Source organism: Sander lucioperca, chromosome 18 (assembly GCF_008315115.2).
Source record: "Sander lucioperca isolate FBNREF2018 chromosome 18, SLUC_FBN_1.2, whole genome shotgun sequence".
In the NCBI taxonomy this organism is placed as follows: Eukaryota; Metazoa; Chordata; class Actinopteri; order Perciformes; family Percidae; genus Sander; species Sander lucioperca.
The window spans coordinates 15,753,842-16,042,199 of NC_050190.1; the positions used below are offsets into that span (position 1 = coordinate 15,753,842).

Consider the following 288,358-nt stretch of genomic DNA (forward strand, 5'->3'; position numbering starts at 1 on the left):
AGTATATGTATAGTATACGAAGTCTTGTAAATGAGAACCTGATCTGTAACAGGTAAGTAAATACCCTTTGGAAAAAATACAATTTAGCTTAGACTAATAACACACAGAACTCTGGAATGACAGGCAGGGTCATCATAAGTTACATTTAGGAAGGATTTAACTCAATAATCATAACATTTCCCTCATAGAGATAGTGAGATAGAGATACTTTCTGGGTGGCAGTTTTAGGCCTTGGACTGTTAAAGTTAAAAGACTGAGCCACATAGACTTATAATTAAGGGTGGGGTCTACTGCAGCAGTATGTTTTCTTACAGATTTTTTTTACATCAAGGATCTGCACCAAAAGAGCACATCAGATGATCTACTTTATAGAAAACTAGGGCAGAGCTATAAGATATAGTTAGCGTTCAAAGGCGTCACATTCACATCAGAACACTCACTAGGCAGCAGACAGGAAGGGAACAACAAATGTCTTTCCAGTTTCCACACTGCAATTAGGCCAGCAGGAAAGAGAGCTGTTACTCCCTCCAGTGAGTAGCACAGCCTGAGTTTTGAATTATTTCTGATCTAATGAAGAGTGTGGAACTGAGTCAGTGAAGCTCAATAAAGAGCAAGAGAGAGTAAAAGGATTAGGAATGCAAAGACTCAGCTTTCATCAGCTGGCTTCATGTTTTGCCCTAAGAGCTGAATGTGTAAAGACGGTATTCCAGGTTTCATTCAGTGGTGCAGTAAAAGACAAAAAAAGACTTAAGTAGAGAAAACATTCAAAGAATTCAACATGAATTTAATGTTGTGGAACTATTAGGTAATGATTTAAACAGGGTTCACAGAAGGATAAACTGAGTCAAAACCACAGAGCCTTTATGGGAGGAACTCCAAATCCCAACATTCAACCCTCTATAGTGCTGCTGATTCTTCTATAGAGAGCCAACATTGAGGTATCCTTAACTTCTTAGTATAATATTCTATCTTCAGAATCAGAATAGGATTTATTGCCAAGTAAGTAACACTTAGAAGGGATTTGCCTTGGTGGGTTAGGGTTAGGGTAGTCTATATCCACCATTTTCCAATTCAGGGGTTCTGCCGGAAATTCCGCTGGATGTCACTCTTTTCGGATGTCTGTTTTCAGATGTCCGTCACCTTCCGGTTTCTTTGTGTTGTAATTTTAAACTCCAGTCTCTTTATGAGGACTATGGTTAACTGCTCCTCATATCTCTGCAGGGTAAATCCAGACAGCTAGAGTTTTCTGTTGCACGACTAAAACAACCTTTGAACGTACACGTTCCACCAAAACAAGTTCTTTCCCGAGGCTATTTTGTAGCTACACCGTGGCTCCACTTGGCACTTAGCGCCGCCCACGACGATTGTGATTGGTTTAAAGAAATGCCAATAAACCAGAGCATATTTTTCTCCTATCCCGGAATGCTGTGGGGACTAGCCAGACCCTCCTCCGCAGCGCTGTGGAGGAAGGTCTGGCACTTCGAGACTAGGGTTACATCCTCTGCTGTGCCTTTTGGATGAGAGAGCTGATGCTCCCACTTGAGGTCCTGGGAGATGATGGAGCCCAGGAAATGGAAGGGCTCCACAGTGTTGACAGGGGAGTCACCCAGGGTGATGAGGGCAGGTGGGGTTGCGTTCTTCCGGAAATCCACAACCACTCCACTGTCTTTAGACTGTTTAGCTTCAAGTTGTTCTGACAGCATCAAGTCACAAAATGGTCAATCTCCCACCTGTAGGACTCACCAGAGATAAGACCAATGATGGTGGTATCGTCTAACATCTTCTTTATGTCACAGTTTTGCTCGCAAGCATACCACAGATTCTTTATGAGCACTTTTAGCAGTAGTCACAGCTTGATTGTATTACTGTAACTCAATCTAAAGCCTTACTCTAATATCCTGGCTGCGTTCCTAAAGAAAACACAAAATTCCAAGTTGGCGCAAGTTCATTTGGAGGACAACCTGATGAAATGTCATTGATAACTGCTGAAATCACAGAGTTGGGAGAGTGTTTGACTAGAAAGGTCTCTGGTTCGATCCTGGGTTTTGGCATTTTGTCCTCTCCCTTCCCTCCCCCCAGTCACTACTTAGTTGCAGATAAAAGTCTGCATAAATCCTTCATAAAGCTTTCCTATAACACCTTGGTTACACCTTTACAACATTTCCGATGTTGTCGGAACCAGTCAACTTAAGCATTTATGTGGCCATTTAAAGTTTAGCTGATAAGGTTAAGAACCACGTTCACTGTTGCAACATGCTGTGTTGTGCCTCCAGGTCTGTGTAAATCTTAACTCAAAGAAACTCCCTGTAGCAAACCCAGTAACTTTGAAGCCCCTCACAGCAATGTACACAGCTATAAATCACCAGTATGATTCCCTCAGGCTTTGACAGGTAGTTGTTCCACCCCGTAGTCAGTGTGTGAAGGAACGGTCTGTGACTAATGTTCCAGGTCAACATTGCAACCCCATGTCCATCTGCACCCATGACTAAAGTTGCACGAAAAGAGAGGTGCAAAGAGCAAACCTGGAAACAGAGATGCTATCTGTCTTTTTCCATCTGTGCAATAATGACTGGTGTGGGACAAAGAGATAAGGCACAGCTAGCTGGCTAATAATCAGTGGATTGACCAGGACTGTGGTATGTATATTTATATGCCAATAATGTAACCTCTCTCTGTGGTGTCAATGTGAAACAATTGACTTTGCCAAAATAGAACAGGACCTGATTTGATTGGATTTGGCCAGATGCAAGTCACGAATGGCCATTCAATAGTACATCTGCAACTTTGTGTATATGAGACCATTGCTAGCTGGCTGTATGGGTTTACATGCCTGAAGCTTAATTATAGTGTGCTGACTGTGTTGACCTTACTTTACAGTGCAAGCACACATGTGTCCACACATAACCAGTCATGTGAGGCTCTTATAGCCCTTCTAACCCTAAACTGGAAATAAAAAAGTAACTTCACTTTGGAGGATTTTCATCTTTCTACTAGGGGTGGGGGAAAAAAATAGATACAGCACAGTATTGCGATATTTTCCGTGGCAATACTGTATCGATACAGACGCCAAGTATCGATCTATTATTATACAGTATATGTGTTGGTCAGTTTGTCTGCTTGACAATCCCATTTTGCAGCAATAAAATTGAAGTGAGATGAACAAACAGAGACATTTATCTTTTTAGATAAAACAGATGTTGACAAAGTTTCCTTTTGGGGACATAATTTGAAATTGGGAAAAAAAGGTAATAAATTGCAATATATCGCAGAATATTGCAATATGTTTAAAGTCGCAATAATATAGTATGGTGACATAGGTATCATGATATTGTGATAATGTGAGGCCTCTGGTGATTCCCACCCCTATTTACTACCCTTGTGAGAATGCAAACTACAAGAACATGAAGACAAATACACATACACGCATGCACACTGACACACATACCGTTGCTGAAGTGCCCATTGTCAATTCATAATTACAGTATGGATTCTGTTCTGTGAGCCTATCTCCACTCTGCTACATAATGGTCTGCTCAAATGAGTCACCGGGTTACGATCTGCTCCAGCATCGCCCTGGCAACAAAGCAAGTGACTGGCCAGCTGGAGACGAAGCATTTCTCTGGCCTGTGTCTATCCCTGGAGGCTGTGTGTGTGCATTTGTGTGTGCGGTTATGTGTGTGCGGTTTTGTGTGTCTGTGTGTGCGTGCTGCTACAGCAGTATTCAGCCTAATACTGAGGCACATTGTCTGGTATTCACAGCAGCGCAGCACATTTTACCCTTCTTACTCCCTCGTTCCTCTGCCCACGCACTCCACAGCGCTGAAGAAGCGGAGGAGAGGAATGTGTGTTGTTTACTCATACTGTCCAGCTTCACCAGCCCTCCAGGAAGTGATGAGACAACGAGACGACCTACAGAAGCAAGCAGGTGATACTACTGGTCTAACACTGTAATCTTTCTCTAAAAACAGACACCCAAAGACATGTGTGACAAGAGTAACGCTGTCAACACAAAGTTGGTAAAGTTTAGCCCAATAGCATCTCAAAATCTCCATCAGCTCTCTCTTGCTCTGTTGATGTTTTTAAGACTCAACTGTGAACTGGGAAAATAATGGTATGTTCTATAACATTTCAGAAAACTGTGAAAATTGTTTGTTGCCGTTTCCTAAAGTTCGACGTCATGTCTTCAGATTTCTTGCTTTGTTTGACCAAAAGCCCAAATATAGTCAGCTTCCAATCACATGCTGTAAGACAAAGAAGAGCAGAAAATCCTCAAAACTTAGAGGCTGGAACTAGTGTTTGGCATTTTTGCTTGAAAAATTACCCAAACAATGAATTGATTATCGCTGTATCTGTAGATTATTTGTCTGTCAATATTTGTGTTCCTCCATCTAAGTCTAATTCATTTATTGCTTCAAATTGCCACTTAGTGGTGGTGAGGGAGCAGTTACTAAATGAAAAGTGCTGTCAATGAGCTACCTCTGTATATGTAGAATCACCATTCACTCATTCTGTTGGCCAAATCTAAACTCAAAAACTGTGGCCCGTACGGGGATCGAACCCGCGACCTTGGCGTTATTAGCACCACGCTCTAACCAACTGAGCTAACCGGCCCATGTAAGACCCTGGTGTCCAAGAACGTTGCTCATGTTGCTCTCAGGAGTTAAAGACAAAGTGTATCAAATGTGTGAGTGACAAAGCTTTGTTGACTTTACTTTCAGGAGGTGGGGGAGGAAAGTCTTCCACATCCATGCTTGCTGCTCTTCTCCTGCACAAGCTCTTCAGACAGCAACATGAAGGGGCTAACTATGCCGACACACATTCCTAAAGAAAAAAAAAAAAGACAAACGTCATTAAATGGCAAAATAGGTGGGTTGATGCACACAGTATTTGCAAATTAACTTAGCACTGAAGAATGTTTGCATACATCTCCAGTTAGGCAATACTGGCTTGGCATTTGTCAGTCTCCAAAAGCCCAACCACACTTGGTATTCCATGTTATTCAATCACAGCAGCACTTTGTCAGCAGAGGGGCATGGCTGTGTCGTGGTCACGGTCTAGTACCTTTTGTGTCAACATCAGAATCTGGACCAAAGCTAATTCAGACAAATGAGTGAGTGAATGAAAACAAAAGAAGCTCTTATAGTGCTCCTGTGGACTGTTGACACTAGCACGTGTTGAAGTGTACACAGTATTCTCATATGCTAATTGTGGGCGTGTGTCATGGGTTAAAGGGGCTTGGCCACCATTGTAATTGATAGGCCATACTCTGGAGAAAGCATTATGAAAAGAAGGGTGGTGGTGGTGGTGGTGGTGGGGGTGTTTGAGCTAAAACAAAATGATTTTAAGCAGGTTCACGTTCAGATTTTAACTCTTGTTTATTGTGGTGATGCCGGCACTAATTGATTCAAAGTGAGTCATAAGTAAACATGCATGCCTCCATTTGTTTACTCAGCTGTGGCCTTCAAAATGAGAAAATTAACTAGAGGTCTTAAATCAACTGGCTTCCCACAAGTAGTTACGTTTGCACACGCTCTTCAAGATGAAAGATCAAAAAGGATCAAATGTAGATTAGACAACTACACCAGCTAAAGCCAGGCACTACTTCTACCACTTAGAAGCATTTGTGTTCAAGCCCAGGAAAATTCTTTTCCTTGATTATCCAAAAGGTTACATTATGCCACAGGCTGTAAAAAAAATATTCTCCAAAACCAAGGAGGAATGTTATTGTGTCCAAAGTTTTCCCCAGGTAAAATATTATACTAAAAGACTTGACTCTTGATATGACTTGAAATAAAATCAACTACAGTATGTATGCGCATTTGAGGTGCAGAGGTCATGGGATGTTTCGACTTGTAGCAACCACATATTTTGGCCTAGGAAAATGGCATTAGCTAGCTGAAGCAGGAAAGACCTTTGGACCTGCACGGGCATGAGAGACATTGCATTCCTCAGCAGTACAGCCGTTGTTTGCTGATGTAAAATTTGTATACAGGAGGTGACAGTTTCTGTCAAAGGCCTTCTCTGGAAAAAACAGTTGTGCTATTTCCAGGCTTCTTCAGCTTGCTAGTATCCACAAGAATAGATGACTGTGTCATGACATCATGCTGTCGCATAAAGCAGCCATTGTTGTGGTATGTATGCCCCATATTCCATCCATGCAATATCTAATAGTTAAATAAAAGCCACCAACACAACACAAACTCACAACAGTTTCCTTCTGACTAAGACAAACCTACATCACAGTATTGCAGCAAACAGGATCAAAAGGACAACTCATTCTAAGTCTCAAAGCTTGTTTTGTCTACAAATAATGTGAAATCATCTGCTTCTTTGTCCTCCACCCCATTTGCAGGGAACAGGGCCAGAAATGTGGATGTGAACACACAGGGCCAGTGTCTGCTGAATACAGTGTGGCTGACAGATAATGCTAGCGCTAACAGAGGCAGGTGGAGTATACATAGCCTGAGGAGAAATGGCCTACAAAATAGAGAGGAATTCAAAGAGATGGACAGGAGCAGCTACAATGTAATATAGTACAACTGATGACTTAGGCCCTAAGTCATAAGTCTATGTCTTAGGGTATATACTGCACAGCCTGAGAAAAGTGATGTATGAGTATGGAACAGGTAGTTACATGACTCACATGGTTGTAAATGGATTGGCACATTTTGGAGTGACAACTACCAGCCTAGCCCTGACAGGAGCCTTGAAGGGTGACTCATCTCTCCCTGGTTCGAGGTCCAAGACAGCAGCAAAAGGAAGGAAGGGATGGGAGGAGAAGTAAAATATGCAGGTGTGCCCTTCTTGACGCAGCGGCACAGAAGAGAGGAAATCACATTGTTTGGTATAAGTAAAAAAAAAAGACCTCTCTTTTTTAATTTAAACATTACTTTCTTTTTCTTTTATAATATGAATTGAGACAACATAATGGACTTCAGCTTATCATCTTCTAGAAGAGCTGGCTCTGTGTGTTTGGTTGCCTTTTCACACATTAGGTTGAGAAGCTAAAAACTCTCTTCTCACTCCTGTTTTATAACCAGTCGGCTGAATTCTCCAATCCTCCCCTCTCCTATAATTACTCTGATTTTCGTCTTTTTACCTGCTTCTTGAAGAAAACTAAATGCACCTTTCCACAAATTACACCCTGCATGGCCTGTGGTGTGGTGTGACTTCAAATGTGCACCATACAAACACCTGGCTCACCCCATGGAGATGACCAACTCAACAAAAGCACTCTACATCTGTAGCATCTGTCAGCAACATGTCTATACTACAGCACTGTAAACAGTAACATATTCACACTGTGCAACAAAAGCAGGCAGGTGGTTAGGTGTAGCTTATAAAGCCTTACAGAAAGGGCAAGAAAATATTCACCACAATTAATTTATAGATCTGCTCAGTGTTTAATTAAAATGAACTGTATTACAGTCTTATCTGAGAGCATTGATTGAGAACAGAGCGGAAGACACAAGAGAGGTAAAATCAGCCGTATAGTTGATGACAGACTCAGCTGAGCATGTCATTACACGCTGGGAAGGCTGAGTTGTGCTCTGCAGACAGGAAAACAGTCGTTTTGCCTGCTGGTGTAATGCAAACAATTTCCTTGCCCGTGTATTTCTAATAACCTATGTTAAAGAATAGATAATGACAAAGGAACAAAAACATGTTGGCAAAAAGTATGTACCATACATGTTGTCAACATAATCCATAGCATGGAGGATAAATTGCCACTGTATGTTACTGTATTGTATGTTCACTCATAAAGAAGATTCTACAGGATGGCACTTTATATGTCAATTGCAAAGTTCTTGCAGATTCTCCATATTAAAAATTAGACTACTGTGCATTAACCCTAAACTAACTAGCTTGCATGTTCCTGATCTCAGACTGCAAAACAAATATTAAGTGTATTCGATTTTACTACCAACTTGTTTAATTAAGGATGGGATGAGCAAGCAAGCTCTTTTCAAGCAACATCACCTTTGTCTAAATTCATAATAATGCACAAATGACAGTAGTGCTGTCCAAAATGTCATATAGTGTCTGTTTGATATCTAGTGTTGGCAAAAAATGTTCACGTCGTGTAAGCTATTTTATTGACATTCCTTAGCGAAATGCTCTTAGTGAATTAAAGTTGGGTTTTATTGTGAAGAGTAACAAAGGAAGAAGATAAGCTTTAGCGTTATGTGCTGCCGTTGTCAATATGGAAGTTAATAAAAGTGTGTGGGCCGTCTTTGTTCCCGCTGGTTTAGATCACCGAGACTGTGTTTTCATTTTATTACCCTCGGCTACAGTAGTTAGCATGCATTAGCTCAGAGGGCTAACTTGGCTTGTTTAGTTTATTACATGACGGTCTTTGTCACCCTAAATGTCCCGCCAAACCCCATTCAAAAATCGGCCAAAAAAAAAAAAAGAGTTGCCTGATACTGAATACCTGAATATTCATATTGAACAAAATTCTGTGTTAGTGTATAGGCTCCAGCCCTAAATGGCAGACACATCATCGATAGAAGTAATCAAGGAATGATGGAACTTGGAGGCAGACACAGCATATGGTGACTTAACTGATCTGCCCAGAACCCATTACTTATGGCAACCAGAGTTCAGTCAAATATTTATTGTGTGCGTTTCTGAAAGCTTTTAACGTCAAACACCCTGGATTTTTCTGTAGAGTTTTCTGCGGTGCACTTAATGACAAGTGACATTCCACACACAGGCTGAAAGTCATAAACAAAAGCCTGGAGGAGAGGGTGGTATGAGAGAGGCATAGTCTGCTGTGAGTGTCTGTCTTTGGCTTTGCAGCTCTTTGGCTGAATGTTTTATAGAGCAGTGTGTCCCAATCTTCTCCTTCTGCCAGGCTAACAGTAATCAGGCATCGACCGAAAACAGCACATCCCAGGCCTACAAAGAGCAGACGGACAGGCTTAACAAAAGTACTGTAAAGTATTTGAGGTGAAGTTCAGGGGAGGACAGGACAGTGCCCTCCAGCATACTGAAAAGGAAAATTAGTACCCATTCTAGCCTTTTCACAGCCAGCATTAAAGAGTTGAAACGTGTAGGTTTATGTAGTTTATGTGTCATAGAAGAGAAGACTAATTTCACAATAATACCATAAGAAATTGCATGTGCTGTATTCAGATTATCACAACTCACTCTAAACAACTGAGCTAACCAGCCTTAACAACACACTGCTCTTGTTTCCTTGAATTGTGAACAACATGGCTACAATATGATGTACTGTACATATATTGGTTGTCTCTACTGAGCCAAGCAACTTCTCAAATCAAAAGCTCTGTGGCTCATTCAGGATCAACCTTGCAAACTTCCCAGTATCACAGTATCTGGGCTAACCAGCCTTGACAACACACCACACTTCACCACCTACCCTGACCTCAAAAGGGGTGGGGAAGCTGACAAACAGGCACAAGATAGCCTTTCAAAAGTGAGAATCCTGAGTCCTGTCCAGTCAAAACAGTTGATTAGATCAGCAAGGAACAAATTGGAAGCACATTTATAGACACAAACATCATAATAAATCACAACTAAGCAGGAAATCTTCCTCATACTCCCCCCCCCACCCCAATGTAACATAACCTCCACTGAACAACCAACACAACCAAAAGATGAGTCTGGTATTCCCCATCAGCTACCAGTTATAATTATAGGCCTAATGGGAGTGGATTGTAGGGAATACACTTCAATGATTAGGCCCACAGGGCTGCAGTCTTTTTTATTTGACTTCGGAGGTGTGATCTATTAGACATGTTAGGGGACGTCTGGATTCAGCTACAAGCTCTGGAGCCATGTTTCTAAACAGAATGTGGTCAGTGTTAAGCTACCACAGTGAATCAATACTGCATGGTGTCATCCGTCACATAACAGTATCTAGTATGACCATAATGATGCATCACACAACATTGTAGTATGCCATTATACCCCTACTACATTTTTACCATAATATTTATTTTTTACATTGGCCTTAACTTGGAGGCAGATTATGGTTTCAGTAAAAGAGATAAAATACTGACAAGGCCTTTCACGGCCTGGGAATCAAAATTAAATGAAGTGAAAGACTAGGACTGTATAATATTTGAAACATTGTGTCCATTTGAAATGAGAGGCAACTGCAGTCTTGGCTGTCACTCCTGGTCACTCCTGGTCTCCACCCACCCAGCGAGCCACATTAAAGCTTTGACAGCCCAACATGTCACCAGAAGAGCACTATTTAGTGTGTGGTGGTGAGTAGTGGATAAGCGGCTACTTGAAAGAGCTTTTGTTGACTGGCTGGATTTAAGCTCTGAATGCATTTTAATATGAATAGAGCAACTCAGTCCGATTACAATAAATTACCACAGGAAACATGCAATTCCCCTGACTGTAAGAGTACCAGTCACTGCACTGTCTTCAAAGGGTGGAGACACTTTCTGAAGCCAAGATTGCTCCTGACCCCTGACTTTACTCCTTACTTGAATCCACGCATCGCTATGCTGAGTTGCATCTGTAGTTCAATTCATAGAGCATGGTACTAATAGGCGTTGGAATCCGGCTAATCTGGGCATCTTGGTGATAGGCTGGTCTATAATGCCTACCATCATGTACCAACCATATAACTGCAGTGTTTCCAGCTTAATTCTGGCAGAGGACTTTTTTGACACATCATAATCCTCTCTACCCATACCCCTCATCTCCTGTCTCTCTATCCCTCCACTGTTAAATAAAGGCACAAATGCCATAAAAAACAATCTGACAGATCAAACAGTACACAGTGTATGGTAAGGTGCACAAAAAAAACAAAAACATTATGCACTTAATCTATCTGACACATGTTCCCAACTGCTAAACAAGTGTTTGGTAGTGTATGTGAGAAATTTCACACAACCACCTGCAGAAGAGCAGTGGCTTTTCTATCCCAGCTGTCGCTAAACTATGTTGCTAATCCATGTCTTATCTCAGTGGGTCCTCAGTGGGGTGGTGGGTGGACAGTGAATCCATAACTGTCTTACTAAAAAAATGAATGGTATGCTTCTCTGCTAAACCACTGTGTACTACTGTGACACCCCAAGCTTAGTCATGGTAAAAGAAGGCATTTCCATGAGCCACTATTGGCAAGGTTGAGTTACTGCCTCGTCACAATTACTTTAGCAATTAGCGATTCCTGGCATTTCTCCACTATACGGCATCTGTGTTTACAGACTATGACAATGACAGGAGAGGATATTGCAGTTTGGCTGTGCTCTGTACATCTGATAATATGCTAAAATACTCCCTACATATCAGACATGGCAAATAGCATTAGCATTGATTGCCAACATCCCTTTCCTCGAAACACCAACATATCTGTCCCAGGTGTCTGAAAATATCCACTGTGAAAGTGGCTGTCGTTTGATAAGGAGAAAGTGTCACACATAGAGAACTCTGCGTCTAAATGACTTGCATGAGTGCTTACATCAGGATATTGCAGTGAATTTGAGCAAGGGAAAAAATGTATCTGTGCTCCCTGGGCAGCCTTCGCTAGTTGTTTTTCTAGTGTGGGGAAGTATTAAGTATCTGTATTTGCAGGCAAGCCACCCTGGTTATTTGCTTAACAAATTACCAATGGAGATTGTTGTGTACATGCATATGTGTGTGATCCCCTAAATGTTCCATCTCACCAATGTACTGGCTGAGTGAACTGGACATGCATGACACCAGACAAAACAAATGAAGATCAAAGCACTAATTGTATTTGAACAATTTTAAAGCTTAACTAAGCTTAGATTCCTGAACGCACTTGCCTTTTGCTGTGCAGAAGGTAAACTACTAAGAGAAACAGTAGGCTACTAAACAGAATTAAAGCATGGTTTTACTACCTGCTTAGACGGATCTTCCAGTTGACTGAAGCTGTGCAGTGCATTCACTGAGGAATGCTATGCATGACTACTTAGATTTGTAGTTGGACTGACTGCTGCAGCTCAGGAAGACATTCTCACTTAATCTTATTCTCACCTGCAATTTCATCCTTAAAGAGGGACAAGGGTTCAGAAAAGTATGAGGTTGTGCTCAACACTGAGACAACATTCAACATGTTACATGACAGAGTCAAAGCCTGAGGAAAATATGCTAATATCCTGTTGAGTTAAAAAAAAATAAAAGTTAAGCTGATACATTTCAAGTTCTTATATGAGTTAATGTCGAGATTACGACTCAGTAAGTAACCTAAATGCGAAGGAAAAAATAGTGATCGTGTTTCTATGGTAGTTGACAGTGTTGGCAACTTGGCAAAGTGCGGCGCCACGTTATAGCCATCTCCCAATGCACTTTTTTTCAAAAACAAAAATACACTTAAGTCGCTGTACTAGACAAAAGAAGCAATTTACATTACTTTTATTATCAAATATTTAGCCTAACGTAACTGATCACCTGAACTAACAGTTAGCAAACCAGATGTGTTAGGGGTATCTAAAACTTTGTCTGAAACTTAGAAAAATGTCCTCAACTTACCATTTTATGACTTTCCCACAGAAAAATAACCGTATCCCTTCGCAGTAACGCCGTGCAAGTGTTAAACGTAATGCACCTCTGACTTCAACACATCAAAACACATCCAGCGTTCGCCCAGTGTCCTTCTTTTAACTTTACTCTCTTCGATGCAAAGCTGACTCCATCCATGAAAATCCTTTACCTCCTCTAAGTAGCTGATTCGCCGACGAGTCGACTTGGGCAAGCTGTGATTGGCTGTACAGAACGCCAATCAAGCTTCCGACGTCTTCTCCGGTAGGATCGGCTCGGGATCGCACAGGAGTTCCAAACTGCCCACTGCACACGTCACTTGTGAGGTGGCTCCCTCCGAAACAGCTGTCCGGAGATGAAGATTTGTTGCATTAGTGTCTTGCAAATAAACAAACGAACATTTTTTGCGTATTATTAATTATAAATGGAAAATAAAACAAAATCAAAAAGGTCACACTATAACAAAAATGTCTAAGAATTCCTTCAGTTTCTGTCTGAATGACAGTTTTTTTAAACACATTTAAGGACTTACAAATCTCCTCCAAACCTACACTAAACATTTCACAAAAGTGCAACTTTTAATATAAGCTACAATAAAAAAAAAGACAGACTGGGGATAACACACCGCAAAGGGCAGCAGGTCAGATTTGAACCCATGCCGCTGAAAAGGACTCAGCCTACATAGGGTGCACGCTCTTACTGGGTGAGCTAGAGGACATCCCAAAAATGTAAGCATGTTTAGGGTCAATAGGTCACACTTCTACAATGAATTACCTTTTCCACACCAACTGTATTTTTTGGTGTTTTTCTATGGAGAACACATTTTTCTTCTCCAAACTGCACACAAAAACAAATATTGCCATATAAGTTTTCATATCATTACTTGGCTTTATTAACAATATAAAAATAAACCTCTTCATACTAACAATATAAAAATAAACCTCTTCATACCAAGCTGTGTTGACCTTTTAGGGACAATAAAGTATGGACTGGATAAACGTGTCAAACTCAGAGATGTCTGGTCAATTGAGAAAAACTAGCACAACATACTAAAGAGATAATTACTCCCATTCTGCCATCTACAGGCAGATGCTCTATGGCACAGTCTTAATAGATTATGAGAAATGAACAAAACCAAGGGACACAAAACTGTATCAGCCAACATTTTATTTTGTGACTCAAACTAAATTATATTAATGCATACACACACACACACACACACACACACACACACACACACACACACACAAGATGTTAAACCTTAGGTCTTACAGGGAATCCTCCACCCATCCCTTAATGTTAATTCTATGCCGTTAGACAAATGAAATAAAGTAAAAATCCAACACTGTCTGATATTGTTTTTAGTAATAAAATAGACCACATGTACAGTTATTGAGAAGATATTGTCATATCCGTTTACAAAAGAAAGTACTTTTAAATGCTATTAATACATTTGTTTTGAACTTATTCATGTTGATTCAGTCGCTGAGGTTATACGACGTACACAAAAGTATAAAACAATCCACTCAACGGAACAAAGTGTAGCGTCATCTCAGTCATCCTGACATCTGTTTCGTGAGGCAGGTTACAGTTATGTAGATAATGAATAAAACCTTTGAATAAATAATACTGTTGCTGTTGACAGCAACAGTATTATTTATATTTATGCACAATGACAAATAAAGCAAACTTGCTAAAAAAGGAACTACACGCTGTTTTCAGGTAACGTTACTGTTGACGATCAAACAGGCCTGTGCGTGTTTTCAGAAATATCTTTATACTGCAAGGCTATATTTATTTTTAATTTCTTATTTATATATTATTTTCTTGCCCTTACCTGTTTTCATACATAGATGTGTGTGAATTTCCCCCACTAGTAGTCATTTACAGTTCTATTTTATAGTGATATTCAAAAAATGTTCTATGGTAAATTTTCTATTAAAGAAAAGACAGAAAATAAATATTTGTGTGTGCTGTACAATGGTTAGAAAAAAAGCTATATAACAATGGACAAAGCCAATACACAAGCCCAAGGCTTCCTGTACAATGAGGCCATTGTGTGAAAAACACTAAACTAAAATGTTAGTGAAATTCTGAGGTTGCATAGTTATAAAACTTTATTATACTAATAATGCAAAAAAAAAAAATCATCATGATCAACCTGTTGCTTGGTTAATCTGTATCAACACGGCTTCAGTTTTGCCACATTACATCTCCATTTTGGACAATAGAGCCTTTGTGGAGTGGACCAGTCCTGCATGTTCTTCCACAAATAAAGACGATTGTGTTAAAAACCTTTTCTTTCATGACCATGATAAATACTTCCCTGTCTACTGAGAGAGGATTCACAGTCCAAAAACACCAATGTGACTCATGAATGAAGTGAACCAATTGTCCACTTACTATGTAACAGCTCCAATGACTAACCTATGGTAACATATTTAAGCTTCTTTAAACCAATTGTCTTGCTTGCGATGCCCATGCAGTGGTGAACGACTATGTCTGTTGTAAAAGCATTGATAGGGCTGTGTATGACAAAGACCAAATCCTTGATGTGACTTATCTACTAGGTCGTTTGATGACTACTGAGAAAGAGCACAACCTCTCCTGTCTGCCTCATATTGTGTCCCCACACAGTAAGCTAGGCTTCTTTTACCTAATAGATCAACTGGACTTGATCTGTGTGTAGACAAACACCTATAGTGCAATATCTTCTCAAGCGTTATGGGATGCTCATGATACTGTTGTATAATAAAACTGGGTATTTCACAGCACAGTGTCCTGCAGGTGATATAAACAAGCAGGCCCTCATTTCACTGCTCTACACAACCACAACAACTAAGATACCTTGATGGAAAATTCATATTCTGACCTCTGGAAAAAACAACAACATAAAAACAGCCTGAAAGTAAAGTCTAAAGGTTAGACAATGTAGCAAACTTGATCAATATTGTACAGTCAGGATTTACCTGTTGTTGGGCTTTTTTGAATAGCAAAGTTCAGGGTCTTAATGTGTAAACAAAGTTGCATAATAGAAAAATCTTACTACCTTACTATCATGCTTCTAAAAGTCATTTCACACATGATCCATTAAAAAAGTAAAAGAAATATGGCCTCCTTTGATAGAAAGTGTCTATTGTGGTACCCCTCAGCTGGCGTGCGGTTTGACTGAAACCTCGGAATGACCCTCTGCGGCACAGTTTAGGGGTGCCGGCTTGTTTCCAAAGTTCCAGTCCACAGGATTAAGCAGCTGCATGGTCTTCTTGTGCGTCCAGATGGGGTTGAGGACAAACGTTAGTAGAGCGAGGCCAGTGAAGAAGACCAAGCGTGGGAAAAGGACCACATGGGTGCTGAGCTCTTCCCAGTGGGTAAGGGTTACCCACCACATGTAGTAAGTGAGCACCATGCGACAGTGAAATGTGTGGATCATCACCCACTGGTTGGCTCTCCAAAACAGGGTGCGGGCCCAGCCAGCCTGTCAGGGAGGAAGAAAGATGGAGAGAGAAAATTAAACTAAGGACTGGGACACGCATATTTCTTGCTTTTTACTTTAAAACAACATCAAATTTACATCCTTGTAACTTGTGTGTCCTGAAATAAAATCTGTGAGTAGGAGGAGCAGAGAAAGTTTAGGTACTGGCTCAATCTTTTTTATAGAACTTCCCCTTTCTAAGAATGTTCATGTTTATATGTTGACAATAAAAGAGGAACTGTAACCTTGTGACACTTCCAGTAATTTCTATGGTAGTTGACAATAATATTAGGGCTGCAGCTATCAATTATTTTAGTAATCGAGTATTCTACCGATTATTCCATCTATTAATCGGATAAGAAATACTTACTAAGAAATACTTAGTAAGAAATACTTAGTAAACAGCAATAGTAAATATTTATTATTGCTGTTTACTAAAACCTGTTTCCTTTTTTAGAAAAAGCAAAATTTTTTATTGCCAAAAAAAGACGCTTGTTAATTTTTTCACCCCCTTCCCCTTCTTGCCACTGGATATGCAAAAGACCTGTTCACTAACCGGAGGGTAAATGTGACGGTACAAAGCTTACAGCAGGTCCATTCAACTACACTGTTCTGGGGGACACATTTTCAGAAGCCTAATACACAGTGAGGAGAAAGAATAAAGAATGCAGACAACACCGGCATGATAACGTCATTCACGTGCATATTAAGTAGCCATGCTATGGCATGGGGAGGAGCCCTGGCAGCAGCTACGTTTCCAAAGATTAGTAGCAAACTAATAAACAGTTAGACTACAAACCGACAGCTTTCGTTTTAGCTTGTTGGTAAAACATCGCTATTTGCAGAGTAGCATGCTGTAGGCTAGTTGTGTAAAACAGCGCGGTGGAGAGCAGCAGACGTTAGTTAGCTACCTTGTGTCGGGTTCGCTCCGTGGAATGGATGAGTAGACTGAATGTTTTCTACAGAGATGATGTAGCAGCATGTTTGCAGCTTAAAATGATCCCAAACTTTCTGTCGTTTTCTCTCGCCTGTCTCTTCTCTTAGACCCTCGCTATTTTCGTCTTCCTTCATTTGTAATCTGGGCCGTCAGTCTTGTGTCCACAGAAGCGTCAACCTGTTGTGCGCTAGTAATAATCCTCCGTGCGGAAACAGTGAGCCGTACAACCTTAATGACACTGATTTAACGAAGCTTCAAGGCAAAGAATTTTGCTTCGAGGATTTTGTGTAATCGAATTAAATGAGGAATCGTTTCAGCCCTAAATAATATGTAAGAAAAGCATCAGCATCAGATGCAACTGGAGCCTTTGGAACTCAGATGAAATAATTGCTCATACCAAAAAATAATTTGGTAGTTGCAATTACTGCTCAAATGTGATGAGGGAAATTAAACCACGTGTGGTTACAGTTAGTTTAACTCAACACAAACACACCTTCAGCAACATCCAGGACATACAGGTGAATGGCGTGCTCATCTCCAGCAGCAGTGTAACCATTGGCAGGAAGTGGCCCATGGAATCCCACACCAATGCTCCTACATATCCTGACAGGGCGAAGAAATGGTGTGTCGCCAGTGGGAGGTCAAATGACCAAAATACCACACTGGAGGTGTGAAGTGCTACATTTTCAAACACAAAGAAACCTGTGGCTGTGAGGACATTGAACCACGACCAGTCTTCTTGTCCCCTCACTTTGTCTCTGGTTAAAGCCGAGTCCTCAGTCAGGGCTCGGAGACCTACTATAGTACTCTGGATGCCAAACACTGCCCGAGTTGCTGCGAGGTTCCAGAAAACCTTCTCTTTAGCTATCAGGGAGTTGTAGGTGCGGGACAATGCCACAGACAGGAGGTGGGAGAGGAGGAATATTCCTGCATAGAAGGCAAAGCCCAGGCAAATAAGATGAAGGCGGTAGTCCCATGAATAGTACTCTGCACTAGGCTGGGGAAGAGAGCTGGTCTGCTGGCCAGGATCCATGGTGTTTGAGGGAGGTCACTGGAGCTCAGGCAGAGGAGAGGCTCAGCTGCAGGTGGGGCTGTAAGCAGGGGCTGGTAGGTGCATGCTGTGTGGGGTCACCTACAAAATAAATGAAAGCTGCCGAAGGAAAGACAGGCAGCACATCATTCACTTAACAAAAATCAAATACATTACCATCGCTATGAACAAACGACTGACGTACCTATGCTTTACACGTTTAACTAAAAAAAAAAAAAAAAAAAAAAACGTTTGTGAGCTTTAATGGACCTCAAGTGTGGACCTTTTCTTCTAACTCGGTGAAAACAAAGATAACTAATTCGACACCAAGTAAAAAGTATCGTTTTATCCATTTAACGCTAGCTTTATGTTTAAGTCGGTTTCAACCTCAACCTACAGTAACTGTGTCGTAAAGTTTAGCATAAACAACAACCACGACGACAAAAGGTCGTTAGCAGACTCAAAGTAACACAATACTAACACGTCTAAAGCAGTAATTCTTACTTACCACAAACTAGTTAGCGGACATAATTTTCATACATACCGTACAGAAGTGTTTCCTGAACACGATGTCCCGGTGTTCTGTTAATGCAGACAGAGGTTTGGTTACAAATCGCATCACATCGTACCAGAGACGGTTGATCATACGACTTCAATTTGGTCATATGACCTTCAAACAGGAAGTGACGCCCATTTTAAATTTCCGGACGTCCCATTGGTCAATTCCGCTCTGCTCTGTGTTAGCACCCCCATCCTATTGGCTATTTGCTGGCTCGTTGGTTAGGGCTTTCCATAAAAACAAGCATTAGGCTACATAGTTATAAATATATGCACCACACACAAAACAAAGAGGAACAGATTATACAAGTGCAAAGACCTGCCTGGTTAGTACCTACTGTACCATACATGTTGGTGTAGTTGTTTTGCTTTTAGGAAAATGTGTATGGTACAAGGAAATGGTTATATGTTTTACATATAATAACTGTTGTAGCTGTTGTATTATCTACATTTAGCACACATGATTATATATAGCTACCATACTACAGTGTAAAAATAAAAATAAAGACATGTTTCAATAGATATGAAAGGGGGGAAAAAAGAAAAAAAATATTATAATAAAAGTATTATCATATGATTGTATTGTTAGTGTATGTGATTACATGGTGCAAAAAAAAAAAAAATAGATTAAACTTCCAACCTTTATGTACAGGGTTGCAGGAAACGGTGCAGTGTACCCTCACATGCTCGTAGCAACAAGCAAGGGCACCCTTGGCAGGTTACCATAATAACACACATTCACACAGACAGATGTGTTGGAGGAAACCCACAGAGACACAACATACAGACTCCACTCACAAAGGACCTTCATGTTGTGTGGTGTTTGGTTTTTACTTGATGCATAGCGCTGTGGAGGTAGGTGGGGCAATGCGAGACTACTTGATGCACAATCTGCCCAACCACTCCACAGACCATCCGATAAAAGCATCTGGCCTGCAGGAGTGGCTACACGCCTTTGCCATAACTACTTTGAGATAGATAATGTTATAATAATCACAGCAATGCATCTGATCAAATATTAAAGTCAAATTCAATCTTGATAAAGGAAGAAAGGTGTGCTCAGAAATCCAACTGTTAACATCTGTTAATTGAACGACCCATGAGTTTCTTACTTTGTCCAACAGGGGGTGATCTTGCCTTGCATACTTGAGATTGTTTGACAGAGGTCAAGGGGTTGAGTTCTGTAAAGTTTTTAATGGAAATGACCTAACCCTAGTTAATGAATGACTTCTGAATGGCTATGTTTTTTTTACATCTGCAATATTGATATATTAACTACAAGAACATTTAAAACCAACTGGATGTTTAATTGAAAGAAAAAGCATAAAGCAGTAGGATTTTTTTTATCAATGTACTTAAGGATTGACATCTTCCTGACTTGCCTGTCAGCTTTAGAGTGGGATAAATAGTTTTTGTTTGCCTGACTGAGACCTTGTAGGTCGAAATATTGCATTAATAAATACTTAAACCTGAGAAGAGGTATAATCAGCCAGAATGATTGAAAACACCTGTGTGCAGGGTCTTGGACTAATGATTTCAAAGTGTTTATGGTTTGGAATCATCATATTCTTGCAAACACACCTTCAATCTGTGTAACCAATGTAAGTATTAAGTATCTACGATGATATCATTCTTAAACCAAGTACTTAATGACAATAGGACTTAGATACTGAAAGGAAATCTGCAGTGAAATTGACACCTTACATGGTTATTTTGTCTGCTACACCAATTATGTAATGTTGCCAAATAAAATCAATACTGCTACAGTGTTCGTGAAATATATTGTCAAAGATATTTACAACCAATTCTTTACATGTCTTGATCTGTAACATATTTTCCACTCAGGCCATATTCTCATGTGCATCTTCTCTAAGAATTCCACTCAGACAAACACTATGTGAGATTTGAATCACGGTGGTGTGTTTTAATCCTAATAAAATGTTTTTGAACAATGTTATTTTTTGATTTGGAGGATCTGATCTGAATATGTTTATTCGATATTTTGTTCTGATGTGAGGGATCACAGTTATAAGTGAGTGAACTCATTCTTTATGGTGGCTCTATGAAAAATAAATAAATATTTAGTGATGTTATATTCTATCCATGATATAAATGCCAAATCACTGGATACATGCAGTTTTTTCTTCACCAGAAGATTCAGAGCTGCCCTTCATCTTTATATCTTTGCTGTTTGCTGCCTGAATACAGATATAAAATGCAGGAAATGTCAAGAACAGTTTGATAAATTCATTGAGGTTTCCCCCTGTGAGCAGCATTGGGAATACTGTTGTCATTATGACAAGCATTGGATAGCTAAATAATGTAGTTTGGTGGCAATATGAAATAAAATCTTTACGGAATTGTATGTTAATAAATAACATTTCACAAATTTTAATAATTTTACTCTAACTGGTACTGAGTACACTACTAAGTTTACACATATATATATATATATATATATATATATATATATATATATATATATATATATATATATATATATATTTAAAGTAAACAGGCACCACACAGACAAACTTTTCCAAACTTTTTCTTCGAAAATTTAATTGCAGAATTATTTACACTGGATGATCTCAGCAATGACCAAACTACTCAAAGAGGCAAAAATCTTTCAATAGCTCAGCTAGGAAAGAATGGAGGGAAACGTCTACTAAACTTAGTAAAATAATACAAAAATAACCCAATGATACGTTAACTTGCACTGAAATAGCACACATTGAGAAATGCAATTGACTTAAATAAAATACATAACATATCAGTGGGACAGTGTTATAAAAACAAAAAATTATAAATAAGCCTACATTCAATCAGTATTTCGCATGCCATCATATCAGCTTCTAAAATAACCATAATAAAGTAAAAATGACAATAAAACATGAGCAAATGCAGAAAATAGTTGTTTCAATGAAGCATATATTATATATTTATATATCTATATATATTTCTTTACAAATAATGAATATTTGGCATTATATTCATCCTCACTATAGATATGATATACAAGAGATGAAAATAGTTTTAGCTAAACGACTACCTTTTTCATTTTAATCTAGTAATTATAGTGTGGTTTCACATTCCAAGTTCCAGGAAGTGTTGTATCAGTCTACTTAGTGAGTCTGACGCTCTTTCCACAGCATGAAAAAGTCCCCTTGAAATGTTTCACATCAAGGGTTCTAGAAGTAAAAGCAGACAGTAGACACTCGTACCAGAAGTGAAGCCACAGATGTCGAAATGATAGAAATATGTGATTGAAAATGTGGAAAGGAAGGCGATGGCAGAAATGATTGGCTTACATAAAATTGATGAAGGAAAATGTGGCTGTGTAGAGTAATAATTTTACAGTATGCTGAATAAGTCAGAAAAGATGGCACTTGTACTTAATTGCTGCCCTCATGACATTAAATGTGACACTGGTGCACTTTTCTGCCCTTGGGGTTTTCACAAGGTTTTGGTTGGTGACTAGCTGTTACATTACCATCATTTCACCACAGTTGAATCACAATCACCATTGAATCCTCCAATGTTCACAGTATCACATGCAACCCACACAACCGAAGGGATCCAACGTAAAACACCAACTGAAATAAGGAAAAACAAGATCACTTTGTAACAGGAGGCCCTTTATAGAAGTTCATGTGTGTTCATACCTATTTGGACGAAAAGGAAGTTAAAAACCTTTCATAGATGAAAAATGACTTTCAGTAGGAGACAAACTTGACCTAGCCATCACAGCAGAGAGATTTGTTCATAGTTTAGAAAACGGCGAGAGGAGAGAGTCTCAGGAGTACCAAGGTAATATTTTCCAAAAGGGAAAGTTCTCAAACTAAATGTATGCTTTCTACAAGTCCACTTCTTTCCTCTAACTGTAAATTGACTAAAGTCTGTTTCTCTATTGCACAAATCCTGTTCAACATTTTCTGCTCCCTGTAACTTCTGAAACTGATTCCACTATACAATTTGAAATGGTTTGGTCTCATTGCAATTATGTTGCATGCTTTTCAGAGGACCAAGAGATTTCCTTTAAACTGAACAAAGAGTGCAGATACACTTAATTTATTTCACAGCCCTGATCAATTTGCATCAACTCCTCTGTTGTTTCAATAGACAGCCTTCAGTGAAAACTAGTCGAGCACAGATTGATAGAAATAAGTGTAGTGCTGATGCTTATGTACTATAGCGTAGGCCACTATTCAGCAATACATTTATCAACGCAAGCTTTGAGGACCTTGGAGGCTATTTACTTGATCTCACCAAGGACCTGAAATCTTACATAAGCTGCTTTGTTTAGTCAAAGGGAGATCTGAAAAATACCCAGCACAGTGCCTAGCGATCCTCACAGAACAGCCTTACAGCTTCACAACAATATACAACACCAGCAGTTTGGGGCTCAGTGCGGAGCTCTCGTCTCCTCTAAGCCAACATATGTCAGGCTGGGTCTGTCTCTGTCCCGTCTGCCTGCCACTGTGGCAACAGCAGGGGAACGTCTCTGCTCTGCCAACTGCCTGGCTTCACACACCCAGACGCTTTCCAGAAACCCACTGTCATACTGTTAAAGGCCCCTACCTCTGCAATGAAAAAAACTGTAAAATTATAGATGGGTGTGTTTTTCAAGAAGATGTGTAATCTCAGCCTTGGGCTTTTAAAAGTCCATTCTTTAATCTTCTCTGAAATATTGCACTGCATGTTTGAAACACTCTACCGCTGACTTGGTTACTTTGGGATTTGTAGGACTGAATACACTTCTTAGCTCACTGAAATGTATTGTCTGAGCTCTGCTACAATAATTTATGACAACTAAACAATGCCTCATGAATTCTAATACAGTGAAAGGTTGGTTTGAAACTGGAAACTAGGAAAACACATATATACTTGGAGTCATGATGGGTTGTAAGTCTAAATTCAATAAGAATCAAAAACACAATATGTAGCACAAAAAAGTAAAGTATATGCTATGGTATGGTATCCAAAATATTTTTCAACAGAGTGCTAATGACTTAGGGACAATGTGTATTTGGGTGTGTGTGAGAGACATGCGGGTCAGGCCACAGTTGGATAGTAATAGGGAAATCTAGCCACACTGAACCCAGATCCACCCTCTCTTTTCTGAATGGGTCAGCACTGCGTTACAAAAACAAGACACACACACACACACACACACACACACACACACACACACACACACACACACACACACACACACACGCACGCACACATCAACAAAACACACAAAATATTCAAATCCAAAGAAATGTGTTGTTATATGATAAATCTCCCTGGTCCAACCCACAGGGACAATCACTCGATCAAAAAGTCATAAAAATAGATTTTTATGTGATTGATCAGCTGACCGCACATTGTGTTGCATTGGTTGTTTGTGACAGCGCATTGATTGTTTATCTAGTACTGTATTTATTAAATAAAAAGCAGCACCATTTAGTTGGTTTATTATCCAACTTTTTCCCAATAGACTTCAGTTTTTAAATCAGTGATTTGAATATAACATTGTTAACGAAATTAAGACTGATGTTTCTGGCACCAAAGATTGATAATAAAAAGCAGCAGAATTTTAGCTTTTGCTCAAGATGAGTTTACCTCCATGATAATTTAACTTATAACTACCTGGAAGTAAACTGGATGACCACTAGAGACTCTTATCCAAGGCCCCATAACTTTAGGTTTTCCACTTTCACATCAGGTACCATGATTCGGTTGCACCAGCTATTCGTAAATCCATCGCTAAGTTTGTGTGTAAAGTCCTTCCTAAGTTCTTAGTATCTAATTTTAAATTAGTGATTTCCTAAATGGAGTTGCACCATAAAAACTTGCTTTTCTTGTGCTAGCATTAAGTAATTCAAATAAGAAATATGCCTTTCACAGTTAGCAGTATTCGTGCAGTATCGAAAGAGCTGGAAATATCTGATTATGCTAACGGGTCAATTAGCATGCACGTTATTAGCATACCGTTACATAATTGAGGTGTGTTGTGTTATTTTCACAAAATTTAATTAAAAAACTTTACAGGTCACTTCATTATTTAAAGACATTTTGATCCAGTGTCTGGTCAGATATGTCAATCATATTTCCTATTAACTTCATAATAAAACAAAAACATTAGTTTTGTCAGTTGGTTCAGTCAGCTAGGTAACAGTAACACCTGGCTGGTGGCATGTCTAAGTATTTAATAACAACTAATCTGCAGAATATGTTTGAGTGGTCGACCCATTTTAATTCAATGTGGAAATCTCCAATTAGCATTAATAAACACCTACTGTATGTTATAAGAAAGCTAAACTGATGAAGAGCTGGTGCAATTGGTACATCTCAACATGGTGATGGGAGTCAAAGGCAAATATTAATATCTAGCTAAAAACCATCACACAATGGTCTGCATAGCCACAGAGAGTTAATATCTTATTTCTCATGTCATTCTCATGTCTTCTCATTTCCCTTTCAACTAGTCGATATCCACGACGTTCCACTTCCGAGATTGCTCCAGTGCCGCCGGAAATTCCACTGGATGTCGCTCTTTTCGCCTGGATATCCGTTTCCTTCCACTTTCTTTGTGTTGGAATTTTAAACTCCGGTGGATTTATGAGGACTATGGTTAACTGCTCCTCTGATCTCTGCAGGGTAAATCCAGACAGCTAGCTAGACTATCTGTCCATTCTGAGTTTTCTGTTTCACAACTTTTGAATGTATACATGTTCCACCAAACAAGTTTCTTCCTGAGGCTATTTTGCAGTGGCACCAGGGCTCTGTCCGGCGCTTAGTACCGCCCATGACGATTGTGATTGATTTAAAGAAATGTCAATTAACCAGAGCATGTTTTTCTCCCATCCCGAAATGCTGTGTGGACTAGCCAGACCCTCCTCCACAGCCCTGTGAAGGAAGGTCTGGCAAAGTGAGACTACCTTTCAACAGACTTGCAAAGTTTTAGTTATTTGGGACTTGCTGCTTGCATCCCTCTGGAATGCATTTGCCCCACTTTTGTTTCATTTTTTCCAAGCCTTTCCTACAGGGAGTGAATGCAGTAGGAGACTTTGAACAACACAGAACTTTTCAAGAAATATGAAGATTACTAATCATTTCTTGGATTAATGAAACTAGTATGCAGAAATTTTGTTTATGTTTTGGCAGTTTTTCTATCACTCCTCATTAACTGTGGCTGAGGGCGCTACTTGAAAGGGCCTGAGAGAAGTTTATTAGATGAAACCACAGCAGTGTGGTTTTGTGTGTGTGTGTGTGTGTGTGTGATCAAGCCACTGTACGTATGCAACAAATCTAGATTTGTCAATAGCAATAGAGAGGGCAGGCAAGAACATGAGGGAAAAATATATACACAATGACTATTCTTCCCGCTCACAATTCAAAAATACAACAGTACTATTGTGAACTTGGGTATGTACATTTCCCTTGGAAATAGAGAGAATTGTAATAAGTGCATAAGTGCATTTGTCTACACATTTTGATCTAAGGAGTTACACAAACCTTCATAGTTCTTTAGACTGCATTAACATGGTGAAAATGTTGGCACAAGACTTGCATGTATTCAGCTTCAAGTAACTGTCAATATTTGAAAGTTGGCAACAGGAACATGAGATATACTGTATAGGAAAGTTATTTGACATGTGCATGTTAATGAGCTGACAAATATCATTCTTCCACCAATCCAGACGCAAGAAAAACAATTGACTACAACCAGATTGAGTAGAAAGCTGCATTTCTTCACCACTGACCAGTGAGCTTATAAGGGCTGCCTGAATAACCTTGAATGGGTGATCAGTGCCACATGCACGTAGTTGAGGTATTTCAAGCATTGGCACTTTTCAAAAGTTTTTGAACTTAAACAATTTTGTGATATTTAGCTTGTAATTAACATTTACCCCCAAAAAGACCAGAGAAACAAAAGAAGTCGTAATGTAACCTTAAATTATTTAAAAATACTGAAAGATTATTATTAACTTTGACCATTTATGAACAACTGGAAATAAATAGAATTTCTCTCATTTACTCTTTTTAGCTCAAAGGCCTGGTTGCTGGTAGGTTTTCAAAGCTGCACTTTTTAAATGGCACTTTGCAAATGCTGAAAAACTACAGACATACCCATCCAGGACATTGAATGAGAGAGCTTATAGGCTGGGTATCATGATCACCAGCAAACCAAGGAGAAACCCAACCAACCCATGTCAGACATACAATTCTGCTAACACTTATTCTGGCAATGGGAGAAGAGGCTTGGCACATCCTACAGACCAATGGTGTTGGCGATGGGCACTGAGGATGGCTATTGAGATCAGACAACAGATGAATAAAGGAAGAGTAGAGAGAGTAGCAGTCTACAAAAAAGGCTAGTTTTAAAGTTGTTTGAACGTGGGAGCAGGGAGACTTGTCGGCCCCGGACCCTATCTTCTCAAAGTCTAGTCTGAGCCTCGGGAATATAGATCTCGATGCTGTCGGCTCGCTCCGAGGCTGAGTTCTGCCGGAAGGAGGCTGCCCGCTTGGCTGCCATGAGCCGCCGACGGGCCTCCTGCCGCCCCCTGTCTGGTAGGTCCAGGGATTTCTCTCTCGTCACCATGCTCCTCTGTCGAACTGTCTTCTTTGGTACGGGGGCTGGAGGCTTTAGGAAGAAGAGAGGGAAATTACGAGGTGTTTGTTAAGCTTGGGTTAGTACTTCAACAATTTGGTGTGGACTACAGTGATAAAAAAACACCAACAAACTCAGTGTTCAAGATTATGATTCAGTCCTGTTGGCATGTTTTGATCTGTATTACAAACAAATCTGCGTTTAAGTTTTAGGTTTCATATATTATGTTATTATATATATATATATATATATATATATATATATATATATATATTTTTTTTTTTTTTTTTTTTTTTTTTCCCTCTAAAAAAAGGAAAAAATAGTCTCCCCTTTTTCTGTTCCCCTCCCCTAATAATTTTGTACATCCCCTAATCTAAAATGTTCAAACAAATAAATTTAAATGAAAAAAAAGAATCAACACTCTGGCAGTTTCTTATGTCTACCTGTTTTGAATCAGTTCCAGTCTTTGAGGTTTTATCAGAAACATTATATAAAATACATGCAGCTAAATATCCAGTAATATCTTCAGGCTGTCTGGGTTCAGGGCTAACAGTGCCGAGGGGAACCCTCACCTTTTTCTCTGGGCTGTCTACTGGTCTCCAGTTGTTGCTCTTGATCTGCTGCAGCTGGTCAAACTTCATGGTGACGTCATCGATGGAGAGCTGCAGTAGGTCCCAGAACCCAGCCAGGTCCTGAGAAGTGGGCCGCGGCATGGCACTGGGGTCCTATGAGGGATGCGGGTGAGAAGTGGCAAAGATAACATTAACGTCTGTGGTGACATTTAATAAAGAGCCAGATGGTTGGTTCAGTGCCAGATAATAAGCACTGTTACGCTTGCACACACATACACACTGTACACACATATGCATACAAAAGAGTCATGACCACACTAGTTATTGTACTTCAGCTTAGCTCCACTAGATGTCCTTATCACTCATCACAACAGGCATGAATGTCATGAATCAACTTGTGATGGAAACCAATCCTGTCTTATTTCCATTAATGAGCTCAGAAATAATAAACTGCCTTTGTCAGTTCAGTCCTTTGCATCACTCAATTCCTGACATGAAGAAAACATCAGATTGAGGAGTGCCTCATTGTTTCTGCAGCTGGCCTGCAGTAAGTTGCTGCAGGTTTTAATGAGTTATGAGATTCTGTGTTAATACTTAATGTTAATAATAGAATTTAAAAGGTAATTCTATTCTGTTAGATGTTGGCTTTTATCCATGATTGCAGTCCCCCTCTGCTCAAAATGTTCATTATTTATTAGCCAAAATAAAAAAGTTAACATTTCTTGCAGACTTAGATATGAAAAGAGATGCTTGAATAGAAAACACATGAGCTGTTCTGTTGTTATAATACACATAGGAATGCAATCAGTAACCGTTAAGTATGACTACAGTATGAATGTTACCTAAAAAACTACACCCACTTACATTATCAAGTAGTTTTATGTACTCTCAAGGAAACAAAGTTTATGGGCCTCACAGTCTTAATGTTAACTTAATGAAAACAGTAATACGGTGTGAACATTTGAAGCCCAAAAATATTTGAGCAGTGGGTTCCTTTGCCAAATTTCCAATGCATTTTTCTTACAGATTTAAAATGTATGCAGGAAACACGGTCTGTGATTCACACATTACACACATTAATATCTCAACATTAAAAATTGTGTTATAAAAATTCAAGTGCAAAAATTCAAGTTCTCTCATTTTTTTTTTCTTTTTTTCTCCTCATTAAGATCCTAGTGGCCTGAGGATAGAAGCTCCTCCTGAGCCTCTAATTACTTATTATACAGTATACTGTATATTATATATTATGTTATAACACTGGTGTCAAATATATGGTTGTCTTAACAATGGTCCCATCATACTACGGCGTTTAATTTATTTAGAACCTTTTACACAACATGGAGTTAATAATATTAAGGCCATAGCTTTGCTTTTTGTATGGACTATGGACATAAGAGGCAACATTGAATATGAATAACTGCAGTTTTTTTTACTATGGTTAAAACAAGAAAATTGTTTATTTTAAAGTTGTTCATGCGTTCCAGATAAATGTTGTTAAAACCTTTCAGACTTCTGGATCTGCTTCAGTTGGCTTCAGAGTGTTTTTTATTTTTGTATTTACACCGATCTCTTGCATGCACCTACTGTATGTTGTTCTTGCACACAGTGCTTTGATGATAAACTAATCATAGTTGTAATTGTACTTCAAAATTATATGCAATATAGGGCTTGTGTCTTAGGGATGTATGCTACATAATGGTATGTTGCATATAGCATGGTTGCTATGGTAATTTGCTAGTAAAGTGGTTGCACATGTTTATTCTTTGCAGTGTTTAAGTCAGCCTACTGTTTCAGTTTTTGATTTCTTCCAGTCTTTCTCAAGCCAGCAGAATCTGCAACTTAAGATGTGATGGGACGTGTCGACTCGTTAACCCCACTGAGGCATTCCCACACACTCATGGCGTTTAGATTAGGTGGCTGGTGAAGGGTGCTGCTGTCTGAAGGTCCAATAGATTTACAGTATGATGGCAGTGTCTGGTATTTTCTATGCTACATTTATGGGTAAGTTACATTTATAGGTGAGTTATTATGTCTATCATTTGGTTTTCAGTGGTTCTCTCTGAATTACAAAGTGGCATTATGTCCTGCCACACTACCATGTTTTAGAAAGAAACATATCAAAGAGAAACATGTGAATGATTTATTTATTCCGCTGTTTCCTTAAGTTAATAATCATTAAATCAGATGACTTTAGCCAAATTGTGCAACAGTATATTAAACTGTGTCAGTGATACTGAGAATAAAGTTTACAGTAACCTAATTTTACTTTATGGTTATTTAAAAAATATAAATCTAATTTGGGCTGACTCAAATCTTCTAAATTTGCATAATAGTATATGGAGCCAAAGTTTTACTTTGATATTTATATAATATTATGAGATTAGCATAATTCTCCTTTATACAGCAAAATACTTTATCAAAATTACCCCAGATTTGAAATATCATAGTATCCATCATGTAAGGTAAGCTGGGAACAGAATACATTTCTGTTATCTGTTATTACCGAGGGAGTGCCTCAGCACTTCATCAGCTTTATTCCGACCCCTGAACTTGTGATGTTCTGCAAACTGTATCAGAAGTATTAAGGCTTCAAACATCCAGAGCTGGCAGATTTCGAAGGAGTCAGTGCAGTTTTAAGCCCTGGCTGTGTCAGTGTGTGCTTTTAATCCTGGAGCTCCTCCCAAGGAAGCACACTGTCATTTAGAGCCTGTTTAAATCAAGCTTTGTGAAAGTTGACCCAGGTGGAGAGAAATTAGACATCTCTGCAAGCTTCTAATCTGTGGGCATTTATTTAACAAATGAAGAAAAAGTATGAAGTTAATATTGTTCCATGTGCATTTGTCATGTTGAGAAATGCTGCAGCTTTCTAACGTTGTTAAGTAAACCTACATAATACTTTCTCCTTTAGTGGGACAAAGTACTTGACTTGTTCTAATAGGCTGGTTCACTGTGTCTAATCCCTGTGCAATTCCCACTCCCCCTATACGAGCAGTTTCTGCTGCACATTGCAAAACAAGCAGCAACACTCTTACTCTTATAACTCCGCACCAACTTCATTTAAAATATTGGGTACTTGCTCAGATCAATAAAACGAGTTGTGAACAGTGCAAGAAAAATATGAGGCAGAAATCTTTGAAGCTGTGTGTGTCCCTGCACTGAATGATCAATAGAGCGGCTGGTGTTTGGATATTTAGGTCTATACCCAGGTTTGGCTCAGCCTTCTGTTCTTCTCTTCTCAGGACAAAGCTGCATCACTGAAAATACACCCATATGCATTCTTTTCAAAATGTTGAGGTCACATATATATATATATATATATATATATATATACATATATATACATATATGTGCTATATAGCTACTGATTCTCAGTGGGTTTTTTTTCAGAATCAGTGATATTGAGGGAGCTTTGAGTTGCTTGTTAGTGCCGGCTAAGGCATTAAATGTGTATTGAAGGTTGGAAAACGAAAGTTGTGAGGGGACACAAAGGAGTGTGGTACTGTTTCTAATGACAATGTTTTGGACTTTATGCTTTTTTCAATTATTTTTTTTCGCTCACTTAAAAGTCAGATGTGATGTTTTCTGATTTATGCATATAGAAAAAAAAAATATATAGAAAATATAGAAAAAAGTTAGTGTACAAATGGGCTACAAACTGGATTTAACCTACATGTGACTTGAATGCTAATTGTTTCTGTGTTGCCATGAAAATAACAATATCTGACTTTTTGAGAAATGATTCTTACATTGCAATATGGGGGAAAATGGATACTATATTGATTTGAAAAATGTAAATGGCAGCTGGTTTGTTTCGCTCACATTAACACCTTTTATAAATTTCTTTTTTTGTTGAATGCGTTACCATTCATGGATCATCATACATAAATTATTTAGAGCTGCATAAAGACTTACTGTCCCTATTGATAATGATTATGTGTAATTATGTAGAAGTGATGGTACCTGGCAATAGTATTTTTTCTGCTGTTTCTTTTGTTGTTATTGACATATATAAAGTGCAATACGATGATAATATCTAAGTATCAACATCTATAATCACATAAGACAGTTGACAAACACAAACAACCACACAGCAACTTGGCTGAGCTAGTATGAACATGAAGAACAATGGAAATTGTAGTCTTAGAACACACACATACACACACACACACACACACACACACAACCACACACACACACACACACACACACACACACACACACACACACACACACACACACACACACACACACACACACACGCACACTGTGACTCTTTGATGGGTTTCTTACCAGGTTCTGCTGACACAGCCAGTAGAACTGCTGGAATTTCTGAGACATGAGCAACTGAGCGCTTCCTACTGCACTTCGGATTTTACCTAGGACTGAAACACACAAACACACACACACATACACAGCATCAAGTACAAGACATACAGTACAGTGGAATATATTTAGTAGCCTCCAGTACATTACTGTAAAAGGATCCATCTTTCAATCTGACTGCAAAAAAAATTCCAGAAAGACATATATGAAGCTTTCAGCACAACACTCACTGTCCTCTGACAGGTCATTCTCTTCAGCTTCTGCCTCCATCTCCTTACACCAGCCCTCAATCCTCTTGGTCTCTGTGTGGAGCAGTTGCATGAACCAGCTCCCATCCCTCCTCAGAGAGGGGGATGCCCTGCCAGACTCGCCTGACGAGGCCGCGTTCTCCCGTGGGGAGGGGGGTTCCAGCTGCCAGGGGGTCTCGCTGGTGGTCTCCCTGGGGCTGGGGGGTTCTGCAGGGGTACGGTAATCCTCGCGGTAGCTGAACAGCCCCTGGGTACGTACTGTTCGAACCGCCCCATACTGGGTGGGCGTGCTGGGCTCTGAGTGACGCTGGAAGCCCCCACCGAACTGCAGGCCCTTGTCCTCCATGGTAGGGAAACCCTCCAGCTCCATGTCAGCCTGCACAGCTGCAGTCACACTGTTGGAGCGTTTGAACCTGCCCTGTCTGAGGTAGAAAAACAAACATGAATGAAAACACATGTATACACACAGGCCACAATAGCATAGCAAATAATGGCAGAGAGCAAACATTACAGACTGAGGACTTTAATGAGCTAAAAATCCCAGAACCGTTATCTCACCCTTTCTTGTTGTCCTCCACCTGGATCCCCACAGAGTGGTACTCCCGGGAACCTTTGCTTTCAGATTCAGAGTCCGTGGCTGCTTCCACCTAATGTGAAGAAATGATACAAACCAACAGTGCTTCTCATTATGTGAGCTTCCGTTCCCTGGTGCTTCTGGGTTTATTGGTTTGAGACTGGACAGAGCACCTTAACTGTACACGGCCTGTCAGAAAGTAAACACTGTATGATTTATGGAGGCAGCAAAGGCAACAAGACTGAAGACGTTTCCTACAGAGAATTTGAGGTTTCTATGGAAATGAATCTAAAAACGAGAAAAAGGAGGATGTGCTGTGTGTTATATTGCACACTATATAATGCCTAAAAAAATCCATTTTAGTTTAGTGAACCCATAGAGAACTCACTACTATACAACTTTACAGAGCTATTTTAGAATTGTTTTGGTTTTACAGCCCAAAACCTTACTGTTCTGGTTCACTCACACCACTCTTATCAACATCCTTTCTGAACACTGGCAGTGCTTTTAGTGAAAAAGCTCTGATACACCTGCTGTATGCTACAAAGACAGCAACATGCTGGTACACATGGTTGTAAGTATATGGCAGCTGAAGAGCCAGATATCTTTTCTCAGAAGTTGGTTTAGACCAAACAAAAGCTAAAAGGAGAAGGAATATTGTACTAACATTCATCAGGTGGCCAAAACACAACTTCAAATGAATGCTAATGTTGCTTGATGCTCAACCTCTTAGATAAATGCTAATTACTTGTAGTTAGGTAGCACAGATTGGTCTTTCTTAAATTTCCACAGCTTTGTGACCACACAGTGACAGATAGGGCAACATTAGTGGATATTATGGGATAGGAAGGCAGAGGGACTGATGATGATACAGCCTGCCCCTGTGAGGCTATGATCCTGATCCAGGAGCCCAGGAGCCCAGGCTTAGAGCATCACTCCCTGGAGCCCCATGTTTTACTGTCTTTATGGAAACCCTGTCAGTGTTCACTATTTTTGCCACACTTTTTCTATCTATCATTTTTTCCTTGTTTCTCCAATTGCTCATCCTTTATTTAATTTCTTTGCTTTCACTTCTCTCTTTGTCTAGTGTTAACAATTACCTGCTGGCTTAATGGCACAATTTCTTTCCTTTCTTTTGCTGTCTTAAGCCTTTCTTTGTCATTTCAGTATTTCTTCTTTAGTGCCCACTGAGCCTTTTATTCGACTGTGACTGTACCAGAAATGGTCTGCAATGATGTCAGTAATGACGTTCCGTTAGCCTCAGATGTATACTTAGTATAACTTAGCCTAAACTTAGGCTCAGAAGTGCTAACAAGTACATAAAGAGCTGCTAGTGTGACTAAAATACACATCTGTGTACAGTATATTCCTATAATACCAGAAATATCATGCCTGCTTTTTCCACCAGAATGATTGCAAAAGCCATCCACAAATGTCCATATGAGGCCTTTTGAGCTTCATACATACATACATTCATACATTTTCAGCCCAATGTAGTATTATGACAATGAGAGTGAGGCAAAGACACTGGTTTAAAATAAGGCATGCTTCTGCTGTGAGAAAATGTCAACTCTACTTTTAGTGTAGAGTGGTCGTTATTAAAGCTTGGGAGAAGCTGTTAGCGAGGGTGGGGGGGAGATGAGTGTTGGGGTGCTTGCTGAGGTGACCTCCATTACTTTGTGTTAGAATCAGAGCAAAGTCCACCTCATGAGTGTGTGTAAACGTACTTGGCAATAAAGCTTTTTCTGATTCTGATTCTGATTCTGATTCGGAAAAGAAAATGAGTTTCATGTCTGAGATAGATGAGGACTGAAGGAGGACAAAACATCCAGGAGGCTGTGAGATGTATGTCCAATAGGTTTACCTGTGAAGATGTTTTGGTCTACCTACATAGAGATAAACAGGAGTGCGCGCACACATGCACACGCACAAACACGCACACACACACACACACACACACACACACACACACACACACACGCACACACACACACACACACACACGCACGCAACACACACACACACACACACACACACACACACACGCACACACACACACACACACACACACACGCACGCAACACACACACACACACACACACACACACACACACACACACACGCACGCAACACACACACACACACACACACACACACTACATCAGTAATCACAGTCACAACGTCAGCACAGGTGTGAAAACTGTGAGCATCAGCAAAAGCCACTGTGCTTTTCATCCAAAACACACAAACACCACCTGGTGACTTCCCAGCCAGTGACTGTGTATTAAGGTTAAAAGCTTTGACTTCTCTCGTTATATAACCTAATTATGGCTCCAATTAAAACTATTTTGGTAAATACATCAATCCAATTAGTTCTCTAGAACACAAACATGTCCCAGCTTCAGTAAAAGTGCATTTGAGGCAGCTTTTAAAGTGGTACTTAAGGACTGCGGGAAGACGCCACGTCAACAAGGTTAAAGATCAAAGATTAAAGATATGATGACCTCCTCTAAGATTGGGATGTCAAAAAGGAAATGGCAAATCGATACAGACGCAGGCTAACCCAGGTCAATTGCAGACTGATTGGTCATTTGATATGATGTTGATGCAGCTGAAGCTGTCTGCAATATAGATAAATCAATATTAGCCACAAGTGTGGCCTGCTGCAACAAATTATTGTCGTCTCATCTAGCGACTGGTAGCTATTAATAAACTGGCAGGCAACAATATAGTAGTTATACAGTATAGAGAAGCATCTTTGTTATTTGGATATTTTGTTATTTATTGAGTTGGCAATTAAATCATATTTGTGTTGTATTTTAATGGTGCAGTTCTACAAATTAACAACTGCTTACAAACTCAACTAATCACAATCCAACATAATTAACTCAGAAAAATTAGAAAACATCCTGAGAAATTATTAGGAAATTTGGCCCAGTTAAGTAAAGCATTACTGTTTTTTTCCCCAAAATACAAGTCTGCTGTAAATGCTCTTTTAAAGCCCTCTCCATACGGCAATACAATTCTGGTGTAGAATTAACTATAAATGTATTCATTTCTATCTAAAAGTAGTCAAAATTAAATATGTTGAGTATACATTTCTGGATTCCGCCTACTAAGAAATCCACCACCTGTATGTTTTCAATGTGAGTGCTATTGCCAGGCAAAAGCTGCCCTCTCTACATTTTTGTCCCTCTTGTATGTTTCTGTAAATGTAGACATTTTCCGCACCTGCACTGGTAATCAAAAGTGCTTATGGACTTCACTGGGGCCAATTTGAATTCTCTGTCACTCTCACTCATATACGCACAGACATATTTACTTGCTACTCTTTCCCTTTATTCTCTTTCGCTTCATCGCAAAGATTACAGTAGGGCTAAAAGTGTCCGGCTCTTTCCGCTCTAAAGTTATCTCATCCACACTATATTTGATTTGTATTCTCCTCTGCTGGTAATGAATGAGCTGCATGCATGTCCATTTGGAAAAGTGGTGTCACAAGGACTTTCTATTCTCTTTGTTGTTTTGCCAAGCCTGGTTCTCTCTGGCTGTTGCCAGATCCTGCTCACTTCCCCCAGGCCAGGTACCTTCCTCTCACTCCCCAGACCGGCCGTCCTCAAACCATCCACCAGATGCAACACCAGGTGCCCTCAGACTCAGAGAGCCTGAGGGCACCTGGTGTTGCTACGGTTCCCTGGTTGAACGACATGTTTCCTCGGAACGGTGGGAAACGGCGTGCAACTGCTTTGAGATATGTTTTCTCTCGTTTGGTGGGTGTGTCTCTCGTTTATTGGCTGTGTCACAGGTGATACCCAATCAGCAGAGACGTGTCTGTAAACTTGTGGTAATAAAAAAGCACAACGCTATCACAACAGGGTGTTCAACGCACCCCAGTTTCTGTTTAAAACAACGTGTTGCTACGTTTTGTCTGGGCTGAACGTGGCCCTGTTGAAGGCTCATCAGCAGCCTTTCCCACCCACCTGCATACCTGCATCTCATTCACTCATCAGCCACTCTCCACATATACCGGTTCACCTCCTTTGGCTGTTTGAAATCACATACTAATGCACTGCATACTACATACTCAATCTGTATGTACTGCGGCACACTGCCTACTAAATTAAAGATTAAGTATGCCAGCTGACTGTTCACACTGAAGTAAACTCAAGCAATACGTCTTCTCTGGGATTATTGATGATGGCTCAGATACAGGCTTGTGAGGAACCCACTTTTTTACTGTTTAGCTAAGAAAAAAGACTTATTTTGAACATATTTATTTTAGTTTCAGTTAACATTTTAGTCACACAAAACAGTTTTACAGCTTGGGGTGGAGTACAAATGCAACTTCATCAAAGTTTGAATTTAGGGACCAATAAGGGGCCCATCAAAAATATTTCCAGGCCTGGTAAGACATTTTTCTGTTTTCCACATACACACTTGGAAAACTGTATTATACTAACTTTCTGGTAAGTAAAATCAAGTTAAAGTTAAAAAATCTGTGGTAGCGGTTTCTCATCAGGATACATTACTGTACATAATTTTAACAGGCTGTTAGAAATGTGTTGAAGGCTATTTTGAATTGCTCTTAGTCACACATTACAGTGAAATGTAATGCCTGAGCAAAAGTTGCTGCTGTGTATTTTCTAAGTTTGAATGTGATACACCGCAGCACATGTAGCAGCATCAATTGACTTTGAAGGGATCATTTATTCACTGGCTGACTCCCCGATGGCAACATCTGACAGTCAACGGCATTTGATAATTTGGGGGTTAGGCCGATCTCCAGCCAAAGGACTTTCTTAATATCACCTGGAAAAAAACATAGTAATTACCCTTTAAGGGTGTGCTTGATTTATTTTTGCAAGAAACTTGAACAGCGCCCAACGACATTCAAACACCTCCAATAAAGTGGTCTGCATTCTTTACTTCAAATACTTGAAAGGATTTCAAGTTCAACTTTGCCCCGCAGTTTTAGTAAATAGCATTTACTACTGAGTATATGGGGGAGAGATTAATAGAAGAAAGTAGACATGGATGTTGTAAAATAATGATGATAAATAGTGGTTGAGGGGATGAGAACTAAAGTATATGGACCAAGAAGAATACAGGAAAGCAAAATTACTACTCCCTATGTACAGAGCAAGCGAAGATACAATGGTTTTTAAATTCACACAAAACTTTGATATTTTGCTTTGATAAAACACTATAAATGGCCCTGAGGTGATGATGTGAGCTGCCACAGATTCCTCACTCTTTGTTCTGCAACCTTTAGACTGCAACTGGAGATCAACAACATCAGAACCTCAGCTTGTATTAGAGAATGAGGCAGACAAATCCAAGATAAGATCACACTGAGTATGGTAGAGAGAGACAAAAGGTAGATAGGGAGAGAGAAGGATAGAGGGAGCGTGAAGACCATTATATTGGAGAGAAAGAGAAATAGGTACATTAAATGGAGAGGGAGTAAATGAACCATGGAGTGAACTTCCATTCACTAAAACCTGCTCCAGCATGAGTTGAATCTTAATTGATGGATTGCGGTAAGGTGACTCACTCTTGCTATTTTTAGCTGCTGTAAAGAGAACAGTTTCTGAGTTGTGTGTGTGTGTGTGTGAGAGAGAGAGTATTCTGTATTATTATGCAACCTTGCATAGGTTTGAATTGAAAGAATTTTAGTACTCATTTGATCCTATGTGAGATCTTCTCATTTTGCACACTTTGAGACAAGACTAACCTGTATCCCTATAGAGGATCGAGGTGTCTTCAAGTACTCCTCAGCCTTGGACACCAGGATGGCCTTGTCGCAGGTGAGCACAGAGCTGTGGCTGTCTGTGGACGGGTGTCTTTTTCCAGCCATGACTCCGGCTGCCTCCATAGCTATGGTCACAGCTTTGGTGCTGTCCAGGCTGTCCGTGGAGTTGTAGAGGGCCCTGCCTGGGTTCAGCCCCAGGCTGAGGCCGTCAGGGACCCACATCCCACCATGAGGGTTCCTCCCCTCATGATAGGCATCCTGGGTGGACTCGGTGCTGCTCTGGGCCGTAATGGAGATGAGGGGTTTAGAGGAGGTACGGGGCGGGACTGGAGGAGGGGCCTTCTTGTAGTTGGATGTGTAGTTGATGGCTGGAAAAGGTGGAAATATGTATAATAAGACACAATATTTACATACTGCATTTATTTTCGTGTCACTGACATCATGGATTTCTATATGTACTGTATAATTGTGTGTTCTTACTGAGGACATAAACAAGTAAAAACAAGTAATTTAAAAAATACATTTAATGTAATTTCCTAAAACAACGTGACACTTTACTCAACCAGGATTAAATAGTGAATGTATTTGCGACTATTTTCAGCACTGAGTTAATACACATTTAGGAGGATGGTGTGATGGTGTGGCATCAAGTAAAAATAAACTGCAGTGCCTGTGTTCATGGGAATGAAGGTATACTTATGGCACAGACAATTCAACTATATCAGGCTTTGGATACACAAACAATACTTGTTGGTAGGTTCAATATGTTGTTGGTTTTGTTTTCATGGAGTTCTTTAAAAAGATAAAAATTTAGAACACCACCGTCACCACAGACGTTTCCTTTAAACATCTGCTATCTATCCATCTTACCTCCTGATTGCTGATTGTTATTTTCCTCGTAGTAGTGTTCGATTGCTCAGTTAGTAGTAAACCTACTCTATCCTTTTTGTTCAAAGTGTCAAATGTCTATTTAATTGCAACATGGGACATGGGTGGATCTCAGTATGGCAGAAACATCATGCAGGCACCACATATTCCTACCCATTTGTCATATGACAACAAGCTGATTAAGGGGAGTACTTTCCCAATGTATTAGCAATTAATATTATTGCGTAATTAACTTACTTTTATTACTTAATGACCTCATTAGCATATGTGGCGAGCTAATATATCACAGTGATTATGACGGGACATTAGGCAGCAAGACCATCTGTTTCACAACTTGACAAAATGTAGCTTGTTGCTAAATATGTTTAAGTGTAACTCATGGAAAACTGCTGACTATCTTATCGATCCAAGCTCCTGGCTGAGTGTGTACTTTCTGTTGCCTCTCTACGAGTGCAGAGACCTTTTTTTCTCATCTTTTGTTCACTGTCAGACAGTGCTCAGATTAGGGAGGGAATTGGGAGTCTTTGAATATATACAGTACATATTTAATAATGAACAAGTCGATAAAGTAACAGAGAACATCAAAGCCTCTATGACATGAGACACTCATCAGACATGGACGAGTAATCAACAGTACTTGTGTGTGGAGGATCCTGGGGAGGAGATACTGCTCAAGGAAGCCTGACAACTCTCATCTTCCTAATCTGTCCATTTTATGACAGAAAGAAGGGGGATTACTTTCTTTTAAGTGCAAATGAGAATATGGACTTAATCCACAGAGAGATGGACTTGAGGAATGGGTCATAAACGTCTTCTAAGCTTTGACGTGCCTCTATTTTCAAGCTTTTTAGAGAAAAGCTCACTCAGTGTGGCTACGGGCTGAAAGATCTGAAGCACAAGCGGTGTTTAGTGTGTTTTGATCAAAGCTGAGAGTGTGCCAGGTACTGTACCTCGGAGCCAAGAACAGAAGAAAGAAGGCAAAGAGGAAGCACACTGAGTCACGCTGCAGGTTAAGTTATGGGTTATTGTTTTCCTTGACAAAGAGGTAAACCGTGTTGAACTCTGTGTTTCTGTTTTTGTCTTACAAATGCTTACATCACACAAAGCAATTAAGGGAGTCCTTATGAGACCAAAAGGTGATCTATTTTGGGTTCTAATGAGCTGCAGCCCCCATGCAGGCTCCCAAAAGTTGTGGCGTAGAATTAATAGCATTTCAGCCTGATTACAGTATAGCCTGAACACATTGTTGTCTGAAACAAGAACTTTTTTTCTTTTAGAAAGAGCATCATTTATGGTAAGAGTAAAACCCAGGGCTTCACATCAAACCCTGCAACACCTTTTGGCCTCTTTCTGACCCATATTTTGGTTGCGTTTATAAATAACTAGGGACGTCCACGAAGAGTGTTCTGCTCTGCGGACTTAATGACTCATGCTCATGTCCATTCACAAGAGAGAGCGGATCTGTGCAGACAGGAAGAGAGGGTGAGAGAGATAGAGAGACGGTTTGTGTTTGTTTGTGAGAGCGAGGATGAATCGGGGAGCGAGGAGAGATCAAAGGAGGAAAGGAATGACCCATTCAAGGGGCATGATTCAGCAGGAGGACCAAAATAGAGTCATTATTAGCCAGCCAGTCGTGCAAAGGGGAGTCATAATTCTTGCTCCCATCTTGGCAGTGGCAGTATTACTCAGCATTTAGATGTCATCTGAAGTGAACACAGCCAAGGCACTCACGCACGCACTCACTCACTCACTCACTCACTCACTCACTCACTCACTCACTCACTCACTCACTCACTCAAAATAAAGCAGTGTGTATAGCATAACCATTAGAGGTAATTATTGCATATTGTGGCAAGTAATTTGCACCATAAGTACAATATCAAGGCACATCCTATTACCTAATCTTATGGCCCTGTCTTTACAGATTAATTCCAGCTTTTATCATTCGTTCTCAAACCCGCAGGCGTGTGCACGACTGGGGGAGAAAATGCAGAGTGCATCAAATATTTAATTAATTAGATTTATCGGATTTATTTATATGAAGGAACAATGACCAAGCAAGGATGGCTATCAAGATTTATTCAGACAGTAAAATGTGAAGTAAAAGATGGTCAGATTTTGGACAAAAAAGGAACGAATTATGTATCTTCAAACAAACACGTTAGTCAAATTCAAAATTTAACAATTCATTTCAGTCAGCCAACTGGAGATGTAGAATATGTGTAATAAGTGGCATCTTTAAAGGCAGGTTAATGTCTTCAGTGTGAGTTCTCCATTTAATCCCTCTCTTTATCACACACACACACACACACACACACACACACACACACACACACACACACACACACACACACACACACACACACACACACACACACACACACACAGTAGTTCAAACAAGTACCAGTGAGTCTGATTAACGCGAGACACAAAGGCAGTGATTCAACCACTCCATCTCTGTTAGGACCTCTCTATCTATCAGGACTGGCTTGTATGCTAACATGGGGGTGTGGTAGGGGGGAGCTGAGTGACACGTCGTTAAGGGTCTATCTTCCCGACTGGATTTATCACTGTAAAGGAAATGCAGCAGTTTGTTTTGCAGCAGGCTTTTAAGGATATGTAAATGATCTGGAGCGAGGGAGGGAGAGGAAGATGGATGGTTAACTCGCATTATTGGCCCTGTGACGAGTTGCAGACGGAAACAATAAAGAAATTCACATAGAAATAGCCAACAACAGATAACAAAAACACAATGGGTGAGTCATTACTCCAACTCACATAACCGACCTTGGATTATTTGTAAAAGTTTAAAGATTGTGATAAATTTCTGAGAACAAAAACACTGTTTGCAACAAACAAAACACCCCTGTAGCAGAAAATATAGTAATTTCATGGCAAGTAGATCAAGGATTATTTTGGGGGCTTTTGTTTAGATGTTGTCCTGCTGTTCATAGAAGTCACACTGCAGAGTCTGTCTTTCAGTGGTCTGGGCCAACGGAAGTATAGATGTCCCTCACCTTCTGCTCTTTGTTTGTTGCTGTTCTCAAAATCCCTTTGCTTTGGGAACAACAACAAACGCGCTAGCAAGCTACACACTGAAAATTTTGATTGTGCAATAAGGCACAATCAACATGTGGCGTTATCTTTTGCGGGGTGCGAATGTTCCACCAAAACAAGTTCCTTCCCAAGACTATTTTGCAGAGCCACTGTCACTGCACCCGGAGCTTAGCTCTGCCCAAGACGATTGTGCTTGATTGAAAGAAATGCAGACAGCCCAGAGCGTTATTTTTTCTCCCATCCCAGAATGTATCTGTGGTGTAGCCAGACCTTACTCCACAGTGCTGAGGAGAGAGGTCTGGCAATGCGAGACTATTCTGTCAGTAACTCTCTTGCTCCTGGTGATTCATCTGCACGTCACCAGTTGGATGCATGTCACTGTGGTCTGAACCTCAACTTGCATGAAATTAAATTGGTTACTTGTCAACTAGATGGGTCACTGAAATGCACAATGGAAGCTAATACTGGAAACATCCAAAGGGTGGTGTGTGTCTATGTTTGTGCACTCATATGATATTGCAGACTTTGGAACAGAGTTTTAGGCAGGTTTTAGAAAGTGATGCTATCATAAATAAGTCAAGTGACAGAGGAGAAAGCCCTTTTAACAATTGAGCTCTGCCATAAGTACAGTCTGAAAGAAAGGGGGAGGATGCTGGTTTAGAGTAGTGGGGGCGTAGTGCAGGTGTAGTGGAGCAACTGCATCCTCCAGTCAGTCTAGCTGCTATAGGTTCAAGCGCTTCATGAAAAAATATATTTTAGTGTGAATGACTCATATTGTATTCAGTAAACTCCTAATCGCAAGTTAGAGTATCATTGCTTGTTTACTGCGTTGTAACTTGTAGCTCATTAAATGTGGGAGCAATTGCAGATAATATTATTACAATTACAATAATACAATATTATTGAAACATGCTCAACAGCAACCTGCCACAGGATGACTCATGTGTGTCTTGTGTTTCATTTAAATAACATCACTCGCATTGAAATGGAGCAATGGAGAATGCCCTAGGTAGCAGGATTACCTGGGGTTTGCTGGGGGGTCCGATCAATGCTGCAGGTGGAGGGAAGGCAGAACTGGATCCCTGAAAACAAGGGAGTGGGGTGGAGATTCAGAATAGTGGGCCTTTCTGGCCAAACATAAAGTACAAGCTAATTACATTACATAAAGCACACGCAGTGTGGCTCCAGGGAGTAACTGCAGGCTATGAGGATCAACCTGCAGAGCAAAATCACAACAAAGAAGAAACTTAGACAAAAGAAATGCCTTCATTACAGAGGCAAACTGAATAGGAAGTCCATGTTTCAGCAGAACACCTTGATCAGACAGTGACTAAGGCCATTTTGCATAGGGTGCACATTAAGTAATCAGCACTAAAACAATTACTATTTTTCATCTTTTAATGTTTACTAGGATTCTACATCTCTGATGTTTATTGAATACCATTTTCAGACACAGTAACTTTACCCATTCTCAACCTCTTAATCACTTGGTTTTTTAAGTATTTTTGCCTTCACTGAAGAAGATTTAGTCTTAAATCAGGAGAAAGAAATTCTGTTAAAGACTGCTAACAACTGATACAACAGCTCATTGTGGGTTTAAGTGATAATCCAGACACTTTCACCCCATATAATGTAAATGCTTGGTGAAGTGAAAGATTATGATCATGCTATTTGGCATTGTTTAACCTTATAATTAGAGAATGTTTCTGCAAAGGTCAACATCCTATTACACTCCCCTTAAGCTGTATGACATCCACAATGAATGAAGTATACGCATACAGAAAACAATCCAAACAATTATGTGAACTGCAGTAGATCAGTTCACTCCTCTTCATGCCATTGAGGTTATTGGCTTACTTGTATAGCATTTTAATAATATAACAGTAAATATTGTGTTCTACTAAACACAAGGTCAGCTAGCATGATTCTTTTTTTGCAAAATCTACCTTCAAGTAAGCAGACATTTCCCAACTAGTCATCAGCATCATTCCATCTGTTCCAAAGTTCACAGAAAAAAAGGGCCTGTTATTATATGCCAATATCTTTCATTGCACGACTGAATCCTGAAGCAGTTTATATTCGGATTATATCATATGAATGAACATAATATCATTGCAGTACAGGGTAAATGATGTGCTACTTTTAGATAAACAATTTAGCAAATTGAAGGGGTCCAGGGAGGAAAAGGGTGGTGTGTTTCATGCCGGGGAAATGGGCAAAATGAATACAACAATACAACCTAATTAACTTCCCACCTCTTTGAAAACCTTTCAGATTCAGTTAATTTAGCAAACTTTCATAAAGTGCTCTGCACATATTCAATTCAAAAACAGCACACAGAAAAATCCTTTTCTTGCAGTTCACTGATGTTCAGCTAAGATTATTTTTTTTGCAGCACACTTTATTAGAGGACAGACTTCAGTGGGCGATTCCATATAGAGCCCATTAATTAGACAGATAGCACAGATATATCTTGTGATTTGCCTGGCTTTTTAGCTGTTCATTGCTGGTAACAGAATTCTGCGTATTCCGTGCTCCTTATGAGGCTCCTTTCATTGCACTGAATATCAAAATGAAATGATGAATAGAACAAAATACTTACAATGAGGCACTGTATATGAAATACACAAAACCACTGAGGCCATATTTCATGCACCATTACAACATCATTTTCATCATTCAGTTTCACACATGTAAAAAAAAAAAAAATAGCCACACGTTGTAAACCTCTTTTCAATTCAATTCAAAAGACAATTCAACATGTCATTACACTTGTCCCAGTATTACATTCTCAATCTTTGATACCTGAGCATTGAGAGGATATCATACAGTAAAAAATACAATATCACTTCTCAACAAGGCCTGTTATTACTATAGTCAGATTATCAGACAAAATAAATCACGGTTGATAGTGTTTTTTTGAAATAAATGTATTGTTATACTTTTTGTCCAGCAAAGATGTACGTATACACCGTATGCTAGCAAATTGTGTGTGCATGTAGGCAACATGAGGTTGTGTGTACATAGAGGCTACATACCATAACTGTACTGGTTTGTAATCATATTGGAGCGTGAATTAAAATAATGCGAGTTACTTTCTATTTTCCATTAACAGTACAGCATTCCAGCTCAGTCTAGGATTGTGCAAACATCATTCCACAGTTTCACTTCTTTATACCTGCAGAGTCCATCCAACAGCTCACATAGTAAACAGTATGTCCTTATAGTTATATGATAACTGTGAAGATTTACTTCACTCCACTTAAGAGTGACAATAAACAGAGAGCTCAAAACACAGAAAGGAAAGTTTCCATCATCACTGCAAGGATTGTCGGGTCGTTGTACTGAATACATTATGCTAAAAAGCTCTTAAAATCTTTTGATGTAATACACTGACTGAACAAGAACATTCATGTTATTCCTGTATCCAGTGATAACAAAGGCAGTACTGTTCTGGAATATATAATTCACATCAGTGGTCACAACAGCTTCAGAAAAGTTCATACTGCTTTTAATAAATGTTTTTGAAGCATGGTTGTTCACATTCTTGCAGGATGGAGCAATCCTTAAAATATGTTTTTATGCTGCTACCAATACAGTCTTTTTTTTTCCTGGAATATTACTGCAGGTCTGTGTATGAGAAAAAAAAGTCCTTGCTTTAAATGCCAATGCTCACATGACATTTAGATCTGCACGTTGCTCTACAGTGGACTGGCAGCTACAAAACGTGAGCTATAAACATACTTTGAGCTACATTTTGTCTGCTGAGAATGAGGTACGAGCTCACAGAGTGAGAGACACGTATGTGATTTCTGCACTGTTGTAATCGTATCTCCTGCTCCAGAGTTCCACGCTGGCACTCCTGCGTACTGATTCACGTCTCTGGCCCCTCCTCTGCCACCTGTACCACAGAAAGGCCTGCTCGCTTGAGGACCTCTCTGTACTACCTAGAGTCTCTTCTTCCACAAGTTCCCCATACTCCTGGGATACAGCCATACACTCCAGTGTTTCTGCAATCATATCATTTGGCTCCATGAGTTCCAGGTCCACTGAATATATATCTTCAAGATCTGATGGTGATGGATCTGCATCTGGTGGAAGAGGATCTGGGGCTGGAATTGTGGGTCCAAAGTCCATTTCCAGTGACGTATCAGGAGATACTGAACTAGGGGGGGATATTGTGACAGTGACCTGTGGTAGTGGGACTTTGTGTAATTCTGAGGCTACATCCTGAGGCATGTGAGCTAAGTGATATTCCATAGCTGGATCCAAACAGACAGATTCAGTTGACAGTGAAGGTTCCAAGGGGTACACTGTGGCAGGGTCCACAGTCGGTAGGGGTGAACCTGGACAATCTGATTGGTAAAAGGGTGGATCTAAATCCTCTGTATTAGATGGATAGTCAACACTCAGGTCAAAAGGCTCTGGTTCAGGGTCCATGAACACCGAGTCAAGATCATCTTGATCTAAGGAAGTCAGCATGACTAAGTCAAAGTGGACCAGATCGGCATGATATATAGGGGTGGTATCAAGTGGTTCGGGAAGGGGTGGCCACTCTAAATCTTGGGACAGTGGGTCAGTGTTGAGTTGAGTTTCTACTGAAGTGGAAGCAAAGGTTGAGACTGCTGTCATTTGCTCTGGGGCAGGGTCAGAAGGATGATCTGGAAAGGTGATAATGGGATCTAGATTTGTGTCACTGTCAGTTGGACTTGCAGGATAATCTGTGTCAAGGTACTCTGACACCACAATGGATGGACATATGATTTCAGTATCTAAATTACATGAAGTAACAGTATCAAGATTAACTGTGGGTGCATCACAGACTGAAAATGGGCCTTGACTAACAGGGTCAGATGAGCACACTATGGGTAAGTCTGATGGTTGTGATTCTAGTTCTGTTGGGTCTGCAGAATCTGGATCTTCTAATCCTGAATATGGTAAAGACATTGGAGTAGGGTATTGAGACACAGGATCTGGCTTTTCCACAGTGACAGGATCCGGAGACTCTGAATCTGACATTATGTCACAATCACATTCCTCAGGTGGAGACACAGTAACTACAGGAACTGGATATGGTAGCTGTATCTTATCTCTTTCAATTAGTTCTGAGTCTGAGGATTTCATGTCACCAGGGTGAGATGGTTCAGTATCTGAATAGGACTCATTAGCTGGGCATCTATTTATTAGCTGTCGATTGATTAGCATTTCTTGTTCCACTGTCACTGAATGCTGAGAGCTCTCAATGGCTGCTTTTGAGGAAATTGGCACTGTACCATGAGTGGTGACTGGCTCATTAGTGACCACAATTGCAAGGTCTGGTAGCTCTGGTTCTGGTTCGGCCCTAAAGGGCAGAGCAATCAAATCAAATGGCTCTGGTTCGACTGCTTTAACAGAGCCTGGAAGTATTGGATCCAAAGAAAGTGGTATGGCACTCTCCACATACATCGATTGTGGACAGGCAAGAATGCTTGGGTCCATAGAGAGCTGTTTTGGCAGATTTCGGCGGGCGCCTTTCTTTTCCTCCTTCTCCTCTGGACAATTGACAGCGGCATCTGCAGTGCTTTGCCGGACCAGGACCTTGCTTTTGGCCTGGGTCCCCACTGACACTTTTGATATCTGGGGTTTCTTCTCTCTAGCTCCCCCAGTGCCTCCATTTGCCGCAAAGATTCCAAGTCCTCCTGCTCCTTCCCCTGCCCCTGCCCCTGCTCCTGCCCCTGCCCCTGCCCCTGCCCCTGCCCCTGCCCCTGCCCCTGCCCCTTCCCCTGCCCCTGCCCCTTCCCCTGCCTTTTCCCCTGCCCCTGCCCCTGCCCCTGCCCCTGCCCTGGGTCTTGTCCCTGTTCCTGCCCCAACCCTTCCGCCTAAACCAACCCCAGCTCCAGCAGCCGTGTTACCACCTTGGGGAGACCAGGTGTTGTAATGCTGCGTGAAAGTGTTAAAATTACTGTTGAAAGCACGAAGCTCTGTACAGAGGTCCTTCCTTAGATCAGCTAGCTCTCGACGCATGGCAGATACTTCTTCCTTCCACTGCATGCTGATAGCTGCAGCCAATGTAGCCGACTCTTTGATACTGGCCTGGATGGCTTTTGGTGATGGCCGTTCTGGGGCACTAGATCTGGGGGATCTGAAGAGGCTTGGAGAAACAGGCGGTCCAGACAGAGGTTTGGCTGTAGCGCCCATGATATCTTGTTGGTAAAGCCTGTCTCTTCTGATGGGGCAGCCTAGATCATCATGAGCCAAAGGGGCCGTGTCTGTCAAATCCTCAAGTACACTGGCCTGGTCAGGTAAACAAGATTCTTCCTGCACATAATTTCTGTCTGGAAGACAAATATAAATATGTATCTGTAATATAGCCACAGGTGTGGACAGCTGGAGAGAATGTGCTTTTTATTGCCACAAAGCAGTAACATTAAATCATGCACTGAATGCCATGAGTCAAAATAAGATAACAGCAGAAAGCAACAACTTAACTAAGTGCTAACCTTATGATTATTGCCCCAATTCACTTGTCTATATACTGTAGATGTGTATTGAATAGTTTCCATTCTAGAATTTTAACAATCTGTAATATTATACATTACAATGTTGAAAACCAGTGTAACACTGGGAAAGTACTCCCATTTTGACTCATTTTCGTTAATGGTTTACACTGCCTTCTCAACCTTAATTTGTAGCATGCATTCTTTGCATCTTTTCAATGCACAAAGCTAAAACCCCTAGCTCCTGGAACACATCACAGAGAGAGGACAATATTTCTAATAAATGAGGTGTAATAACAATCCTTGCATGCTCGTCTGCTTTCAGTCGAGGTAAAGAAATGTGTACTTTGTGCAATGAAAAGAGGCAAAGATGAGCAAAGCTTCCAAACCATTTCCCATCAATCAAGAAGTATAGTATGAACCCTATTGAAAAAGTGAGGTCCAAAATTGTGAAATCTATCACATACCAAACTCTGCATCCTAAAAATGCAAAGGTATTTGAGTTTACTGAGAAAGCAGTGTAAGCAAACACTTAGGTATGAATAATTGATCATAAGCACAGCTCCAGATGGCCACACCTCCAACCCTCCCTATTATAGTCCAACTGATGTTGTTAGTTCATGAATCTACTGTGTGAAGAGGCACAATCCGCTCAGACTTCTCCCCCGGACATCTTTTCTTCTTTTCTTCCCACATTCTTCATCACAAAGATGCATCATTTCCTCAGTGAAGCCAGCGATCACGGGATTTGTCGAAACCACCAGCAGCTTGCAATTTATAATGAAGGCTCAGTATCAGAAATGAATGCATGTGTCAGCGGAGTAGGTTTAGAGTTATTGTAACAACTTTGCATATGTGATATATGTGTCTAACAAGTTTGACAGTTCAGTTACCGGTGTATTTATTGTCACCATTAGATTATCCATTATCCAGATCTAGACACAATAGTGTGCACTTCTGTAATGTGATCTAATTGTGTGTAAACATGAACTTTGCAATGAGACAAAATCATTTGTGTGAACAATTTTTGAGCGAAAAACTTTCACAGTATACTGTATGTTGTAATATTTAAGTGTAAACTGGGTTTACAAGTAAACAATGCATATAGCAATTTCACCATTTCTTTCCTCAATTCGCAATAAAGCTGTGAGTAAGTTCACGAGTGTCACCCTGTGGCACCATAAAGAAAGTCAGATTTCCAAAATGTAGAAGAAAAAGCAGTCATGTCCTTATCCTGATTTTTATTTCAGACATGTGATTTTCAATAGGGTTCATAGCTTTACTCTCTGATGCATCCAATGGATGAGCAGATGAAACACTGTATACAAAATACAGTAGGATGAACTAGCACAGCTCACAAGTGGTAGCTACGGTAATCAAACGTCCATCAAAAACAATGGAAACATACAAGAGTGATTCATGCAAAGAAATGAAGCTGTTTGACAGTACAACCAGTTTGCACTAACTGTTCTATATTCATCCATTAACACATGTTAATGCCAAATGAAAGCTTTTGGTGTCAATTTGTAAGTAGGAACAAAAATACCAATATCTAGAATGCCACACATCATATTGTCCAAATTAAGTTTATATCAAATTGCCCTTACCTGTGGTAGCCCTGATGGTGGAGGTAACAGTGGAGGCCATGGGGGGGATGCAGTCATCGTCTTGGGAGTAGCCGGCCTGGATGGCTCGCAGGTAGCTGTGACTCCGGGTTCTGAAGCAGCCGGGCAGGTCCAAAGCCTCCATGGCCTGGGATTCCACCTCACTGAACACCGACTCGCACACAGATTCAAACTGACCATTTATTTCTGTTTCACTCACCTGTAAGAAACAAAATGAGTAAGCATGCTTTTCTTCATTGTTAAGCAGGTGAGGATATTTCTTTGTTTATCTGGAGAAATTGGTCGGTTGTACAACCTGACATTGTGTTCACTGTCAATTTCCCTTAGAATTAAAAAGCAAGGCTTGTTGCTAAAATCAAACAAGTGCACATTTGAATAAGCAAAAGACAGCATAGAGATAAGAAATCAATGAAAAATGTGTTTTCATAATGTCACAACATTTTTTTTGCATTTTTTTAAGTGTTGCCTGGAAATTGTTCTGTCATATTTCCACACTAGTAGATACCCTGTGAGCTGGTTCCTTTTTCTACAGTAACTCTTGCTTTGTGTGAATACAACCAAACAATGTAACATAGATTTGGATGAAATCAAAGTCAAACTGTCTCAGAGAGTTTGCTGTAAAACATTTGTTGTTGATGTTGACCAGATCTATATCTGTTTCCTGTTTCAGATGTGTATGATGTATCTTGTAATGTCTTTGATACTGACTTGTTACAAATGGTTGTATGTTTACTGAGTAGAAATAGTTTGATGGTTATCACTCCACTCCCATTTGGCAATATCAAGAATAAAAGATAAACATCTCGTTCTATTGGGATTTTCAGTAAGTTGGAGTTTAGTTGAGCTTTTAAGACTCAAAAAAGTAATATGCCTCCCTTTTAAGAGGGAGATGACTATCTCAACAACCCCTGTTGGAGTATTTTAATCTTTCCAAATATACTATGTGCAATGAACTGTCAAGTATAAGTAAAACGAAGCCAGAAAAAAACAATATCTACATGGTGGCAGTAGCTCAGTCTGTAGGGAGTTGGATTGGGAACTGGAGGGTTGCTGGTTCAAGTATCCGTACGGACCAATGTACGGAGTGTGGATTGGTAGCTGGAGAGATGCCAGTTCACCTCCTGGGCACTGCTAAGGTGCTCTTGAGCAAGGCACTGTACCCCCCCCAACCACTCAGAGCGCCTGTTCAGCAGTCGCAGCCCACTCACTCTGACATCTCTCCATTTGTGCATGAATAGGTCGTGTGTGTGTCTCTGGGCAGTGATTTTGAACAAACACTGTAAATTGAAAATTGTAATTTCCCCACTGGGGATCAATACAAAAAAAAGGAATACTATAAAAACGTCACAGTGACAGTGAAGACTACGTTTAGGACAGTTATGATCTTTAATAACATTGTTGTAAAAATGATTCTAATTAATTTCACTGGAGACTACCTGGGACCTCCTCAGGGTCGCTCAGCAGTCCCCAGTGTATGAACCACTGCTCTCCAGTACAAGTTGAAAGGGTGCAGACTCACCTGGCTCACTTGGCTAACACAGCTAGCCTGACTGAGGGTGCTGACTGCCCGCATGTAGCTCTGGTTCCTGGAGCGAAACTTGGGAGAGTTGTAGTTGGTTGAGGGATCCAGGGCAATGCTTGGGTGCATGTCCCTGGCGGCTTGCAAGTGGTAGCTCTGACTGAACAGAGAGAGAAAAGGAGAAGCAAGGAGGGAGTGGGACTACAGCCATGGTGATGATTTCTTAAGCAAATTAAACATAATTTAACTAATATCCAAAGCCGTTTGACCAGTGGCTACAGGTGTAACATGATGACAAAAACAATAAAGTGTTATCAAGGTCAGTGGGCCTCCTGCAACCTGAACTTAAGAGGGAGACTGGTTATGACATTGTGTCTCCCAAGAGGGGAGCCTCTCTCTGTCTGTTTCTCTCCCCCACTACATTGATGTGTACACCGCCATCCTTAAAACAGCAGGTCGATTTCTGTTGTGCTGAAACATCCAATCAATGCTTGGAAATGAGGGAAATGCAAATCAGGAGCTAGTTAGTGAGCAAGCACTTCAGAGAGCACCCCGGTGTCAGCCAGGTCAAATAAATGTGCTACCCCAGCAGTGCATATGTTGAGAAACCCAAGCCTGGTTTGAAATCTGCTGTAGAAAAGACAAATAGAAATAACATGGAAGAAGAAAGGCGCTAGTAAACTAAAGAATACTATGCAAGTCACATTAGGAATACCAAAGTGCGGTTCCCTCGGCCAGATCCATTTCTAATGGCAGGCAGGGATGAGTAAGCAGTTTCTGGGCTTTTTATAGAGATAAACACTGGTGTTTGGCAGCAAGGAAAATGCCAGTGTGATTAAAAGTCCCCCAATCCATCTTGTCATGCTGTGGCAAGGCTGTGTGTGTGTTTGCAAAGTAATATCAACCTTCTGAGCATCCAAAGACATCCGAAAGCAAAAATATCCAGAAATGAAGTCGGAATAAAGTGGTAAAGGAGCTATAAATGGGAAGACGTATGCTGGTGTAATGTATAGCAGTGAATCAAATCATATCTAAATTGTGTTTAGCAGTGCCTTGTGCTTTGCCAGTATGAGCAGGTTGCCCCAGGTGACCTCTCATTGACTGGTCTTGAGTGTTTGCTCTGTGAGGCGTCCATATTGGGTATGTCAGCAGGACAGCATCCCAGCTGGCTCCAACGTCTGACCACTGCAACATGGCAGCAACAGAAAGTAAGGGGAGGAGAGGCGCTGAGCCTGTATTCACCTTAAGTCTGCAGCAAAATTGGTGATGTAGTTACGCATGTCACTGTTGATTTTATCCAGGCGGTAAGAGCTGTGGGTAGAGAAGAAAACAGAGTTACTGGGTCCCACAAGTGGGAGTTGGATGGATGGGACGTCACTGAGCACAAGTCCAATGGAACTGGCTCTGTATGGGACTTGTGGTGAACTGAATGTTTGCTTGGGACTTTTCATCAAAGTGCTGCAAACATTAGGGTGACAATATGACAAACACGGCCCTCAAGTAATAATAAAAGTGGGAGCGTGTTAGTTACATTTAGTTGGCAGACAGATTTGCCTGTATCTTATAAATGAAACATGTACACACAAACACACACACACACACACACACACACACACACACACACACACACACACACACACACACACACATACACGTCTATGTTACCAACAGGGGACTATCAGGCTACACCGACCAAGTGTGGACTTCTATTTCTCTTCATTTAAAAAATACAAAAATAGAAAAGGACATTTACTTTTAAGATCTTTTTTTATAATATTACTGAAAATAGGCTTTTTTATGTTTTTTAAAAAAATTGCCAAGAGGGGACTTGTGGGTTAAGCGATGTCTATATATTAAAAAGGGGACCTCCATTTACTGAAGTGAAACTGTCTGTACCTATTCTTTCAATGATTGTTTGTTTACAGCAACTACTTTGTTTATTTCAAAGATTAATGATTCAACTTTATTCAAACATTTCTCTGTTATACAAATATTAAGAAATAATAAGGCCACTTACATAGAGAATAAACATTGTTTTACCTGCAAATCAGAAGTGCCTTGACTGCATGCACTTATATCAAGGACTGAATTACTAGCAACAACATTGATTTTATCAGGTTCCTTTATATATAATATACTTTTAAAGTTACATTTTAAAGATTAGCATACAATTCAAGTTCATTTTTACTTTTTCTTTAGTTATTGAGAAATATATCAGTGTGCCTTCTGCTTCATGCAAATTCTCAGTTCCAGTGTTGCAATCCTGAATCATTAGACAAATGTCATTTCATCTTGTCTGTTCACCAATAAAAATAAACGTTATGTGACACATGACACCCATGACACAATTTATATGTGCTTTTCTTAGCATTCATTCTTGCGAAAAATAGAGGATTGTCTCAACTCACGACTCTCTGGCGAAGTATTGATCTTCCTCTGCATCTTATCTATCAAACTTGTCATATTACTCCTGACACTTGATACTGTCTTTTACTGAACTAATGTACAGTATGGACTCATGCAGGAGTGTTAGTGTCTCAGCACACTAGTCAACAGGGGACTTCTGTCATTTAATAGAGTCCAAGTGGGGACAATCTGTTTTAGAGCACAAACTTAAAACACCATTGCAACATAAAGTTTTCTTTTTTCAACTGTCCGACATACTTACACATTAGTATGTAATTCCTAATCAAAGTTATTAATGTTTCATTTGTTCTTTAATACGCTTATCTATAATGTGTTAATATTATAATGTTCATACTTCATGAATGATGGATTCCCCATTTCTAAAGTATTATATCAATTACAAACCAGGGATTTAGAAGCTGTCAAGGGTTACAAGAATTATTATGACTTAGACATGTACTTACGGTTAGTGAGTGTGTTAATATAGGTTTTAAGTGTAGGATAGTTGGAAAAAGAAAATGTTATCTAAACATTTACAAATGAGAAAAACCTTATGAAACTTAACTAAATCTTATCTATCAAACTTGTCATATTACTCCTGACACTGATACTGTCTTTTACTGAACTAATGTACAGTATGGACTCATGCAGGAGTGTTAGTGTCTCAGCACACTAGTCAACAGGGGACTTCTTTCATTTAATAGAGTACAAGTGGGGACTAACCCTAACCATAACCCTTTTTTCAACTGTCCGACATACTTACACATTAGTATGTAATTCCCAATCAAAGTTATTAATGTTTCATTTGTTCTTTAATACGCTTATCTATAATATGTTAATATTATAATGTTCATACTTCATGAATGATGGATTCCCCATTTCTAAAGTATTATATCAATTACAAAGCAGGGATTTAGAAGCTGTCAAGGGTTACAAGAATTATTATCATTATTTGGTTGAGATTATCTTTTTTATCAGTATTATGAATTGTGCTTATTTCTTTTTCATACATGTTACTTCTGTTCCATACAGTAGTGTAGCTTGTGTAAACAATTACATTGAAAAGGTCTAGTCCTTTCTGATCTCAAATCAGCTTGGGTGATTGATTAAAACAAAAAAAGAAATGATCTTACTGATGACCATTTCCATTGACGCATGCATTTAAACATATAATGACTTAGACATGTACTTACGGTTAGTGAGTGTTAATATAGGTTTTAAGTGTAGGATAGTTGGAAAAAGAAAATGTTATCTAAACATTTACAAATGAGAAAAACCTTATGAAACTTAACTAAATCTTATCTATCAAACTTGTCATATTACTCCTGACACTAATACTGTCTTTTACTGAACTAATGTACAGTATGGACTCATGCAGGAGTGTTAGTGTCTCAGCACACTAGTCAACAGGGGACTTCTGTCATTTAATAGAGTACAAGTGGGGACAATCTGTTTTAGAGCACAAACTTAAAACACCATTGCAACATAAAGTTTTCTTTTTTCAACTGTCCGACATACTTACACATTAGTATGTAATTCCTAATCAAAGTTATTCATGTTTAATTTGTTCTTTAATACGCTTATCTATAATGTGTTAATATTATAATGTACATACTGAGATTATCTTTTTATCAGTATTATGAATTGTGCTTATTTCTTTTCATACATGTTACTTCATTTATAAATGAGATTGAAAGGCCTTATCTGTGTGGGGAAGGGTTACCAGTATCAGATGATGGTCGTTAAGCCTTTACACCTTGAGCTTTAGGGTTGCTAATGTGAAATAGCCAGATTGTCATACAACATTTAGACTAACATTCCCCTGTCCTGAAATGATGAAATTCAAGGACTTTATGAAGACGGTACATTGAGATTGTCAGAAATATAACTATAAGAAATGTGCACAAAAGAAATGTCCATTGATGCATGCATTTAAACATATAATGAATTATTACAGGAATTAGACATGTACTTAGGGTTAGTGAGTGTGTTAATATAGGTTTTAAGTGTAGGATAGTTGAAAAAAGAAAACGTTATCTTGCAATGGTGTTTTAACTTTGTTCTTGCAATGGTGTTTTAAGTTTGTGCTCTAAAACAGAACCTGCATGGGTCAATTATTTTTCATAAATGCTACTTCTGTTCCATACAGTAGTGTAGATTGTGTAAACAATTACATTGAAAAGGTCTAGTCCTTACTGATCTTAAATCAGCTTGGGTGATTAAAAAAAAAATATCTGCCTTCAGATAATATTGGCCGATATATAAACCCTAGCGCTGCAGCACTAAACCAGTCTCACATAGTTGCGACCAGAAAAAAACAGGAAGGATGCACAAAATACAAAACAAAACAACAATACATCTGCATTTAAATTCAAGAGAAAAGATACTACATTATGGCATTCTTAGAGTGGGTTCAGGGTAGTATCAGGACACTTCTGTCAATGGACTCAGAGGCAGGCCACACAGCTTGATCCATGCTAGTCAATATCTTCCTTTCAGCAGAGCCCAGCAGACTCTCGGTCTAACCACTGAGAGAGCCGTTATTTAGAGGGGCTTTGGAGTACAATAACTGCAACTGATAGCCCTTCCTGCTGTTGCATCCTCATAAATCATTCACTGTTTACAGCTATTCAAAATGGATAGCTGGGGGAAGCTTTGCAAGATGTGGAAAAAGGAGCATACCTCACTGTAGCTGCCTCATACATTACTTCATACTCTGAAAGAGCTGTTAAAAAGGCCAAACGACTGCATCCTCTGTGACAGATATTATTACGATCCTGCCTGATCACAATCAATAACATTCGATTTGCCATTATATATCCTCAGCGATGAATAACTGGCTTATTAGCATGCGCATGCACTACTTGTGGCCTACTGTATGGCTGTAAATGCTGAATATCTCTGCTGCCCCTTCTCCATTTCCTGTCATCCTGCAGAGAGTAGTCACAAACACTCAGAAATGCTCATGATTAATTCTGATTGTGTGTATGCTCAAATGTGTTTTTATCAGGGTCAGGTTAACAGTATTAGCGGATTCTGTGGGTGTTGCCCGCTGCGGTTTCTGAGCTTCCAGGAAAAATGCTGTTCTGTACGAGAGAGTTTGGCAATTTAAAAACCTCTGCTGAATGGCAATGAGCACGGAGTCGGCAGCGTGAAGAGTGAGAGACAAGGAAATCTCAATAAGAGTGAGGGAATCATCAGTGTTGGTCAATGTGTGTATAACTGTCTCTTACTGGGACTGTCTGACATCACATAGTGCAGCTTTTTGTCTGTCACTGGTCCCACTGCATTGCTAGGGGACGCAACTATGTCATGGCAGGTGTATTGAGAGTGTTAACTTGTTTGGATGAGCGGTTCTTGAGAAAGATGCAAGCATCACATGACCTCACAACCGTATGGAAGTCCTGAAGGCTCATTTAAAGGCACAGTTTCTGAATACGGGCTGTATGCATTTCTCTGTGGATTGAAAAATACATATAAATAAATAAAAAAAGACATGGAAATCTCACTTTTTACGATATGGGACTTTTAATATTTAATCTTGTTTAATTGGGACATAATTCACGATGTGATGTTGACGGAATATTGATTCTACTAGATTTTAGCCACTTTTGCATTAGCAAGTAATGCCAGTTGTCTAAGCATGTGATGTCAGGATGTCCTGAGTTGCATAAGCCATGTTTCCCTCTCTAACATGTTACTGACAGGAGACACTGTGTCTGGAGAAAGACATTTTGTCTAGTTAGACCAATTTTCCAATAAATTCAGCAGTTTTTTGGTTAATAGCTTTGCATTTAAAAAGAAAACTTTTCTTCAACTCCTACTGATTGTAATTGATGGGACAAAAAACAGGTGATTGAAGTGGTCACAAATAAAGAGAGTCCCGCATCAAATTGTAAAAACATATATCTCTTAAAACAAACTTGAAAGTTGCCTCTGCATGGCTCTGGTCAGACAGTTACCAAAAACACAAATAGAGCCTCTGGGGGTAATTCAAGCACAGTGTAAGTTTTTCTTGAGAAGAAATGAAAAATTAAGGGAAAGTGCATCTAACTGTCTATAAATAAGAAGGCACAACCAGGTCTTCTTTACGCTGGTAAATGCACTCAATATACACGGCTCACGAAGCACAGCAAAGGTAGATAAAAATATTGTGTTTTGAAAGCCTGGGACATTTTTTAAACTGTCATATTATTAAAATAGACTTGTGAATCTCGGCTGTAATTACAGTTTTCACATGCTGCTGCGGACAAAGAGAAACATGTCCCTTTGAAGAGTGAACAAAAGTGAATTTGCTTTCTCATAATGCCACCTTTTAAAAAAAATGACTCTGGAAAAGATGAATCTGCCGCCGCACAATGCAATAATTTGGTGTCTGAGGTAACTGTGACAATACAATTTACAAACTACAATATAGAGTAAAATAAAACGATAAGTAACATTTGAAGAGTTTCACTTATGGATTCATAATTGAAAAATGAACATCTAAAAACTGTTGGAAATAATAGGAAAAGTAGACTTTCCAGTGACAACAAATGCCAGGTGATGGCAACATCTTTTGTGTTTGTGACTGAAGTTTACCCAGAACCATGTTTAATGAACTTGAACTGAAAATGAATGAAATAAAGATGGAGATAGGATGTGAGGTGCAACAGAAGGTGAGGCAAATACGGAGCAGAAGGATAAGCAGACATATAACACACAGTAAAAGCAGCAGACTAGAAGAGGGAATCGATTTCTGACCTAAAACAGCTTGAGAATAACCTCTGCTGTGTATCATCACTGTATCTTACTCTACTATAAATGGCTTTGCATTGCACACAAATAATAAGAAAGGTAGATAATCTTAATATTTATGTCAATGGTAACACAATCCCAGAAAATACCTTGGGGGAAAAGCTGATTACTGAATAGTCTTGCTACAGGTCCGGGTACTCTTTTTATTTGGTGCAAGTACTATTATCTAATTTGTTAATGCTGTAATCATAGTAACTATCCTTGTATCTCTCCAAAACATAGTTGCTTGTTTTCATTTTTCAGTGACATTGTCTTCAGCTTGTCTTATCGTGTAATCCTCTTATAAGCGTTTTCTTCCACCACCGAGTAACCAAAACAAAAGCCTTCTATTTCCTCACCATTAAATGGGACACATCCCAGAAGAACACACTTTCTTACAGTTGAAGACACTGACATGAATACCCATGGAGGGATTCTAATGAGTACAGTATAGGGTTCAGCTATCAAGTACTTGACACTGTTGTAGGGGTGGGGCACTAAGCACAAGAAAACTGCCAACACTGCTAGAGGGAATGTAATAAAGCAAATAAATAACAAGCATGATGTTGCTCAAAACATAAAAAGATACTAAGCTGAGAAAATGTGTTTTCTTAAAATGTTCTAATATAGTATAAATCTCAAAATAGTAACACTGAAAGAAGCATACACATATTGAAATAGGGATAGAGATAATTCCATTATGCCAAATCACATTGTTTTCTGGATTTTCAGAGATTACATTATTTTAATTATATTATGTATTATTTCAAGAACATTTCTGGAAACATTGGAATTACATGAGATGCCAACATAATTATCTTACTCCTCCTACACTCTGGGAGATTATATATATGTAGAATTTGATTATATCTTTTGTATTTGACCCCCTTATTAGTTGTAAACAAAGTCTCAGGTTCCCAGGTTGGATCTAGGGGAACACTAAAATTGATGGGTTTAAAATTAATTTACAAACACAATATGAGACTGAGAATTGTTAAGCTTTGCACCATCTACCTTCGAGATGAAGTGAATACATAAATATGGACATGCAAGAAAAAAGAAGAAGAGCCAAACACTGTGAACTATTGACATCTTTAAGTTGCATGTATTGTACCTTTGGGAGTCCCTTGGTCTGATGATGGCCTTGACCAGGGCGTCAGGCCGCACCAACTTTTGAGGCGATGTCTTGGGACTGGAGTCTGACTCGCCGCTCTCCTCGTCCCCCATGGCTTTAACGTAGCTGCTGCTCCGCATCCGACGACAGGGGATCTCGTCATCCTTCCCACCGCCAGGGTAACCCCCCCAATCGTCCTGGGGCACCTGGGTGGCATGGGGAGGGTAAATAGTCAATTATATCACAAATTCCCTTTGGCCACAGAAGCTGCAAACACAATGTTTTTATATTATCACTTCATTAAGTTGTTATGGCATATATGGTAGCCAACAGCTGCCTGTTTACACATCCAGCAGACACAAAGCAACATTAAGCTGCCTGATGAATGCCAATCCAATATTCACTCTCCATTTAGTTCTGCTTTGATCTTCACCAATTCCAAGAGGGAAATATCTGACTCTTCAACTGTTAAATGTTCCTCTATGTTCACCAGCTAGTTGCTAAGTTTGACTGTCAGCCGTTTGGTACTGAGCAGGTAGAGTACAGTGGGTTTTTTAGAGCTTCATTTCAGAGGTATTTTTCTTTGGATATTGTGATTTCTCTTTTGCAAGATTTTGTGTGTTGATTGTATCTTCCTACCAACATTACAGTGGTTAAAAGGTCCTAATAGTGCATCTTGAAAGTACATTGTATTTCTATCTCTGCTTTGTAAGAGCACAACGACCATGTAATCTTGAATATATTATAAAAGGACTGAGATTTTTCTTAACTCCTAGAGGACCGAGCAAATCTAAATGAAGCAATGTCAAAGCGTTAAAACCATAAAAAAACAGTTTTTTTTACTGATAAGTCAACACACATTAAAACCTTCACACAGCTTCCACAGCTACTGAGTATTTGAGCTTTTCTGTAGTCTGGCCAGGTTACAAACTGCTGAAAACCTTGACTAAAACGCTGTTATAAATTTGGCTGGGTTGTTAATCATTATTACTGGTAAAATACAGCTTGAAAAAGGAGAAAAGGAGCTATCTTTGCTCACCCTGTCGTAGCTATCACACATGGAAACCTGCCATCAAAGCAAGCCAGGCAGTTTACATGTTGCAATTCTCTTCCACTCGTTAAACCAGGTAATTGAGTATCCAGATGTCAGCATCACCATTATCCCAGTCAGATTTAGCACAGGGTGTCTCACTCGCACTCGCTGCTTGTCTTTACTACATATGGAGTAAATATTTTACACAGAACATGGGGCATCACGACAGTCCTAAATGTTAAATGTGGAGCGAGCAGGAAGACATAGAGCACCTTGTATACTGTCGTTCTGCAGTAGTAAGTGGAGGTTAATGCACTTTGACATTAGTCTGGCATGCTTTGCCCAGACAGGCTATTTTGTTGTCGAAATCCATTTCAAGCAGAGCACATGTAACTGGTATACTAGTTCTAATAGAACATTGGTGAATACAGAGCTTGGTGTGAAAGAAAAATGTGACTCCATTATTGGACATGCCATAATACAAGATGTAGATATGTCATTAAATGATCTGTATTTGAGATGGTGGTGGTGTGGCTTATTAAAAATCTGCAGGGCTCACCCACTCATTTTAAAAGCTGATCATGACTGTATGCAAGCTCATTACACACAATAGCATTCTCTCTTTTTCTCTTTCTCACTCACACACTCATTTTGCTTTAGTTAAACATTACAACAAATTACTAGGACAACAGTGGCAGCTGAGTCAGGGTCTTAGCCTCTCCTACAAACAAACACACATGGATGATACACAGCACACAGGTGCAGAGACCCTCTACAGGCAAACAAAAGCAAAAACCACTCTCGCTTCTCCTCCCCTGTTTTCTATTTCCCTTTTTAGATTTACCTCGTTGCACTCTGCTGACTGTGTGCGATGGTCAGACGCTTGGACAAGCTGGACAAGCATTTACATGACCAATGATTTGCACTCATAAAATATGACATTGTCAGTAATCATTACATTCTATGTGGAAGTTGAAGGCTTCTCTGATGCTGTATCCATCCGTCACTTTAACATCCTGGCAGCTGGATCAGCCTCGGCGCAGTGCCACTCCACCCAGCTCTAGATTTCATTAAGTTAAATCTGACTTGGGTCCATATTTCTTTGACTTTACAGCAACAGTGGACCAGAGCTGCCCTCCAGGAGGACTTTAAAATAGCCTCTCAACCACTATTATTATTATTATTATTATTATTATTATTATTATTCAAATGCTGTATTAATGTGTGATTATACTGATAATACTGATGTTTTCTGAAACTTTCCTCTAACTCTAACTAACTCACTACTCACAGGTTCACAATGAACTGGGCGGCAGTTTACTGGCTGTGGGAAATGTCAGGCGGAGATAGGCTGCAACCAAATGTCACTAAAGCGTCAGACACATGACTTTAATCACTTTCTGATGCAAATGTCATCTATTGGAAAATAACAATAGAAATGTGATTACTATTCAGAGAGAAATAAAAACAGACATCCTTTCCAACACTGCACTGTTAAGAAGAAAACCACCAGTTTTATATCAGAAAAGCATGAAAAGCAGCTGGAATTCTCAGTGTAATTGCAAACCATTCAGACATGTCACTATTTTTTATGAGATATACAATTCATCAACAGCACTGAATGTGCCGTTCCTGGAAAAACGACTTCCTCCTACTAATTCTACTAACCTCTGGCATCAAAGCACGTCCACCCACAATTGCTATTCTAACAAGTGTCACATCAAATCAAAACAGCTTGAGTAATTGATCAATTATGGCTTTATTACAACCCACTCTTGTTAATCACAGAGAATGCTAGGTCAAAGCAGCCTTTGATCCTTATGTTTCATCTATGTTGTTACGCTGGGGAGGGGGGGAATCATGATTGATGGGAATTATGATGTGTCCGCTAGGTCTGTAAAGCTCAATAGCAAATTTCACTGCAAGGCTGTGGTGTTACATCATAAAAGGCAAATGCATATGAAGCACAAAAAGATGCACTTTCCCAACAAAGAGAAATAAAAACAGACATCCTTTCCAACACTGCACTGTTAAGAAGAAAACCACCAGTTTTATATCAGAAAAGCATGAAAAGCAGCTGGAATTCTCAACAGAAAATATTTGTAATTGCAAACCGTTCAGACATGTCACTATTTTGACATAAAGATAAACACATAAAGATGCACACCCAAACAGACACGAACGCACACTCAAACACACACTGATAAAAGTAATTCATCTCCTCTCCAAAGACAGGCATGCACAAGCTACCAAATGGAGTCGATGGGTTAATTAAGTCTTGGAGGGGTTTGATATTTTTAGACGTCTAATTAATGAAGGGAACGCCAGAGGACAGGCGAAAGCTGTGGTGAGATGTGCTTAATTTGGATTCACTGATAAACTGGATATATTGTAGCATGTCTCCCTGTGAAGACAAAGGCTGGACAGCAGCGCACTCATATTGATTGACTGTGAAAACAGACATGGTTTCTCACCATCCCTAATGGAGTTTAAATATGGATGCTTGTCAAGATGAACACTTACCTTGACCCAAAGATGAGAGGGAAAACATGGGATTCAGAGGTGAGCATTCTACCATGTGCAATTATTCTGTGTATTTTCGGGGAGGTTTGGATGATTCTGTTGTTTCTAAATAAATGTGCCAGATCCTGTTCTGTCCAACAGTGCATTATATGGCTATGACGTGAAGCCCTTTGTGAATATGAGCCGAAGTTTGTGGGAGCTGTGTGAAAATTCACAGCTCAAGTGTGAAGATCCAAGTCTCATTATTATAATAACAGCACTTTTACTTACATTTACATTGTGGATTCTGCTCAATAAAGAACATGCATGACTTGGGGGAAATTATTTTTTGTTGACCCAGGTTTTCTCTTATGACAACAACTCTGTAACACATACTGTATGCCCAAGCTGATTTAGCTGTGTATGTCTATCTTTACTTTCAGTGCTTTAATCTTTGCCTGTAGGAGGCCACAGGGAGTGGAGTGGGGTGTGTAGAAGTGTGTGAGTGTGTGTGTGTGTGTGTGTGTGTGTGTGTGTGTGTGTGTGTGTGTGTGTGCTGGCTAGGAAGGCCTCGGCTCAGCCAATGCTCCTGCAGTGCAGTGCATTTCATTGATTAACTCTGCGGCTCTATCTATACACAGCACCTCTCCCACTAAGAAACATAAGTCACTGCCATTAAGTTACGTAATAGAGTGAGATAGACAGACAGACAGAGAGAGAGAGAGAGAGAGAGAGAGAGAGAGAGAGAGAGAGAGAGAGAGAGAGAGAGAGAGAGAGAGAGAGGCAGGATAGAAGGGATATAGTGTAGAGTACAGTTAGAGAGCTCTTAGAGGTTCAATCATTGGTAATCCCACCCACCAACCCCTCATTTCCTCCCACAAGATTGCATGGATACGCTGTGGGTGTTGGACTAGGTGCTGCTTTCATTTTTATCTCTCTTACTAGCTGACTGTTACCCTCCCTGACTAAACACCTACTGCACGCCCACCACCAACTCTTCTTCTCTCTCTTTCACACATATACGCCCACACATGCAACATTTTGTCTGTTTGTCTTGTCTTCGTGTTGTTTATTTACTGACATTTAATGCTATCAGTTAGCATGAAGGTGTAAATAGACATGCTCAAAAAGAAAACAGTCAGTCGAGAAATTGAACTTCATGATCCACTGTCAAACTTCCATAATCTTGTCCCTTTGATTCTAATAGTGTTACTCTAAGCGAAAAACAGTGCTATTTCTGAGACCAACTCTGCATCCAAGTCTAAGACTATGTCAGCACTAATATGTTGTCATTTAAAACAGGCATTTTACGTCCTCACGTGTTTTGGCCCCGTTTCAAAAATAATCTCCGTCCATACTGAAACGCCTGAAAATGCATGTACACTGGGCATGTGTGTGCCAGTATAAAGACAGTATAGGGTGCATTGACCTAAAAAAGGATAGCACCATTGATTTTTGACCTGAAATTGTTACTGACTTCTATTTAGTATCACCATCATTTCACCTCTCTTCACCTCCATTTAAAACTCACATCTCATATGCAAATAACACTCTCATCAAAAGCCAAATTAGGAAACATAGCGCATCACAACAGAATCAATTTTAGATAGGCTCAGTAATTTGATTTGTATAACACTATATACATTTTTTTTTTTTTTTTTTTTACAAAAACCTACAAAAAAGAGAGGACAAATAAATTCAGTCACAACATCTCATCTCAACATCTGCATTGGCAGAGAAGATTTGGCAAATTTTTCATGGGCGCAACCCACATACTCAGTGCTGCTGCTCATCCCACAAAAGCATGTTCCTTACAAATGGAGCACCATTTGAAAGGGAACTAAACAGGCTTTCCAACAGTATAAGATTTATTGCCAAAAGCATTGTTACCACAGAGAAATAATCTACCAAACACAAATTTCCTTACTTTTTGTGCTAAGTTTATATATGTATTTTTGCTGCATGGTTTTGTAGTTAATATTGTGGATGGGGTTATGGTGTTGACTTTTTCTATATTCTACGCTAGATTCATCCACAAATGTAACCTGCTAATTATGGTCTTTTTGACTACAATTACCTCTAGGGGTCTGCAGGATAAAGGTCAATTTGATTACTGTTATTTAACATATTTAACATATACAGTGATGAAGTGTTTGCCCATTGTAGTTTTTGTGAGGCTTTGCTGTTGTGTTTATTATGAACTTTTCTATTTATCTAAACTTAGCACAAAAAGTAAGGAAATTTGTGTTTGGTAGATTATTTCTCTGTGGTAACAATGCTTTTTGGCAATAAATCTTATACCGTTGGAAAGCCTGTTTAGTTCCCTTTCAAATGGTGCCCCATTTGTAAGGAACATGCATTTTGTGGGATGAGCAGCAACGCTGAGTATGTGGGTTGCGCCCATGAAAAATTTGCCAAATCTTCTCTGCCAATGCCAAACAACTTATTCTGCCATTGACTCGTTTGGTGTTTGGTGGATTGGATGATTGAAGTTTGAAGAAACAAGACATATTGGCAATTTAACAATTTATTAATTTCACAAACAAGGAGCCTCAGTAGCGTGTGGAAGAACCATACACAGCCACAACAGCCTGGCACCTCCTCCTCATGCTGGTCACCAGTCTGGTCACACACTGCTGTGGGATGGCATCCCATTCTTCAACCAGCATTTGTCGCAAGTCAGCCAATGTGGTTGTGCAATGTGGTTGTATTGGTCACTCTGGCACGAACAGCACGCCCAAGCTGATCCCACAAGTGTTCAATGGGGTTGAGGTCAGGACTGCTGGCAGGCCATTCCATCCTCTCCACTCCCACATTCTGGAGGTAGTCTCTGATAAACCTCGCCCTGTGGGTTGCGTTGTCATCTTGGAGGATAGAGTTCGGTGCCAGACTGCGGAGATATGGGATTGCCACTGGTTGCAGAATCTCATCTCTATATCTCTCTGCATTGAGATTGCCTCCAGTGAGGACAAGCCTTGTTTTTCCAGTGAGGGAGATGCCGCCCCACACTATAACACTAGGGGTGTTGTCTTCTTGGGACGCCCACTTAGCAGCCTGTCTTTGACATCCCCTGTTGTATGGAACTTGGCCTTCAGTTTGGAGATGGTACTAGGGCTCACTCCAAATAACTTCAGCTTGAAGTTGCCCTATCGCAAGGGCCCTATACAGATCAGTCAAGCGCGGCATGCCAATTCTTGGAGCAGACACTTACTGACTGTAGCTGTACTTACAGTAGTAGGGCCCATGCTCACAGGTGCCAATCAAACAAAACATTTTCATAGGCGCAACCCACATACTCAGCGCTGCTGCTCATCCCACAAATGCATGTTCCTTACAAATGGGGCACCATTTGAAAGGGAACTAAACAGTCTTTCCAACGGTATAAGATTTATTGCCAAAAGCATTGTTACCACAGAGAAATAATCTACCAAACACAAATTTCCTTACTCTTTGTGCTAAGTTTATTTATGCCAATGTAACCATCTAAAGTAAGTTTTTTTGGGGTGTTCTATATTGTTGTTACTATAAAGAGTGTTGTTTTTTCAGCTACATGTATATTAAACTGATGTAATATATTCATGCCTTATTGCATGTGGACAATGTGATTGGTGCATACCTACAGCCACTTAAAGCGTAACTCTCGCCAAACGGCAACATAGGGTCTTTTTGTGAATGCACCCAAGTCAAACTTTCGTTTAAAAGCATATTTAGGACGGAAGCGCCACTTTTAAGATTTACCGTATTTTTGTTTTTCGGTCAAATGGCCTTTTGAATGGGAGTAATAGGGACACTTTTATGCTAGCCTCAAAATAGCTATTTTTAAAACACTAAGAAGGCTCAACACAACATGAACCTTTGCTTGAAGTATCACCAGGGGCTCTACACCTTAACGAAAGCATTGACAACATTGTTTGTGTACCCAGAGTTTACTAAAAAAGGTTTTGAACAACTCACCGTAGCTCTTGTTGTTTCCAGCCGCTACCACCTCGGCAGTCAAAACGAGTCGATATCAAAACAAGTAGCCACAGATTTAGTATATCCCTTGTACACCGGTGTAGTTCATGTGCAGAGCCCCTGCTGATACTTCGAGCAAAGTTTCATGTTGTGTCGAGCCTTCTTAGTGTTTTAAAAATAGCCATTTTGAGGCTAGCATAAAAGTGCCCCTATTACTCCCATTCAAAAGGCCATTTGACCAAAAAAACGAAAATACGGTAAATCTTAAAAGTGGCGCTTCCATCCTAAATATGCTTTTTTTTTAAACGAAAGTTGGACTCGGGTACATTCACAAAAAGACCCTAGGTTGCATTTTGGCGAGAGTTACACTTTAAGATGGCTTCTCTGTGTCTTATACCATTTGTCTGATGAAGGTCTAGTGCTAAAACGTTGCCATTACATTTTTCTTTGCAAATTAGACAGTATGTAGGATTTTGTTTGCAACTTTTGCCATACTCATCACTCTCCTACGCACCTGTCTCATGAAATAGATGTGCACAAGTATTTTTCTGATCAGGGATCTCTATTTAACACCTCTACATTCTCCAAACACAGACCATGAGACAAGGTATGTTCTGGACTTATGTTTAAAGACTGTAATACAGTGAAGAATTCTTGACAAGAAAATGCTACTAAAGCAGCACATACTGTTTTAAACCCTCAAAAAATCAGGACACTATCATAGTTGGCCATTATTATTGATTTGGCCTGGGAGAGCAGTAGCACACAAAAGAAAATGGGCTGGACAATTGACAATTACAGTAAATTTTTATAGCCTGACAACCTCCTTGTAGAATTGAAGGAAACTTTAGGTTTGAGGTAATAAAACACAAATATGAGCAGATGCTCGCTGACACGGTGGTAACCACAGAGCCACGCTGTCACCTCAGGAAACAGAGATGAGTAATATTTAGCTACAAACTGCTGTCTGATCCCGTCGTTCCTGGGACAAATTCTTACTAATTAGTGATTCATGACCAGATAGCTATCTGGGAACTCCTTAATAAAAAGTTAGGCAACCCCTGTGCGTGTAGGTTGTGTTACTGTAGCTTTCAGTCACAGTGCCAGGTTTGTTTCTGCTGCTTTTCACTTCCCTTTTTTAATTTAATCAGCAGTCTTTCTGCCTCTCAAGCTCCACCTTTGGCAAGCCAACATGGCAATTAATTGGCTTATTAAATCCCTCCGCAATGCCCTATCAGCAAAACTATCAAAGACTAATCCTGCCTTTGTACTACAGTACTGTATGCAGGGAGAGAACAGAGTAGTTTGCTGGAACAGCTGACTTAATCAGGGCTGAGAGTTGTCAGTAAGACAAAGTTATAGTACTGTGAAGTTATGGGCTGGATGCAAGGAAGTTGGAGGAGGCATGGATTACAGCTGTTGCTGCATTCCGGGTGTATTTGCATATCTAATTTGGAGAGTGTGTGTAAGAGAGAGCAAGGGAGAGATGGCCGCCCACACACACCTATATGCAAAAAATGCTAAATTAGGTGAGTCTGTCGCCTACAACAGAAAAAAATGTCTTGCAACAATCACCTCCTTTCATTAATCTCAAACTCACAGTCAAACCCATTAACATGTGTGTGTGTGTGTGTGTGTGTGTGTGTGTGTGTGTGTGTGTGTGCTAATTGAGGCTAATTTGTGAAATTTGTCATTTCAGAGAAAGAGCAACCAATATCGATCTATCTCTGTCACCTCTGATGTCCAGTTAGATCTCTCATATATATATATATATATATATATATATATATATATATACACACACATACGCTACCTCACTCACACACACTCACGCGCACATAAACACTCACACACACACCTGCTGCAAGTACTCCATATCTTTCTGTTCTGCCATCTCATACTTAGACAACACTTCAGAAGTTTTTCATTCCCACTGTCATTAACCAAGGACGCAAACAAGGTGACTAGCACTTCATCAAACCATCTGGTGTGCGATAAATACCCCCCCCCCCCACACACACACTCTCTCTCTCTCTCTCTCTCTCTCTCTCTCTCACACACTCACACATGGACAAGATACAGTTTATGTTGTTACAGTGCAGACAGTTGTGGGTAATCCCAATTCAGCAGCAGCAGGAAGTGAAAACTTCTCAATGTGACCCCTCGTGTGTATTGTATCATTCCTGACTATTGGCTCTATCTCTGCCTGACTGCTCCTGCTGATGAGCAACAACAGTAGCCATGGGGAACATAAACCGCCATCTCTTTTGCCGTTTATTCCCCTCTGCTTCCTGGAGTATCTCCTTGCATCCATAGAGGCACAGACCTCAGCGGTATGTATCTTCAACTTTCTCTCCTTCTCTCCTTCTAAGCATCTCCCAGCTCCCTGAGAGGGCATTGATTCTCCTCCAGGGAGGGAAGATGTGTCACCCTGCACGGACTGGATTGATAACGCTGGGCTAAATATAGCCCTGCGGCAGGAAGGAGCAGAAGGGGATATTTTTAGAAGTGTTTATAGTGCCGCGACTCGGACACTACCTCAGCTGAATGACCAAGTGGAAGTAAGGAAGGGGTGGGGGGCACTAAACACTGCAACTCTCTCATTGAGAGATTACTGCACTTAGTGGGATTGTAAGAAATTTGAGTGGATGAGTGCACTGCCTGTCCAGTTCCAAATGATCATCAGTTATGTTTAAAACATAGTCTAAGACTAAGTCAAAATTAGTCCTCTAAAACATTTTCTGTTGACGTAAGCATAGATTGAGTGATTTCTTTGGCTCCATTGGCAGATTTGAGTAATGTATTGGCTTTCCGTTTACAACAGTCTCTAATCCATACAACACACTCTCTGCATAGAGCTCTGAGTCTCCTAGTCTTCTCTCTCAATGTGCTGAAGTGCTCACTTTATTTTGGCTGCAGGCGGTACTTACATGATGCTATCAGATATCCCATTGTTGTATGTTGAGCAGCGTTAATCTATTTTATCCCACTTTTGCAATTTTGGGATTCATAAGAATGCTTTCTTTTCAGTTTTTCTCTTTCATATACCCTTCAGCATGCATATTAAACCTGTGAGACACTTCTGTGTAAAGTGCTGACTCACACTTAAATGATCCCTGCGGTGCTATGGGTCTCCTGCAGAGCCAATCATGGGCCTGAGCTAAATGCTAACCTTGTCTCAGAGCTGAAACCAATGTAAAATCAAAGCAGCAACACGGTTACAATCAACATTGATCTCTAGTCTTTTATTCTCACATTGCTGACTCTTCCCCTCCAGCGCAGATCATTTATAAAGTTAATTGATTTATCCTGCTGTGCTAGTCCCTTCTGCTGCCAGCCACATGCTGAGCCATAGGACAGGTTTACATTGTAATACCCAGGGCAACCACAAACAAAACACTAGTCTTTCAGATCATTTGGGAATCCAGTTGAGATGAGCAACTTTTCTCTCTTGTCTATTCACCACCGACGCCTGTAGAAAAAGAGTGCTTTGTGTTGTACAATACAGGCTCATGTTATGAGACTCTCTGTGCTGCAGTGCCTCGGGTTCTTATGACTTTTACATTATGGTGAATGGACGCTCAATCACTGCAGTGACTGAAAGATAAAATGAATGTTTTTATCATCTCTTCAATTGCTTGTCACTGTCAAATCACCATCTTCTCCTTTCACCAAAACCATCCACATACCCATCATCTAGCTATCCACAGATACATGCATTCCAATAAACTAAATATGTTTATCATTCTGTGAACTTCTCAATTCAAGTGTGCACTACTGACACATTGCAAAATAAACCATACTCACCTGTAGATAGTGGCAGGGCCTGACGTTGGGCTTCAGGTCGGTTGGTGTCATGGGCTTCTCCAGGTTGAGTGAGGACTTCCTGTAAGCCTCCTTGGCTTGGCTGACTGTTAGCGTTGACCAGGAGCTCCTCTTCATGAACTTTCCCTCTGGTGCCATGCTTATGCTCTCGCAGGCTGAGCACTTTACATCATTGTTACTCTTGGAGGTCTTTAGCGACAGGTCTCCAGCCAGGTGGCCATGCATTGAGTCAGGGTAGCAGTGGCTGATGTGGTCCACAGGATGCCGTGACATGACGCTGGGTGTTCTGTACGTGCTGTCACTATCCAGGTTGTCATCCGAACTCCACCAACCTCCCGAGCGTTGCTTGCTGCTGCTGTCAGATTTACGTTCTTTGCTCTTGCTGCGTTTGCTGTGTTTGTGGTGGCCTTGGTGGTGGTGATGGTGGTGTGCGCTATCCCGGTGGGAGTCGCTTTTGGTACCGTTCATCTTGGAGGAACCTTCTAGAGAGTGCGACTTTGTGAAGAGCTTCTGTACCGAGTGGACTAAGTGGCGTATTCGCCCGGGGCTTTCATTGCGCTGCTCTGTGGTCGTGGTTGTGGTGGAGGTGCGTTGATATTGCAGTGTGTGGAAGCCATCCCGGTGCAGCGGCATCTGCTTCTCAAATTGGTCCAGAAGGTTTGCTGGGATTCGGTTCATTTTGCCGCTCCCACCATGCGAGGATGAGCCACCGTCGTCTCGGGAGTCCCTGCCGCCAGAAGTGTTGCCACCGGTTTCCCGCGAAGCACTGCCGTAGTGCATGCGGGGGAAAGTGCTACTAGAGATGGAGTGGTCGGTGGCCGACATGGACACCGGTATCACCATGCACTCAGAGTGGATGGAGCTCCGTGGGGAGCAACGATGGTGACTCTCAAGGGGGCAGCTTTCTGTGGGGCTGAGGAGGTAGGAGGGGGGTCGTGAGTTGCCATGGTGGAGATGATGGTCCAGGGCATGGTCGCATTCAGCCAGGCCACAGGTGTGTGCTGAGATGGGAGAGGTGAGCTGGAGCTGGAGCTGGGCAGGGCGGCCGCCAGAGAGACCTTTCATGTTCCTGGGTGGAGAGGAGTAGCTGTCCTCATCGAAGTACTGCGAGGGTGACCATGAATACTGCTGGTCTGAAAGAAAGAGAGAGAATATTAGATCACACCCTTGGTGAAAAAAAAGCATATTCCCAAAAAAAGAAATGCATATCACATTTAATGATGGGGGGGGGGGGGGGGGCCTAGTACCAAATGACAAGTCCTCGGACAGGTTGGTCATTATCCACCATAATTTCACTCTTCACATCCACTTCAACTACAAAGGACACGAAAAACTCAAAAAGTAGCAGATGCGAAATGTGAAAGTGATATCAACAGATTGCACAGACAAAATCTGTCCTATTTTTTCCCTTCTATTAAGGTCTGTGACGGTATACTGCTAGAGGGACAGGGAAAAAAGAGAGAACGAAAGAAAGAGAAAGGCAGGCGACAGGTAGAAGCCAGCACTGCCATTTATCCAATGCAAAGTGAAATAATAGCCTATCACTCCATGCTGCTGGTGTCATCCATCAAAGCCCTGAGGAGAGTGCTGTGAGGCACACAGCCTGTTAGGAATCCTTGGGAGACGATCATCAAATGCACCCTCCCTCCTTTTCTCTCTGTTGGCCATGTAGTCTTAGAATAAAAGAGGTCGGTCACCAAGGGCAGACATCCCAACACTCGATTCAAAAGTTTAAACTTAATCAGATGATAGGTTTACTTTTTCTTTATGCCTTGTCACCGTGTGCTTTCGCTGTAATTACAATGTCCTCCTCTGAATCACCTCAGGATGTTAAAATTCCATGTGGAACAGTAAGCATGCTATATGTCATGAATAACCCTCTTAATATAAATTTTGATCATCTGCAAACAGATGAACAGAATAGATCCTGAAAACGATCTAAAGACCTTCACACTTGTTTTCAATTTATGAGGTTTAAAGGGGCTGTTTTCGAAAATCAGAACATTATTTTGCAGTAAACGAATATTTGCTATGTAAAGACAGGGGAGTAATGGCGTCCTGAGAAGTCACAATCCCTCTATGAGTGTTGTAATCTGAGCTTTTGTTCTTTGTTTTGGAAGCTGGTCCGGCTGCATGTCCCTCCTATTGGCGTCAGAATTTGACGAACTGGGAATGAGAACAGGTTGTTGAAACTGTTGGCCCCTTCCTTTGTGTTCACGTTTTCATTGGCTGACTGTTTGGTGGCTATTCGCCGATGCTAAGCATTGCACGCTGCCCAGGCTGGGCTTCTAAAGGAGAACGGTGCTCAGGTCGGGGCGGTTAACATTACCGCTGATGAGCAGGTTGCCCCGGTGAGTGTAAGCTAAACATGGAGCTAACTAATGCTTTGTTTGCACTGTAGCAGTTAGCCTTGTTAGCTCTCCCTGTTTCCTCCACCCTCTCTTCCTTCGTGATCTGATGATCAGCATTACGAACCCCGTATGAGCTCCGACATCCCACGGAAGCCCGAGCCAGGTAGTGCACAGTGCAAAGCGGCAGCAATTAGCTATGCAGTGGGAGCATGATTGGCGTTGTTAGCTCGCAGCTACCAGTGCTAGCCGCCGCCATTACAGCTAAGCCAGCTCCATGTTTGCTTGCCCCTTTAAACTAGCTAATGAGTGCTAATTAAGTTATGCTATATAACAAAAATTAAAAGTGTACAATCTAATATTTATTCAGTAAAATAATAATCCCCTTGTCTGCTGTCTGTTTTTGTCTTTCCTCATTAAAAACTGAATATTGTAGTAGAAAAACTAGCCCAGGTCATATTTCAAACTCATCTGCATACTGTCTTGTGATATAGGAAATAAACAAAGAAACAAAGAATAACCATCTAAGATCACTTGCCTGCCAATTATATGCCTCATAAACCCATTCACTTTCACTCTCGCTGTAACCCTGTAAATTGAAGGAGAGCTTTTATGAGCTACTGCTTTAGGAGAGAGAGGAGGATGGGAGTTTTAGGTCAAATAGTAGCACTTTTAAGTACATGTACAACAATGTACTGACAAATCAATACATTCTTAAATAGTTGTTTATCATGAACTTAATTCTGAGCAGCAGGGCTCTAAGGACCTTGGCAGTTGTGGAGGAGGTTACCTTATTCAGGTGCTCCAATGAACAAAATTAGACGTATTGTCGAGTGCTACTAGCTTGTGGCTGCACAAGTAATTCTTACTGCAAGGTTGGAGTTCTGAATAAATGTTATGGTCCATCATATACTGGTGGTATTCTCAGTGCTGCTATTATTCAAAATTAAGGCTAAGTTACCCCTTATGACAACGGCTGCTTCCTGTCAGATTGTTTTATTTTCTCAATACCAATAAGGGAAAACATTTGTCCATATCTTTACCAATGAGGACAACACATTTGTCTTTCCCAGAAACTCTCTATGCATTGAACAGCTCCCCTTTTCTATCACCATGGTACACTAGGGATACGATGGACAGTTTGCAGCAGAACCATCAACTTTTTCACTCCATGCAGCCTTATTCTTTTGTCAAAACCTGGTGCCCACATTACTCACAATGCAACTCAACTGTCAATATTTGATCAGAGATTTGGGTATCTTATGCTAGCAGTGGCTAATGTAGCCTTTAGCCGCTAGCCTATGCTAGAGATAAAATTAAGTTGGTCATTTTAATTAACCTGACCAAGAAGGACCCTGACCAGTCACTTCCAGCGCTCCTAAGTTTAATTTCCTTTTGTTGGTGAACACTGGACAATATGTGGAATGTTAAAGATTTTAGCCTTTGGACAAAACTTTAAATATAAGGAAAAAAGACTCCATCAAGAGACTTACCTGCAACCAGGAGTTGCAGATATGGATAAAATGCTTCACAGTATTGATACATTTCTAAAAGACACTGTTTATTGAGGAAATAATCAGACAGAAATATTTGTGTAATCCTATGAATTAAAATAAGTTACTTTATCACATTGATGCAAAAATCATGCAACATCGCCATGGTTATGATTACTCCCGAGAGCCAAATGACAATTGACAAATTTATATTGTGTCACACTCTATATCGTATATTTCCCAACCCTTCCTGCGACTACCCAGCAATTCAGTAATCATTTGAAACAGATTTTATTTATTGGACATTTGAATACAACTGTATAAGCTTCACTCACACAAGTTACAGGCCCAACATTGTCAAAAATCCTCTCTGGTCTGGTCACTGGACCCTCAAGATGTTTGTCACTAGGTATATTAAGGATGTTCCTCTCTTAACTCTAAGGAAGTCTCATTCACAAATCCAAAAACCTTTCCAAGACTATGAGAATGACTGTGCTGTTAGTGAAATGTGAATATGGGTGGATGTTTGTTTTCATCTTTTAAATTGGATAAAATGAATTCCATTCAGACTTATTTTTAATGAGGTCTGAGATCTCAACCCCTGAGGTGCAGCCTTGCTCTTCTGTTGCCGTCGTTCTCCATCTGTCGAGATGAAAACAAATTCTCGTTGTTTACCAGTCTTACACGAGGATGTCTAACTTGGCATCCTGATGTAAAATGAATTTAGGCTACTTTAAACATGCATGAGGGAAAAAACGGTTAGGACATTTCCCTGAGGATGGACTGTTGTTGTGAGGCTGTACATCACAGAGCTGAAAATGCCTATCAAAAAACATTACTATGGAGTACAGTTCAACAGGCTACATCAGGTGAACTTGCTTAGCTTGAGTCAGTTCAGTTCACTCACTGCAAAGCTAGTAATTGCAGCAGAAGGATGACGTTGCATTATTGATTGATGTGATGCTACATTTCTGTCTGAAGTTATGTCACTGTCTCACTCCAAGGCCTTTTCTCTAACGGCAGACTATTCCTTGAGGTATCTCAGGGAGCTGCACTGAATAAATGATCTATCGGCAGAGTTATGGCATTTCCCGGGATTATACGACAGATGACAGACTCATCCGCCCTCTGTATCTCTTTCTCCTTTTTCCCCACCTCTTCCTCTGCTGATACAGAATTTAAGTTTCGCTAAAGGCAAGAAAAAATAGACGCACAATTCAAGAAGTAAGTCCTACAGAACATTTCAAAGGTTATTTAATATTTACACAAGGCGGCTTGAGGGAAAGCAGCTCTCTCAGTGAGTGTGCATCCTTCTGGCAAGTGCTCTGCAAACAGGGAGACAAGTATCTGTGACATCCGTGGACAGGGAGAGGGCATGTTATTTTTACACAGATACCAGCACCTGCCATCAAATTATTAGCTTCCTGGCAAGGTTGCCAACTGCTAAGATGGACTGCAAGGATGGAGCGTGAATTTAGTGAACTGGGTGGCAAAAACATTTCAGCACAATATACAGTAGTAAGACAGTGTTATCTTTGAATGTCTAGCTATCATGCTTTTAAATGTTGATGGGGCCATGATAATAATGAGTATGCAGATGAAGACGAATAATAATATCGAACATTTTTAAGAAAGGAAAAGGCTGGGATCTGAAGGCTAAAACAATCACCAGACACAAACTTTTTCACTGCAGAGACAAGAAGACCAAATACCTATTGTGATAAGCAGATATTTCAATCAAAAACCCCCAAAAAAACTTTAACTAAATTTAACTTAACACTTGGTACATTCTACAATCATCCAATCATGTCTGATTTAACACCTGAATCAACATCCAGCACCATAATGTTGCCAAAGCCCTCTGGGCTCGACGGTGATATACACACCTTATATCTGACACGAGAAAGTGGAGGGAAGGGAAACAGAGTCAGAGGCTCATTTATTAAGGGCTTCTGTTTTGTGCTGCTGCTCCGCCCGAGTGTGAGTAAAGGTCGTTTTGCTCCTCTTAACACATTAGCATTTAAATAGCATTATATCTGCACTGAGTATCACTGACAGCTCCCACTCTTCCACAAGCTCAGACCTTAACTGGAGTTGAAAACAAAGTTAAAAGATAATAAACCGCTGGACTAGACTGAGAGATCAAAGGCATGCGACCTTCAGAGTTTGGCAGTGGTTAGCATGGTGGCTAGCTGGCGCACTATTTAAGAGAGGATTAAGATAAAGGCGACTGAGTCCCAAAGTTGAGGGAACACACGAGAGACTTGTGATGGCAACCTTTTAATGTTTCACATCAGCAATAGAATCTGTCATTTCTGAGTTATCTGGCATCAAACACCCAAACTGCTTCAGTACTTTCATTTGGTTGCTGTCTGTACATAATCTGTACACTTTTGAAATTTGAAAAAGATGCAAAAAGATCCAGACAACTGGAAAACATCTGCCAAGTTCATTTAAATCCCACATGCTTTTAAATCCAGTGAAAAATTATACTGTGCAATAAATGTCAAAAAGACTTTTAGTAGCAATTACCAAAAATGTTTAGAACATGTTTCCAAAAACAGCCTTGTCTAGCTTTTCCGGCAGCATCCCTTCCAACTAACCAGAGGAGAGTCACACCCCTTATTTTCTGAGCAAAACAAATCGATAGAGCAGCTTTCTTATCCATCTCCCAAAGGTTAAATGCAGTCTCCCTAGAATTCATGGCCTTTTTTTAGAAGATCAAAGGACAGGGAATTGTGTCCTCAACCCTCGGGGCAAATCAGCAATGGTAAGAGCTTTTAGAGTGAGGCAACGGACAAAGAGTCAAAGCAGCAAATCTGTCAGCTTTGCAAGCCACATGATATCCACCATAGCAGCTACGATCAAAATAAGGCCCCAGCTTACGGCTTTGGCAGATATCCTGCTCACTTGTCCATCTGAGTGACAGCACAGGACGATTCATGCACACATTTCAAGTGTGGATAGTGAGCTGAAAATGAACCCACAGCATTTTAATTGCTAATGCAATAACTGAGCTGTTTCAAACTGCCACAGCAATTGGGAGCCAATCACTTGTCACTGCTATTTTTCCTCATAGACCATCTGTCTCTGGCCAAGCGTGACACCTAAAATGGCTGAAAAAAAACTGTTCCTTTCATTTTTGTGGCAATGACTGACGTCCAATGAATCTGTTATATTACTGTGTGCTGAGTCAGCAATGAATGTGTCACAAGTGGACATGTATGTTCGCAAGGTTGCTCATGCAGTTACACAATAGGGGAGGACCTGCTCTTACAACCGGCCTTCAATCAAACTGGGAATTCATGCTGGGGTGATTTAGAGCAGAGCCACTGTGACTGAATCAATACCATGACAATGATTCACACTATTAAAAAAGACTAGCAGTCTAACCAACTGGCCTCTGTGAAATACCAAGTGACTCACTGCTTTGGAGTCTATGATGAACTTTGTTACCTGTGATAAAACAATGACATATTACACAATAAAAACATTGTATCTGCTAATCATGGTTGACAGCTGAAAGAGCTCTGTCACAGTGGCTGTTTTTCATGTTGCTTTTATTTTGGAAACATCTGACTAAATGTCCAATTGCATAAAGAGAGATGTCATTGTCAAGTGCTCTTTCAGAAGTGTGTGCATATCGGAGAAGATGCACTGAGGTTGCATACGGGGAATTGAGACCCTAGTATTTATTGGGAACTTTGGTCAAAATATACAACCATTTCCTGGAACAATACCTGCTGAAAACACAGGATCTTAGCTTGTTTGTGCTTTTGTGTGTGTTTGTGACGCCTTCTCCAAACTTAATTACTACAAGAACCACAATTTCTTTCAATGCTAAAAAAAGAAGCTCAGCTGTGTGAATCTGTAATGGTGAACACAAAGTGCAAACTATGTATATGAAAACTATGCAAGCTGTTCAAGAAGTGGCGGGCCTCCACCCCCAAATCAGAGTGCAGAGCGCAAGAAGGCCTCTGTGTACATGCAAGGAATTTTAGGTTTTTTTTGCATTGCTTTCAATGTACTTACACAGAAACAGCTAGGGCAAGGAAAACAAAGCTGGACAAATAAAGGTAAAGAATAGACAGGACTAGTATGTACACAAGATTATGAACAAAAGAGTTATATATTCCATGAGAGGAAAGAACTTTAAAATCATATAAAAGTAGGGCTGTCAAAATGAATGCAATAATAACACGTTAACACAAATTCCTTTTGACGCTATTTGTTTTTTTACATGCGCGTTCTGTGATTTGAAATTCGAAGCGATGCAGCAGTAATGTTGTGGATAGCTAGCAGAAACAAAGCTCCTTGAGCAGAAACTGATAAAGACAAGGGTCGTTTAGATGACAAGTTCAGCTTCAAAGCCCTTTCAGAGAGTTCTCTCCACAAGACTAAAGTTATTTCCATGTACTGTTGATGTGAAGTGAGTTACCACCAGAGTACATTGAGTCTCAAATCGAGTCTATATCGACAACGTTTAATTTCCGGCATTGCTCAGGTGCTGCCGGAAATTCCGCCGGATGTCCCTCATTTCGGCCGGATGTCTGTCACCTTCCGCTACCCTTCAGGGTATCCTGGATAGTTATGAAACAGAGACGTTTGGACAACTCTACAAGCAACAAACGTTCAACAGCGATAGCTACATGGGTGGCTACAGCTTGCAGGCCGATAGATATAGACATAGAGAATGAGTGTAGAGGATGAGGGTCTCTTATACATGTTAAAATATTCTAGACAGTATTTATTATTGTTTTGGATTGTTGAAATAATAATAAACAGTTGTATAAAGCAAGCATATTTGTCCACTCCCATGTTGATAAGAGCATTAAACATTTGAAAAATATCCCTTTTAAAGTACATTTAGAACAGAAAGAATGTGCAATTAATTTGCGGTTAATCGTGAGTTATCTATGGACAATCATGCAATTAATTGCGACTGAAGACTTACACACCTGGGAGTGCTGTCTGGATGTGACAAATGGCAGCAAGGGAGATCACCACCCTCCCCAGCAATCAAAGCCTACACCCCACTTTCTTTCCGCCAGCAGGGGGAGGTTTGCCTTAGTGCACAGAAGGATAGATGAGAGCCAGAAGAAAGTTAGTGGAGGTAAGTGGATATTGTCTACCGAGCTTCTGTAACCAACAATAATAAATAAGGAAATACTGTTTGTGTGTTTCTGTACGTTTTGGGAGAGTCTGGGGAGATAACAGGTACAGGCGATGATACTGCTGTGAACAGGAACTATAGCAGCAGATATGCATATACCTCTAAACCCTCCCAAAGAGCTCTGCTCACAACTCTATCAGCCTTGGCACTAATCTCTTCAAAAATGATTAGGCCATTGGCAGGTTGTCCCAACAAATGTAAAATGGCAATTTCTCTTCTCTAACACGCAATTTCACCTACAGAGTGGCGAGCTGAAGGCAGCCGTAGTATTTAGTTGCAGAGAGATTATGGTGGCCAGATAAGGACAAGCCGCTGAATGTCTGAATACTTATCGTGAGCTTGCTAATGATGAAGTGTGTTATCTGTGCTGCGCTCAGCGCTCCTCCTCAGCTCCCCTTTTCTCTGCCAGTCAAAGTAGGGACGGAACGATAGGTAGCAGAAAGAAATTTAACAAAGTGTCAGGATCAGCGTTCCTTGTTCCTCCCAGAATGACAATACTTGAGGCTTTTGTGCTTCCCAACCTTCTGGTTTCTCTTTTGTATTTTGGAATTGAACACAAAAGGCTGCATTATATTATACTGAAAATGTACAGCCCATCTCATATTCAACTGTGGTAATGCCATCCCACACAACATCACAACAGTAAAGCAACGGTGCCAAATTGTCTTTTCTTTGTAACATTTATTTTTCAAGCAACAATCTCCTCAATCTAGAACTTAGATTGGGCCCAAAAAAAATCAAGCCCGACCCTACCCGTGAACGTTGTGTCCGAGACTGGCCCGGCCCGACACATTAACTATAATTATGAGCCCGAGCCCGATTTAAACCCAAACATTTTTTAATACGTGGGCTGTTATAACTGACGTTCTCAACTACAATTCCGAGTTGTTTGAACTACAGAAATCTGTTTAGAATTATCTTAATGAATAATGCATCAAGGACGAAGCCTGTAAACTGCGCTGTTTGTTTATTCAGAATGGAATGGATCGCAAATGATCCGAATGAAGAAAGGTAAAAAAAAAACTCGACCCTAGCTCCCTCAGCCGAATAGTGTGGGTAACAAATCAAGGCAGCAACATAATCAAAGCCCTGGAACCATATAGGAGACTTTCTTGTCTCGATCACCTAATTAATACTGTCCTTCGCCACAGTTGACGCATTGGCCAACAATAGTGCTGCAGATGGGGGAGACACGATGTAGCACAGTTTACCTCACACTCAAGTCATCGCAGGACATGTAACCTACCCAGAGCTACGGGAGAAGCTGGAGAGGCATAGCTTTCTCCCCACCGAATTAGGCTGATAAAGTAGTGATTAAAAAAACACAAATGCTTGATCAAGGGCCCGGTCCGGCCCGGCTCGAGGATAGCGGTGGAAAATATCGGGCTTAGGCTCGGGCAGAGAATCTAAACTCTACCTCAATCAAATTTTTTTCAAGGCCCCCATTTCATTTACAAGAGCCACATAAATTGACTTGGAGTCCAACAATTCCCCCGGGCAAACTCTTGCCAAGTGTGGTAGATTGCATGGGCTTGCATTTACACGGTGGAATCATAAATCCAGCCCAGCTCTCCAGCTATGAATACATCATGCTGATTGTGAAATTCTGCCACAGGAAAAGCCCTTTGAGTGTGTGTATGTGTTTGAGAGAGAAAGAGAGTAAGTCACATCTTATGTAACAGCGAGGACTGCATTCCTGGGCAAGTTGTGAGAGGAAGCCTCAGAACTTTCCCTGGTTGCCATGGCAACACGCTCTGAAGTTCCCATCCTTTTGCTGCCTTTGCAGCCACTGAGGACTTCAGGACAAAATGAGAGATGATTTATATATTGTCACACTGGTATTATTTGCAGGGGACGTTAAAAAAAAACATTCAGGACCGGGCACACGGCAAGGTCCAAACCAGCCCTCAGTCCCCAGAGACAATCCCATCACGGAACTGATTTTAAAACCACTACAGGTCCCCCGGGCCCTGCAGGCATCCAAACTCCTCAGCCTGAAGAAGACAATTGAAATCCTTTCCCCTCTAATGTGATTTTCCTCTCTGCAGACCACAGTAGCCCAGAGAGCGAGGGTGGGGGCCGACCATAATGAGTTTTTGGAGATGGAAGTGATACCGACAGTCCAGTTCAGATCCTTGTCTCTCAATCGCGTTTTTCTCCAAAGTCAACCAGAACATTAGAGGCACAAAGTCAATCAGTGTGTTACATGATTTGCTGTGATGTTAATCGGGACAAAATCTGATCAGAAAAATTAAGTGGACTGACAACATTTGAGGGTGGCAAACAATTAAGACTGATAGAGTGCTTTGCTAAGCTTGAATTACCATAAGGATCACATGCACTGTGTGTGACTGGAAGAATTCAAATACTGAACTATGCTGCTACACAAAACCTTCATCGGCTAGAAAAAAACCACTCACGTTTGTGTGCACACAGACACCCACAAACGCCACGTGTTGATTTGGATGGAGGAAGGTTGCATGTCGCTCTGGGGACTGAAGTAGAACCTGGACATATCTGACAGTAAAATGTAATTAGTGTAAGTGCCTGTCCTGGTGTTTTACTGGTCTAATTTCAGTGAAATGAAAGAAGTGCTATTGACAGTGCCCTGTGTGCATTCTAAACGCATCATATAAAAACTATTTAAAAACTGGAAACAGCTTATATTGCCACTCCATGGAATTGTACTGATAAACTTGTTGAGCGATGTGCTGATGAGCTGCCACTGTTATCACTGAAGTGACAGTACAGTATGTTTTCTTATTGTTACATTTCATCCTACTGATAATGCTAAATGTTAATGTTAATTAATAACTTAAGATACTTAGGGCTGCAACTAACAGTAGGCTACTTTTATTATAAGGTAGTCTGCAGATTGTTTTCTTGATTCATCAATGAATTGTTGAGTCGTTAAAATGGCAGAAAACACTTGACAAGTTACCGAGGTGAGTCATCAAGTTTTGTCTGACCAACAGTCCAAAACCCAAAGATATTCAGAAAAGCAGAAAATATTCATGAAGAAAAAACAGGGAATGCTGCAATGGGTCAAGACGCTTGGTGATTTTGAAGGATTGGGCAAGTAGTCGAGTAAGAATAATAAAAAACAAGGACTGTCCAGCTTACTTTAAATGGAGGTCCATGATATTGATTTATTTTATCAAAAACAGATTTTAATGGACAAAAGCAGCTACCCTTATCTATATCCATGTATTAGTAAAGGATTTTTAACTTACTATCGGAGTGCCTAGTATGCTTTTTAAGACTGCCAAGTGCCAACCAATATTTCTTTATTGCTACCAGAAAATATTCACATTTGACAAGCTGGAACCAGTAAATGTAATCGGTTAACAAAAATGTTGCTGATCAATAATTGTTTTAGCTTTAGAACTTTAAAAAGCATTTTGTAAGCACAGATGGCAATTGTAAAAGCATAAGCTGTGTATGATTAGATATGAATAACATGAAAAAGACATCAATGACCATGCAAAAGAAATGTTACAGTAACAGTATACGTAAAGAATATGAAGCAATACTATATGAATTATTTTAAATGAATTCTGTGTCTTTGCATTTACATCAGTTAATGTTGTCTGGCAGCTTTAAACCCATCAAACACCAGCTAAAAGTATAAGCTAATGCTCAAAATGAGAAGAAAGCCAGTCAATAACAGACCAGGGGTAGTTCAAAAATGACCTTTGTAAGATGAGAAAGACTCCGGTACAAAAGGTCACAAAACACTAAGCAGCATTTTGACAACCTGGACGTTTACTTAATAAAATATTTTCCTAAGATGCCTTACATTTCCCACTTCTAAATTATATATGAGGGCTATACTGCAAAGTGTTAAGAGGTAAGGACATTATGGCAGATGTTGTTGAATGGGCACTCTCCTCCTTTATAGTACATGTCACGTGATGCTGTGTTACAGGTCTGAGTTAAAAGAGTAATAGATATCAGATATGTAAACATTTATCGTCAACATCTGTGCAAAAGCACCCTTTAGGGGGCAGGCTAGCTTTCATTTGCTTCCCTAGGCAGTCACTCAAACCACATGATTCTAGTAATAATTCAATGGAGTGAGAGGGCTGAATTACCCCCCCACACCCCCCCAGATCCAACACAAGTAGCTGTTTTGGGATAAAAGGAGATGTAGAAAACCTGGATATAGGCTTTGAGAACAGCCAGACTGGATTGGAAGTAATGCAGCTGTTGCCTGGTGTTTGATGCTTAAGTGTGCAACAGACGACAGACGTTGACTGAAAGTAACACACAAGAAACAGAGAAAACATATCGACAGCGAGCACTGAGATTGATTGATGACAGGCCAAACATGTTTCCCATTTTCAGTTGATATCCCTACTTCACACTATTTTTGGTCCCAGGGGTCTGACTGCAGCCTCTTCCACTGAACCTCATCGACATGCAATTTTTGAATCTCCGTAAGGTGAGCAGAAATAATTCATAATGACCGACGGGTCGGCACACATGTATTTGTGTGAGAGAATCTGTGTGCTGTCAGATCGAGAGAGTGTGTGAAGAAGAGTGGCAGGCATAGGGGAAAAAGAGGGTGAAAGACAAATCAGTATTCAGTTATAATCGCGCAAAGTTCTGTCAGGAACACTTACTTGGTGTAGTAAATGGAGATGACGATACAATTTGTCTTGGAGGTACAATATGTCTACTCTTGGGGAACACTCTTTGCTGCTGACATATGTATACCATAGCATCTTGGCAGCAATATGATAAATAAAATACAGGCAGCAATGCAAAATTTGTGGTAAAAACACACCTTTAAGTATATCATTCATTCTCAATGTGTAACAAAACAGGCTTCACAATGAAATTGTATGAGCTGCTGATAAAGATGATGTTTAGATAATACATCTAGCTAGGAAGCTAAACAACTCATTCAGCTGACGTTCAACATTACTCTAAAAGCAATCTCTGACATAGTCATTTCTAAAGCAAGTGGAACCACTGCCACAACAGACATCCATCCCTCCATCCACCCACCCCATCAAGACTCCACAACAACTGTCCTTGTTCATTACCTCCAAAGCTTTGAGCTGGAAGTTGCTTAGAAACAAAGCTCGATCACATCACAGCCAGGACCAGAGTGTTTGCCAGTGCCATGGGCCACATGCAGTGCATGGGGGAGATGTAACAGTCGTACAGCGAAGCAGCAACTAGCTGTGTCTCGATTCAGGGCCCTCAGGGAACCTCCGAAGTCCGTATTTCTAGACTCATAACAGGCCAACAATGCTGGTTTCATTTCAAAGGCTCTTCCCAATAGGGGCTGAGCAATACTGCCGTCCTACACACATCATGTGTATTATCAGCAATTTGTGTAGTCAGAAAGTCAGAAATAAATACATTCAAAGAATCACATCAAATCTACCAGGTATTTAAGCTCAGGTGGGAACCCATCTCTGAGAAATACACAGTATGACATTAACAACAGCAATGAAAAAAAGCCACTGCAGGGTGTAAATACTAGAAATCAGAAACAAACTCTGATTGTTGTTGTTAGCAGCCTGGACATGCTGTTAATCACATGGTGTTGTAGGCAAATAGTTATTGTCATTTATATAGATACATTTACCATTAACCTGGTACACCTGCTAGAGAGGGCACCTACCCTCATTTTTTGACTTGATGAGTAGACAAGGAAAGCTTTTTACCATTTTCTTTGAATTTTATGGACCAAATCTTTTGATCAATTAATTGAAAAAGCAATTGACAGAAAAACAATTGAAAACAATTGTTAGTTGCAGCCCTAGTCTCATTTGGGTAGGAAGCAAAGGTCACACAGGTGGAATATCACAAAATAAATGTGAAGATTGGGGTTTTATTAACATGTGGCCATGTGTTGTGTTGATAAGTGCTTAGACATAAAATAGATGCAGCTCTGAACACAACTTTAGATAGCATGTAACATCACTGCTTTGCACCGGCAGAACAATCGCTGGGTGTGCATGCTCTGTGTCATAAGCAAAGAAGACCAATCTAATATGGCCCTAGTCCCCTTGCATCACTGCAGGTTATTAATGGCAGTTTGCCTTATTGTTGCCATCATTTTTTAATCATGTAGTAAAACATAACAAAATGTGGGTATGGATAGTGAAATTGCACCACAGGGTGGTCTCTTTCTTGACTGAAATCAATTAAAGTGCCTGTGATACCCCTTCCACCCCCATCTCCATTTCCAACAAGGCGAGCCCCGGAGGGTAACGAGCCCATTGTTGCATCACACTGCTTCCTGATTGACCTCTAATGCTTGTCCTTGAGGTCTGAGCTTTGAAAAATGTGATGTGTACACACGCTGCAAATGAATGAGCCCACAACAAATACTTTACTTTGACAATCAGGATCCAATAAAGAACAGTACAGTTTGAATAACGTAGCCTTTTTCTTTTGTGCTTCCTGTTCCTCATCAGAGATATTGCACAAGACCGGGACAACACAAATTACAAAATGTTCAATATTTGCAGGTGTGATTCAAAATCAACAAACTGTTGCGTTCAGTGAAGTCTGTGTGAGAGTATGTGATCCCACTGAAAATGAAAAACATGTAAAAAGTGGTGTGAAGTCTCACATTTCGTGTTTAGAAAAGGAAAACATGGAGGATAGGTGAAAAGAACTAACATATGACAAGGTGAGACAAGGCGAAGCTATCAGGGCATGCTTATGATGGATTAATGCTGTTTTGCATTAATTAACTGGTAAAATATAAAACATGCTGTGAATAATTTTCACTCAATGGTCAATTTAATACAATTTAATACCTCATTATACTTCACTTGTCATACTTCAATGTCGCCTGAACGTGAACAATGAGAAGTAGGTGATTTAATTGACGCTGGTCTCCTCGTTCAGCACTCTGGTAATGCCATGGGTTTTGTCAATCTGATAAAGGCAATAGATAATAACTCATTACCTTGAGTTATTAATGTTGTGTACTCTCACGAGAGCGGGGCATCACTCCCTAAGTCCTATTGGGCGGCTTAGTGCAAAACGTGATCACAAACAGATTAGAGGAATGGAGGAGGGATGCATTTGTAAACACTGGCTGTGGCTCCATTACATTTACAGGAGGGAAGGAGCAGGGTTAGGTCCACAGAGCTGCAATATATCAGGATATAAAGTTAAATGGTTCTGGGACTAATGAAATTGTTTATAGGCTTTCCCATCAGCTTGAAGAGATACTTTAGGGTCACCAGATAAGTGTGGACTGAGTCAATAGCAAAGTTCAGTTTGTCTTGACCTCAACTGCTCCTGCTTCTCTTGATTCCCCACTTCACAACATGAGCTTTTGAATTATAATTATTTTTTGTTTCAATAAGGGAGCTCTGAACTCTGAGCTCTACTAAAATTGTCATAAAAATTTTGTAATTAGTAATGGATCTGTAAAGGGATATATATATATATATATATATACCAGGCGGCACACTCATAAAATCAATGTTGCGGTGTGAAATATCCTCCACTTACTTACAGAATAGTTCTATAGCAAATGTCAAACACATACCATGCCCTTTGATTTAACGATTAGAAATAGTCCATGCACTATACAAGCACCTTTTTTCATGCACAATACACACAAACTATGTTTGTCCTGTATAATAGATGTAAAACTAAATAATCTGCAACCATTTTGATCAATGATTAATTACTTAAGTCAAATATCAAGAAAAAACCAAAACATTCTCTATTTCTGGCTTCTCCAGTTTTTTCTGTTCCATAGTATGTCACTGTAAATACAATTTCTTTGGGTTTTAGATTGACTAAGAATCTACAGCCATGCTAGCGGCTCTGTTAAGCTGTACTGAGGCAAATAAGGGCCCTGAGCTAAATAACATACTAACAGGCGTCAGGCGGTTTTTCCTGTATGGGAACTGTTCTTGGTTGATTCTCAATTGATTATGCTTCCGCTTTTGAGGATACGAGAGAACAGTTTGATGCTAAATTGAGTCACTATGGACTATGGCTAGCAACTCTGTGAGGCTGTGCTTAGGCACAACTGTGCTTTAAATTAAATGCCAACATCAGCATGCTAATATTCTCACAATGACAATGCTAACATGCTGACGTTTAGCAGGTATAATGTTACCAAGTTGACTGTGTTAGTTAAATGTGTTAGCATGCTAACATTGGCAATTTAGGGCTAAACGGAGGCTGATGGGCATGCCATTCATTTTGCAGGTATAGTCATTAACCTAGTCCAAGAACAAATTGTCCAAAAAAAATTGAACTCTCAAAATTTGGCAGAAACACATGGTCATTTACCCACCTCCTTGCCTCCCACTGATGATTAGAAATAACAATAAAAAAAATAATAATAATAAATCAGCTTCCATCAAGCTGTTGTCACTGCAGCCTCATCATCCCACACCTAAAAACTGTGAATCAACCTCGCTGAATCAGAAAGAGAGAAAGAAAATATAAAGAGTAAAAGAGCTCTCCTCCATCCAGACATAAGGTCTCATTTTAGCCATGAACATGTTTGTTAAAAAGTATTCAGTTGTTGTACCTCTGAAGCTGGGCAGATAAGTGGAAGTGCGAAGAAGATTTTACCAGTTTAGAGAGGTCTTCTGTGTGCCAGAAGGAAATACCACAGGTTACATTAACTGTACAGAGGTGCCTTCAAGCCGACAGTGATGGATTGTTTGGGTTTTAGAATGAACGTTAAGGGTGGCTGGCTGTCACAGTGTGCAATGTTTTAGAGTGAACCCAAATTAAGTATCTTTTGTGCACTTCAGGTGAGCTCAAAGGCAGTGACCCTGCTGCTATAAAATGGGCATATATAAAAATGTCACTACTGCCTGAATCATTTTGAGTTCACAGAAATGCAAAACAGGTTTAATTCCACCTCCATGTGATTCTTGACGCTTAATCCGAGACCTCTATGGCCATAAGTAATGTGACTAATGTGCAAGTAAGTAACAGGGAGTACTATGTTTCAATAAAACACATCTGATGGAGGGCCATGAGCCATGGCATGCATCCATCATCCACGGCTCCACAGCCCAGCTTCCTGCCACGGACATTAACCCAAAGTGACCTCCACTGAGGCCGGGTGAGGATTTAATGTTTCCTGAGGGCCACATTGGACCCTGGCATTGAGTTGTTATAAAGACCCTTTAGGGAAGTGGGGGGCTTTAGGGTGAGGACTCAGTACACACTATTAACCCCTTCTGATCTTGGATTATTGCCAAGTCAGACTGATGCTGGTTATCACACACAGACCCGACCAAAAAGGCCGGCTATTATGTACCAAGGTTAACTTGTCACAGGAGGTGCTGTGATTGAACACAGTCGGTGACAACAAAAGGCTGCACTTATTCTTCTTTTCAGAAGCACAGAGTGAATTTCCCGGAAAAAGAAACCAAATTTTAAGCAATCACTGCGACTGCAACACTTATGTAATTCACATTTTGATCGGAGGCTCAATCCTAAAACCAACAATCCCCCTGGTAGTTACTGGAGGAATCTTTATGCAGTATCACCAATAAATCATTTCTAAACAAACACTTGTCCTTGTGTGGGAGGAGGAATCATTTGTGAGCACATCAGCGTCACTCATGGATGATCCAAATGTTCCCTGATGGGGAGGGAAAGGTATGGTAGTGGCAGCCCAATACTCACAGAAGTCATAATTGTTGCTGAAAATAATGACAGTCCCCTCCAGCAGTTCATGCTGTGAGCATTGTTCCTCTCTCCCCCTTATTTATGGTCTTTGGGTGTGTGTTTCCTCTTGATAACCAGGATGTGGGAGAATGAGATGTGTTTATTTTTAGCAATGAAAAGTGTGTCTTCAGCTCCAGGGCTGCACCTCCGAGGCATGCAGGCATGTCTGTCATGAATGAGAATGAGTGATAATGTTAAAGATCTGTGTTGAAGTGCTCCATGTATTTAACAAGGGGGCACTTTTTAATGATGTTAAAAAGAAAACACTGTGTCTTAGAAGTTTGAAAAGCTGGTAAGACAGCTTATCAGGCACAAAGCGCCATAATGACAAGAAAATTAGAGACTGCAGTCAGTTATTGGCCTGAATTTTTATGCAAGGTTTAATATGGCAGAATCCAGTTTTGTTATGGCGATGTTGTTTCCTCAGCTTCATTCAATTTTCGGAGCTAAACTTTTGGTCCTCTGAGCATATATGTGTTATGTCGCCACCAGGTCTTAGCCCGACTGAAGGCAATGAATTTTGGGCCGGTGGGAAATCTGTCTTGCTTATTTTGGATTCACCTGAGTTGCGCTGAGGTTAATAGCTAATAGAGCTGCAGATAGAGTGGTCACTAAAGTACTATATCCCAAGTTCCCAAATTGTGGATGTGCATATACCCAAACACATTATTATTAAAAACACTGTATTTGGTACATTACTGGTGATATTGTGGGTTTTCACATGAGCTGTGAGGTTTGTCATTAGGAAAAGCCGGGTAGAACAGAGAAGAAGAAAATAAACCCTATTTCCTGCTGGTGGACATGCTTTTGAGAATCCAATGTCTTTTCCCAGTGCTACTGAGCCAAATATGTATCTAAATGAAGAGGCTGCAGAGCGTGATAATATGATTTTGGTGCAAGCCCGTGAACTAGAGAGGAAAAACACAAAGTGAGAAGTAGTCTTTGGCAATGAAACCAGCACATCCTTGAATTGAGTAAAAAATAGCCTCAATGTTCTACTGTGGTTGTATTTATTATCTCCCACGTCATGGTGATTCAGTGTCACTGAAAGACTTACTGTCTGTCATAGGGCACAGAGGACCTATTACATAAACAGGATTGTGCTTCTCTGTGACCTCAAGCTGTTTGAGCTTATCAAGTAGTAAACAATGCACTACAATAAACTGATGAGCACTATTTCATCCAGCTACAGCCCTCCTTGTTTTACGAACCGCTCTGCTGGCACAATGTCAAATGTCAATGGCGTCAATTCAGTTGAAATGATAAGAGTCAACCCTTTTGTGAAATCGCACAAAAATAAAAACGCTGGTGAAAAGGAGACAACTGCTCCAGCAAGGAAATGAGGAAATTCAGATGGGTGAAAATAGGAGAGTTCATGATTCACCCATGCTGGAGCCTGACGGTAGCCATCAGTCTTATGCTCTCCCGATCTATTCTTCTGAGCACTCTGAGACTATACATAGCAACAGTGTGCTCGCGATTCAGTAGCAAGTCAGTGCATCATCCCATATCTCTGGCCCTGTCAAGCCAAGCGATGCAACTGCGGAGACTTCATGAATAAAAGTGTGGCGATAAACTTTGTTTATAATCAAAAACCCAATGCAGGGCTTAAATACGGAGAGTTTGAAGGTGCTCTGTAATCACTAGCATCTCTAAGGTGCCATCATGTTGGACAGGGATGATTCATTTCTTTGGGGGTCCATACACATGAGACCCCTTGATCATTTAGGCCAGGGCTGACTAAAGACATAGGGCCAGCAGAAGCATGATGTGAAACGATCATTGGTGGATCAGCAAGGGAATTTTATGAGTCTTATTACAGTAATTGGTTCTTGTTGCTGAAAATTCTGAAGAGTTCATGTCTGACTAGGTGGAACAAACTGGAGAGAAAACCCCACCTCTGCCCCTGAGTGTGTGTGCTTGTTTGAAGAGGGAAGGGAACAGAGGGGAAGAGAAAGAGGTGGTGAAGGAGAAAGATAGCGAGAGGCTCCCAGAGGTTAGGTTTGGGGTTTAAATAAGCAGCTCTGAAAGAAGCAGAGTCAGGAGGGAGAAGACCTCAGCACTGATGACCACAGGAGTGTGAGACAGTGGACACAATCATATTAAGAAGAGGACAAAGGCAGGACACATGGAAGTGAAAGAGAGAAGAACAGTATGTACTTTAAAGTTAAAATGATTTGTCATTGACCAGTCTCAGTATATTGAAAACCTCACTGGATGTTCTACTGTTTTCTAGGTTTTGATTACGTAGACAGTGGTGAGATCTTAACCAGCAATACGAAATCTAAATTGCCAGTTTGAGTTACATAATGCAATGATATAATTAACCTATGTGAAAATGAGGGAAATAAGAGAAAGAGCAACGTACAAGCGTACAAGAGACCATAATCATAATGGACTGGTGCACCATTGTAGGACTTTCCTATCTGAATCTGAATGTTAATGGTCAATTACAGCTGACACTGAATTTTGACCCTTTGCTCCATTTTTACAATGTTTGAAATAAATGTTTTCAGATTGGTCATAAATACTTGAATCAAGTATTCTCTGTGTGAAAACTTTGTATCGTTTATTAGCCCAGTATCATGGACTGCACCTCAAAACAGGTACTTTTATGGTGTTAATATATAAGTAGTTACTGATGTGTGACAGTATGGTAACTAATACAAACATAATAGCAAAAAAATATATATGTATTGTAATATAAAAGTTAATCTTTTTCTGTATCACCATGAAAAAAACTGAACCAACAAAAAACACAATATATAGTAAAAAAAAGGTCTCAACAAACAAAGCCAAACAACTCGCAAAACCAGACAACAATTTGAAAGCTCAATTGCTATACGATTTAAATTGTGGTAAACATACAGTACACAGAGAAGCCACTGAACCTGACCAATCAGCAAACTACAGAGATTGTTTAGAACAGTGGTTCTTTGTAAAAAAGTTAGATTTCCATGTCTTTTGAGATGATAAAGCAGGTCTAAGTGCTATATAAATACTGTGAAAGTTTCAGACTACTCAATCAACAGAAGAAGTGCACACAGCCTGTATTCAGAAGAGACAGTTGTGATGTCAAAGGCTTTGTCATATTTAAAACATGACTTTGGTGTTTGCTTAGCATCACCTGTTGTTTTTCTTCATTCCTACCAAAAGTTTGTCCATCTTGTACATGTCTTTTTGTCTAAATATTTGCCTTGCAAGCATTGGATCACACTTGTTTGGTTATTGTTCCGTTGTGAATAGTGAGTTTTTTAAAATTATTACAGAACAACATAAAATATGGTTATGCACCTTAAAAAAATAAAAAATAAATAAATAAATAAATATATATATATATATATATATATATATAAATTAAGAAGACATCTGTGTTGCACTGGCGCTCTTTTTACTCTACACTGTCTTGTCCTGCCCTGGTTGCACCGGATTGTTGTGGTTTGCATAAGCGCAGAAAACTCTCTCTTTTCTATATAAAATATGGTAGATTTTATCCAGTTGTCAATTCACGTACTGGCAACTAATCCAAAGTGAAAACATGCCATATTTGTTCCTACTACTGCAAATACCTATCCAAATGGAGTGTTTAGCATATAACCTCCAGTATGAAATGGGAGCTGAATGCTGTCTGCATCGGAAGCAAAGTGATGACACCTCCCTCCGCCAATTTACAGCCCCTGGGAGCTTTCTTCGTAATGAGACTGTTCGCACACTGACGGTCAGTGGATCTTGTTATCACCCCAAGAGTCCAATAAAACCACATGAGCTACAGTGAAGTTAGACGCAGCAATGAATTCAAAAGTATCACTCTCATTTTATTGACCGTATTCCGCCTCAGAACATGATGCTCATGGGTGATAACGATACAAATATTTGGAGAGTTATTCATCAGTGAGTCATCTCACTGAAAGACAACAAGTATTGCATTTTTGCCAACAGGCTCTCGCTGTGTTTTTTAAATGAGTCATAAATGGGAGCGTTCGCAAAAAGCTCATCCAAGACATTCCCCTCTGAGTTGGTTCAAACTTTACCTGGTGTTTCTGCTGCTCATCAGTCTTTTGCCTGGAAAGATGTCAAGCTTTCCCCTCTCTATCCCAGGATTCTCTGAGCAAAGCTGCTCCGTATGCGCTCCCCTGCAACCATTACAGCCAAACCTGGACATCTGCTCACCTGGGGCACGCACGCACACACACACACACACACACACACACACACACACACACACACACACACACACACAACACAACACAACACAACACAACACAACACACATACACACACACACACACACATACACACACACACACACACACACACACACACACACACACACACAGAGGGTCTCTCACTAGCTCTCTCTGGGAAGGTGTCTGTATAGTCACCTTCTCATTACCGTAGCCACTAGGGCTGTGTATTGGCAAGAATCTGCCGATACAATACGTATCACGATACATGGGTCACGATTCAATATATTGCAATATATTTCGATACTGTGCATAAGGCGATATATTTGGATTTTTTTTTAAGTATAATTTTAGAAAAACTAATATTTAAAAAAAGACATGATATGCATAAAAGTCAAAGAAGTTTACTTTAGGAACCAATTCAGTACACAGAAAATCAAACTGCCAGTTTGGGATTGTGGTTCACAGGTTCTTAGTGAGCAAATTGTTATAGGCCAAAGTTCAGCCATAGCTACATTGTTAGCTTCTAGTAAAAAGTTAGGCACTGCTAGGCACTGTTAGGTGAGGACACTAGTGGTGTGTCTCAGCATAGCCATCTAGCGGTAGGGGGTTTAAACACAACATAAACGTGAACCAATGTCTTACATGAATATTTTTGCACGGAAACTAAAAAAAAAGAAAAGATAATCGATATTGTGTTTTTGAAAATCTATACAGTATTGCAAAATAAATAGTAAATAAAACTCAAAGTGTATCGATTTTTTCTTACACCCCTAGTAGCCACTGATTTTGGCGTTCCTGGTGACTCAGAGGCGGACAGATCAATGGCAGCGTGTGTGAGAAAGATAGAGGTGTTCCATTTCAATCTCCAGAACAGATACATCCCCACACATTTGTCATGCCTGCACTCAAATTGAAGCTAGATTAGATGGCATGTAATATCCCTGGCAGTGCCAGCATTCGGCCACAACTTTCTCTCATGGCCTCCTTCATTATGTTGGCCTAATAAGATTTTATATGTTGCTGCCTAACTTGAAGGGTCTCCCTGAGCCATTAAATGTACTGAAGGGTAATATTAAGTATAAAAATATCAAAGCGGGGGACTAAAGCATCAGAAAAGTGTGTTGAGGGCCGATGAGTGATGGTTTTGTGGCTGTGTGTGTGTGTGTGTGTGTCTGTGTGTGTGTGTCTGCGACTCGAAAGAGAATGAGGGGTCGAGAAAGCTGAGAGAGCAATTTTGGTTACTTGATGATAAGCTCAAAAGATTGACTGCCTGCTGCACTTTTCCTTGTCGCCTGGTGAAGGAAAAAAAAAAAGCTCTGTTAAATAGCATGGTTTTCTTAATCCTACACTGGGCAACTGCAGGCAATCTTCAGATGTTATATTTTCTTCTCACTCTCCCTGCTCGCTCCCTCGCTTTCTCTCTCAGATGGCTGTTAGTGACATAAAGCTGCTGCTTTGCCATCATTTCAAACATTAAGCCCCTGGAACGTTCTGGAGGGGCTGGGAACGGCGCTGCAATCCAATGTTGCACTATTGGCCATCAGGCTGCTTGGCTACTTGACTGTGTACAGTACGGTGTATGGAGCACTGCCAGGTCTGCTGGCAAAGGCCGGTAAAGCCGCAGTCCAAGATCTGACTGAGAGACACGACTTGTCAAGCTGAAGGCCAAAGGTCTCTGAATATGCCAACTTGAGCATCGAAAGCAGAAACTGCAGCTTTGTGAGGTTTAAACACACAGTGCTAACATGGATAGTCAGCTACGTACTTAATCTCTTGCAGTTCCGCTATCTGCTGTAGCACTGTGTGACACAAAAACCCAAATTGTATGTGGATGTGATTTATTCTGTCCATTATTCTGTTTCAGTCCAACTGAAATTTGAATTCTTCTCACTTTTTGTGTGAAGAAAAATAATTAGCTATTGTGCAGAGAGAATAAAATCGTATTTGGACAGGAAACACCGTTAAAGCTTCAGCCGCTGGGTGGGCCATTCTAATGGTTAACAGACATTTGAGGGCTAATGTTGCTAGGAGACTGTCAACTGTTGTGTGCTAATTATTAGATACTGGGACATCATAACCTACAAATGTTGACCCAAATGTTTTTCCCCCCTTTTCAACAAGCCAACATTTGTCCCTCTAACATAACAATTCTGAGGACCTATCGCAAGCTATACAAATTAACTTCCACTAATGGAAGTAAGTTGGCTTAGCTTGCTAACATTCAACTGATTCCTATGTTACTATTCGTTCATATTATTTCAGCACCTGCTGAGCTATAAGCAGCTCTCACACAGTCAGTGCTGTGTTCATCCCACATTATAGAAAGGAGGATGGTCTAGCTAGCGCTGTCTCTCTTTCATGGGTCCAGTTGTGGTGATGGCACATGACTAGACCGTCAACACGCACAGCAATAGGTAGTCCTGTAACCTCAGCTCACCGTTCATCACTCTGTGATTCCAATCCCGATATAAGGTTACTATAGTACAGAGCCACAGTAACAATGGGATTGAGTCAATCACAAATGGGACTTTGCAATGGCAGTCTGTGTGGTTGTTGGAATCAAAGTAATGTTACAAACTATTTTTAGTGCCATGCAAACATTTCACCAATCAAATTACCAGTATGGACATTCGTCAGTCAGAACCAAAACTACACTTCATCCTGGAGAACATTAACGTAGGGGGTGTTTTCACTGCAGAATAATAAATAAAAGTTACATTTCTTTCTTTTGGAATTTTGGTAAAACACTAATGATATACAGTATAGTCTATAGTGATTTCTGGGGCAAAAATTAATTTTAATTTCAGTTTGACTTTAAAAGCATCATTCCTTTTGAATATATTGCCAGAAACAGAGGTCATATGGAAAGTGCAGAAGCACAGAGTGCATTATTATGGCTGTTGAACCTATGTGATGTATAATGCACAGCATCAGTACTCCCCTCACACCTACCAACAAGCCTCCTCTATATTGGACACTGACCTTGGCTAGCGGTCTGGCATGCATCCTATTTGTCTAGCCAACATACAATGTAAATGGGTTTCTGAAAATTAAAAATCCATGCTGACCAATTCAATATAGGACAGGGTTTCTGGGCACAGGGGGAATATGCATTAGGGTGTAATGATATTACCTACAGTATACGTAACTCCAAGACCTCCTCCCCTCTCCTGAAGAAATGACTAGATGAGCCTTGAATAAATCCAATGCTTGAATATGGTGAGGTTGAGCAACACCACAACATTCCTGAGAGAGCCATTTACAATGTTGATACAGTGCAGTTTGTAGCACAGGCTGTAAATATAGAGGTGTGTATACAGGGGAGTTGGACTGGGGGGGAAAAGAGGACTGAGTACCCAGGGCCCTCATGTGAGGAGAGCCCAAAAAGATGCTAGAATGAATAGCTGTGGATGCGGGGAGGGGCCCATAGAAAATGCCTTTCTACAGGGCCCAGAATGTTGTGCTACTCCCCTGTACGTATGTAACAACACTAGAGAGCTTGGTGCTAAATGGATCACAGTTCAGTACATTGACCTGCGCAACATGTAGAAGCTTTGTTGCCAACACATTAATTTACCAGGGTTGGGGAGGGGGCACCAAGGAAATATGAAAAGCATTATAACAGCAATATAAGGCCACCACACTGACTCCTTTTGTCTCTTACCATCTGTTCTCATTTATGAAATTTCTTTGCTTTCTTATCTGTTCTTCAGACTTCAGAATGCAACCTCCCACTCAAATGCCGTCTCCTAGAAAATTACATTCATATACTACTAATTTTCAACTGCAAATATGTTTTGATAGAAACGTAATGCAGCCTAGATTGTTTTTATCAACATAATGAGGAAACATTGTTTCTGAATGTCTGCCAAGTCACACGTTTAAATTTAACTGCTAAATGTTTACTCCATTTGTTTTGACTACTATATCTGCTCATACCAAGTAAAGGATGATTATACTTTGTTATAGTGATGTTTACAGCACTTTAGGGAAAGATCGTGGTCTTGGTTGAATAATGAAAAAATGAACAGTGACTTCAAAAACAAGACTGGATGAGTTTACTTTTTTAACATGAAATTAAAACAATTTCCCCTAAATTTAACCAAAGAAAAATTTCTGGTAAATTCCTGTGCTTTGTATGCCCAACATCCAGCCCAACCATCTTTGCAGAATTCATGTTTGGCACAAAAATAGATAGATTCCTTCAATGAACTAAGCCAGTGAACATAATCCATGCAGCAGTTATGTTTCCCATCAAAACGCACACAGCAAAACTAATTAGTAGCATATACATTTTTAAATGTAATTTCTAGGAGAGAGGGTTTGCCCACTCACCCTTTACTTTCTTCACTCTCCTCTGTCCTCCTTGATGCATCCCACATACTTCACCTCCCTCTACCCATTTTCTCACCCATTCTTTTTTTCTTCTCGCTGTCACAATGAGGTTCAGGGTCTCGGTGAAGGTTTGGTTAACGATGAAATGCTCCCTCTCACATTTGCCGTCAGTGAGTGAACCCATCCATGAATCAACTGAAGGATGGGGCTCTTTTTTGGACTCAAAAACAGCTGTGATTTCCTTGTCCCCACATGAGTAATTCAAAAATGAGACTGACACCATATGTCAGACCTTGACTAGAATTATTTTGAATTTTCATTAAAGGTTATGTATTCTCGGGATACGACTCTTCCTAATAATTTCAGTGTTGGGGTTTGTCTTAGACTTTTCAATAATGTTTATGACCTGTCTATTAAAGTGTCCTCCTTGTCCTTGTTCTATAATGGCTATTACTCGGTAATGTCATCTCATTTCTTCTCTGTGTAGCATAAAGGTTTTGTTAATCTAATGTCATAGTGCTTCCTCGTTTGGGTGGCTTTTTCTCTCCACTGTTTGGAGCCGTGCCTTCTTGTATATCATTGCAATATAGGGAATGATCCATTTTACTCAACAACCCAAAGCAAGCAGTAATTGATCCATCTTAAAAAAAACAAAAAAACAATACCTTTGGCTTTCCTGCATATAAACACAAATATTCTACAAGAGTATGCTAACTGAGTAGCCATGCCTTCAGCATTTCAAGCTCTTATGTGGATTACGTACTGTATGAAAGATAAATGCTTGGAGAATACTGCTGCGTTAGCGCTAGAAATTACTCAGTAAAAGCTTCAAAAGAAACACACGTTGAATAACACATTCTTTTAAACTACACTAGGACTATGTAAAAATTACTTACTGGAAAAAAAATCCTTTGACACCCCCCACAATCATAAAACAGTGTCCAATAATCTTTTATGTGTTGGTGTGTGTGTTATTTTGTGAATATGCCTTATGAGATATGGGGGTGAGGGTCCCAGCAGGACATGTTGCCCCTGGCTCAGCACAAAGACAAAGGGACAAGATGTGCAAAAGTGCATTTTTGCACTTCAAACTCACTATCTTTTTCCCTCACAGCATCACACACTCTTTCTCTGTCTCTATCGCAGGACAGCAATTACCTGCAGGCAATATGTAAGTTAGATGGGCTCAATTCTTCTCTGACAATTCTCAGAGAAAGACACAACCATAGAGATCAGGGCTGGGTGTTTTATTTAATTTTAGACACCAGTGATAATATGATACCTCAGTTTTGACAAAGACTACTATATGGTACCTTTTGTACTTTGAGAAGTTTAAAGTTGCACTACTCCTTATTTTTTTATATTAAAAATGGCTCATATGACTTGTTGACGATGTTGCTCACAATGAAAAACCCCACAAAGAATTATCCTCTGACTCTGCAGTTCCCCTCAGCTTTACACAGCATTTAAGTGTCTTTCAGCCACATGTTCTGGTTTTACTGCATGGCCTGCAACTTTACTGTTTTAGTTTAATAGGATCAGCCTCGTTTCCAGGCCTAGCAGGAGGTGTTTTCTTAGAAAAAAATATAAATCCACTGTACACTACCTGCCCAGCACCAAACATCAGTGAATATAGTGGAGCATTTAGCTGCTAACGGCAGCTTTTTTCCCTAGGAGTTGGTGGAGACCAAAACCTAGCTAAAAGGAGAGTGAATATTGCACTTGCATTCATCAGTTGGCCAAAAATAGACTCTAAACTGTTCACCATATCCACTTCATGAGCTGATAAAACATCAATGTTGGGTTAGTTTGTTCAAAGTGGCTAATTAATGCTGCTTTCACCATATTTTTCTTGTACTTATAAAATATATATATAACTAAATGCCACACTTTTCAAATGCATGTGATTAAGGTTAATGTAGTCTATATCCACGACGTTCCACTTCCGGGATTGCTCCATTGCCGCCGGAAATTCCGCCAGATTTAATTTTTTTCGCCCAGATGTCCATTACCTTCCGCTTTCTTTGTGTTGGAATTTTGAACTGGTGGATTTATTGAGGACTATGGTTAACTGCTCCTCAGATCTCTGCAGGGTAAATCCAGACAGCTAGCTAGACTATCTGTCCAATCTGAGTTGTCTCTCACACGACTAAAACAACTTTTGAACCTTCACATTCCACCAAAACAAGTTCCTTCCCGAGGTTATTTTGCAGCGGCACCGTGGCTCTGCTCGGTGCTTAGCACCACCTATGACGAGTGTGATTGGTTTAAAGAAATGCAAATAAACCAGAGCACGTTTTTCTCCCATCCCGGAATGCTATGTGGACTAACCTGACCCTCCTCCGCAGCGCTGTGGAGGAAGGTCTAAAAAAGAAAGTCACCTAAATAAAACACAGTTTAGTGTAAACTTAACTAATTAGTGTTTAAAATCAAGGAGCGTTATAGACACAGTCTCTCTCTATCTATCCAGGGCTGATCTCTCTCTGTTTCTAGGGACACCATGCATCTCCCTGTGGCTCTGCAGCCCTGATGCCCTGTGCAACATGGAGCGACACCATGGAGGTGCCCCGGGAGCTCGCTTCTGCCCAGCAGCTACACACTCGTAAAAAAGATAATGTACATAGTACACACACCCACATGCACACACATTCCCTGTCCTTCCCTAAGGCCTGTCCAACCTCCGCTCTCTGCCTGTCTTAGTGGGAAGGTCACAGGCACACAGTTATCACGCTCGATTTGATTACGTCTTAATCCAATCAAGCAAAGCAGAGAGAGCACCATTGATTTTTGAAACATAGAATACAGCTTATTGGGCTTAGAGACACATGGCTGATTCCTGGACAAGGTTAAGTCCAGAGGGAAATATCATATCTGTCACTGAGCCTGTCACTTGACATGTTTATGGATTATTACTAGATTCACCCCTCTCACTGCAAAATGCAACCAAAGCTGTCAGCTCCTGTTGTATTTACAGGCCATTTCAGGTCACAGTAGACTCACATAAACCCAACAACAAACAATAGATGAAACACTTGAGCAATAATGACCAGCTATAGCTGAGGAGAGGGACTGAAAAAGAAATGAGCATCCCTCAAAATGTAGTCCATGCAAAGAGAACGACTCTGGCTTGAAGTATGAAATGGATGGAGACTTATGGGAATGATTTGCATTTGGCAATGGAGAATGAGACGTCTGTCAGTAGTGCATGGACACTAATGGAATGATATGTGTACACAAATTGTAACATTTAGTGAGATCTGAAGCAGAAGCAAGTGTGGTCAGTCAGCACTCTAAAGCCGTGTCCTTTAGCCTTCATGCTGTCAATCAGTCAGGTCAGTAAGGGTAACCTGAAGTGCATAAAAATGGCCGCCTCTTTGAGTTTTTTTGTTGACCAACCCCACACTGCAATGCACTGTTCACCTGTGACAGTTTGTTGTGTGTAGGGCAGTTGTCGAATGCATTACAATGTGGGGCCTTAAATGAAATCAAAACCAGGAGGATGCTATCTTTATGTACAGTGCATTTTTTTCTACATCTTCATCTCAGCAGAGCACCGTTGCTCTGCTGAGATGAAGAGTGAAGAACAGTGTGTCTGCAGCACAGCGTCGCCCCCGCTCCACTTCCCACCCTCTCCAAACAGCAAAACAACAAGCCGGGAGATGACGATGACAAGAGCTATTGGGGAATGCCGAGGCCCACTCACCTTCTGGTTCACCACACAGTGTGCACTGTGATTCTAAACAAGGACCAAAGAGAGACAACAGGAGATTAATAGAGGCAACACATATGTAAAAGTCTATGTTTTTGTTCATGCGTGTATGGGAACAAATGTCAGCGTCACTGCCCTTTATATAAAAATGTTAACAACTGCTATTCAGGCCTCTCTCTCTCTCTCTCTCTCTCTCTCTCTCTCTCTGTCAAAAACTAATAAAAACATTAAAACTGAACAAATAACATGGAGCACAACAGACCTTTTTTTTTGCTCCTAATGTCTTTGCAGAGCGGTACCCATGTGCAATATAATAGAAGCCCAGCCACCATGCATAATATGACCATCAGCAAGAGGCGGCCGCATAAAAAGACAAAAATGATGCAGAGACAGGCGTCAAAGGGGAAAAAAACTAAATGAGAAATCATATTGCTTCAATTCATCACTGCCATGTGCAATAGATGCTGTGTGCCAAAAACCTGGGTGAGATTCCAAATTTAAATGAAAGAAACAAAATGCATTGATTAATGATCACACGCTATCCATCATTTTTATAACTCACATTAGGAATAATTCTTTAATTTAAGGATATACCAGGCTTCACATGCATCATGCATTCTTATGTAAACATGAATGATAAATTGCTAGTTTCCTCTGTTAATCTGCGTTTATATTCCCATGCAAATATAACAGTAAGCCTCACAATCTAAATCAATATATGTGTATTACTGTTAATGAAGTATCAGTTTTTCCCAGGAGCCAAACTAGTCAAAAAGTAAAGGTGGCCTCCAAGATTATTTTAAACAAGCAAGATTATTTTATAGGTTTGTGACACTGGGCATAATGAACAGAGTGATGATGAGAATGAGCGCTATGTCCTCAGGCTTTAGTTTCCACAGATGGCCCCAAAACAGCTGTGGAGTGTCAGTTTGTCTCTCTTCACTGATGTAGCACTGGCCAAAAGAGGCCATGTTGTCTTTTAATGCAGAGGCTCTCCTTCGTCTAATCACTGCTAATTAGGGGCTTAATTAGTTCTGCAGCAACCTTGGACTTATGACATGTCTTATTTCAGTGAAAAACAGCGAGACAGCTCTTTTGATGTGTCAAATCCCTACATTCATGGGGATACAAACGCAACAAAACCATAAATTCTCAAAACATGAAGTGCTTCCATTTCTACGTCTCTTCCCCAGATGACCTTGCTTATTGGCAGAGTGCAGCGAGGACAGCTGAGCAGACCAGCGTGTGAATGAAAGAGCACTTTTAAAGGTATGTTGTCGCTGTCAGTCCGGACAGGTTTGTAAAGTGTCACAGCCTGTCCCAGTCGCCATCACATCACAAAACTGCCTGCTGGTTCTTAACTGGGCACTGAGGCTGCATTGGCTCTCCTAAACCTTGTGTACTCCTTCAGAATGCCTCTTCTATTTTTCGAAATGCATTTCTTCAATTGTACACAGATCCTGGGATTCAGCCAGGGAACCCAGCTGTTATTGTCACTTTGCTAGCCTGGGTAAACCCTAATGGACTTCCGGCAAATTTGAGATTTGCTCTGCAAGTCAGTCTGGCGAAGAGCCCATTCAAACCCATTTCCAATGTCCCCAAAATCGAGGCACCAATCACAACCGCTGAGGCGGGCTTTACGCGCCAACGGTAGCGCAGCGACGGCGAGCAGCTTTTTGCTGCGTTCATAGACATCGGAAAGAGTGAAAACGTCATCATTCACGTCCCTTCCTGTGGTAATCAGAGGTGGGAAACTTGGGCCAGATTTTGCTAACCGAGTTTCCCAGTTGGTGACGCGTTGTTGACAACTGACGTTTGATGTAGGCAAATTTGGTTCACTGAACATATTTCAATGGCAATAAATGTATTTATTGTGGACAAACGCCTCTGCTGAGAAACATACACAAACATAACACACCTGATGCTCTAGGCCATAGACATATCTATATATGTCTATGCTCTAGGCTACAGCCAATAGTTGGTGGCAGTCATGCAACAAGTTGTTATGCCAAACGCCAATATAACAGAAGAAGAAGAAGAACACGCATCCCGACCATCCTAACCCATGTCCTAACCATGTGAACGCTGGTAGTCGGAAAAACAACGTAATCACGTCATGCCACCTGTCATTCCGAGGTGGCATGAACGCGCCATTTTGTTTACATTCAACATGACGGCTACCGAAGAGCAGCGTCACCCAGATCGTTGGTCTGATTGGTTGGACTATCCAATGCGCCCAGAGGCATTTGAGCGGCATCCGTTGGTGACGCCCCTTTGGAAATGAACTGTCAATGAACCTTTCCCAGACCCACTCTCAGTTATAACTGAGAGTGGGTCTGGTGTCAACCAGGCTATCACTTTGCAGAAGTAACTGTAGAAGTAAAGCTGTAACTTTTTTTTGGTCTCTGTTCTCAATTCTGTGCTTCTGTGGGTTGGTGGTGGTTGGGGTCTGTGGGGTTGAACCACACACAAACGGTATGGCTGGCAGTGCACAGGCGGACAGCTGAAGCCTGGAGAGAATTTACTAGTTTAATTAGTCTTTTTTACTTCCCACTCCCTACAGTATAATTCCACAGACTCAAAGCAATTGGCTCTATTAGTTTGTCCTGTCTGTTTAAATTTAAAGTGCTTTTGAATTTCCCTGTGTGGAGCCCATATTGATCTTGGTCAGGCGGGTTTTACAGTATGGGAACTGTTCTTGGTTAATTCTTATTTGCTTTCTAATTGGAGGTGCAAAGTGGCTGCCAGCCTTTAGCCGTCAGCTAAACTTATTATGCTTCCGCTTTTGAGGATAAGAGAGAACAGTCTGATGGTAATTTGAGTCTCTATGGACTTTGAGACTAAGAATCGACAGGCATGCTAGCGGCTCTGTGATGCTGTGCTTAGGCACAACTGTACTTTAAACTAAATGCTAACAGCAGCATGCTAACATGCTCACAATGGCAATGCTAAAAACACTGATGTTTAGCAGATATAATGTTTACTGATAAGGTTTTCAAGCAACTGCCTGAACTGCACAATCATCTCATATAAGGAGAAAATAAATGTGAGGTACAAGGAAAGGGAAGCAGGACAATTCTGTAATTACATCAAATTAATTACAGAATGGTTTATCAATACAGCATTTATCATACTTCATGGGAGAGGAAACCACAAATACAAATACCCATCTATGCAATAACATTGTATCCAAAAAACACAAGAGATGGTTTAAAATAAATTGTCAGTCTACTGTATTTCAGAGTGCTAGTCTCAGTTAGCATGCTTCAGAAGTAGAGCAAATCTGGATGCTGAACGCTTATTGGTTGTGAGTAAACTAACACAGAGATATTCACAGGGGTCTGTGGAGTCTCCTGGTATCAGCCCATCTCCAAACACAACATACACGGAGAGCAAATCCTTAGCCTTGATCTGATAATGTATTCATCCATAATTAAAGCAGTCATTTCCATATCAGCGCCGCTTGCTCACACCTTCCTTGTTGGCTGATCTCTCTTTTACCCTCACTCTTTCTCTCACTCTTTCTATCTTTCCCCAGTTCATATGATGTGAGAGACACAGGTGCTAATTAGGTGCTAAGACTGTTTTTGGCTTTTTCACAAGAATTCTCTCAGAAAACACACAAGGTTATATAAAGAGAGGCGTGAAAATACAGGTGCGAGGGCAGAAAAACTTTATTCAGGGACTTTGGTGCACTTCCCAGTGATTTGGGATAGGCTCTATTTGTTTGCTTTGAGTTGGGCAGCACACATATTGTGAGATACAAGTCAAATAAAGACTTGTTTATAGGGATTGGGTCAATAGGTAGTCAATAAAGGGAAGTACACAGTAATGTACAGCTTACACAGTTGTGCGCTCACACAGATAAACCAACAGGATTATGTACACACAGGCATGGCCACACAGATAAACTGACTAACACAATTATACTCGAACAAATCACAAGAACAACGCATTTCCATGCCCACAGCATCGAGCCTCATCAATGTGGACGATCACCAATTTCAGTTTACCTTCCCCTTGACTGGCACAATCCATCTTCAGCGGGGCACCCTGAGTATATGCAGCCTCCCCCTGGAGCTGATCTAGCACTTCTCAGAGGAGACGCGGTGCTGAGCGCAGGGCTGGAGAAAAACTCATCATCCCTGCCTGCTTCTTCAGGGGCTAATTACACTGCATTGTCACACACATTTGCAGGGTATGCTGCAAATGCGCACACACACACACGCACGCACGCACGCACGCACGCACGCACGCACGCACGCACGCACGCACACACACACACACACACACACACACACACACACACACACAGAGTATGCAGTATGTGTACGTGAACAAGCTTGGTTGTAAATATGAACTACGCAACACCGGTAATACTTTATGGGATCTATATTTATCCTAGAATCACTAGGGTCTGAGGCTTTAAGGGATAGCTTAGCTTAGCATAAAAACTGGAACCACTTTTGTTTTTTGGTATGGATTATCAAACAAGATATATTGTGTTTTTTGTAAGCTTTAAAAAGCTTTTAAAAGACGCTGGTAGGTGTGTTTTCTTTTTTATTTATACTTCCGACAGAGCCAGACAAGCAGTTTCCCCTGTTTCCAGTCTTTATGCAAAATGTAAGCTAATCGTCTCCAGGCTTCAGCTTTATATTTACTGGACATGCATGTGATATTAATCTTGTTATCAAACTCTCAACAAGAGAAGCGTATAAGCATATTTCCCAAATGTCAAACTATTCCTTTTATTCAACATTTACTGTATACTGAGCATTTGAATCAAAAGAAGGGAGGTGTTTACAAGCAGGAAATGAATGTAGTACCTTAGTGACATCCTATAGTCATGGTAAAATATTTTATAATGTAGGCCACGTACTACATTTATCCAGCTCTTAATGTTAATACATTTATTGCATCATGGTGTAAATGATGATACTAAATGTTAATTTGAGCGTTCATGATTGCAAATGTCCTTCACATACAGAATCAAAATTAAGAATCAGTGCAATAAAAGTAGTAGAACTACAAAAGAACTACAAACATCACTTTATAAGACCAGATGGGGAGTCAGCACCTCAATATTGTAGAAGAAGAAGTTTATTGTCAAAAATATTCATAATTTTCCCTCCTTAGAAGGGAAACAGCAGGCGTCTGACATCAACAGCATCCTCTAATTGTTCACCTGCAAAAGCCTTAAATAAACTCCAATACATCCAAAACTCTGCTGCCTGTCTCCTCACCCACACCCGTTCCCGTGATCACATCACTCCCATCCTTCAGAACCTCCGCTGGCTCCCTGTTTCCCAGCGCATCCAGTTTAAAGTCCTCCTCCTCACCCACAAAGCCCTCCATAACCAGGCTTCATCCTACCTCACAGACCTCAGCTTTCACCATTACAGCCCCCTCCCTCTGGAACTCTCTACCCATACACATCTGTGTCTGTACTGACCTGGACACATTCAAAACACACCTCTTCAGATTAGCTTTCCACATACAATAGTCTTACTTTCTCACCTGATAGTTACTGGTTTTATTGTTTTTAATTGCTTTTAATATGCTTGTTTTATGTGTTGGTGTGTCTGTTTTTAATGTGCTATATGTGCTGGTTTTACTGTAAAGTGTCTTTGAGTACCATGTAAAGCGCTATATAAATAAAATGTATTATTATTATTATTATCAAACAGCAAGTGTTGAAATCAAGACAGCCTTCAGTGTTGCATCAGAATAAATGGTTACAAAAGAAAAGCTTTTAGTCCGCTCCGGCTGCACGTAGACGAAGCAGTGGGCGTTTGGTGTGACGCGAGTGCAGGGATCTAGGCACAACCTTCAGTTACAGACAAACACTGTCATTCTGCAGCCAGTAAAAAGCCATCACATGTCAAGATGCATGCCCTGTCGATTCAAGAAATCTGTGTGTGTGTGTGTGTGTGTGTGTGTGTGTGTGTGTGTGTGTGTGTGTGTGTGTGTGTGTGTGTGGCTAGTCTGTGGCTAACCCTTACCTAAGCACATCTTACTGCAATGCAGTGTTTGCAAGTGACTAAGGTTCATTTATGCAAAATGAATACATCTGGTACAAAAGATGTATTAAATAATAACAAAAACACAGCTCAATTGACACTTACAGTAAGTAAAGTTGGCATGTGTATGTTTATGAGTTATTATTTTTTATTATTTCCCCCCTTGGCAGTCTGGGCTACTATAGGGGTCTCCAGATAGTGAGGTAGTGGAGACAGGGGACCAGGGTCTGCTGTGGAACTAAAGTAACCCTCCCCTGATAACAAAGCTATTCCCATGTTAGTGCTTTCCTCATCAGCTTTAAACACAGTGGTGTTTCTTTGACTAACAGACAATCTTTGGCTGACTACAGAGAGCCCATTAACCAGCCAAAAGCTACACTCCGGCCTTTGGGTAAGTTAAACAGTAATTATCTGCATCTGATAATCTACCGCCAATGGCATTTGTCATTTCAACCAGTGCACCATCAGTGCTGGCTAAACATGAGCAGCTTGCTATGAGAATGTTTTGTACATTTCTGTTTGCTAATAAAAGGACAAGGGTGGATAAAGTTTTGATAAGAGATTCAATCCAAGCCTGTAACAGAATGTAACGATCTTACTGATCAAGAGTAACTTAATACCAGGTTGAAAAACAATGTTTCATTGCCCTCTCTGGTTGAATGTTTTAATGAAAATCTGTGCTCTTTTGCATCTCTAACCACACTCAACAGTGATGTCACAGTGTAGGGACAGTGCACTTCTACATCACTGCAGCAGGTTGGGAAGTGGGCAGTGGTTAACCTAATGGTTAAAGAAGCGAGCTTGTGACTGGGAGGTTGCTGGTTCAATCCCCAGACAATAAAATCTGGGTGGGGAAAGTGAAAGAGCAGCGCTTGTCCCTCTCTCATTACCACCACTGAGGTGCCCTTGAGCAAGGCCCTTAACCCCAACTCCAGTTGGAGCAGTGGAGCAGCTGCTGAGTGGCCAGCAGATCAGACTGTGGTTGTACTGGGAAGCTTCCAGCTTGTGTAACTGTGTGAATGTGACAGGTTGTCGTTGCAAATGAGAATTTGTTCTCAATCGACTTACCTGGATAAATAAAGGCTAAAAAATAAATATATATCACTAGAGGTCAGTAAAAACAAGATTTTCAGGGGGTTCAAGGTAGTTGAAAGTTGGTTTCAAATAAGTGCATATCTGAAAAAGTACCTTTTTCAGCTTTGTTATATGTTTGAGTGGGTGTGGAATCACTCAAAATTGCAACAGCTAGTTGAATTACTTGAATGTGTTTTCTATTACAGTATGCATGCAATCTATAAGTATGTACTATAAATGGATATGAAACTGCATATACAGTACATATAGTACATATATGTACATTTAATATGCATGCACATATGTATGCACATTTAATGCATGTGTGCCTTTTAGTGTCTGCAGGTATGTTGCTATGTACTGTAGTACAGTGCATGGGTGGACACCATAGAAATAAAATGGGTGTTTTATTTTTCTGGTGGACACACCATGTTCCCACTGTGGGTGTTTGTACATGTGAAGCAACATATCGTTTAGCAGTATGTTTCCCATGTGGGTCCCTGAGCCCCACACATAACAGCCTGACTGTGACGATAAGAGGCAAAAACCAGTCATGGTGGATGGGAGGAATGGATTTGGGTGGACGAAGGTAAAAGAAGAAGAGGAGGTAAAACACCCCATCGTTTTTTCCATCAACTCCAAGGGGTCCATGGGTTTGATTAATAGGTGGTTTCTCTTACCTCTTGGAAGGAAAGGGAAGTCAAGAGGAAGAGGGAGATAAATATTTCAGGGAGCAGGACTGGATGAACGTATAATTCTGAGACCGTATTTAAGTGATTTGCAGCTTCTTAACTGTGCTGAAGTGTGGATGATAGAAGGAGAAGAGGTGGATGTGTGAGAAAAGGAAGGACAAGTGAGGCTGTGCAGATCGAAAAGAATGGAGGGCCAAAGAGAAAGAGAGAGCTGTATAGACAGAAGTAGACAGAGAGACTTGTGCAGAGAGGATATTGATGGCCTCCTTCACACCCCAGCAGCCCTCTGTCTTACTGGAGCATCTATCAGGAGCGCTCATCCCCGTAGATGGCCGTATTGACACCTGCTGACACGCCCCTCACTTCTCCTTCCCCTACATCTGCACATGCTTTTCACTCACTCCATCCTCCCATCTCTCTTTCGCTCATCATCGTTCCCTTCTTAACTCTTTCCCAGTTTAGATGTGACAATCCTTTGCTGCTTCTATGTGTTTACTTTGCAAAGAACGTGGAATAAACAGCAACATGATGCGAGTCAGTTATTTATAGCTGTCCACGGTGCATCCAAGGTCAGCTGATGGCAGATTGTGATGGATGTGTGACAAGTTGGCTTGAGGTCATGTAATTGAAGTAACTTGCAGGATCAAAACAGTTCCTTTCACTTATAATCAGAGAGTTCTTAAATATGTAACTCATACTAAACTGAGTGTGACAGTATTGCCATCATTGGGCTGCCGTCAATTCACATTCAATTTAACCCAATAAAAAACTGCAGTCCGTGTAGTATTTTACCATAAATCTCAGAGAAAGTGTCAGGCATCTACACCCACCTTTCACTGCATATAACATTGACACTATTGAAGGTAAAACCTTTACACTTTATGACAGAAAATATGGAGACCCTGGCAGTGATAAAGTTTTCTGAGTTTTACAATAACAGATGGTAGAAGAAGGGGGGAAAAAACACATTTTTTGTCTTTCCTAAAGCTAAAAACAAACATTATAAAACATATAAAGCTGCTCTGTGGAATTATTAAAACATAAAGTACCATAATTAATTTCACAGTTAAATATTGTTGTAACTACACACCTGTAACCGCAATGCAGTGAATCAGCATGTACGGTATTCTCGAATTGGTACAACTATTTTCTAACCTGCAAGCCAGACCCACATCAAGATGTTGGGTCTGGGAACTCACCATTGGCAGGGCTCAATCCGAGGAGCGGGATAAATAGTTGTCTTTCAAATTCCCTCTGCACTCATAGCCAACCAGAGCAAAGCTAGTTGATAGATTAAACTTTTGCCGTATCCGGTCGGCAAAACTCCGAACACATCTTCCTTTTTTAAGAATGACTTTAGTGCTTAACTCCAAATCTTCCAGAGTCGCAGCCAAAGCCGATTCGAAAGACCGCTGTTCGCCAGCAGCAGCAGCCATCTTCTTTGTTTTCAAGTAGCAGGGAATTCACGCGGAATCGTCGTAACTCTGCCGTTCTTATGTTAAGCCCGCCCACTGACTCTAAACACGATGTGATTGGCCTGACCAGAATTTGGTTTTTCCAGCTCGCAAGCCAACGGAGAGTTGCTAAACTGACCCTGGCTGCAAATTACATTTGCTGCCACTAGGGTGCGTCTAGATTTCTAGGCTAACTATTTTCTACAATATAGCAAAACGGCATCAGGATATAAATATCCAAGAAAGTCAACTTCCTGAATTGGCTCAATTGAAACCAAGCCTACACAGCATCACTGTTTGTTTATATGTTTCAGTGACTCATTATTTCAAATGCCAAAATTCATGAAAAGCACTCTATTCTATAAATCCCACTTCCACAGACAAAAATCATTAAGGCTTGCTTTTACAAATATAATAAATGGTAGAAGGAAATAAGGGGTTGCTGTCTCATACTTGTTATTGCTATGAATCAATAAATGTAATCATTGTCAAGCTCTATTGAAGCTCATTGCCTGCGACATGTGTACATGTGCTCAATAATGGGACGAAAAGGAAGCAATATTGTAGGAAATTATGTCTAAAATAAGGCCCTCAGGCCTGTGAAATCTGACTCCGATTTATTAATTCCCGTGCCTTCTTACATCGGACTTAAGTTTACCAGAACACAAGGATCAATCTGAGATGAAGAGTTCAGTTAAGCAAGTTTACTGAAGTCCAGCATCTAAGTTTACAAAACACAATTGTGGGTTCACAAGAATGACACTAAATGTCCCTAACCGCAGACAAAGTATACGGCAGAGTCTATGTCAGATTATGAACGCCGCCTAACCATCTTCCTAATCTTTTATTCTCTTGCTTGAAGGTGTCACCCTCCTCTCTCCCTCCTGTCTCCGGGCAGATGTTCCAGCTCTTACACACAGACGAGATCCAACTCCTCCAGTTCAACTTCACCGTATGGTACAGTAATACATACACTCACATTCCTGAACTTATAAGGTAATCAAAGCTTAAGCTAACTAACTGTGTCCCAAGTCTATACATTATACAGGGGATACAACTTTAATACTCAGAATAACACATCTAGATTACAGAGAGTCTGTCAAGCATGAAAGTAATCCGCAAGGTCAGTGACAGTGGTACTGGGGCTACTGTCTATTATTGTTATTCAATCAGACATTTTTGTTTCCTAGATACAAAGCAAACAAGGCACACGGAAAGGACAAAGTGGGAGAAGAGGGAAAAACACAGAGGCAGGGATGAGCAATGTGTGATGTGTGTGTGTGTGTGTGTGTGTGTGTGTGTGTGTGTGGTTCTCTGCAGGCATGTCTTTTTTGCCTCTTAAAACGAGTGGAAAATATGACTCTATTTGTGTCCAATGGAGTTGTCCTTGTTTCAGTAATTTTCAATTAAGGAACCTGGCAAAGTGATGCAAATCACACCATTTGCATCAGGAAAATGAGACTTGATTGAAGTAAGTAATGTCGTTTGAATTGGAAACTTATCTCACGGCACAGGCAGAATTTATAAAAAAACATCTGATTTTTAGGCACTAAAGTTGACTCATAAAGATGAACGTGAATGAGTCGTCAGCACGCTAACATGCTTACTATAACAATGCTAACATACTGAGGTGAAGCATGTGAAGTGTTTACCAATTTCACCGTTCAAAGTTTAGCATGTTTGCATGCTAACATTTGTTAATTAGCATTAACACAAGGTGCAGTTCATCAGTTTTGCAGGTATTAAGTCATTAACCAAAGACAATTATTGGACAATTTGAAAATTTGACCTGATGGTGGAAAAAATGTCAGGGGTTCACCAAAGTCATTGTAATTCATCCTGAGGGGTACATGAATGTCTGTAAAAATGTTCACGGTGATCCATCCCATAGTTCTCGAGACATTTCATTAAAAAACATAAATGTCAACCTGCTGATTCCGTAAGGGGAAAAGTCAGGGGGCACTATGAGTCCGTAGCATATGATCTCAGCACCACGAATGTCTTAACACAATTTCATGGCAATCCACTGAATAGTTGTCGAGACATCAAATCTCATCATCATCACCAAACTCACATTGCATTACCATGTCATTAGTCTCGCTTTGCCAGACGCTCCTCCAAAGCGCGCTGAAGGAGGGTCTGGCTACTCCACATAGCATTTGGGGGTGGTAGGAAAACGTGCTCTGGATTAATGGCATTTCTTTAAACCAATCAGAATTGTCATGGAAGGTGCTAAACTCTGCATGGAGCTGCTGCAAAATAGTTGTGTGAGAGAAAACTCAGATTGGACAGATAGTCTAGCTAACTGTCTCAATTTACCATACAGAGATCTGAGGAGCAGTCAACAATAGTCCCCATAAATCCACTGAATTTAAAATTCCAACACAAAGAAAGCGGAAGGAAACGGAAAATACATCCGGTGGAATTTCCTGCAGCACTGGAACAATCCCGGAAGTGCAATGCGAAGGATATAGACTACCATGTCACTAGCATCAAGTTAAGCTGAAATTAAACGTCAAGTCAGATTTGTAATGGTGTTAACATATTCTTTGATTAGATAGTTGCTGATTTAAATTAATATTTTACAAGTTTTTAATTATTCTATTTAGGCAAAGTTCTTCTACAGCTTATTGTGTTTAGACAACATTTAGAATGAAAAATAAAAATGGGGATTTGTAGACAAACATGTTTGTAGTTCTCCACATAAGGTATTAAAACATACATTGACTTTACATTGACAGCCACTGTGGCCACAAGTAACAATTGAGGGATAATGGTAAATGTTAAAATTGTGAACAGTGTAACAGTAACAGAATAAGTACAAATTGTAAAGTCAGTAAACTGGCTGTTATACAGCAATATTTTTTTAGATTAGCCATCATAAACTACTGGTATTACCAGACCAAGTAGGGCTGAAGCAGAAAAAAACCCTGGGGGTGAACTTACAAAAAGATTGCACGGCGTTTGCACAAAAAACAAACCGTGTAGTCCTCAAAGCACCTGCAAAGGATGACATGCACCCCTAACTGTTCTGCCAAACAAATAGCATCTCGGTGCCACTGTGCTATTAGCACATCTTTAAATTAGGTAATATGCATAGATGTGGCACATAATTGTCCCCTTTCTATGCAAATGAGCCACATTGCAAAAAAACGTCTAATTCACAAAGCTCAGTGCTAACAGCCACATGTAGTTACAGTTAAATTATTGGAGTCAGAGAGTTGGTGGTAACTGAAGTGTATTTATAAGGTTCAACAACACTGACAGTCTGGGATGTTAAATACCAAACATGGTTTCTCTCTGTCACGTTTAAATTCCTTGTCTGAAGTTTTGAGGAATGCCTCTGCACCTCGACGGTCAGGACCTGTAGCTTGCGGTCTGAAGAATTACATTTTTCTTTTTCTCTCTGCCATTGTTCTGCCTACTGTGTTCTTGGAGCAAATGCAACATTTATACTTTGCCACATGGAACATTGCAATCAAATGCAAAAAAGGGCAAATTGCACTCAGCTGCAAAACTTTATGGGTGTGTTTGCGCTGTAATATCTTTTGCGAATGGGACCTTGAGACGGGGCAGATAGTGGTTGAAAGTGATGTGCAATTCATGGTGCTGTCAGCGGCCGCAATCCATTCTGTGTGAATTTGCCCCTGAGTGTACTGAATAGAACAAAGTTGTGTTTAATTGCTTATAAATTCTACTTTCATTTGTACAAGGATGAATGTGTTATTTGTTATTCTTTAAAACATTTATTTATATACATTTATATTATTTATATTTTTTATGTGATGGTGTTGTTGGTATGACTCAGGTAATATGAGACATTATACATTAGAGAAAGGAAATCATTATTCACTGTTTACTTCACTTAGCTAGACAGTCTAAGACCATATTACTCTTAGCACATCATGAATATACATTCCTTCAAAGCCAAACCCACCTGTCCTCAACACCACACACACACACACACACACACACACACACACACACATACACACGCACTTTTTCATGTGCCAGGACTTGAGTAAGGGGCTGAAGTTCGTGTATATGTATGTATGAATATGTGTCTGACTCAGGCGCAATGGCACAGTGTTACCAAACTCATCAATCTACTTGCCCTCCCTAAGGATGATGTCATTGGCACCGAGCATGGCTGGTGGCCCACTGGACTGAGGGGACCAACTATCATTATCTCCCATCCAGATTTATAGGGCTGCTGTGCTCATATTTTACACTGAGGGACATGGAGGGGACAGAGGGAGGGAGGGAGGCAGGGAGGGAGAGAGAGAGATGGAGAGACGGGGAGAGTGGGAGCGACTGAGAGTATTCACTGATAAATCACCCTGTCCTGACTATTCACTCTTTAAAGAAAACTCTTCTGGCTATCAGCACTCTCAGCAGCATCAGATATCAAAATGTGTGTGTGTGTGTGTGTGTGTGTGTGTGTGTGTGTGTGTGGCATTCCTCTTTAGACACCATATGCTGTCACTACAGACAGAAACACAATTCGCTTTGTAAAACAGAGACATTGGAGGCAAAGACATGCCATTCAATTTCTGTTTATTTCTCTCTTTCGCACACAACTTACAGAGGGTTGACATCTGTGCAGATGAGTTGCAAATCATCCTTTCATCCTCACTCACTCACTCACTCACTCACTCACTCACTCACTCACTCACTCACTCGCCCTCTAGCCAATCCCGTCCTATCAAAAGAAACTTTAAACAGCCAAACTCTCCATGTGTTGGATGCAGATGTAACAGATAATTTGGCACAGCTAGGAAACACCCTCCTTACCCTCTCTCTCCTCCACACTCCCTCTGCCTCTCTCTCCATGTCATCATCATGTCACAACATTGTTCCACGCGATTAGATGTCTATGTAACGATGAAAGATTGGCACCCGGCATCTCCACACAACAGATTTTCGAAGCTACACACCTGCTGCTTTTGGCGCAGACCACTACGCCTGGGAATGGTACACGGTACAGATGTAGTAGTGCATGTTTGTGTGTTTATGTGTGTGTGTGTGCTTTATGAGTACTGTCCAGGGTATTGCATTATGCTCTATCTCCTGGAATGGGCCTAATGGGCTGTGAGGAGAAAGCAGACAAAGCTGGCCCAGAGGCAGCGTACGATGTGTCTAACACCTGGTCAGCCATGTCACTGGGCGGCCATATTGAATCTGTGCTGGGTTCGTCTGTCTCTTTGGTAACTAGTAAATGCATCCTAGGGAATAGCCAGCATGGCTTTGCTTACAGCAAAATCTTGATCCAAAACAAGTGCCTGCAGACAAGCAAACTGTTATGCATGACAAAGTGTATTTAAAAAGTCTGTTTGATGAGTATTACAAAATTAAAAGTATAATTCCAGAGTACCAGAGTGGTTATGGGGTTCAATTTTCAACATTAAACTTTGGTCCTATTTGTTGAGTACTTATTTGTTGCTTATGTTTCTTTTCTGTTTTTCTTCAGCTTTATTTGTCTCTTTTTTGTCTCCTCCTTTGTATCCATTGAGATTGTTTTGAGATATAGGGTTAGAGACAATATCAATATTTGGCAACTTGATTCACCACAAAATGTGGGAAATACTGATATCATTCAAAGTAATGGCCAATAGCTAAACACATGACTGAACCAAGACACTGTGGTCAAAGCAACATTTGAGAGCGGTGCAACCCAACAAAACCCAACCCAAAAGAAGAGCCCAAAATGGAAAATGTATGCAAAATACTAAAGCATGACATTATGGTCTTCAGTAGATACAACACCAAATGGACCACAAACAATATATGAAGGCTACACAATTTTGCCAATGACCTTGGGTAGGTAGGGAAGAAGGAATAAGGAAGCAACTCTGGTAGGCTAGAATAAGGACGCCTGACACCCACACATAAATAATGCTTGATGGTCCAGATAGAGGTGTTTGCTTTAACCATATTGAATGGGTAAAGATGTGTTTCCACGCACTGACGTCTGGTGAATGAATGTAAACACAATCACACTGTTCTCTGGGCTTTCCCTGCAGCATGATGTTAGCTCCAACTGAGCTGCTATTGGCACACTGCTTGTAACCACTTGTCCCTTGCTGTCAGTGGAGCTGGAAACTGTGTCACAGCAGCTTAATGGAAAGACAATATAGCTACTTCCACAGGTTCTACCCATTCGATACTGCAGGTGTGGCTTCTAAGGGTAAATGCTTACAGTGCAACAGCCAAAGAGCTACAAGAAAGCTGACACTGGCTTGGCCCCCGTTCATCTGCATCTGCTTCGAAATCAGAGGCAGGTGGGGAATTCTGGCTACAACAGTACAGCATGTCGCACAAGAGATTTGTCAAAAGCTCCTTAATGCTAAAGGCCATACAATGTGATAATTCATAACGGAGGAATTCTTCAGAGATGCTCCTTGTGCCTCTGTAGCCTAGCAACTACAAAACAGCTTTTTTTTTTCCTGCAGTGTCATACGTTACAGGGAAGACAACGCTACCACAGCCATGGAAGGAGGAGACAGGAAAAAAACTGCAGCATGCCAGAGAAATGAGATAAGATGATGACGCAAGAGATAGCGCATATGTGTCAGGGAAAGCGACGCAAAAGAAGTGAGAGACTGAAAGAGAGAACGAGAAGGAATAAGGGGACTCACAACTGCTAAATAAATCAAACTGCAGGTAATCCCCAGCCTCATAACACAAATCTTTGGAGACTCTTTGTCACACTGGCCTTCATCACACACATACACAATAAAACAATGCAGTTCACACACATCGTAGCTCTTACATATTTGCAGACATCCTGTTGCCATGACAATGAGTAAGGAGGAGGAGGAGGAGGCAAATGAGGTGTTGGAGAAGTCTCCTTTCTGTGTGCAAAGTGTTTTCCCTAGCACTCTTTAACTTAGAGCCAGGAGAAAGCTAATCCGCCTTCTCCACCAAGACTGATTTAAGGTGGCCCACTTCCATTCTAGATGGAAAACTATGCCTGTGGAGGGAGAATGCTAACCCTTTTTACTCACTATTCAACCCATGGCCCTCTCTAGGATCTCTTTATTATGCTCAAAGTCAGGGGTAGAAGCACGGGGAAGGGTTTCTCACTGACAGAAAGATGAATATTACATGATGCGAGGTCATCCTCAATATGCTCATGAGTCATGGAGTCGTAGCTGAACTGCATTTGCAAATGTGATAAATATTACATTGATAGCCTCTTTTATGTCCTCTTTACGACGTCACAGCCCTAGCCATCTATCACTTTGTGTTTTTATTCATACTCTGATGGTGCAAGAACTGCGAACTGAGATTAAATCATTGACTTATATATGCAGCCATTTATTTGGTTTAATCTCCTTGACATGAACGAACTGTGGGCTCATCTGGAGGAGTGTGGTAGGTGAGTGATAAATGTGGGAATAGCATGCCGATGTGTAGTCTGCTCTCTAGGAATTCCCACTGTTTCCTCAGATGCTCTTTAAGCATTGATCAGTAGGCCCTGTGGATAGATGGGTAGTGGTGCGCAACCAGGCGTGGATTCTCAGCTGAGCCCTACCCACACAACAACATCAGCACTAACACACTCTGGATACACACATATACTAGTATATATTAGAATGTGTCCACCCACATAGAGTAGATGTACAGTATATGATTGCTATTATACTGGGTACATGTGGATGACACGCCCTCTGCACAAATGTATTCAATGCATACATTTGAATACTGACAGTCAGCTCTGCTGCTCCTTAATAGACTGGGGGCGCTCTAAAATAATGTCAGGAGTATATTAACCCTGACCTTGTATTCAGATTGCCCAGGTTAGCAAGCTCTAACTAGCAGGCCGGCAGCAGTCCATCAGAGCTGTCTTTAAGCAGCAATGACTAAGTGGTAGCTGGCTCTGGGATGGGGCCAGCTCAGGTTTTAGGGGATTCTGCACTCTCTCTACAGAGGCTGAGAACTGCTGACAACCTGTAGAGAGTAAAGCCCTCAAATAAAACAAAGGCATGTCAGTCTTTGCCGAATGATATACGTACATGATGTGGAATCTCAAAGAGGCTGATTGTATTTTGAAATGGAATGTGATGCTCATGTACATATAAAGTATCATAACACAAAGAGTTGCTCAAGAAAAGTGTTCCTGCCATGCAACAAACAAGTTAAGCTATCTTGCTGCACTTTTCTGTGGGTGCACCAACTGGGTGCTCCAGCTTTTATAGGTGGGCAGGCTGGAACCTGCGACCACCTGAGGGTGTGTTCACACCATTCTGCTTTATTTTAAAATGCCACTGCCATGTTTTCACTTTCAAGTCAACAGCAAGCATCTGCAGGGTGATTGGAGAGAAGAAGCTGGTTTAAAAAAAAGAATTGTGCCTTGTTTTTAAAGTAGGGGAGCACTTCCTGAATTTGAGCAAAAATAAAACTTTTTAGACAGTACATAGTATAGATAGATAGTCTTTATTGTCAACTGGGGACATTTGTTTTCACAGTCTGTACAGGGCCTCACCAGTATACACACATACACATATAGTAAATATAGACACCTTCACCCCAGAATCAGAAAGGGCTTTATTGCCAAGTACGTTTGTTACACATACAAGGAATTTGTCATAGGATACAAATAATATAAACAATATAAGTATAAACATATACACACAGTATGTATTAATAAAGATAAAAATAGAATGTAAAATAAAATAATAAAATAAGTTAAACAGTGATAAAAAGGAACGGTACAGCAGTAAGTACAGTGGCATGTAGAGCCAGAGGTGGGGTGTGGAGAGAGTCAGGGTGGGTTCTGGGCCTTGTTGGTAAGGCTAGTGGCGGAGGGGAAAAAACTGTTCATGTGGCGTGTGGTCCTGATGGACCTCAGCCTCCTGCCAGAGGGGAGTGGCTCAAAGAGTTTGTGCCCGGGCTGGGAGGGGTCAGCCACAATCTTTGCACGCTTCAGAGTCCTGGTGGCGTATAGGTCCTGGAGCGGCGGCAGATTGCAGCCAATCGCCTTCACTGCAGACCGAATGACACGCTGCAGTCTGCCCTTGTCCTTGGCAGTGGCAGCAGCGTACCAGATGGTGATGGAGGAAGTGAGGATGGACTCAATGATGGCTGTGTAGAAGTGCACCATCATTGTCTTTGGCAGGTTGAATTTCTTCAGCTGCCGCTGGAAGTACATCCTCTGTTGTGCTTTCTTCATGAGGGAGCTGATGTTCAGCTCCCACTTGAGGTCCTGGGAGATGATAGTTCCCAGGAAGCGGAAAGACTCCACAGTGTCAATTGTGGAGCCATAGAGGGTGATGGGGGCAGGTGGGGCTGGGTTCTTCCTGAAGTCCACAACCATCTCCACTGTCTTTGGGTTGGTTTGTTTTGATTGCACCAGGTCACCAGGTGGTCAGCCTCCGACCTGTAGGCGGACTCGTCTCCATCAGAGATGAGTCCGATGAGGGAGGTGTCGTCTGCAAACTTCAGAAGCTTGACAGACTGGTGACTGGAGGTGCAGCTGTTAGTGTACAGGGAGAAGAGCAGAAGAGAAAGAACGCAGCCCTGAGGGGATCCGGTGCTGATGTTCCGTGAGTCGGAGACGTGTTCCCCCAGGTTCACATGCTGCTTCCTGTCAGACAGGAAGTCAGTGATCCACCTACAGGTGGAGTCAGGCACACCAAGCTGGGAGAGTTTCTCCTGAAGCAGAGCCGGGATGATGGTGTTGAAGGCAGAGCTGAAGTCCACAAACAGGATCCTGTCATAGGTTCCTGCGGAGTCCAGGTGCCAGAGGATGTAGTGGATGGCCAAATTGACTGCATCGTCTACAGATCTATTGGCTCTGTAGGCAAACTGCAGGGGGTCCAGGAGGGGGTAGGTGATGTCTTTGAGGTGTGAAAGTACAAGGCGCTCAAAGGACTTCATAACCACAGATGTCAGGGAGACGGGTCTGAAGTCCTGTGGTCCTACACCCTACAATGCACAGTTCCCTCTAGTCCGTTCCACTGACACCCCTTGTAAACACACACACACACACACACACACACACACACACACACACACACACACACACACACACATATAACAATCACCGCTGTGGAGCTTCATTTAAGGATGATATGGCAGAAGGCACAAAATCCCTACTGTAGCAGACCCATCTCAAGGCCAAGGACCTGTATCTGCATACTGATGGAAGCAGTGTAAAGAAGGGGTAGAGGGGATGACTGGGGTCATGTGCGATTGTCCGTGCTTTGCATTTGGTGGCTTTGCTGTTGAGGTCTGATTAGTCTCACATTGCCAGACCTTCCTCCACAGCACTGCGAAGGAGGGTCTGGCTAGTCCACACAGCATTCCGGGATGAGAGAAAAATGTGCTCTGGTTAATTGCCATTTCTTTAAACCAATCACAATCGTCATAGGCGGCGCTAAGGGTCAGACGAAGCAACGGTGCCTCTACAAAACAGCCTTGGGAAGGAACTTGTTTTGGTGGAACGTGTATGTTCACAAGTTGTTTTAGTTGTGCAACAGAAAACTCTGATTCAACAGATAGTCTAGCTAGCTGTCTGGATTTACCCTGCAGAGATCTGAGGATCAGTTAACCATAGAGCTTATAATGCCAACACAAAGAAAGCGGAAGGTGACGGACATCCGGCCGAAATGAGGGACATCTGGCGGAATTTCCAGCAGCACCTGAACAATCCCAGAAATGAAACATAGTTGATATAGACTAAGGTCTGATGGGTTGGGGTTGGAAAGGCCAATTATTTTTGATGCAATCTGGGTGACGCGATTGGAGTATGCTCTTATACAGTAGTAGTATGTGACAGGGGGCAACGGAAAGTGCTTTCAGTTCGCGGATGGCAGAGAGTCTCTGTTGGCAGCGTTTATGGATGTCAGTGGTGTGTTGATCAAAACTCAGTTTATTGTCTAGGATGAGTCCAAGGTATTTGAAGCACGCCACCGTTTCAACAGGATCGTTATGTATGCAAATTTGGTTTTACGTATATTCAGATGGAGGTAGTTGTTAGTGCACCATTGTGTGAGGTGGTAGAAGGATGAAAGCAAGTTGGTCAGTTAAGCAAAGAGGGGGCTGATATGATCTAAATATTTTGGAAACCTGTATTCATTCTGCTATTATCACTCTGCTACTTACTCAGTGATTAGATTGAATAGATTTAAACGGTGATGTTGTATGTTCAGCTGATATTCCAACCCTAGACTTACCTTCTATCTCTATCGTGAAGTTTTAAGAATTGCTTGCTAAAGCAACACACCTGTTAATTCCAGCTTGTTATATAATAATAATAATAATAATGTATACTTTATTAATCCTGCAAGGGAAATTACAATGTTTTTCACTCTGTTATTATACACATTGCACACAGGCCTTAATTACACACACACATGCTCAGTACCTATACATGCACTAATGGAGAGATGTCAGAGTGAGGGGGCTGCAGCTATCGATGGACAGGCGCCCCGAGCAGTTGGCGGTCCGGTGCCTTGCTCAAGAGCACCTTGGCAGTGCCCAGGAGGTGAACTGGCACCTCTCCAGCTACCAGTCCACCACCATACTTTGGTCTGCATGGGGACTTGAACAAGCGACGATCCGGTTCCCAACCCAACTCCAGTTCCCAACCCAATTCTCTACAGACTGAGCTACTGCCAACCACGGTGGATAGGTGGATATATATATATATCTATATATATATATATATCTATATATATATATATATATATCTATATATATATAGATATATATATATATATATCTATATATATATTTTATAGGCTGCATTGTGCACTTGACACTGAAACAGGAACCTGTTCCTAATATAAATCTGCAGACATTTTGATGCTAAGCTTCCAGTTTCTTTTACCAAAAAATGGTGATTTTCTTCTGTTCTTTTTTAACTGTTGCTCAGAGTGATCATTGTCTCTTTCTGCCCTTTTAATTGTCGGTCTGGTTGAACCTTTGTACAGCGTTTTGTTCTCCATGTACAAAACATTACTTTTTTGCAAACTCTCCATACAAAATAACATCTATTTGTAAAAAAGACCTTCTACAACTTAATAGCATGAAAGTCCTCTCAGGCATTTGTGGCAGGCGATTCCAACCTTTTGAACGGCAATGTATGTTTGCGATGGCTGGTAAAAATGTCAGCCAAAGAGTTTATTACACTATGAAAATGAATCGAAATTGTGATGGGCAATTTTCCCATTTTTTGTCCATTTATAAATTAAACAATTAATGGGTTAAACAAAAACAACTGACTGATCGATAATGGAAATAATCACTGATTTAAGCCCCACATCTAAGCCAATGGTACATGCAATATACATACATTCATGTATACAGTATAATTGTTCATTAATGTAAGATCACCAAAAAATGTCTATTTGAATAGAGCATCAGATAATCTCAAGGAAGCAAAATGCAAATCCTATTTGCAATTTTATCAATTCAAAAATGCATAGTGTATCTTCAAATGTTTAATAGTATTAACACATCCTAGCTGCCTCACTGGATATAAAAGGATAATCCTTACCCAAACTGGTATTAGTGTTTTTTAAACATGAAAAGATATTGATATGACACTGCAGTAGGTAACTAGAAAAAAACCTGTCTGCCATTTATAGTGTTACTTTGTTTTTAAATGAAGATCGTATCAAAGAGAAAGTGAGGCCAGGTTTTGAGTGATGGTTACTGAGGAGGGCTACATCCGAGTGATGGTGTAAATGATGAGAGGATAAAAAATTAGCACATGAGAAGATAGAAACAGATGAAAATGTCAGAAACATTTTCCTCTTCGTGCTTGAAACAAGAGAGAGCCAGAGAGGAAAAACAGAGCACCGGTATACAGTAGACTCACATACTTAGTTTCTCTAAAATGATTTAGGACCCTATAACAGGTAAAAAATGGATTTGCATCAGCGTTTCACAGACAGTTTTCGCTTTTGGGTTCACGTTTAGTGGCTCAGACATCAATTTCACTGGGAGAAAGAGATAAAAAACGTTGAGTCTCATCTCCATTAGTCAGTTGTCCCTTTGGAGACAGCAGAGAGAGATTGATGGCCTGGCGAGAATAAACAGCTGGAACTTATGGGAGCGGTCTGTCTGCGTCAGGATCAGCCTTGAATTCCCAAGGATAAAAGTTGAGTCACGACTTGGCTGGTTAAGGCCAAAAACATGCAAAGATACATGAGTCTATCATCTAATTTACAAAGCGACCATGGGATGGAATATTTACTGGCTAGGGCAATGGCAAATAACGCGCTTTGATTTGTAATATAGTTTAATTACATGACAATAACAGTGGTGTATGAATCCATACATTGATGTGTGAATCTGTATGGGATTAAACCAAAGAGCTGGTCTGAGTTATAAAATACAGACATGTGAAGATTGTTCTGTGACTGCAGCACAGAGACATGGAGTCTAAATCACTGTGACAGAGCTTTATGAAATAACTCCATCCAATCAAAGAACACTCGGGGGACAAGTGCACTTCGCTTAGGCAGCATTTGAATTTTTCCCACAATGCTGGTGATTTATGCTGCTTAAATAAAAGCCATCATCCACTGGCGGTCTCTGGCCCAGGGTGGTTTAATTAATGGCAAGCATATCAACTTCCATATGTGGAACATGCCTGGGCGTTTGCTTGTCAATCATCATCTGCCACCCCTGCAACAAAATATGATTCTAATCAATGCTGTAATGGCTTAGAGGCCCTGGACCAAATCAGCCTGGCAGGAGCCACAACAGCAATGGCAGGAATGATGGAACAGTTTGGTGTGTGTGTGTGTGTGTGTGTGTGTGTGTGTAGTTATGGATATAAACAAATCACGTCTCGGCCAATGTGTTGGACGGGACAGCTCACATGTGAATATAATGAAAGCGCCTTTGTTGAGGCGGAGATGATGGTGTGTGTGTTTGCACTTTGGTCTGCTCTTAAATTATTCCCAGGTCACTTATGTTAACGCATGAGACACTGCAGGACAGGCACAAGTATAAAAAATGTAATATATGATGGCCAAGATGGCCCTGAAATAATGCACTTTCTTTAATACCGTCTGGTAATAGCCAGCTACTTAGGCCTAAAGAACAGATCAAAATTGTAAAAGGACATCCTGGTGATGGGATCACAACCTCACAGAAGCCCAAATTATTCAGACTGGCACAGTGTAATGAAATTCAATTTTGTCTTGCTTCTATTTATTAAGAAAACCAAGACTGATGCCCAGTGAGAGAGCTACCTATGTAGACACTTGAACTCTCAAAGTCTTCATGGTAATTCTCCAGTCTGTAGCGGTGAACATTATCATCTGAAATTGTTCAATAGGTTCCAAAACAATGCTTGAGTATTATAGATAAGATGTAAAAGGTCCTAAATGCCCTAGTTGCCAGTCTGAATGATATCATAAATGAAAGCTTTCTAAAAGCCCGCTGGACACATTGAGAGCTTGCTTCATATGCCTGCTAATGAAAAAAATACCAATGCCCATCTGTACAGTGCATCTGTTCCCAGAAATCACTCACAGACCGTTCAGAAAGCTGACACGGCGATCACCATTGTTATTCACAGAGCTGGTTTACTCAAATCGAGAGTTGTCTTTGTCTCACAACTCTTAGATGACACTCATTCTCTCCCCAGTGGATGCAGATCTAGCTATCTGAGTTCATGTATGTTCATTGTCTAGTCATCACTGTTTACCTGCCAACTTTAAAACCTGAGTGTCATTAAACGACCCTCTGGGCTTTTCAAAGATCACTGGGTATATATTCAGAAAAATGGATGCATTGCTCTGGGACTTGCATGTAATTGCAATACATGAGAGCCACAAATTAGGGCTTGTCGAGTGTTTTTCCCCACCACTCACCTAGGTTCACTTTCAAACAGCTACAAACAGTACCTTCATACCTACAGTAAGAGCTGTGAAGTGCAGGACTCAAATGCAGTATCAATGACAGCAACAAATAGCGTGATTCAAACCAACAATCAGTCACAAGCATACCTCTCTAACCCTTTAGCTCTTACCAGCCATTTCCATATCTCACTGTAGGGCTGCTGCGAACAGTCCTGATTTTATGTTCCTAGAACAATGATTAATGATCAGAGTACACAAATCTATAGTCCTGTCTGTAGGCGTTAATGCCAGACATGTGGTGCTCAGTGGGTATCACAGCGGCACCACCTGGCCTAATGACCCTGCCTCTTACTAGTCAGCAGGTCTCTGGCTGGACCTGCTACAGATCAGCTGTGAGGAAGAGGAGGGGGTGGTTGTGTGATGCCCCAACACACACATTGCCCGACAATACATGGATCTGGAGATGAAGGTGTTAGATCATCACCACATCATCGCAAAGGTGTCACATTTCTACACACATGCAGAAGGTGTAAATGTGAAATGAGTGTACACTTGTTGAGGCAGACATTTTTTTCAATGTGGAGGTTTGGGACCACACTCATGCCACAGTCATTTGATTAACATTTGGCAGTGTGTCATGGTCATGTCACATTGTGGCTATTAAAAGGAGTTGTGGGGGAGTGGGCGTAATTGCATTCTCATGATGACTGACGTGTGAGCAATTTAAATAGATGGCAGCGAAGTGACTCATGTATTCTATGCTACTGTAGCTCATAGCAGTACATTTGGTGACTTTATAGACACAACACAACAACACTCATTTTCTTGGTTATCTGATCTCAAAAACTTCCTCTGAAGGTCTTTGACGTCTACGAAGAGTGGAGGGGGTCAGTCTGGGAAGTCAGAAGTTATAGTTGAGTCTTCTGGTCGTAATGAGGGTCAACTTCAACAAAGTATCTCCTCAGAAGGTACACACTTAGAGAAGCCCAGTGACATAAACTCTGTCTATTTTAAGGCCTGCTCCCATTGCTTTTTCTAACAAAGCTGCCTGCACCTGCTGTACTTTCTGCTGCACCTGCCTCTACCTGCAATCCACTGGAAAATGATGCCCCCTTAGTCTGCACCTCTAACCTGTTCCAGTTACCATCACATTTCACCAACTAATTGTAAAGGTCTTGAATGAAAAGCTCCATAAAAGAGATATTAAGTCTGTTTTGAGTGTGGCAAAGGTATCAGCTATGATTTACCAACTGTAACCAAATAACAAGTTGGTACATGTGTGGCAAGCAACAGAGCACAAACAGGAGTATATCCAGCCTGCACAGTGACTGTGCATTACAAAGTGACTGCCAGTGCCTTGTGGGAAAAGAAACAGTGCAAAAGCCGAGCTTTTGGGACCTACAGTTCGACAAGCTCTGTGCAGACATTTGAGGCAAATGTATCGTTTACCAGTGTTGGGCAAGTCACTTAAATACTGCAATCAACTACTCATTACATGTTACTCATTGAAAACATTCAATGCAGCTCCATCAGAGGTGCGTTTCAACAACTCCAAATCCTCTACAACCATAGGTCTCATCTTCTGGATTTAGCTAAGGTGTAGAAAAATAAAAGGCGTTGTGGGTTAATAATAATAATAATAATAATAATAATAATAATAAATTGAATTTGTATAGTGCTTTTCATGGACTCAAAGTCGCTTAATAAGCAGCCAGCCTACAGTTTGGAAGTATTTATTCACCATCTACAGACAGCTTAGGCCCGGTGATTTTGCAGAAGTCCCAAACTCACAGTTAAGACACACACACACACACACACACACACACACACACACACACACACACACATTTTGATATCTGATGCTGCTGAGAGTGCTGATAGCCAGAAGAGTTTACCCGTGCTGGACCAGTCTCTCTATTGAAACTAGAGACCATATCAACTGATATCAACCCTTAACCAAACTTCACCAAACAATGAACAATCTCTCAGTCTTTCTTGTTATCAGCAGTGATGGCACTCCATTATTTGTTTTTGTACTTATCTGACACACTTTTTATACATGTGTCCCTATCAATACATACGAGTGTGCATAAGCAACAAGCTTTTTGTTTTTACTTTCATAGCTATAAAAGACTACCATCGAGCTCATACGAACAGAGAAATCTTTGGCTCCAGCAAAATGTTGGCAATGAATACTGGCCTTGAACAACACCACAGTATAGGGCAGATCATGTCAACACACTCCCTATTTTTGGAATAGGCTAGTACTTCACATCCTGACTCATCTGAGTGTTGTGACCGTAGTACCCGTTGTTCTCATTAGCAAGTAATAGGGTAGTCCAAAACAGGGCGCTTCAAACAGTCCTCCGATGGTCTCTAATGCACTGGCTGTGTTTTTAATGTAGGGTTTGTGAAGGCATGGGTAAAGACTCAGAGACACCAGCAAGACTTGTGAGAGAATACATTAATACCATAGAGGGGATCTGGATGGTTTGTTTGTGTGATTCGGGGATGTCAAAATGGCACACTTTCAGTACATGGACTTGTCTCTGTGCTGAAATCAGGCAGAGTGAGAGGGAGGTGTTCAGAGAGAATTTACAGCAGTAAATTCACACTGGATACTTTCAAGATTGTCCAAGGCAATATCAAATTTTTTTTGTGCTTAAAATGCAGAAAAAAACACTGATTAAACAAGGGAAAAAAGACCGATTCAGGACTCAGATGGAGAGAATGTGTGCATTCCATTGTGGGCATTGGTCTATAAGAGAGAGACAGACAGTTAGCACAGAGTGAAGAGAAGAAATAGAAAAGGTCCTCCTGCCAGCCTCTTGGCCATGGTACTGTCCGAATCCAGAAGGTCACTGTGCTCATGACGGTATGTGTTAGACAGTTTTTTGGATACTGGCTGGTCCGAAGTTCAAGTCATATTTGGCATATGTGGCTTAAAAATCATTACCTGAATACCCTTGTATCCATGAACCAAACAAGAAATATAGACTTGAGATCTGTCTCTTTGATTACTTAGCAATTAAAGCCAGTTATAACTATGATAAGTGGCTATGGATATGGATATGGATATGGATATGAACCAGCTGCTTGATTTTGGTTTATCATTTTGGTTTGTGTAGGCACAAACGCTGTCTTCTGCTTCTCATGGGAACTGTGTCATTTGTCTACTATTAATTCAAAACATTACTGCTGCTGGAAATGCAAAGCACATGTCAAGAGGATTATTGCATGTGTTTTCAATAGCAAATTAAATTAAAAGGATTGTATTGTGTTGTATCAATCAATTGTATTGGATTGTATCAATCAATGAAAGAAACAAAACTGCCACCTTTATCACTAGGCCCTAAAAAAACAAACAAATCATTCTCTCCATCTGTGTAATTTTCAAAACCTAGCAATGATGACTCCATTTTTCCCATGACTACACAGTCTCACCTACCTCCCCTGAGGAAGCACACTGTGTCCACAGCACATCAGAGGTCATGAGGATCTGTCACAGATCTCAGCATCTCTGTTCGCCATAACCCTCTGAGTAAGCAATGCATACCTTGCAAAGCAGGAACATGCTCCATAATAAGTCAGGTGTCCAAGATATGTTGAAGACTGCTACATTTTTGAAAACCAAGGTCCCAGGGTGATGAATTGAAATTCTCATGCAGGAATTTTGAAGAACCCCATGTCTAACAAAAACCTTCAGACAGGAGTGTGGATGAGGCAAAGGCTAACACAAATGGTAAGGTAGAATAGGAAGGCAATCATAATTAATTTTGTATCATTTTATTTTGAAGATGGTTTAATGAGTTATGATTCTGAAGCGCTAGACAGAGGCAGGATTACAACACCTAAATATTAGAACATTGAGCAGTAAATCTAGATGTCATGTACACTTTTAAAAAGGACAAGGCATGTTTTCAGCACATTTTTGTGGATATCAGTATAGAACATCAATACACCATAAGCAAGAAGACCTGTTTTCTATTAGCATGCTGTTGATGAGTGACACAACTATACATCATCTCAAATTAAATAATGCTCCTGTATGTTCTTTTAAAATGTCCATCACTAACTAAACCAGATAAGACAAAGGAATATGTGACTGTTGTGAATATAGAAGTAAGTGGTGAAGACTGATACAGCCTGCAGAGAGAATTGCTCAAATGATAATGGCTGAACATGACTGAAAGACGTAGAAGTAGGGTGACCAGACGTCCCCGGTTTCGGTGACCTGTCCCCGGCTGGAGGTGTCCCCGGAAATGTCCCCGGTTTTCACTGTGACTGACAGACCCAAAATTGGAATGAAAGAAAGAAAACATTGACCAAACGTATAGTCGTGCACCCTACGCGCGCAGGCTCAAGACAGCTAGAGCGAGCACTGCTCAGAGCTCAGAGTCTGGTGGGTTTAACGAATGCAATTTCGCGGACTTTTTATGTTTAAAAAAAGGATCTTACTCTTTAACAGAAAGGTTGACCTCCTTAGAAATCCTTTCCATAATGTTGGCTGACACTTATAATATTAATCTGAGCCTGTCAGCGGCAAAACAAGCACTTTTATGAACGTAAATACAAGCTGGACAATTGTCTTGTTTCGCCGCTGCCGACTGCAGCGATCTCATTTAATACTGGACCAATGTCAAAGGAAAATATTTTCTCAATAGTTTTAATTGTATCCGATACTCAATGAGCTGTTGCAGAAACAAGCCCAGGTGTGAAGCAATAAAGCAAAAGCTGTCAGATAAATGTAGTGCAGTAAACATTACAACATTTCCCTCTGAGGTGTAGTGGAGTACAAGTATGAAGTAGCAGCAGGGGCGATTCTAGGATCAGACCTTTAGGGGGCTCAGCCCCTAATGAGAATGTGACACGGATATAGTGGATGCAAAAGTGTTAATCCCCTTGCTGTGACAAATGGTTTGCAAGAAAATTAACATTGAACTTACATGAAATGTTATCATATTTGCATTCTGCACAAATCTCTGCACACCCATTACTCTCTGTGAAATATCTCACAAACTCTATACTCAACACATGCATCAGTACAACAAGCGTTTCCTGAGTAATCCGGTTTTGAAATTGCAACAAAATTTCTACATGGTCTCCAACTTTATAATTTAATCTCATGTAAACTATTTATGTCAGCACAGATATCTTTTGTAAATTGCTTAGCCAGTGTATTCCACCATAATGGTTATTATATTGCCAGATTCCAGACAATCCCACTTACTTATATATATCCCACTTACAAATATGAATATATATTTCTACTGGTATGCTTCCTAGTGATGTTAATGCAAAAATATGAAGAAAGAACTATTCCACCTGTGCGTGCATGGTTAAAATTCTGAAGTGCAAACTTGTTCAGGCTACAGCACAAATATTTCCATCCATAGATAAGAATAATCAAGTCTAACCTCTGAATTTATTTTCAAAGTGCACCAGATTGATGCATTTAAACGTTAAAATAGACACAATTTTCTTACAGGGGAGCATGACCATGGACCCCCCTAGGGGGGCTTGTTGGGGCACAAGCAGCTAGGTCTAATGACGTCCCTGGGGCAGTGTCCCCGTTTTAAGTTTACAAAGATAAAAACATTACCTGTTTTTGAGGTATTTACGCTTCTGAGCTGAAAATATCCCCGGATTTTGTCTCAGAAATCGGGTCACCTTACGTAGAAGTCGTAATTAAATGTTTTTGAGCTCGTGAAACGCAAATCTTCATCATCATCATCATCAACATCATCACTTACTTGAAATGCTACTCTGTCTATTTAGAGCTATTCTGCAACACTTCTTTCTCAACACATAACCAAAGTGCCCCACCTTGATGCAAAACCCGAAAAAACCTAAAGATCCAATACGCCATTTTATATGCATTTACAGTAAATTCATTACAATTAAACATGAAGCAGTGTCCAATTGTGACACCTGCTGACCAAGAGCAACAATGCAACCAATGAGAATCACAGAGCATTTCACCGTGTTCGTAAATATTTACAACTTTAGCTAATGTTAAAGCTGTAATCTCATAGTACCCTATTTCTAACTACATGCAAACATGTTTATGTATGCTAAATGATGCAAGAAATCCAACATTTAATCAGTAAATCGATTTTTTTTCAGTAACGAAAATGAGCAAATATCCAGGGTAGGTTTTTAAGGGTAACTACCATTTTTTGTTGGGAACAACAATCATTGGTCCAGTATTAAGCGAGATCGCTGCAGTCGGCAGCGGCGAAACAAGCTACAATGTAAGTTAATAGGGCAATTGTGCAGGTTTTATATACCTTCACAAAAGTGCTTGTTTTGCCACTGACAGGCAGGCTCAGATTAATATTCTAAGTGTCTGACAACATTATGGAAAGGATTTCTAAGGAGGTTGACCTTTCTGTTAAAGAGTAAGATCCTTTTTATAAACATAAAAACATCTGCGAAATTGCGTTCGCTAAGCCAGTGATTTTCAACCACTGTGCCGCGGCACACAAGTGTGCCGTGAGAGATCGTCCTGTGTACCGTGGGAAATTATCTGATTTTACTTAATTGGTCCAACAAATTTTTTTATTGAGTTACTGCAAATAATTTGCCATTGTTGCGCATCTGTGCCTGCAATGTGATGACTGGCAGATAAATGAAATACTATTCTGTGTCAGTAGGTGGCAGTATAGCGCAATAATGACCTTGTTGATTACAGACAATAGAATTACTGCCACCTGGTGGCAGTGACAGGATGTAAGCAGTAGGGCCGAGATCATCGATGTAAGCCTGCAACATCGATGGATACATTTTTAAAAAGGAAAAATGCAGATTCTGATGTTATTAGGCTACAATGTGTCATTTTGTAACATTTTTGGTTGGTGGTGTGCCGCGGGATTTTTAGTAGTAATTTTAGCAACGTAAAATACACATACATGAAACAAAATAAAACTATGAAAAGCCGTTTTGGGTCGTCTTTCCACTTTTCCAATCACCACAACTCTAGTTTTGGTTGATATAAACACATAGTTTACCGATTAACATGTGAAAATATGTTGGCTCTATACACGCTAAAAGTATTGCTTTTTTGAATGGAGGCTGGTGGGTTTAGAGCTAGCGACCTCACAGCTGTTTCTGGTTAAACAGAAAGGTCTCAAATAGGTTTTTATAAAGGTCTATCTCTGTAGGGATCCTTTCCATAATATTGTCAGACACTTAGAATAATAATCTGAGCCTGTCAGTGGCAAAAACAGCCCTTTAAGTGGACCAAACTGATGCTGAGCATTTTCCCTATAGGGTTACATTGCAGCCCGGTCTGTGCCTGCAGGTTCCAGCGTTCACGCTTAATACCGGACCAATTTCAAAGATTGTTGTTCCTATCAGTCACTTAGGAACATAGGAAAATAGGGTCCCGGTTGAAAAAAAACAATAGTTACCCTTTAAGGAAAGATAGTATTGTATAACCTGGGGGCTGTTTCACAAAAGCAGAATTTATAAATCCAGGATAACCGATAAAGCGAGGCTTGACCTAGTCTAATCTGTGCAGCCTGGCTTGGTGCGTTTCACGAAGGCCAGGCCAGGCTGAGGAGGAGTGACTAGGTTGAGTCAGGCAGAAGTAATTCGGATAGATGTGCGTTCACGGCTTTCCTTAACAGACTGCAAGATTTACTGATGCTAAAATGGAGAATACGCATTGTTCATACTTTATACAGAGTGAGCAGCAGCTTCTTGTGGAAGTATGATAACGTGAAACACATTATTTGTAAAAAAAAAAAAAAGAAAAAAAAGAAACACAGCCGCTGTAATAAAACAGCGAGAGAAAGCGTGGCAGACAATCGCGGACCGACTGAATGCGAAAGCAGCCTAAAAATATACATTAACTGACCACTGCGCTGAATTGAAACCGTCATAATCTTACCAAGTTTTGAAGTGATTCATTGAATGGTTTCAGTTAAGAGCAATAGTTTGTAAATGTATATTTTTAGATATATCATTCAGTCGGTCCGCTATTATCTGCCACACTTTTTCTCACTTTTGTTTTTTTTACAGAGGCCGAGTTTCCTTCTTTACATATTATATGCTTTGCTCCCTCGTATATATAGACATAGAAAAGAAAGACACTGAAGAAATTGGACTCTAAAATCTAAAAACTATAAAGAGAATTAAGTGATACATTCCATGCACACTGTAAACATGAATGTAACAGAGTGATAATCATCAGTTATTTCCCCCCAGCCAAATATAGATAGATAGATAGATAGATAGATAGATAGATAGCACTTTATTGTCTGTGTACACAGAAATTCGATGAGCTGAGAGGCCCCCAAACCACACTGCGCATCCATACTGCAGAATGCTTTGGATTGTTGACACAAAGAAAAGAAACAGGATTTCGCTGCTCGCTCCGAATGACCTAAGTCTCCTTAAAAAGTAGATTCTCTGCTGTACTTTGCTGCAGATATAGTCTACATGATAGGTCCAGGAAAGGTCACTGTCCACGTGCACTCCAAGGTAAGGTGAAGAACCATAAGGTCAAAAACCATTGAGGTGTCCTCTCCCTGTTGTTACATGAATGTAGTAGTCTACACTATATAGTTATTGGTTCAGTGAACTAAGACTATAATTTGGGAGGATTGTACAATTAGGATATGTTCTTAAAATTGTACAATCCTCCCAAATTAAAGTCCCAGTTTACTGAACAACACAAATTGTGTGCTAAGAATGCCAATGTATTGAATCCTTTATTGTTAATGATTACAAAAAAAAGAATCAACTAAAATAATGCAAGGTGCATTGGTCCACTATAGAAACACACATGTACAGCACTTTATATATTGCCCTTAGTAGCAGACTTCATTTAAAACACATTTGGCAACTTTATCAGCCTTTTCTAATTATCTCAACAACTGCCATACTATATTCATCAAACTTCTAACAACAATATGAACAGCAGTCTTCATACAGCATTATGATGTCACATGAATAATTATAAAAAATAATGGTCACAACTTTAAATAATAACAGTACTTAAATGAACAGTAACATGCACCTGTTGTATTTTAATGCAGGCTGATAATAATAGGGTAAAAGCACTGCTGAGTGAACAGAAAAGGCAGCAGGATTAATAAATCCTGGCTGTTAGCCTGTTAGCCTGGTCGGGACCAGGCTAGCTGTACAGAATAAATCTCAGAATAAATCTGGTAATTTAGGTGCTTCTGCTTTTGTGAAACCGAGTCAAGGCTAAATTGAGCCAGGATAACTGGGAAATCCCAGCTTAATCCCTTATCTTGGTTTTGTAAAATAGACCTCAGGTCAGTAAGTGAATTTTCTATTGATGACTAACTAAATTAGCCCATGTAAATTATATTGCATTGTATTATACATCAATATGTGTCTATTCCTCTCAGAAAACAATAGACATTACAGGTGATCTAAAAACATTATCATTATCAAACTCTGTGATAATAATGAGAGTACATCTGGATTTGGCATCATGCTGTGTGAATTGGCTTGAGGTAATGCAGTGAGAAGCCCCAGAGAGACGTTTGCAGGGATCAATCTGAAGGCAAAATAAGCTGCACTGTTGCGGCATCCCTCCACCCACACACTCTCACCCTGCTCACTCACACGTACGTAATCTAGTCATCTCTGCTGGAGGATGTGTGTGTGTACTGTATACGAGTGTGTGGTCAGCGTGCATCTGTGTGCGTGTTTGTCGTTGTCTCCATCATTCATTCCTCTCCTTGTCATTCCCCCCCCCTCCTGTTTTCATTCATTCATTCTCTCAATTCCTCCCACCTTATTTTGATCTCTTTATTTTTTTCTCTCCCACTCGCTCTCGGTCACAAAAACATGCACATGCACCCATCTATCCACCCACACTTGGAGTTGGCACAGGAGAGTTCCCGACAAGCAGTGCAGTTTGGCGTGGGGTTATGCAAAAAAAATATATATACAAAAATCGGTGCAGCACCACTGCCTAATGGTGTCTCCATGGCAACTAAGGGAGCAAGGCCCTGCAATGTGGTGTCAAACAAACACAGAATTTTAAACCTGAGCAAATGAATTAGCTTTGTGTGGTGGTGGTATCAATTAAAACACAGAGGTAAGCTCTGTGCACATTTTTACTAAATTCAACATGCATAACACTATAAAGAATGCTACATACAATAACATTTTTAGCAACCCGTTTTCCCCTTATGTTTCCCCTTAAGTAGCTTTAATGGAGCTATAAGCATCTTCCACTCTGACAATATCACATACATATATATATATATATATATATATATATATATATACGGATGATTGTGTTTGTTTCCCATTTCTAACAGACAGTCACTGTTGGTTATTTTACACAACAAGGGTCCCCTAACTTTAATGAAATATATATTTTGATGCAAACCAAAATGTTTTTCTAAACTTAACCAAGCAGTTACTTTAATCCAAAACACAATCTTTCCCTACACCTGACAAGTTGGTTTTGTGCCTAAAGCTGACCAGCGTTAGCCTGGTCCTACCAGACTCTCGTACATTTCATTTGTACAGAGAGTCTGGCCACTCTCCATTGACAAGTGTTAACTTCTTTGAAGGCGGGTACTCTGTTGAAGTTTAAAACTATTGGATCTGCCCAGAGCCACTCTGGATCTGCCCAGAGCCACTCTGGATCTGCCATAACCAATCGCTAACATTTGGTCGTGACGTATGTCATGCGCATGTGCAACAAGAGGGTAGACCGACAAGGCTTGTATTTAGCATTAGCATCGCTAGCGTTAGCCTTAGCCAACTTAGCCTTCACTACTAACGGAGCGAGCTGGAAAATCTAACTTTTCCCGAACCCTGTGGGGAGGAGGTCCACAACATCATGGCCACCAACACAACTCAGCAAAGATTGTTCTTGCTCGGGCTTTAATTTCTGGCTATTCGGCAGCGTTGCCACAACGGACCGAATGGCTTCACTCGCATCTTTCTCCGCCGCCATTACGGAACTACAACGCTAGCGCACGGCCTCAACGTCATCGTTCTCAGCCACTCCCTCTGTTCGCTGATTGGACTGCCAAAAATTTGGCTGGAGAAAACCCAAGACTATACCGCGAACCCAGATGTAGTACTGAAGGGAAATGAAAATTGAGCGTAAGTACGTAGGAGGGCGGAGCCAGGCTAGACCACCGTAAGATCAGAAGGATTTCATTTAAAAAGAAAAAGCAATGTCACCCTTTGTTGCTCCCCCCCTCCCCCGCCACATTTTCTTGCTTCTCCCTCCACCCCTCCTAGGAAGAGGAGGAAGGTTGGAGAGGTAGAGCAGAGCCCCGAGGTTTGTGGTTCAGGGGCCCTGGTGTTTCACAGTTCTCCAGGGGGCCCCTCTCAGTTTCTCTCCCTCCTCATCCAAGAGGAGAAGAGTCAGGGGCAGAAAGTATTCCAGTGTCACCAAGCACTTTCACCATGTTCAAAGAGGCAACAAATAAAGTCTGCATTTAGCCATGGCCTCTTCCCATACGCAGAGACCTTCTCTCCCAAGCGGGCGGGGAGATCTACCACCCTCACCCAGACCGCATAGCGCTCTGGGCTTGGCCCGTGAGAGGTGGAACCTGAATGCATCAGGCCTGCCAGAACGGGTCATTGACACCATTCAGAGCGCTCTCTTTACAGCGGAAAGTGGCAGGTTTGTGAGGCGTGGTGCGAACGTAGGGGTACCATCCCTTTTCAGTGTTCTGTTGTGGACCTGCTGTGTTTCCGGCAGTGCCTGATGGATAAAGGGAAAGCTTTCTCCACAATTAAGGTGTACTTGGCTGCTGTCTCAGCTTGCCACATGGGTTTCGGGGATAAGCCGGCGGGGCAACATCCCTTAGTTTGTCGTTTCATGAAAGGGGCACGCCGCAAGCTCCCAGTTTCCAGGCCCCTGGTTCCTCTGTGGGATTTGTCGGTCGTGTTGGACGCCCTCTCTCATCATCCGTTTGAGCCTATGGAGGCAATACGGATGAAGTTTGTACCTCTTAAAACAGTATTGCTCTTGGCTTTAACCACTGCAAAGCGAGTAAGTGACTTACAGGCTTGGTCTGTTCAGCCTACCTGTCTGCAGTTTGCCCCAGGGCTCTCTAAAGTCTGTTTGCGGCCATATCATTGGCCTATGAGTGTAAAGGTTTAAAGGCCCCACAGGGTCTGAGAGCTCATTCCACAAGGGGCATGGCCACTTCATGGGCCCTTTTCAGGGGTATGTCAGTGAAGGAAATTTGTGCGGCAGCAAGCTGGGCTACGCCTCACAGTTTTGTGAGGTTTTACAGGCTCGATGTTTCCGGACCGTCCTTGGCACAGGCTGTGCTGGAGGCTACAGTGTCGGGGTTAGTGTGACTCTCGATTCAATATTATTTGGCTTCGGGAGATTCAGGCAATCCGGGAGTGGTCTATATCTCCCATAGTGAAACACCGAACAAAGTTAGAAAAAGAACTTTAGGTTACTTAACGTAACCCCGGTTCTTTGATAACAGAGTGAGGTGTTTCACCAACACGTCCCTCCTTGCTGAGACACGGAAAGAAACCTATCTGGAATGATTTGTAAGGAGCTGGTCGACTGTGATTATATGAGGGGGCGAGGCTCTTGCACAGTTCGACCTGTCTGTCACGGACAGACGTGGTGTCATTGGAGCTTTCATAGTTGGTCACGCTGGGGAGATTCCCATAGTGAAACATCTCACTCTATTATCAAAGAACCGGGGTTACGTTAAGTAACCTAAAGTTATGCATCTCAAGAGGTTTTGCCTGTAAACAATATTTAACAGAATTAATGATATTAATGCCTTCTAATACCTTTCAAATACAAAAATCTACAGATACTATATAGACAACCCTATACTGCAGAAACACACACACACAAACACACACACACACACACACACACACACACACACACACACACACACACACACACACACACACACACACACACACACACAACAGCACAAGGTGGCGAAGGAGGTGTGCCAGAGCACACAACAGTTTATCATCCTGTGACTTGGTGTATCAGAGGCGTGAAGGTGTGTCAGCAAACTACTGGTAGAGGTAAAGAGAAAATGCAACGCTGCTGGAGCAGCTTATTCAGGTGTAACTTTTAAGAAGCAGGCCGGAGCAGTGCTTTGAAGTACCAAAGAGGTTATTCTGTTTCAGTGCATGAGTCATTTGGCCTTAATGCTTTACCTGTGGCTCAGAGGCTGAGCTCTGGCCCTGGCTCAGGCTGCAGCGCAACCTACTGACAGCCAGTGAGAGAGAGAAAAAAAAAGTGATGAAGCAGAGAAAGAGAGAGAGAGAGAGAGAGAGAGAGAGAGAGAGAGGGAGGGAGAAAATGGCAAGAGAGAGTGTGTTCATGAGAGAGTGGGAGAGGGATGGTGAGGCAAAAGAAAGGGGAACTTTCTTCTCTTGTATTTCTTTTGGGTTAAGTTCAAGATTCCCTACGGGGAGAGAAGCCTGCTCTGAAGAGCCGACTGAGGCATCCCACATGTTTGCGTGTGTGTGTGTGTGTGTGTGTGTGTGTGTGTGTGTGTGTGTGTTTTCCAAACGAGAGGGGTTGATGGAGTCAGTTGGACACTGATTGGAGTCAAAACTATTATCACAGCAGACTGATTGTGGACTATTTGTTCACGCCTCACATAAACACATTCACATGCAAACAAACACACACACACACACACACACACATCTGACACCAGGCTGATAATCTTCAGCGAGTGGGCCACCTCATCCCACTTTGGAACACCTTACTGACCGGTGACAAGCCAGGCCACCATCTGTTTGTCCCACAACAGTTTTGCATTCATCCAGAGCTGTGAAACACTATCCCAGTCAACTATCCAAAATAAATACCATACCCTACCACAGCTTCCATCCATGTCAGCTGCTGAAACGATGATCCATGACAAAATAAATGTACACAAAAGCTGTCAGGCATTTTAAAAACTAATTTTCCAATTTATTCAAACACATTCCCATGCTGGTAAGTTCTTGAGGCTGCATCCCAACAGATGGGTATCTCTTTATGTATGTAACCATTTTTTCGTCGTTCCAGTAGCTGGTCCCTGTTGGACTGTGACAATATGCTTCCTTAAGCTGTGCAAAGTAACACGAGTGGCCCGCATACTATGAAATCGCTCTACAAACGTGATTTGTCACCGTAACGATGCGAACAGAACTGAATCAACGCCATCCGCTTCAAAAGCCACTTAACTATCTGCTAACGTTCACAGTCCAATAAGAACCACAGTCCTTTTTAAGAACCCTGGCCTTCTTTTACTCACTTTAAAATGTGTAACTCTGGGCCTCTTGCACAAATTAAATTATTGTCATAGGTATTATGGATTTTTCTATTATACTTGTAATTCATGTGAAATTATGTTAACTAGTATTGCAATATGCTGATGGAAATATTCCATACATGGTCTCACAGCTACTGTACTGCTACAGCACATGTCAAGATGCAGTGGGATGATAGGCTTGTTTTGTCTGATTTGTTTGTGGCTGACGGCTGTTTTCATTGTTTGTGATCTTTAGTGTTTGAGTGTCCATGACTGTTACTGTCAAAAGCTGCGAGTCCATTGTCCCAGATATCCATTGTGAGCCACCAAGAACGCTCAGAATGGTTCTTCTTCATCTGTGCATTAATGTGTGTGCATTAATACCAATTTCTTCATTTCTCAGTCATTTGCTTCTTCTGGGAATCACCTGATTATTTCAAAAGCACATTGGCAGTGTGCATTTGATAGAAATGGAACAAACATGTTGCATGCGATCACAGTTCAGCTTGTACCAAGGCCTCAAACTAAACATGACACACACGGGCCATGTTAATCAACCTGAGGAAAACAGATTATGCAAGCAAGCCTTTTGGGCAATCAAATTCAGCCGTCACTCAAGAGTCATTCATCTTGCTTGAAGGTAAATGTGACAGCATCATTTTCAACGGAACAACAGCTGTATCTGTCTAACTGCTGCTTCATCCTGATTCCCTGCCAGGCTGCTTAGAGAAGGACAAACCCAACACAGCAGGTGTCTGACAAGACAATCTATACTCTGTCATCATCAGCCAGGTTAACATATACTTTATATCTACATTGCTCAAGGTTGGTGCTTGATTTTAACTGTGTTCTTGATTTAATCAGTGCTATGTGAAGTACCACAGCTTAATAGAGGATAGGGAGTAACTGGTCATTTTAAGGTTTGCGTGCATACATTATGTGCTGGGCTTGAAATTAACGTACACCAACCTGCAAAATGTGGCTGGTGCTGGATCTAATTCTGATACTACTGCAAAGACACAATTGCAATTATCAGTGCAAAGTGCTCAGTCATGTGTGCAAAGGAAATTAAAGTGTTGGTAGTTGAATTGGAATTAATAAGGATTTATGCTTTCTGTGAAACATGGGTTGAAATTCACCACTTACCCAGAGCTGTGACACTTATGGTAGTCCTATGCCTCTAGCCCCTTCATTATTTTTCACTAATGGAAAAGCCATGTTTTTCCTATGCATGTGAACATGAAGGCAGTAAAACAAGCACTTGCATTAAGTGGGAAGATGCCTTATACATATACAGTACATAGAACCTAGAGTCGTATGCTAGATGCATGTAGGGGGAGGCCCCATTGAAATTAGGGCCTGTAGTTCTAATTAATGTGCACCAATCGGTAAGGATGGACGAGCCACAGGAACCAATGGGGTTTAATTACTGTTATGTCCAAAAGATGTCTGTTGCTGAAAACTGGAGATCCCTCATTCAATTTGAGCTCTGATTGTTCAGCTTAGTGGCATTAGTGACACAGTTGTTTAAGCACGACAATAATAATGCCAGCCACTGGCTATAATTCCCATCAGATAGGTCTATCTGCACCTGCAAAAACACAGACTGCTGGAAGTTACTTTGGATTACAAGCATCTGTTCAAATACCATAGGCTAATAGATGAAGAGCCTCTCTAACCAAACCTACGCTGTCTGTGGCTGAGCAACACAAAGACTGTTAGCAGCTTTGGTGGGAGAGAGTCTGTCTGCAGTGCAGCAGTGGACATGAACATCCAAAGCATCACCTCTAACTGGCTGCAGTGGCTCTGTGCTTCACCATGCAGGTTGATTTACACCAGGGGGGAAAAGAACCCGGGAACCAAGGTTGTAAATCGTCACCAAGTCACCACCCACAGTCGAACGCCACCCAATACCTGATGAAGAGACGGTACTGTGCTGTTGACGAGCGTTTCATAAAAGTGAGTGTGTGATGCTGATGTCACAACCACAGACGAGGAAGACAAAGATGGTTGATAGTGTTGAAAGGGAAACACACACACGACAGTGGAAACATGCGTGCACACACATGCACTTTCTCCTTGAAATTAAAAGCACTTCATTCACAAAGCGTACACACTGCCCACTCAGAGCTCAACCCTACATGAGAGTTTAGACGCATACAGCCGCACACACACCCGCACGTACATGCTGACACACATACGCAAACACAGTGTAGTATAGTATGCTCCCTCAACAATGCTGTCATAGAATCTCCTTGTTATCATCTGTGTTGCACTGTACTCCACGCACAGTATGTATACAGGGTTTCCCTCAAGAAATAAAAATAGTAATAATGCTGCACTTTTTATACCCCCCAATGTACACGTTAATAGAAGATACCACTACTCCCCGACACCTAATATAAATCGGATTATGGATGACAGTGTGTGAAACATGCCAATCATGTACAGTAAAAAAAGTGTAAACAAGGCTAATCCTGACTCAATATTTAAAAAGAGAGAAAAAACGATTTGAAGTTGCTGCAGTAGATCAGAATTCATTGCAGAGCTCTTTGGCAAATATGATGGAAGCTGAAAGAGCCCAAGTGTTATATAATAAAACACAGATTTGCACACAGACACACACACACAATGCCATATGTTGACCATACCCTACTGTACGTTGGACCTGTTTACACACAACTTCTGCCAAAATTTCATCTCCTCCTTAGAACATGTCAACCCCCCCTCAGGGAGAAACGAGTGAAAGACGCTCCTCTGTCACCCACTACATCAAACACAGAACAAAACCATTAAGCCAGAGAAAGAACTTACCTGGCACAGAGTCTAGAAGCAGGTGGTTTCTGAGGGCACAAGCATCTCTGTCACCGGGAGACAGCAGAACATAACAGTCATATGTGCAGGAGATGTTGGATTAAACACTTCCTGAGCTTTTCCCTTCTCTCTCGTTTATCCTATGACTTTTCCCTCACATTTGTCCAGACCCTCTGACAATAGGTATAGGGGTGGAGGGGTGGCAAAAGAATGAGGGCTTGAACAAAAAGAAGGGTGGGAAAACGACAGTGAGAGACTCAGATCTCCTCCACTGAGACGAGTTGCGAGCACAGCGTGAGGACCATCCACTGCAGCAGAGCAGAGTAGCGTGCAGCAAGAGAGGGAGAGGAGAGAGGAGAGGCAGGCAAAACAGGCATTTGCTGCTGCTGGTTCCAACAGCATGGTTGGAGCAAAAATACGGGACTGGAGTCTGGATCCTGGACTTCTCTTTTACTGAGCGTTTACCCAAACAGATGGAGAGTTATGGAGAGAATGGGTGAGAGACAGAGGAGAGCAACAGAGCAAAAGATAGTAAGAGGCTTATTTTTTTTAGATGGCACCAAGCAGACTCTTCCACTATCTCAGTGCCATTCCTCTCTAGCATGACAGCTAATACTTTTCCTCGCTTTACTACTGCATGTTCACCCCCGTTCTCCAGCTTCATCTGTGTCCTTATCTACAGTGTCGCTGTGGATAAACTACAGTACACAGACATCACATAAAGAGCTCTTTCCAAATATGTCTTTTTTCCTACAGAATGACGCCATCATTATCGCTGTCAATGATTGTATGTGCTGTCCCAGTCAACAATAATGTGTGACACAGTGTGTGAAAGAGCATACGTTTTTCACCTAAGTCTTTAGAATCTTAGGTAAAAGACGTACAAATGAGCTCATGAACAAAGGACTGCACAGTAAATTATGGTACATTGAAGTTACCTAACTGGCCAAATTTTCGACACAGAGTATGATTACCAAACCCACCATGTGAAATTTCCAAGAATGCCAAATTTCAAAGGGAATGCGCTCCAACAATGTGGCACATTGAGATAACTATCAATCTCTCTTATGGGGCAATTGGGCCATTTGGCTGAAGTCCTCTTGCTTGCTTGCTGCAACAGGGGAGCAGGCTTTTAGTTGGAGTCCTTCGGCCCCAGCAGGGCTCAAGGTCGCTTGGCAGAGCTGCTTGCCGGCAGCCCAAATCCTTCAATGATTAACAGTGGCAGACAGGATGGAGCAGCTGTCAATCCAGATCTATATTCTCGGCCAAGAGAGCCGGGCCAGCCAACCATCGTGCATTCTAAAGGTGCTCAACCAGGTAGTGCGGGGATTTATGAGCCCATTGAAAAAATTCATTTCCCCTTTACCGGAAAGCAGGGTACATGCATAACACTGATATTGTTCGCTGCCACATTCAAAAAATTAAAGAGAACAGGATGAGACAGAGGAGGGGATGGGCTGTCTGGGTTTGTAATGAGACTGTGCTTCTGTCAGATGGGTTGATAGGATGATACCTGTTGGATTAATATTTGCACAGCACTATTTTAAATGATTTGCTGTAAATCCCTTGTCTATATATATATATATATATATATATATATATATATATATATATATGAATATACGAATGTAACTCATTGTCTATATTATTTTTTTCTCTCTATATAATCTTATTCACCTTCCTTTACACAGAATATTTCTTAATAAGCACCACAGGAATTAACACATTTTTACTATCAATATTACAATTGGTTGAAATTGAAGCTGATCCAACATACAAGCACACCATATTGAGGCCACAGTTAGTCTTTGAATCACAAATCCCCAAAATCTCTGAAAGCCTTTCATGCCATTCATGTGTGCAGGCAGCCAGCAGGAAGTCAGTTTGTTTGTCCAGAGGAAGACTCTAATAATGCCCCTGCGTGCCCAGAAACTGAGAGAAGAAATTGATGATAATCCATCTTATAAAACTTCATCACCAAAAGCAAGACATGTGTTCCCTGTATTTTTAAACTGTAAAAAAAATGTTAGCGGTATAATTAAATACAATTCTACTTTGAACTATTACTGAGTATATGAATTGTTAGCGGTATAATTAAATACAATTCTACTTTGAACTATTACTGAGTATATGAATTATCAGGGGTTTAAAGATAAGACACACCGTTATTGGTCCCCAGCGGGGAAATGTGGTTGTTCCAGCAGTACGATAGAAACAGCGGAAATAAATACAGATAAGTTTAGAAAGTAACAGAAATAAATAATAAAAGGTACAAAAACTAATACATGAGTCAGAGATTCTGCTACAATGAAATTCGGGAACAAAATTGATACGGCTGCCAAACATTATGTGTGTGTGCGGGAACTTTTCTGCCCGCTTGCTACGTTCCCCAATCACACACCTAGCTTTAAACCAACAGTTTAAAGCTATAGTGCGTAGTTTCTGTCGCCTCCCTGAGGAATTCTAAGTAATGACGACAAAACTGTCGGCGCGTCCACATGATACAAATATTTAACATTATGGCTAAATGCTCAATCAGATCAAAAGGCAAATCTTATGTAAGCCTAGTCTGTCAGTTATCCTGTTGTTTGCCACAACAATCTACCTTTTAATCCTGCCCTTCTTGATCTTTCCTCTCTCCCTCCTCCTTCCTTTTTCTCAGGTATTATCAGTCTCTGAGCTCTCCAGGTCCTGAACATACAATACCTCTACTCTCCTGTGTCAGGTGTTACTCGGTCGGCTGGAAAAGCAGGCTTTCCTCTTTGTGTATAACAAATCTCATCTCACAAAAATATTCATTTCACGGGTCGCTGTCCAATACAAGCCAATATCAACACAGGGAAAGGCATTACGCATTATTCCCTTCTCTATTCAAATTGGAAACAGCGGAGTGGGGCTGTGACAAAGATATTAGCCTCCTGCTGTACGCGGTTTGTCCTTGTAATGAGGTTGCAGCCACTGTTAACTATTCATTCTCGTCATTCATCAGACGGCCTTATCAATGCACTTGAATGACTTTGGCTTAACAACGTGCAAAGGAGAGGCGTCTCACTTCTCTTGTTGTGTTGGACTGATGTGCTCTTAACAGTTCATTGTTTAATGATACGCGTACCACACCCAACGAGGTCCGCTGACTGTTGAGTGGGTTTTGATCTGAGGGACAGAGCTAAATTTAAAAACAGCGGATCTTGTTTCCTCATTTTAAAACACTTCAGCATCACAGGAAATACAGTATGTACACTGAGCATCAAAATATTCAAGACATCGTCCTTGTTTTACAAAGTCTCTTCAGAAAATGTTATCTGTGAGTGATATAGTGACATTCGTGACGTTTGTTAATTAAAATATTGTTATTTAATTCCTCACCTGTCCTGGTTGACAATGCCAATAAACTAAAAATATATTTGTGTTTCATCAACCTATTGATATTTCACAAACTAATGTAATACACAAAAACTATTAAGTCTGAAACAGTCTAAAAAGAGCATAAAACTTCAAAGTTATAATCCGTAAGATTTTTATGAAATCAAACCCTGTTTGTGATAGTATTCATGGCCGGTCATTTCCATTCTGTAATTACCTCTCTAAACACTGTAATAGTTTTCATTGGTAGTGGTGTGCACGGCATGAATTCAGATCGCTGCTGTTAACGGCATGATAGAAACAGGCCAATTTCTGACTTTTATTGACTGATTACTGTTGATTCTTTATCAAAGCAAAGTAGTTTTGTTTCGCTGCACTGTAAACAGAATACATCTGTTGCTTTTCTGACAAAGTAGCTTCTCAAGGTACACAGTTATAAAAGCGTACTTCAGGAATTTAGTATCTCCCTTGCATAATGTTGGGGGACTTGGGAGTGACAAATCCAAAAAAAATATTGGTTAAAATTGATTCAGCGGATGACCAGATTTCCCAAAATGGTCTTACACTTCACGTTATGCAACTAAAAAGCATATTTCATTAGAACCTCCTTGCCTGGTAAATGCATGTCTTTCAAACTTCACACCCCCCAGTTTTTAATGCTGTTAAAAAAATTGGGGTCTCCAAGCACAAACAAAGATACCTGGGTGATGTCACTTGTATTATTTATTCAAACTTGACAAAACTATGCCAGAGCCAAAGGCTGTAGTACACTCACTGGCTAGTATATTGACATTGACATGTAAAATCATTGGAGGGTTTTACTTGAATTCATTCACTCATTCACTCCCGCATGTCACAGAACCGTACCCCCACCCACGACCCTTTCCTAAACCCAACCGTCCCGTTCTTCCCGCGTGTAACGGAACCGTACGCCCACCCACAACCCTTTCCTAAACCCAACCGTCCCGTAGTTCCCGCGTGTCACAGAACCGTAAGCCTACCCAAGACCTTTTCCTTAACATAACTGCGTCAAAAGGGACGGCAATAGTCCCGACCAAGCGCATTTACTTATAGCGCTAAAGGGACGTCAATAGTCCCGACCAAGCGTGTTTACTTAAAGCGCTAAAGGGACGTCAATAGTCCCGACCAAGCACGTTTACTTATAGCGCTAAAGGGACGGCAATAGTCCCGACCAAGCGCGTTTACTTGAAGCGCTAAAGGGACGGCGCTAAAGGGACGGCGCTAAAGGGACGGCGCTAAAGGGACGCCGCTAAAGGGACGCCGCTAAAGGGACGCCGCTAAAGGGACGGCAATAGTCCCGACCAAGCGCGTTTACTTATAGCGCTAAAGGGACGGCAATAGTCGCGACCAAGCGTGTTTACTTATAGCGCTAAAGGGACGGCAATAGTCCCGACCAAGCACGTTTACTTATAGCGCTAAAGGGACGGCAATAGTCCCGACCAAGCACGTTTACTTGAAGCGCTAAAGGGACGGCGCTAAAGGGACGGCGCTAAAGGGACGGCAATAGTCCCGACCAAGTGCGTTTACTTAAAGTGCTAAAGGAGACTTTTAGCGTCAATAAGAACGACAAAGGCACCTGACCAAGCGTCCAGATTTTATGAGATGGGTGTGAGAACGTGTTGATTTGTTGTATAATGACTTTTTAACCAGAGGCACTCTGAACCTCCTTCCTGATGGTAATAGCTCAAAGCTATGGTGGAGGGGGTGGGAGGCATCCTGGATGATGAAGTTGGATTTTCTTTCCACTGCTTGTATATAAAGATCAGATGGCTGTTTTTGTGGAATGCCTATGATCTTAACGGCTTGCCTGGCTATCCTAGCCAGCTTTCTCTTGCATTTGTTTGGTAGGAAGCTGTACCAAGATGTGATGTTGAAAGTGATGACAGACTCTATCAGTAACTGGTATACTCTGGATAGAATGTCCTGTCTCACTTCAAATCCTTTAAGCCTTCTGAGGAGACACATGCGCTGTTGGGCCTTTTTGTAAATTGTGTCAACATGCAGGGTGAAGGTGTGACGGTGGTCAATCAAAGTACCAAGGTACTTGAAACTTTCAACCTGTTCCACTACTTGCCCTTCCAGTCTCAATGGTGTGGATAGTGGATGAGCAGTACCAAGTAGTCGGCCCCTATGGCAACACAGTTCCTTGGTCTTGGTGATGTTAAGCTCCAGTGAGCTTCTCTTGAACCAAAGTGCCATTGTGTTGATATACTGCTTGTAAGTGGACAGGCAGTCATCATCAGTGAGGTTGGCCACCAAGGCCATGTCATCTGCATACTTAAATAGCTTGAGTCTGTTGCTGCTGCAGGTGATCTCATTTGTATAGATGGAGAATAGGCACTCCGGTGTTTAAAATATTGTTGGTGGACTTAAACCCATTTACCCTCACATGCTGTGGTCTATCCTTTAAAAACTCCTTAATCCAGAGTGTCAGAGTTGGGTTAACTTGCAGCTGTTGGAGGCGGTGCAGAAGAGTGTTGATGTTCACTGTATTGAAGAAATCCATAAATAAGATCCTGACAAAGGAGTTGGGAGAGTCAAGGTGTCTTGTTACAGTGGCCAGAAGAGTCAGGCTGGCATCCTCTACACCTCGCTTTGATTTATAAGCAAACTGCAGTGGGTCCAAGCTCTCTCCGACCATGGTGATGAGTTCATTTGCAACAACTCTCTCCATGCATTTGCAGAGGATGGAGGTAAGCGCCACAGGTCTGAAGTCATTCATCGCTTTGACATTGGGTCGTTTGGGAATAGGTATGATGGTAGTTTCCTTCCATGCCTTGGGTACAAAGCTGGCATCAAGGAACAGCTGGAAAAGTTGTGTCATCACATCAGCTAGCTGAGGTGCACACTCCTTTAAGATGCTTCCCTTCAGTCCATCCGGGCCAGGAGGTTTGGTAGAATGGAGACGGGTAAAGATGGAGGCAACCCTCTTCTCCTCCACACAGATGGATTCAGAGCAATGGCTCATGTTGTGTGGGATCCAACCCTCAGCAGGATCTGCATTGTTGAACCTGGCATAGAAAGTATTCAGTTCCTCTGCAAAGGCAGCAGGATCTGGGCATTGGATCGTGCCAGCATTTTGAGTCCTGCCCATCATGGTGTTAAGACACTTCCAGGCATTCCTCACATCTCCCCTGGTGAAACTCTCCTCCATTTTGTTCTTATAATTAAGCTTGGCAAGCTTGATCTTATGCTTTAACTCTTTTCTGAGATCTTGGTTTTTCACAAAGACAGTCCCTAATGTTTCTTCCATTGAGTGTCTTGTCTTTACATCTTAACTGTGACCTGTTTACCTGCCAGACAGCACAAAAGCCCACACACATGCATTACTTTGACACACTGTACTGTATTAGTGGTGGTAGTGTGCTTTGCCTGCACAATGTCAAAACTGCTAAACTACTGTGACATTAAATGTATCCAAGAGGAAATATCTAAGTCTATCAGACAAATCAAATCCAGAGTTAATGTAATACTGTGTCTGTATTCCTGGCATATCTGGCTCTGCTTGCAGCTGGGATAATGGCTCCCCTAGTTTATCTGCTTTCTCTGATCTCATTTGCTATTACGTTTTGTTTGTGGTTTGTGTAAATGGTGCGTGTCTGTGCGTTATGTAACCAGCATATCCATTGCTAAACACTGCTGTAGTTGTTCAAGGTGATATCGCCCACAGTATTCAAGGATTTCTCACACCCTCACAACCCGCTAATACATCTACATTACAGTGCAGTGCATCGATCCATATTTCAGCCACAGTTGTACCACACTGGCGAATAAAGCAGGTACAGAGTTGTTTGAATCATTTATAGCAGTCTTGAAAGATACAGGAGCCTGTTGATGGACTGACTGTGTCTGCAGGGTCTGTCATATTCACAAGATGCTCAGGCTATGAGAAGAATGAACCGCAAAAAGTAGTGCATAACCCACATGTATTTTTCAAGTTGTTCCCTCATTCATATCTCCAACCGGCTGTGCATTGACTGGGTCAACACATGGCTTGATGGATGCTGATTGGTTAGGCCCTAAGAAAAACAATGTGCTGAGTAGGCCTATGCTACGTTGTTCTGTTTGCAGTTTAGGAAAGCACAAGAAATGACTCTGAGCGGGTGATTACTTGGCTGAATTAAGCAGTGTGATGGATTTTCCCGAAGGTAATAACACACCCAACAAAGACAAATGTGTGAGCGCAAGCTCTCCGACTGCAAGTGCATAATAAAGAGGTAAAGTACACATGCAAACACACACACACACACACAGACGTACAGGTCTAATGTTACGAGGAAACCTTGTGGTGGGAACTAATGGCTGAGCGATTTGATAAAGCTGTTTTCATATTTCTTTCATGTTCCTTATGCCTCTCAGTCGCTCCTCTTCAGATTGTGTCAACTTGGTGCTATTTTTTCCACTTCTGACAACTGACAGTTGAGATTGTGTTTGGTCTTGTACTGTAAAAACAGAAATTCTTGACATTTCCAATTACATTTCTCCACCTGTGGGCTCTTAGCTCCATAAAGCTACTACTTGATTTGACATAAACTGAACAGAAGCAGAAATAAGACCACATTGTGTTCCTCTATTTGACTGTAAGGCCGGTTACACACTGCCTGCGTGGTGTGAGCGTGGCGTTTCTGTTGCGTGTCAGCTGCGTGGCGGCTGCGTGGATTTTTCTATGTCTTTACACACCAGAAACGTGTCTGACGCGATGCTGCTGCTGCTAGCCTTGTCTGGACACATGTATGTTTCCCATTGATAAAATTAAATACCATGTTAAACATAAATATATACTGATTTGATTACAGCAAAGACGTCAGCAGTATTGACGGCAAAATAAGCTACAGAATATTTCGTTCTGTATTGACAGGTGCAATATTAGAAAATCGATTTTCTTTTTTTTTATTACATTTATATCTGCATTTATATCAAAACCTAGATACTTTCAAACATCAACATGTCATTTATTAATATGTATTAATAAATGACACGCCACGCAGCTGACACGCTCGCGCGATGCATCCAGTGTGTAACCGGCCTAACAACGATAAGCACCTCCAATTTAGTTATTCCAACTTTAAAGTTCCTTTCCACTGTGGGCTGTTGCAGAACATTTTATTTTAACAAGATTTAGGGAATCCTTATGAACAGAGTTTATCCCAACACTAGCAGCATACGGTCCATCTCACTCCGGACTGCTTAATCAGAGCCGAGCATTCGTCCTTTGAGGACTGCGTCTTGTGCAGTTTGTGATGAGCTTTGTAAATGATGTGTTTGTCTATTCAGAGTCCTGACTCAGCAGGCTGCTTTGTGGCAGTAGCCCAGTAGAAAGGAGACCTTCAGCACTTTGTCTCTGATTCATCTAAATCATTAGTTCTTTAAAACACTATGGTGGAGGGTGAATGTTTACGGCCAGGAGACATTAAAGGTGTAAATCAGGGGTTGGTGCCGGCCCCTCCCCTGTGGCATCATCAAAAATATGATAAACGGTCAGCACATTCGGCAGCCATTTTACCGCTGAGGTCACACCAGTTAATCTTCTGTGTATAAAAGATGACAGGAAATGAAACAATAACTGCAAGCATGCAAGGACGTATTCCACTGCTGATGTGTCGTTACAGTTACATTAGCTGTATTTCGTCTTTCTCAACTTTATGGTTCAATGGATAAAAATGCTCTCTTCAACTCAGATATGCACAGCCTGAAGTATGACCACCTGGGTTGCCCTATTGCCCTCCAGGCTGCAGCTTGAGACACTAATGGCAATTCCCCATAGGCTGAAATACACGTCATTCTGGGTTCTGAAACAAAAATATGTCTGTCTGCCATTTGATTTGAGTTCATTACCTTAACTTTTTTTTTAATCAGACATTGAAATGGATTTGACTTTTTCTTTTTTTTAATTATTGTAAATAAAAATTCGGAACTATTTGTAACCAAGTGTGAATTCTATTAGTTCAAAGGGTTCTAAAGGTCAATGCAAACACAAGAAGACTCATATAAGACTAATCTCTCTGTCCTCATTTTCTTGTAAAGGTATAAAACCACCCCAGAAAACTACAAATGATGGGTCCCAGACAGCTCAGTTGGTAGAGCGGGCGCCCATATATAGAGATTATATGATAATAAATAAATAATGATTTGATATCTCAATTACAAAAGCACTCGCCATTGAAATTTGCTTCAGTCTGAATGTTTTTTTTTTCCCTCTTATAGTCTCCTCTTTCTGCTCATATCATTGCACTTCTGAGTTCGCATACAGTTCTCACAATGTACCTTACAATACAAATTGGGTACAGTGAAAATACAAAAAGGTCACAATATTATAAACTAAATTTACACAACAAATCAAATGGCATTAAGGAAAACTGCTTGTATACAGTAGGTTGCTGCATCAGGGTCATACATGCTATTTTATACAGTCCTATGGTCCCATGGCTTTAAACCTTCTCATAGTATCTAATGTTTACATGCAAATGAAAGTAATGAAGTAAAAAATAAATATTTTTTTTCTGAGCCATGATACTGAGAAACAGCATACTGCACACATACATGACAAGGGCATTTGCAGCTCCTTTAAACTCTCAGAAGGCCACTTTGTCATCTGCAAGTCTGGAGGCCCAAAGTGTGCATTTCTCAATGATGCTGTGTCACCAATTACTTCTCCCTAATCTGACACAAACCTTGGGAAAGGACATCGCTAATGGTGACAAAGATTCTGTCAGGAGGTGTCATTCCATTCCCGCAAAGGGCGACAGAGACAAATAATTTCACATGGCACAAAGTGGAAAAAGGAAAAGGGAAATGAGATGCATTCTAGAATGAGCAATGTCGATTATTTCACTGCCCGAGATGCGGTAGTGTTCATTAAACCAAACCTGGACTTAATGAAAAGAGGGCACCGGATGAAGAAGTACAGCGCTTACACTGAAATTCAATATTGCTTTATATTCACAAGCTGGGCTTCTGAAGCACTGCATATATTGTAATGAGTGTGAACTATCTCTTTCAGATGGGAAGAGTGAGCTTCATAAATAGTAAATCAGAGAGATTATGCACACAGGGTCTTGTTATTATAGGTCTGAATAATTCCAATCCCTGGGTCATCATGGACAGAAAATTTGAATGTATACACATGTTGAAACGATGTGCATAGGACTGTAGTAAGAGCGAGAATTTGGATGATGAAATCTGCTTGGGACAGTTGTTATTTCAGCCAACAAAATTGATGGTTGCTGGCTAGTAATGAGAGCCCGTCTTCTCGTCTACATCTGTGGGAAATCATGGACCCACTGTTTCGGAAATTACAACACATTTCGATTGGCAATCTGCCCGTTGACATTATAAACTGTATATGTACTGTCTGAGAATGGAAAACCTGAAAGGTACAGCAACAGTAACTAACATTTAAGTAAGTTAAATGAAGTTAATTCAAGTTATCATGTAACAAGAGCATTGCAATGGCATGAACTATAAGGTAGTTGCTGCAAGAGCATACACAACTATATTAAAAATCAACATATAATAAGAACAATGGTGGTACAAAAACAACTGATTTAATCTACATGGTTCACATGGAAAAGTGGAAACCTTTTAGCATTTTAGGATTTGTTCTCACTTCTCTTCTTCCAATACAATTCATTCCTATCACAGCAGCAATTAGCATGTCTCATGTCTCATTTCACAGGCCCTCTTGCAGAAAATGCTGCCTCCACATGTTCAACCCTGCATCTGGTGCTGCGACACAAAGACAGATTAGGGGTCATCTGTTGATGTTTACTGAGGCAAATTAAAACAAAGTGGATTCTCGTTAAATTAGCTTGGCCTATTGTGGCAGAACCGTGCACATATGAGGCTCCTATACGGTCAGCTTCCCCATGACGCAATTTGAAAGACTAAATCACAGAAGCAATATGCCAGCTGGCCCGACGGCTACAGAGGGGATAGACACACAAACACACGTGTTCTCCCATGAGCTGGATTATCATTAATATGTGTATCTGTGTGTTTGTGTTGTTTGTAGAATTAAGCTTCCTATTAGCTTGTGACAAGGGAAACTAATTTTACAGAGTGGGAAAACAACATTATAACACAGGTCACAAGATCTATTTATTTATATGAATATCACCTTCCTCCTTGCTGAGCAAAGCATATTTAAGTAGAAACAAGGATCTCTATTATAGCTTTGGTTAATGTTGGTAGCCATTTTACAGGCAGTGATGAAAAGATCCCACACATCCCTTGTATTTGAGCCTGAGCAACATAATCCTGTGCTCTAACATGCATACAACACCCCTCCTCCTATCGCCATGGTAAATCTTGTGTATATTTGCCTACTTATTGGATATTACCAGCAGCACAGCACATACTGACACAAGGATCATGCTGGTTAACATGAAACAGCAGGATATCTGATCTCAATCATTGTGAAAGCTTAGGCCCTACAAATACACAGAGATACTGTAGAGATGCAGCTTACTTTTTTATAGCAAGAGCAGTCAAATTGTGGTTGTGCGTAATACTCAAATAATGTGCTGACTAATTAAAAAAAAATGTATAACTTGCTTTTTTAAGTAAAAGGAATAAACAAAGGTAAACTCAAAACAAACAAACAAAAAATAATTTAACTAGAAGGGCACTTTGAGAGCGCAGGCCTCCGCCAAGGCATGCCCTATCTCACAATGTTAATGCAGTGTGAATTTTCCCGGTCGGGAACTAATTTTTCTGATTATTCCGACACCACATGAATGCAGCACAAATGCCCTATCTTGCAATGTTAACGAAAGTGAAAAAATAATTTGTGTATTCACCCCCGTGATTCGGATCCGCTCCAAAATATAATGGGTTCTTCCTTGTCAACATGCTACACCCTTACACCAAATTTCATGAAAAGCAGGCCAGTAGTTTTTCCGTAATCCTGCTGACAGACAAACAAACAAACCGAGCGGAAAACAACAGACATGTACCGCATATAAATGGGTTTTTAATATTGCCTGAGCTCAGTGGTGAATTAATTTTCTTCATTGGAAACATTTTCTTCATTCGAAACAGTATTTGATGGGAGGATGTAAATCAGCATCAGAATACAAACTCAAATTCCAGCATTCTTTTGCACAGCTCTGTTATCCTCTCCGAAACAAACAAGTCTATATTAGAGGAACAACATACTACCGGTATATTCTTACAACTTTGAAAATAACTTTAGGGGATTTCCTAAAAAGTTTTGATTGTAATATCTGCTGATTCTTAAGGTCTTTAGGCAAGACAAAAAGTAAGTCATCGTTCATCAAGATGCACCTAGTAGACGACTTGGTATTAGGAGTACACAGCCATCATAGCCAACGGGGCCTTATTTACTGGGATTATGGGTATGACAGTGATGGAGTATTACGCTTCTACTTTATAATAAAATTACCAGTACATGTGCATAGAGACAAAAGTTAAATAGAGGAAAAAAGAAAAGTCTTTACTCTACTGCTCTGCTATTTTGGGTAAAGCATGCCATAACATGCTTTAGTTATTTTATAGAGGCAAACATAGATACTTGAAAACATGAAAAAGACAGAATTATGTTGAACTATTATAACATCATAGGTGCTTATGTGTTGTTGTGGTAAAAGGAGTTAACAGTGATAGCAGATGTCCCTGCCGCCCTTACTTTTAGGAATTAGCTTGCTGGTTGGAATTGACACCTTGTGTCCCAGGCCAAACATACAATACCCTCCAGGAGGGAGTCTGTTAATGCTGGATTTTCAAGCTTGCATTTTTTTTAAATAATTTCCCAAATTTGGTTACACGAGAACAAGCTGCCTGGTTAAGAATAATCAAAAACTGTCGCCAGGAGCTGGACAGAGGCTCACCAGGATGACTTAGAGGGTCTCACGGAGAGTTTGAATTACGCATAAGGAGAAAACACAAGATAGAAACTTTGTTGGGTGGGTAATAAGGTTTCATGCACGTGTCAGTCATTGCTGGATAAAAAGAAATTCAGAGCTACGGCATGTTATACTTCGGCACAATGGTGCTTTGAACTAAACGCTAACGTCAGCATGCTAACATGCTGGTGCTAAGCAGGTATAATGTTTACCATGTTTACCATCTTAGTTTAGCGTGTTAGCATTCTAACAATTGCTAATTAGCACTAAACACAAAGTACAGCCAAGGCTGATGGGAATGGCATTAGTTTTGCAGGTATTTGGTCACAAAGCAAAACCATAAAGTGTTGGACAAATAACTATTTTTACATGATGACGGCGATAGAAACATTTACATAAATACGTACATAAATGATTGTACCAAATATTCTCTCTAACAGTTGTTGAAACATTTAAAAAAAAAAGAAGTCAAAACTCATTATGGTGCTAGAGTAAAAGTCAGGGGATCACCAAAGTCAAAGATTCATCCTCTGGGGACCATGATTGTCCCTAACAAATTTCATGGCATATCAGTCCAATAGTTGTACACTAGTAGTTATATTTCAGTCAGGACAACAATGGTGGACCATTACAAAAACTGACATTGCCATCCATAGAACATGTTGCACGCATGTCTAAAAACAAGGCACAGAGAGTTTTCTGATGGGGGGGTGGGGGGGGGGGGGGAATGAGGTCCAAACTTGTTTTGATAGAAGTGAGTTTTTAATGTATTATCCTCTATCCTCTGTATAGGCAACCAATGCACAGTAACTCCTGTTTGTTGGTAAATAGCCTACAATCTCCAGAGAAAATATCAGAAACTGAATATCAATATGCCACTGTTCATCCATTATTCAACGGCAATCTGACATAGTTTCTGACTACTCGTCTTTGAAATGTTACTTTTTTTTCAAAGTGTATAGTACCTTTAATATTCCCTTTCTCCACCACAAGAATGGAAAATAAAGTTTAAAAAAAAAGATAAACAAGTGTGCAGGCAGGATAAGTTAAGAAACAAAGAAAAGAAAAATAAGGACATTCTCACAACAGTGTTGCTGCTTTATTCACACAACAAAAAAAACAATACCTGGGGAGATTGTATGATTCTGATGTTAGACAGCATGAACCTCCTCCATGCTCCCACAAGATATAAGTGCGTTACCTCTAGCCTCTCTCAAGGCGTACTTTTCTCACAGTTGACTAAACTGTGAGAAAAGTCAGCCTTGGGAATTGGGGAAGCCCTGTGAGTTTTATCAATAATGCAGAGCTTCATGGGGGTGAATAAGGACAGAGCGAAAGAGAGCAGACTGTAATCAAAGTTCCCCTGCTGCTAATTCCCTCTACCACTATGTGCACTTTGATGAGAAGGAAAACAGGTCTACAGCTTCACTCCACCACTGCAGCTTCTGAGTCAACATGGAAGACATTTTCCAACATGATACACACAGTAGATCACAAACATATGAGCTGAGGCAGAAGTCATGTTATGCATGCTACTCAAGAGTGTCTTCAATGTTTTAATGGCCTGAATATTCTGTCTTTGATGCTGAAATAAAGCCGTTATTCCTCTTTTATGTCTAATGACATTTTTATTATTTCACTTATGAATAACCAGGTTGAACGTCAAACGCTTCATTTTCTGTATTCTGGTGAATTGTTCTGCAACAATTTGTGCCTTTTCTGCATCAATTTATGGTGCAAATGTCTTTATTTATGTAAAGGAAATTATATAAGGTTTTTGGGGTGGATTGCACTGGCCAGTTTTGATTATTGGGGGGTTGTAATACCCCTTCCCCCCTGTAAATTACGCCTATGCCCTGACCGATACATCAGCTGGCCTGATATTATTGGCCAATTTTAGCTATTCACAGTATGGAGGTATATGTTGGCTAAGTAACAAAATATAACAGATCTGCTTTGAAAATGCATTTTTTTATTAACTTTACATTGTTGACATAAATAACGAATGGTAAAAGCTTTCCTGTAGCTTGTATCACAGAGATGGAAACAAAAGAGCACCAGTAAATGACAGATAAATGAATTTATAAAGATGCATTTGTCAGTGGTAATAGGATAACTCATTTAATGTTCATAACACAAGGTTGCCCACACCACGCAATACGCCTTTTAATGTGTACTATAGTCCATCCATCCATTAGCCATAACCAGTTGTTCTTTAGAGGTTTGGGTGTGCGTGTGTGTGTGTTATATATATATATATATATATATATATATATATATATTTTTTTTTTTTTTTTTTTTGACAACTGTAAAGTGGCCTGCTCAGTACAAAACATTTTTTTACACCTTTTCATTTCAGGGTTCATTATCAAAAAAGTTGGTTTATGTTATGTGTTTATGTAAAAACAAACAACAAAACATGATACAGTATATCATTACTGAATTCTTTAAACTCTAAAATTGCAATTTAGGTTTCCAGCTGAAATCCAGTATTGGTCGGGTCCTCCCTGTCCTCCCATAAAATACCATGTCATCATTTTATTTGTCATTTTATTTGTTCATGTATTTTAAATGCTGATCAATACTCCAAAGTCTGTGATTATACATACTCCTATGTAAAGCATCAAATGTGTCCCTGCATTGCTGCTGAGTGTCTGTATCAGCCTGTTCTCCTAGCTCCCGTCCAACGCACTGGGCTGTGCCTGAGAGACCTGCCTTCCTCCACACAGCCTGTCTTTCTTTCGCTCTACTCTTCCCTGCAAACTGTCTCCATCTCTCTTTCTCTTTCTCTCTCTCTCACTCTCTCTCTCCCCCCTCCTGTGTTCTCATGCCGATCCGCCTGTTCATCTCACAGCCCAAATGGCAACAGGCAAACCAGACAGCATGGCTCCGACAATATTACGACACAACTGACCATTTTTGTCAGAGTTCTGGCCAAGTCTGGATTTAAGTGATAGGATTAATCTTTCAAAAGGTCTTGGGGAACTGAGGGCAAGGGGTTGAGATGCGATCTTTACAGAGGAATATAAAGCATGAGGTGGTTTACAAGTATGGGTGTACACATGCTGTTCGTCAAAAAACTCAAAAAAACTGTAACACAAGTGATTTCTATCACAAAAAGCCTTTACCTTTGCAGCTGAGACACATTATCTTTGGCCTGGCCAAAGTCAGAGGGATGCTGAAATCCATGAAATAGCTGTGGAGTGGACAACCACTCTGCTAGGACTTAGTATAATCCTTCAATTTCACATTTTAGCAGGGTGTGATAACAGGGCCACTCAATCTGCCACACACTGCGTGCACTGTCAAAAAAACAAAGACAGGCGGTGAAAAGAGCACTCTCTTGCAATTAAGATTTTCCTTCAGGGGTCAAATGTAATATATGTGAGTAATGGATTGAGTGTGTGCTGGGTCTCCTGTAAGACACCAGCATAGTAGTATTTTATTCTAATGTGGCTTGGAATAAAAGATCACAGCTCCCCCATGAGGATATAAGTTGGCATAAAATGACAAGAAAGTAAAATAGTTTAGAGAGACAAAGAAGGAGGCTCATAAGTACATCTGGAGGCCTCACCATGTATTATGGATGACTTTGACAAACATTGTCAAAAGTGTGACAAAATCTGGGATCCATTTCAGATGTCTTTGCACCGAGCCCCCTTCAGCGTGTGTATATCAAAACACAGCAGAACTATCTAAATGGGAAAAGGGACAGTTGAGTGGCAGTATGTGTAAATCATTCAGGGGAGAAAGAAAATAGAAGGGGCTGAGGGGAAAGAAGTGGTAGATAAGATGAAAAGCAGAATTGGTCCTGGAAAAAAGCAATGATTTGGAAATGGGTTTAGGCCCTGCACATTACTGAGGTGTATCACACTGTGAAAGGTGTTGCTTTTTTATCATTTCTCCCAGAAGAAATAGATCTACGACAGCTAGCCAAACAGTTCTTCTTAATTTCCCTTCCAAAAAACAATGCAGCAAAGCCAGTCCTTTTCATCCCGTACCCTCTTCTCTCTGGGCCTCTGGCCAGCATAGATGAATGGCAGCTACAGTCCTCCCTAGCATCCTCATGTTTCCCCTGCATGGTGGCTTGTTCCATTACAAAAACTAGCTGGAGATGATGTGTGAGCGTGTGTCTACAAACTATTTTTCCTAGAATAACTCTTCACACCTCAGCAATTTCACAAATTCCTACACCAGGGGCAGACACAACACAACACCTGATTGGTATAGCGAGGTAAGCCTACAGGATTAAATCAGAAAAAAAAACTGTTTCTCTTATCAGTGAGAAAACAAAATGTATTTTTTGCCTCAGGTAAATCTGAGGAAAGAAATCTGTAAAGGCTGGATGGGTCCCCTAATTACCCGGAGCTCCTATACACTGCTACACTCTGGCCCCTTCATTCTTTTTAGTGAGGAAATCCCCAGCTACAGAGCTTAAGTGTAAGACGCCTTTGAATAATTAAAGTTTTTAAATGGACTTTCATCGATATATGCTGACTCAGGTCACTTCTTGGCACAGCTTGATGGTAATAAAGGGTGTCCATACAATGATTAATTGCAACAATTTTGCAAGTGGTCCAGGTACATTTATATTGAAAATTCTTATTTGTGGTCAAAACACTATGAATAATAAATAGTGCGACAGTGAATATTATGAAGGAACACTGATCATTACACTATATGATTTACACTATATATAAGTACTATGGACCTATATAAGTCTTCATATAGGGCCTCTGAGAAAAAATTATGACCTGTTGAAGACTGATCTAAGAACATACAAAAAATCCCTGCCCACTTGTCACCCCTCCTGCCTTCTCTCAATCATTCACACTGAACTGGCAGCCTGTTTAAATTCTGTCTCCTACTCCGCTAGTGTTGACCTTGCAGTGTTTAGGCAGGCTGCTAAAAGCTCTCCAAGTACTTGTCTGCGTGTGTGCAGGCTGGTAGCAGGAATGAGGTATTGAGCTGATGCGTTGTGATTGCACACAGATTGAACGCTTCACGGGTCTCTGGTCTGTGCCACGCTAGCCCATATCCCAGTGCAGTTTCCTACCGTTGCTCCGTGCCGTGAGAAAGTGACGTAAATCTATTGCAAAGGCCTGTTCGCTGCAGCCGGAGATTCATCCTCTCAGTTGTGCAGACTAAAGATAAGCTGAATCACTGCACGATAGGTGAATGCTAAGCAGTATGGTTGAATCTCCATATGGGGATGAAGAGGAAAGAAGTGGGTAAAAGAGCATTTTTTAAAGCTGCAGCTCACTACAACCTTGCAGAATCCTTCACCTGCAGCAACAGCATCTCCAGCTTCATCAGATGTACAAAAAGCAGGAAAATCAAAGAGTTCAGAGTATTACTGAACATGAGTTGGATATCAGTGATATGTGATATGTTACTTGCAGCATGTGTTATAGCATGATGAGTTTTTTTTTTTCAATTTAGGTACATAGCACCATCTCATGGTCTCACTCAGAAATTCATGTCTTATCTATGAGAACACAGTGGAGTGGTGTCTCTGTAAGAATGCATCTATTTATAGATGCATTCTTACAGAGACAAACAGTTTAAAACAGTATGCTCTGCTACACTGCACATAACTTAGCTTAATCAGAACTGGCATTACCTTTACTGTCAATAACTTTGCCTTAATCTAATGTAAATCTAGAGCAAAATCCAGTAAATGCTGGCTCTTTCAAGACCAAAACCAAGACGTGAAATGTCCCACACCTTTTCAAGTACATTCTTGGTATTTGTATCTGTACAATTCACAGAGTTAATGTGTATAAATAGCATTCACACACACCCCTCTAAAGAGTCATGTGTACCTCCTGAGGCACCCTAAGTCATTTGTTAATTCAATGGCACTGGGGGTGCCATGAGCTGCAGTACATCCACTCCTCTTTAATCTGAATTGTAGAACAGCTGAGCCAAATTTCACATTTCGATTCAAACACTGGAACTGGGCAACATCTTCAGACAAGCCTATCAATATTTAACGTACTGTTATATATTCCACTACCATCCTAAATGCTTTGAAGCACTATCAAAGATGACTGTGCCAGGCACAAGCGGGAGACAGATCCAGCCCCAGCTATATACAGTAAACGCACAAGCTACACAACTAGATTAATTATTAACTGTTCTCACTGCTGCATGATGTGAGGCTGCAAAGTCATTTAACAACAGCAGGTTCAAACCGTCTCAGAGCTGAGGATGTGGCAAGCTGTGGAATTACATAATCTGAAAATAGAGGCCCAGATAAGATGTCACCCTCTGATGAAAGTATAGGCTCAAGTTGAACTTGTAATAGTGTAATAATGTATGGGTTGGTGGTGCAGAAAATTGAAATGAAAACGAATATTTGTAAAAACAAACAAACAAACAAACAAACAAACAAAAAAACCTAATTATGAAAGTAGCTCTACATCAGCTATAGGTGATTATTTTGTTGCACAGTGAGCTGTAGAGTTTGTGTATGTAAATGTTGAGTGAACGCTCAGCGTGTAATCTACATTCATCCCTCAATTCTCAATCACCTCCATCTCGCACACCTTAACTTTTGATTATGATGACAACCATATGTCAGGCTGTCTGTTGTCTACACAGTCCAAACAGAGGGCCATCAATCCCCCCCAGGTTGGATGTAATACCTGTCGACGCTAAACACAGGCGGCTTTCCATACAGTATGATGCATGAGCCACTTAACTGCTATCATTAACAGGGAAGTTTTATTAGCATCCTTTATGCAGATGCTTCCTCAAGATGTCACCACACCACTTGGTTACAAAGTGGCACACTGATGTATATGCTTCATCTGTCGATAATCTTAAACATATGGCAGTGTATGTAGCCAACGAGTATAATACACTGATTAGCTATAATGCAGCGCAGCGGGCAAACAAAAGCTGTGGATCAACACTAATGGACTGTCTCTCTCTCTCCTCTCTCTCTCTCTCAAACCCACACTATATTTTGCTGAGGCAGGTGTGTGATGGTGAAACACCATTATTGCTGTCTTAATAAGAGCCCTGTGTGTCTTTCCCCCTGCGGTGGTCCCCAGCAGGGCCTTATCTGGGACTGCGCCGTCGGGCATGCTAGATGGGCAAGATAACCTCCATCTGTCTTCATGACTGTCTGGTCTTTATTGCTTTAGGAGAATTGCTGTTTTCACAAGCTCTGCTCGGCCAGGAAAACGAATATTTGTTTCTGCGTTTATGCCAGCGTGATTTGTAACAGGGTGGCTTTACATTTCTGGTCCTTGAGAGGTAAACATAATGTGCTAATCTTGATGAAGGATTCAAGAACACATGCGTCTAACAATGGATTCCTCTCAGCTCATCATGATGCACCTGTCTTGTGACATAACATCATCTTTAAAGAATATTACCTAATAACTTTTGTAAGTGCACTTTAGGACAACTTATAATGTAAGTATTAACAAGACTAAAGCCATGCTAGCAGCAGCAGCTGCAAATTCCAATTTTGACCCGATGATGGCGCTAAATGAAATGTCAGGGAATCAAAGTTATTACAATGTATCCCCCGAGGACCATGAATGTCTGTACCAAGTTTTATGATAATCCATTCAATAGTTATCGAGATATTCAATGTCAACCTCATGGTGGCGCTAAAGGAAAAGTCAGGGGATTACCAAAGTAATTACAATACGACGTCTGTGGACCATGAATGTGTGTACCAAAATGTATGCCAATTCATGTAGTATATGGACAGATATTTGACAAAATAAGTGAAAACGTTGACCTGCTGGTGAGGAAAAGTCAGGGGATCACCAAAGTCATGGTGACTTGACTGACAGATCCTTGAATACAAGTAACAAATTTCACGACAATCAATCCAATAGTTGTCACAGATATGTCACTTTGATTTACAGATGGTGACGTTAGAGGTGAAGTAAGAGCATCAGCAAAGTCAGTAAGATCGTTTTCCCTTAGGGACCTAACTGTAGATTTACAGTTTATCAAGCTAACTGCAGAGTTTCTTGATAATTCCACCCTTGACTGAGAGTTATATTTCATCCTTCTGCCCACATAACTAACAAAGTAATCAGTATCCTCCCTTCTCTTACATTTCTAGGTATTATTAATGTCTTAAATCATGCAGAACATCCGTTTCGAGTATGAAAAACAAACAACAGGCTCGATCCTTACACTCGCCTGTCTTACTTTCCTGAGTGGTCATGATATCAAGAACTCTTCAGCGGATGTCGTTTGTTGATTAGTGTTAATGTTTACATGCGGCCGCCATCTTGGATAAGAGTCGAATGACGAACGCCGTGCAACCAGTAACCAGTAACATAGCTCAAACACAGCGTTCGTGATTTGACTGGTCATGACTGTTATCCAAGATGTCGGCCGCATGTAAACATTAACGCTACTGTCTTTATAATCTACCTTTGTAATAAACTGTCTGTACACTTACAAAGTTCTCAATGCTTCGGTTTGCATGTAGGGACCCTCATTATGCTACTGTTTAACTGTGGTGCTATTTTGAGCCTTGATAGTGGTGTAGAAATAGTGATTTACCCTGTGCCCCGAAAGCTAGCGTTAGCAGCTAAACACCGGTTTGCGGTAGCTAGTTTCAAGCTACAGACACATTCGATTAGCATGAAAACATGTCCCAGAGAATGTTCGACTCTGTACACATATGTCATTAACCCCTAGGTTCATTTTGCGCCGGAATTGTCTTTTAAGGACACTTTAAAAAGGTAATAAACCATAATTTTGACATTTAGATTGTAGACTCTTAATATCTACTTTGGCCTTTTCAATGTTTGATTACAGAACAGTGACACTTTTCACTCCCTAAATGATGTGGTCCAGCTTCTCTTTCACTGTGATGTGGCTGTCATCCATTGGAACAAGTTAGAATTATTGAAAACATTGCCTAACTTTTCTCTCTAATGCTTTTTTTCAATAGCTTTAGGATGTGTTTATCATCTGTAGCATTACAGGGTTTTGATTGAAATACTAGTATTAATTATAAGGAATAGTTCAACATTTTGGGAAATGCTTATTTTATTTCTTGGAAAGAGTTAGATAAGGATATCCATATTAATCTATATATGTCTATTGGGTATGAAGTTAGAGCCAAGAAACGATTATCCTAAGCCTAACTTCGTCCAATTTAAAAAAAAAAAAATGCCCAGAAATGCCAATATCTCAACTAACTGACATGTTATATCTTGTTTGTTTGATCTGTACACAAACAGAAAAATGTTAAGATGACAAGTTGTGGTTTTCGATGGAGTTACGTGTGGTAAATATTTCTTGGATGGGCGCAGTGACTTCCTGGGGTCTCTGCTCATTGCCTGGCAACTTTGCGGTAAAGTCCAGGAAGTCACTGCAACCGGTCCATGCATAGTTGTAATGTAATTAAATACGAATATTTCCAAAAATGCTGAACCCTTCCTTTAAAATCCAATTTTACCCTTTAAATGATTATGTGTCTCTCACCATGGTGATATTATTCTCATTTGATTGTCTTCAGATCTTTTTGATTAATTCTACCTCTTCAAGTCATATTCTGTTGTCTAATCTCCTGCGTTCAGGCGAGATTACAAAACATCAACAGAGTGTCAGCACTACTTTCTTAGCTTCCCAGCATAATGCTGCTGCTTGTCATAAAACCAAAGATCTTTTAAACATTTTCCACGACGCTTGTTCAAGTTTCTAAGACGGTCCCTCAAAAAAGATCAAAAACAGAACTTCTGCGTCTTTCTATATTAAAGAATTGATGACTGGGTTTAATTATTAAACTGCCATGAGATTATTTTTGCATGGAGTTTGGGCTATTTTAGTCCTACAATTCCTTCTGTCTCTCTCCTTGCTCCTCTTAAATGTCTGATGTCCGCTACACTTTAACCCTGAGCAGTGAATCATTCTGATGTGTTCTGCGAATGAGGTTGACACTGGTCGTCTTTCATCTTCTGCCCAGTTGGAGGTCTGACTCTGACTGTAAGAGATGCAATCGGGCAGACAGGACATCACAACAGAGGCACGGACACTGACCAGTTACTCCTTACTTTGCTCTATTCTAGAGCTGAAATAATTAGTGAATTAATTGACTAATCAGCAACCATGTTTATAACAGAAATACTATACAAGAAAAACCACATCTGACACACACACACACACACACACACACACACACACACACACACACACACACACACACACACACACACACACACACAATCACAAGCACTTTACACTTGTCCTCTACTACTTTATGTCCATCACTGGGAGTCAGCCTTCTGTCATGTCTGAGGATTTAATTCATCATTTAATTTCTAATCTCCTCAAGTAAACAATGCCATTGACAACCCACTCCACCTGCAACCTTGATAAAGGGATTTGCAGAAGATTTCAGAAACGTAGCAAAAATGACAATTTGTGTGTGGCAATGCGAAAAAAGAAGAGAAAACAGAGAGTAGATGAGTCCAGAAATAATGATTCCCCTTGACCAAAAAAAAAACTGATGACACATCAAGAAAAATCTGAGAATTTCTTTGAAATACACTCAGTACAATAAAAACCTGAGTCAGTCAAAACTTCAAAGAGAGCTACAGCTCATGTCTCACTTTCTGTGTCCTTGAAAGGAACAGGGTTGCAAAGATCCTGCCGATGCATGTTTCTTATTACTGAACTATCACCATCAGCCAAAGGAATGCTAATAAACAGTGTGAGGGAGGATTTCCATGCTGTTTTTGTGATTATTATTTTTGAAGGATGAGCAGTGGAGGAATCGCCTTGATCTGTCGGCCCCTCTAGGCTTGAACAAATTCAATTAAAAATTCAATAAATGGTGTTTGGCTGGACGTGAGGGTTGTAAAGGCATGTGGTTCGGCTGCCTGGTGGAGACGGATGCCATGATGCACAAACCCAAGAAAAAACCTTATGGTCAGAGGGATCAGGAAGGCAAAAGAAGCAATAGAGAGTGGCGAGTACAGATGGCAGCATCGAGAGCAGAATATGGTACAGACCAGTCTAAAATGTCAGTGACAGATAGGAGTCAAACAAGAGAAAGTTTATTAGGCATCAATGACAAACACCACAGTGCATTTACCCTATGAATACAGCAATACAGTGCATCTATCTGCCTATCTGAATATAAATATTTTTACCCACAAGATTGAGCCTGATACTTAAATTGAGTCAGTGATCCCGAACACACATCCAAAATGGACACGTCCTCAAAGATCCCGCACAAAACTGGTACCAACTAGGGCTGCACAATTAATCGCAATTATCTCAAAACCGCAATATGGACTAGTGCACTATCCAAATCGCAATATTTGTTAAAGGCAAAATATGTGTCGAACCTTCTCAATGAAGTATTGTGGTGCTGCAGAGACGTCCCGGCCTACAAATCTAATTCTATAGACTAAAGAAAAAACCTTTGTTTGGTACAGATACTCGCAAAAATCACACTATAATCATTTCTTTAATTTTATTAATTTTCAATATGAATAATGATATAAAAATGATCATTCCCTACAATATCGTGAATCATATCGCAAACACAATATAGTCAAAATAATCGCAATTCGATATGTTCCTCATATCGTGCAGACCTAGTAACAGCAGCTTCACACGCTGCTCAATCATGTGAATACTGTGTGGTTTTGGACATTTCTGTTGTGGTTTTGGATATTTCTGTTGCCTGTTTTCTTAATTCTGTCTGTTTCCCATTTTGTATATTCTGTATATTTCTGTTCACTGTGTTGTAGACTTATCCTGTTTTGTGTATTCTGGTTTGTGTATACTTCTGTTCCTTGTTGTTTGTATTATGTTCTGTTTCCTGTTTTATTTTGATAGTCTAGTTTTCTGTCTTGTCATGTCTAGTTTTGCTTCCTGTGTTTTCCCGCCTGTGTGATTATCTAATGTGCTCCACCTGTTCCCCAGCCCTGGTGTCACCTGTCCTGTGTTTGCTCGTTACCAAGTTTATTTAGCCCCTGTGTTTCCTTTGTCTCTTGTTAGACCGTTTTGCTTCCGTTTGTGTTTCCTCCCTGTCTGTTCGTTCCTTGTCAGTGTGTCTAAGCCTGGTGCCTTTGCTTTTGATTCTTCCCTGCGTAGTTTTTTCCTGTGAGTTTTTTCCCTGAGTTTTTCCAGCGTCCGTGCTGCCGTTTTTTGTTCATCAATAAATCCTCAAACTCAACCCTTCTCCTGCCTGCCTGCCTCTCCCTGCATTTGGGTCCTTTAATCCCTGGAAACCATCACAGAATACATCTACAAATGCTCTCTTCAATACAAAATATTAGTTCAAATTGACAGGAGAAGCACTTGGTTTTACTTGCTGAGGTGGGTGCAGAGAAGGGAAAGATAAACAAAGCAAACTCCATTTAGTCCAAATATTTTATGAGTGTTTCCATGTGAGTTTGCATTCATTTATCATAAAACAATATAAAGCATTTTGAGTGTTTGATTTGTGTGATGTGTTGAGGGTATTTGTGGCCTTCTTGAAATGCATTCACAAATAAAGGACTGCCCCTACCAGTAGAATTTGTATTTTTTAAATGTATTTATTTATATTTATGTTTTGGTTACCACTTTTTATTAAGGACTCTCCACCCTTCAAGGGTTTAAGTTGTAACTACAGAAATTAACTTATTAATGGTTAATAAATTATGTATACTATAGATCAGTTACAAGCTGCTGATAAGCAAACAACTTTTAAGGTGCCTTTGAGGGGTTGGACCACTTACTTGTAGAATCCTATTGTACTTATGTTATTAAAATTACCACTAAAGACTTTTATTGATTTATTAACAAACTTTGCTTTGCAATGTACATAACATGTATGACTACAGTAAGAGCTTCACTGCCAACGATCTATACCATAACATGAAAATTAGAGCTAAAACAGAAATAGGCATCTATTTTGATAATCATTTAATTGTAATTTTTCAAGCCAGACATCTGCTTGTTCCAGCTTCTCCGATATGAATATTTGTTGTTTTTTCCTCTTTTTTATATTATTGTAAACTGACTATTTTGGGATTTTGAACTGTTGGTTCAAATCAAGATATTTCAGACCATCACATTGGGCTCTAGATAATTGTGATGGGAATTTTTTGGTATTTTCTGAAATTTTAATAGACAAATAAAAATGGCCAAATTGGAATGTTCATGAAGAAAATAATTGTTTGTTGCAGCCCTAAATTTTTCATGTCTTTAGACGAGATATAATCAGTCAGAATAAAGCAGGTTGTTGCATTTGACTTCCTGACTTGTATTTGTTGTGACTGTGCTCCTGGCTAATCAAATCACAGCTAGCCTCTCCAGACAGTCAGTCGCTGGCCCGCCGGCTACACCCCCTCCACAGATAATGTCACTTCCTCTGAAAAGAGCCTGATCTTGTTACCAGACATTGTATTAACAATTGGTCATTGTTATCTCTCACTGCAATAGCACAAAAAAATGGAACTGTGGTAAATACTAAAAAAGACAACAATGCTGGCTGACAGGCAGAGAAAATGTTTCGTTCAGTAAGAAGTGAGTACCTGAACATCTGACAGTGCAAACAGTAAGACAAATGTTTGTATTGAGATTGGCCTCTGTAGGTTTTTTTATTCACTTATTCTTACACAGTGATGACAGTGTACACATCTGAATGTGTGTGTGTGTGTGCATCAGCAAAAAGAGACACACAATGATAAATGTGAAGAGACAAGACAAATAAAAAGCCCTGTCTGTGCATAAAAGAGAGAAAGACATACAACTGTTAGCCTGCAGCATGTTCAGACAAACAGGTGGAGCTCAGGTGTTGGAGAACTCTGGGATCCCAAATGGGTGCCGTCTATTCAGCATTAGTCTCGCTTTGACAGACCCTCCTCCAAAGCACGCTGAAGGAGGGTCTGGCTACTCCACATAGCATTCGGGGATGGGAAGAAAATGTGCTCTGGTATAATGGCATTTCTTTAAACCAATCACAATCGTCATGGGCGGTGCTAAACTCCACACAGAGCTGCTGCAAAACAGTCATGCGAGAGAAAACTCAGATTGGACAGATAGTCTAGCTAGCTGTCTCAATTTACCATGCAGAGATCTGAGGAGCAGTTAACAATAGTCCTCATAAATCCACCGAATTTAAAATTTCAACACAAAGAAAGCGGAATGAAAACGGTAAATACATGCATCCGGTGGAATTTCCTGCAGCACCGGAACAATCCTGGAAGTGGAACGTGAAGGATATAGACTAATTCAGCATAGTTTCTGCACTAGTATGGAGGGCTAAAATGAATGGTGCCACTTTAGTGTAATTGCTGTAGTGGGAGAAGCATGTTTAGAACATTGTGTGCAACAACTAGATGGGAGGATTGTGGGAAATACACCATTCATACGATAAATACACCTTGACTGCAAGCCTATGCATGGCAGGAAGAGATTCAACCGACAGATTAGGTGAGTGAGCACTTTTGTCTTGATATGCACTCATTGCTTCAAAATGCCACAATGTCCTAAACCTAAAAAAAATCAACACACAGTCACAATTGTACTCCACTGGGCAACTGTAAAAAAAAAAAAAAAAAAAAAATCCAATGACAATGAAACAGAGAAGTGTAGTAACAAGACAATGTAGCTGCATGGTGATAGGACAGAGGGGTGTAATTGAAGATCGAGGTGATACATTCTCTGTTCTCATTATCTGCTGCTAAATAGACCTTAATAATGAGCAACAGTATCCTATCTGTCACACACTCACACATATGCACACACACATTGCACAGGGCTCCACTGGTGTGCCTGACATTTAGCAGGTCTGTGTGTGTGTGTGTGTGTGTGTGTGTGTGTGTGTGTGTGTGTGTGTGTCTGTGTCTGTGTGTGTGTGTGTGTGTGTGTGTGTGTGTGTGTGTGTAGCGCTATTTTGTTCCCCACCCGCATTCTGCTAAGACTCGCTTCTACTCTGCCCCTGATTAGCTCTGACCCAGATACTCTTCTTCCCTGAATGAGGATGGGGATAAAAAACAAGTGTGAACATGTGTGAAACCTGTACTCCTCCTCGAGCGACATCACAACCTAAAACATACCAGTAATTAAAAATGAAGAGAACTATTGATTGTTTTTTCGTCGAGAAAAATGCTGCGGTGAACAAGCATTATCTTAAATTGCCACCATTGCTGGCGGCGTCCGTACTCAGCGCAGACGGCAGTCTTGTATAAAGTACTTGAAAGCAATACTTGAGTAAAAGTACATTTTCTTACCAGAAAATGACTTTGGTAGAAGTAAAAGTCTCCTTTTAGAATATTACTTGAGTAAAAGTCTTAAAATATCTAATATTTACTGTACTTAAGTATCAAAAGTAATTTTCTGATATTAAATGTACTGCAGAGCCTGCACCAGGTGCTTCCATGACACTATCAGTCATTCTGCTTCCTCCTCTTCTTCTTTAGTTTTGGCCTGTTTTTTTTTTTGTTTTTTTACCGCTTGGCAACAAACAGGCATTAGGTCACCAACTGGAATGGAGCGTGCATTATCTTGGCAATTTAGGAGCAATGATTTGCCCAACCTGCTTTTTTTCCAGTGTAACAAATTACTTCTGATTTTATTTTGTAGTAACGAGTAACTAAGATGCTTAGGGGAAATGTAGTGGAGTAAAAGTATACATTTTATTTAGAAACTGTAGTGGAGTAAAAGTAAAAGTTTCCGGAAATATAAATAACAAAGTAAAGTACAAATACATGAAAATTCTACTTAAGTACAGTAGTGAAGTATTTGTACTTCGTTACATTACAACACTGCCAGACGCGCCTGGTGGAATTTGCCTGTTACACCTGTCCCTGGCCCTAAAATTCCCAGCACAGACCCATCATTATTGGCGGAGGTAACCGCTCCACCACCTGTCTCCCCTATCCCCGGTAAGATGCATAATCCTGACCCAACATCCTCGGCGGAGATTACCTAATTTGACTCCGAGCCAAAGCCTTCCACAAAAAATGCCAAAATGCAGTGTATGCCTTGCGCAAAGAAAGGCTTGTCCGATTTCCGTGGCACAGATATGATAAAATGGCCAACATTATGCATTGCATTCTAAATTGAAACGTTAAAAAGAGTACAATGTCTCCAAGCAACACGTCCTGGGCCGTGACAGGCACGTGGCCGGCAGTGCAGGTCATCTCCCCGCAGCGTTATGCCAGGCAGCGGCAAACTGAAGCAGTGAAGAGAACATTTTTGGGTGTACCTAAATCATATGGTGCACCTAGATGAAAAATGGGCGCACCAGTGCAACCAATGTAAAAAGCTAGTCCGGAGGCCTGATGCATATACAGGGTGTGTGTGTGTGTGTGTGTGTGTGTGTGTGTGTGTGTGTGTGTGTGTGTGTGTGTGTTGTGAGAAGTAAGCCCAAGACTCAATGACAGGTCATTTACAGATGCACACACACACAATCACACAAGCACAAATACTGCCCGACTTTGTTTGGACAATCTAGCTGGTCAACCACTCTACAGATTTCAGATGAGCTTTTACAATCACCCTTCTCTGTCACCTTGCAACCCCAATTTTATCTAGCCATTCCATGGCGGGACCTAGTATTAAAATGCAGGTAGTAGGCTGCAGCTTTCCCCTCAATTTCCTCAAGGAAAAAAATTTATACCTATGCCTCTCTCTTTCACACTTAATTGAGACAGTTATGAAAACCAAACAAGACCATGATATATTGGTTTGGCAGCTTATACCTAAACACTGCTTTTTACAGTATGTGCCCAAAGAACAACAACAGTTTTTATATGAAATCTGCTGGACCGGTACAAAAGAAGTAGAATACGTGTTGTTGTTCCTGCAAAATTGGAGCTAAACTATCAGGGGCATCTCATGTTTTGCAAAAGAAACTGTCAATTGAAAGAGAAAAGTTTCACCAAAGAAGCATGGAAGACCCAAAAAAGTACAACCATCCTATTTGCAAAAACAAGTTGCAGGGTTTTCAGGAACTTCCCACAAGGTCCATTCAGTGGCTGTTCTGGAGCTTTCAATTGCATCACAACAGATGGAGTTTGTCCATGTTGGCTTAGTTGAGATTGGTAGTTCATTCTTAACCTTGGAAACAGCAGTTGACATCTGCTGAGGTAGACTGTGGGATTCAATAATTTCCTGTATCAAATCTATAAGATGTCAATAATAGATACACATCTATCAAATGTATGACACCAAAAAGAGTTGAAACAAGGTTTCTAATTTGAAATTTCAGAAAGCAGTGTTTTACTGCCCTCTCTGCTTCAGAGTTTCAAACCTATTTTACCTCAAACCCCACCCAACAGTCATGTCACAGTGTCCTGGAGTACACCTGTACTTCACTGCAGCAAGGTGAAAAGTTACACTGCTGGAGCACAGCAAAGACAAGATTTTCAGGAGGTGTTAAGTTACTTTAGTCTTGTCCAACAACCTGCATGCACTGCCGAATCACACACTGTAGCCTAGCTCCTAATCAGTAAAACACCCAAATTATCTCTCGTTCAATAGTTGATTTAGCCACTTGACTGCTGCACTATAGTTAATAAGAGCAATCTTGCATCCAGTAGCGTTATGTCTCTGTCAGTAATATTATTCAACGTGCTGTGCATGTAACGTTAGCGTTAATTTCCCTCGGCTATCTTTCGTGCTGCTATAAGAAGGAATTAGTAAATTCCAGGATTCATGTTGACGGTCAACCATTGAAATGTTCCTATAGATGTTAACAAAATATCACTAAAGGGAATTAAAGGTTTGCCAACATAGCAACAAAAACAGGACCACCTCCCATTTCTTTCACTTCCTGCCACCGTCTGCGACCCATTAATGAGTAGCTTGGAACGGAGGGACAAGCAGAGACAGCCGGTCCACAGAGACCAACTGTCCTCCAGTCAGACACTGTGTAGTTCATTGACAGGAGTCCCTACAGAGAGATAAAACACACTTACTGTACAAATACGTTAAAGGGCAACTATTATATAGCATTTTCAGGATTATACTTGCATGTTGTGTTTGTACTAGAATATGTTTACATGTTTTAATGTTAAAAAAAACCCACTTGTCATACTGCCCATGGCTGCTGAACCTGTATTCACCCTCTGTATGAGACGCTCTGCAGGAGCGCCTGTCTCTTTAATCCCTCCTCCCGAAAAAGCCCAGTCTGCTCTAATTGGCCAGCGCACTTCCTGGAATGTCCGGAGCCTCCGCTCCGTGTTTCACTAGCTAGTTGAAGCTACTGCAACAGAGTATATAGCAGGACTTTGCACCTTGAAAAATCACCAATAAAGCCTTCTAAACCAAATATGACACAACCGGACATGTCCCAGCAGTAAAGTGACCGGAATTTGGGGAGAAATGACCAGTATTGGCCGAGATTACAGCATGTTGCTTCTTAATAGTTAGTTAAAATGCTATCTAACACTAACCAGTGACCTACAGTGGAGCTACCTAGCATACAACCTCATCCACCAACAAACCCAACCTGCTAATAATATGCTGGCTCCCAACAACAAGCTAACAATCTGCCAGCACTGGCAAAACATGGCCGAAGATTTAACACAATAGTATTACACCTGCGTTATCAGAGTATGATGTATGTACTGTATGTATGTATCACATACATTTCGCTATCTCTAACTAACTGCGCAAATACACAGACAAATAAACAGTGGCCAAACAATGATCTACAGGCACTGTATCATGAATATTCAGCTAAGCTGCACTTTGACCAGTGTGTCCTATATTTTGAGATCTCTGATACCACATGGGAGCTGTTCAAAAGGTATGGATGAGTTTACCTCTAATCCATTATTCCTCGGTGTCGTATTTGTTTACAATCAATTTGCTGCAGCGGCAGTGCAATTGCACAGAGACAGAGACCTGGAGGAAGAGGCCGTGTTTCAGAGCTACACCAACTCTTGTAACAGTTCAATGGGTATGCCTTGGCGGTGCTGGAGGGAGTGCAGAGGAGGAAAGAGCAGGAGGAGGGGGGGAGGGGGGGAGGTGTCAAGGGTACAGACTAACAGTAGAAAGTAGGGAAGGCTGAGGAGGAGAGATAGTGCAGGATTTGTCGAGAGTTTAGCAGACATGAGGAGACCTCCTAAGGGCCTTGGGCACACACACACACACACACACACACACACACACACACACACACAAACACACACACACACACACACACACACACACAGCAACTCTTTCCCCTCTCTTTACTCTGTCAACTCTTTCTCGCTTGTTTTTCAGATTCACTCATCTTTTTTTATACTCTTTTGCTCATGCAGTCCATACATCTTCTTTATGCTTTGTATCTTTCTAATACAGCCTCTCCCTTTCTCTCTGGGTCTCTCTTTTTTGGTGAGCGGGTATGAAGAGCATACAGAGTTGGCATCAAGGCCTCTGAGCGCTATCAGAAGGAGACAGGCTCTCCCTGGTTGTCTCGCTTTGCTACAGATTGATATCAAGTCTGCTGGAGGACACATAATGCATGTGTGCACTGACTGACTATGTGTGTGTTCATAAAAAGTGTGTCTATGTACAATGTGTGTGTCTATGTACAATAGAATAAGCTGAATAAGCTGCTCCAGCAGCGTTGCATTTTCTCTTTACCTCTACCAGTAGTTTGCTGACACACGTTCACGCCTCTGATACACCAAGTCACAGGATGATAAACTGTTGTGTGCTCTGGCACACCGCCTTCGCCACCTTGTGCTGTTGTGTGTGTGTGTGTGTGTGTGTGTGTGTGTGTGTGTGTGTGTGTGTGTGTGTGTGTGTGTGTGTGAGTGTGTGTGTGTGTGTGTGTGTGCGTGTGGAATTACAGTGGTGAACAATAAGCATGTTAGCAATTAACGTCTGTGGCCTCTTTTAATGGATGGATGCTCCAGGTTGTGATGGCCTGAGTGAGAGTTGTTTGTCATGTACCAGCTTGAGAGGAACTCTTCAGAACTAGGATGCACCAGTAGACACCAGCAGATTACACCGTACACTGTAACAAACAGCTGTGTGTGTGTGTGTGTGTGTGTGTGTGTGTGTGTGTGTGTGTGTGTGTGTGTGTGTGTGTGTGTGTGTGTGTGTGTGTGTGTGTGTGTGTGTGTGTGTGTGTGTGTGTGTGTGTGTGTGTGTGTGTGTGCATTTACAAACGCAGGCTGGACACAAGAGGGAAAGCGACAGCTCAACCGTTAATTACTCAAGCTAATAGAGCAGCTGCTGATTCACTCCTGTTTCAGTCAGATTCACAGCGGGACGGTGAGGCTCGGGCAGGACATGTGAAGCACTAAGATGGACGTGCTGTGACTCCGGACAAAGGCTAAGTAAGGTAAAGACAAAAGCCATTAGACTGATGTAGTTCAGGGACTTCAGAAAGTTTTCAGACAGCGGACACCGGCAGTATTCACTGTGATCTTGGGATTAAGTTTACACAAAATGTTATGAGGTTCTTAAGAGGACTTTAAAGCACAATTACCCAATATTTTGTTATGATTTTCATCTCCTAGAAACTTGTCCTGCTTTCTAACTAACGTCTCCTTCATATCCTTGGAGTCCTCCTGGCCAACTTGTTTCTATGGCAACATGTCCTCAGACAAACCCTTCCACTTTGAGATGACAAAATACGCAGCAGTAGTGGTAAGTTAGCTAAATAAAGACAACATTTCAGTGAGTGTAACCAACCCAACTGCTGTACTAGCACTCGAGCTAACAAGCTAAATTTTAAAGACGGAACATTTTGACTGCATTGTACAGTAAGGCAGTTAGTTATATTTAGCAAATGTGGTATGTACTATTGAGCTTTATGATAATCAAATGTCACTATGACATGATGCTAACGCTGTCATATTCTGAGAAGTGCTAACCTTAATATTACAGTTTTTGTACATTTAAACATTTTGCAGTTCCCTTGTGTCCTTTGTAGGTTTTTCCTACTATCAAAACTCAAATCAGGCTGATGATACTTTATCCTCCTTTTTTAGACATCTTACTCCTGAACTGTCATTATATTTGTTTGATCTGGATGAAAAATAAGATGTATGAATTGTAAAATTGTGGATGATAATGCAATTGTGCACTAGTGTCAGCCATCATTTAAATTTTCCCTTTAACAAGCAGACAGGTAAAAATACAAGACAAACAATAACAGTAGGTGCAGTTACCTGCAGGATTTAACACGTAGGAATTGTAAATGGAGGCAATGAGTAACGTTTGTGTGTACTTGTACGTGTGTAGAGGTGGGTTGTACAGTAAGACTCAGGGGAGACAAAATCAATGAGGATATAAGGCCATTAATGCAAAACAGCAGGGTTCAAATACTGCAAAGGATGACAGAGATCTTCCCAGAATATCTCTTCACAGCACCATGCATATGGTATAATTGTGGCATAAGCAATGTGAAACACTATAAATCTAAACTTTTCTGTAACAAAACTACCCTGCTGCTCATTCAGTGGATATGAACGTGTTCTCAGTATCATTACATACAAATCTTCCAAAAGTCAGATTTCAGGTTCCAGTGAATTACATAAATGGAAATTACTAGTTACATTTTCCCAAAATGCAAAAGCAGGAAAATGGCTCCGATCAGTTGATGGAAGAGATGGTAAAAGGATGCCAGAAATTCAGCAGGGACATTAAAAATGGCAACAGAATGGTGAAATATTCACACATCAATTAATGTCTATGAATAGGAATAGTCTGTGAATTTGTGGCATACAAATGCTGAATTCTCATCAGCAGAAAGGGTTCTGCTTACGAGGTACATTGGGAGCAGAGGGACGCACTGATAACAGAGAGAGAGTGGAAGGTTACGATAAACCTCATCCCTCCAGTTTCTATGCACAAGATTTTGAATCTGAGAAATCGAAGCGGGGAGCAGCTGAAGGAACTGTTTCTGAGGAGGAGATGGATTTGTGAGAGCTGGGAAACTGCCCAGGAGAGGGCGCCCCTTGCTCGATGGAGTAGTAAAGCAGAGCACATGAACACAGATGTGAACTAAAGCTGGGCGTTATGGAGAGAATCATATATCACTATATTTTTGACCAAATACATCAATGTCGATATTGTGGAAATATTGAAGGGTTCACTATTGGTGCTTTCACAAATATTTACACAATGAGAGTTTTGATAAATAATCACCAATAATGTGGATACCATGGCAAATTATAAAACAGTAAGTAAGTCCGGTAAGTCTAGAAAATGACATCATTTCACTGTAATGCAGCCTTTAAAACCAGGAAAAGACAACACGTGTGTCATATCACGATATTACGATATCCAAAATGTAAGACGATATCTAGCCTCATATATCGATGTCGATATAATATCGGTATATTGCCCGGCCCTAATGTGGACACAGACCCATACACACAATGCAGCGTCTTATTCACCAGCAGGAGACCGATCTTTTCATGGCCATTATTTTCAAAGTCTCTTCTAATCTTACTTGCTCTTCATCTTTTTCCAGATATTCCACCCCTCTTACTCAACCCTCTCCTTCCTCCTGCCCTACACAAAATCTTTCAACTCATCTCTCTCCTTAGGCAGACCCAGGCCTGACTCAACACTTCTGTACTCACTAATGAGCATTGCCATCCAGTGCCAGTGTTAATGTATGCCATCTGTTTAGCATATGCAAATATAACAGCCCTACATCATCCAATAAGTAGAGTGAAGTAATGCTTAATAAAAATGGACACAATGCAGTGTTTGCATCTACTGACACCGCATGCTATGTTGCCATGGGAACAGGATGCCAAGGTAGACATTATAAATACAGTAGTCTCATATTGCTAGACCTACCTCAACAGCACTGTGGAGTCAAGGTCTGGCTACACCACCCATACATTCTGGGATAGGAGAAAAAAACGCTCTGGGTTGTTTGCAACGGCAACACACAGAGAGCGGAAGGTGAGGGACATCCGGCACGTCAGGCAATTATCCTGTACTACCGTTGATCCAGACTATAAATACAGAAACTGCTGGGGGCACTGAGGTTGTTCACAACTGTGCCATTGTGTGTAAGTGTGCTGAAGTCATTCAGCAAAGGCTCTGACTGTATTTGAGATGGAACTGGAGGACGAATGATGATCTATGAACTTTGGTAGAAGTATTTTGAGGTTTGTTGATGCACCACTGCTGAGTATTCAAGAGATGTGCCATGTGCTGTGTCTTCTTGACAGAGCAATCTATCAGAATAAGGACATTTTCAGGGAGAAGCAACATTTTGTAAAAAAATAAATGGAATATGTAAGCAAGTGCAGTCAAGTCTACATTCAAATGCAAACAATGTAGCCTATACACTAATGTATACACACACACAAACATGACCTAAGGCTACAACTAGCTCTCTATCCTGGACCAGTGTCTGCTCAAATATCCCTGGAAACATTTCAGAGCTTCACACATCCATATTCATAAGGTTATTATAAGGTTATTTTAATAAGTGTCCACTCTGCCAGAACACCTTGTTCTAAGACCAGTCGAGAGGTGCACCCTTGGGTTTTCCATATTCATGCAGCAATTGCCCGACACCTCAACTAAACACACAGCAGCTCGTCCTGCTGAGAAAGTTGAGTCACAAAATCTTGAGCTAACATTTGTTAATCTCTTCATACACTTTCCTATAATTGATTAAATTTGTGTGGCACAAAAAGAGGATTGTTCCATAACTGCAAGCCCCACCCATCTGGCACCCTTTAAATAGAGAGACGAAGTGGATTGGATTAAAATTTGGCCCAGGTCTGGCTTACAGAACTTTTATGCTCAAAATAACAATAAAACTGATGATTTACCGGTTCCTTATCTGCTTAAGTGCACATGATCTTGCCTACAGTATATGCCCCATCAAACAATAATTTCACGCTGCAAGATGCCCTAACAGTTATCAGTTGCAACTCAAAGTCCCAAGCTCCAACACCTGAAACGCATAACAATTTTCCAAGTCTCTCTCTATCGCCAAGGTTGCTGTGCCTTTGATTTTACTCTTCAGCATGTGTCTCACACCTGAGATGAGTATGCAGTTAGTTTTCTAATCATGCATCTGAGAAATACAACATTCAAAAGAAAGACATCGGTCTTGTACTGTTTGCAGCAACAAAGTGAAAAACTGAGAACCAAGTTCACTACAGTTGGCAGTTATTACAAAGATGACAAAAAGGCCATGAGTCTGACAAATGAGCAAACCACTACATAGTGTTAAGCGTTGGATCATCATTTGTGAGGATTTGTTAGTGGGATGGATGGTGTGCGAGCCCATGAGCATGCAATCTCATTGCAGTCCAGAGGTTAGAGAGGTTAAGTTGCCCCAAAAGTAAACGCACAGAAAATAGTAGTAGTAGAAGTTATTGTGAGGACTATAGCCAGGTACCTGAGTATATCCCCCTGCTCTTCAATTTCATCAGCAACCTCTTCAAACCTGCAATGATGTGAAGAAGCCTGTCATCATCACACGTTCGCAACAACTGCCCCCAAATCTTTCCCTCACTCTGACATGTAACTGGAGAAAATTACACCACACAGAGAACCCCATGTGATCTTAAATGTTAATTTTGCTAGCGGTAACATTAGGAATCGCAATGATAAAGGGATCAGTTTGTGGCCAAATTGTAAAAAAAGGGATGTTTCACTACATAAAAACTATATGAAAATCATCAGTAAGTAAGAGTGCATATAGCCAGCAGACAAGGTACAGTATAAGCCGAATAAGCCTACAGATGTACACACAAAAACAGGTAGACAGACAAATGGGACCCATCAACTGAGCATCCATCCCCCGGCATCACCACCCACTCATTACTCCCACTGACTGGCTCTCTCCTTCTGTCTCTGCAATGTGTGTGACTGGTGTGTTTACTGGAGAGGGGACATCTGTTTGGCCCTTACCTGTGTTCCTGTCTGGTAAGATACAGCAGTGCTTCTTCAGTATGCCTGGCAACACCTTCCAAGAAACAACAAAGGAGGGGGGAGAGAGAGAGGGAGGAAGAGAGTGAAAGATGTTAATATCACCGCAGCTCAAAGCAGATAACCAAGGTGGAGCTCAGAGGAAAAGCACTGAGCCATGCTGCAACCCACAATTACAGAGTAGCAAGATACACCCCATTTCTCACACCATTTGCATCAAAAGGAGCTGCTCCCATATTTATCTAGGACCTTTCTTCTGCACCGTGATCTGAGCAGTGGAGCACTAAATGATGGTCCCGGTGTGGATATGTGTGCTGAAGGTTCATTTTCAACTGTGTATCTCTGATTGATTCAAACTGAAAAACAGTCAAAGGTGGGTTGAATGGAGTGTGAAGGAGAATATGATACACTTAGAATCCATTGGGACGGAACAGCACAGCGATGTAAAAAACAACAACACTGGATTGAGATGGGAGAAAGGTTGGTTGTTATCAGTCGATCTGGTGTGGTCACATCAACGGGCCAATTTAAGAAGCTTTCTCTGCTCTATCAGCAGCTTCACATGCCAGGAAGTTGTAGCAGCAAATACAACAGACAATTATTGCACCTTTCACAAGTACGAGGTGGTCATACTCAACAATGCATGCTTCCAATCTTCTCTGTGAGAAAAATGATCGATCCTAAGTTGTATCTCAGCTGCTAATATTTTGCTACCATGTCTTCTGTAAGTGAAGGTTTTGATTAGTATCCTTTTTTCATTTCTTTGTATGATGCCAGTTGTGACAGCATTGCTGTGACGCTGAATACCATTATTGGTGTTCACAAGGCACAGAATTTCCAGGGAACCAAAACAAAGAAGGAGATGCGGAGGTGGCTCGGCAGGTGCTAACATTACCTCGTTGTCCTTGTCTCTGACTGACAGGCACATTATTGTGCAAAATGACTTTCGTAATATAGACGGTTGTCCTCTTCTTTTTCTCCACTTTGTTCCTCGTGATAGTGTTAACATTCCTTTGCATTTGCACATGGTGGTTATGTCAGGCTCTTCTGTCTCTCAATGATTTTATTTCTCTCTGAGAATGAACAAGACCAATCAGATAAGTGAGAAAGAGAAAGTGTCCCTTTTAATTAAAGAGAGGAGCATACATAAAAGTTACCTCTTGAAAAGAGAGAGAAGACCAGGAATAAAAAATAGAAATTAACTCTAATGGCTTGTCTCTGGGGGATATTCAAAGATATACCAACCCCACTACATCATTCATTCAGGAGGAGGGCCTCAAGTAGGCTCTTGTCATACAGTCTCATATTCTACTTTATCATCAGCATATAAAGAGGAGAGGTAATCCTGCATTAATACAAGCACTGCATCTGTCCTTATAATCTAGTCAACTCAGCTCATGTTGGACTTTTAAACTCAGGACCTTTACTTCTATTTAAAACACCTTGTTATGGTGCCATTCCATGGTAGATTTGCTTGATTGCTCAGTCATTGGGCCTCATGCAAGAATATTATTGTATCCTAAATCTCTCTTATAGATTTTTTTTTCTGTGAGGTTTTAAGACTACTCCAAATCAGAGTCACAAACTCTCTTAGTTGGACAAACTAGTCGTAAATCGCTAGTTTCAGCTTGATGCAAAACGCCTGTTCATAAGGAGGTGCGAGTTCATGATCAATGCCCTTAAAATTGCCATATAAAGCTGTGTGTTCTGCTACGTGAGTGGGCAAGTTTCATTCACAAAAGTAATACTAAAGAGTGAAAACAAGATAGATAATCAGATAATAACGTTTTGCAGTGCCAGTAGTGGTATTACAAGACCTAAAACAATTACCTGGAATATATCACTAGAACAGATGTCAGCACAGTGTCATTAAAGCAGATCTGTACTCTTACAGACAGACTTAAAGAGGACTGTTTTGACTTTTTTCTAAAGCAAAGCGGTTCATGAGTAATATGGGATGCGGTCAAGGGAGAGTGACAATCACAGAGATATAGGGGTCATTATAGCCTACAGTATGTGATGTTAAACTGTAGGTGCAACAAAGGATGATAGTGGACAGAGACCTGCATGGAGATTCTGAAGCAGCTGTTGGAGTGAAAGAAACAGCTATACTGAAATGTATAAGTTGCCGATATATGAATGCCACAAATGTTCTTAAATCACACGTACGTGACAAATCTGTTTGTACGGTCTCTGCAGAGACCAGAGATGCAATGATTGGTTTGTAATGACTCACACAGCTGCATGATGTAGTTATAATTGATGCTGACTATCTGGCTGGCTGGCAGACTTGTACTGGAGGAGTGTGGAAAACGAACTGTCAGGGACACTCTTTAGTGTTTCAGACACACAGAGCTGTCAGTTGCCTCTCATTTACGCTTTAAAAGGATTGGAGTCTGGAGGCAAGGCTTCTAATTTCACATGAGAAAATGTGTTGGGCATCCATTTGTTTGTCTTTTTTAGGTTATCTTGGGATGAGCACAAGAGAGGATTTATGTCACCCTGTTTTAACAAGACAGATTTACAAGATACACCAGGACAATACCATGGACACACAACTGGGACAACAGGAAACACAAAAACATTGTATTGTTTGGGTATTTGCACAGATTGTTTTTCGAACATTATTCATAGATTTGGATAGTTGGTTTCATTCAAATCACAGTTTATGGCTAGTCTAATTTCATTTTTTTTAGACCAGCCATACATGAAAAATATAACCTTGATTATATTAAAATCTAATCAATTTTCATCACCCAATAAATCAGTTAATTTAACAGTTTTGCAGTTTTTGTCATAGTGACTAGATATTCATCAAAAGAAAAAAATAAATCCTCAAAGACAATTCAAATCAGTGCCCTGAGGACTAGAGCCCCAATCTTGTCAATAAGTCTTCAAACCCCATTAAGTCAGCGAGTTAATATAAGGCTCCATTTGGCAACGTTGCAGCAGTTTACCATCATGCTCTTCTAATAGGACTGGTTGCCATTCTCTTGTAGCCTGAGGCTGTGGGAAAAAGGATTCAGTGGAGACATAGCGGATCATTAAACGCCCCTAAGGTAGATGTTTCCAGTAACTTTCCATATTATCAACCTGTTACATTTCTCTTGCAAAAGATAATAGCAGATAATAGCATAGAGTAAAGGACACTATTTTGGTCATCAAGCAGGCTATAAAATTAAGCAAATGCTGATTACGGAATATTTACTTTTTAATTTCTGTATTTTAAGCATATTTGTTCAAGAATGCTACAAGACTGGATTCCCTGATTTCCAATATATGATACAAGCTATCAACATAATTTATATATATATATACCTTATGTCTACTATAGCATCAACTTCCACCACTTCTAGAACAACTCATCAAATAAAAATGAGACAGCTGAGCCTCACGGCTAAAGTAGCGAGTAACACATGGAAATTCACTACTACTGCATTCATTTAAGTTATTCTATACTAGGATGTTTTTTTCTGAGAATAATCTACAACTTTTTGATTGTTGGTTCCAATATAGTTACATGTCTTGGACAAAGCAGGCATTTAGCTACATGGATCTATTCACAGAGACATACTTTACAGTATAAGAGCACTCAACAGACAAACACAAAGACTGTTGAGACAGAAGCAGAAGAAGAGAGGAACAACCAAATGCATGCTCATTAACTGAGATGAACAATCAAATGGGCCGACTCAAGTGAATCACACACCATTTGAGTCCATGAGAAAACTTTTCTCTCTGATAGCTCTCTGAAAATGACCCGATACAAAAGTACAGATTACTTTCCCCCTACTAGTCCATTTGTCTGGGAGATTGTTTTTATCTACTGTTTGATGGAGCCTGCCTCATCAGACTGGAGAGTGAGGATCAGAAATAGCCTCTCTGATTGAACTTATGCACAACCTGATGCTCATAAAAGCAAAGTTACGACATTAAAAGGTTCAAGTAAATTAGTTTCTTGTTGTTGAACTTCTTATTCTTCTCCCAGTGGTGACCGTGGTGATGTGTGTGAACCCTGTCAACCTGGTTGTACTAGACTTCGGTGTAAATGCTTCCAAACAAGTCAGGCTCCAATGCACACGGGTTTATTCAATGGCTCTGCACATAATCTAAGGCTCTGGGTAAAGCAGCCTAGTTTGACCATGGCTGAGAGTGCTCAACAGGAACCGCTCTTGTCCTAGTGCTGTTTCAGGATGCTCACAAAGCAAATACCTGTCTACATACTGGCCACAGAAAACACAAACGAGCACAGACATCCAGGCTCACTACTTATCTCCCCACACTATTACTGCTGGGTACAGGCAATTATCACAAGTGGAAGTGTATAATAGGATATCTTGGCGCCTGCCGCTGAAAGCCAGAGTGCAACTCTTGGTAAGCTAATGGAGATCTGAGAGGACAGACGGGAAGTGGAGTCACTCCACTGTTAGCCTCAAGCGCTGCCTGCTCCCTTCTTACCTAGGCAAGCTATCAAATGTAGTGGTGTGCCGATGGAGCAGAAGATAAGGTTTGCACTGTAACCACTCACTCCAGCAAAAGCTAAAGAGACACAACACACATAAGTGGACAAAATATTAGAAGCACCTTTCAATATAATGCAGTCAAATAGTACAATACCACATAGCGCCTCAAAAATGGACGCCTCTCTAACCCTGTCAGTAACAAATCACAACTGTAAGTTCTACAAAGCTTTGCGTGCAAATGAATCTTTCTAAAATGTGTAGCCTTCATTACATCCAGCATTCAATACCCTCCACCGTCATAGGAACAACATCAACATTAAATGTGAACTTTACGGCACACTCAGTCTCAGAGATACCACTTTACTACGCGTTTGGTACATTTTAGTAAACATATGTACTAAAACACGTTGACCTTTACTTCACTTCACGTATTTAGAATATGCACCACCAGAGACATGGCTAGGCATGTAGATGAAAGGGAAAATGGGAAGCTGAGATCTCCTCCAGATGTTCATGCATGGAGACAAGTGGTGCATCTGGAAAGTGCAGGGACTTGTTTGCAGGATTGGACCATATGGTGTTTGGAAATTCCAACTTGCTACGGTGTTTGTACACGCAAAATACCGCATAATGCATTGTTATCAACTGGTATTGCTATCAATGGCTAACCTGGTTAGAGTCCTCCCGCCATGTTAAATATAGGCTAATAGTTTTCTGACTTGCTACTGGAACGCATTAAACGGTGTGACATCATTCCCAGTTCCAACCTCCAACTTCCGAGGTAAATGAAACGCAGCAATAGACTGTATATGACAGCATTACAGCTCCCAAAAAGTGAAGCCAAAACATCTTGATCGCCCCCTTGTGGCTGGCTGAAGTATAGGCCATAAACCCTGCACCCTCCATGTAAGCAGATGGGACATCAAAATCAAAACACACTTCAAATCAGTTTTTCCTAAAGATGGTTTCTGTCATTTTAGATCGCTCTTAGCACACTGATGTATGTTAAAGTGTTCATTTTTGGTTTAAATTTGTTATTTGATTCTATAAAAACGGGGTGTAACATCATCATTGAAAGCTGTGATTGACTGGCGATTGAGTCAGGCGGGTGTAAGGGCGGGACCTCGATACCGCTGCTCCAACCCCAATCACTACTGCGCAAACTCTGGCTCTAAATTACAAGCAGCCAAGATGATGACCAGCGCAACATGGCACGCCTGCTTCATTTTTGTACATTGGGAGGAAGTGGAGACGGCGTCCATCTTTATATATTTCTATAGGTTGGACAGAGGTCAAAGCTTTTACCTAGAATGCTAGCATGACGCATTAATAGATAATCTACATTAATTCCGATTCATAATGCCATAAGTGCATATGCCAAAGGTTGGAGGGAGATAGTGGAAATAACCAATGGTAAGCTCTCCAAAAGTTGAAACCCGTGTAGGTGCACAGTAATCATAGCAACAGCAGCATACATCCATGTCCGCTGATTTCTGTATTCATGTCACTTAACAAAAGCAACAAGGGAATTCTAGAAGAAAAATTGCCATTAATGTTAAGCAACTAGACCACATTGAAGCGATTAAAGCACTAAGTAATTCTTTGGAGCTTAATCAAATCTCTTAGACCTGTCCCAATCAAGAAATCTGCTGTCTTGATGTCCTTCGCTAGATTGGGCTGCCAATATATTCAAGTTGATGCTCGGTTTAAAAGATCTGGTACAGACTTGGTTGTAAAAGAGCTAGGCCTTTCGCCAACGGTAATCCTCAGGCAGACCTCAAGTACACTTGGAGTGGACGGGGTCTCTCACTTGCATTAATATCAAATTTCACATTTTGACAGTGGGCCTTAAGGGACACATTTGTAATTCCTTTAAGACCATGAAATGATTTACTTTTGTTTCCAGTCAAAGAGTTTCAAAGGCATACAGCTGACAAGAGACAGTCCTTTCTCTGCTGTTCCAACTATCAAAGACAGCTGCTGTTATGATGAAAATTTACTCATCTGGCTGACAAAGGCAGTCTGGTAAAATCATTATAAATGATGATATTACGAACTGGGATTAAACTGTCTGTATTTATGACAATTAGAAAAGAGAGGAAAGGTTACAGATAGCATACCAGCTTGCTAATGGACCTTGTAATGAGTCCCATCTGACTTAAGGCTATGTGGCAGCTACTGCAGTAACAATAACACTGGGAGAATGTGCAATGACACCCACCTGCCTGGACGATCTGTGTCCACCCCAGCATAAAGGTGATTAACTGTGTAGTGTTGGTGCACAGGTATACACAGATACACACACAAAAAATCACATACTGTACAGTACACACACTTGGCTCTCGTGCATTATTAGATTTATAAATCTCGGTCCCATCCATCCCCTACATTCCCTCTGCATCCCTCTCCAGAAGCCAAACTATTACAGATGGGGGTGGGAGAGGAGGGGCATGAATAAAGACATAAAACAGAGACAGAAGAAATAAGGTCAATAAGATGCATGTGCAGGTAAGAGAAAGTATTAAAATGAGAGAGATGAAGGATAAGAAGAGTGGGACATGAAGTGAGAAAGCCGAAACACATCGGTCACGTTGAGTGGATGAATAAGAAAAGAGCCTGCTGAATGTTTGAACATGTACTTTTAGTCGGACTTGTCTACATTCACCGCTGCTGCTCTCCCCCATAGACCAAAATAACATCACCACACACATAAATGTAGCATTTCAAGTTTTCTATGCATCTTCAAACAGATTATGAGAGCCTTATCATGTCACTGCCAAGTAGGCAGAGTTCACACAAGCTTCCCATTGAAAACTCTGTGAGTGGCTGTGTGTGTGGGCAAGCAATTTGACAGCAGCGTTGGAACTATCCTGAAACGAGCTGCCTTCAATTCCAAAGTGCTTCTGAGGGGAAATGGTGTCCAATTAGTTTATTTTGTCCTTTATTCTTTGTACACTCTCTTCTTTTTAAATTAAGATATTGGCTGGTAGAATGAGTAAAGATGTATTGCATGAATCGTCAGTCTTTCATTAAAAGTCTGGTTTAAAGCAGAGGGAGTGATGTGGATGAGGTGAAAGGTGGAGTCCCCCTAAAGCTGGTAAGTGAAAAGTAATTTATTTTTCAGTCACAAAAGGACTTACAGAGGTGACATGTATTTCTCACCTGCCACCTGTTCATCCACAGGTTCCCTTCTCTCTTCGGTATTCACAAGCTACATATGCATATTACACAGGCACACCAAGGCAATACACACACATCCTCACACACAAAGATACTGTCAATTACCCTCCTTATTGGTTAAAAGTAATTATGTTTGCTACTGACTGCTTGCTGCCACTACCACTGCTCTATAGCACTTCTCGCCACCTGCATAATAAATGAACATTGGACACTAAAACATGCTTGTTACTATGGCAGAAAATGCCGTTTCCGTGTATGAATGAACTGCTGGGCAGTGCACCCTTAGTTTCAGAGACTGGGGAGTGAAAAAAATGTCAATCACTTGCACAACAATGTTTCACAAAGCAGCTGTGTGTCATTGAAGAAAGGCAGGCTTGCTGACCACTACTTTCTAAAAATAAAGACTTTTTGTATTATTGAGCAGGGTAGGAGTACAACATCCAGGAGCATCTTGGTAAAACTTCTAGCTGTGAGGGCAAACAGCAATAACTCCACTGAACTTCTAAAGCATTGCAATGAATATGGTCTCCTATTTTTAGCACTTCTGTGATTATAATGTCTGACTACGTGAGTACTGGCAGCCAGCACTTTGTCACTCACAGTGCGTGCTGAGTACTGTGGATTTGCGGTGGATTCGGCAGCAGTGCTGAAGCAGGCATTCTATACTACTTCCTTTCTTTTTGTGTCGCTCAATCATGGGAATCGATTGGAGCTGAGACATCAATACTTGCAACTGCAATGAATCTTAAACAACACAATGTGTCAGTGTACAATTGACAGTGATGACAAGCTTTTTACACAAACAGGCGGCTAACTTTTTCTAATCTTGCAATATCCGCAACAACAGAAGAGGCTTGATTCCTATACCAGCAATCGCCCATTCCCAGGAGTACAAATCTCACTACTTGATAAATCAGAAGGCTGGTGGGAATTGTGCATATGCTGTTCAATGCCTTGTTTACTGCAAGGCATTATGTAACATGTTTACACAGGTCTGTGTAGTTCCTTGATTCTTACTAAACCTACTGCTCATCCGATGCCTTCTTTCATTAAGCTGTATGGAGCCCCATTCTCATTGAAGATTACCAGCACTGGGTTTGGGCTCTGTCAGATATATATTCAGTGAAGCTCATACACCCACAGAGACTACAGTCGACATGGTATACAGTTCAACGTGACAAACTGACATAACATCCATTTGAGAAGTTAGCCTTGTACTAAGAGGGCTTTTTTTCTGCCTGAAATGCTCCTCATCCAAGCCTCCTCCTCGGGGATAAATGTAAGTGCAAGAATGACATTCGTGAGGCAGATCAGAGGAGTGGTGAACAAAAGTCATGTGCATGCAAAAGTGATGCGAAAAAATCATCATATTTTGTTTATTGTGATGTCTGGCATAATACATTTGATTTTTTTTTTGGTATTAATATAGTTTAAATAACTATGGAAGGGCATTACAATTTTATAAATAAAAAAAGCCAAAAGTCCAAAAGTCTGATTACCATGCCCAATTAAGACAATTGTGCAACCAAACGGCTTAAACACACCCAATTTTCACAATTGCATGAATCTTCTCATTTACTGTGAAATGATTAAATACAATGTTTGAATCCTGCATATGTTATATTCTTGGAGTTAAATATGTTATCAATGATTAATTAGAGAGAGGGGGGCTTTACCTTCTTCAGAGCTGACATCCTAGGTGGATCCTCCTCCTGCAAAGCCCGTTCACATGCTGAGGTCCCAAGCCAAGTTTGGAGGGTGCGCAAATCCTAACTCAGCCCGGTGCTGATGCTGAGCCATGAGGTGCCTACTTAGTATTCTCATCTCGCTTCCACCCCGTCCTACAGCTGGCTCAGTGTGCGCACGCCCCAAACCGCTGTTATTACAGGATTCAAACACATGGGGAGCTCTAGCTAGTCTGATGCATCGCACTCATCACAATTCATGAAAGAAAGTTGGCAATATAAACTGTCTATATAAACCTAAATAAATTGGACTTGATTGTTTTGGCAGGGAGACACGCATGCGAGGGATTTAAGATCATTCTCGAATTACACTGAGTCACATTTTATTCGCCTTTCATTTAATATCACAGAAGCAATTTGCCTCAGTAAAATGTAATGTTAGACTTACTATGTGTTTTTCTTCAAATACACTGTGGACGAGCAGTTCCAAAGAATGCTATGATATTCTGTATATAAACCGAACAAGGCTGCTTTTATATGCCGATTAGAAGAATGGATTATACAGATTACAACAATATATTGATGGATTATGTACAGGGTACTTAGCCTTTCTGACAACTAAGATTACATTAAATTGACATTAGTTTGAATGTGAATCGGCGCGACTAGACCAAGCGAGGTTACTATGCAGTCAGTGTTACCAGGCAGTCTGTGCCTTGTGGGGAGAATGCAGAGGAGTCCGAGCATTATTGCACTTTGATGAGCGTAGCTGAGTTGCTTTTTAGTATTGTTTAAGTATAGTTAGTTAGCTCTAGTTATTCCTTAATCTATTTTAACACGGAACGTTGCATAGCTCAATCATTTCACTGATGTGTTAAACCTCTGTTATGAAGCGAGTTTTAAAAGCTAGCAGGCTGGTTAGCTAGCTAACTCCGCTAGTTTGCTAGCATATTAGCTATAGCCACATGTTACACTGAAGTCTTCGTCCTCTTCGCCTCTACGCAGATTTATATGTTGATATGGCACATAGGAAAGAAGGTGAGCATCACCAGCTGCGTCGACAACAATATTCATCTCGTACAAAAACTCAAAAACTGTTGTATGCATCTAAAGTTAGCTAGCTAACGTAGCTAGCAGCCTTTAGTCTCGCTTTCTGTGGGTTGTAGCTATATTGTAAACAAATGCACGTGTTCTACGGTTGGATTATAGGTAACGTTACAGTCAGTTTTCACACTGCGCTCCGATACCGATGTACCGTCATTGTAATGTGTCAACAGCAGATTACGCTAAATGTATACGAGAACCAATTTTCAATTTCGCGTTCAGATTAAACTTGGTTTCTGGTTATATCTGACAGCTTGATGTTGCTATATTTTAACCAATATTTATTAGATCAGTAACGCGTTTTAAACGTGGTGCCTTAAGACGTATATTATCACCATATTATTAGTAGTATTACTAGTAGTAGTAGTAGGAGTAGTAGTAGTATAGCATTAACTATGCACACGGCCCATCAAGCAGCACCAATTTTAAGGTTGTGCTCAAGCTGGTTCGTCCTTTGACTTCATCATTTGTTCTAAATCTAAAATACGTTTGATCACAAGTATGTAGCCCACACTATATTTGATTTGCATTGTTAAAATGTTAGATTTTGGCATGAGGTTTAAGATTAATAGTATAATATTTGACAATTACAATGTATCAGCTTAACAGGTAGTGGTATCTCTGTTTTTGTCCTTTTTCTTGTGTCATTAAGTATTTCAATCAAAAGTACTCCAGAGGCTTTACCCTGCAGCTCCCAAACTGGAGAAGGAACCCTGCCCACCACGCATTGTAGATGCCTTATCCAAAAAAAACTATGTGAAAAGAAAAGCCTCTCAACAGGACACTGTCATTGGTGAGATCATATTCAGTACAACAGTTTAACTGTGCTTACAAAAGTACTTTTATAATACACACATTCACATACCAACACACCAAACATGCTGAATTGCTACCACCCTCCTGCTGACCATTGGAGTTTATAACTTCATTTTATTTGCCATGTCTGTCTCAGGAGATGCAGGGACAACACAGAGTGCAGCCAATCAGGGCAGGCGGATGTACACGGTCCTACCTCCTCCTGCAGACTACAAGACAGATTCAGAGCAATCTGTCACACTCCCCCAGTTAGAAAGCATAAATAGTGCTGAGGACCCAGCTGGTAAGACGACCATAATCTTACATTTATGGACTATTGCTATGCACCATAAAGCTAGGAGAGATTTAGTGCATGGGGTCAATCCAGGTTGGCTCTGTCATGTATTAAAGTCACTATTCTTGATTGCCTCTGCCACTCAAGGGAAGCAAACAATGGTAATCAAGTATGTTTCTGAACTGAGGAAAACTTGAATGCAGCACAGATGGTGTTTGAGCCTGGGTGTTTTTCACTTTGATCTGTCTATTGAGTAAACTTATACAACTTATATCACACTGCAGTTGATAAGCAACATTCAAAGACTTTATTTTGTCTGTGCTCCATCTGCACTTCTCTTGTCATGAACCGGTGGAATGAGCAGACTGTAATAAGAGTCCTGGCTCATTACACTTGTCTCTGTACGCATCATCTTCCTAAATGCAGACCTCAATCCACCTGACAGGCTTCTGCTGTACCTCAATGAAATAGAAGAGATTTGTTGGCTGAGGCAGCGCAGCCCACTATAAATGAGGGTTAACTTTGATTAATTGCACTCGTCTGCCAAACAGCGCCTTAATTGAACTCGTTTTTGATTTAGTGGGCTCTGAGCCCTGATGGAAATTGCAATCCAAAGTCCTGTTTAAGGTCAGCTTGGGCATCAATATAATAAAATAGGAACAGTACAACAATAACTAGTTGATGTGATATAGTAATGAGGATTAATGTATTAAGAGTGAATAAGACAACCTCTATGGTTGTTTTAAATTACCAGATATATCTCCGCATTCTGTTTACACTATTCCAGTGCAGTCTGAATTCATAGTCTTAGACAGTAAGATATGGAAACATAAGTCATCTGAAAGCTGCTTCCATAATTATGTGCTGCTGTAGGGTTCAGTCAGTTCAAGAATTGGCTTTGGTCAATTATTTGTATGGGTGGATTCTGTTTTTCTAGACTAACAAAGTGTGCACTACTGTCTTTAAGTTATCATACCAAAACATAATATGTACTCCCTATCTTTTATGTTTTTCTCAATTCTTTTTTATCTACTGTGTGATGAAGTCCATTTGGGCTTGAAGTAATTATCTGTCCCTCTATGCTCAGCTATTGATGTTTTATTGATGTGACATCATTTGGTTTATGTTTAATCTACCACAAAAGGGCAGAATTAATAAAATTCACTATTTCATATTTGTACATGCTCTGGGAAAGATGGGCCTCAGTGCACTCACATGACTGCAGCAAACGGTACAGTGCTGCCCAGATGGCCGATCAGATGAGTGACAAAATGACAGCAAGTTAATTTCCCCTTTTGCTTCATTGATTCTGATATAGACATGTCCTGTATGTGACTTTTGTTTGCCTTTCACTACAATCCGTGATACACTAAATTGAGCAGTGGCTCTCTCTTGAATTGCTTTTCGGTATTGGTTGTTGTTGCACTGCCACTGCATTAGTGTGAACAGGTCACTAAGAATTTGATGGGAGCTGTTGACCTCTCACTGTCTCTTGAGTTGTTAAGCAGAGGGAGGTGTAGCCAGGTCGAGAGGGAGCTGCTCAGCCAGCAAGAGCGGCGTTTCCGTATGGGCTCTCGGTTAAGCTCTAGTCATTAAATTTAAGATTTAAGTACTAAGACATACCAGACAAAAGAGAGATTTGACACTGATACAATTTTTTTTTAACCTGGAAAACAACTGAAAGTGAAAGAAATCTAACATCAAAACTGAAATAGAACTGCAGGAGCTCTAATTATGATTTCCATAAAGTAGGAGGAATGTGTGCAAAGACAAGCTAATGCAGAACCTCTGCGTTGGCCCTGTCAACTTTCTTCAGAGGTTCTGGATTTAAAATTAGGGAAATTGTTAAAAGCAGAATGGGAGATGTATGTCCAGTGTACACAATCATTACAGAAACAATTAAAAAAGACTGAATAGATGATTTTGTCTGCTATTCTGTCACCAGACACCACGTAACATCTTCTGTACTTATATTAACCACCTTTAGTCTTAAGTTTGTTCCATGTGAGGCCAAAATCCCGCAGGTTTTCTTTTCAATCAGTAACCACACCAGCTGATTGTGCTGATTAGAATGCAATCAGCTAAAAGTATCTAATTAGTGGAATCTGCACTGGTGCAGTGATTGGCTGGAGGGAAACCTGCTCTCTCTTAGCTCCTAGTTTTATACAGCCTATACTTAGCCCTCACTTCTTTTTTTTAACCTTTATTCAACCAGGGGAAAAAAACTAATTGAGATTAAAAATCTCTTTTTCAAGAGTGTTCTGGCCAAGACAGGCAGCAGTACAACCACACATACACACAAACACAAATATTTCAAAGTCAACAACAAACATACCGATAAATACATCAGACAAAACATCTACAGCCTGATGTGTCTGCCTCCAAGTCAGTTAACATCCTCTTAAAAGTGACCAATGAGACCAGCTCATTAAGTTTCATGGATTTCTGTAACTCGTTCCAGGTAGAGGGTTAGCAGCAAACTTAAACAGCTTTTTCCCCAGTTCAGTTCTAACCTTTGAAACAGACAGAAGGAAAACGAAGATTTTAAGTCCCGGTACTATTTACACTGATATAATAGGTCAGAAGGTAGGATGGAAGTAGACCTAAAATAGCCTTGTATATGAGGATATGCCAATGTTTCAGTCTATGTGTTGACAGAGAAGGCCACCCAACAAGTTCATACAGTTCACAATGGTGAGTGGGGGCTTTAAAACCAGTGATGAACCTCAAAGCTCCATGGTAAACAGTGTACAGTGCATGTAAACTTTATTTTCACTGTCACATTGTTGGACATATCCCCACCCACCTCCAATATGTGACACAGAATCTGTTTTTATGAACAATGTGAACACAAGAGTCTAATATTTATAGTTCTGATTTTGCTAGTAGAGCTGCGTACTATACACCTATACTCTTAATATGCAGAATAATGCATTAATTAAGTTTAACAATGTTTTTAAACTAATCAAGAGTTTATGATCTTGTTGCCCACAGAGGAGAGCGTCCATGATGGCAACGAAGAAGTAGACCAAGATAAAGAGGAAGTAGAACATAAAAGAAAAAGGAGGAGAAGGAAAAGGAAACTAACCCTCCATCAAGACTCTGGGAAAGACGGAGCAGCTCCGGTGAGTGAGCATAACACCGTGGATGAGGGAGGAGAGCGCGTTAATAGGAACAAGAAGAGGAAGCTGAAGAAGAAACGACACAAAGAGAAGCTGCTCTCCATGGGTCTGATGCCCCAGGCCGCTGCCCTGGAGTTCACATACCGAAAGGATGGGGGGGGGGAGGAGGAGGAGGAGGAGGAGGAGGAGGATAATGAGAAGAGAGCTGCTGAGGTGTCAGACTTCCTCAGGACAACAATGGAAATCTATATGTCAGATTGTAAGTATTGAGCAGAGCGGCGCTTGCCTTTTTGGATCAGCTAGTTTGTTATATTCTCTGTGCTAAATCTTGTTGCCATTGCTACAGCTTGTGCTCCTTAAATGTGAATATTTGGAATATTAACACCCTGCCAAGGAATAGTTTGATTTCTGATTAATTTGGGTATTTGGTGCACACATCTGATGGCTTTCGCAGATGTAATTTACAAACACATAATTACATTTTGCAAAATGCTGAAAACGTGTTAATAAAAACGTTTTTTGACAGAATTCATTGCACTTCTGCCACAGCACATCTGCGCTTTTTTGAGATGTGATGTGAAATAAACAGAATAGTCAAAAACATAGCATCAGTAATTGGATTGAATTGTAAAAGCTAAAATTGCAGTGCCATTAGAATAAACTAGATAGAGAAACCTTAGTGTGTGAGCATTTTTTAGTTGCCAGATGCACCTACATCTGAGCTCCGACTAGTAATAATTGTCAACTGCTTTGATTTATTTAACATTTATTTTAAATTAAACCAAGCCAAGATAGCCCACTATTATAAATGTTACAATGCTTCAGCTATTATAAAAGTTACAAATAAATCATGTTTAAAGGACATTTGCCACCTTTTTTGTGGATGTCTAATCAGTGTTGAAGGTAAATGTAGTCATTTGAAGCAATACATTTCTCAGTGTGTGCCAAACTGACCGAGTATCCTGCTCCCGGGGGCCGTGCAAGCACAGCCTACATGTCAAGAACGCATTAAGCACGAGCTACTGATGCCCACCCAAAACATAGTGTAGCGAGTTATGAGTTTTGCCTATACTTTGCAGATTATAAAATAAAAACATAGAGGCTCCGTAGGCTGAACTAGTGTGAACCAAGACAGCAACAACTCTTTATTATTTTCATATTGGCAGCGCATTATAGCTTCACTACTTCCGTTTTTACATTTCAAAATAAAAGCTCAACTTAAATTCACTCAGCATTTTGTTAATTTGCAACTCAACAAAATAGCTTAGCACTACGTGACAAAAATAATAAAATACTCACTCGTCATCTGCCCTCTTGACCCTGCTGGTCTTGGTTGTCTTTTCCAGTTTATCTTCGGGATTCTAAAGGAGGTCTCCAGCACACCTCTGTCCAAGTGAGGAGTACTTTCATGCATAGTAACGCACACACAGACGTATATATAGGGCTGAATATCCGAGTCAGCCGAAATACTGTAAAATGTGTCCTCTACACTTATATTTTGGGATGTCATTTTTGCTGTTGCAATACAAGCAAAGAAAACAAGGAGGCGAAATCCAAGCTGAAATAGTCTGTAGTTCTTCCTTGGTTCTGTAGTTCTTTCTTGGTTCTGTAGTTCTTCCTTGGTTCCAACTGTCACGTCACTGGGTGCAGGAAGAGCAACAGATTTTGCAGCTGAAAATGCAGTTTTCTCGTTAAATATAGCACGCACTGAGGAATTTATTGCTTCAATCTACTATATTTACCATCAACACTTGTGTTGACGGAATGATTTGCAAAATTGCCTGAATCTTTCGCATTAGATGCTTTTAAAGTCATTTTAAATGACATGGAGGCAGGCACATCTGGCTGTAAATGTTTTTGACTGATGTGTTTGATCCCTTATGTAGGTAACTTCTGACGAACATTGATAAATATTTTGATATTTTATGATCCTGTAATTTATAATGTATTTTCATTGTGAATTGTTATGTTTTATGTCTTCAACTCTGTTAACAAGTGTTGTCGCCTGTCTTAGCCAGGACACTCTTGTAATCTCAATTACTCTATTCCTGGTTAAATAAAGGTTAGATAAAAAAATTGCTGCAGACTGACAATACAAAATTCAGCCAACCTGGTGTACTGAAGATTAGGCCATGAAAACTCCTGGGACCTTGGTACCTGGTAGAGCAGCCTTGTAAATGATCGAGACTAATAATAAATGGCGAGACTGCACAGACATTAGATTTACCCAGAATGGCTTTGTAAACAATTGTGATGAGACAGAGTCTAGCCAGTTAAGTGTAGCCGAGGCAACGGTTATACAAGTAAAGATATGAAATTATTAAACAACTGTTGCTGTAAATTGGGTGCAATTTTTAAAGGTACATGTCTGGTTTTGTGAGCTCCAGTTGGATTACACTAGTCTAATGTTAGATCAAATACTAAAGTATGTTGTTAATGCCTTTAATTAACAGAGCACCTCTCACTTCTGCCATGCTCCTCCAGCCTCGTTGCATGTAGACAAGCTTCCCCTCCTGTCTGGGACAGTGAATGATCTTCTGAGCAGCATAACCCGCGGATGCCATCCCACCTCTGTCCTGAAGCAGCTGTACAGTCTCAAGGCCTTTGTTCAGCAGCAGGAGACAGACAAACTGGAAAAGGCACTGGAGGAGCTCCACAACACTTCTCCTATGTCTGCAGGTCAGTGATGCATCCATCAGTTAAAATTGAGTGAGTTAGTTAATAAAAGTCGTGAAAGGTTACATCACGTGAAAATGTTGGGATCTTTGTACTTAAAGCGTAACTCTCGCCAAAATGCAACCTAGGGTCTTTTTGTGAATGTACCCGAGTCAAACTTTCGTTTAAAAGCATATTTAGGACGGAATCGCCACTTTTAAGATTTACCGTATTCTCGTTTTTCGGTCACATGGCCTTTTGAATGGGAGTGCTAGGGGCACTTTTATGCTAGCCTCAAAATAGCTATTTTTAAAACACTAAGAAGGCTCAACACAACATGAGACTTTGCGCGAAGTATCGCCAGGGGCTCTACACCTTAACGAAAGCATTGACAACATTGTTTGTGTACCCAGAGTTTACTAAAAAGAAAGGTTTTGAGCCACTCACGTTAGCAGTTGTTGTTTACGGTATCTGCCATTTTCCCAGTCAAAAATAGGCGATCTCCGAATGCGAATGAACGGACTCCATAGGAGGAAATGTCATTCTTATATGAGGCTCCTTTTTCAACTACAAGGTCAATATTGTGTTTCACTAACGACAAAACAACGAATTATCCGTGCATTTATATGGAACTAAGCTTTTGGAGCTTTCCATCTTTACTCTCCTCCCTCGACTATTTTTGACTGGCTCGATAGACGGCGACCGGAAGAACAACAGCTACAGTGAGTTGCTCAAAACCTTTCTTTTTAGTAAACTCTGAGTACACAAACAATGTTGTCAATGCTTTCGTTAAGGTGTAGAGACCCTGGTCATACTTCAAGCAAAGTTTCATGTTGTGTCGAGCCTTCTTAGTGTTAAAAATAGCTATTTTGAGGCTAGCATAAAAGTGCCCCTAGGACTCCCATTCATGAGGCCATTTGACCGAAAAACGAAAATACGGTAAATCTTAAAGTGCCCATATTATGAAAAAATCCCTTTTTCTGGGATTTGGGGTGTTATTTTGTGTCTCTGGTGCTTCCACACACATACAAACTTTGAAAAAAATCCATCCATGCTGTTTTGAGTGAGATATGGTTTCTGAATGTGTCCTGCCTTCAGTCTCTGGGTGAGCTGTTCAAAATCGGCACGGCTTGTGACGTCACAAGCCGAAACGAGCAGGCTAACCGCAACCATTAGCTCGTAGCGTTAGCATGCTAACGCTATGGCTAACGCTAGCATGCTAACGCTAGCATGCTACCTCGTTCTCAATAGTAAAGCACTGCTACAACACACACAAGTTCACCATAATCTACAAAAGAACTACTTACATGTGCACCCTCATTTAGAAGTCTCCCAGCTAATCCTGCCTTGTAACTGACCAAAGTTGTAGAAACAGCCTTTCTTTTACTGTCTATGGAGCTAGCTAGCTGACATGATCTACATCTGAGCTACTGGGCATGTGCAGTGCAATCAAAGATAGTACAGAAGAAGAAGAAGAAAAGAGGTCTCACTCTGTAGCTAAAACAGAGACCAGCTGAAAAGAGGATCTGCAGCAGTGAGAGAGAGCACTGCAGTACAACACAAATATGGTGTTTTTTGAAAATTAAACCATGTAAACCTATTCTGGTACAACCTTAAAATACAATTATGAACCTGAAAATGAGCATAATATGGCTGCTTTAAAAGTGGCGATTCCGTCCTAAATATGCTTTTAAACGAAAGTTTGACTCGGGTACATTCACAAAAAGACCCTAGGTTGCATTTTGGCGAGAGTTACGCTTTAATGCTGCTCCGTGCTTTTTACATGCATTCATCTCTGTCCATACTGGCCTCTTCTTGCTGGGATCTGCCTCAGGCAGTTAATTGACCTGTCCCTGCAGGTTAATACATGCCTCTGTCTGTCTGTGCTTGCCTTCTATTCGTTGCACCCTTCCATTGATATTTATTGTTTGTCTGAGTATGCCTGCCCTTACTTGCCTTCATCAGCCTTTACTTGTACGTACCTGTCCTTAATTTGCAAAACTAGAGCAGACCTTGTCCATCCTCCACCTCACACACAGGTGACCTCCACTATGAGTTAACTAACATGTTTCAGCTTGCTCATCTTGCCTTTACTCTTTTAAAAGCCAAAACAACTCATTAGTCCCACGACACGTTTTCACCTGTGCATGTGTTTGTGCGTTTGCATGGTTGGCTAGTTGGCTAGCTGCATAATAGGATCAGCAGGGACTTTGCTGCTGTCGCACGCACTAGTGTATATATGTTTGAGAAATAAAGGGAGAGGTAGAGCGAGAGAGGGCAGCCAGGAGATTCAGGCCACTGCCGTATTGGTGGCCATAAAGCGCTGCTTGCCTCCGCCTGTCCCTGTCGCCAAGACAACACCACGTAGAAAAAAAAACTTCTATTTCGCGAGCAGAGCCCACAATATAGCCTGCCTTAGTTATGCCTATCCTCTCCATGCACCTGCTCCACAGCTGCCTAAGAGCTTTTCTAACCCCTCTTCCCACCCACCTCACATTGTATGAGTCATGCTTCGATTTACTATTTTTAAATGCTGCTGTTTTTAAAAGCAAGTCCACCAGCAGATTGAATCAGAGCAGAATTCCTTGTGAATGAAACTTTCTAGTTTATAAAGATTTTCCTTCACTTTACTGACCTTTGCCATGTTAGCATTTTAGGCGAAGACACTGGCATTCTTGCTGTATTTGACATTTATGAATCGCTGCAGCGTGACAATTTGAAATTATTTGACATTTTTGATTAACACCAACCTTGTTAAAGCAGCATTCTGTATTCTAATGTAACCCACTGCCATGCTGGAGCTAATCCATGTGCTTGTGGAGAGGTGTGCCTCAAGTGAGTTCACGAATGCTCTCCTCGCTCTATCTCCCCTTGCAGTGGCAATCAGTTGACTGCAGGTCTAAAGCAGATTTCCTTTGAACATATTTTACTGCACCCTGGAGTTCCTCTCATGAATGACATTGGCTTGACTGCTCCCCTTTTATACTGTTCATTTTATAGATTCACTAAATGTAATTCTAACTTTTCAAGAATAAGTAAAAGAAAGATTCCATCTGGGTGGAAGACAGACGGGTTGAATGTCTACATGCAGAGATGTACATTTGAACATTGGCTGGGGATTTTGATTTATTATGCTGAAAATAGAACAACAACTAAGTTTCTTTGGTGAAAACACTGACTGCTCCTCTGGTATTGTGTTGTCAGCTTTAACTGAAATGTTGCTCTCTGTCTCTTTGTGTTTTTAGAGGAAACCACTGCGGTCGTTTCACTGTTCCAATACTGGATCACAGACATTCTTCCCATGCAGGGAGACAAGAAGACAGGGCTTTCTACGACGCACCCGTGAAACAGTGAGTCACACTGAAACAGAGACTCTACTTAAGGATAATTTATGCTGTGCTCCATCACTTTAGAATGTTCTAATTATATACCACATTGCATGATGTTAGACTTTACATGTTGCTGCATGAAATATTTGTATTATTAAATATGTTTTTCTGTTTGATTTGTGCCTTTGTCAATTCCATTTCATGCCTTATATTGTACAAGAACAAAACAAAGCCAGTTAATCCTGAGCTGGGCAAATCCGTCTTCCCACCTTGAATATTGTAAGCTTGAAGTTATCATTATCGACCGAGCTGTTAATTACCTCTCTGTTTGTTAAAGTTGTATATTAATCTAACATTTAACTGGTATTAACATAGCGTCCGTCCTCCTCACCTAACCTTCTAATTGCCAGAGAAGCAAATGCCAGCTCTGCCGGAGCTGACATCTGACAGTATGTCTTTGCAGATGTTTTGGCATTTAAACCCAGCCAGTTAACCTAATAGCTCCTCAATTATCCACAGTACACTCACCACAAATCAATTTCCGACTTGCGTTGCTATTCCACATGCCTTTTTTTTAAATTAGCTGTTTCACCTAACTGCACTGGGTTACTTAATGTCTTCAGGGAGGCAATACTGATGATACCATTACTTGATCCTCACATCCACTTTGTTGCCCTTATCTATCTATATGCTCAATATAGCAACACAATATGTTGTTGACGGACATTGGGAGCCAGTACCACCCGAGGAGTCAGTGGCTTAACCTTCTGCATCACCATCGCTGTCTACATCTCAGATAATCTATTTTAATACATGTGCCCATGACTCAATGCCAGGGCATGAGTTCAAGGAAAGGGCAGAGAATTATCTCAGCTGGACAGTGCCATTGTGATTACCTGAGTGACAGTTGTCTGTCACGTACCAGCTCGAGAGGAACTGTCCAGAACTGGGATGCCCCAGTAGACACCAGCAGGTTACACTGTAACACACAGCTCTCTCTCTCTCTCTCTCTCTCTCTCTCTCTCTCTCTCTCCCTCCCTCTCCCTCTCCCTCTCCCTCCCTCCCTCTCTCTCTCTGTGTGTGTGTGTGTGTGTGTGTGTGTGTGTGTGTGTGGGTGTGGGTGGGTGTGTGTGGGTGCGTGTGATTACAGTGGTGAACAGTTAGCATGAGGGCCGCCATCTGTGGCCTCTTTTCATGGATGGACGCTCCAGGTGCTGTCTGATGGGAGCTTAGGGGCTCATTCTGCAGACATTAGCCAGTCGAGACAATAAGGGCAAAGACCACATTGCCTGACATGCTTATATAACATAAATATGAAGGTGATCATTAGTGGTTTTAATGCACTTTTTTTTAGCCATGCAAGCGGTTTGGCTGTCTCTGGGATGTCGATCTGTCTGTTGTTTGATCCACCACTTAGGTCCAGACTGAAATATCTCAACTATTCACAACTAACAGCTATTTGATGATTGCCATTTACATTGCAATTTATGCAAGATGAATAACTTTGGTTATCCCTCAAAGTGGCTATAATCAATATTTTTTATAATAACAAGGTATCAAATGACAATGTAAAGGTTTGCTTTTAGGAATTATCCTACAGAAAATTGTCACCTGAATCTGCAGTTCTGCAGATTGCAGCTCTGCAGCTCTTTGTTTCGCTGTCTGGCCCGCAACTTTTTGTTGTGGTTCACTTTTACCACTTTCATAATTAGCAAGTGTTAACACACCAAACCAAGATGGTAAACATGGTAAATAGTATACCTGCTAAACATCATCATGTCATACTTGTCATTGTGAATATGGATTTTAGGTCAAATCATCCCTGTGCCTAAGAACAGCCTGACAGTGCAGCTAGGTCTTGTTAATATTTTTGCTTTACCTTGCCTGTTTTATATTTTCTAGCATTGAAGTTGTTTTAGTTTTTCTCCTATAACACTTTAAATGCTATATGGTTTCTCTTTGTGCTTAAAAGGCAGTCAGCATCACAAGTTTCAGTTGCATCATGACTTTGCAGTATTAATGCCAGAGTTTGAGTGTATTCATTGATGCATGCGCTGGGAGGCAGAATTTGGTCCTATTATCAGAGATGAGAATAAGGTCATTGTTGGCTGCCCTCACTGGAGAGAATTCCTCTCGTCCAGCGAGAGACGTTATCAGCACAGCTACCTCATTATAAGACCTCACTCTGAGTCGAGGACCCCCAGGCCAGGAAGGATATTAAAGCTTAAAGAAATATGCTGACATGGCAGGAGAAGCCATTCTCAACATCAACAGAAGAACATCCAAATCAACCCACTTGGCAGATTCAAACGGGTTCCAGTGGCTCTGACTTCAAATGACTTGGGCCTTTTGTATAAAGCTATTAAAGGAACTGCTGAAGTCAGAAATAAGTTACTCTTGATATACTGTAATGCACTGTACCTGAATTAGTTAACACCTCATTCATCATTTTTCACTTTGTTTTGATGTCAAATGCCCTTCAAACAGACATAAGGAAATTGCATTATTATTAAGATGATTTTATTTATTGACATTCATCTCAATGTGGCAAATGTATGCATTAGACAAAACTCTGCATACATGTAAACCAAAATACAACCTAATAACTTTTTTGTTTTTATTTACAGTTCCCTTAGCGTCATTAATTTCAATATGACTCAACTATAAGTTGGTATATACTGTGATATTTGAGTATCACCCAGCCCTTCACTCCGTTCAACCTTCCTTCTGTTTACACAGACTTCTTTATCTCTGTGTGCCAGTTCCTGTAATCCCCTTAGACACACCACCTGCAGACTGCCTGTTATGTAAACACAGGAAGGAGACAATATAAGGACTGAGCAGGCTGTCCTGCATCAGATAGCTGAGCACAGGTTGAAGTGTCCAAGCACACACCCGGACAGACCCTCTGTCAGTGGGTTTCCCGTCCTGGGAGTCCAGGAAAAGGAGTTTGAGAAAAAGTGTTATCTGGCCCTGAACTCATTCCTGATTTAACAGGTAGACCATCACGGAACGCGCCAAAATGTTTTTCAGGGTCCCAAGACTGACTCCGGGCTACATCAGGCTGCTGCAGGTGAGTGTGAGCAGTGTAGCAGTTCTTTTGAGGAGTTTAATTATTTTATTCATAAAATAAAGTGACACTGGTTTGGATCCTTTGATGCTACTTTGTTATAAAGGTGAACAAGATTTGGTAACACTTTATTGAAGGTATCTACATAAAAGTGACATGACGCTGTCATGAACACATGACGCTGTCATGACATGAACCCTAACCCTAACTTGTCAAGACAAAAACCGAATGACACTTATTAAAAGAAGTGTTATGTTATAAACGTTTATGACTTGTTTATAATGTTTATGAGACGTCCATGACAGTGTCATGTCACTCTTATGTAGATACCTTCAAGTAAAGTGTAACCCAAGATTTAGAGTCATACTAGCTGGAACCACCAACAGAATATTTTGATGTGCTGGGATTTTTACTCTTAGATGCGTAGTGACACTAAAGCTGTCTATCCTGCCGGATAGCAGGAACATAAAGTGCGGAGTCATAGGAAGTTGCTTGACAATGATCTTAGAAGCAGAAGTGGATTGCACTTTATTGCAATTTTTCTGCATCATGCAACTTCTTTTGATTTAAGACCTTCAAAACAAAAAGGCAGAAAGCCCTCTCAATGTCTTGGATTTGAAGTCTAGATTACACGGTGCTTGGCATGCTCTGTCTCTACTGGTCCTTAAGGAGTAGAAGAAAGCGCCGGATGAAATAACTTTGACAGTTCTGAGAGCAGTCATTGATCTAATGTAGTGTTTGCAAGGTGCCAGTTTTATGGGTACGTATAGGCGTTCATAATGCACACAGCAAGTTGGTTTCACTAAGTGCTACTGTCTCAACAGATCTTTTTGACAAGATGATGAAATACAGTACTATTATATCATATACGCACCATCCACAAATATGAGGTTGTTCCAGGCTTCTGTTCCAGTATGCCTTTTGTTTTAGCTCACAAAACACAATCACCTTTTTGGTGCCGTTTATCACAAACAATGGAGAAATCCTAGCCTGTGACAGTCCATTGCATTGTAAATGGAAATAGGAACCGGTTGAATGAGCTCCATGAAAGGCGTCTTAACTGTCTGTGACACAGCTCCATTTGAAACTATAATGTTTCTATTATTTGTTCCACTATGCTTTTTATAATTGTCAAGGGCCTACTGAGGAAATTGCCCATGTCACAAAATAGATGAGTCTTTTGTTTGTCAAAAGAGACAGACCGCGATTTGGTAAATGAGAAAAGATGAGTTTTTAATCTCTGTGGGATTGTTGGGAGAGCTAGATGAGGCGGGATCTGAGGTGAGCACATTGTAGCTCTGTTATTTGATGTGAACAAATGTTTGGAAAAAGGGGCTGCTGGGCATGTTGTCCTCCCGTGCTGTATAGGCCTAAAATTGATCTGCATCCATGCATAAACTTAGCACTTTAAAAAATCTCTTTGGTCATTGTTTGCCAGGAAGTTTTATCATTTCTGAACTTCTTTGATCTTGTCCTTAATACTCACACAATACCAAGGGAATCCAACATTCCTCTGATTACATTTCACCCTCCACTTATCTCCCCTTTCAGACCCAGGCCTACCACAATGTGGCTGTGACGCCTCCAGGTGAGAGGACCATGCCCGGCATGGCTATGCTGCTGGGAGCCGTGGGGATCGGGTTGTGTGGCTACAGCTCCAGGCAGTTGGCCCTCTACCATCGGCCCTCCGCCCGTGTGCTGCAGTGGGTTGGCACACACACTGATGCCAGCATGGTGTGCACAGTGGCCCATAGGACCCCCTTCCTGGATGTTAATCGCCAGGCCGTTGCTTGCCAGGAGACCCCACCTCCATCCTTTGTGGGCCAGACAGTCCCTGTGAAATAATACCCTTTGATGCTAGGTTGGGTATAGATTGGCCATCACGTAGGTTGAGCTCCAGTAACTACACTTATGCACAACTAAGATTGTAGCTATGCTGGCCCCCAGTGTGGCCCATGTGCTCTCTGATGATGTGCAAGTGTGGATATTTGACTGACCTCAACCTTTATGTTCGCAGGGAATTAGATGTCTTATAGTAATAATGAATTCTGTAACTAGTGCAACACATATAAAAATAGCTGAAATTAGATTATTAGTGTGGAATACTATTGGATTGTATCAATTACTAACAAATAGAGTATGTCATGCACTGAGAGGGCACAAAGCAATATGAATGAAATGGATGAGTACGTAATGATGCTGGAACTTCCCCTATACTTTTGAATGTAGCTTGAAGGAGTTAACGTGTTTAATTTGGAGACATTGTGTGTCTTTTTGAGGCCTGGCGTAAAGGGACTGACGCTTGGCAGTGTCCCTCTGTACACAGATGGTTGGCAACTCTCTCCCTGTCCCCTCCCCTTCCCTCCCCAGGCAGACAGCCATGTGTAAGTGCTTGAGCACCCCATCCCTGCCCATGACTTCAATAATTGATTGCCTCTGAGGAGTTGCAGGTGCCATCCATCAACAAGCCTTGGCGTTTGCTGGCGCCGTCTGGTCACCGGCTGTCAATCAAGAGACGATGGAGAAAGACACAGGTTGGCTTTGTGGCTGAAACAGTGACTGGTGCTACCTGGGCTCAGAAAAGTTAAATTCTCCAAGGGTTTGGTCAAGGTGGTGATAGAATAGCTCAGTGGCAGGGCACTTTTATGGATTGAAACCACTTCTTTAAATAGAAGAAAGTTAAGTACATTTGATATCACAACCCAAGTCACATAAACAACACAAATACACCTTGCTGGATTATGAATCCTAATTTCCCTTGACTGAGACACTGCGGGTGGCAGGCGGGCAAGGTAGAAGGGTGAGTCCTCCTGGAAAAGCCTGTGTCCTTTGTGCGGATTAACCCAGGTGGAAAAATCATTCCTGGCAACATACAACTTACCCTAATCTGGTATTAGAGACAAGGACCCGTGAGAGGCAGGCAGTCCCTGTGCATTCCAACTTTGTGCCATTCCCCCTGCAGTGTCCACCATTTGTCCCACTGCCATACATGGATTTATTCATTATAGGATTGGTGTTTCCTTTTGTGTTGACACAAAAATGCAGCAGTGAAAAGGGACTTGAAATTCGGCGAGACACTGAGCGTGGTTGAGAATGCGTGCTGTGCCTTACTATGGATAGCACAGGGTCATACTGTCTTTATCTTTACTGCCTCTTATTTTTTTATTTTATTGAAAATCTACTGAATATAGAGTTTTGTTTTTCACATATTGTGGTGTGATGGTACCAAGCCATAAAAATGCAGTTTTATTTCTCCACAAGCATGGGGACAGGAGGAGGAGGAAGTTCCTTAGTACTCTGGAAAGCTGTGAAGAATGAGGATGGTGAGAAAATTGAGTTTTTCATCACTTAGAGGTCAGCCAGACCTTGTAATCAATTTCCTCATTGTTTAAGAGCCACCCTTGTCCGTCTGCCAAATTGGACCAGCGGCTAGTTGCCCGAATAGTACGCCCTCCAGAACACTAGCGCAGTAGGTCACAAAATGTTCATAATCCACTCAGCAGAGGGGGCCAATGGCTCCAACTGGCATCAGACACTGAACAAAGAATTGTTTGCCTTGCTCTGGATAGAGACTGACACCCATAATCAATTTCATAATTGGATTGTGAAAACAACAGGATACTCTGTATTACCATATAAGCCTAAAGGAAGATTAGAGAGTAAATTGGGACTTTTAAATGTGAAGATTCAGATACACGTATAACTTCACCTGTTCTGAAATCTAAGTCTGAAAGTATCTGTCACGCTGGTGCGACCTGCGTTTTATAGTCATTTTCAGGCATTGCACTTCCATGAGTGTGAAACCAATGAGAGTGGGGGCTGGAGGTTTTGTAATGCACCTGGCTGCTTTTGATGGATTCTCGCTATACTGCAGTGGTGCACAGTGAGCACAGAGCACTGTGGAAACCTATTGATCTCAATCAGAGAGTGAGAGAGAGCTTGTCTCCTCACTGCAGCATTGTGCAGTTTATGAAGGAGAACTGCCAAGACACTGCACTCACAAAAATGAATATCTGGAAACATGTTTGTTGTTGGAATAAAATACAGGGAATGTTTGAAAGCACAGTATTCATCTGTTAGCTTGTTGTACATCAGTGCTCATTCACATCATTCTGTAAAGCTCCACAAACTCGACTTCAGCTGTGCTCATTAAAGGAGAGATTTCTTCTGTTAGCAATATAATTAATAATTCATGAAAAGATGTTGGAAGACATTGATGAAATAAAAGCATTTGGCAAACATGCTGCTCTACTGTTGCACTTAGTCCCACCTGTGGGTCAGATTGTTTTTGTACAGTGTTGTTTGATGAAGTTGTGCTTTTTGTACCAAGAAATAAATATGTTTTTAGTCCATGTGCAATTCATGCTGTTATGCTGTAATTAGGCTTAAAAATATTAGATGCTGGTTTTTCAACTCTTAATAGCTGAATTATTCAGTCGTTTAGAATTCAGATACCCACACTTCCAGTATACTGTAGGTCACAGGTTACCCATGATGGGCCATGCTCCATTGTACATGGAGAATTAACAATCCTAATGACCATATTGTGAGCTACATTATCTAAAACTTTAGAATCTCCAATATGGAAGATATGGTATGTTAATAAATTGGGAAGGGTTGAACATGTCTTGAGTTTCACATTATTCCCTAAAAGCGATTGTTTATCCAAAGTGCAGTTGCGGATACTGATATTGATGCTTTAGACTGCATAAAGTAGACAATGTACAAATATGTACCATTGTTTATTCATCTATTTTATTTGTGTCAAACATGAAACTTGCTCCAACAAGACTTCATAATGTCACCTACAATGGAGTCACAATTAAAGGCTACACATTAGTGAGCGGCAAATAGGCCCGCTTACAGATTGTACAAAATAAGACAATGCGTTACATTTTTGATTACAAGAAAAGAGCCCATTTAAGCACACTGTTAACAAATGTTTCAGCTTACTAAACACCAGCATTGATACAATACGACGCATAATCAAAAGTTAGTCCGAATTCATAGATATGGTTCTTCTTTGGATCTAAATCTAAATGATTTGGCCCCACACATTACATGATACTCCAATCTATTAGAGTCTTAAAAAACAGATGTAAAAACCTTTTTAAATGGAAATGGAGAAAAGAGAGTTGGGTGAATGTACTTAGTATTTTAGTGAATGTACTATTTGTATAATGAGTAATATCTAATGAAATATGCAAGTGTTGACTTTCACTTAACTCTGTAATTTAACAGAGGAACAGCAGGTCAGGGCTTATATGGAAATTAATTATATCAACCTTTAGTGTTTTTTTTAATTAGTTATGCTTCAGATTTATGCCAATCCAATAGTTGCACTGATGCACTAATAAATAGTAATCATGTATGAGCATACTGCCTTAGTTTAAATCACTCACACACATGCAGATGTTGCACTAAAACTATTATCAGCACCTTTAAATTCACATAATCTGTTTGATGTAGAAGCCAAACACACTGTGGAAGTTTGAATACATTTAACGCTGGTATAAGAAAAGGTCCAATAGAAATTTTCACCCTGGAGCTGTCTGGTACAGTAGGTCAGTGGGCCATTAGCCTGTGAGAGCCAGCTTCATACTGTATAAGTCAAGAGGTAAGTGAGGAAGGGCCACCACATCCCAGCGGCAACAGGTCCTTATACCGCGGCCTAACAGTGCCCTCCAGTGGGCACATCAAGGGGTTATCGGCGCCATCGGTCATCGATGTCCAGAGTTTAATTTTTCGCTCTTTGGTTCGATGTGCGGATTTAAATCGCGTTTTGTTTTCTTATTAAGATGTTTCTAGCAGCAAAATGCTGCTAAAAGGATTACACTTTATTCTAAGGATTCTGCAGTCTATTTGCCATTCCTTCTCCTCCACGAGGACACACCAGGGCAGTGTGCTTGGTTGAGTTGTGCTGAAAGAAGCAACGCGTGGAGAAGAAGAGTTTAGACCCCGAACAAAAGGATTTGGGAATTATTTGTCTGCTTTCAAGGGTTTGTATCCACTTTGTATTGCTCTCCAAATGAAATGTATCGCCTTCAACGTAGTGGGCGAAAAGTTAGGTTACTTTTCTGAACACGTTTCTCTTGGAGGCACACTTTATTCGAGTTTCTATGTAAAAGCTTTGATGGCGCGTTAAAGTCAATGGCGTTAGAACAAAATTATGTTACGTTTTATCACATTTGTTTTTGGACCAACAGGTAGTTGTATTGTTCCGTGAGTAGGCTATGTGATGGTTTTGACGCATTTCTCGTGTACAGTTTATATTCATTCAGATGTATTTACAGCTATGTTTGTAACATGTGGACTTAAATGTAACCTCCATCTGCATTTTAAACTTGATTTTAAAAATTAAGGTTGGTTCTGTTCAGAGCTGCAGGCACCGAATTATTTCTCAGCTGGATAACATTGCATAAAACTGCATGATTTCATCTATCATCGTGTGTGTGTGTGTGTGTGTGTGTGTGTGTGTGTGTGTGTGTGTGTGTGTGTGTGTGTGTGTGTGTGTGTGTCACCTCTACAGTGCCACTTTAGTCAGGGCTGAGTGAAAGAGCAACAAGCACCTGCAGGGCCCTATCAGTGGCCCAAACCCCATTACTGCAGTATGGGTAACTTTTCCAGCAAGGACGGCCATGGACCCTCAGGTAGGTCATCATACAAAAACACACACAGTCACACATTAATGAGTTTGAACTGTATGTAGTAGAAAGAGGATGGTACAGTGGAAAAAAAGATAAATACAGGAATAGTGAGGAGACTGTATGAAAGAGGGGTGGATAAGGAGTAATCAGGAAATAGAAGGCAACAAAAGGAGAAGCAAGCGGAAAGTGTGTGTGTGTGTGTGTGTGTGTGTGTGTGTGTGTGTGTGTGTGTTGAGCGGCAACAGGAATCTTGGCAGCCCTCCTGTGTGATGCACAGTGAGTGGTCATTCTCCTCGCGTCCCTATGTGATTCGTTCTGTTCGCCAGCTGTGATGAATCGGCAGAATTCCCCGGCTTAGCACAAGGGCAGCGGATTAATCATAGGAAGCCTAATAGTATCTGACGCACACACACCTTAATGGACGCACGTACACACACTCTCATTCAGTAAATCTGCCATCCGTGCGCATGGTTGGACTAGCACATTAAGGCTTGGAATGAAGAAGTAAAAAGCAGGGGTGGCATGAGAAAGTTATTAGACAATCCTGTCATTCTTTCCCAATGATTTGGCCTCACAGCAGGTGGTGTCTAACTATGTAAATGTTCGACTCCTGCCCTTACATCATTTATGAAATAAAAAACACATTCTTTTTGCTGGCAGTGAGGCTTTTGTCCAAACAAGGAAAAGGAGAACAGAAGGAGACATGATGCCCAGTGGTTCCCATAGCTTCTAAAGTTACTATTGGTGGCATGTGTTAAGGAGCGCTGAGTCAAAAAAGTAAAAATCACTTATGTTATTAGGGCCCGAGCAGTGAAACTGCAAGGACCTATTGTTTTTGATCAGATTATTATTATTTTTACCAATTCCTCATCGCATTTTTGAGGGGGTTGGAATGCACGAAAACTCACAAAAATTTGCACACATGTCACAACTGGTGAAAATTGCAAAGATTCAAAAAATAACTCATATCCACCACTAGGTGACGCTATTGCAGAAAAAACCCGCTTTTGGCCCTAGAACTCCCAAACCATACATCGCACATTCAAAAACCATATATTTTCACATTCCCTGGATCCAGCTGAATCTGGTGATATAGGCCATGCCCATTTCCACCTAGACTTTTATGCGTGAAAAATCGCGATTTATTGACAACCTACTTTTCCGAACTCCTCCTAGACCGTGCGACCGATCTGCACGAAACTTGGCACGTAGCATCTCCCGACCGACCTGACAAAAACTTATCCAAAGAATTTTTATAGGATAAAAAATGCGCATATTACGCACAAACAAATTTGTGTAGTTAAGTATGAAAACACCTACTTTGCCATATCTCGACCAAAATGAATGCTATCAACGCAAAACGTAAGATTCTTGTTTGCCATGACCCTCTGGAGGTGCCCCACACATTCTACAAAAATTGGCCACTAGGGGGCGCTACAAGTACATAAAGTTTATACCTCATGAACGGCTCATCCGATTTTTACAAAATTTGATGGGTACCATCTAGGGCCACTTCTGAGGCCAACCCCACAGTGGGATACTGATTGATCAAAGTGGGCGTGGCCTATGGAACCCACATTTGGATTCACCACTTACACTAATGTGAACAGCTTTAAATTTACAGGGTACATGTACAATGGGTCTTGGACCTCACCTACCAAAAAATACACATGTGGACCACTAGGTGGTGCTATAATGACATCAAACGTGTTTTTGCCTATAACTCCCACGTTACACATCGCACATTAGAAAGCCTTACAGCCACGTGTTCCTTGAATTAAGCTGAATCACATGATATAGGCCGCGCCCATTTCCGCTAAGAAGTTTTTTCGCAATATTGCGCAATGGGCAAAACCAACTTTTTCGAACTTGTCCTAGGCCATTTGACCAATCTGCACGAAACCTGGTAAATAGCATGTCCAGATGGACCTGACCAAAAGTTATCAAAAGAATATTGCTACATTAAAGTATGCGCATTTGACGACCAAACTCATTTTCGTAGCTAGCTACCACACACACATCATATCATATCTCGGCCAAATTAAATGTTATCAGCAAAGTACTTGAAATCATTGTTCAACATCTCACTACAATGTTCTGTACCAAATCTGCCAAAGATCGGTCATTAGGGGGCGCTATAATCAACGTTTATTTGTTTTGGCCAATAACTCAGTGCATTTAAATGGGAAATTTGCAATTGCAATATCTCTGCCAGAGTAAAGGCTATCAACACGAAACTTGTGATGCTTGTTCGGCATGCCGCTCTGAGGCTCTCTACCAAATTTAGTAAAGATCGGCTAATAGGGGGTGCTATAGTCAACGTAGACCAGTTTGGGCCATTTTACCTCTTCTGAGGTCGAGCATATAGGTCATATACGACGCCAAACGTCACTTCTGATTCATAACTTAATAACTTTATAATTATAACTAGTAGAAACTCAGTCTTTTGGAGCTAAAAGCGAACAGTCGCCGCGTTCTGCTGATGTCTTTGTTGTCTTCCTAGCCCTTACAGAAGGTTTTGTATCCAGCCTAGAAGTCCAGAGTTTTTTGGGGTCTTTGTGCCATTAATCCATACTGTTACATCCAAGATTGATACATTGTATGTAAGAAATGTAAATAGTTTGTCCTTTACATGAGTTATAATGTTCAATATGTTTATTTTTGCACTGGATGACTCCAAATATATAGAACTGTTTTAGACAACACAAATGTTTGTGTGGCATTGATGTGTGTGTGATATCAATATATATCTGTGAGATTCATGTTCCGTTCTATTTATTTATTTGTCTTTATGGGCCTACAACCTTTTTAACATTCAAGTTACCTCACTGCAGCACAAATATTCTAATAGCCCAGTTTTTCCTGAAAAAAAATGATGTTCATAGATTGACTGTGGACAACAGGGTTTGATGTTTTTTATAGAAAATAAAACCAGATGGACCAGAGGTTGTCAAAAATCCTTTAGGGCTCTGGGATATTTGCAATGGCAGACCTTGCGGCTCACACCTCTTAATATTTCCTGACGTTTGCCTCCCAACCGTTAACGCTTTGGGTTCCACTTTCACACGCTCCCCGGGTCGTCGGGGCGACTGGCGCCTGGCGCCGGGAGGCTTGGACCCCGTCATAACTGCTTGCAGTTCTAGTTAGGGCCAGAGCACGAAAGTGCGAAGGAACCTATCGTTTGTCTAAAAGTATTCCAATTTACATGAAACTTAGAATGTGTGGTCTACATGTGATATTGCGTCCGCCGGTAACCCCCTGGGCAAGGGGCGAGGGCCCGTCATCGCTGCTTGCAGCTTTAATTGCTATTGTGTCAAGTTAAGATATGTATGTGTGCCTGACTGCTGCAAATTGGTCTATGTATAGGAAACATTTGGTCCTGAATTTGGAGAATGAGTGTCACACAACATTGTGGATGAGCAGCTCAAGAGGAATGTCTGTATTAAAGCATTCATCTTCAGGGGCATTGCCTGGATATTTTCTGGTCTGGTCACCTCCCTGAATGGTGTTTTTTTTTTTTTTTTTTTTTTTTTTTTTGTGTCAACATGCTAGACTAGTGACCACTAAACTGTTTCCTTCAGTCTGTCCATGAGTCAGTTTCTCAGTCAGTTCTTTCAATCTGTCTCTCACAATTATTCATAACTTTGAAGCCCCAATCCTTTTAAAATATGTTTATTTAATTGTTGCTTCACTTGAATGTTTGGCCTTCTCTGAGCAAAATGATGTATGTGCAGCGTTTGACACTAGGAAGCTGTTTTTTGATTCATCTGCTGAAAGAGGAAAGTTTCTCTGTGCTCATCTTCATCTTAAATCTCAGTTTGGACTGGTTTGGAAGTCAATCACAGTCCAGTATGCCACTTGCACTTAAGTGTGTTGTGGAAAGTTATCACCTCCAGTCCCCATGCATTTTGAGTGGACATAAGTGAAGTACAAGGGAGAAAGAGTAGGTGTAATTTTACTGACGTAATTGCACTTTTCTTCTAGAAAAACATTATAGCGGACAATATATATTAGTTATTTGATTTGTTATTGTTATTATTTCATCTGAACTCAATTGTTGCTCTTCTTTAGGGGCCCATGGGGATAGTTTCCACACTCCTCCTGCTTCTCCACAGAGTGATGGGCCTCCTTTAATGCCCGATGTCCCCCAACTCCTACCCCATACCTCACCTCAACCTTCCCCTGCAGCCCCGGTTTCATCTCCACCTCCAGTCCCAGTCCTAACATCCAGTGGGAAGAAAGTACAGTCCAGCACTACCCCTTCCAGTCCCCCTCCTGATTGGAGGCCTCATCCACCAGTCAGTTCAAATAGCTCCACCATTGGCCCTGGAGTTAGCCCCCTGCACAATAAGCCACAAAGTATTGTGGGTAAAGAGCAAGCCGCTTTTGGGAGGAATGGGGGTCCCCCTACCTCCACCCCTCGGCCTCTGGGATCCCAGCAGCAGACTGTGGCCATCAGCCCCACAAAGAGCCCCTCTTCATCATGGAGTGCCTCACCTGTGGTGGTGGGCAGCTCTTCTGGGCAGAACTGGAGAGAAAGGGATAGTGGTCTGAGTCAGTCTTTACTGCCCGCTCACGAGGCTGGGGGCAGCCTGGGTGAGGAGCTGAAGAAGCTGCTGGAGGAGTCTAGTACAACACTGGGTATCAATGCCAGTCTGGATGGGGCCACAAACACAGCAGGTAAGATGTAAACAAAATACTTCATATTCTGCCGATAAATAATATTCAGGTCTGCAGAATTTTTATTTGAGCACAAAAGCTTGCCATTTCATTGTGGGACTAACATTTCCCTGTTTTAAGAATGGCAAAATACATTTCCTTGTCATTTTTGATGTTGTCTTCTGACATTTCTGTATCCTTCCCTCAGAGATACTGAAGCATCTACTGACAGAAGTGAAGAATTTGAAGAGTACTTTACAGGTGAGATGCTGTTGTTTTTTTAAATATTCTGGCCAGTTTATTCTTCTCCAATTTTTGGCTGTGTTTTCAGTGTGATACTAATGGGAATTGACCAATCACTAAACCCCTTCCCCAAACAGCGATTGTCCAATCTCTTATCTTAGCAATTGTATGTAGGCCCGCTATGCTTGTCCAGTTTTGGATGTCTCTACCTTGAAGCAGTGTGCATGGAGCTGTATTAAGACCTAAACTTCATATATAAACAGTTTGGAATGTGTTTTCTTCTTTTCCAGCCATTCCAAAGCTAAAACTACAAGAGAAAAAGTGTAAGGCATGGATTAAACTGTGTTTATCTGCTCTAATGTAAACTGCAAAGGTTAGCATGTCGGCTAGGTAGCTTACTACCACTACTACTATGATGTATGTAGCCACCAAGTGCTTTTTTAAGACCCCTTTTACAGGGTTCTCATTTTAAAACGAGTCAGCTGAAAACATTAAAGGGGTTTTATATTATTACTATAATTTTTGAAGATGGTGTCTTTACAGACATAATAATGGTAACTAAGAGGAGCAGGGCTTTGTGAATAGTCAATTGGGGACAATATTGACAGAGAAAATACCTCAGTCTTCTAGTGGATGTAATTTTTGAGTTTTCATATCAAAGCTTGTCTTGCATTTCCCACTAAAATGTACCTTCTGCTATCTTAAGTCCTTTTTTCCAAACATGAAGACAACTTTTTTTTTGCCAACACACTTGAAAGACAACGGTGGATAAGTATAGAAATGTAAACAGGAAGTCACTCACTCCAATTATACATAAGTCAGAATAGTGCTTGTGACCTTTCATCCAGGAGATAACACCAAAACACACCCTGTCAACCCCCCCCTATCACAATAGGCCTTGGACTGGGCCCCGCTGGGAGCTGCAGCTTTGCTAATGGAGGTCTTCCTGTCCTCTGCTTCTCTTCAGAGGCCCAAAAGAGGAACATCTTTGAGATCATCTTCTGTCAAAGTTTTTTGTAGCTCATACTTGTAGAGTTGATCAGAGATAGTTGCATATGGTTATGGCTCCTTTTTGAAAGAAGAACATAAATCTCCACTGTTGGCAGGACACCTTTTGCCTGCATTGTTACATTTTATTTTTAATTAAGAAGTAAAGTGTCCATCACACACATTTATTTCTCTTCCTCGGACCCCAGCAGAAGATGCTTGTCCAGTAGGCCAGTTGACCAGCGGTTGGATTTGGATTGACTACACTGTTAGGTTCCAAACCCAAAGTTAAAGATAAACCATGCACAATAAAAATATAAATTCTGCAAGCATTCTTCAGTCCTATTCCTCGGGCGTTCCATGCTCTTATGAGGATGGTGATATGCTGCGGTAATTTCCTGTCAGTCGTTCGTTCCAATTCCTGACCCTCCCTTATGAGGATTGTAGCCAGGGCCTCCCAGCTTCCTCTGGATCTGCCACAAATTATAACAGCTGGAATATGGTCTACAGCATGCCTCCCTCAAACTCCATCTCTTTTCTCCTCTTTTCTTCCCCTTGTGACTGTCCCCACTTACATGGCAATCATGTAGTATTCTACGCCACACTTCTTTGTCACCTCTTTCTCTACTTGATATTCAATCCCTGCTCTCTCCTGTCTTTTCTTCCTCTCTCCTCCACTTTCCAACATCCCTGTAAAGGACCTGGAAATATAAGCCTTGCACAGGCCAGCCAAACCTCAGAGAGACTGTGATATACCACTGAGAAGTAGCCATGTATTAGAAATTGGGGCAGTTCAACACTGTGTTTACATGGGCCCTCGCTAGGGCAATATAAGCTTGCAAAGCTCAACTCTATGAACCCTCTCAGTCTGTTCTGCTGCCCTGGGAGCCTTTTTGTGGCAAGCCAGAGACTGGGAGTGCAGTGCGGAGGAGGGGGTTCACATTCGGCTGTTCAGGAGACACAACTTGTTTTGTCTTGTGCTGTGTGTGTGTGTGTGGGGCTACAGCTTGCAGATACTGACTGGCCATGTGTTTTTGTGTGTGTGCTCCACGTGAGACAGAAGACTCATGTACAGATGCATTGAAAGTCTTGGCTCGTGCAATTGGTTTTTTTAGCTTTGTATGGAAGCCTCCCTCCTCCTTCCTTTGCTGTGCCTCTTTGCCTTTTGTTCCTTTCCTCATTCTTTCTTCATCAGAGAGCTGACCGCTCCTCCCTGAGCACAAGAACTCAAACCAATTACTCCAACTTTTGCTGCATTGCTCCTCTCTATCTCTTCCCTTCCTTTCTCTCTCTGTCTTCTCCCCACCACTGCTCTGCTCTATCTGGCAACCTTGCCTCCTAGTATGCTCTTTCACTTCCATCCATCTTTTCATCTGACCCCAAGTTGCTAAAGCCTTTTGTCTTTAGTTCTGACCTCCTCGTTTTTTTTTTTAAACCTTTTTTTTGTGTAATTTAAGTAGCCATTATTCTTCCAGTCACGTTCTGTCAGCTAAGCCTCTCCTCCACACTTTCATCTGTCTTCATCCCTGCATTCCCAAATGTTCTATCTTCCTCTGTCAACCACAGTCATAATGTATTTCCGATGTACTGTAGTACTGAATTCTGAAAACACATGATTACCCAATGTGCAGCGAACTACTAAGGATATTATCCGACGTACCATCTGTCTGTGCTTATGTGCACCACCAGTCTTCAATTGTCTTAACTGTGTGTGTGTGTGTGTGTGTGTGTGTGTGTGTGTGTGGTCAGATTTGTGTTCCCTCCCTCCTGGAGGTTTAGTCGATCTCAAAGCACTGCTTTGGAATCAGTTCCAGGTGAACGCTGCTGGAGATTTCCAGGAATGATCTCCAGGTTCCCTCTGCTCTCTTTTCATCGCTAGGCTGCTTCTGCAACCCAGACTCAAAAAGGCCCTTTATCTGGAGGTTCGCGGAGGCTGTTCACATGTAGAATGAAGATTTAGTATGTTTGGGACGATTGGAGGAGGGGGCCTGTGTGCATGTTGTGTTGAATTTGCAGGGCCGAGTAAATTACAGTGACTTGAGACCCTTTTCTTTGATGTCTGTGGACATTTAAATATGCAACTTGTAGGCACTTCCAAGCTATTTTCAAGTGTCAGTTGGGGGGATTTTGCTCATTTTGTGTGTGTGTGACTGCTGTAGAGAGAATGAAATGACCCTTAATATTAATGGTGTATTCAACCACTTTTTTTGAATACACACCACAGGCTGTGGAGAGAGGAGCCATTACAGAGTTTGCATGTTTCCCTAAGTATGTATTAGACTGGGTGTGGAGGTGAACTAGGGACAGATGGTTGGAACACACACACACACACACACTGTCACAATCTCCAAGTGTGCTGGACCCTTTCCAGGAATTGTCAGGAACTCCGATGTGCATCAAGAGTATAGACAAGTGGGTGTGCGCTGGATTCCACATCTGGTCTTGCAGTAGGGCATTATGCCAGCTCTTGAGGGAATACGAGTGTGGGTCGTAAGACTGACAATCCACACACTTATCTCAGTGTAAACTTAAGGAGGGCCCCTTCCGGTTTCCTTAAACAGACATGCTCCAGTTGGAGTGTCCACGTCCAGATAACAAATGCTCTGTGAAGACAAGATCAAGTCCAAGTGGGTGTTTTAGTATTACTAAATATAGAACTTCTCCAAACAAAGACCACTATCCTACTTTTCATTTGACAAATTTCCAGGGTGAATGTGCTCTAAAATACCCCTGAATGTGTAGATGTGTGAGAAAACTTAACAATGTGGTAAGGTAAAATAATAGGTGAGGTGTATGTGTGCGAGAGAAGATTGTGTGTGTGTGTGTGTGTGTGTGTGTGTGTGTGTGTGTGTGTGTGTGTGTGTGTGTGTGTGTGTGTGCATTCAGTGTAATCGGGTCCAGCTGTGGTCTTGAGTCACTGGTCAGATGAGGGAGAGACTTGGCTCAGACATTGCCTCCTCCTCCACATCTCCATTCATTCTTCATCTAATTACTAACCTTCCCAAACCCCTCCGCTCCTCAGCACTCCCTCACATCTTACTGGCTTGCATTGTTCTACAGTCAGTATTAAATCTCTGCATGATTTTAACCTCTTTTATTGTCTCTACTTTACCTTCTCTCTCATTCCCTCTCGCTCCTTTTATGATGATGGTTGCTTAATGTTTTTTAATGTCCCGGTATCGTTTACCATCTGGCTTCATTGGTTCTGGGTGCGTCTTTTGATGTCTGGGGCATAAAGAAAAGAAAACTGGAAACTTTTTCTACATCACTCATCCTCAAAGATGTGAAACTGATACTGTGTATACATCTAACCATTATTAGAAAAAAAACTTTTTGAGCTACAGCCACAGTGTTTGTGACACAGAAGGCAGTTTCACAATGCAACCTTGGCCGTCCTTCCAAAAATGTTGCTTAGATCTGTTTTTGTCCAAACTTGTAAAGGGTCCTATTTTCTAAGAAATTCCTCTTGATTTTTTTTTTTTTTTAGACATGAGCAAAACCATTTGGCTCACAATTCAGTTATGCCTCATTAGAGTTGACTTGCCAGCTCCAGTCCTCTCTGCTTGCTGATGCTTGCCACTCAGTTCAGTTTAACCTGTAGTCTCCTAATGAGGGCCAAATGGGTATTTGAATGTTCATTTTTTGATTATAGTCATTGTCTGATGATGGTTCAGCTATGTTTGTTGTTGGCAGTCATTCCATTCTGGGTTTTAAAACACCAGTTTTAATCATTTGTATGCTTTGTATTAAATTATTGTAAAAAAATGTTCAGAACAATAATACTTGTCTGAGTGTAGCAGTGTGATTTGCCTGTTTTGTACTGTGATGAAAACACAAGCTGCAGGTTTTATTGATCTGGAACCAGACGTAAATTTAAATAACAAAAGATGTCCGACAGAGCGTTTGTAATAGTGAATTTTTTTTCAGGCAGACTTTTTGAAATGAAAGACAAAATATTCAGAAGACCATATGAGTGTATGTGTTAAGGCTAATTGTGTGCTTCCATCTACCTTATCTTTTAACAACCACAAATATCAGTCTGTGTTCATATAAAGCATAATCAATCAACTGGAATAACACTGTTCTTCACATCCACACCAATCCAGACGGAGCGTGGGGAATGGCTGCAGTTCCAGGCTGACCTACAGGTGGCGGTGTCAGTGGCGGACCGTTTGAGAGCCGAAGCAGAAGAAGAGCTGACTGTGCTCCGAACGGCGCACAAGGATGTGGAGAGGGAGCTGGCTGCTTCCCAGCAGAGACAGAAGGAGGCTGATATGCAACTGGTAACCCTGAGAGGGGAGTTAAAGGAGAGCAGGCAGAGACTGGCTACTCTCACCCAAGCTCCATGTCAGGAACCAGAGCGGCCCAATGGAGAAGGGACCCACAGAGGCAGGGAGAGAGGAGTGTACAGGTTGGGGCGAGAAGGGATGGAGAGTAGGAGTCAGAATGAATTGAGGAAGAATGTTGTCAGCGAGGAGGCCAAACTAGACTGTAAAGGCGTGGCTAAGCGTTACCTGAGAAATGTGACCAATGAGGATAGGAGTGGAGAGGAGGTGCGATCCAGCGAAACACGAAAGACGGTAACCACAGAGAGGTCAAGGTGAGAAACAGTTTGGCTTGTGTTCTTTGGGAATACAGAACAACGAATAGTATTTCTGCAACACATTACTAAAGCATCATTTTGTGTAGGTGGCACTTTAATGTGTTCAGACAGTCAGATATTTCAAAACAAAGCCAAAATCCTTTTTTGTCTTCCACATTCTTTGTCTCTGACATAGCAGTCACAAATGGATAACAATCACCAAATTCGGTCAGGATTGTGCTTTCTTTTGAATGTGTTGCCCTCACCCCACAGGCCTTCACAGGGCCACTTGAGGACAGTTTCAGCATCTTAATTTACAGCTGGAACCCTGCGGAACAGCTGTCCTGTAAAAATGCCACCCAAAATGGTTGATTTGGTGTATCAGGTATGTTCTCCTAACTATTGTTATTATCCCTAATGTTGCAGAAGCTTGTCCAGATTACCTGCTTCCTCAGGCTCCCTCACCATGCAGAATGGAACTTCCCAGTCCAATACTGCCTCAACAGTTGGACCTGTAAACAAGGTGAGATACTTTATCTTTAGGAAAATCCTTCATTAGAGCTTGGTTGTTTGCCAGGAAATGCACACGTACTTAATTCACATTCCGCTGTTCATGTAATGATTCTGACTGAACTTTAATAATGAATCTTGTCTGTTTTTAAAGAATGTGGGGCAACTAAAAGGCCGAAGAAGTCTGGATTGGCAAGACAGCAGGTCAAGCACTGACAAAGGTGTGTGTGTGTGTGTGTGTGTGTGTGTGTGGGGGTGGGTGTGGTGGGTGGGTGTGTGGGGGCGGGGGTGGGTGGGTGTGCCAATTTTATCCTGAAATTGTTTAAGGTACCCTGTGGAGTTATTTGTTCATTAGCAGGGCTATGGAGCAATGTTTTTACAAGTTGGTTGTTTGTATTGTACTGTACATCTGCATGAGGACGTGCAAGAATGACAATTGATGGCGCTACCACACCAGTGTGTAGCTATGTGCCAACAAAGGCAGTGAAGAAGAAGACTGCTAGCAAGTAAACATGAATGTAAATCATAAAGGATTTAATATATTCAAGAAATCAGCTAATGTTTTATGAGGAAGGAAATGCATTAATTCAACTCCAAGTGAATGCTAATGTTGCTCTGTGTTTATGGATGTGTAAATGAGCAATTGTTTGCTACTTTATACAGTGAATGTCAAAGTAACAGCTTGTTCTGCTGCCACCTAGTGGCAAAAAGTCAATGAATGTTACTTTAAACATGTAAAAGTTAATGTCAGCATGTCAAGAGTGGTGTAGCTAAACCTCTCTTTCCAGCACTGCTTGGAGTGTTCATAATGACAGCGGGCTGCCGGGTAATGAATTATGGTTGCTTGTCTTTAAAGGAAAACGTGAGGAGTCTCTAAACAAGTACAACTCTGCTCTCACTGAGCTGCCTCTTTCCAAGTGAGTCTACACACACACACACACACACACACACACACACACACCCACACACACACACACACACACACTGACAAACCAGCCCAATTGCTACATCCTGTGTAAATCTAATTACTTGTTTTGACTCTGGGACATTTTTCTGGTGAACTCCTAAAGCTCGATATTTGGGCCAAAACACCTTTCTTACTCGAATCAATGTGTTAATTAGGTTTTCCTTTCAATAACAGAGTCAACTATGTGACAAGATTTTTTACGATGCCCAACTGATAATAACTCCTGCAGTGTTCAAACCAAAAAATATGAATCCTTGTATCTTGTTGTTGTCAGGTCCCAGGATGGTTTCAACCTGCTGCTGCGTCGCCATGGTGGCTCCAAGAGAAACTCGCTGCTCCGTTGGTGTCAGAGCCAAACACAAGGCTACGAGGTGATCCTGGGCATGATTTATTTGTACTTTACATGTTTTGGTTTTTGTTTGCTTTTTCACAGCAACAAGATCATTGTGTACCAGAGGTTGTGGCAAATTATGCTTGGTTAAAGTGAATAAGGGATTACTAATAACTGTTCTATGCAAGTGTCCCAGTAAGCCGTGACAGTGAGCAATATCAGGACCCTGAAACTGAAGCAGCTAAATGGAATTCAGCCATCATTAATTGTATTATTTACACCTGTGCTTTTCCTATTGTGACATGTCAAAATGTCTTCTGTGAAAAAAAACTACTTCAAATAGTTACTTGCCACTGGAGTTTCAGTTTGACTATTGCAGGTTTGCCCATTGGTTCTCTTGTGGTACCATAATCTTTCCTGTCTTTTGTCTCCCTACAGAATATCGACATTACCAACTTCAGCAGCAGCTGGGCCGACGGTCTCGCCTTCTGTGCCGTCTACCACACCTACCTCCCCTCACACATCCCTTACACCTCTCTCACTCCAGAGAACAAGGTAGGAACTGTTCCTCTGTACCTAATGGATGTGACCAAGTTATTTATGGTGTTCAACTTATCAATTCATTCTTTTCTTTGTAGCGGGAGAATCTGAGTCTGGCATTCAAAACAGGAGAGACTGTTGGGATTGCACAAACCCTGGTAAGCCTTGGTGTCTCTTATAAATAAAACAAATCATTTTACACACAAGTCTCATCTGACTTAGTCTCACTTTGCCAGACCTTCCTCCACCTGCGCGGCGGAGGAAGGTCTGGCTAGTCCCAACAGCACTCCGGGATGGGAGAAAAACGTGCTCTGGTTTATTGGCATTTCTTTAAACCAATCACAATCGTCATGGGCGGCAATAAGCGCTGCACGGAGCCCCGTTGCGGCTGCGAAATAGCCTCGGGATGGAACTTCTTTTGGTGGAACGTGTGTACGTTCAAAAGTTGAGTCGTGCAACAGAAAACTCAGATTGGACAGATAGTCTAGCTAGCTGTCTGGATTTACCCTCCAGAGATCTGAGGAGCAGTTAACCATAGTCCTCATAAAGAGACCAGAGTTTAAAATTCCAACACAAAGGAAGCGTTAGGTAACGGAAATCCAGCTGAAATTAAGGACATGCGGCGGATTTTCCAGCGCTAACTGGGCAATCCCGGAAGTGGAAGGTCGAGGATATAGACTACATCTGACTTAATTATGACAGACGCAAGGTTGATTTTTTTTTTATTTTTTTATTTTTTTACTTATAAACGTATTTGAAAATCTTTGTTCCACAGACAGTAGAAGAGATGCTGAGAGCAGGAGGTCCTGACTGGCAAAGGGTCCTGAGCTACGTGGAGAGCATCTACCGTCACTTTGAGATGTGACGCTGGAGGTACTAACAGACAATCCCAACATAGTGGATCCTAAAGGACACTTTAAAGGAAACAATATGAGTTGCGATGGATCCCTGAATACTATACTTTGCCTTTGCTGTGTGTCTGGAAAATGGATAAACTTCTGTTAGCAAAATAAAAGACATTCAAAGCTACAATTTGCTTTTTTACATCAAAATAAATTAAGAAGACTTAATGTCAACAATTTGCTCCTGTGGATTTAAGTTCCTCCGCTTGGTTTTCTGTCATACGCTTCAGAAAATGTGCTCTGACCAGGTAGAGGCTATGGAAGTGACAAGGCGCAACATATTACGTTTTTATTGGTTTGTTACCACTGTATGCAATCTTATATTTCTCATATACTTATTCAGCTGACATTTGACATACACCAGTATGTGGTGTGAAGAATTCAGACACAGTGAAAGTAGATATCTTATCATAATCTGACCAAATGAGTAGGACAGGAAGGATAAACTAAACAACTACCGTTTTTGAATATTTTTTTTACATATTAGAGCGTTTAAAATAAAGACTATTGTTGACCACCGTAGAAATGAAGAATATCTAGGTCTTTTTTTATAGCCTCCTTATTAAGGAAGGTAGAATTGCTGTAAATGTCTCCACACTGGTACTTCACTGGCTGAAACTCTATCACATCATGTACCTTTATGAAATCTGTAAGCAGGCCTTAAACTACACATGTTGTATATGCCAATCTGCCTATGTGTTTCGCCTTTTAACCTTGTCTGTGATGCTCTGCAAAGATTCTACTTTTTTTCTGGACCTTTAAGCACTCTGTAAATATGCACTTTTGTCAGCACATTTTTTGCTGAATGAATGTAATAAGGTACATTACAGATGTTGCACAACTGCTGCAGTCTTCAAAGGGCTCAGTAGGCATTCGGTAGCAAGGCTGCAGACCAGTCAGAAGATTTGTCAAGTTCAAATTTATGTTTTTGAAAACTGTGTGGCAATGATCAAAATCTATAAAGTGCCTCCATGTTATCACAAGTGAGCCAGTGCTGTTTAGGTGCTCAGGGATGTGCATTACAGGAGTGACCTAAAGCAAAAGCAAATACAAGCCCAAACAGGCTTGCACATCCAGTTGCAACATCATCTCACTCTGTCAAACCTGCATCCTCATGGATGCAACACGCACCCTCATACTACACCAGTGCTGAGAAACTAAACAACTGTTTTTTGTTTCGACAAGTTTAAAGCTGAGTTTGTTGCCAGTCCGTATGTGCCAAATATTGGAAAATTACTCCTTGGTTGTGAAAATGGACCATTGTAATACATGTATATATGTAACTAGTGTGAAAGAAATTATACCAAAGAAATAAAAATGTTAATATGGATCAAATAATTGTGTGGGTATTATTGTGTAACCCAGTGACCTCCCAGTGAAGTACATTCTACATATGCTACAATGAAAAGACTGAACACAGAGCAACTATTTGTGGGCCTTTAGCCAAGTAAAGTATTCCTATCTCTTCCGGGTTCATCAACGTTCTCATTTGGGTTGAAAGAAGCTCAGCTTGAGTTAGCCTTGACTTTACTACCTCCTGCTGGTACAGAAGAGTTAATACAGCCTTTCATTGTGCCTGTGTGCCTTGGTTGAAATTTTAATTACTGCTTGGAGGTTAATACATGATCCCACAACGTCAGGTCATCTCCTCCGTGCTGCTATTTCCTCTCTTACCGCTATTTACCTCTATTTTTGTGTCTCACCTGCAACAGCAAAACAATCAATTATACAAATATGACATCTCCTTTTTCACAAAGTACAAAGTCAAGACAAAGGCTTAATAACACCCCACTGTTGTGTAATCACAAAGTAATTGAAATACACCTTTACCACAGCTGGACTGCGATAATATGGATTTGTTTTCCAAGGATGCCATATAAAGTAGAATAATGTTTACAAAAACAATGAAGATCCAAATAGCAGCCTCTTATTTTCAGATAACATGCCAAATATCAAACTCTCAGGTGGTTTTGTGTCACATATTACATGCAGGGTTGTGTTATTTCTGACATTAAAGATGTATTCTCAGCATGGACACAGTAACACCAAAACGCCTCTCTCTCTGTGCTTTGGACAGGACTGGGAGTTGTCAAACCCTGAATAGACCGATGAGACGCAGCCCCCTGGGCAAAGGCGTTAATGGTGTGAACACCTCTCACGCTCCACTTCCTCCTTTGTGTGTGACAAAGAATATGTGTGATAATATGTGTATGCATCCTGGTGTGTGTGACGGTGTGTATGAGCATGTGAGTACGGCCCAATTGGGCGTTGGTGGACGGACAGGAGGTGGGGTTTCATAACACGCAGGTCTAGGTCACCACAAAGCCGTCGCTGCCAGTTTGGTGTCTGAGCCAGAGGTTGAACATTTGGCGAAGCTTGGACCAGAAGCATGGATGGGATCTGGACTCTGGTTGTGTGTGTGGGAGTTGTGTGTTCTGCTGTGCCTGGTTTGACTCAGGACTCCTCCAGGTAAGAGACGTGGTTTGTTAATACAATCATAAATACCTACATTTCTATATTAATATTAATTAATTTTTTTTATCTCATGCTCCAACTTGTTTCACCAATCAATAACAAGCCATTTTTCCACTTTCTACTAGGACATTGTTTCTGATCTCAGGTCCAGAGGTGTTGCATGCTGGGACACCCACTCTGCTGGCTGTCACCGTCCTTGCTGACTTCCCTGGCAGGGTAATGGCTGAGGTGGCATATGGCAACACCAAAATAGCCCAAACAGAGGACTTCCAAGGAGGTGACACTGCAGTTGTTTAAGGTTGATTTGCATAGTTATGTTTTTACTTTTTAGAGGGCTAAAGTATAATTTTGTTTTTTAAGGTTTGACCAAGGTCCTCACACTCCCTCCTGTGAGTATGAATTTGGTTCTCACACGAGAACATATTACTTTGAAATGATTAAATGGCCAGACTGATATCACATGTACTGTACTGTATATGTTTCTGAAAATGCTAATACTATCGCTCCAGATTCGTGAATATACAACCCAGAATTCCCACTTAAACTTGACGGTGAAGGGCTACAGAGAGGACAGTCTCATTTTCACCAACACCACTACACTCAGCTTCAGCCCCAGGAATGTCTCCATCTTCATTCAAACCAACAGATCACGCTACCAACCAGGCGACACCGTCAAAGCCAGAATTGTGTCTGTACAGTTAGATAACCATCCATACAAAGGCAGAGTGGATATCTCTATACAGGTAGGTCTCTGTCTCCTGTGCGAAAGAACAAAGCCAGAGGAGTTGAATTGATTTTAGCCAGGTATTGTGTGGTGGTGGGAAGTTTGACTGACATTCTTTTTGTCACGCACAGGATCCCAGTGGGAATGTTGTCCACAGGTGGGAGTCCACAGGGAATCTGGGGATTGTGCTGCAGGAATTCAATTTATCCCAGACGCCTCCTCTTGGACAGTGGGCCATCACAACTGCAGTGAATGTAGGGTTGAAATGTAGAAATGTCTTTACCTTTGTGTAGCATGCTTTACCTTTGTGTAGCATGCTGTTATAAAGTTTTAAGCGACTTTGAGTCTTTGAAAAGCGCTATATAAATTCAATTTATTATTATTATTATTATTATTATTATTATTGTTATTATAAAGACTGCTGTTTTAATTGAATAAAACATTTTACCTCCCATCCTCTTCCCTACAGGGTGTGATTGATGCGAGAGCATTCATTGTTGAGCATTACGGTAATAGATCTATCAAGTTTATTGCAATGATAGTTTTTAGCCATCAGTTTAACATTCTTATTTGTTCAATACTTTGGTTTATAACCAAATACCTGCACAACTAAAGACATTCCCATCAGCCTTAGCTGTACTTTGTTTTGTGCTAATCAGCAAATGTTACCATGCTACCATGCTGAACTAAGATGATGAAACATCCTCTAAACATCAACATGTTAGCATTGTCATTGTGAGCATGTTAGCATGCTGATGTTAGCATTTAGCTTAAAACACTGCTGTTCCTAAGTACAACCCATATGTACAGCCTCAGAGAGCTGCTAGCATGGCTGTAAACTCTTAGTCTTGTTTGTATGTAAACTTACTTACACACTTAATTTAAATCCCATCATTTTGCTGACTGCTGTTGCAGACCATCCTCACTTTGAAGTGCTGTTCAAGACACCTTCACAGGTCCTCATTGGAGATGACATCTCAGGATCAGTGAGAGCTCTGTGAGTTTTGAGATTTTCTCATGCAAATCAATAAAATCACATTTACACATATGTTAAGCGAGTATACATACTTTTTTCCCCCATCTCCATCTAGTTACCCTAATGGAAAACCTGTACAGGGTACACTAGCTGTCACTGTGGCGTTTGTTAGGCACAATACATCCTCTCGATTCATGCTAACACAAACTAAAGAGGTGAGGTTTTATTGCCCCTGTACCTTTATGAAAGAATTGACACTACAAGTAGACTCTCTGTGCTTATAGCCAGCATTTAAAATTAAAGTACCTGTCACACCATGGGTTGACTTTTGACCATTGTTTTCAGATCTATGGGTCAACACAAATTTTCTTCAGCCTAGATCGGCTTCAAGGAAATAGCAGGCTTGTACACATTACTGCCTGTGTTACTGACAACTCCACAGGTGGGATATATTGTGAAACTGTTTTTTTAAGCATCTCAGTTGCATCTTCAAGCCATTCTGTTAAATAATTTCTTGTCCCCCAAGGATTTAGAGTGAACAAAACGGTAGAAGTCCACCTCATGACAAACACATTCCAGCTCACGTTCCATGATTTCCCACCCACACTAAAGCCATCTTTACACTTCTCTACAAAAGTGAGTGAATTATTGCTATTCTGTTTATTCCACATCTATTTTATACTGTTATTTCCATGAGCTGACTACCGTCTCTGCTTCTACTCCACAGTTAAGGATCTCTAGATATGACAGAAAGCCACTCAGCTCACAGGATCAAATGCACTCCGCTGTGATTGAAGTCACTCAGAGATCATCCACGACAAATTCTGAACCTACAACTCTGACACTTCCTGTGCCTCAGGACGGGAACATCCACATTCAGTTTGAATTACAGGATCACGTAGGGCTGCTTTTTATTCGGGTGAGTATTTTGATTATTTACAGTAGGCTACCTGGAATGTTGGTCCTCCAGGAGAAGCAGTGTTCAGCGGTTTTGTTGTATGTAAGATGAGGAGTTTCCGTACAGAAGGATTACACATGTTAGAAAATGACCCCATGACCTGTAAACTTAGGTAGAGTGTAAGATTCTAAAACAGATTTAGTTACTATTTTTGAGAGAAATAAATGTAGCCCAAATGATTTCTGTTGATATTTTCTGTATCTTGTGTTTATATTCAGGCAAGATTCCAATCAAGTGAGGAGACTCTGACTGTCTACAACAACCACTCCTCTCCTAGTGGCTCATATATTCAGATTTCCCCAGTCGACACCTTACCTGCAAAGGTATCTCTAAACATATATTTAGTAATATTGCGGTATATTAAAAAAAGGAATAATACAGCAAACATGCTAAATCTATGTGGTTTATTATGCAAGACGTAATTCACATAACATGATTCACTTCTTAGATTGGATTGCCTCTTCAGCTAGATGTGCAGAGCACCTTTCAACCAACTACGCTTCACTTTGTGGTATGTTTGGTCACATATATCAAATGATGCATTCCAATTAATATGGAAATATCATTACCTGCCATTTTTTTCTTTTCTGCAATAATGACATGACAATGAATTGCATGTCTACATGAAGAGTGCAGAACTTGTATAACTTAGTGTGCTCATTGATTGCAGTGAAGGTGATCCATTTCTCCCATTTTCTAGGAAAAGTCTCCTCCTTATTCCTCAGGAAAACATCAGTTTGTCCATCCCATACTGTATATATCCCTTACTAGCTCCATCCATTTTATACCAGTTTTTAGTTATTGCTGTGTTGTGGGCAACCAGTAGAATTTTACAGAGATACAGGGGGTTTCTCAATACTACTTCCTAGGGCTGGGTATCGTTTAAAATTACAATATCAGTACCCTTAAAGTGATACCGCTACCAATGGTGAACTTCATTTGATACCTTTTTTCTCCTACTTCATTCGATACCCATCATGTGAATGGAAGCATCTTGGCACACTGAACTGCAATTCCGTCAAATACACCGCACACGACTTTACCACACCACAGACTGTATGGATTATAGTTGCTGTGGTAGTGAGCCAATCACACTTCATTAAATCTAAGAATATTTACGGTGAATGGCTGTGAGAAAGATCATACAAATAGTCTTTTTTCTAGATACAAAAGGGTCGAATGCAGGTATCGTTTGACTGGAGAAGTTTTGATACAACTGGGGCACGTTCAATCTCACAACGGTGCGCACCATTTTGCTACGGTTTCCTCGGAATTGTGTGAAACGCTGTGCAGCGGCTGTGTTGTTGTTTATTGGCTGTGTCACAGGTGATACCCAATCAGCAGAGACGTGTCTGTAAACTTGTGGTAATAAAAAGGCACAGCGCTTGCACAACAGGGTGTTCAACGCACCCCCGTTTCAGTTTAAAAAAAACGTGTTGCTACGTTTTAAAGGGGCTGAACGTGGCCCAGGGTTATTCAGGTTGATACCTTAAAAGGTATTGAGTACCGATACCACGCCCTACTACTTCCTGTCTTATCAATCCAAGACACAACATCCTTTATTCTGTCTTGAGGAGTCAAGTAATCTAAAATGTGTCATAGGGTTAAACATATATTCTCTAAATATATGTTAATATTCTCACAACATGTGGGAATGATTAGCATGTACAGTATGTGTCCACACAACCTCCAGCACTGCTGTTGAGTATGGATTATTTGTGATGTGATGAAAAAACTAATTCCATTCTTCCAACCAAATTCACAATTTGTACAGTGGATGTGTGTTGTGTTCTATACACCCTGACACAGTTTGGACTTCAATCACTGTGGAGCCAGCAACATTTTCCAATGTTGTGAGATGATGTTTTCATTTGGTATTACTATGCTAAAATATGCTACACAGAATGTAAAGATCATTATAAAAACACATGGAGCATCCTGTGCTTAGTTCTTTAAATGAAATGGTTGAACAGGTGTGTGAATAAATTCAACTTACAAATACTTTTACTGTTGTACTTCCAGGTGAGCTCTAGAGGTCAAGTGGTGGCCGCTGGGACAAAGACTTCCTCCTCTTTTTCTCTGACTCCAACAGTGTCCTGGTCCCCTGAGGCCTGTGTCACTGTCTACTGCATCCTCCCTGACGGAGAGGTCACCAGCGACACAGCGCACATACCCATTAACCAACACGACTATGTACTTTCTTTCAATGCATTCTATCATATAATTCTAATAGGTGCTTGATTCTCCCGGACATGCCTATGATTGTTTGTGTGTGTTTGCTTTCCTCAGGTATCTCTAAGCTGGAGCACTGACAAAGCCCAGCCAGGTGAGCAGGGCTCGCTCGCTGTGACTGCTTTTGATCCGAGATCCCAGGTAGGAATTGTGGTAATGGGGGCGCATGATGAAGCCCCGCAGGCTGACCTCGACCTAAAACCGGAGCAGGTATGACAACCCTTTTGCCAAAGCCTAAGGGTATAAAATTGTATTTCTTTAGAAAAAAGAGCAACATATCCTCTCTGAAATTTAAACTCTTGTGAACCTCCTTCAGAATGTCATCTGTTTAGATACTGTCAGATTTGCCTCATTTCTCTTTTGTCCATTTCATAGTTTAGTTGCAAAGCACCAGTCTTCCCAGTCTCCTAATCTGTTATAAAAACCTCCTGGACATACTTACCCCACTTAGATACTGTATGGGCATTCAACCAGTTAGTCTGGATGTAACCCATCTGTCAGCTTTGTGAGGAGATGACTCTGCCATTTCTAAGAGCTGGTAACTCTAGTGCGTTGGCCGCATGACTTGAGGGTTATTGATGCATGCAAGATGGAGGAAACAAAGGTTCACCACAGTGGGCTGTCATAAGATGATCTCTCTCATCTCCAAAGCACTGGCACCATGTATTATGCCTGACAGAATAGACCATCTCGGGCTCGGGTTTTTACATCACTTGCTGGCCTATATTTAACTGGCTGTTACACTATAATGCATGATCTGACAGTGGACCTCTCATGCTGGTTTCCATCCAAAATAATGTTTATAGCTGTAATTTTATTATCACCTTCTTCGTGTCTCTCACACCACAGGAATGTAATATTTGGATGCTGACCAATGCCAGACTATATAAGAAACCTGATGGACCTAAAAATGGTATGATAATAAATGACACTGAATCAATGTGAACCTTTTTAATATAGTATCGTCTTTCTATTTTGAGCCCCCTCTTGTGGCCATGTAGCATATTGGATTGGTCCCAAGATTTCAATGCTACTGGATTTAATCTTCATTCTTCAGATATTTGCACACTCTGAGCTTCCTCTGATCTCTTCTCTCTCTTCTTTTGGGTTTTCAGAAGGAGATGTCCTAATGGTTGAGAAGTACTGGAGCCATTGGATGGATGCCACTGAATCCCTGCTGTGGTTAGACACTAATGTTAGGTCAGTGCTGAAAGGTGCTAGAATGGGCAGGTGATTTAAATGAATGATGGGTGTTGTCAAATATATAGGCACACTTCACTGCATACCCATATTTAGGATGAAACCTTGCAAAATAAATTCTGTGTTATACTTTTTTTCCGTCGTTTCCATCAGTGGAACATGGACAAGTGAGAATATAACAGTGCCAGATGGCATTATGTCTTTGAGAGCTGTTGCACTGGTGATGTCAGACACCCTGGGTTTGGGCTTCACTCCTGTGCCACAAAAGGTAACTAAATATTATCTACGTGCCTCTATGCTGTATATCAGTGATGCTTCTCAAATTTAGGGGTTATATTTCCCGCAGCTTTTCTTATTTCCTCTTGCAAATAAAAGGTTGTGCTCCTTTGTCTGTACAGAAAATGAGACATGGGAAGTGATTTTTACATTTGAGTTTAAGTCCTTCCCCTTGGTGTCACACAGAAACACTGAAGCTTGAAGTGTTTTTTCCCACTTTCTATACTGTCTTGCAGAGGTGGGACAAAGTCATTGTTATGCAAGTCACAAGTAAGTCTCAAGTCTTTGCCCTCGAGTCCCGAGTCAAGTCGAGTCAAAGATGAGGCAAGTCCCGAGTCGAGTCACAAGTCAAAGCCAACAAGTCTCAAGTCGAGTCCAAAGTCCTACCATTTTAGTTTCGAGTCATTTCAAGTCCTCTTACCACAGAAATAAAATTTATACAAATCATGTATGTCTGTAAGATTTGTATTTATTTAAACCTCTTTTTATACAATGACATTAATCAAATAAGGGCCTGCATGTTTTGCAAATTGCAACTCTTTTTTTGTCGACTACCTCATAATTTTTATAGCCAAACGAAACTATCTTCGGCATCATTTTGCCAACTGGTGCGTTGTTGCTTTTGCTTCATTGGTTGTCTTGCAATGTGCCTGCTTAGATGCTGTCGATTCAAAACAACGTGGGACTACAGTGATTGGATGTCGTGCAGGCAGCGCACGTGCTCTCTGCATGCATACAGGTGGTGCACATTTTTTTCACAGATGCAGATAAACAGAGCGGCGCGGCCGTGTGAACATTTTCTTCCCCAGTTTTCATGGGAAGTAGCAAGTCTTCTCGAGTCAAAAGGCGCAAGTCCAAGTGAAGTCACGAGTCATTGATGTTAAAGTCCAAGTCGAGTTGCAAGTCTTTGTACATTTTGTCGAGTCGAGTCTGAAGTCATCAAATTCATGACTCGAGTCTGACTCGAGTCCAAGTCACATGACTCGAGTCCACACCTCTGCTGTCTTGTAAACAAACAAACCAAAAACGTTGTGCCATTAAGAATTATAGCTTAATCCTGCTCCCTAACTTTTAATATCCACTGCCAACAATGTTAGCCAGTGTTGCTTTTGAATTAATTTAGGTTGTCTTATTCACAGTTAACCGTGTCCAAAGATTTTTCCATATCTCTGGATGTCCCATCATACCTCATCAGAGGGGAGGAAATAGTGCTGGAAGTGAACATCATCAACCATTTAGAGCATGACATAGAGGTATGAAGGACTACATTTGTGGATTATTTCAGCTAAAATAGGACTGGTAAATCATCTGACATGTAAATGATCACTTTTCTCTTTAGATACACCTCCAACAAACTCCCCAACTGATGATTTTTTAAAATCTTTCAATAATCTGTCACTGTCATTTATGGCACAAAGAAAATGTTAAATTCTTTGTTTTAAAGGATGTTTCTCTCCACAGGTCTTTGTGGTGCTAGCACACAGTGAGGCCTTTGAGTTTGTTTTGGCAGGCAAAGAGGATGTCTCGGTGGTAAATGCCCAAAAACTCACCTTAGGGAGTCATGTGTCTGCTTCCGCGCTCTTCCCTATAAGGCCTGTGACTCTGGGCGAGATTGAAATATCTGTGGATGCCGTATCTGCGGAGGCCTTAGACGGCCTTGTTTGGAGAGTGCTTGTGAAGGTATGGTATGATGGAAACACTGGATAATATTATCCATATGCATGTGATGTCCCAGGGAAGAAAAAGTGTAGAAATGCTACGTGGCATATGGTTAATCCTATGATAACAGTGAATTACTTCCATGTTCCTGAAGCCTGAGGGAGTTGAAAAATCCTTCTCAGAGACTCTGTTCCTGGAGATGGCACCAGTGATACACAACAGTTCCAGATCCGTCTCATTCTCCTTTCCACCAGATGTGGTACCAGGCAGCCAGAGTGCCCATGTGGCATTGGTTGGTATGTCTATAAATTTGTCCTCCCCATTGTGCCAGTGGCAGTTCCATCTAAGTGCCCTTCATGCTTTTAGTCAATTAGGCATGTGTAATTTGTGCCTGCATTTTCCTTGGTGTTATGATTATGAGCTTGAGTATATGTCCTGAAAACAATTAGGTACTGAATTAAAAAAAAAAAATGGAAACGATGGACATCAAACAGGAATGTTTATGGCTCGCAGATTCTGAACAGCTGTTTGGATTGGCTCCATTCAGGTTGAGGGATGTTGGGCATTTGTCATGGTAGAAAGGCAAGCCTAAGTATTTTCCTCAGTTGCAGCCAAATTTGTGGTTTGTACTTGTTGTGATAGTGAGCTTTATTAAACAACAAGCAAATGTGCAGGATGGAGTTTTTGTCTCTAGTGTGGTTTTCGGCCTGTGATGGTGTTCTATAGTTTCTTCTCCATTCTTCCATACAGTGTTACTTTAAGATACCTAATAGTAGCATGGGAAAGGTGGCAAAAGTTATAAATATTCACAGTTGTATACACTTTCCTTCCCCCTTTAGATCTGTACAGTCTGAAACCTATTCAAGAACATGTCGTGCAACAGTTAAATCCCTCCTCCTACTCTTCTGTTTTGCTTTACACAGGTGATATCTTGGCCTTGTCCATCAGCAACTTGGATTCTCTTGTTCAGATGCCTCTTGGTTGTGGGGAGCAGAACATGATCCACTTTGCTCCAAGTATTTATGTTCTCCAGTACCTGGACAAGTCAATCCAGGACAATAAGGAGATCAGGAGCAGGGCTCTGGGCAAAATAATGGAAGGTAAGCAGTCTTTACATGTCACTGACTTACAGTAAATGTATGGAGAAGGTTATTTCATGTGAGCACATGAAATAACCTTCTCCATGTAGATGTAATAGTTTTTTTATTTTCTTTTAAAGATGCTTTATTGGATTAAGTTGCAAACTTGCTCTATTTTCTGCTGTAAGGATATCAGAGACAACTGTCCTACCAACAAGATGATGGATCATTCAGTGCTTTTGGAGCCGGCGACCCCTCTGGTAGCACATGGTAGGTCCAGTGTAATAGTAATGGTACACTTGTTGCAGGCATTTTTGCAAGAGTCAGTAGTAATAAATTGAGTACATTTATTAGTTTAGAGGGTTAAAAGTAGGGGTTGACCGATACTGTTTTTTCAAGGCTGATACGGATTATTAGTAGTTAATGAAAATCTTTAAGTCAAAATTTGATTTTGGAATGTTACACACAAAACTTTGTTTAAATGCATTAAGCAATTATTTAATAAAATTAGAAACTTTCAACATAATACACAGTAAAAGATAGTTAGATAGTGTTGTAGGCGGGACATTAAGTCAGACTTTTAATTAATTAACTTTATCGGTTATCAGGCAAATAAAACGCAGATACTGATCATCTGCAAACTGCCAAAAACGTACAGAGCCAATAATTGGTCTATCCCTAGTTAAAAGTGCTTTCTTTTCCTTTTATGCTTTTTCTCCTTTCTGTGGTCCCAGGTTGACGGCCTTCGTGCTGAGGTGCTTCCTCCAGGCTCAGCACTACATGCAGGTAGACCAGAGTGTCCTGACCAGGGCCATGACTTGGCTCTTGAAACACCAGGGGCCCCAGGGAGAGTTCAGTGAGGTGGGCCCTTTGATCCACACAGAGATGCAGGGAGGACTGGATAATGATCCAGTGGCACTCACTGCCTATGCACTGATAGCACTGCTAGAGGAGAGCTACGTGGTGAGTTAGGGGAGCTTGTGTAAGTTTATGAGGGAAAAAAGTCAGTTGACAGTCATGATATTTTGCCTGGTTCCTCTCTGTGAAGGATATGTACCCAGGGAATGTGTCCCTGGCCCAGAAGTACCTGGAGAACAAAGTGACCAGTGGAGTGGTCAGTAACTACAGCCTGTGTCTGGTGGCCTATGCTTTAGCTCTGGTCAATAGTCCTGTGGCTGGCGCTGCCCTGACTGAGCTCAGCAGGAGAGCTGACTACAGAGGTAATTTAGTAAAGTTTGTTTTATGTTCAGGAAAGTGCAAAAGTCACATATCTACTTTAATGCCTTCTTTGTCTTGTTGTTTATGGTTGATACCACAGACAGGTGCATTACGTCCTATACTATAAAACTGCCACTCCTGGATGTGTTTTCTTCCATTTTGACTTATTAGATGTTGGACTAAGAAAACTATTTTGGAGTTATAAATATGTGATGTTAAATGGTGAAAAAAACAAACTTTGGATTACACTGTATATATATAAATAATATATATATATATATATATATATATGCCACAACTCAATATTAATTGGCCTTAACAAGTGTTCCTTTTGATAACCAATGTAAATGGATGCTGCATGCCACATTTGGGATGACTAGAAGTCAGAGAGAGTTTGCAAATGTTGACCACCAGCAATGATTAAAGAACTACAGGACTTAATGTAAAACATGTTGCTGAAGCTACCCCTGGCTACATTCAGACTGCAGGAAAAAGTGGCTCAAATCAGTTTTTCTTTTGCTCTGTTTGCAAACAAATCACATGGAATCTGATTTTTTCTATTCTGATTTTGGGCCACATTCATATGAGTGTTGTGGAGAGGCGCTGATAGATGTAGTTAAAAGTAGCCCTTAACATGCTGAAGTTTGGGATAAAATCTGTTTCAGTGAAGCAATTCATGTCACAATCCTACCATTCCTGGCTCCATCTCTGCATCCACACACACCTCCGTACAGAAGTAGCAAAAAATTACTAAGTGGCTCCTATGTCACCATCAGGGCTCTGTATCTTTGGGCAATTTGTAGGTAGTTACTGTATTGTGCCACCATCTGTTCAAGTGCTTGAACTTTTTTGCTTGTGTAGTAGGTGGGATTTCAACCCTATTATATCTACAAAATTTGAGAATTTAAAGTTCCTATTATCAGATTCTTCCAGAAGAAGAACAAGAGCAGCAACAAGAAACAACAATGTTTCAGCACTTCGTGTGTGAATAAATGTTTTTAATTGTGCAGCAAAATAACAGTATGTGTACACGCTTATATTGATTACACTGTCTGTCATTTTGTTCCAAAGATGAAGTCATGATGTGGACATCCTCAGCTGGCCTGGATTCACATGACGGGCAGCCGCGCTCAGCGCAGATCGAAATGGCCTCCTACGTGCTGCTGGCTCTTTATAGGCGTGGCAGCTTGGTGGAGGGCATTGCTCTCTTAAAATGGTTAAGCAAGCAGAGAAACCATCTAGGAGGCTTTGGAACGACACAGGTGCACCTGCTTTTGTTGCTCCAGAAACTAATATTTAACTATGCAGCTGGAATAGGGCTGGGTACCGAATTTAATACTTTTTAGGCACTGACCGAATTGCCTCCTTAGTATCGAGTATTAAAAAATGCCTCGTCATTCAATACCAAACCACGTCAGTGAGCCAATCAGCATGCAGCATGCTTCTAACAACAAGAAGAAGAAAAATTATTGTGATTGGCTGTCTAACGTTACACGTCGTAGAGACACGCAGGAAAACCTCTACATTACACAGAGACGGCTCATGTAGTAGGAGCTGAAACATAAATAAAAATATTTGCGCCGTAATGTTGAAATGTCTTTTTGTTAAAATAGATTTTATAAAATTAGTATAAAAAAAGTATCGTTCAGGAACCGGTATCAAAGTCACGGTATTGGTACCGATTCTAGTATCGAACATTTTTGATCGATACCCAGTCCTAAGCTGGAAGTACAATAAGACCTGTTTGTTCAAAGTACATTTAAAACAAGCACAAAATTGATTGTGACAAAAGCCACAAAAATATCCCACAATTCTGCAATCCAGATGCAGGTATTTTGACCTGTTACCCTGTTTCTTCCTTAGGACACAGTAGTGGCCCTCCAGGCTCTGGCTTGTTTCTCTGCCTTCAGTGGTTCCAATGCCATCGACCTCAGGCTCAACATATCTGCCCCAGGGTCTTCGTTTGTGTCACTATTTCACATTGACTCCACCAACTATCTGACGTATCAGAGCCAAAAGGTAATAGACCTGGGTGGAATCCCACGCTTGTCGCATGCCTGATGTATTGGGATATGTGTCTCTCAGTAGAGACCACGTGTCTCTACTGAGTATTTTCATCCTGGACCTTCTTTGTTTTCTTACCTTTTACTTTATTTCTTAGATTAATGCTGACAAAGATCTAAACCTAAATATATACATGGAAGGAAGAGGATTTGCATTATTCCAGGTACAGCTATACACTGTTCCTATTTTTTGTGTGTCTGTGCTGCACTGCTGTGCATTAATTCCATTACATGTATAAACTGTAAACTACAGATTATATTACAGTTTGCAGCTTTCACATGAATTCTGCTAAACCTATCTATGTTTAAGGAAAATATAACACCCCGACTCCAAACCTCCTCCCACAAAGCAGAAATGCTTTCATACCTCCAACATATTTAAGTCAACATAAAAAAAAAAAATGGTTTAACAACTGGAGCATGACCAGAATAAATTGAATGCAGCAGCTGTGCATGATAGCTTCACCCAGCACAATATACTGCATTGTAAACGCTCAACCAAAGCAGCGAAATGGAAATGTAGCATGATAATGTATCCCAATTAACATCTGGAACAAATACTGCAGATTGAAGTCCTGTCTGCGTTTGGCGTCTCCAGATAATATCACTCCGAGGAGGACTTTAGTGAAAGGTTAATCTTTTCACTACGTTCAATATTACAACCTGTTGTCGTCTTTTCCAAACTCCCCTCCTTCACATATCCTGTTTTTAATCTTCTGTGATTCAATACTTTAATGTTGAAACAAAGACAGAGATTCAATCGTTATTTCATTTTTGCTTTATCGAATGGAGAGATTTCTGTAACAGATACTGCTTGTGTGACCTTGATGCATTTACATTTATTCATCTGCATTACAGTCTCGTATAAATCTCTTGCTGTGCTATCAGGCAGTACAGTAAACTTTAGCTCTTCACCACTTAATCTAAGCTTTTACTGCATGAATCCATCCAGATGAATATCTTTTACAACCTGGAAAGCAAAGCTTTTTCACAGAACCTCCAGCAAGACGAGGAGGCTTTTTACTTAGACTTAAATGTTACTGAGGAAAGAGACAGCAGTCACATGCTGTTATCCATATGCACGGGGTAAGTACAACATATAGACCTATATGTCAAGTTAATTAAGTTTTCTTACCTTGATTATGTTGTCATGCATGTTAAGTATCCTGCAAAACAGGGGACTAAAAACATATTCATCTTGCTTTTGCCCTCTCTAGATTAAAGAACAATCAGATGGTATCTCATACGGGCATGGTTATATTGGATGTAGGCATGCTCAGTGGTTTTAGTCTCTCTCCTGGAGCTGCTGCCCTAACAGATCTTATCAGAAAGGTGGAGATACTTCCCGAGAAAGTCATCCTCTACCTAGATTCAGTAAGTGTTTCATCATATCGTCATTTCATGGCCAGGCATGAAAAGTTAAGTTGGGCTACATTGTAGTTTTATTTTGTCAAACCAGAACTAGAACAATCGTATTGGGTGGAGCCCAAGAAACAGGGCTGAAGACATTTTTGACGAGCCCAAATCAGATTTTTTAAAACCTTTATATTATTCATTCAATTGATCATTTATGCTTTGTTTTTCTTCTCTCATACATTTTATTTCCCAACATGATGGTTTAAATGATGTCTGCCAAGAATATAATTCTGAATTACTAAATACATTTTATTTTATAAGCTGTTTAAATGTAATCTAGAAGTATCAGAATTAGCCATCAAAACCCATTATGTGTCATTTTCGAATGCCAACTCCTCCTCGGGTCATTAAAACCCTCACACTCCTAGAAAAAAAAACACTGAGAACATGACCTCTGTGTCCACAGTGGTGGTAGCTGCCATAAGAGCCCGCAAAGACAACATGAGGGCGATTGTAGTACCCTAGTACCCTTGTTGCTAACTGACAAGGGCAGTCTAGCTACAGGATATCTGTATCAGTATGTGATGTCATCACAGTGGTTATCTTATACAGTAGGTCGAGCTAGGCCAAGCTGGCAAACCAAAGTATACAATATTTGCTTCTGTGAGTTTTTCTTCATTTTTTGCACTTCTCACTGACTTCTCCCACCTTAAGCTTCTTAAATTAAAAGAAAAAATGATTCTTCTACATATTCACAAGATATGAAAGAATAAGATAAGTAAATGCTATATTGTGTTTTACCACGCTGCATTCACTTTTCTGGTCCCATTTGCAGCTTAACAAATCAGAGGTTTGCATCAGACTTCCAGTCATCAGAGCCTACAAATTGGCCCACGTACAGGATTCTGTGGTGCTGGTTTACGACTACTATGAACCCAGTGAGTACAGTTTCAGTGAATCAAAGTCTGCTTTGCCAAGACTACTAAACATACTGGCCAGTATGATTTAACAGTGATATACACACAGTGTCATGTACTGATTATCATAATACCATATGATTATTTCCCCTATCCCTATCCCCTCACAGCGAGAAAAGCAACAAGAATGTACAACTCAGATGTTCTGCACAACATGAACTCCTGCTTTTTCTGTGGTGAAAACTGTGATCGCTGTAGGCCAGGAATCACTATCACAGTGTCCTCACCACTGTTATCTCACTCTATAAGCAGCTCCACCTACAGCTTAATTTGCCTATTTCTTGGAGTCACTGATTTTTTTTTTAATGTAGTCTAATTAGATTAAATTAGACCTAAGATATAATTAGACGTAATGATATATGTTTAGCACGTACACACTTCATATGCACTGGATGCAATTTCAAATGTTTTATTTCTTGACGACAAGTGATTGTAATATTGCCTGTTTGCATGCTGCTCTTTTGCTCTGTGCACGTACCTTTTACTATGTGATTCGTTTTGTATTAGTTTTGGACAGAATGCGAATGAGAAAATATTGTCTTTGGAAACTAGAAAACAAATAAAAGAATTTCTCTACTTAGGTCATACAAACCTGCCATTCTCCATATGATTCCATGTGTTGACTGGAATAAAAAAAGTTTGATAAAGAACTCTTGTACAGTTGGCAGCAGAACAAATGAAAATGATTTATTTCTCAGTACCACGTGTCCTGTCGTTGCCACCTTGGCAGAAAAAATGCAGACTTATTAAGCTGCCTGAAGACATAAAAAGGCTAAAATAAGTTTTATTCTACAGGCCTAGTGTACTTTCCAGGATTTAATATGTTTTTACTCGTATTGGTATATAACAGTTCTGCTTGAGTGAACCAGACCTGGCTGAGTTTGGGTGTAAATATGGCACCAAGGAGGAGAATGCCCTGTCAGGTCATTTGAAGTGAGATAGAGTCTACTGTCCCCCTCTGCCACGTCATGAAACTCTGAGCCACAGGAATGCAGACTGACCCGCAGAGAGAACTCGCACATGTAAGTCATCACCAGAGAGTAATCAGGTCTGACGTTGCTGACGTATCATGAAATATGAATGCTATATGTGTAAGATTTCAGCCTATTGTGTTCAGTCCATGGCTTATTTCATTTTGTACAACATAAACATTTCACACCATGTTCACCTGACCATGATCAACAATCAATTATTTCACATTGACAGCATTTTTCTTTGGAGGTAACAACAATATTGAAGTTTAGTCTCCTGCAGCGATGGGAGGTCTGTTCTGTAGCCGAACTTGACCTTTGACCTTGTTGGAGATAAGCCTCATTCTACCCATGTGCCTTTTTTTTTATTTAATTTTTTTTAAATGCGCTGTCTTGATGTGTTTTAATGGCAATGCATGTATGGTTTTTATGTGTAAGATGTTTTATAAGGCTCACGGGGCAAACAATTTCCCTCAAGGGGCAATAAAGCTCTTTGTGCATGAGAAAATGCAGACATGGAATGAGGTTGAGAATATGAGTTGTTACAAAAAAAGCAAATACGTACTTCAAACAAACATACACATTAAAACCCTTAACCTTTGGCTTCATTTGAATGTAATAAATAGTTACAACTTGTGAGAAAATCTCCCAAAATTGCTTCCTTGCCTTACTCCCTACTTTAAAATAAAGTGAATGCTTCGGTACTAATTACACTCACTAAAGTGAATGCTTACAGTACAGTAGTAATTGACGAAAGTACTCTGACATGAAAAGGCTACACAATTAAAGACAGTTCGAACCTTCACCTTTGATAGATACAGTGATGTTACTGTGAATATTTTGGGATATCCCAAATTTTGACCAGATGTGACCACACCGTCTTGTGCTTATTCTCCCTTCTAGTCCCCACGGTGCTCGCATGGGTTGCTGTTACAAGACATTACCGTAAATAAGCATCTTGCTCCAACCGTTACTACACACCAGAATAAGGGGATAATGAATACTCTTATACAAAAACATTATGGATATATAGCAATTACACTGCCACAGTTACCCCAAAGAAGAAATGTAACAATTCCATACAGTTTCCATAGAGATGTACACTGTTTTTGAACGTATCTTGGCAATTTCCTCGTGCTTTGTTTCACAAAAACCTGAGAAGTTGCAGTACTTGACTCACTAACACTAGATGGCAGTATTGCTATCATAATGGTGACAGTTTCAAAGTTTAGGTTAAATCCCAAGCCCTTATAAAGTGATACTATCAGAAACAGGAAATACTTTTGCCCTCCACACTCTGATTTAATGATAACTTTGCTGTTACTACTATCATACAAGAAGTGGGTGTGATGATCAGGGAGAATATGCTCTCCTCAAAGAGTCCAGCAAAACTTTGATGTATTTTAGCAGAGTTTGTTTGATGCACGGCATAATTAAGAAAGGTAATTTGTGTACTGTATGCTGTTTGATGACTTTATTGCCTGTAAATAATAGTGGTGGTTAATTTAACTGTGCTGTGGCTCCGGTGTAAATAAGTATGTGGGATAACACATGAAGGTCATGACAAATGACCCTTACTAACCAGGGTTTTGTTGTGGGTCAGGCTACAAAAACAGACATCAATCAGGGGAAAACACTGGTCGTGATGTCATGCATTTACTATGTCAGACGGTTGACATTGCCTAATGTGGTGGCCTTAACTGACTTAGTGAAAGTATTTTGAGTTGAAGATCAGTTGAAGGAAGTCTTTCTTAGCGAAAAGTTGTATGGGAAAAAGAAAAGGAGATTTATGTCTTTACAGAGCTTCTATCTTTCTCCACTTCATCATGTAGTTGTGAAGAGCAACATGAGATTAAAAAGAACAAAATGTAATATCTCCCAAAGTGAAGATTTTGCAGAAATCACTTCTCTATTTCTCATAAACAAGCTCCATTCATTCTGATGAATTTATTAATATTTGCTCAATGTGGCTGTGAGAGCCATAAAGTGGGCAACACACCTATCGTCGAGGAGATGCAGATGGGATAAACAAAGTGAGAGAGATGATTATTTATGAGCTTCATCTCCTGGTGGGAGCATTAGAGAAAATGCAATATTGTTGTTGGACTCGCTGTGACAGAAGGCAAGATGGAGTGTGAGTATTTTGTCCAAATATGCAATTCTCAACAGCAAGAGTTGTAGATGAATCTTCAAAAGTGGATGCATTGCATAACTTAGAGAAATCTGTCTTGTGTCGAATAGATTTTAAACACACTCATCAAAGAGGAAAATATGTCAGCCCTGCTTATATTTAAGTGTAGTACCCTTGTTGCTTTACTACGACTACTCAGCAATGACACTGATATGATGTATTATAATGATGAATTGCATAATAAAGACTCAATAGTTTACATTTCTAACTGCAGTTATTTAGTGTAAGATAATGTGGTTATGAAGTGCTTCTGGCAAGTTTAAAGCTTTATTTCAGTGCAACATTTATTCTAAAAACAGAGATAGTAAATTGCTCCCTGTGGCCCTGCTCTAGATGACATCAGTAGGAAAGAATCACCATCACAACAAACAAACACATCATATGGAAACCCAATGCTGATGGTATTGTGACATAAATCGGCGGGTTGCAGCCACAACAAAGATGAATTGAAGGGAAAACTCCCAACTCCCTGGCGATGCTACCTAAACAATCGGGAAGGAGGATGATGCATTTGTTTGGCAAGGCACGCTCCATTCACCGGTGCGAGTCATGGAAAATCCCTTTGAGCTCCCATCCCACCCAGAGTGAATGTGTACACAACCCTCTGGTGACCCTGCATAGGCCGGCCCAGACAGACAAATCCATCCCAGACAAGAGGGGACTCCAGAGGAACAAAGCAAGCTGAAGGTCCACTCAGTCATCCTGCTAGAGGGAAGCCATCCATGATCGTATCGCTATGGTATGATCCTCTCAGGTAGAGATGATACCACCTCGAGGAGTCTGGTTCATTCTTCGTCACCACCAAGAAAGATTATGTTTGGGTTAATAGTGTCTGTGTGCATGTACTGGTAATTGTCTGTGTGAGTATGTGAGTCACTGTCTTTTGGTGTATCAGCAGTACTTCAGCGTCATGTGTTTGTGTCTGTATTACTTTATTATTTATTATTACTTTATGTTAGTTGTACAAGTATGGGCTGCTACAAGCCCAATGACACATAATACCACACAAACAAGATCCAGAATTGTATACTATGCATCATGGACCTGCATAGATGGCTCCTTAAACGTGAACATTTTCACTGAGCTGTTCATAAAATGTGCAACTGAACAAATGTTGAAAATACAAATTTGCCCTCAGGATGGCAATGGCAGTCGGTTGGTCGCACCACTACATAGGAATTAAAATATATCAACAACTGATGTCTTGATTGCCATGAAACTTTCCACAGAGTGCACAAAGAATAATAATGACTTTGGTGATCCTCTGACTTCCCTCTAAGTTTCTGACTTTCCCTCTCTAGCGTGACCATGAAGTTGTGATTTTGCAGTAAATGTCTAAACCACTATTGATTGCCATGAAATATGGTATAACCATTTGTCTCATCCTCACACGTTTCACAGCTATACTTCCATAGCCTAACCAGTATGTTTCCTTATGTGTGACTGAATAACCACTTCAACTCATTTCCAGCCCCATTGCTGTTGAGTACAACAGAATGAATCAATGTTTTCATTGTGGTGTAAGGGCATCATTGGGAAAGGCTTCGACGGTACCAGCTCTTGGAGTGTGATTGATTGATTCTGTCTGGGTCAAGATGATTTCTTCACTCACCGCCTCTGTGCTCCATTTATCCAGCCTCACACTTGGCATCACTTGGTGAGTCAGTCAGGGTCTGCGGTTGTGTAAAATATTTGTGTGTGTGTGTGTGTTAAAGAGAGAGTGAGATAATGAATGATTCACACTAGAAGGCAGACTAAACTTAACTGGTCTTACACACACACAAAGGGAGAAAACCCTGACTCCTAATGCCGGTATGACTTCTCTCTCATTTAGGTGCTCTCCTAGTTTTCCACTCATTTTTCACCAGGGTCAGTTTTGCTACCCCAGATTCAGCTGTCACACATTTCCTCAACCCTCACTGGCCAATTAGAATAATCAGAAACAGGTGGAAATAGGTTCACACCACTGCTCCCGTATGTGCAAGTGTGTTTGTACTGTATGCAGACATAAGACAGAGTTGGACAGACAAAAAAGACGATTGTTTATGTGTGTGGAAGGCAGAGCGGGGCTTATGAAAGCAGCACGTGTGTTTGCACAGACATAGCTGACTGACATGGGATTATTATGTGACATTATGGGTCTAAACCACAGAAAGAGCGGGAGTTCCTGCAGTCTGATTAGGAACCAAACACTGTCTTAAGCGTCTGGATCAACTGCTTTGATTACTCCACATGGAGGAACCACACAGGACGTGCAGTTTAACATATGTGACGTGAGGGATCATGCAGTAGCAGGGATAAACGGGATTGATGAATGAAGGGGGGCTGAGAAAATAAACGCTCCTGCTGTGTTATTCCACTGACGTATGGCTCGATGATAATGAACGCTTAAATGGTGGACCTGAACACTGCTGGACATACTTGAGTCACAGTTGAGATGGAGTGTTCTGCATAAGATATGAGCTTTTGTGTCTTGTCGTCTGACATCAGTTCATTAATCACATTTTATAAAACGATGCAACCCTACTTTTACGTTGCTTTCCAAATTGCATACTTTTTCTTTTTACTTTTAGTACGTACTCCAGCTGCCCTTACAAAATATGAACTGTTGCATGCAGTATGCATACAATTGGGAAATACTACTTTGTCATAACGCGCCTTGAACTATGACCCTCTTGCTCATATATCTGTCGCAGTACGTAGCGCGAAATTTAAATGAGCTGTCAACGAGCTGTTTTCAGGCTGCCATCTGTCTGTGCTCTCTCAGCAGCTCTGTCAATGTGATGTTTCTTCCACTGCACAGAGGATTGTGGGTCAGAATAGCTAGAAAAGCATGCTGGCTTGCAGACTGCAAAATGCGACTGGATGCGACATCCTGGTATTTTTGGCATAGTGCATTTGACATACTTTGTATTAGGACATACTAAATCTTTTTCTGGCATACTAAATAGTATGGTAGTATGGTTATTGGAATACACCCCAAGTGTCTAGAAATAGGCTATATTTACATACATTTCTATACATATCAATCACGTTTCATATTATAACTACAGCTAGAATAAAAATGTAGTTTTTTTTAATTGAAAAAGAAAATCATTTTGATTTTACAAGATGCCACAAAACTTTGTGAAATTATCTTTCTATCTATGCAACTGATTATTATAGTGAAAAATGGACCATAAATCAGAAGAAAATAGGGAGGTACTATAGGGAGAAGTGCTCAGCCTGTCAAAACAGTTTTATAATGTCCTCTGAAGTTACAGGGGAGCTTTCCAAAGCCTGCTTTACAAACTAGAATATGGAGTGTGAAACCTGCATTTACCAACCAAACAAAAACATGAAACTGGTTGCATCATGAGGAATGTAGGATCCAGGATATCTGGACATTTTTCATTGCACAGACTTTCAACCATTCTTTAATCTGTTTCTTGCATGTCCCGCGACATTATGGAAGTGCAATACTAAATCGCTGGAGTTCTCTTTTAAGATCACAAAGCCCAGTGTTGGTGCCTCTACATATTCTTTGTGACAGGAAACATGAGAGGCCTGAAATAATTGAAAGGACGAAGTTCTGATAATGTCTATTAAATAGGTTTATTTTGAAATAAACCATGTTTTTGCAGAGGGAGCTGGCCAATACATAGGAGTTTCATAATGGGACAGTTCACATACTACTGTGCAATAGTCTGTCTCTCTTTCTTTTTCTCTGCCTGGTCCCATCTGTCCTGTGATTTCAACAGAGCTGATCTTGTTGTCTAAATATTTCTTGTCACAGTCTAAGGAGTTTTGCAGGAGGGCAGATGGTATAAAACTCAGAGGCATCATATTTCCATTTTGCTACTGAGCTGCGAGCAACTTTAGGCCCACTACCATATAGTGAGTGAGAGAGTTATAGGGAAGCCTCCTAGGTATCAGGCAAGACAATCAAAGCTAACTCTTCCAGGTGTAAAATGATGCCCCTCCATTGCCATTAATGAGTGTGGATGTATTTGTATGCAATTGGGTATGCACTTGGCAGTGGCATTTAGATGTGTGGTATTTTATCATCAGGTCATAAATCCTGATCATAAAAAGCGGGCAGCTTCTAAAAGTACCCTTTACCAACATGTTTGTTCAGATGTAACATTTGTATTATCAGATTACTTGAAATTAATTCAATTTATACAATCTCCTCAAGCTGATATTCAAGTTGTTCATATTCACAGTCAAGTGGACATCCAGAAGCAACAGAAAGAAACAAAGACATTTCTAGAAAACAGACTGCATGTGTCAGCTTTTGGCATTGTGAACTAGAGTGTGCATCCAGTTGTCTCTTTACAACCTTAATGGAGCCTGTAATGATTTCCATAATCCTTATACTCTCATCTCTGCCTTACTGCCCCATTAAAATGTATTTTATTGGCAGCATAAACAATTGATCTGTTGAAGATTCTGACTGATCTTAAGTGCCAAACATGCTGCCATTATGCCCTACAGCTTTTGTGAGGATAATGTGTTTCCCATATTCCTTCTGGTAAAGTAATGTGACAAATTGTTTGGGATTTTTGCAGGATAAATACTGTACGGTGCTGTTTGGCAATGGCTGCATGTGGTGTGTAGCCCCAGATGTGCAAATACAAACATACACCCATCAAGTCATAAAGAAATCCCAAATCTGAGTCAATAATTATTTTTAAGGTGTGCTGCTGCCTTGTGATCTATTTCTTTACTTTAGCTCCAGACAGCATCTGTATGTACATGTACTGTATGAATGAGTGTAAAGCACTCCACCCATGTGGAAGCTGCTGGCACATGAAACACCTCAGGGAAACATATCCAATCCCCCCCCCCCTCTATTGCTATTTTGAGATGACTGAGCTTTTGCTGCGGCAGACAGACAGAACAGGAATGTCTGTCAGGACGACATATGTGACTAGCTGGAAGGAAACCACGCATGGGATAATGGGCCGCTGTAAGTAGGGTTAAATAAATAAAATAAAAAATAAAATAAAAGTACGATGTGGAGTGCTTATCATACTGTAGCTGTAGACATCACCTTAGCACCATCATGTATTCAGACTCTCAATCTCAAGCCCTTTTGTGTTGACAGAGAGACTTGGCACTTAAATTAAGACAATCCATCTCTCTGTTCCCAGGACGGATGGTCCCAGGTTTACAATAGAACTGTAACCTCTCTGTGCCCCCATCATCCATATCTGAAGTGACCTGTCTGCTGAAGTCTTTACTTCCACAACTGTCAGCCGTACCATACCATACCATACACTGTCAAGCTGCTGCAGTGTCTGCTGCTGTTGAATTATTGTTTTTACTCTGTGGAATTTTCAGTGTGTAGCAGCTCTCTTCAGACATCTGAGGTCCACATGAGGCCCGTCGGTCATCTGCTGCCATGGATGTTCTCCAGCACTGGTTTTGTTTAGCTGCCTATGTACCTGGCAACACGTCCAGTCCAGCACACCCATTTGATTCACTCCACACTGTATAAAAATACATGCACACATGAGAACACATTGAAAGGATATTTCACTTGGAATAAGTAAGATGGAAATCATTATATTCCAATGCATGGGCACAAGGTATCCATGACTGTATTCTTGTATCGTGACAAATTACGGTAAGTGATGATTTGTTATGTGACACATTGTATACTTGGCTCTAAGTGTCTCATCAAATCATTTGTCAGAGAAAACTTAAAGGTAGGATGTTATGTATATGATGTAATTTCTTTCTTTATAATCAAGTATCAAATTTGAAAAAAAAACAAGGATGACAGATAGGCCCAAGAAGGAATTCAATCAGGAGAGACTTTGTTTGCAGATATGCAAAAAAAGATTTATTATACAACTGCATAATAAAATGTACAGAGTCTTTGGAGATTAGACTCCATCGTATTAATAATATTTTAAAGGGGTAGAGAACAGGACATAACCCCTGATGGAGTCTAGACACTGGTGGCGGCGGAGAAGGAGTCCGGAGACCAGACCGACGAGGCAACGGAGCGGTCAGCCGGAAGATAAAGACCGGAGGCGGCAGGGGAGGTGAAGGGTTGAGCGCTTTGCCTGAAACGACAGCTGACAGCACAGGGAGAGAACAGATTTAAAGCAGAGTTGTAATGCTGTGATTGGTCCTTGAATGTCATGGCAAAGTCTGATTGGTTTAACTAAAAGTAGCGCCTCTAAACAGCTGATTTGATTTAAGAAGAAAGAATAGTGATTGGGTTATTGACGTCTTCCTGAAAGAATTTGCGCTGAGCTTCATTAGTTCAACATTTTGGTAAATACGCTTATTTGCTTTTTCTTGCAGAGAATTGAGTTTATCATAAAGACTGGAAACAGAGAAATAGACAGTCTGTCTCTGCCCTATTAAAAACCATATTCATTACTAAATCACATTAGTTGTTTGTAATAATCAGCTTAAGTATGCAGTGCACAGATCATGTAAGCAGAGACAGGTTTGTGTGGTTGATTTAGTGTTCATGTTTATCTACATTGATTGTTGCACCATGACCGAGACCCGGGTGGGGACTGATGGGGTCTGGGCAGTGAGAAGGAGTGGCACATACACAGATTTTGGCATAAAACTTGTCATGCAGTCATTGTTTGCCTTTCTGTTTTTGTGGAATGAATGTATTCAATACATTACTCTTAAAGTCATTCTGTCATAAAGGAAAGTAAACAATATTTATATGAACAAATTGCTTCTTTAGTAGTGTTAAGTAGCCCAATGTTATATGTTTGTTATATTTCTTTGCATGTTTTAAGCTATATTGCGTAGTTTCAGTCACCCCCATGAAGAAATCTAAGTAATGACAACAAATCTGTCGGTGCATCCACATGATACAAGCCTTCCGTGATCGTGCACCACCCACACCCCTCCTCCACGCAATTGCTTGTTGCCAAGGAGGACACGGAGGATTAAAAAAAACATGATGGACTCTTCAGAAGAGGTAATTATCTTCACTTGATTTTCTGCACGTGCGAAAGTCACCAGACGACATCAGTTACTGAACATAGCCATACCGAGAAATACAGAGAGAGTTTTGAGGAGCTGATAGTCTTGATTAGCTTTGTATCAACTCATTTGGCAATGGCTTGAATATAACGGAATTTCATTATAAAAAAGTTACGCACTAAAGCTTTAACTTAACCTGCTTATTTTAGACAACATGAGTCCAGAAAAAAAAAAAAGTATGTTTACTAATGATGTTTAGTAATAACTACTAATGTGAACTTGATTTGTCTACTGCATCAATCTACTGGACAGCTCTGTGTTAATAATAATAATAATAATAATAATAATAATAATAATAATAATAATACAACTTGACCTGTTTCACCTTGTGTAAAAACTTAGACGGTTTAAGGCAACGGGTTTCCATGCAAATTTCTAGTGAAGTCAACTAATTTGGGATAACAGGAAGTTGGCCGAAGAAATTATCTGGTACAAAACCCCTACAGAACAACACAGTGTCAATTTCACGCTTTGGTTTCATTAGGAATTAAGCAAAAGAGATACATGTTAGAGCTTTAGAGGTGCTGGTAGGTGGATTTTGTTACCTTTGGATAGAGCCAGACTAGCTGTTTCCCCGTTTCCAGTCTTTATGCTAAGCTAACGTATGACATGACATGAGTGGTATAAAGTAAATGAGCATATTTCCCATAATGTAGAGCTATTCCAACGTTTTCCTATCCCATCAATCTTTGTTAAAGGTTCCCTTATAAAATGTACTTCACCCCAGATTTCTTGAGTCAAGCTGCTCAGAAGAGCAGACAGTGTGGATGTTTGTAACTAGACTGAGCTAACCTCAGATATTTCAAAGTTATAAAAAAAGCATCTCCTTTTTCTTTACTGTGTTGTATCATTGTAAGGACTGTCCTCCTTGTTTCCTGTAAACTATGTACCATACATAAGGCAGAAACATCTACTGGATGGAGACAAATGGAGTCAAGGCACCCTGAACCCCATAAACTGCTGAGGCAGGGAACAAGGGTTGAAACGTAATAGCTCTGACCTAAATAGATTTTACAGCCGCTCCCTCCACGCTGGGGGAGGCAGCATATGCAGAAAACATCAAGCAGAGGTGAGCAACAACAGACATGATCTTCCTCTTTGCAGAGTCTAGCATGAAATATAGTTGGGTTAAGTTCAATGCCATGCGGGCTGCAGCCTGCACACTGTGGAGAACGAGTTGGAGCTGTGAGAGCCAGTCATGCCAAGTCTTACATAACCCTGCCCAGACAGGCTGTATTCCAGCCTGCCTACATCTAAAGCCCAGCCCTTTTCAGTCCCATCCAGGTAGCCTCTGCAGACATTTCTTAGGGAGAGATAGTAAATTACTGCTCCAGTGGCAGAAAGCTAGAAGGAAAGAAATAATGGGAAAAAAAGAAAGGCACAGTGGATGCATGGGAGAGAAATGTGAGGCTTGAAAAGATAGAAGATAGACGATTGATAGAGCACCATTTTTCCTCAGTGTTTAAGATGTATAGACTTCCTCTGATGTACTGTATGATGGAAGCCTGGACCACCGAACACTGGGGGCAATGGGGGATGGACATCCATCTGTATTAGAAACTGTCATTTCCCTGTCTCAGGCCTCTTTCCAGGAGACGCTGTGGAGCCTCCATGGTGATCTCCAGAAGCTGCTGAGATTAATTCATGGAAAATCTGGGGCCCAAAGCTTGTAATTGCTTAATTGGATAGCCTCACTCCCTCAACTATTTCTCTAGTCTTTCTTTCCCTCTCTAGCTGCACGCATTGATGAGAACATAAACCAGAAAGCTCTGTCTGAGAGGTGTGTATGGGTATGAGCACATGCATACTAGCGATTGCTGGATCAAAACTATAGCCGGCCTCTGATTTGTGGTACTGATTCAGAGCCATTTTTTCCACTTCAAACCACATGGCGCATGCCGATGAGCTGGTCATGGAGGGAACATCTGGGAGAAGGGGGGGTGATTTGTGTCTTGTCTCTGGTGAGTCAGACTGTCAGCTCCTCCGCCCATTGACGAGCAGTAAAAGTGAAACATGGGTTCTAATGACAAAAGACAGTTTCACTTAAATTTGTCCTCACTAGCTGAGATGTTATCAGCGTCAGGGGCAATACATTCTTTAAATACTGTCTTGTAAAACAGTCAAATTATCATTCTCCGCTACCCTTTGATATAATTGTTTGTCATCTGTGCCAGAATAGCTATATAGCTGGACTATATTAACATCCTGCATTAGCTTTTACTAACCCACAGAGAGACGCTTGGCCCAATATGAGCCCACTATATAGTTTGCACTACAGAACATGGGTTATTCACAGCTCTCAGGGGCCACACATTTGCCGCATTAACAGTAATCTCAACATCAGCATTTGCTTTTCTGGGGGAACACCCAGGTGAGTGTCCTTCCCGGCCAAGTCGTTATGCCACTTGAGCGCTGAAGCGCTATGAAAGGCAGTAGACCACCAGGCCCCAGAGGGCTGGAATGAGGGCCACCATAATACCGCAGAACAGTAAAGAACCAGAACAGAAAGGGGAAATATTCAAGTTCACTGCCCTGTGAGATGTTATACTATAAGATGACTTGTTCTCAAGGAGTAAGGCTTGCCAAGAGGAATGGTTTTGAGATCAGTCTTCCCTGTATGTCTTAATGTCTAAAGGATGATGAATGTCTTTGTATATATAGGAAGTAGTGGAGTGCAAACATAAGAAAGGTTTTCACTTTGGATATAGTTCTCATTCCTTTATACAGATAATAATAATCCTGTTGTGACTGTTCTGATTCAGTCTCATTTAGTCCCATGAGACTATTTCAAGTCCTTGGCTGTCTGATAACACAGCAACAAACTCATTAGTTCATTCAGCTCGGAGTCTAAACTGTTGAACAGATGAACACCAAGTCAAAGGATTTCCTCTTGTCCTAAATTCCTGCCATCCCTGTCAGAATGCAGAAGAATTATGAAACGCGTCCGTGCTGATGTCATTATTGTGTCAGGACTTAAACAACAGATTGAAATACCTGCTGCAGACAGAGAGCAGGCCTTTCCAGAGCATATATGACTTAATTTCATAGGAAAATATTTGTATTCTCTTACACTGTAGTCTTGACTTGACTGCAGCTTATAAAACAGTCTTAACTCAATATTTTTGTTACAATTTGTATGCATTTTAACATATTTCACCACATGTATTGGCAAATTACATTAACTCACCCTTTTCATTTAAAGCACAGGCCTACCAGATGAACTTTGACAGACTCGATGAAGTAGTAACTTTAACCATAAAAATCACAATTACTCTCAAAGCTGCTCTGCAAGACAGTGATAATAAGGCTTTGGATTTTAAATGGTAATGACACATTTAATGTGATCATGTTTAAGTTAGTAAAACTTAAAAGCCAAGAAAACATTATTCTAGGAATAAAAGTGTTGCAGTGCACTTCAACACTTCCAGAGTGAAATTATGTTGTCATTTTCATTGCAGACAAATTAACATATTTTATGGGAAGCAAGGTGGCAAAGCTATCAGTATCAACCATGCCTGTGGAATAAAATCATCACATGAAATCATCGGCAACATAAATAGCATGAAGACTCAGTTTTAATAGAACAAAACATGTAGTTATATTTATTACAACTGTTGTGCTTGAACCGCGTGTGTGTGTGCGTGCGTGCGTGTGTGTGAGCTACTAACAGCTCAAATGTTCTCAGAAAGTCATTGACTTTGATGGGAATGACAGGTGGGCAGACAGATAGATGGAGGGAGCTTTACACTGAAAGGATAAATAATGCTAAATAGTTTCACTTTCATGGTTTTTCCACCTTTATGACGACATTTTACACATGGGTTTCATTTCACTTTGAAAATGAAAAAAAAATGAAAATGAAAAGCCTTCGTTCAATCACAAATGACAAAGCATGGTAAAACTGGGAACTTTAAAACCTGCCTGACTGCTCACGTTTGTTGCCCTAATAGACTCAGTTGTACAGCTGTGTGTGTAGTTGCAGTCTTTACTTCAGATAGAAAACTGAACACTTATTTATAATCAGCAAGGGGAGTCTCTAATATCAACTCAGAACCAAACCCTGACCAAACTGAGATTCAAAGGTCATTCTTGACCCCGGAAACAGCAGCGAAAAAACAATCTCACCACAAGGTTAATTAAGCAGCAAATGGTATGAAGCGTGTGATCATATCACATGATATTCATCTGCAGAAGGAGATTGTCATGGAATTGGTGATGTTCAAATTATCTTTTTTTTCCCTTAGCACTTACATAAACAACTACCAAGTTAAAGCAGCTCCAGAACAGCTACTAAATGGACCTTCATGACATTTAATGCCATTTTCCTTTTTGATTTGATAGTATGACAGCATGAAGAGACAGGAGGCGATAACATGACAAAGGTTCCTGGCTGGAATCAAACCATGAACACTGCAGTTACACGGTACACATCTCAAAGCCCTAAACCACCAGGAGGCCCCATGTTTCACCCCACTGCTGACCCCACCTCAGAAGACTGACACATACGTCAGTGTTGTGGTGGTTTATTATTCCTGACTGTCCTAGAGTTCCTACAAATTCTCTAATTTCTGAGTACACACTCAGTCTTTAACAGAATTGTTTTTGTTGGATTTACTGACTTACTTGAGCCGGTAGAGCAATGTTACAATCAACTAAACAGATTCTTCTCCACAACAGGAAATATCAAAATACACCAAATGACAGCAGGTATAAAACCACATAAAATGTTGCATGTGCTGCATGTCAGTGAAGGACAACAGTATTTGTAATACATTTTCCAGACTTGTTGTCCAACTACTAAACCTCAAGATCTGGAAACTGTCCATTTATTTTCCACATTTCACTTTCCAGACCTGAATTCCAAGAATTCCGTGGGTAGTTTACCATCTACCCGATATCAAAGAACTTAGTCTACCATGTAAGGTAGGATGCTTTATAAATACAATAAAGAAATTAAAAGTGATGCAGTACCATTCGGGCATATCAGTAGATCCATCATCGTCCCTTTAAGTTGTGCCAAGAGGTAGCTATGATATAAGTTTGTTTCTGGTTTTTGTCTGTGAGTAATCGCTGCTGTTTATCTCCAAATGTGGCTTAATGATCTGAATGTGATAATGAGATTTACAGCTTGTCATTTTCCTATTTTAAGTCATGACATCAGCTCAACAGTCTAGCCCATTAACAATCTGACACAATCCGTATGCCTACAGAGTGACCTCATACTTCATTTAACACATGGTGAACAAACCTAAATGGAAGGTGCTGATAGCAATAGTGTGGGTTATAAAATTGCCTAAAGGTTGTTTTCTAAAGCAAAGTGATAAATTAACTCCACCAAATGAAGTCATGTCACCATTTCTTTCTTTATACACGTGTTGAAAGTAGATAATCTTGGAAATGTTTAGCCTCAGCCGACTTTGGACAGACAGTGCAGGGATTCGGTTTTTTCAAGCGCCCACTGGGCTTCATGATTACTTTCCAAGCCTTTCATGCAAATTCAGCTCCCAGGCTTCGTGTTCCGCTCATTAAAAACAGACCCTCTCCGGTCATCACATTTCTCCACTAAAACAATACAACAGTGTGTCGACTCAGCACTTCCTTCTCTTCCTACGTTTGTTGCAACTCTACGCCTGGTTCTCAGGCTGGGCCATTTTATTGACTGTTGGAGAGACTGGTGGTTTGCGTGCTACAGGTGGTGATATTGTACATGCACAAACACTCAAATGTACATTACATCACCATGGTCTGGGTGGTTGAGTTACTGTTCCTCTCATCAAGGTTTCCCCTCTAATCATCTTAAACTTGCTGCTGGGGTGGTTAGGGGGTGTTAGATTAAGGTTTCTGTATGAAGAGACACCAGTGATTACATGTGTAGAAATGATCATCATCCAGCAGGAAAGAACAAGGTCACCGCAGACTGTAAAAAAAATGTCCCGGGCTGGCCCATCGTGACTGACCACAGACACTTCACCCACTGCCCTACTTCTCACAGGTTTAAGTAAAGAAAACTAGACTATTGTATGATCTTATCAATTTTACCGTATCAGTAACACTATGAAGATTCAGAAATATCTTAACATGGACCCATGATAGGGCGCCTCATTCAATGGATCAGGCCTTTACTAGACCTAAAACTCTGTTGAAAATCACTGGACTTGCAACTCTGTTGTATGCTTAGTGGTTATCCACATTACTGAGTGAGGTGGACAGAAACTAAAGGACTTCTGTTCTTCTTTTAATGATTCAGCTACCACAGCACAAAGTGAAAACAGTGAGCCAGAGATGTTTTAACAGATGGAGAAATAACAGGCAGTCAACAGAGGCTGTTTGATTTATCAACTGTAGTCATTACATTTGGCTATAGTTTCCTATGAAAAAAGAACATGGATCTAGCATCTTGTTTCCCTATCAATCTGTGTGTGTGTGTGTGTGTGTGTGTGTGTGTGTGTGTGTGTGTGTGTGTGTGTGTGTGTGTAATTCCATGTCCATCCATAAATTTACAATTAACAGTATCTCTTAACCTGATAAAAACCCTCGGGACCTGGAACTCTAGCTTGCTATAGAAACTGTTGTGCTTTGTTGTCATACATTATAATGTCTTCAACAAAGTCACGTCACGTCAGAGCAATTTGTTGCAGTTTTACAAACAGAAAAGCAATCAGTGTCATTCAGTCAGAATGTGTGTTCACCATAATTTCAGCTGTGGAGGATTACTTGTAAGCTGTGACCAGGGGCTGTCTGCAGTCTGCCTGCCTCCATGCAGAGACTGTAGCTTCTGAGCCCTTTATTCTCTCTTAAGGCAGGATGTCAATAAACTCACCGAATCTTTTGGTCAAGCCAGACAGAGGAACTGCTCAGAGGCATTTTATGGATGATCTTGTAAGTTCAACACACAGATGTTGAGTATATTCTGAGGAAGGAGGGAGAGCAGGAGCCATAGATGGAATCTGCAAAACTATGTACATTACACTTGGGGTCAATGCAGTAATGCATGATCTGTTTCTCAATATGATACCTGCATTTAAAAGCTCTGCAGAGTATTTCAAGAAAAGAGGTGAAGTTATTAGCAACACATCCAGGCTCTCTTCAGTAATTTATATGGCCAAAGGGGCCACAATCTGTAGACTGGACCAAGCCAAAAAGAGTCAGGGTTACACTAATACCAAGAAGCAAGAGTGAGTAACGCACTTCTTAACGGGCCTTTTATTTGTTATTCTTTGCTTCTTAAACCTTTAAAGGGGTCATGGGTCAAAGGGACTACCCCTAGTTGATTAAGCATACAACATTGTGGCAGTATCCGCTAAGCGCAGAGAGACGGAGAGACATCGCAGACTCCTCAGGGGAGGAGTGGACCGGGGTCTGGTAACAGGATCCAAAGTGGTGAGGGATGATGTCATGAGGAAAGACAGGGGGGCGGCCAGGCAAGTCGGTGTGTGGCTGGATATATGGAGCGACAAATCTGCAGACGGAACACAGAAGAACCAACAACTTTGAAAACATTTGATCGTCTTAAACTGGCAGACAGTTGAATCTTGTATGTTATCTGGTTAATGTCATGTATATCAACTTTTTAAGGTATATCAATATATTTTTAAATAATAATAATAAGTTTATATCAATATAGTTGCATGTTGCGTTCCATAACCCATTTATTCTGTAAAGCCATGCCCGTGTTTGCATCTCTCTTTTCACACTCTCGGGGAAACCCCGCCCCCACTCATTCACGGTCATTATTGACTGCTGAGTCCTCACTCCTCTTAACCAGCCGGTATAGGGGCTGTGAGTGATCAACAACAAATCACATAACAAAAGACATTTCCAGACTGATGCAGGCCACTTTTTGGCCTTGTTTGTGGCTTAAAAACTTACATCCACAGAAAAGTAAGTTAACACTAGATTAGAAGGTCTTTGTTATTTGTTGGCTTAAACTAATAAAAATGTAATTACTTAAATTCAACCATAACTAATCTATATTTTTGTCAAAAGAAGACTAAAAAGACTAAAACTAAAAATTAAAATCAGGTGCCAAAATTAAAAGTGGCTTGGACAAGAGAATGCCTGTTCAAGAGAAAGACACACACTATATATATATATATATATATATATATATATATATATATATATATATACACAACAACAACTGGAGGTGTAGGGTTAGAAAGAAGTGGGTAGGGGCCTCTAATGAAAGATACAAAAGAGTTGTATTATGGGAAATGTAAGATCCAGCTTTGATGTATTCTGTCTCTTGTGAGTCCCTCAACTTTATGGAAGTGCAGCAGTAAGTTGCTGGAGTGCCTTTTAAGCGGAATAATGCATTTTTTATAATTGTCTTTGTTGCAAGAACCCTAAATTATTTTGAATTTGATGCCATGGAATGGAATGATTTCCTCTCAAAAGCAGATGCACATAAGTCTAACTAACCATGTCCCTGGAGATGAAAATTACTTTGTACCCATTCTGGCTGAGCAACAACACTTTGGTCTTGTCCCCCTCTACTCACGCGGTTCATAATGTTTTCCAATCACGCAAGAGCAAACATATTTGTGTTCCTTTTTAAAGCTGACACAAGTTATGACTTACTGAACTAGAAAAAATTCAAAGAAAGCATACAGATGGTGATAATTGAGAAAATCTATTTTAAATGATTCAAATCTTTACACATTTATTCCTGTGAATACATGAGAGTTACTGGAACTACTCGTAAACTCTTCAGCAGTAACTGATTCAGGCTTCCCAACATTTTTGAGGCAGTTATGTCATTTGGTTTCATTTCAATTTAACTTGACTGCATTTTATTACACACTATAAATTTGGTGCATTTAGGGCTACTCTACCAACTGCTGTGTTGCACCATAAAAATCACAATGAAATGCAACTAAATTCTTGTCAGGTGACACATGAATGCCACATTTGAGATAACAATAGACAAGCTTAAGTGTTAATTTAATCACAGTAGATGTTCAACCTTTGAGTGTGTTAGAAGCATATAAACCGATATCAAGACAGTGAAAGACTTTTCTGCTCATGAGGGTGATGTCATTCATTAAACTCTTTTTCACTGTGCATTGACCCTGCCTGCTATCTGGGTCAGGATGGTTATCAAAAAGATAGATCACCGAAACTCTTTAATAGCTAACTGCTGACACAAAGTTCACTCATGGATTATGTATGCATTATGAAACCATTAGATCCTAAATGATGATTGTGGGTTAATTCGGAAAGACTGTTCTTCTGGAGCGGACTTGTTTCCAGATGTGATCACCTGGCATTTGGATGATTCATTTTCACCGTTACCCAGGCCCCCCCGGCGGGGAGCATTTTGGACTGTGTTTATATGCAAAGAGTTCTAGTCACACACAGTCTTTTGATCTCATGTTGTTCCCATACAGTCATTCATTGTTTTCTATCAGAACATCTCAAATCTTTTCTGGGATAATTAGCCTTTTATCATTTGTTCTATGTGATTCGGGGGCCTTTTATCAACCATTTTCCTAATCCTCTAGACTGGTGACTCTGGGAGCTGTAGGGCACTGTTCTCTGTGTTGTGTAAAGATGGGTGGACAGATGAGTGTCTTTCTCATCTTCATCCTTACAGGCCCAAAACCACAGGCCACATGAAGCTCTGTAGTCCCTGAAACACATGGGCATCTGGATGCTGCAAGATACACTCACACAAACACACACATACAATACATGCACCAACAGTGCTTCATACCCTTGTACACTCAGACAACCACAGGCATGCCTTCCCTTATTTACTGCATGTGTACTTCTGTAAATGTGTATGATTTGAATTAATATATCTGATGTTCCAGTAAAATGCCCTCAATTTCTGGGTCATCTTTTTGTCCTTAAAAGGAAATCTATAACGGAACCTGGATGCATGTACTTATTTCTAATTTATATATCTTTCAAACTCACCACCTAAAGCTCAGTAAACAATCCTCTTTAAATCTGCCTGATGAGAGTTGAATCGTTGACCCCAGATCCCCAACATACCTACAAGCTCACTGTGACTAAAGCTAGAATAAAAAAATGCTCATGCCCATGATAAGTTTAAAGACCTCTAATGGCCATTAATTGACCAGCTCTTTGAGTAGGAGGCATGTCACCATGTCATCAAGTTGCCAGATAGCATGCCTGAACATAAATGGAAATATGTGAGTTAGGTAATGATTAAACACAATGGTCAATTCATTGGGTTTAGATCTAATACTGCCATTACATGTGTTCCAAATCTATTCACTGCTCTTGGGTGGTAAACAAGGGGAAAACGGTCTAATTATTTCCTGGTAAGCAAATCCCGATTCTAAGAAAAGGGGCAACAAGGCTGCTAGAACGTAATTAATTTGCTATTGTAACATTTTCCAGAAGTCCTTCTAGAGAGAAGTTACATTTTTTGTTCACGCCTTTTTTTCCCTAGTGAGTGATTGAAAAGTAAAAAATGGTATTGGACAATCCTCCCAAAGTATGAGGGAAAATAATCATATAAAAGAGAATTCATAGAGTAATGTCAATGTCAGTGTCATCTGTCTACTATTTACCATAGCAGTGCGTAACTATTTAGTCATGTGAAACAATTCTATAGCCACAATACCCTCTAAGTGTTGACTTATAATGCCAGTAACCAAAGACCCTTTCTATGGCATTCTGTTAAACGCCCACCATTTACCAAACTCTATAATAATGGCGAGAGGGAAACCCCTGCTTTCTGTATTCCTTCTTTACTGGCTTCTATATGGGGGAAATCAATCCATACAAGCAACCAAACCCAAAGAGATCTGTGGCCATCTGTGGACATCCAGCTCTCAGTTGTGGCACTGGAAGGAGTTTTAGTGGATTCCTCATCAACGGAGCGAAAACAAACCCTAAAATTTGTACCATGTTTGCCTCTCTGTTTCTGTCTGCCCAGCAATTTTGTTTACTGTTGCAGATGCTCGAAGTGCAACGGACCAGATTCCATGTGGCCTGCAGTCACTCAGATGCAAAGTAAAATTCTTAATGTTTTGTTAATTCATTGAATAGAAATATGTTGCTCTTTCAGACTGGTCTTGGATCAGTTTTTTTATGTTCAGTTCAGTCATCAGGACTGCAGTTTGGATCAAGCTGATCCTGGGTATCTAAGAAAGACAGCTTCACTGGAGTCAAGGTATCCGGGACATACATTAGGTTTGGCTTTTCAAGAGAGATTTTCCGTTCCTGTGGACACAGCAGGTCCAGCTGCTCTTTTGCCTGCTTCATATAGGCAGCACATACCCACATAAAAGCCAAGCTCATTTTCACAGAATCGTGCAACCCCTGGAGTTTACCAGTCACAATCAAATCTTTTATTTGGGGTCATTTTAGAATGCCAAGGAAGGTCTATATTTAGCATTTAGCTCTAAATATATATTATATGCACTTATTTGTAGTGTTGGGCAAGTTACTTCCAAAATGTAATACATTATCGATTACTAGTTACTGTCATTTAAGAGTAATTTGTTATATTACAATATTACTGTCTCTGAATTGTAATGCTTTACACTACTTTTGTATTACTTTTGAGTCACTTTCACCGAAATAACAGCGGAAGTTTGGCTTGGCAGGTAGCTTGTGAATTTCACTTCTGGATCAATACAGTCTCATCTTTATGCACTTAAAGGAGAATTACGGCCAATGTTTACGTTAATCTTGATCGCTATAGCTACACGAGTACTTTCGATAGAAAAAAACCCAGACCCGAATCAGTGCAGGCAACACGGAGTAGCTGCAGCTATGTACTACAAGCGTCCCCTGAGCTAAAACGGCAGTTGTCGGGACAAGGTTTAGAGTGCCTTTGTGCTTCTTAACAGACACAAAATGCAATTAATATGTCTGTGCCACATGAACAGGGCCCTTACGTGTCAACAAGATGTGTTTTCAACTCAGATATTGTTTAAATTCACCTACCCTGGTCCCTGTCTCGATCCTGCCGGTAGCTAGCTTGCCCTGCTAGCTGATAGCCGTTAGCTGCTAGCTGCCGTCCGGTGAGTGTATTCAGACAGGCTTCTGTGATAATCATCCCAATAACAATCCACGGAGCGGCGGCGGTGTGGCTATGTCCTCCAGAGGACAGGTCATGTCACGTCTTGAAGTTTACTCCCCCCTAAAAAAAACAGTAGTGCGGTACTAGCTGCTAGCTGCTAGCTGCCCTCCGGTGAGTGTATTCAGCCAGGCTTCTGGGATAGTCCTCCAGTTACTGAAGGCTAGCTTTAGCTTGCGCTTGGAGCAGCAAGTTAATCTGCCTGTTGCCCCTCTGTCTCTCTCGTTCTTTCCAACTCTTGTGAGGCTAGTTCTTTGTCTGTATACTCGGGTTTGAATAAATAAGGACGACCATCAAACTCAAAAGGCTCTTCCGTGTGTTGTATATCTGCTATATTCTCAATAGTTACATTACTCCAAGCTTCTTCCCTTGTAAACAACTCTGCTCTTGACACGCTACGCTCCGATCTGCACACTACTGATTACCTTTTCCTGCTACAACTGAATTCCCAGGAGACAGCGCGATGCTACAGCTAAGCTTCAGTAACGCTATTACTGTGCAAGCCACAGACATCGTTTATCCCGTTCCATGTAGTCACTGATATGGTCATAACCACTACAGTGCTCAATTACCTATTTTTGAGGGGGAAATAATCTAAACTTTTCGCTGCGAAGGCATGATCTGTCCTATGCAGGACATCCACCAGACCACTGGGCGCTCAGAGGATTTTTGTCAGCTGCGGGAGGGGGACGAAGGCTGCTTGCCTGGCTAAGGGAACTAGCGACCACACAGATCGACACTGACAAGCCTCCTACTCACCAACACCAGATCGATCACACACAAAATGGATGAGCTACAAATATACACGGAACTGCTGCGTGATGATTTTTTACAAAAGCCTGGCTGAACACATTTATCATGGACGGCAGATAGCAGCTAACAGCTAACAGCTAGCAGCTAACAGGCCAAGCTACCCACCGGCAGGATCAAGACAGGGTAGGTGAATTTAAACAATGTCTGAGGTGAAAATGCATTTTGTTGACATGTAAGGGCCCTGTTCATGTGGCACAGACATATTAATTGCATTTTGTGTCTGTTAAGAGGCACAAAGGCACTCTAAAACTTGCCCTGACAACTGCCGTTTTAGCTTAGGGGACGCTTGTAGTACGTAGCTGCAGCTACTCCGTGTTGCCTGCACTGATTCGGGTCGGGGTTTTTTCTATTGAAAGAACTAGCGTAGCTATAGCGATCAAGATTAACGTAAAAATTGGCCGGAATTGTCCTTTAAGCCAAACAAGGCTAACGTAATAATATGTCAGAGTTGTGTTTGCAGCTTGTTTCCTCTGACCTCAAATGGCCAAAAACTAAGTTAATGCAGTTTTAACAATGTGATCACTTTTTTTATTCTGCGCTAAGATTTTCCTGAAATCAGGTAGAACACATATTCTAAATAGTAAACTAATTCATCCCATGCTAGGATCCAGTTCCCCTGAAGTTAGAGGGACAGGATGCATGGGAACACTGACAAGATGCTCTGTCTTTTGTCAACATATGTCCTTTGATCTCAGGAAGCCTTACAATGCTAATTATCTCTCTTATACACAATCTAGCAACACCATTAGCTCTTCAAGTGGGGCTAATCAAGCCACAATCATCCAAACATCTCCTTGTGTTCACTTAATCATTCAGGGACTAGGATGTAAATATTTAAGATTCAGCAGCTCCATTTCCTTGCCTTCTTAAAATCATGAGACCATATGGATGAGACATTTTGTTATACTAACAGAATATATTGATTGTGGGGGTGGATACCCACAGACATTACAGTAACTGCTATGTAGACTGTTCTCACATTACTGGCAAGTGTTTCTCATGGTCTATAGAAATATCATTGCACGACAAAGAGAGGATTTATAGCTTGCTAGAAAAAAAACCAATGTTGTGGTGGTGGTTCTTTGTGTAAATAATAAAGGCATGTGCGTCTAAAGTGTTGCGCTATTCAATTACAATCAATTAGTGTTTCACAATGGTGAGATATATAGCTGTCTCGACAGCTAGCAGGCCTTTCAAAAATAAAGTATATTTTTTTATTGCTCATATTGTCGTGGTTTAAATGGATATTATCACACATTGAACCCGTGGGAGCTTTTATTTCTTACCAGCAGCTGAGGACAGTGACATGAGAAGACCTTGTTTATTGCAAATAAATAATAATGAAAGCTGGTTTCCTATGGGGACAAACACATTTGCCTGCTCATTCTTAAGAACACTAAACAGTATTAATTGTAATTGGTAACATCTGGGCACAAGGTCGGGTGAAGGTCTGCTGTGGGAGTGACAGCAAAATGAGTACAATCACTCAGCAGACGATATAACTGTCATTTTGTAATCCGAGATATTGTTAAGTTTGATTTCTAAGCTCCAAAGCTGAAATGCACCAAATGTTTGGAGCTGGTATAGTCAAACATGCCACTCAAAGCCACAGTGTTTGATCACAGTGGGAGCATGAAGTAGCTCTCCATCTTTCATCCATTGAAATATGGCAACATGCAAACGGAATAAGAGAGTTTGACAGCAGACCAAATAAATAATTTGATGAGCATTTGTAAGAGTGCCATCATATCGTTAAAATGTCATTATTGGAGTTAAATCTGTATTCTAAAGCTCAAGGTGTTTGAGTTTAATTTTGAACACAGCATGTAACCACAAGGAAGCAATTTATGAATCTAATTACCTTTTAAATGAAAGTTAGAAGAGCATAAATGAATTCCCTCCTCATACCTTGCAATCACACTGCACAACTCCTAGTGGCCATTTTGGAGACCAGATGTGAAGCAAAGCTTTTATTGTGTGACCAGGCCATTTGGGTTGCATTGAAAAGAGTCCCATGAGGAGAGTCTTTGTAGGAAGACGATACAGTGATTGTCAGATCAAATATCGCCGCTATTTCACCCCAAACTTACCACTAGATATTCACAACTGTTGACAGCAGAGCAGAGAGTGAGTGTTCGGTCAAATGAACAAGCTGTGTTTGTTTCTTGTTTTAAAACTCAGAACCTGAGGGAATATTTCTGCTCTGAAGTTGTTCGAATAACAGCTAACATGACTTATGTGACATTTATAAAAAACAATCCAGCACTGCGGCAGGACTTGGTTTAATATGCATTACAGTGTGCCAAAAAACACTTAAATTCCCTTGGTAGCCTGTTGTGCCAGTTAACACAGCAAAGCTTAAACAGATTAGCCCAACATCATTTCTTCCTCGATTTGACATAAAGAGTAAGTAGCACCTTAAGACACCTGACTCATCACTCGTTTGTTATAGGTGTTTAATATTTTCTTTTCACTTCATTAAAAGATATTGCATTAAACATTCCAAGCCAAATTAATTGTAGCGCAAAAGAAAAATATTAGTGTAAACATTTGTAGCCAAAACTGAAACAGCTGGATTGGGTTGCACCAGCTACTGTATTCATCCGACATTTAGTTTGTGTGTACAGTCCTTTCTAAGTTCTTAGTAATAACTAGTGTCAAACTAATTAATAAATTGGGTCCTACCATTAGAACTTAATAATGCACACTTATTGCTATCAAAATAATCAACTAAAAGCAGGACATGACTGTAGCATCACAAGCTGTAGTACAAAATTCAAAAATTACAGTTTTCAACAACTGCCAATCCTTATATATTACTCTGTTTTGTTTATAAGTGCATATTTGGAGAAATATGTTAGTCAGTTGGTATTCATGTAGTTTAGAATGAGTGGGAAATCTCCAACTACGCTAACCTAGCTAATGTTATTTGGTCAGTCACCAAAACCTTATTGGCATAACGTAATTGACCTTACAGTACATAGCATAGAATGTAAAAAAAAAGATGGACGACACGTTTCCACTTCCTTCCGCTGTACAAAAGTGAAGCCAAAATATACTGGATACCCACCAGCGGGCGATCGAGATCTTTTTGCTTAACTTATACAGTAGGCTATATTCATAAACCCCTGGTACATAGCAACATTTGGCTTCCATCGAAACAGGTCACATATAAACAAGCAAACCATAGCTTTGTCAGTTGGTTCCGTTAACTGTAGGAAGTAGTCTCACATTGCCAGACCTACAGTATCGCCACAGCACTCTGTCTGTTCTTTAAACCAATCACAATCGTTAAGCCTGGGATGCAGCGACAGTGCCCTTGCAAAATAGAAAGCGGCCAGCGGAAGGGGAGAAGAATGCCATAAACGGGCTAAGTTTGAACTCACGAAAAGCTAGTGCAAGCGGCTAGAGTAACATTATCCCACCAGCTTCTTAAAGCTTCAGTCTATATTATGTTTTTATGCAGATAGTAATGGAAGCAAACCCAGGAGCAAAAAAAGGTTATAGCAGGAGTGAATTATTCACAAAATCTATATGACCTACTTCAAATGCTCTTAATACCACATTCCCCACAGGAACAATTTACACAGCGAGTGGATGCCACATCCCGAGAAAGAAAACGTCCGTGCATCTCCACAAATTTGCCAGACCTCTAACCCGCGGTGAGATTTCTATCAGTGTTTCTATAATTGCATGTTGGCATCCATCATTCTTTAATCTGTTTTGATCAGGACGGTATTCATCTACAACAATCGGATAAGGAGATGTCAACAGTACACATCCAGTCATATTACGTGTTAAAAACACCTGAATCTTGTTGTTTCAGCTGCTTGTATCTCCTCACGTCCGCACTATTTGGTTGCTTTCTGATGTGATCCATGGCTGTTTGCATGTTTGTCATTGAGACAGAGAGAGAAAAAAGGGCATATTGCATTAATGCATAACATGTTTATCATAAATCAACCACTCACAGGTTTCACAGCACCAGATGCAGAATTTGAAATTGCTGTAGTGGACTCAGCTTTTCCACATTACACCTCAGCCAGTGTGTCTGAACTCAGCCTATGAGGCTAATCTCAGCTATAAATTCAAAGCAAGTTGTTGTTGATCGTGGAGGAGGAAACACAAACTCCGCAATCCTTCAACGTTTCGCTTCAGCTATATGAAATCGTGATTGTCAGTTGTTATAAGACTGACAATCACAAATCCCTTGAGCTGATAAACACTCAGGCATAGATGTAGAGCAGCATAGAGATTTATCTGCACCTAATTACACCAATAAGAGACAATAATAACAATAATTGATGTGGCATGTCTCCCTTCCTCTGTTTGCTACAGCTCTAAGTATGTAGTGTATGATAGTGGTTTTTTTTAACCGTCCAGATGTGACTGTTTAAAAACCATCTGGACTGAGGTCCACATCACCTTGTCCATTCAGTAAATAACGTTCAGGAAGGGCAGGTACACAGTCTTTCACATAATATGTCCATTGTCGTGCTGATATAATACCCATGGAGGTCCATGGAACACAGGAACAGATGCCGAACAATCCATTCAACACAACACGGCATGAAGCATTTCATTCAATTATTGCTCTTTTGAAATATGAGGTTAGCTAGGTAACTTGACTAAAGCACTGGCACATTTAGCAAGTTCAAGTTCACCATTTGGAGTAGGTATTGCACTACATGTGCTTTGATTTGGAGCCATTTAATAATCGCTCTTTTTTTTCTCCACATGCAAATTGCTAAATAACTAGTTAATCATTCTTCAGTATTCCCCACATTGATCCAAATGTAATTACTCGCGTCCTCAGTGGTTTTCTGTATTTTTCAACAGGATCAAGATTCTTTAAATACCAAAGCTGTGAAACCAAGAAAAGATAACGAGGCATTAGTTCTCCATTGTCCAAATGGTGCTATTAGTATAAAATAATGAATTTATATTGTAATATTCTTTGATTATTAATTCTAAAAAAAGATAGAAATAGTTACAGAAAGAGATTGGAAATTAAAGAAGCAGAATTACAAATGGTTGACATTTAAATGGAGACTAAATAAAAAGTACTTTAAAGGGGTGATAGAATGCAAAACCGATTTTACCTTGTCATAGTTGAATAACGACAGTTCGGTGGGTTAATAGGACATACATAGAAGCTCAAAATCCCATTGATACCCCTATCCTCTGCAAATCTCACATTTTGAAACTGCCGCTGAAAACGGGCAAATCTCAACAAAGCTGGAAGCTGACGTCAGCATCCCTACTCTTTGTCACGCCCCAACATTTGCATAGGCTACACCACTGACCTGAGGTCAGCATAGTCTTCTGAATCTAGCTAGGTCATGCAGATCTCCAGAGGTCCGCTATTTAATTACTAAATTCACTTCTGAGACTTTTTTATGCAAGAAATCAACTATGTAGAGGTCAAATATGGGCCGTTTTACGAAAATTGATGGCTAATTGCAAATTTTGTCCACAGTTCAGCAGGAGCTCAGCAGGCTACGTGACAGCAGCCAGTGCTGCCTCGCCGCCCGGCGTGTCCTACTTCATAGACTCGCTGTGAGCTAGCTGGATCTCCGTCACGAAGGGAAGGCTGCGGCGCTCCATACCTGCGCAAAGTCACCGGTTCTGGGTTACTGGACTACAAAATGCCGAGGCCCTGATGGAGCTCCAGGGCCTGCAGCTAGCCGCGATTCATAGGATTGAAGGGACAGTAGCAGCTAACGAAATCCCTAATGTTCACAAAAATGCATTAAATTGAAATCGGACACCATAGTTAGCTTTATAAGACCTTGGGGTAGATGTTATATAAGTGGCGTGATGAAATTCAAACTGTAAATATACTTTAATTATGCCGAAAGTGAAGCTAACTAGCCGTGATCTGTACACATAGGATTGAAGGGACAGTAAAAACCATATGTATATGTTATATAAGTGGCGTGACGAAATTCAAACTAAATATACCCTAGTTATGCCGGCAGCTGGCAGCCAGCCAGCTCCGCGGAGCCCCGAGCCCTGGTAGTCCTGTAACTGAGAAACGGTGACTTTCACTGGGTATGGAGGTTGCCGTTTTCTCGTCAGACTGTGTGGAGCTCCTAAAGTCTGACACGTCTTACCAAATTTGCAATTAGCCATCAATTTTCGTAAAACGGCCCATATTTGAGCTTTATATAGTTGATTTCTCGCATAAAAAAAGTCTCAGAAGTGAAATTAATAACGAAATAGCCCGACAAACAACGTATAACTTTGCAGTGTCTGAAATATGAGACCTGCTGTCTCGTCTCCGCTGTGTTTCTATGGGGTTCGCTCAAACCAATCAGCGCGCAGCTCATCTAAATATTCATGAGCATACCATATTTGGAAGAAAAGCTCTTGTTCCAAATAGAGCCATATTCACAGGGTAGTTAAGGGCCTAATAAAATAGCATTCGGGCAATTTTCAGTCCAACCAATGTTACATACCCTATTAGGAGACCTTAAGGAACAGTGTGAAATACCCTATATAATCATTCTATCACCCCTTTAAGTCCCAAACTAGAAAATTAAATGTATGGTTACCACCCTGAAAACTATCACAACCACTGATATTTTCTTAATACAGCTATGTGCTTGTTTGATATCACAATAGTTAAAAATTACTCTTTCCTGCTACTTTCTGTTATAATTTTAAAGTTGAGCTGTATTTCCCTTTAAAGCCTGTGGGTAGGCCATTAATCAATCCATAACTATGTCGAAGAAAAACGTCCAGCCATGAATCTTCATAGCAGAGCAGCCACACTGACTGCACAATGGAGATTTATGGAGTAAATAATGCCTGGAAAATGTATCTAAGTGGATGTGCACAAAGTGTGCTGCTGAGCTCTTTGCGCTGGAATTTGAATACACACTCTTGACCATAGAGCTAAGTACTCAGTATTATCCACAGCAGCTTTTAAAGGAAAAGACTGGCGATTTTCTATGTTTTCATTCAAGTGTCAGTATATATTGTATTCCTCTGTGCCATCATTTGTGCCATCATTTATGCCATCATTTATTAAAAGACATTGAGCACATTTTTTGTTCATTTTCAGTCAATCACACGTTAACCATCCTGCTGCTGTTATTATTCACTTCAACATCAAACGTGTATTTATCCGCAGCTGGAAATTGTACCCAGCAAATGCCTTATTTACTCTAGTTTGAGTAACGTTCGCTAAAGAATAAAGTGCCCAGCTGTTTTAGGAAATGATTTGTTATTAACTGTTTTAAAAATGAAACTATGTATTTGTGGCCCATTTTTAAAGCATTTTGTTTTCAGGAACAAACGTACTTGGAGCCACAGACAGTTAAAGCCTGAAAATAGATGAACAAACGCATTGTTCTTTCTGGTCTTTAAAGTAACACCAGCTTTAAACTTTGAAGAAAAAATATCTAATATCCATTTAGTGTAACTTTGCTAATTTACCACTTACAAAGTTCAAATAAAGATATATTTTGTAATTATCCAAGACAGCATAGAACAGCAAGAAAACATATCAGTGCAAGGAAAGTCTTTATTTTTCCTCAAATCTGCCATTGCTCAATGTGTGATGTGTATTAAAGCAGAAAATCCACACATGATGAAATGAAGTGAAGGATGGTTTTTCAAAACAAAATGCCAGACAAGTACCCACAATTGCTTCATTTGTCGCACAACTAAAAATCTCTGTTTTATCTCCCATGAAACAGTACACTGGATATTCAGATCTACACGGCTTCATTCAAGATCTGATTCGGGCTGCTCACATTGTTTCAAGGATTTTTGGTCTGCAGTGGATGTACTGTATGACATGTGGGTTGAATTAATACATTTTTGTATTTTCCTATTTGGTAAAGGTCCATTTCTTTCATGCTTTTGCTCCACTGGCAGCAAAAAAGAGTGATATTCTGATGCCAGAGAGGATAACTCCATGGCATTGTCCAAAACCTTTGAAGATTAGAATGAAATGATTCCTGCTAAAGGAGTCAGCTCATATTGTGGGAATGCTGTGAATGTAGTAATTGTAACTTATTCTAAATGTTGTTAATATGAGAAGTGCTGTCAGCATGTCTTAAAGGAATAGAGGGTCTAAGGATAGAGGGTGTAGTATAAATTGTAAAGCCTTGAGGCACATTTGTGCTATTTATTTTTTTTTAAATGTGATAGGTAGGCTTGTGGCCTAGTAAGGCTACCATCTAGCTTCTCACCCAGCTCCACCCTCTGCCTTTCCATTAACAGCCACACACAACTGCCACAACAGCCTGGAAACTATTGCCTCATTAAGAAGTTATATAGCACTCAGGATCTCTTTATGCATCGTGGTCCAGTGTGGCTAGGGAAGCCGGTTCCTCCCAGTCTGTGTCCCTTGCCACGGCTATCTGAACGGGTACAACCACAGGTTCCAAGGGATGATGAAGAGCCAGGTGATGGCCTCTGGTTAAAACACAACAGCCTGAGGTGTCTAGGGCCCCTCTTCAGGTGCCGAGGGCAACAGAAGCCCCGCTCACAACTGACTGTAGCGCTACTGCTCCAAGGAGGTTGAGTCAAACTACAGCTGGGAAACATGGACATCTGCATCACCTCCCAGGACCAGTGAGGGAAAAGGAAGTCGGGGCTGCAAATTCCCAGATACCTGGCTTTAGTAGTATGGTTACAGCTGTTTTTGCCCCAAGTGTTGGTGCCGTCACATCCTATATGTAGTGTTCAATCACTTTGGTTCATAAACGGGATGTCGATACAAAGAGGGGGGGTAGATGTGATAGGTGGGCTTGTCGCCTAGTAAGGCTACCATCTAGCACCTCACCCACAGGGAAGCTCCACCCTCTGCCTCTCCATTAACAGGCACACACCTGGAGACCATTGCCTCATTAAGATGTTATATATATATAGAGAGAGCACTCAGGATCTCTTTATGCATTGTGGTCCAGTGTGGCTAGGGAGCAGATTATTCTCCTGGAAGGTAGGCTGACTTAGTTTTACTGTAATTTTTGTGAACTCTTTTTAAAGACTTTTTTTGATTGATCCATTTTACTGTTTTTACAGGCATTTTAAGCCACCTGTTTGCCAGACCCTGCAGACTGCATGGTTGCATTGATTTGGCATTGGAAGTGATATCCTAAGGTTAAAGCTTTATCTAGTTCAGCTAGGCAATTCTACCTATGTATGCGTTTGTATATGACCTGTCATAACATAGATTTATATTGCAGTTGCGTTAAACGTCCTGTTGCATGAGGCGAAGCCAGATCTGGGTTGACCACGTGCAGCAGCTATAGTTTGTAGCAATTGTATTAACCAGTTTAAATTCTTGTCATTTTAGGGTTTATAGCCGCTGCTGTTATGCTTGCCTTTTAAACTGTCCTATGATGTGTTTTGCTTTTGATGTGTAACTACTAGACACCGCTACAGGTGGATGGGCCTTGTAAATGTTTGTGCCAACTGCTAGTACTGAGGTATTGTGAGCTCATTTTTGTGATACGTTTTACTTCAGCCTTCTGACACTTTTTCCTTTTTTAGCGTTAGCCAGGCAGGGTGGTGGACTGTGAGCGTCCCTCTCTCCTTCACTGCACGTGGTGGTGTGTACACTACTGGTCAAAAGTTTGGGGTCACTTAGAAATTTCCATTCCACTCCATTACAGACAGAATACCAGCTGAGATCAGTTGCATTGTTTTTTTTTAATCAGGGCAGCAGTCTTCAGATTACATGTTTACATAATTGCAAAAGGATTTTCGACTGTTGTAGAAAGAAGTGGATGATCTTTAATGCAATATCTACATTGCCCATTATCAGCAACCATTCATCCAATGTTCAGAATCACTTTATTTCATTTTGTAACACTCTATTCCAAAGGCACATTCTGTTTACTAATCTGATATCATTTTAAAAGGCTAACTGAGAAAACATTGGAGAACCCTTTTGCAATTATATAAGCACATAAGGTAATCTGAAAACTGCTGCCCAGATTAAAAAAACAATGCAACTGATCTCAGCTGGTATTCTGTCTATAATGGAGTGGAATGGAAATTTCTAAGTGACCCCAAACTTTTGACCAGTAGTGTATGTACTAACTGTGTGTGTGTGTGGCGCTGTGGTAAGGAGCAGTGAGTGTGGTGGTGTCCGGGCACCTGGTAATACCCAGGTACCCCACCCTGTACGTCTGGCTCCTTAGAGGCTGAAGTGTTACAATTGCCTTCTTGTCTTTTCCTTGCACATCTCTGGCACCGTTGGCATTAGCATCTTTTATTTATCATCGCTTGAGTTTTTATGGTGTTTAAAGTCACCCAAACCCTATTTGTTTAATATTGCTGTTAAATAAATTGCTCTTCCAGTCAAAATTAAAAGTCTCTGTATTTTATCATTTGTGGGCAACCTATTGCAATGTTTGATTAGTTATTGGTGGATTTAAACCCCCACCACTTGCCTCAGTTGCATAAATAAAATTGACATGACTTGAATGCTTTCATGCAAAAAGTTAGAGAAGATAATTGCCACACTCAATGTGTGGTATCAATCTTCTCATCTGGCTCTCGGCAAGAAAGCAAATGCGTGTATTTCCCAAAATGTTTAACTACTTTGGTGACAAAGTAGTTCAAATTAAAATAATTTTCATTAATGGAAATGCTATACTTTATTTTATATGTTGTCCTCAGTTTGTAGTGATATTTGTTTCTTACAATGCACTAGCATCATTGTTTTTAAACTTAAACCCACCATTTAAAGTTTTTTTTAAAAACAGGAAAACAAGAGTGTAATCAAACATGTACAAATGTGTTGGCCATGTTGAGAGCCCTGTAATCAGCAAACATAGTAATCATTTTTCAGGTTGACTCCCTGCTTGTTTACTCATGCGTCTCAGCTGCAGAGGCAACCTTTGTTGTAGGGGCTCCACATCCCCATGCAGACAAGCTGTTAAGCTCACAAGATGATTGACAGTGAGCAATCAGAGAAAGCCAGGGGGCCCATTTCTGATGCCAAAAATAAATGCGTCAAGCACGGCTGAAGGAAAAAACATTGAAAAAGTTTAGCAGGAAAGCTAACCACACGATAGGCATCTGAACATTAAAAGCAAAGAAACCGATAATTACATTTAGGCTTTAATTTTAAGGCCTGTTTAGGTTCACAAGCATCCACAAAGTGCACCTGCCAGAAAGCAGATGTTATACTCAAAGTTGACGACACTCCACGTGTCCCCATCTGCACCTTTCTCCAGTTAACTGCTTCCTCAACGCAAAATGTCAACTCTTAAGCCCTGCCCACACATTTTTTAACCTTCGTTCCTTTTAGAAGAGGCTGTAAAATCCCATCCCGCATAGCGTCGACATCAAAAGAAATGAACAATTAAACTGGCTGCTGTCACATTCCTCTATCTTGGACTTGATGTCCGTGATCTGTGCTTGGCATCTATGCCAGGACTCCCAGAGGTTGTGAAACAGTAACACATGCCAGCATTATGGAGGGAATCCCTTCTCTGGTTCTGGTTCGCTCATCCAGTATGGATGCACTACTCTTTATTTCCTGTAGAGGCTGTAGATGAACACAGCATAGTCTAAGGAGCATGTTTGAACTTGAAAGAAAATACCTAGGTGGGTCTTATGCTGGCTACAGCTGTGGAGAGCGGAGATGAAAATGATTCCACTCTTCCTTGTCAATGTGTTTTTACAGGTATATTAACAAGTCTTGCGTGCCAGTTATTGCCTAATGTACCTATGTGGTTTTAATTGCAGATTCCTTTATATGGTTGCTGTTACAGTTTGTCATGACAAGCTATTGTTGCAGATTTAACCATTTTAATGTAATTTCATGACTTGTCAGGAACTGAGTTAAATAATGGTTAAATAATATTTTAGATGTTTTCTTTGGCTTTTCCCAGTTGTAACAAGAATGAGTTAACAGCTGTGTGACGTAAGGCACAGCAATGCTTTAAGCTAAATGCTAACACCAGAATGGCAACATGCTTACGACAATGCTATCATGCTGAATTTTAGCAGGTATGTTTACTGTGCCATGTTAAATTTGCTAATTAGCACAAAACGCAAAGTAAAGCTGAGGCTGATGGGAATGGCATTAGTTTAACCCTTGTGTTGTCTTCCCGTCAACCTTGAAAAAGGACCTTTTTTTTTTTTTTCAACGTTTTTGAAGCCTTTTTTCAGTTTGTTTTTGCTTTTTCCAACGTTTTAAATTGTTAAATTTTTCTTCTACACATTTTCAGCGCTTATTTCTACGTTCCATATTTTCTGATATAACAGAAATTGAAAACGGGTCCATGTGACCCGAAGTCAACACAAGGGTTTAACAGGTATTTGGTTGAACCAAAGTTGTGGAAAACTGACATTTTGACCTGCTGATGGCGCTAGCTGGAAAGTCAAGATCATCAGTGATTGATTAGAATTCATCCTGAAGGGAACATGAATTTCATGGCAATGAATCCACGTTATTGTTAGGAGCCCCTTGACAGGGAATTCAACCCTGCAGTTACTGTGCCATCTGACAATGATGACATAATGACATGTCCTTATAATATTACAAGAAAAGCTCCAAAGATTCGTAGTTACATTGTATTGTTAATGAAATGCTCGGATCAAATGCATGTTTCCTTTATTTGAATTCCAAAGAAAAAACACTGAAGTTGTGTTTGGTGATGATTTAGTTCAAATAAAAAGTGAATGTGGTTTTTATGGATTCTGAAAATACTTCAAGCTGTCTTCGGTATGAAATAGAAATGTCTTCCATCCTTGCAGAATGTAGACTTAGAAAATACAGACCCACTGAGCAGCAGATACCAGGCGCTCCCGAGGCCTCAGTGGTAATGAGCAACAGCTGCAAAACTCTCATCACTGGTTATTTTATTTCTGCCTGACGGTATGAGGTGATCAGCGTATCTTTTTAGCATCTGAATCATCAGGAGCGTGTTCAACAAATGTAGAAATTTCTGTCAAGCATTACCTGTTCAAACTATGAATAAGGATGAACAGGAAAGCTGACAAATCGCTGCTTCAATTCCCATTTTCCTCCCTCTCCTCCCTGTTCACAGCCACAATAACATACACATGTTTCATGGCAACAAAAAAATTGGATGGACAGCCAAATAAGAAAAAAAAAAGGACAGAACATCTGCAACTCTTAACTGTCCACATGACAATTCTTTGAAACGTGGAATTTACAGACAGTTGAGTTGTTTACAAAGTTTTTATTTCTACTGAGTGAATTTACATGCATTTTTTTTTTTAATCTCATGCATGGCAGAAGTGCAAAGATGTACAATATCTTATAATTTTCATTTCATTTAACAATGAAGATGGCTGCCTCCATTCAGCAGAAGCCTGGCAGCAATGAGACAAATCAACAGGGAGTATTCTTGCCCATGGCCTCTTCAGTGTCTGGAAAGCTGTACAGACTGAGTGATCTCAGCCTGGATGAAAATGTGTGAAAACGGTCAAGGGAGTTTGGTGCGCTTTGTTCTGGTCAGGATCAGGTTTGACTGTTGGCTGAACAGTGTTGAGGTGTGCAGGGTGTTTTGATAGGAGGTAAGTGACATGATGCCCAAAGCCAACAGCAGATTATATATCTCACACATCTGTAGAAACTCTTAAAGAGACTCACGCACCATGCATTTTGGAAATCCCAAGAGTCCCCAAGCACTGAGGCCAAACTAAGCCATCGAGTTGTGTTGTGCTCCCCACACCGTGAATATTATGTCCAGTATAATCACCTCAACATGCATTCTGAAAAGTGTGACTGATGAGGATTACTTAAAAATTATGATACAAAAATACATGCAGGCATATTAAATTTCAGTCGGTTCTACAGCCACATCCTGAGATAAACCAAAGTTACTAGACCAAAGGTGCTGTCTGTGTCTGTGTGGTGGAAAGTTTGAGCTTTAAATCACAGAATATTTTCCTCAACACCCTGTCAAAAAGGAAGATGCAGCTATTCGCGTTTATGCTCCCGTGCTGGCGAAAATAACTGGAAAAAATGAAGGAAGCCAAACCGAAAAACAGGCGCTGCAAGCATGAAATGAAAGAAAAAGATCAGATACGTGATGGGCTCTGGAGGCTGAAAACATGCTGTTGTTTGATGGTGGTCTGATGTATAGCCATGATGTCAAGTTAAGATGGGACAGTGATGTTGCTTTAAATACAAAATGTTATATGTCTTATTCTTTATACTTCAACTACAACTCCAGTCTAATATTCAGTTTTCATTTCAGTTTCAACATGGTTCCAAAACTTAGAATGCAATAAAAAATGTCTTGTTAAAAAAACTAATACAGTAAAAAGTATCCTTCTCAGTCATTAATGAAATATACTAACAACCAGTTAGTTGTCTGTAAAGGTGAATCATGGTATTGTATTCCTCCTTTCTACATTTGCTGTAAAAAGATGACAAACACAAGCTGTTCATCATTTCTAAAATTTATAACTGGCTCAAACTTGAATATTGCTTAGATCTATGTATGAGTTGGACTGAAACTCGAGTCCTTAGATGAGGCTTAAAGCCAGCGAGGCATTGACATTTATTTGCTTTTAAGCTGGGCTGCTTTCACAATAAACTCCAAAAGTTACCTGGGAAGATCATCAAATCGTCTTGTTTACCTTGGAACACTCAGAGGAACTCTTTCCTACTATTCTGGCAGGAGAAATAAACAGGGACTGCCATAGCAGCAAATCCTTTAAATAATATTATCATACTTCATCCAATTTGTTTACAGTGGCATCAGGGTAGAAATTAAAAGATGGTTAATACATTTGGGAGGAATATAAACAAGAAAAAGTGCCAGAGGCTGTAATTGTACAGGACATTTTCTGTTGGTATTATCAGAGTGAATAACACACTGGTGGCAGAAGAAAGTCTGAACTGTGATGACAACATGGATAAAATACAATTCATTCAGTTTCAGTGCTTTCTGGTTTTGTGTGATGGTTTATAAACATAAGTTAAAAAAAGGCCAATAATTTATGATCTTTTGCTTCTATTAGTATAGATAAAATCTGAAAACCAAAAATAGATCAGTCTGTAAAATTGTGATAGTATCTGGCATTCTTTGTGGTGCCTAAACATCTCCTCCTTCCACCCCAGCCATTTTTGCCTCCAGTTGGTGGAACTTTCTGTTGATTGTGTGCATTCGCCCACCGGTCCCTGATTAGGCTCTAGCTTAATTTCAAATCCTGTTGAGGTGTTTCCAGTGTTTGTTCGAAGCCTCAAACAAATCTCCTGGAAATACAAGCTTTCCTATAAACCGCAGCATAGAAAACAGAGGAAAATGTTTCTGCACATGGCTGGCTTGAGGTGGGAAGAGGCTCAGACAGTCACAGTAACACAGATTGACCAGTTAAAATGTGAATGAGGCTATATACAAGCTACAGGACAATATACAAAACCCTTTCCTCCAAAAATGTAGGGTGTTCTTGTTACAGGCAGGATTTCTGACAAACTGCGTTATTTTTCTTGAACTGATGTACCTGCATTGGATGACTTTAATGGTAGAATATTGCCCTTCATTGTTATCATTAGTAAACAAGTTTATTTAAACTCTAAAAAAAAAAAAAAATGCTAATAGCATCAATCAAACTAAAATCAACTGAAATGCAATAGAATAAACAGAGACTGTCCTTTTTTGTTTTTGTTTGTGGCTGCAGCTGCTGTGAAGTTTATATTTATAAATCTCTGTGTTTTCTGCCTTGGTAGTGTTGATTCTATAAGATGTGTCAGGTTATACAGTTTATGTGGCTTAATGATGCTTGTTGCAACCGAAGCTGTCACTCATTTTTTTATTTATTGTCGCTCATTTTTGTTTAATTTGTGCTTTTTTTCTGGTAAATTCTAGTGAGGCTACACTGGGGAGGTGGTTGTATAATTGACAATCAGTTGTGTGCACAGGCTGAAAGTGGCAGGAGCTACATTAGCGCTTTGGCTTGTTAGCTATTATCCACAGAGCTTGCTAGCTTGCTAAAAACACTAAATATGAGGGACATGGGTTTTCATTCAAAGCGCCATATAAGGGTCATGATTTTGATTTATTTCAGCACTTCCATAACTTATTTTCCCCCTTTTAATGCCAGAATGTTGATATTGTCTATTTAAGTTTAATAGAAACCCCAAACTGATTTTTCTTTCATCATTATACATTGTGTGGAGTGTAATGATATGGCCAGATCTGTTGGAATATACATATTTCTGCTTCTACTTATTTAGCAAAATGCACAGATGGGAGTAGCTGTGATCGCCACTCAGCTGGCGTAACACATTCAACCACATCTAACCCACAGACTTGTTTTCTCTTTTGCAACCATTACTTAAATAGTTTGATGAACAGCTCTGTTTAGAGTGGTGGTTAGTAGATGGGCACAATGTCCAAATAAGGAAATAGTACACATTTTGACTGATTGCCAATTGGGCAGAGTTGTAAGATGATGAGCCTTGTAAAAATAAAATTTAATAGACAAGTATTTGATATGAAACACATTTACCTTTGTCTATGACCTAAATACTATTTCAGCTGATTGAGGCCACAGTATCTCTAGTAATCTGCAAGTCTTTACTTTTCTCTATCACCAAGTTATTCTGTCAAAATAGCACTTTTATCCAGTTGTTCAAAGCTGTTACATCGGCTGTTTCTATTGTTGGACTCTCAGAGACGGAAAAATCCTCTAGCAATAAGTTATACTGTATATTTCCTGTTTTTGGATTAACCAGTTGAACTACGTAGTTAGCACTAATAATAATGGTTGAACAAGAAAAGCAAAGAGCACATGCAACAATGCAAACTTAATCAACAAGAAACAGGGAAATGAAAGAAATAAGTAAATAACAAAGAACAAATGACTGCTCAGAGGATGGTAATTGTCTAAAAAAAAAAAAGCGACCATATCTGAGTATGTTTGCAGAAAATTATGACAGGAGTCAATGGCATAAACACATCTATTGAATGCACTTTGTGAATTGTCCCTGTCAGTACCCAATCCGTACAGGAAACCTGATTTGTTTTTTAACCTATCCCCAGATCTATGGGCTATGCTGACCCTAACCATTCGAGGTCAATGCCTATCTCAACCATCTTTGCACAAGCATAACATATCAGTCCGGTTATTGGCCGAGCCAAAGACCTTGCTTGCTCTTTAATGAATAAAATGATGTACAATCCAGAGAACAACATGCTACAGGATAGTATAAGCCACAGTATGTACATGTACACAAGAAAAAGCGCCAGAGGCTGTAATTGCACAGGCAATTTTCTGTTGGTATTATCAGAGTGAATAACACACTGGTGGCAGAAGAAAGTCTGAACTGTGATGATAACATGGATAAAATACAATTCATTCAGTTTCAGTGTTTTCTGGTTTTGTGTGATGGTTTATAAACAAAACAAGTTAAAAAAAAAAGGCCAAGAATTTGTGATCTTTTGCTTCTATTAGTATAGCTAAAATCTGAAAACCAAAAATAGATCAGTCTGTAAAATTGTGATAGTATCTGGCATTCTTTGTGCTGCCTAAACATCTCCTCCTTCCACCCCAGCCATTTTTGCCTCCAGTTGGTGGAACTTTCTGCTGATTGTGTGCATTCGCCCACCGGTCCCTGATTAGGCTCCAGCTTAATTTCAAATCCAGTTGAGGTGTTTCCAGTGTTTGTTCGAAGCCTCAAACAAATCTCCTGGAAATACAAGCTTTCCTATAAACCGCAACATAAAAAACGGAGGAAAATTCTTGTAAAAGTCTTTAATGAATAAAATGATGTACAATCCCGAGAACAAAATGCTACAGGATAGTATGAGGCACAGTATGTAGAAAATAAAAAGAAGCTCAAGGAGATATTTCGACATTTGGCGTAGCATTAGCACACCACTGGGTGTGGTCAAGTGTGGTCTGTTGCACCTGCTTTAGCATTTCACTGTAGTCCAGTTGAAGTCTGTACTGCTCAGAGCGTGGAAAGAGCCACCATTAGTTGGCAGCACAACTAAGATTATTATCCTGGGTGCCGTTACACTTTAATGTAAATATCTGAATATAATTATAATGTAAATGAGCAAAAGGCATTGTTTACAAATGATCCGAAACAACAGTCCAGGCACTGTGATTACTTAACTGTTCATTATGGCACTCCTGCACCCCACCTCTATTATTCTTCCAGCCCGTTAACAGGAACAGAGCCGTCATTCACTTTCTATTCCCACACATTAACCACTTTGTATTGAAAGAGCAGATCAATCTCATCAAATACCTGCATAAGCTCTTTCCAAAAATCTGCAGTTCATTTGCACCTAATGTGGTTTGCTGTGATGATTTGTTCCTTACGTGTATTTTGTTTCCTCTCTTTTTATCATACGCATTATTCATTGTACATGACTTCATAACTGGCAGAGCTAAGCAGCAAATAAACTTTGATTTTAGCATATGCTCCGTGAACTGACACCTTTCAAATAGTATCAGTGTAGAGCATTACACAGAAATAAAAAAAAGATATCTGATGTTCTACATTCATTTCGCATTAAAGTCAAAGTAAATTATTGTCCAAAGGGGTTTTGTGGTTAGCTCTGTTTATGTCAGAATTTCATGGTCAGTATAAATGTAAGGCCCAACATCACGGATTTGTTTGTCTCTTTTCTTTGCTTACAGCAACAGGCCAGGGAAAGTCAGACAAGGAAATGGAAAACGGTTGTACAGGAAGGACAGAATATTATTAAGTCTACCACACTGTGGTAGGCAATGTTTTTGTCCCACAGATATGGCCACAGGTGTCTCCTAAATAAAAAAAATGCAATCCTCTGTAGTGAATAAAAACATAAAAAGCCCAAACATTGCTCATTTCAACTCACTCTGGACAAGAGGCAGGTGCATGCCAAAAAGAAAAAAGGTATATCTCTTGAGCCCTGTGTTTGTGAGTGCTCTGATCCTGTAATGTTTAAACTGCACAATAGTTCACAAAACCAGTCACAGAATTACAGCACTAAAAACCACAAGTGGTCATTGTTGGTTATCAAAGATAAGTGCAGTCAGTTTGTTAATGGTCCTGTTACCCCTACATTGTGTCATCTGAGATGTTCAGATCAGATTCTCTTGTTAAGTGTCTGTCTGACAACTATTTGACTCACATATTAGCTGCAGTCATTGAAAATGGTAATGGACATCTGTAGATCTGTTGTTAGATTATTGTTGTTTACCGCAACTTTTGTATGGGTATTCATGATTCATTGACATCACTGACTTATCTTAATGTCCTATATTGTTTATTTGACATTTCCAACTTTGGCACCGCCTATCAAAAAAGACACTGTGGACAGCAATGCACCCCTTTTACTTTACGACACTGAGGATGAAATAGCAAAAAACGCCATATCTAATGAACCGATTTTCACCAGGTAGTAATTCTAGATAAATGAGCGATTTCAGTGTGGCTGACTGTCACTGGAGGTGAGTTGAAAAAAAGATATTTAATTGAAAAATTGAAATTTTCAAAGAGCAAATAAGATGAAATAGCAATGCCTCACAGCAAGCTGCTGCTACCAACAACAACTCTCCCACAGTTAGTGCCTGACTGGCAATTTCCACTGGATGCATAACGGCTGCGGATCCGCTCCGGAATGTCGGCGGAGTCATTAGGTTTCCATTAAAGTCAATGTGTGTATTTCCACTGACTCCGGAACGGCTGCGTTCCGACTGCGTCCCAGCTCCGGCGGTCCGCAGCCCTCCGGGGCAGATACGCAGAGCTTCTATTTTTGCCGGATGCCGGAGAGCTCCGCAGCAATTCAGCACACGGCAGATAGTGCGGGACAGGAAGTCGAGCACAGAAACAAAATAAAAATCCGGTTCATTTTCAAAATAACATACACCGTCATATTTCCCTGCACTACACCTTGAAAACACAGCACAGAGTTGTTTCCCCTCTACTCCACTGGATGGAAACAAACTGTTGTTGGTTTTGTGGTTCTATTCTACGTGAATTTGCGAGATATTGTGGGTCCTCGTGACTACAGCTGTCAGTCATGGCCGCAGCCGTGCCGCAACAAATCCGGACCTATTGGGTATTGACGGACGGCGGAGCACGCAGCCGTTCCGCAGCGGAGCCGGTCCGCAGACGTTCCCGCATCCAGTGGAAATCCGGGGTGAGTGGCTTTATATACCTCTCCTGACACCACCCTAATTGGACTAAACCATTGCATGGGGATTTGATCAACCAGAGAGGGAACCTCCACTAAAACCTGGGCCACGTTCAGCCCCGACCAAACGTAGCGACACGTTTTTTTTAAACTGAATCGGGGGTGCGTTGAACACCCTGTTGTGTGCACAAGTGCTCTGTCTTTTTATTACCAGGAGTTTACAGACACGTCTCTGCTGATTGGGTATCACCTGTGACACAGTTAATTAACGAGAGACACACACACCAAAGGAGACAAAACCTATCTCAAAGCCGTTAAACACCTAGGTGTTAAGCCGGAATTTCGAGGATGCTACGTCATCAGAGTCCGTCGAAGGACTGTTCCAATATCGAGGATCCACCGAATTTCACCAAGGACTTTCACACGGTTCCGAGGGAACATGTCGTTCAATTAGGAAACTGTAGCAAAGCGGAGCACACCGTTTTGAGATTGAACGTGCCCCAGATCCTAACAGGAACAAAGCAAACATTTGAATGCCAGCCATATTTCAAAGTAAGCAACTACTAACAAACTCTTTCCCCTAGAATGAATTGTATGCTCCCCCACCCTTTACTAGCAAACAGTATCTGGTGGTCACACTGAAAGAGGAATACACTAGGCCTACTGTGTCCTTTCCTTCAGCCCAGATTGCCAATGACCACTATGACACTAGTAACAAAAAGGGAAAATCACAATTAGAAAACAGCACCAAGGATAAACAGACAAGCACATAAACCTGATCAAGGAAAGCCTATTTCATTTTATATCTTATTGATTAAATTATAAATAAACCAACTAATTGATGGCTCCACCCCGTGCCTAACTAGGCACAGATGGCCTGACTGAGCCTGATGACAGTGATTGGTGTGGGAATTTGAGGGAATCTGGGGCAAGTTAAAAGGTATAGAGGGAGCCAGGATTGCTTCAACAAAAACGTATGCCATCAGAATATTTTGAAAGATACTATAATTATATCAAAACTGTATACAGAGTGAGTTTAAGTATTTTTGCATTCTAGTGCAACTAAACTATAAACAGGTTACAGATGGAGAGCATGAATATAATACAAATAAATTAATATCCTGCAGCTGCCATTTCCCCCTGTTTATTTTCAGTTATAGCAAGAAAAACCTTAATTATATATCTTCCTGTCTGTTTGGCAACACTGTGATGCTGTTTTTTTTATTGAGACTGTCTTCTTGTTTTTTGATTCTGTTTAGTGTCATTGCTAGTAGCGGTCTACTTCTGGACATGTGTTTGGCGTATGTTTTTACTGTAAGAATCTGTTTTCTTTGCAGTGTTTGTGCCACAACAATTCAGGCAGCAACTCTCTGACATCTTTTTACAGCTAATTTGCATTATTTGTTTCCTTGAAACTCAAAAACGTAACTTAACCGTCAGACCTCCATTGAAGTTCACAAGTGAGTTGTTTGATTCAACACCTTTGAAAGTCTCAAACACAATTAGCTTGAGCAGAGTTTTGTATTATAAGAGTTTTTTGTGATTTGTCCATGTGTTCACCAAGCAGTAAGACGAACAAAATAGCCACTCTCTCTCTACCATAAAATAAACAACAATATACCTCATTATTCTATTCACTCCACTTTGGGTTAGCTGTGCGGCTTCAGTAAATATAGAGAGGACGAGCTGCATGCAGCCCGGTGGCGTTACCACCCTGTCAGACAGATTATCATGCTTATAGCCAGGAGCAGTCTGGCAGTAATTCAGACTGTTAACTGCGGCCAGGGCACATCTTTCTGGTAATGCTGGAGGATTATCAGTGACTTGTAGACGAACAGAGGAAAGAAAAAGAAATCACAACTGCCTCTGCAACTCCATAATTCATCTGTAATTGTTACAGCCGCGATGACTATCACTAATAGCTACAGCTGTTGTTAACATGGTGTATGGTGTCTACAGGATGATGTCATTGTTGAAATGAAGCTAACTTCATATATCTTCCACAGAGGAGTTGTGGTTTTAATAATGAGGAGAGTTGCAGATTTAAACTGGTTTTAAGAAGGGATGAAGTTAG

General features: G+C 40.7%; 7 protein-coding genes, 5 long non-coding RNA genes and 1 other non-coding gene across 23 annotated transcripts in view; 4 read left to right on the forward strand and 9 right to left on the reverse strand.

Moving 5' to 3' along the window:
• arhgef10 (Rho guanine nucleotide exchange factor (GEF) 10) overlaps window positions 1-12,701 on the reverse strand; it is a 56,353-nt gene extending 43,652 nt beyond the window's left edge. For both annotated transcript variants that reach the window (XM_035994642.1, XM_035994641.1), the window contains exons 1-2: window positions 12,481-12,701; window positions 4,713-4,821 (exon numbers count right to left, since the gene is read on the reverse strand). In XM_035994642.1, the coding sequence (XP_035850535.1) occupies window positions 4,713-4,749 (37 nt within the window). In that variant the 5' untranslated portion in view covers window positions 4,750-4,821; window positions 12,481-12,701. The remainder of the gene's footprint in view (window positions 1-4,712; window positions 4,822-12,480) is intronic.
• Window positions 4,538-4,611, reverse strand: trnai-aau. Its single transcript has one exon. It is a non-coding gene; the product is annotated as a tRNA-Ile (tRNA).
• A 1,804-nt stretch (window positions 12,702-14,505) lies between the features above and the next one.
• cln8 (CLN8 transmembrane ER and ERGIC protein) lies at window positions 14,506-18,623 on the reverse strand. Of its 4 annotated transcripts, none has more exons than XM_031288678.2 (3): window positions 18,473-18,623; window positions 17,392-18,048; window positions 14,506-15,964 (listed from the first exon to the last, which is right to left on the reverse strand). In XM_031288678.2, exons 2-3 carry the CDS (start codon window positions 17,929-17,931, stop codon window positions 15,638-15,640), a joined length of 867 nt encoding a protein of 288 aa, XP_031144538.1. In that variant the 5' UTR covers window positions 17,932-18,048; window positions 18,473-18,623; the 3' UTR covers window positions 14,506-15,637. The 4 variants fall into 4 exon arrangements, with proteins under 4 accessions (XP_031144538.1, XP_031144537.1, XP_031144540.1 ...); XM_031288677.2 differs by having other exon boundaries at window positions 18,437-18,611; XM_031288680.2 differs by having other exon boundaries at window positions 17,392-18,030; window positions 18,473-18,605.
• A 2,398-nt stretch (window positions 18,624-21,021) lies between these two features.
• Window positions 21,022-25,169, reverse strand: LOC118493760. The gene is made up of 2 exons (XR_004895753.1): window positions 22,445-25,169; window positions 21,022-22,393 (listed from the first exon to the last, which is right to left on the reverse strand). It is a non-coding gene; the product is annotated as an uncharacterized LOC118493760 (long non-coding RNA).
• An 80-nt stretch (window positions 25,170-25,249) lies between these two features.
• dlgap2a (discs, large (Drosophila) homolog-associated protein 2a) lies at window positions 25,250-144,260 on the reverse strand. Of its 6 annotated transcripts, none has more exons than XM_031288673.2 (13): window positions 143,796-144,258; window positions 71,712-72,862; window positions 60,416-60,621; window positions 53,362-53,430; window positions 52,120-52,279; window positions 50,583-50,799; window positions 43,522-43,581; window positions 38,537-38,922; window positions 32,790-32,878; window positions 32,214-32,653; window positions 31,951-32,042; window positions 27,661-27,813; window positions 25,251-27,121 (listed from the first exon to the last, which is right to left on the reverse strand). In XM_031288673.2, exons 2-13 carry the CDS (start codon window positions 72,792-72,794, stop codon window positions 26,915-26,917), a joined length of 3,162 nt encoding a protein of 1,053 aa, XP_031144533.1. In that variant the 5' UTR covers window positions 72,795-72,862; window positions 143,796-144,258; the 3' UTR covers window positions 25,251-26,914. The 6 variants fall into 6 exon arrangements, with proteins under 6 accessions (XP_035850718.1, XP_035850721.1, XP_031144533.1 ...); XM_035994824.1 differs by lacking the exon at window positions 143,796-144,258 and adding an exon at window positions 102,656-102,677; XM_035994825.1 differs by lacking the exon at window positions 43,522-43,581 and having other exon boundaries at window positions 25,250-27,121; window positions 143,796-144,260.
• A 1,893-nt stretch (window positions 144,261-146,153) lies between these two features.
• Window positions 146,154-158,806, reverse strand: LOC116042496. The gene is made up of 3 exons (XR_004103238.1): window positions 158,704-158,806; window positions 153,847-153,850; window positions 146,154-146,164 (listed from the first exon to the last, which is right to left on the reverse strand). It is a non-coding gene; the product is annotated as an uncharacterized LOC116042496 (long non-coding RNA).
• A 22,548-nt stretch (window positions 158,807-181,354) lies between these two features.
• LOC118493759 lies at window positions 181,355-191,486 on the reverse strand. Its single transcript, XR_004895752.1, has 3 exons — window positions 191,214-191,486; window positions 181,877-181,931; window positions 181,355-181,409 (listed from the first exon to the last, which is right to left on the reverse strand). It is a non-coding gene; the product is annotated as an uncharacterized LOC118493759 (long non-coding RNA).
• Window positions 191,487-191,619: 133 nt separating this feature from the next.
• Window positions 191,620-202,698, forward strand: LOC116042493 (glutamate-rich protein 1). 2 transcript variants are annotated; one of them, XM_035994829.1, is made up of 6 exons: window positions 191,620-191,820; window positions 192,979-193,119; window positions 193,279-193,425; window positions 196,411-196,797; window positions 199,023-199,217; window positions 202,439-202,698. In XM_035994829.1, exons 1-6 carry the CDS (start codon window positions 191,760-191,762, stop codon window positions 202,537-202,539), a joined length of 1,032 nt encoding a protein of 343 aa, XP_035850722.1. In that variant the 5' UTR covers window positions 191,620-191,759; the 3' UTR covers window positions 202,540-202,698. The 2 variants fall into 2 exon arrangements, with proteins under 2 accessions (XP_035850722.1, XP_035850723.1); XM_035994830.1 differs by lacking the exon at window positions 191,620-191,820 and adding an exon at window positions 191,933-192,260.
• Window positions 202,699-202,894: 196 nt separating this feature from the next.
• LOC116042497 lies at window positions 202,895-217,623 on the reverse strand. The gene is made up of 3 exons (XR_004103239.2): window positions 217,550-217,623; window positions 204,214-204,221; window positions 202,895-202,905 (listed from the first exon to the last, which is right to left on the reverse strand). It is a non-coding gene; the product is annotated as an uncharacterized LOC116042497 (long non-coding RNA).
• zgc:193593 (uncharacterized protein LOC564090 homolog) lies at window positions 205,333-209,942 on the forward strand. Its single transcript, XM_035994831.1, has 2 exons — window positions 205,333-205,595; window positions 207,144-209,942. Exons 1-2 carry the CDS (start codon window positions 205,545-205,547, stop codon window positions 207,435-207,437), a joined length of 345 nt encoding a protein of 114 aa, XP_035850724.1. The 5' UTR covers window positions 205,333-205,544; the 3' UTR covers window positions 207,438-209,942.
• Window positions 210,916-227,294, forward strand: si:ch211-195o20.7 (cytospin-A). The gene is made up of 12 exons (XM_031288675.2): window positions 210,916-211,591; window positions 212,122-212,242; window positions 216,311-216,919; window positions 217,107-217,159; window positions 222,235-222,728; window positions 223,137-223,233; window positions 223,375-223,441; window positions 224,077-224,137; window positions 224,462-224,558; window positions 224,957-225,073; window positions 225,157-225,216; window positions 225,834-227,294. The coding sequence occupies exons 2-12, from the start codon at window positions 212,203-212,205 to the stop codon at window positions 225,921-225,923; spliced, it is 1,785 nt and encodes a 594-aa protein (XP_031144535.1). The 5' UTR covers window positions 210,916-211,591; window positions 212,122-212,202; the 3' UTR covers window positions 225,924-227,294.
• A 958-nt stretch (window positions 227,295-228,252) lies between these two features.
• On the forward strand, window positions 228,253-244,490 carry LOC116042522 (CD109 antigen-like). The gene is made up of 32 exons (XM_031288708.2): window positions 228,253-228,429; window positions 228,561-228,712; window positions 228,796-228,824; window positions 228,945-229,178; window positions 229,291-229,413; window positions 229,629-229,668; window positions 230,075-230,156; window positions 230,251-230,350; window positions 230,481-230,577; window positions 230,662-230,771; window positions 230,863-231,054; window positions 231,312-231,416; window positions 231,542-231,604; window positions 233,116-233,286; window positions 233,383-233,535; window positions 234,175-234,238; window positions 234,441-234,525; window positions 234,679-234,793; window positions 235,941-236,054; window positions 236,263-236,481; window positions 236,615-236,756; window positions 237,384-237,560; window positions 237,728-237,809; window positions 238,274-238,502; window positions 238,588-238,759; window positions 239,829-240,019; window positions 240,621-240,776; window positions 240,919-240,984; window positions 241,773-241,906; window positions 242,038-242,194; window positions 243,012-243,114; window positions 243,264-244,490. The coding sequence occupies exons 1-32, from the start codon at window positions 228,350-228,352 to the stop codon at window positions 243,467-243,469; spliced, it is 4,143 nt and encodes a 1,380-aa protein (XP_031144568.2). The 5' UTR covers window positions 228,253-228,349; the 3' UTR covers window positions 243,470-244,490.
• Window positions 244,491-275,331: 30,841 nt separating this feature from the next.
• The window catches only part of LOC118493769, a 17,363-nt gene continuing 4,336 nt past the window's right edge, over window positions 275,332-288,358 (reverse strand). Inside the window, exons 3-4 of the long non-coding RNA XR_004895776.1 lie at window positions 282,463-282,471; window positions 275,332-275,698 (exon numbers count right to left, since the gene is read on the reverse strand). This is a non-coding gene — a long non-coding RNA (uncharacterized LOC118493769). The remainder of the gene's footprint in view (window positions 275,699-282,462; window positions 282,472-288,358) is intronic.

Coding starts and splice junctions, on each gene's coding strand:
- LOC116042522 (XM_031288708.2), top strand. CDS start 228,350: ATGGATGGGATCTGGACTCTGGTTGTGTGTGTGGGAGTTGTGTGTTCT. Junction 229,669..230,074: donor ATTCATTGTTGAGCATTACG/GTAATAGATCTA, acceptor CTGCTGTTGCAG/ACCATCCTCACTTTGAAGTG. Junction 234,239..234,440: donor ACCTGATGGACCTAAAAATG/GTATGATAATAA, acceptor TTGGGTTTTCAG/AAGGAGATGTCCTAATGGTT.
- dlgap2a (XM_031288673.2), bottom strand. CDS start 72,794: ATGAAAGGTCTCTCTGGCGGCCGCCCTGCCCAGCTCCAGCTCCAGCTC. Junction 32,879..38,536: donor GATCCTCTATAGGGATACAG/GTTAGTCTTGTC, acceptor TCTTCACATTAG/GTGGAAGCAGCCACGGACTC. Junction 27,814..31,950: donor GGCTGTGTCAGCAGAACCTG/GTAAGAAACCCA, acceptor CATCCCTCATAG/GACCCCAGTGCCATGCCGCG.
- LOC116042493 (XM_035994829.1), top strand. CDS start 191,760: ATGCCGATTAGAAGAATGGATTATACAGATTACAACAATATATTGATG. Junction 191,821..192,978: donor ATTGATGGATTATGTACAGG/GTACTTAGCCTT, acceptor TGTGTCATTAAG/TATTTCAATCAAAAGTACTC. Junction 199,218..202,438: donor CACTTCTCCTATGTCTGCAG/GTCAGTGATGCA, acceptor TTGTGTTTTTAG/AGGAAACCACTGCGGTCGTT.
- cln8 (XM_031288678.2), bottom strand. CDS start 17,931: ATGGATCCTGGCCAGCAGACCAGCTCTCTTCCCCAGCCTAGTGCAGAG. Junction 15,965..17,391: donor TGTCCTGGATGTTGCTGAAG/GTGTGTTTGTGT, acceptor CCTCCCTGACAG/GCTGGCTGGGCCCGCACCCT.
- si:ch211-195o20.7 (XM_031288675.2), top strand. CDS start 212,203: ATGGGTAACTTTTCCAGCAAGGACGGCCATGGACCCTCAG. Junction 222,729..223,136: donor GTAACCACAGAGAGGTCAAG/GTGAGAAACAGT, acceptor CTAATGTTGCAG/AAGCTTGTCCAGATTACCTG. Junction 223,234..223,374: donor CAGTTGGACCTGTAAACAAG/GTGAGATACTTT, acceptor CTGTTTTTAAAG/AATGTGGGGCAACTAAAAGG.
- zgc:193593 (XM_035994831.1), top strand. CDS start 205,545: ATGTTTTTCAGGGTCCCAAGACTGACTCCGGGCTACATCAGGCTGCTG. Junction 205,596..207,143: donor GCTACATCAGGCTGCTGCAG/GTGAGTGTGAGC, acceptor CTCCCCTTTCAG/ACCCAGGCCTACCACAATGT.